Genomic DNA, 288,358 nt, shown 5'->3' with positions numbered 1-288,358 from the left:
AGTGAAAGGTTAACCTTCTGTAGTGTGGTAGTGAAAGGGTTAACATTTTCACATGGGCTATTAGATCATCCCTTGGCAGGAGGTCTTTACAGCTACATGTCATAAAAGAGAATATAAATAATTGTCTTATATTGAATGTCAAAGATTTGAGCAGACCACCGTTTGAGCAGTCTCCCCGGAAATTAGAGAGAATGAAAGCAAACCTTCCACTCTACAACGACAATAGATGACTTCATGCCTAAAGTCGAGCTTAATCAAATGTTTGTCTTGACAGATAATTTGGACTAAGAATCCATAATATAGAGTTTCCTGCAAAAGGCCAAAAGCTAACGTAAAGAGTCCCGTTCTGACGGTGCCTGTTGGTCTAACATAGTGGGAGAAGCTATGAGGTAGACTGTATTCTCTCTACCTGCTGGTGAAAGTGGAAATGTGCTTTGTTGCCCCTAAGTCAGGCGGAAAATTGCTAACCCATTTGTCATTGTGTGCCAAGATGGAGAGGTCAGTCAGTGGATTCCTTCATGACAAGCGTACGGAATCGAATGTTTTTACACGGGCCTCGCCCCTTCACACCTGCACCTCCAGGTAAAATAACAAAACAGGGGGAGAAACAGAGAAAAGAGGGCTTAGAACCAGAGAGACTTAAAGACAGGGGAGAGAAAAACGATACGTGGGAAGAATTTACCGTGAAACCGTGCAACACGTCTATTGGCCATTTCAGTTCATTTGAACCCATATACATTTAGCTCACAGTGGCAGCCTTTTTTTTCTTTCTTGGCCAACATCCAACTCTGCAGAATACCACTAATTACTCCCAGCCTGCGACCACAGAACATTCTTATCAGCTCAAAGAGGGATGTTGTCTGTTATCCTTCAGGTCAAAACAGCAATCGGTTGATTTGAGCATGAAAGCAATAAAAGAAACACTTTGCCGGCAGTGAGATTGACTGCTTCATCCTCCTCCAGAGCGCTTTCCAACTTCACAGGTAACTCCAAACAAACACAGGACATCAAAGGCAGAATCCAAAGTGATTAATCCTCTGATTATAATAATACTTATATGTGTGAGTGCATGACACCAAACGAATAGTATAGCAGGGTTTCCATTTGCAATGAACCCCTGTCTGGAGAGGATCAATAGGAATCAATATCAAAGACAGATTGTTTTAAACAGTTTTCTGCTTTTCCCTGTGCCTGCTAGCGAATTAATTGCACAGAGAATGAATAGCGTGTTCTGCTGAGCTAAGACAAGGCCACACACATAAATCATTTGATGTTAATATGCAAATGATCGTCTCCCACATAAGATCGGCCCTCCTGATAGTGCTGATGCTGGTGCAGGATTAGCAAACAAATACATTATTATTCAGTGATTTTGTACCGAGGTATTACAACAATGTGAAATTACATTTGTACGGGACTGACGTATTACAATCAAATATGTCTTCATTAAATCATACCGCCTGTAGTGCTCCACAAATGAAATCTTGATTTCAGTCACAGAAAGGAGCGAGAAAAAAAGTGTTCTAACATAATTGTGGACAGGGGATATCCATTTACAAGATGACTGCATGCAGTATATCAAGCAAAGGTTTTACCTTACAACACATTAATCTATGCCTTTTACATGGTAACACTGTATAAATCACAGGGCTAAACATGAACAAGCCCTAGCGAGTCAAAGGGGGAAGGAGTGATCCAAGCCTGCCGCCAGAGTCCCCGTTGTTGTGGGCGAAACAGTCACAGCCAAGAACAGAACGTTGCATTCATAGGCACCAATGGGGATCAATAACCCCAGTAATGTTTCACTCTGTCAAACGCTACAGCCCTGCCCTTGTGACATCATAAGAACGATAGTGTAGCCACACAAAAAAAACAACTGCATGAAAATGACCTGAATATTTATGCAAACTCCACCACAAACAACACAGGCTTTTGTCCAGGTCGAGTGGGGAAATTGTGAATGAAAGAAATGAATACCTTCCTTTTCCTTTTTCATAACCACAGCCCCCACAAAATGTCTTTTATAAAAAGAAGAGAGAGAATATGATTCACTTGGCTGTTTCTCAGCCTGCTGCTGTGGCTGTCTGATCTCCGGGAGTGCTAATGTTGTGGGGAACTTCAAACAGGCCATCGCAGGCCAGGCAGGCAGAGCTGGGATCCTCCTCCAGAGTAATAACTTAGAGTGCTTCTGGAAAGGAGGAAATCCCCTGGCGAGGAGAGGAACATCATCCCACTACCGAGTACAAAAAAGAAGGAACTGGGCCATTTAACACACAACTATAGTAGACCCCACCTTGAAATAACAAAACCGTGAGCCTAACGTGTCGGATAAAAGTACAAACCACAGAGTTACAGTTGCAGAGCCTAGTGTTAATCTATCTACAAACTTCCACACTACGCCAATCCGAGATCTCTTCTGTAGAGTTTAACAGCTTATGTTTTAACGTACTAGACTTGACGCACCTTCCCCACCTAGCTAATCCTTTGCTAAGATCACAGCCTGAGGGAGTGCTATTTCTCCTCCAGGTTTACCTCTGACAAATTGAAATGGTGAGAGATCAAGTGTGAACCAACGACTTCAAGCATCAGTGTCATCTTGGTGATGTCATCCTCTCAGGTATGAGAGTGCTTTTGGTGAAACAGTACCAAATAGTGCTCTCGTAATTACAGAACGAGACAAAATGGGTGCATTAGATACGATTTTGCTCAAGGTCAATATGTATAGACGACATGTATAATGTATGTATAGATGAGACTTCAAGTTTTCATATACACATACACTATGTAATAATGTGTGGGCTAGAAGTGGACTATATGTAGCCTTGACATAGCTGGACATTGAGAAATTGCAATTCAAATAATTTTAGCACAATATATGGACTTCAGTTGTGCATCTTACACATTTTACAGTTATTTGTGTGATATTATAAATATTTAATAATGAATTCAACTGTTATATTAGGGCTACGACATAGCCTCAAGGTTGCAACGGGGTCTAGTGCTTACTGGGACATCAACTCATTAACAGAATGATGATGTGATAGGCCTATCACACAGGCTCATATCAATCACAACCCGGCACGGCGTGATGCTCAGGGCTGCTGAATTCACCCAGCTTATCAAACAGCGCAGGCATAAAGGTTCTAGTGTAGTGTTGTAAACCGTCTGTAGTGTGGTAGTGAAAGGGTTAACCTTATGTAGTGTGGTAGTGAAAGGGTTATAAGTTATAACCCTTTGTCGTGTGGCAGTGAAAGGGTTAACCTTCTGTATTGTCGCAGTGAAAGGGTTAACCCTTTGGTAGTGTGGCAGTGAAAGGGTTAATCACTTCAGCCCCAAGCGGACCTGTATTTTGCCAAAGCCTCTATATGGCTCCAATATCAAAGGCTCCAGGCACCACCGCAGTAAGGGACACTCCGACGATAAGACGGAACTCAGCTGAGAGTTCAGCGACGATGTTAGAAACTGGAGGAAGAAGGTTTGCCCTTCAAGCTCTTGTTTTATACCATTGTTATACCATTGGATGTACAGCAAACCCATTAACCCTTTCACTACCACACTACCAAAGGGTTAACCCTTTCACTGCGACACGACAAAGTGTTAACCCTTTCACAACCACACTACAGAAGGTTAACCTTTTCACAACCACACTACAGAAGGTTAACCCTTGGCGGCTGGGTGGCACAGCGGACATTGCGCTCATCACCAACGCACGAGACACCGGTATCGAATCCGGCTGTCGGCGGATTGGCAGAGTTAGCGGGTGGGAAGTCGATGGGTGGTAATCTGGACATTGTAAACAGCGACTCCTACAGGTCGGTTGGGGTGCCTGCACAGCAGAGACAGGAAAATGGCAGAGGCAGTGTGAGCCTCCTACACGTTACTCCTCGCCAAATGAGAGTCCGCGCTGGCAGGTGAAAAGATGCGACTGGCTGCCTACACATGTATCGGAGGGGACATGCGATGGGCTTCTATCCTTTGATTGATTGATTGAAAACTTTATTAACAGATTGCAGAATGGGTACAATACAGTACAGCTCAATACACACAATTGTTAAGGGGATGCAGACCAGAGAAAGACTTTCGTCTTGTTTACATCAGGGTCCCCCATTTTCAATTCATCAGGACATATATGACATACATGACATACAGATAGACAGTACTGCTACATCTATACATTTATGACATACCAGATTTGCAAATACAGTACTGTTTGTGATACAAAAAGAGTCCAGAAAAAAGTATATACATTTGACGTAAAAACTGTACATTGGGGGAGGTTGGGTATAGGTGGGGTGGGGGCTGTACATTGGAGGTGGTTCGGTGGGTGTGGTGGGGGGGGGGGGGGGGGGGCAGGAGGGGTGGGGGGGAACACTGTACAACTGTACAGGCAAAACTGTACATTGGAATATTGACAACCATACTTGGTCATTTACTGTACATTGGAGGGGGTTGGGTTAGGACATTTACATGGGCCAGTTTTGAATTGCAGTCTCCCGTAAGTGTTCTTTGAGCATGTTTTTGAAAGTGGGTAGTGATTCACATTCCTTTACAGCTTTGGGTAGGGCGTTCCACATTGATGTGGCATAATTGCAAAACGTGTTTAGTCCCTTGTTTGAGCCGAATCTGGGTTTAACATGATTTGTGGAGCTCCCTCTGGTGTTGTGATCGTGGTATTCACTGACCTTTGGGAAGTATTTTGACATGTACATAGGTACCTTGGTCGTGTAGTGTATCTTGTAGACCAGGCCCATTGCAAGTTGCTGTACTCTGTCGTCTACTCTAAGCCATCCTAGGTTGTCAAAGTGGGCAGGGGTGAGGTGGGTTCTAGGAGTCAGGTCAAGCAGTAGTCTGACCAGTTTGTTTTGAGATGTTTGTAATTTTGTTTTTAGCGCCTTTGAGGTGCTTTGGTACCATGAGGTGCAAGCATAGTCGTAGTACCCTTGTATGAGTGCTCCTGCCAGAGTCTTCAGGGTGTTCTTGTTTACCAGAGAGGAGATCCGGTACAAGAATCGAGTTCGTTGGTTGACTTTTTTTTATTACATTGGATGCCATTTTGTCACAGTAAAGATTAGCCTCTAGGATGGAGCAGCCCAGGTAGGTAATTTCATCTTTCCTTGTGACAATATTGTCACCCACTGTAACTGAGAAGCCGTCGGTCTTGCTGAGTTTGTTATTTGAACCGAAGAGAATGGACTCTGTTTTGCCCATGTGTAATGATAGTTTGTTATCAGCGAGCCATATGCAGGGTTTTTTCAACCTGTAACTTGGTCTTGTCAGAGACCAGCAGGGGGGCACATGCGAGCAACGTTCAAGACAGGGGAGGGGAGAATTGGCACGGCTAAATTGGGATGGGAGAAAAATAGAAAAAGAGGAGAAAAAGTGGATCCAAAAAAAAAGAAGGTTTTAACCCTTTCACTGCCACACTACAGAAGGTTAACCCTTCAGTGAAAGGGTTAACCTTCTGTAGTGTGGCAGTGAAAGGGTTAAAGGAACACGCCAACATTATGGAAAATGCGCTTACCATCTTCTCCAGAGTCAGACAAGAGGATAGATACCAATTTCCTCTCTAGTTTAGCACAAATGAATGGAAGCGGATACAGACCACTAGGAGTTTTAAGCTAGGCTAGTGGTCCATATCCGCTTCCATTCATTTGTGCTAAGCTAGGCTAGCATGCAGCTGGAACGTACAGAGGGGCGACAGTGGCTCGGGAGGTAGAGCAGTCATCAGGTAATCCGGAGGTTCCCAGTTCGATTCCCGCCCCTCCCGGGCAGCATGTCGAAGTGTTCTTGAGCAAGACACTTAACCCCTAACTGCTCCCGATGAGCAGGTTGGCACCTTGCATGGTTGCCTCCACCGTCGGTGTGTGAACGTGTGAGTGAATGGGTAGAATGTGAGGAACAAATTGTAAAAATGCTTTGGATAGAAGCACTATATAAATGCAGCCATTTACCAATGAAATTGGTATCTATCTTCTTGTCTGACTCTGGACTCCCATAATGTTGGCGTGTTCCTTTAAATATCACTTCAAACATTACCAAGTCCAATCCGTCACTCTTTTGTTGAACATAACAGAAGAGTAGAACATGCATGATGTGTCTGGTTGTGTTGGAGGAGACTGTGTGGTGGAGACCTGATGTCATCACATGGTCCATGGTTACCCATGTTGAGTTTCAATTGGGCAAAACAAAATCCCACATCAAAACAAAACCAAAAAAAGCTTTCATGGCTCTGAACATGTCATGGTTCTGAACATTTGGCCACAAAACAAATGTTGTATATTATGCCTGAAAACTGTAGATAGCATCGCACTACTTTCTTTGGTTCAAAGGTTACAACACTTGATGAAGAAGAGAAAATAGAACAGGGGGGATATGGTTTTCTACCCAATGGTAGCAACAGAATGGCATTATGGGTAATGGTTTGCAAAAGAATGCATGCGTGCAGCTACATTACTTCTTGTTGGACTGATGATGTCTCGTGGCCCCAACTGTCCAACAGATAAAACATGCACGCAGACCCCAGCAACCAATCAGCACACAGATATCCCCAAGAACAAAGTAATTTTTTTTTTTTTTTTAGCGTTTTTACAGCTTTTATGGTCAGACATGACAGACAGAGGAGAGGGAGAACGGGAGAATATGATTTCTCATGCTTTGACCAAGAAGATGTCAGTATTATAGAAAAGAGGGCCGTAGGACAGAAGTAGCTAACAGTTCAAGCAACCGAGAATACAATATGATACAATATAATCCAATATGTTACAATATGATACAATATAATCCAATATGTTTTACAATATAATACAATATGTTACAATATGTTACAATATGATTCAATATAATACAATATGTTACAATATGATACAATATAATACAATATGTTACAATATGATACAATATAATATAATACAATATGTTACAATATAATTCAATATAATACAATATGTTACAATATGATACAATATAATACTATATGATACAATATGATACAATATAGTACAATATGATACAATATGATGTAATATGATACAATACAATACAATATGATACAATATTATACAATCTAATACAATATGATACAATATGATATTTATAATAAACACAAGATACTTGTGCCCTAATGAAAAGGATAAATGAAGAAACCCAACCCCCTTGCCACACATCTATGCTACTCAGTTTATTCCCTATGATAAGAGGGAATATATATTGATGACCATGATATCCTGATAAATCGTCTAGAAACGTTAGTTGGTTTTTCTGACTATGTATTAAACTGGTTCAGAACATATATCAAAGGGAGAAAATATTACGTCACGCTTGGAGATCATGCTTCTGAGAAACATGACACCTACTTCTGAGTTCCACAAGGGAGCTGCCATGGTCCATTATTATTCATACTATACAAAAGCATTTCATGTAAAAGTATTCTGTATTTTTGTATGACAACTAATAAAGAAACTTGAACTTGAACTTGAACTCATTAGTAAACACAATGTATGTTTCCATAGCTACGCAGATGACACACAATTGTACATCTCTGCTGAACCAAATGATCCCACAGCTATTAACACCATTCTGCCTGTCTCTTAGCAATAAACAAATGGATGACCAACAACTTCCTAAGTTAAATGAGAACAAAACTGAAATCCTACTAGTAGTCGATCTTATAACAAAAAGAAAAAAGGTGCTGAGCAATATGGGGCAACTTACTCCTTGGATAAAACCTGAAGTTACAAGTCTCATAGACTCAGACCTAAACTTTAAATCACATATCAACAAGGTGACAAAAACATCTTTCTTCTAACTTAGAAACATAGCTAAAGTACAGCCATTTATAAATCAAAAGGATGCTGAAAAACTGATCCATGCCTTTATCTCAAGCCGACTTGACTACTGTAATGCACTCAAAAGACCACAGAACGACTCCAACTCATTCAAAACTCTGCAGCTAGGGCCGCTAGGCTTTTAACTAGAACCAATAGGAGAGACCACATCAGTCGTGTATATAAGGTCCTCCTCCTTATATACAAAGCACTAAATGGAACAGGAACAAGCTACATTGCCAATTCTCTTGTCAACTATGTGCCTCCTAGAACATGACAATCTGACAGACAGACAGACAGACAGACAGACAGACAGACAGACAGACAGACAGACAGACAGACAGACAGACAGACAGACAGACAGACAGACAGACAGACAGACTGACTACTGGTTTATTGAAGGTTCCCAACCACAGCCAAAAGAAAATCGGGGATGCAGCCTTCGCGTATTATGCACCAAAGCTATGCACCACCCTACCTAATAAAAAAAATCTAACCCTAACTAACCTTACTATCATGCACTTGTCCTAATAAACTAACCTACACTGTAGCACTCAGGGACGTCGTTCTGGTATGGCAAGGTATGGCACTCGCCATACCTTGGCAAATAAAAATGTAAAAATAAAAAAATAATTATTCTTTTTTCTTTTCTTTTTTTTTACAATTTTTTATGTTGATTTAGAATTCGAATGTTGCATGTTTTGATATTGTCAATTATCTCACTTTTACTAGGTGACTTTTACTGTGACTAACTAAAATATGCCCAAAAAAAAGGAAAATGGACATAGGGACGTTTTTTAATCAAAGGGCAGCAGAGACAAGTGATACAGGCACACAGGTAAGGTCTTACAATGGCTTAGTGATTATAACAGTGCAGTTCAGCATTCAGTAACCCATACTTTTTGTGAATGTGTTTTTGATACTACATTCTGTTGAACACACACCTCAAAACCGTACCCGTACCTAAGGAAAATTGGCTCAATTGCAAGAAAAGTAATAGACAGTTATTACATTCTGCATAATTCGTATGCAAAATATTGTGGTTCCCTGCTTTAGTCTGTTGACACATTTCTATACTAAAAATGCTTGTGTAGTCCTGTGTCATACCTAAATGTCATATACTGTAACTGAATTGTATAGAAACAACTCACCAAATGTGACTATTGATAGATAGATAGATAGATAGATAGATAGATAGATAGATAGATAGATAGATAGATAGATAGATAGATAGATAGATAGATAGATAGACAGACAGACAGACAGACAGACAGACAGACAGACAGACAGACAGACAGACAGACAGACAGACAGACAGACAGACAGACAGACAGACAGACAGACAGACGATAGATAGATAGATAGATAGATAGATAGATAGATAGATAGATAGATAGATAGATAGATAGATAGATAGATAGATAGATAGATAGATAGATAGATAGATAGATAGATAGATAGATAGATAGATAGATAGATAGATAGATAGATAGATACTTTATTAATCCCCTTGGGGAAATTCAGGGTATCTCGCAGCTCACACAGTATACAGACATTGACAGTTCTCATTCAGTTGTTTCACGTTATGTCTGCATCATAAATAAAAAATAAGCACATGATAAAATTCAATTAAATCATATCTATCAATATCAATACGAGCGTGATGAGATAAAAGCAGGTGTATAAAACAAGTGTGTAAAAACAGGTATATGAAAAACAGTGTATAAAAACAGGTGTAAAAACAGGTGTAAAAACAGGTGCGTGACAACTGATTTGACAAAAAAAATCCACCAAGGGGGGGAAACCCCGCCTTCACACTTTCACTTTCACGTTTAGTTTTCGTTTTTGAGGACTGCATAATTTTTTTGCAAACCAAAATACTATACTTTATTCTTTTTTTTGTCCACTTTTTCTTCATTCTTTTTCTGTTTTTCTCCCATCCCAATTTAGTCGTGCCAATTCCCCCCTCCCCTGTCTTGATCGTTGCTGGCATGTGCCCCCCACTGGTCGGTCATAGGGAGGGTTGAAGAATCTATCGCATGTCCCCTCCGATACATGCGGAGTCAGCCAGCCACATCTTTTCACCTGCCAGCGCAGACTCTCATTGGCGAGGTGTAACGTGTGGGAGGCTCACACTACCCTCGACATCTCCTGTCCTTGCTGTGCAGGCGTCCTGACCGACCTGTAGGAGTCTCTGTTTACAACGACCAGATTACGACCCATCGACTCCCCTCTCGCTGACTCTGCCAATTGAGTCAGTATGACGGCCGGGCCAAGCTGGAGGCAACGCTGACAGCCGGATTCGATACCGGTGTCTCACGCGTTGGTGACGAGCGCTTAGACTGCTGCGCCACCCAGCTGCCACTATACTTTATTCTTATAGCACATGCATGTGCCTGGTCTCTTTTGAAAAATTCACTTTTAGTTATACTCTAGAAATAGAGTAACATAGGTCTGAAATTGAGTTGAACTTGAACTTGTACTCACGTTTTTCTGTAGTAGTTGCAATATCTAAAAGTATATTTCCAAAAGAAATATCCATTTTCTCATAGACTCCAATGAATTTCTTCCTGTTTTCGCTTGTGACTTCTCCCCTAGATTCCTGATTCGCTTCTCCCCATGTGGGGTATCATTGGAAAGCAGCCACACTCATTGGTTACAACCCTGTCCAATAATTTTCAAGATCGCCAAATGATTGACAGAGTTAGAGCCTCGGGAGTCTGGAGTGGTATTGGAAAAAATGTAAAGTCTGCTAAAGACTTTGGCACACGCCTCACATATCGGCATGTAACTCGAGAACCGCTGAACGGATTTTGATGGCCTGAAATGGCAATCGACAGGCAACAAATAGGGCTTCATTCGGATATATTCATATATTGTATTAAAAAAATGGCGTGTCATGCCGGTGGGCAAATCGTTCTCAAGCATGTTAAGAGGTTTTAAATTTTTTTACATTTTTCATAGATTTTAATGACAGAAATATATTACACATTTTCAGGGAGGTTTGAATGTCAATTATCTCCTCTTTGCATCTATAATTATGCCATTTTATGTCTATTTAGTGTCTATATCACTGCTGTGATGCACTTTGGGCTGCAATTCTTGTATGAAAGGTGCTATACAAATAAAGTGTATTATTATGCTTATTATTATTCTTATTCTCATTATTAATAATAATAATATTAATATCCATATTTATATTATACAATATGTTACAATATGATACAATATGATACAATATTGTTACGACTCAGGTAGGTGTGTTGAACCCAAATGCAGTACAGAAGAATGGTGCGGAGACAGTAGTTGCTCTTCTCACCAAAAACAGTGTTTCCTTTTAATTTTGAAACATCAAGAGCGATACTGGTATTATACAAAAGAAAAACAAACTAAATAACAATTAAACAATAATCAAAAACACGGCAGCCGCATCCTCCAGGCCTGGAGCGACACGACTCTCCGTAGACAGCTACTCGCGGTAACGTTAGATGAAGAACAATAGGTTATGTATATAACCTAGTTATATTAGTATTGGCTGAGCGTCCCGCTCTAGCCTTATGAGATATCCCTTATCTCCTAGTACCTACTGTACTCCAATACGAACAACTTAATGCACCCATACCTGATCGGGCCCCGCCCCTATGGAGGCGTAGCCTATATAACCATGACTATGGTCACCAAACACTCTTCCTTGCCAAATCTCGTTCCAGCAAAAGATCCCTCAAAAGGGAACTCAGGGCCGCGTAGAGCGGGACGCTCAGCCAATACTAATATAACTAGGTTATATACATAACCTATCGTTATATCTCGTATATGGCTATTGTGTCCCGCTCTAGCCTTATGAGATATGGGTTAGAGCGGACGCGAGACCCGACAGATGTACCCCCTGAGGACCCGTAAGCCCACATCAAGGGGTGCGGGGAGCCCTGTCACCCCATCCTTCCTAATGAAGGGGGGGCGCAGTCAACTCCACCTGAATGCGAACAAGAGGGAACTAGAACCCCTTGAACACACCGCACAGGCGGTACCACGAGTGACTCAACACACTGTGGCCCATACCCACACACTCCTGCTACCCTACCAAAGGACGGGAAGCAGGAAAGGCCACAGACCCCAGAACCGCCTGGGAGACAGAACCCCCGGTCATGTCCATGAGGTAAAACCTTACAAAGGGGCCCGGGGTGGACCATGAAGCTGCAGCACAGATGTCCTCCACTGAGGCCCCACCCAGGAGAGCGGCAGAGGCAGCCACCCCACGAGTGGAGTGCGCCATGACGCCCCCAGGGGGATCCTGCCCAGCCAACGTGTAGCAGAGGGCAATGCCCTCGCACAACCAACGGGACACCAGCACGAGACCCACCGTAACAGACAAAAAGCTGATCGGTAACCCTGAGGTCCTGAGTGCGGCTGAGGTAAATTCCCAAAGCACGGACTGGACATGACAGGTGAAGGGCCGCATCCAACTCACTGGCGTGAGGAGGAGGATGAAACGCCTGAACCATAATATCCCGGGAGCGGAAGGAACTCCGGATATTTTTAGGCACGAAAGCAGGATTAGGTCGCAGAGTGGCACCGCAATCGGCCCGAAAAGACAGGCACTCTGGACGTACCGAGAGAGCACAGAGCTCACCTACGCGTTTAGCGGAAGTGACAGCCAGTAGGAACGCGGTCTTGAAAGACACCTGTCCCAACGGCGCCTGCTCGAGCGGCTCAAACGGGGCCAAGGACAACTGACCGAGGACCAATTGAAGATCCCAAGTCGGAGCCAAGGAGCGTTGCACCGGCTTAACGCGTCGAGCGCCAAGCAGGAAACGCTTCACAAGAGGGTGGCTGAAGAAAAACAGTCCCCTCAATACCCTCATGATAGGAGGATATAGCTGCCGCATATACCCTCACCGTCGAAGCCGACAGTCTATCAAGAAGAGACTGGAGATAACTCAGGACAGCATCCAGGGGGCAGGAGACTGGGTCCCAGCCCCCCCCCCCTTACACCACTCTTGGAACGCACGCCATCTGCCCGCGTAAACCTCGACAGTGGAGGGAGCATACGCACACCGGATGGTATCAACCACCGAGGGGTCCATCCTCTCCAGACTCACCCTCCCACCAGCCACACCAACAGGCGTTGGCCCAACACCGGAAACTGGAACAGTGACCCGTCGTGCTGTGAGAGGGCCGTCATTGACCACGGAATGACCCAAGGAGGAGCGACCAGAAGCTGGATCAAGACCGGGAACCACACTGCCATGCCCCGGTCCGGTGCGACCAGGATCACCGTCCTGCTCTCCCTCCGTATCCGCTCCAACTGCTGACTCAACAGCTGTACAGGAGGAAAGGCGTACAGAAGACCGGGCGGCCATGGAAAGGTCGAAAAGGCATCCACCCCCAAGGGGGGATGATCTGCTCGACTGAGCGAGAACCACAAGGGGCACTTGTGAGAGCGTCGGCACGCAAACAGATCTACCGAGGCCTCCCCGAACCGATCCCAGATCTGTCTGACTATGTCGGGGCGGAGTTCCCACTCGTCGTAACGAGGACCGCCCCGAGACATCATATCCGCCGCCATATTCTCTGTACCAGGAACGTGGAGCGCCCTCAGACTGCGCAGCCTGCGGGATGCCCATAGCAACAGTTCGGCCGCCGCCCGGAGCAGGTGGATGGAACGAGTCCCACCCTGCCTGTTGATATACGCCGCCGCCGTCATACTGTCCGTCCTGACCAAAACGTGTTCGCCTACCACCAGGTGGTCGAACCATTTGAGGACCAGGAGGACCGCCTTCAACTCCAACACATTGATATGCAGGGTAGCCGGGCCAGCATGACCTGTCCAGCTGCCCCCCACTGCATGGGTCCGACACTTCCCTCCCCAACCCGTGAGAGAGGCGTCGGTGAAGACTGTGACGTGTGAGCCCCTGCTGCCTATGGGGACCCCAATGGCGAGGATACCCAGCCTCCTCCAGTGGGCGAGATCTCCCCATATCGACAAAGGAACCGTCAACCGTTTCCATTTGTCCCTCACCGGATCTATTCTCAAAGAGAGAAACCACCTCTGTATCCTCCTCATGAAGAGGAGGCCAAGAGGAACCACCGTGTGAGCAGATGACATAATGCCCAGCAGACGCATCACTTGCAGCGCCGTAACCGTCCCTCCCAGACGGAAACCCCAGAGCGCGTGACGGAGAACCCCCCGACGCCGCTCCGAGAGGTTTAGGTTTAGGGTACTTTGGGGTATTTTGGGGTACTTTGGGGTATTTTGGGGTATACTTTGGGGTATGTTGGGGTATTTTGGGGTACTTTGGGGTATTTTGGGGTATTTGCTGGTACTTTGGGGTGTTTTGGGGTATACTTTAGGGTATTTTGGGGTACTTTGGGGTATTTTGGGGTATTGTAGAGTATTTTGGGGTATTTTGGGGCACTTTGGGGTATTTTGGGGTATGTTAGGGTATTTTATGGTATTTTAGGGTACTTTGGGGTACTTTGGGGTATTTTGGGGTACTTTGGGGTATTTTCTGGTATTTTGGGGTATACTTTGGGGTATTTTGGGGTATTTTAGGGTATTTTGGAGTATTTTAGGGTACTTTGGGGTATTTTGGGGTGTTTTCTGGTACTTTGGGGTATTTTGGGGTATACTTTGGGGTATTTTAGGGTATTTTGGGGTACTTTGGGGTACTTTGGGGTATTTTCTGGTACTTTGGGGTATTTTGGGGTATACTTTGGGGTACTTTGGGGTATTTTGGGGTATACTTTGGGGTATTTTGGGGTACTTTAGGGTATTTTCTGGTACTTTGGGGTGATTAGTAGGACCCCTGATTGTCTAATGTTTAATTCTTAACCCTTTACCGGCCAAGTAACCATTTTTAGCCACTTCCCCATACAATATATTTAGCCAGGTGGGAAAGGGGGGTATCATTAATCTATGAAAAAAACTTCTTCCAGCCAATCAGCACAGGACAGGCTATGACACAGATATTGTCACCATCCCATCTGACCAATCAGGATAGACCCTGGGGATCTGCAACTTCCTTCTTTTCACCACAGCAAAAAATGCTAATTTTTGCACCTGCTTCTACTCTTCAAAATCCATTATTTCCTGTCATGGTGAGTTGATAACATTTTTGCAGTTGAACAATCATTGTAAAGGATGGGATAGGTGTTTTTTGCATAGGATTAATGAAATCAGGATTTGTTGTTAGCTAAAAAGTGGTGAAGCCATAAACGGTCATATGCCCCTTCAGGTGAAGTGACATAGTGTCCATTTTTAGACATATGCCCGATGCATCTAGTCAGTCACACTTAGGGTATTACTTCTACCATGTAGTGCCATGTAGTACCCTGTAGTGCCATGTAGTACCCTGTAGTACCATGTAGTACCCTGTATTGACATGTACCCTGTAGTACCATGTATTGCCATGTAGTACCCTGTATTGACATGTACCCTGTAGTACCATGTATTGCCATGTAGTACCCTGTATTGCCATGTAGTACCCTGTAGTGCCATGTAGTACCATGTAGTACCATGTATTACCCTGTGTAGTACCCTGTAGTACCCTGTAGTACCATGTAGTATCATGTAGTACCCTGTAGTACCCTGTAGTACCCTGTAGTACCCTGTAGTAGCATGTAGTACCATGTAGTAGCATGTAGTACCATGTATTACCCTGTAGTACCATGTAGTATCATGTAGTACCATGTAGTATCATGTAGTACCCTGTAGTACCATGTAGTTATATAGTTTTCTCCGCTATTCTTCTTTGGGCCTTTATCGGCTACTGTTGCCATGGCAACGCAAATTCAAAGAAAACTCCCAATACATTTTATTATTTATTTTATGTTATGAATCAGCCTGCCAAGTTTCATAGATATGCCCCCTAAGGAAAAATATGCCCCATAGCCCCCACATTTTTAGGGTACCGGTCAAGAGCCTGTTCACGGACACTTCGGTTAACCTTAATTTACAGGGGAAAATCTTTTTATTTCAAAATTGTAGATAACTTTTGAAATAGCACCAAAATAACATTCTAGAGTTGAAATTGTGAATTTCCAGGTATTTCAAGAAGTGACCGGTAAAGGGTTAATGGTTACTGTTCTAAGTATACTGTTTACGGCGAATGTTCACAATGTTCACAATGTTTATAATGTTTATAGTAATTAATATGATGGTTTTAGATAATTGAGGTTAATATAATTATTTGAAGGGGGTATTATGATAGGGGATTAGGAGCTGCTAACTAAACTAGGCTAATTATAGGAACGACACGTACAGGCGATAACTGGGGGGCGGGGGAGGCAGCGGGGAGAGGGTTGAGGGTGGGGAGTCTCGGAGTGCACCTAGGTCTGGAAGGGATACTATTGGAAATTAACATTCAAAAGTGAAAGGGAACCATAAGGATATGGAACAATGGTTAATCTCACGATAGTCAGCCATAATATTAGGGGCCTGAATAAGAGAATTAAAAGGGTGAAATGCCTAGATTTATTACGTAGGAAAAATGCAGATGTGGCATTTATTCAGGAAACTCACCTGCAGGAAAAAGATGTCCCCCTGCTCCAAAACAGAATGTATACGGTGGCGGTGTCATCATGTGGAAGTTCTAGAGGCACAGTGATCATGGTCAAAAGGAAGTCAGCATTGGTAATAGAAAAGTGTAGTGGGAACTCACATACATGTATCTTATTGAAATGTTTTTATTATTATGTTTATATTTTTTATGTATTGATCTTTTACTGAAATGTTATTTTACTCTACTTTGCCTATTGCCGTACTTTTATTACTGTTGTCTTATTAATGTGATGCTTTATTTTTAGTACCCGGAGCTGCTAACTGGCTAATGTTATGAGAGCTAACGTTGCTACCTGCTGTACCCGGAGCTGCTGGCTAACTGACGTTATGAGAGCCAACGCTGCTACGTACTGTACAAGTGCATTGGTTTAGTGCACTTCCTACTTCCGGTTGCTGCTAAACAAGTACAAGTGCATTGGTTTAGTGCACGTTATGAGAGCTAACGTTGCTACCTACTAGATATTGGTTTAGCATTGGTTTAGTGCACGTTATGAGAGCTAACGTTGCTACCTACTAGTTATTGGTCTAGTGCACTTCCTACTTCCAGTTGCTGCTAAACAAGTACAAGTGCATTGGTTTAGTGCATTTCCTACTTCCTAACTGGCTAACGTTATGAGACATAACACAAAGACGCTATGGCTTGGAAAAGCCTGATGGATCCATGAGGCTTGGATAAGCCTTGTGGACCCAACTCTTTAGATGAGGGAACGGGTACATACGCACACAATACGCAACCACTGATGGATCCGTAAGGCTTGGATAAGCCTTAAGGACCCAACTCTTTAGATGAGGGAACGGGTACATACGCATACAATACGCGACCACTGATGGATCCATGGGGCTTGGATAAGCCTTATGGACCCAACTCTGACCACTAATAAAAACGTAACTACACTAACATTATAAGAGCTAACATTGCTACCTACTGTACAAGTGCATTGGTTTAGTGCATTTCCTACTTCCGGTTGCTACTGAACGGACATGTTTGTGCGGACCTGTTCTCCCAAACTGGTCAGCAAATGACTGTTTTCATTTTTACGTTATTATTATTATTATTATTTTATTTTTATTTATTTTTTTAAACATTGATCTTAACTGATCACTGTGACTTTATTGCTTTTATCGTTATATATGCCTATGTTTGTGTACAGCACTTTGAGCTACATGACATGTATGAAAGGTGCTTTATAAATACTTACTTACTTACTTACTTATTTACTTACTTACTTACTTACTTACTTACTTACTTACTTACTTACTTACTTACTTCTTAACACATCTGCAGCCCCCTGCAGGCTCTGAATAACATGTTAGAAGACCTCAATTTAGGGCGGCTGGGTGGCGCAGCGGACATTGCACTCGTCACCAACGCAAGAGACACCGGGTTCGACTCCGGCTGTCGGCGTTGCCTCCGGCTTGGGCCAGCCGTCATACTAACTCAATTGGCAGAGTTAGCGGATGGAAATCGATGGGTGGTAATCTGGATGTTGTGGACAGCGACTCCTACAGGTCAGTTGGGGACGCCTGCACAGCAGAGACAGGAAATGGCGGGGGTAGTGTGAGCCTCCCACACGTTACACCTCGCCAATGAGAGTCCTCGCTGGCAGGTGAAAAGATGTGACAGGCTGCCTCCACATGTATCAGAGGGGACATGTGATGCAAGGCTTCTATCCTCCCTACAACCGGCCAGTGGGGGGCATATGCGAGCAACGTTCAAGACAGGGGAGGGGAGAATTGGCACAGTGGAATTGGGATGGGAGAAAAATAGAAAAAGAGGAGAAAAAGTTAAAAAAAAATTATAAAAGAAGACCTCAATTTACTAGATATATGGCGCATGCAAAATCCAGGTTCCAAAGACTACACGTGCTTTTCAGCATATCATAGATTTCATTCGAGAATTGACTATTTTCTAATGTCCAGAGGCCTGAAGGACTGCTCAGAGTAGGTACTATCTGACCACAATCCGTTGATGATGAAGGTGGACTTGAGCTTCAAATTAAACAAAACACCTAGATGGCGATTCAATACATTTATCACAAAATTTAGAAAGGAATTTCCCAAATTCTTAGAACATAACGAGGGGTCAGTGGAAGACTCTAGATTTATCTGGCTGGCAAGCAAAGGGTTTATTAGGAGCTTCACTTCATCCTACGCCTCCCATCTCAAGAAAGAACGTAACAACAGAATAGATACACTGGAGGAATCGTGCAGGTCAATGGAGAAACAATTGGAAAACAAATAATCAGCCTACAGGAAGCTAAAAGTGTCCAAACTAGAGCTCAATGACCTTTTTAGAAGACGGGCAGAGTTCATCATGCATAGGGTAAGACAGAACTATTACTTTAACAGGAGCAAACCCAGCAGACTATTAGCGTTGAAACTAAAACAGACAGAATCAAGAGCTGTGATAGACACGATTAAATCAGATGTTAAAGGACTGGTCTCGCACCCAAAGGAGATCAATGAAACATTTCATTCCTTTTATAAAGATCTATATAAATCAACTATACATTTCGACCCTGGTAGATGTAGCGACTTTTTAGATAACTTAAACCTGCCCACTCTGGACGCACATTAAGCGCTAGACCTATCCCGCCCTCTATCTTTGGGAAAATTGGAAAGTGCATTAAAAAGCCCGATTGTGGAATGGATGTCCACACTCCCCAACAGGGGACTAGTATCTACAATGTACCTGCACATCAAATTACTAACACAGAAGGATTTACCTCTAGCTGGAAAGTGGGACAAGGACCTGAATGTAGAAGAAGAGGACATTAACTGGGACACAGTGTGGGAGAACATATTTTGCTCGTCAAAAAATCCGAATCACCAACTGATTCACTTTAAAATGTGTCAAAGAGCTTACCATACTCCATTGTTGAGATACCATATGAAATATGCACCTAGCCCGAATTGTGATCTATGTACTCAGAGTGTACCGGGCACATTTATGCACATGACGTGGGACTGTCCAGAAGTAGGAGAATTTTGGGGGAGGGTGGGCTTGACTCTATCCAATCTTACTGGCAAGATGATCCCCAAGGAACCGATTATTCTATTGCTAAATGATGACTCTAATATGGAGCTGACAAGTAAAGAGCGTAAATGATGGTTAGCTGGACTGACGGCAGCAAAGAAATTAGAAGTACAACGTTGGGTTCCGCCCCATATACTATGCACAAAATAAAATTCTGGAATAGTTCTTGGAGGTCATAATGTTGGAGCTTTCTACAGCGAGGCTGAATAGAGCCAAGGCGGGGACGGTTGAGATGTGGAAGGGAGCTGCACTCATGGTGGGAAACCTTCTAGGCAGATAGAAAATGAAAAAGTGGAAGACACATGCATGCTGAGACTGGGGAGGGAGGGACGGGGGGTGGGGGTGTACAGTTTGACAGGGGAATATATTTCTTGATGTCTATTATTATGTGAAATGAATGTGAAAAGAAAGGAAATTGATTGTATGCTAACCTGCAATAAAAAATGTATGATAAAAAAAGAGAACAGTCTGTTTATTAAGTAAAGTTTTAAGCATCAGTATGCACGGACTACTTTATAGCAGATTTCACTATGTGGCGTAAAAAACGATGGAATTATCTACAGAATGATTTAAAGAGTTGTACAAATATCTTTCAGTTCAATCAAATGTATAAAGAAAGAACATTTTGACTTTATGAAGTTGAAGGGTAATAGCTTTCCCTATGACTATTTATTTTATACATTTCTTTCCTCATGTTATTGTAAGTATTGCTTGCATATGTGTAATTGACAGACCATCTATTTCTATTGTTTATTGTTTTGAGTAGGGGGCAGGCTAAATTCGATTTTCTTCTCCCTGCTCCTTTTCGCTCATGGAATGTAAAAATTGGGAGGTGCTTTTTATTATGCAATTATGCTGTTGTGCCTTTGTGGAGCTGTGCATTGCCATGAACGAAACCAATACAATTTTAAGAAAAGTATGATATTCAGTTTGTATGTGGTGGGGGTAATTTAGGAGACCAGTTGTATTTAGCTTGTATGGGGTGGGGGTCATTTAGGAGACCAGAATGGTATTCAATGGTGGGGTTCATTCAGGAGAGAAGTATTGTATTCAATGTGTATGGGGTAGGGGTAACTTAGGAGACCAGTATGATAGTCAGCTTGTATGGGGTGGCGGAAATCTAGGAGATCAATGTGTATGGGATGGGGGTCATTTAGGAGACCAGTATGGTATTCTGCTTGTATGGGCTGGGGGTCATTTAGGAGACTAGTGTGATATTCTGCTTGTATGAGCTGGGGGTCATTTAGGAGACTAGTATGATATTCTGCTTGTATGGGGTGGGGGTCATTAAGAAGAGCAGTATGATATTGGGCTGTTTGTTTGTTGAAGTGTTTAGACGCCCTGTGTTTGAAGTGAACACTGTTTCACTGTGCTTGCTGTCACAGGTTGGTCCAGCTCACATCCCCATTTGGCTCCGTACCCCAAGCAACTCTAGGCAGGTGCGTTTTTATTGCGTCCATCCTAATCAGCCGGGTGATCAGAAACCGTGTGCCAGCGAAGCAGGTCATCCTCTCCATGTTATGAAATCCGAAACGTATTTTCTCATGGAGGGACAGTGTTGTGTTTGATTGGGAAAAGAAGAAAGAAATGTATTCATATTTCTGAAATTGGTTTCAAGGGGCGAGATTAGCATCAAATATCACACCAAAGGTCCCAAGCACCGGAGAGAGGCTGCAGGTTTTGGCAGACATCTTGTCCTTGAGGACTTGCTCTAGAACTTTTGGACAGATACAGTTGGTTGTTAGGAGTAAATGAGCCATTGTTTCTTCTGTCTGCGTGGAGAAATAACATAAGAAATAACAAAGCTGTTTTGAATAACATAAATAGTGTGAAATAGCGTGAACATTGTCTATCTAATAATGACCATATCACTAATCCAAACAGATCGAAAGAGCAGCTTTGCTTGTTTTTTTTCTCTTTGTTTTTTTGTTTTTATTATTACAATTTTTATTTATTTGCTGCTCGAGAAACAACGTTGGGTTACAACTTTGGTGTGGTCCAGAAACCTCCGCGGAAGTTCCCTTTATCGCCAGTGAAGCAGGGCGAGCCGCGGCCCCCACTCTCAGTTGGAGAGACTCCTACCTGCTAGGGCAGATCAAAGCTGATCTCAGTGCACATTAGGAAAATACAGGGACTCATTTTGAGTGCTCAAAGTGCCACAGAGATGCTTAGCCATACATTCCCCCTGTCAGAGACAAACAAAGACGAGTTTTCTGGGAGGAGAGAGGCGTGCAATTTCTCCCAACGTGCCTCACCTGCGGTGACCAATCATAACGGTAGATAGAATCCCAACGCCTCGGGGGAAGAGAGGCGAGGGGTTTATGTTGTCATTGGTGTGAGGTTTTACAATCTGGTGTTATACATCTCACGGCTAATGTTTATTTTCCCTGGGACCACCTCATTCCTTTAGTCTGACCTATAAAGGGTGCGATGTGTAATCATAACAACAGAAACATGCTCAGCTGCCGGCTGAACGGCAGACTTTACACATTCATTTAGCTTCCACTGTGTCAACAACCCAGAGTTGTCGTCCTATGAACTGGAATGTCATCTGCATTTTCATCAAGACACGTGCAAAAACCAGGGACGATGAATCACATAGTAGTAGACAACAGAATAACACGGTAGGCCTACTTGTTATGTCATTGTATATACATAAAGAAAGAAATAACACTCTATCCATACATCTAATCAGAAAATGTTAACAGGGGGGGGGGCTGCTGTTTGGCAGACAGCGTCCAGCAGTTGTGAAGTTAAATATAGGAGGTGCAGCCACCAGGAAACAGTTGTGCTTGGCTCCTGTGTAGAGTGAGCGGTGGGCGCGCTAAGCAGCGCATATTGTGTTCCATTATCCGCTATGGTTGGTGCACCTGAACAGAACAATGTCAGACTCATTGGCCCAAACAAAAGATTCCTTTATCGCAGGGGACCACGGAGGGAGATGACGACTGCAACTACCGGGCGTCCCTGCAGATAAGTAACATGCTCTTTTTAGGAAACAGCCTCAGACAGGATGCCTGCAGCTAATTTACACATTTTCATGTAATATTAGTTGACTTTGAAGAAATGTTCTGTGCGTGAAGTGCTAAGTTTGGAGAGTGTACATTTGAGTGCAATCACTACAACGCAATCACTACAGGAGATAAATCATGGCCTGGCTACCCCCCTGGCACTGGCGGTCGTGTTCCCCTGAGCTCAGTCATGATCTGACAGGCTATCAGATCAATAGGAAAACATTACCGATAGCCTCGAGCACAGAGTGATATGGAGACCGTGTAATGAGAAATGTACACAAGTGCATGGATATGATTGATAAGAGAACAGCGCGGGACCAGTGAAGTAGAAAGTATTGGATACACATTCCCGGTCAACCGGTCTGAAATTTATGTTGGATGGAACCGGTGTCTCTTTCTTTTGCCATGAGAAGCATAACGATGCAGGAGTCTTCTCACCCATGTGTTCTTTTATGTGTATTTGCCAAATGTTCAGTCTTATAAGGGCTTTACCCCCCATGTGATGCTGTAGCTCAGAGCAGGTAAGAAGAAGAAAACGAAAACAATAGCTGATGACAGGGTACTTTCATCTTACTTATCGTGCTATCAACACCATCTCGATAGGCCAGACAAAGTACCACCAGGCCCATAGCTTTGATGTTTCATCTGTTTCAGCCATATCTCCTGCCTTTGCTCTTCAGGAGAGAGATCAGAGCTTGGTGGTCCACTTGTTTCGAGGACAGAGAGACGAGGGGGGCATCTGAATGACACAAGATGGGTCTAGTCTTTATCAAGAGGAGGTATCTGTGTTTTGCAAAAAGACTCACAAATATGGAGCCGGATAAAAGAGAGAGAGAGAGAGAGAGAGGGAGAGCCTCTGATAGCGACACACTCCGTCTCACGCAACACCTCTCTTGAGTGTGTGTGTGTGTGTGTGTGTGTGTGTGTGTGTGTGTGTGTGTGTGTGTGTGTGTGTGTGTGTGTGTGTGTGTGTGCGTGCGTGCGTGCGTGCGTGCATGCGTGCGTGCCTGTCTGTCTGTCTGTCTGTCTGTCTGTCTGTCTGTCTGTCTGTCTGTCTGCAAAATGTTCCTAATTAAAGGTGCACTATGTAGTTTTGTGAGAGAAGTGAATAATTTTTAAGGTATATTTTCACAAACTGAACAAACTGGAAAATTGTATCCCTGGAACACTGTTTGAAGCTAGAAAAACTACCTGAAAAGCTACTATTTCATTGCTGTCGTTAACAAAGGCAGGGTCCGCAATTGTGTTAAAAAATATATCCTGGGCTTACGTTTGGTTCACAGTGCCTACAAATTATTTCCTTTTAATTTATGATAACATATAACATGTATTTTGCTGGCTCTGCAAACAGTGCACCTTTAATGCAGGCTTTGTGTGAGTCTATGCTGTTTCCTTTCAGTTTGAGGAGACAACAATAGACAGAATACAAAAGATAACGATATATTATTTCCATTGCATGATTCTCTTTGTCAGGCATGAATGGCAAATATTGGCATGCATTTCCTACAGATATGACCACCCAGATAGCTCAACTAACTACAGCACAATCTATATGTGATGAACCACATTATCATAGTACAACGTTATTGTGACAGGGATGAACCAATACCTTGACCCTTGACCCAGGACCCTTCAGGGCCAGTGTATATGTGACAGAGACCACCCTCAGATAGCAGGATGTTTCCTTCCATGTCGTCTGCAAACACGCTCCACACAGCAGCCCCAGCCACTGCTGTCTCTCTGTCTCCAAGCTCTTTATATGCCGTGATCTTCCCAGACCCTCAGCAGATGGGTATCACGGACAAAGGAGGCAAGATGAAGGTGAGTGAGTTCACTGGGGTGCGTGTCTTGCCCTGCCTCACCGCCTCGCTGCTCCTGAAGTCTGGTGTTTGCAAACCCAGTGTCAAGCGTAGATAGAAAACAGCAGATGCGACACTGGGACAGAACCGTGTGACAGCCATCTCACGTGGTACAGTTCTAAACCTGCATGGATTGAGAAAAGTAGCATGTATGGTGCATTTATTTCTCCTATTTTCACATTAACCTAACTGTTGTACTGCGTTGGATTATGTTTGTAACCACCTATGGTGTCTGTAATAGTTGGAAATATCTTACTGGAATACATTTTCTACAGATGAGCTAAGCATGGAGGTACAACTTCAATACATTTTGTACCACGTTAGTGGTATGTACTACTGTCCCCAACTGTCATACTGGATGAGGGTAGATTGCTGACTGGCAAACTGGGAAAAGGGTACCTAAAATACTTGTATTGACAATCTCATTGAGAACCTTTGAGGGAAACAGCAACAAGCTCAGATGTATCACAGAGGTGTAATCCCATTTATTATGATCACAATCCCATGTATTATGATCACAATCCAATTTAATATGATCACAATCCAATTTATTATGATCACAATCCCATTTATTATAATCACAATCCAATTTATTATGATCACAATCCCATTTCTTATGATCACAATCCCATTTCTTATGATCACAATCCAATTTATTATGATCACAATTCAATTTATTATAATCATAATCCCATTTATTATGATCACAATCCCATGTATTATGATCGACCATAGAACAATAAACCCATACAGTGGTTTGTGTCAGGAAAATAACAAAAAAGAAAAATAAATGGGTAAAAAAATTAATTTGTACTTGCTATAGATAACATTCAGCCACTAGATGATGCACTAGAGCACCAGCATATCATTGATCCAATCAGGTGCATTCCATGTGGGGAAATGGGAAGTAGGGAGGGGATACATGTAAACAACATTCATTTTGGACCCGGCAAATGTTTTTTTATGATAAATTAATTTATCAAAAATGTTTTGAAAATCATTTAATTCTGCACCTTTCTAAAAGCTCTGTGGATGTTTTTTTTCCTTTAAAAAAAAAAAAAAACATCACTCTGCATAACATTTTTATCTATAGCACCTTTAATATAATAAGACTATACAAACAGTGCTATCAAATTAGCATAGTACAAAAGTGTGTTGTAGTGGTGGTGAAAGAGGCCATTTCCACCCTACATTGTAAAGCGCTTTGAGTGTCTAGAAAAGCGCTATAAATGCAATGATCATTAATTTGTTCATTAATTTTGTAACACAAGAACCTTTTTTTCTTTGTGTACTGGTTTTCTAGGTGGTCCATACCTCACTAACAGAATAGTAGAATATTTGGTTTGTGCCTATAGTTATCAGATTTGCTAATAGTGGCCAAGATGAGTTTTAAATGTGAAATATTTTTGGAATTAGAGCTTTACTGGTTGAACGGAAATATTTCCAATTGTATCTCCCAGCTGTATTTTTTAAGTGGTAAACTAGATAATGCAATAAAGCTCAAGAAAATAATGGATGAAATAAATCAACCAGAATGTTTGGAATGTTTCTCTCACAGTTTTAGTGTAAATCAAGCATTCTATTGTTGATGAAACAACACTGGTTGTCATGGAGATACTCAGGTAAGATGGCTGCATGTGTGTCCCACTACATCACCAGCAATGTCTCATCTATTGTTTTATCTCTATGGTGTCAAGCACATGAAGGAGGTTTAATAGTTAACTCATAATCACACCATAACCAAAAAAAGACTGAGCATAATCAATGGGCATAGTATTGACCTGAATATTGCTGATGACTTACTGTATATGAATATTCTAAAATATATATATATAATCACACAACAAATGGAAGGAGGAAGCATTTTTCCTCAATAAAGTATCAGGAAAATGACAGCACAGCACTCACTATACCTTGGCATTGCTCTGTTTTGGTCAGTCAGTGACCAGCACCACTCTGCCCCTAGTCTTGACTGTGCTCCTAATAATGAGGGACGATCTGAACGCCACACAATGAGAGGTGCAGGTATTTGGCTAGGTGACAGCGTGTAATTTCCTCTTTTACTGTAACTCTTGTGCAGAGCTTGTTGCTGCACGGAGGCACTTGTGCTGCGAGCGGGAAACCCCGGCCCCACCGCCGCGCGCCGCAGTATCAAAGTATACACAGTCATTTCACATCTCCAGCAGCGCTGCCAGGTGTCAACATGTGACTCCCTAATAAAATCATCACTTTTTTTCCATGCCGGTAATCGGGTAATGCTTGAATGAATGGTCTATAAATGTAATGAATGTGTGCTTGATTAGGTCTGTAATCCAGACACGTTTTACATCAGAAAGTCACATGGTGGCATAGTTCTATGCTTTTGATTACTGATTTACTATGTGACGTGTTTGATAACAAATGATCATTTTGGATTTCATGATTGTTTTATTTTTTTATTTTTTTATTGTGATGTTTCTTCTTGACTTGTCCAGCCCATGGGGACATTAAGTTGTGATTGCAGGCTTTACAAATAAATTAGATTTTATTTGATTTGTGTGTAAAACCGGCTGTCATCCTGTGTCACTGGTCAGCCCTTGTCTTTCACTCCCATCTTTCCTGTCTCTCTCTCTCTACTGTTCAGTGACACATAAAGAACAAATGCCATCAAATAATCTCTGATAATAATTGAGGGGATGGCGGCTGTGACTTTAAAACGTCTCTTAAAACCTATATGCATTATTTAGAAGAAAAAGAAAACCTATAGCTTCAAAAGCTGAAGTCCCCTAGCATGGGTGGAATTCTTACAGGGCAGAGATAAGGGTAGACTACTCTATTTGTCAGTGCAAGGGGCCCCTTAAGGGCCCAAAGAATCTGTGTCCACACACTCCTCGTCCTGCTCTCTGACATTTTCTCAGCGGTATGAGGTTACATACGGGGAGAAAGACGTCTGCATCACTACACTTCTTTTTCTCACGTTGAGGACAAACGGCTTCTTGCTCTCTTCTCTCGATGACATCAGGACTTTATGTCAAAAGTTCCCAAAAGGTCATCCTACGCCAAAAAAAAAAAGCATTTGCCGAATTAGAACAAGAGCGAGACGTTGTATTTTTAGACGACCCGCGAATCACTTGCTATTTTTAAAAACGGCGGCTTCTACTTAGTAGGTTGACCTGTGACCCGCTAAATTCTTCCTGATTTTTTAGAAAGGAGCGAAGATCCCTAAGTGTACTGAAGTACATCCCCAGGATTACAAGCGTTCCGGAGTACGAGTGGTAACCCACACAGTGGCTGCAGGCTAGGCGGGTCACAGCCCACCCATGGGCGAGGGGAGACAAGGTCACGGGGCCGCGGACGATACATGCTCCCAGACAAAGACGCAGACAGCCTCGCAGCCCAAACACCAAACCGCAGGAAAGCACCGGCAGACAGGCAGGATAGGTGCACTTCTGGACGCATCCCATGACAGCTTTGCAACACGGCAACAATCTGCTGCACAGGGTTATCATTTAAATCTGTCAGGCAGCTGGGCTTTACCTCTCTGGCCTACGACCACAGTGACCGGTAGAGGCCCCCGGTTTTCCAGGTCAGATCGTATTGACAATTAGTTGTACTTTGAATCTAGAAGCATCTCTTAGAAGTCCAGGAGGGATTACAATTTGGATGGCACTGACTGGCAGCGAGGAGCTCTCGCATACTTGATTGCACCGGAGTGCAGAAGTTCCTCTCAAATAAAAGGTTATAGGATCTCTGAAAAGGTGGCCATTGTTCGTCATCTCCAGCAAATGACTTTGTAAAATTGAAAGGAAGAAAGGCAAAGCACTGGACCTATGTGAAAGAGGAGACCGCTGATGCATGAGTGAAAAGCACCTTATGTCAAATGTAATTGTCCTGCTCTGAAAAACAAGCCAACGATGTCTGATGTGATTCCCTCCTGTTTGGCTCAAGTTACTTCCTGTCTCGTTTTTAAACATGTTGCCTTGACAATGAAGCTCCCAGGTCGTTCTCTAGGATGCTCTCTGATACCCCTGTCCACCAAAGAGCAGAATGTAATGGCCGCTCATTTTCCTGTCTTGTGCTTTGTTTGCTTCATCCGCCAGACAATTTTCTTACGAGACCACAGACAAAGAAATTGAAAGGAATTGCATAATAAGCATAATGTTATGCTTAGCATAATAAGGTATTGGAAATTATACTGGCCCCTTGTTTAAAACATGTGTTTTGCCAACTATTGGTTTGAACTGATTTGTGAATGGTGAACAGGTGAACCGGAAGCTTGTATCCTTTCGGCAAGCAACAAGCCCTTCCGCGTTGCTCTGATTGGCCGAGCGCGCGCATGCGCATGAGCCGCGACAAGCCACTCAGCCAGGCAGGAATACTAAGCTCCGCTTAACGCAATTTATACAAATGGAAGTATTGATTTCGCCGTTACGAATCATTAAAAAAATATACCGTTAACTGGAATATGTTGTTTCTTTACACATATGTTGGATTATGTAATTGGTTTGTCATGACAAACCAATAAAAAATCGCGAATTAACCGGTGGCTACAACAACACACAGTAACTACATGCATCATTGTTTACAATGAACGGTGGGGCTAATCGAAAGGACTGGACACGGATGCGTTAAACAGCAATCAATTAATTTAATATAACAGTCCGGTTCTGTGTTTGTTTGTGTCTGTAGATTGTTGGTGAACAACTAACTTTAGGTTAGTTTAACTTGTCCGTGTCCAGTCCTTTCAATTAGCCCCACCGTTCATTGTAAACAATGATGCATGTAGTTACTGTGTGTTGTTGTAGCCACCGGTTAATTCGCGATTTTTTATTGGTTTGTCATGACAAACCAATTACATAATCCAACATATCTGTAAAGAAACAACATATTCCAGTTAACGGTATATTTTTTTAATGATTCGTCACGGCGAAATCAATACTTCCATTTGTATAAATTGCGTTAAGCGGAGCTTAGTATTCCTGCCTGGCTGAGGAGCTTGTTGCGGCTCATGCGCATGCGCGCGCTCGGCCAATCAGAGCAACGCGGAAGGGCTTGTTGCTTGCCAAAAGGATACAAGCGAACCGGAAGTCCACAGTGATTGTCATGTACTAATATAAAATGTAAAGGTGCTATAGATATCATTCAGCCACTAGGTGTCGCACTAGAGCACCAGCATGTCAGACCAAAATACAAGTTCAAGTTTCAAGTTCAAGTTTCTTTATTAGTTGACATGCAAAGATACAGAATACCTTCACATGGAATGCTTTTTTCTGTTATGCTCCTATGAGGATCGGTGTGCTTACATAGGATTACATAGGGTACAATAATTATTGTAATTATTCGCTGTACCATCGAATTAAGTTCATATAAAACTGTCAAACTGGTTTATACAAACTAGCTCATACTAGTTAAATTTTAGGTTCAACTTTATTTTCAACCATTTTCAATTCATCATAACATCATAACATCATAACATTTATGACATACACGGCATACAGATATACAAATATACAGTACTGTTTAACCGTTTCTGCGCCAAAAACGAGGCGAGAAATGGCAACGTGTTTAGTGGATTTCACTAAAGGGCTGTTTGACGGAGTTCCCTAGGATTACACAGGATCACTCTACAACTATACTCATATTCACCATAAAACGGAAATGTATAGATGAAATAATTATCTGTTTTTTGCATGTTGACCGGAAGAAACCCACTGACAATCGACAGCGTTATTAGATCCATAGCTATAATATAAAATATAGGTTTAGCTCTACAAACAAGGTGAGCGATTACATGGGGTTAATGGGTGGCATGGCCTATGCACTTCCCGGAAGGGGCGTGGCACTCATTGTGTTAAGAGACAGAGTTTCTAAAAGAGAGTATATACATTTGAGGGGGAAGAAACTGTACATTGGAGTGGGTTGGGTGGGGGGAGGGGGGTTGGACATTTACAGGGGCCAGTTTCGAATTGCAGCCTCCTGTAGGTGCTCTTTGAGAGCGGTTTTGAAGGTGGGTAGGGATTCACATTATTTTACGGCTGTGGGTAGGGCGTTCCACATTGATGTGGCATAATTGCAAAACGTGTTTAGTCCCTTGTTTGTGCCGAATCTGGGTTGAACATGATTTGTGGAACTCCCTCTGGTGTTGTGGTCGTGGTATTCACTGACCTTTGGGAAGTATTTCGACATGTACAAACATGGGTACCTTAGTTACATGAGAAAATAAATGGGGATCTCTCAACTAGCAGCACGTTTATCCAATCAGTTGCATTCCACAAGGGGAAATTGGAAGTAGGGAGAGGATACATGCACCTAACATGTAAATAACAGCATTGATTTTGTGGCCACGTGGAGAAGGAGGTGCTATGTGTACCCTTAAGTGTTCAGTGCTGCTTGGCCCCAATACATTTGATTCCCTGTTTATGTAATATAATTTGTGTGTGTGTGTGTGTGTGTGTGTGTGTGTGTGTGTGTGTGTGTGTGTGTGTGTGTGTGTGTGTGTGTGTGTGTGTGTGTGTGTGTGTGTGTGTGTGTGTGTGTGTGTGTGTGTGTGTGTGTGTGTGTGTGTGTGTTTGAATATATGTATAGGGACTGGTGGATATATATATAGTTACTAAACTAAGGGGAGGGATGTATGGGTATGTGTATGTATGTATATATATTATATGAATATGGGCTGTTGGATATATACCCAGTCACTTAACTGGGTGGAGAAATGTATGAGTGAGTAGGAATGTATGTATATGTGTGTGTGTGTATATATATACTGTATATATGTATGGTTGTTGTTGCTGTTGTGCACTGAGTTAAGCAAGTATATGTGTGACATATAGACAGATGGACAATTAAAGGGGCACTTCACCAAAAAACAATGCTGATTTATCTCACACATCCAAAAACTCTAAACAGTTTTGCACATGTTAATTTAGTTTGACTTTGAATATGGCCACCAGTGATGTCATCTGGGACATTTAATCCTTGTGTTGTGATAATTACAGCACAATGAAATGATGTAGAGATTAAAAATAATAATAATAATAAAAAATAGCAATACCTTGTCTTATAGGGACTGTTGGTCAGAGCGCAGTAGCATCCCTACTAATACCTATAGAAAAACGCAGCCATTCATTCATTCATCCATTCTGTCTCTGTGTTAAAGTGAGACCCCCTGCCACTGCTGGCCTAGTGGTGAGTTATCTGCTGTGGCCCTTCCCCTGGCTGGGCTTTTGTCCGCTACTGCTGCCCTGGAAGCGTGTCCAGCTGTCCCATCACTCTGTCAGCACTGCTGTCTCCCACAGACCCAGATTAAACGTGCCCAAAGGGGCCGCCAGGAAAAGTGGCTCGCCCCGTCTCTCAGGACTTATGTCAAAAATGTTTCAGTCCTCAGGTAATTTGCTACAGTCGCGGATCCTTTTCGCTATTTACTTCAAAGACCCCTTGCCATGGGAGGGGGGGGGGGGGGGGGGGGCAGAGAGAAAAAAACAGAAATGAAAGAGAGGAAAATGATATTTAGTTGTGAGTAGTGAGAGATCTACATTCTTGAGGATGTGATCTGAGAGAGGTGTCTTCCTTCCAAGGTAAAGATGCTGACGCTGGTTCTGCAGACTATAGAGCACATGTGGCTCCATGGACTGTCTGCAGATATTGTGGTACCATGCTGCTCTAACTCAATGAAAAGTGACAACAATGAAACTATTATAATAGAGTAATATAGTTAGACAATTTTATTATGAAGAATTTGTTTAGAGAGATTAATATGGTTTCAGTCCCGTATGGGACAGTTTATCTTTTTTTTTTGTATCCACTTTTTCTCCCATTTTCTATTTTTCTCCCATCCCAATTTCGTATCGTCCAATTCAACCCTCCCCTGTCTCGAACGCTGTTTCATGCCTCCCACAAGCCGGCTGCAATGTGGACGTGTAAGCCATACATAGCACGAGTCCCCTCCGATACTCGAGGTAGCAGCCGTCGCATCTTTTCACCTGCGCGGCGCGATCTTTCAGCGTCAGGGGTCTGCGCTTTGGAGGGACGCCGCCCCCATCGCTTCTTGATTCTACTGTGCAGGCGCACCAACCGACCTGTAGGAGTCGCTGTCCACAACGTCCGATCCCCACCCATCAGTTTTCCCTCCCCCTAATACTGCCAATTGTATTAGTACGGACGACCAGCCAAACTGAAAACAATGTGGAGAGCTGGGCTCGAACCCAGCGTCTCCAGCATTGGTGGTGAGTGCCTTGCACACTGCACCACCTAGCCGCCCTAAGACAGTTTATCTAAAGTGTTTTCCGTTTAAAGTCACTGCAAGATTATTTCTAACAACAGTACACATAACATCGTGCAAGATTGTTATTGCAGATGAAATCCCATCGTTCTGCTTGGGCATGTAAATCGTGATCAGTTGGACGTGGTTTATTTTTTGTCAGCATGGGGAACGACAGCAAAATGATGTGCTCTTATATGCTCTCAATTTAGCCCGAAGCCATCATCTTTGATCAGAGCACCATCCAGCCGGTCCAATGTGTCAACACTGTCTCTCAAACTGAAACGGCCTCACAATAATCCACTGATCCTTTATTTTAACGTTGGCAGGGACAAGTTAGTTCTTCCCTGTGAGCGATATAATCCCCTGGTGTTGCACTGAAACACAAACTGATTAGCCCCCATGGAATGAGGAAGAGGAAAATGGAAATGTCAGTTCAATTAAATCAAGCATTGGCAAACTGCAACAGGGATCTATAGATAACCGGTTTACATAATAAAGCCACTGAATCTGATGTTCAGTTAGGTGAATGCCAGAATGGGCATATGACAGAGACAGGTATAAAAACCTCAGCACAATTGGAACTTTGCTGTCGAAAGAGTGTTTGAGTTTGGTAGAGACGATCAAAAAAGGCACCTGTCCTGTGTGTGTGTGTGTGTGTGTGTGTGTGTGTGTGTGTGTGTGTGTGTGTGTGTGTGTGTGTGTGTGTGTGTGTGTGTGTGTGTGTGTGTGTGTGTGTGTATTTGTGTGTGTGTGTGTGTGTGTGTGTGTGTGTGTGTGTGTGTGTGTGTGTGTGTGTGTGTGTGTGTGTGTGTGTGTTTGTGTGTGTGTGTGTGTGTGTGTGTGTGTGCGTGTCTGTGTGCGCGTGCGTGTGTACGTGCGCGCGCCCTCGCTGTTTGGTGTGTATACTTTCGACGTACAAGTGTGCACATGTGTGATGAAAATGTTTGACACCGGTCCTGTCTCAACATTAGGATCCAGAAATGTGCCAACACAAAGGAATTTACAGATCCTCATCAGCCCATAAACCATGACAAACCCCCATGACATCTCCGCACTAAGTCCTCCAGTGTTTTCCCCTGGCCCGTTTTGGCCAAATCAGGAATGCATGGGGCCCATTCACGGCGAACAAAACGATGATTAGAGAGGGTAACAGGATCAGGTCTAATCAGCGTGCCCCGAGCAAATGCGCAGGTTTTTTTTGTCAACCATTGTCAGGTCATTCCAAAAGGTGCATGATGTATTTCCCTTTTAATTACGTGCCATACCGCGCCGGCAAAGTGTCCTTATAGCCGGTGTGTCCCTTTCTGCCCCGTTCACATGGCTCTCTGCAGAGTGATCAAAACCTGCAGAGAGACAGTGTGGGAAATCAAACTCCAAAAATTATTAAATTATGTTCCTGCCCTCTCATTTATCTGACAATGAACAATGGCCACCTCATAACTAATGGCACTGGGACAGAGAGAGCTTCTTCAATGCAGTGAGGAGCGAGGAGGAGGCAGGTGGGGGGGGGATAACCATTATCCAAAGACAAGTTCTATCATGTTATAAATTCTGTTTTCTCCAGCCAAGTCCCCCAGTACCTCCCTTCAGAAAATATTCAGAGCTTGTAATAGAGATTTGAACAGTAGATAGGAGCGGGTTGAGTCTATGAGACCGGGTGGGAGAGAAAATAATGATGGTTGAATGAGGACTTGTGCATATTGGAGCTTATCGTTGATGGAATAACAAGAGACAGTGACGTCCTCTATTTAGCCAACCTGACAGCTACTTATTATCCTCATTGTGAGGTCAGGTGGGGATGGAGAGCTCTATCTATCTCTGGTCAAGTATGTCAATGCTGCCCCCTGTTGGCCATAAGATACAACAACTAGAGCCTACACTCAAACCACTGGATATTGGTCATAAAAGCTTGTGTTTTTCTCTTTATTTTAATGTTGTACAAAATTAAACAAGAGCATTTATGTGTTTGTATTAGAGGCCAAGAGGTATCAAAATGTTGAAGAGTTATTTTGTTTTAATAACTTGATGGCCCGTAGGTTCAGTTAGGACTCAGCTATACAGCATGAGTCCCCAACCTTTTCTGTCAGGTCACAAATATAGTTCCTGTGACCTCAACATTGAAAAGATATTAAAAAAAAAATGGTGTATCACATTGTTGACGATTTTCATTCCTATCAGGTTGGAAATCGAGTTGTTGATGTGAGCTATGTACTGCATTTATATAGCGTATTTATCCAAAGCGCTTTACAATTTATGCCTCACATTCACCCATTCACTCATACATTCACACCGATGGCAGAGACAGCCATGCAAGGTGCCAACCTGCTTATTGGGAGCAGTTAAGGGTTAAATGGGCTATAGATACAATTTTTTTTTTTTTTTAATCATTGTATTTTTAATAATACATCCGCAGAGCTTTTAGAAAGGTGTGGATTAAAACTATTGCTTTTCCCCAACAATATTGATTAATGAATGTATCATTTAAAATAATTGTGTGTCCAAAATTAATGTTGTTGTTTACATGTTGCAGGCATGTATCCCCTCCCTACTTCCCATTTCCCCACGTGGAATGCACCTGATTGGATAAATTACATGCTGGTGCTCTAGTGCGACATCTAGTGGCTGAATGTTATCTATAGCACCTTTAAGTGTATTGCTCAAGGACACTTTGACACGCTGCCGGGACGGCAGTCCAGCTAGTTTAAGATGCTGCATCACCTCTCTAGCCACTGAGTCCAGCTAGTTTAAGATGCTGAATCACCTCTCTTAGACACTGAGTCCAGCTAGTTTAAGATGCTGCATCACCTCTCTTAGCCACTGAGTCCAGCTAGTTTAAGATGCTGCATCACCTCTCTTAGACACACTGAGTCCAGCTAGTTTAAGATGCTGCATCACCTCTCTAGCCACTGAGTCCAGCTAGTTTAAGATGCTGAATCACCTCTCTTAGCCACTGAGTCCAGCTAGTTTAAGATGCTGAATCACCTCTCTTAGACACTGAGTCCAGCTCGGTGGGTGAGGAGACTTCCAGTGGAGAAGGATCAATCTCTGTGCCAGCAATGTGACAAATTTTGTTATCTGGAGTTTAGTTCCAGGGATATTATTATCGTCTTTTCCTATATTGAGGCTCTTTCAATGCAAAAAAAAATATTATTTATTTAGATGGGAAAAAATAATGACCAAGAGACAATATAATTAAGGGCAATCATAATCATTACCAAGATTATGTAAGGGAATTATATCTGTCTCATTATTCATATGATTTATAACTTACAGCTAACCTTGTGGTCATAATATGGATTCCAGCGCACGTGGGGGCAACTGTGACACTATGGGCAAATGTAACATTGTCATTCAAATGTTGTACTAACATTAAAAAAGATAATTACATTCATAATGACAAAGGTTACTGTTAAAGTTTTAGTTTTAGCCCAATTTTGAACACTTTTTAACATCAATTGATCATTAAAAGGGATTTATAATCAAATAAGGATGCTTGCACTGTCCTTTCTTGGCTATAGTATGTTAATATATATTGTAAATAATGGCATAATATATTTATATATAAAAATACAAATAAAATTATAAAAATCCTCCAGCCTGTACAGATGTGTGAATTCATCATGTGTCGTTTTTGATGATACAATGAGGTTCTCACACCACCACTCTAGAACTTCATCCTGCTTGAATATTAAGAAGAAACATAGAACATAGAAACTAATATAAGAAACATCTGCCCAAAGGTGAAGACTTTGCTGGTAAAGATTTTGACATATCACCTTCAAATGTGCACGTTGACCGTTTCTCGTTAAAATGGCACCAAATTAACCTATATTAGAGGCTGCTATGGCAACACATGACTAAACAGGAAGAACCAATAACCTGTTGAAAACTAAGCTGAACCAAGGCAGTTTACTTTGTTTACTTGCTTACTGCTAATATGCAAAATATGACTTTTCTAATACAAAATGCACACACACAAGTACATTTTAATTTTAATGAGAATGTATACACTGTTTTATTTACAAGAGAATACATTAGTATTTTATAAATAGTAAATACAATATATACAACTATGAATTAAGACCCCATGAATCTACATTATTGGTACGTTATAAATTATATACATAGATGTGATAGATAGTATCTAACAACTGAGACAACCATTGAAATCATTTTCCACTGGTGGCTCACTCTTCTTGTAAATCAGCATCCCCAAGAAGCCTGAACGTTCAAGCATCAAAGGCTCAAACTCTGGTCCATTTCGTCATACAATCTTCAAAACCAAGGTCTCCATGCGGACTGAGAAGAGTTTGCAGGAAGTCTGTCTCTCGCTGCAGGTCCAGGGGACCTCTGTGTGGTCAGAGAGGGCAGGTGGGGGGTGAAGGTGCCGGAGAGAGGAAGTGTGGGTGAGAAACTAACAGGAGCCAGCAGGCTGGGGGGGGCTAGTGAGTGTGAGTAGGAGAAGGAGGTGTTGGAAGGGAGCGGTGACGGGCTGGGGGGGAAGGAGAAGTGACAGGGGAGCGTGGGAAAGGGGGGAGGGGAAGTGTAGGCAGGTGAACAGGAGAGGTACGGGGATGGGGGTGGAGAGAGATAGTCGTGGCAGGCCACGGGATAAGAATGACTACCAGGTGGACTGGAGAAATGTGGGTGAGAGTGCAATGTCAATTTAGATACGTCCTCTTTGGAGTGCACTGTCAATTTAGTTACGTCCTCTTTAGAGATGCAAAATACCTCATTCGCGGGCCCTGCGTCAAGCCTTTTAGACGCCTCGACCTTGTTCGTTCTCAGGTGGAGGTCAGCCATAGAGGCATGTCCCGTTCTGCTCTGGCTGTCCATGTAATTTTTTAGCTCCTGGATCAATCCCATTCTCTGCACTGGGGTTATGTTGTGCACATAGCCAGCCAGTTGGTCCATGCATTGCTGAAAGCCTGCAGTGTGGATGGAGAAGAGGGCAGGGGCAATGGAGTGCATGGGAAGGTCTACCACTGGAACACACCGAACCTTCATCTGACCGGGATTATCATCGGCTGGATCTGCAACGAAGACACATGGGGTCGGGGGAGGGGGGGATTACACAAGATTTTATTTTAACACAACATTTAAATTAAAAAACTCAAAAATATATTATATATATATATATTGACGAACCATTGATTGTGCTAGGCCCGTTTGTCCACTTCTGAAGATATTCCACAGCCAAATCCAAAATCTCTGCTTTCTCAATTTTTGGATTCTGCAGTCGCTGTAGATAATGAGAGTAAACATACAGATGTCATCGTCGTAAACAGACGTTAAATAAATGCTTTTACTGATTCTAGTGTTCAGGTATGTTTTTACAATTTACCCCGTCAGACGTGTATTTCAGCAATAAAGTTCTCAGTTCCCCAAGACTTTGATTTATTCTGTCTCTCCTCTTCTTCTCTACAACTGGTTTCAATATCTGTGGAACAGAAGCATCAGTTATTACAGCCAAGTTTTAAACATCCAAAAAATTCTTTATTTATTTTGCACATAATCTCACACAGATTTAAAAAAAAAAAAGTGTTGCACACATTCATTTAGTTTGACAGTTATTGAGAGTAAATTTGTTTGAATATGGCGGCAGTGATGTCATCATGGGACACTGAATCCCTGAGTTGTATAGCTCAATGAAATGACATGGTGCTGTAATTAACACAACACAAGGATTTGGACTAATTTACTATCAATAACTAAATGAATGTGTGCAAAACTGCAGAGTTTTTGGATGTGTGTGAGATTATGTGCAAAATGAATGAAAATAGTTTTGGTGAAGTGCACCTTTAATAAAAGTACAACATTTCTTAAATTCTGTGCCACAAAAATATAATAATAAAAAGATTATTACAATAGTAATATTACATTAGTTATGAGCTCCCAAGATTAGGAAAATGCAATACAATTACATCATCAAATTATATTGTCTGAGATCTTTGAAAAATTATGTCATTGTGGCTTTATAAATAATAAAAAAATATATATACAGAAACATGATTGTCCATAAAACGTTCTTTCGACCACCACGCAGTGTATTTTGATGATTTCATGCATGATTTGCCTTTTCCTTACTTTGAGAGTTCACAAGCTTATCAGAGATAAGTGTTCCATATTCAGTGCTTTAACCTCTCATGATCACGAATGTTGTAAAATAAAGTATGTATTTTTGTATGCATTGCTTCCCAGAAACAAACGTTAGATAATTAGATAGTTAGATAAAGTAAGAAACAAGTATAGGTTAGTTTTCATCTGCAGTGAAGTTTCGATCGCAGCATATAGGCTAACAACTAACATGTTCACGAACAGTCTCGTTCGAATTTAATGACAATATCGAATAACCTAATATGGTAAATTATTGTCAATATATGCTAATGATTTTTGAACAACTTCCCATAAGCAATCGACATGTGAGGCTGATGTTTAGATACTGAGCCCCTTTCCTTTCGTTCTGTGCAATGAAGACTTCATACTAATAAAAATGCCCCTTACCCTTTTTGATGCACTCTTACTCTCATCCCGGTTTGAATTTCGAAGTTTTCGTGTCATCTTTGCAATGATTTCTACGGCCAAAGATAGCTTGTGCTATTATAACTTTTCTTCTCTTGGGGCAACTCGACCGACTTCAGAGAGACTCCCAAATGGGGGGTTAACCCTGGTTTGGGCTTATATTGACCACAGAGGTGTTAGCATGGCTAAGAGGTGTGAGTGATGTCCAGGACAATCTCTCGCTTACTTTGTTATATTAATAACACCAGTTGTATAATTGTGATATGGTTGTGTTTACGTGTATTTGTCTTACCATATACGTTTAATTAATGGATGTTAGCCTATTTTAACTAGCATAATTATACTTTATCGAAAATAAAGTTCTATAGTACAATCATAAAAACGGTACACATACATAATTTCGTGGTGACACGTTATTGAATAAGAACGAACATGTAATGTAGGCCTTACGTGGTAATGCCACCCCGACGTATAATAATATTATTGATATATCGTATTTCCCCTGAAGAAATTGCACTTCTTTGGTTACATTTTTACACTCGTCTCAGAAATTGGCACCAGGTAAGTGAGACGGTGGGAAACAGTTTTTTTCCCGTGGGAACAGAATCGAAGTGACAACCTGAGGTCCGTCTGTCGACTATTTTATGATGTGTGAGATATCGGCACATTGTGTAAAGTGATGAAAACTACCAAACGAGGGCACACAGTGCCTCAATAGAGCTATACGAAGTGGCGACTGAGGACCCATACAGCACTGGGGCCAGCACCACGACATTTGATAGCATATATATATATATATATATAAATGCGATAGTGTTCACTTTTACTAGTGATTTATAATTTTTCAAGGGAGACATGCAAAAAATGGCATACTTGGAATTGGAATGCAAGAGGGTGGCAAATGGGAAATGTCACGTTTGCTTGATAATCTAACGAAACAACTTTACACCTTAGTGTCAAGCGTGCGTTTGTTTATGTTGATAAACTAAAGAGAACACTCCACGTTGTTTTTACGCGCAGGCGCAGCTGAAGAAAAATCAAGCAAATTGTATTGATGTTGACCGGAGCTGCACATTCCCTGTCAATATAATATAACTATTGGTATATTGTACGTCAAAAAAACACTATAACGTTTGTGCTTTGTGAAGAGACGTGTCCTTATGCCCTGCATTAGGTAACAGCAGGATATGAATGACTTGGTAATAAGGTATTATCCTCCTCCTGACTCGTCCTGAGCCTTCAACAGTGACTAAGCTGCTCCCTCTTTTATGTTAAACGGAACTGTCTATAATTGATTCTCTTAATCTCAACGGGATGTCCGTGATCCGATCATCCCAGTGTTACATCCACGCTTTAGCCGATTAGCCAGTATAAATCTAGACAACTATAAATGCTAATTAAATATATAGTCCTCGCTTTTCTGAAACCGCTTCCACGAGTCGCCCAAAACTACAACAACACGCGTAAACCTTACTAAAAACACTCATCTGAAAACGCATTGATGGGTAATAGTCAACCATAAAAGTGTTACTGAAGTGAATGAACTACTGAGGTGTGAAGACGCGAGGCGGTTTGGCAGAGAACGCACACCGGCTCGCTTCAGCACAGGGCTGTTGTTGTGATAAGAAGGTTCCCACAGACCTACTCGGGTTTATGTAAACACACTAATGGCACGTGTGGTTGTCTGAATTGTCCCCATTGTCCAAACCAAGTTAGCATAATAAGCTGTGCGCACAAGCAGGCACTGGCGCACCGCCACACCTCTCCAAAGAGTTCCAATATGCTTCGTATTGCTAAAAGAGATATATATATTTTTTTATATATAATTATAGGCCCACTTAAATATTCAAAAAGTCCATATGTTTCAATACCACCTTAGGAAGTGGCTAAATGTTATACTGACTGCAATGACCAATGACCTATATGTAATCGTGTCTGTAGGCCTGCTTTAAATAATTATTATTTCATCATGTGTCAGTGAATGGGATATACGCTATGGGCTGGCTAGCAAAATAATTAGGTTACAGTATCAAAGTGAATAGTTAACGTGTGGGAGAATGATGCATAATAGGTATAGGCTAATATGCCTATAAATATATAATGTATAAAATAATACTATTTCCTTCAGGTTCCTAAACCGCTGATGGAGAAACGGAGGCGGGATCGCATAAACAACAGTCTGAAAACATTACGAACTGGTCAGACTACTGCTTGACCATACTCCTATAACCCACCTCACCCCTGCCCACTTTGACTATAGGATGGCTTAGACTAGTAGACGACAGAGTACAGCAACTTGCAATGGTCCTGGTCTACAAGATACACTACACCACACAGGTACCGTACATGTCGAAATACATCCCAAATGTCAGTGAATACCATGCCCACACCACCATAGTTCCACAAATCATGTGCAACCCAGATTCGGCACAAACAAGGGACTAAACACATTTTGCAATTATGCCACATCAATGTGGAACGCCCTACCCACAGCTGTAAAGGAATGTGAATCCCTACCCACATTCAAAACCGCTCTTAAAGAGCACCTACGGGAGGCTGCAATTCGAAACTGGCCACCGTAAATGTCCAAACCCCCCCACCCCCTCCTAATAGACAGTCTCCTCCCAACCGTATGTATATATTTTCTCCCCACCGTATGTATATTTATGTAAATGTCATGATTCATGTTGTGTATAATTGTGCGCTTGTCTGCTGAGAGTCAGTCCCTTCATATCCACCAAGAACCAGGAGCTGGAGGAGAACAGTGATGAATGTGATGGTTCATTTCATTCCTTACTGGGGTTCTTCATGAGTCCTCATTCACATCCCGCTTCTCCTGGTCGGTTCCACAGAACACTAACGGCACCTTCTACCTGCGACCCTGCTGCTCTGTCAGGACGACATCAGGCCTCTCCTGCACACAGGACCATGTCTGAGCAGACCAACCCAGGCAGTTGCTGTGATACTGACACTGCAAAGCTTCTTTCTTCTAAGCAAGACATCACTGAGGATATGTATACTCTATGATTTTTCTGTACATAATGTCATGCTGTTTATGTTTTTCATATTCTGTCTTGTGTTGTTTCCAGTAAATGGAAACAGGACTCTCTGCAAAGCAATATTACATGCATGGACCATGCTGGTGAAGTTGGTTGAATAGAATTTAGTTTTACATATACTGGCCATTGTAAAAGTCATGTACCACTATATGGTACAACCTTTAAATAATGTGATCCGATTTAAACAATGATACCAATTGGAGTATTGTGGTATTATATATAATTTTTGGTATCTACTGTCATAATGGCCAAACAAATATGGAAATAAAAACAAATTGTAAGGGCTGGACAGTTTGGTTCCCAACCCATGTATGTTACGATGGTGCCGCTTTGCTGGCATGATGTGGTGGAACTCAGTTTGCAGTGTAGAACGGAGAGATAAACAGGATACAGGAGACGGCGTAGTGGTGAATAATAAGGCTTTTACTTAGAACAGAAAACAACAAACACGACTGACAACAACGGTAACAATTAAACAATGAACCAGCAAGTGACTGCTGGCCCACAACACCTAATATACAAACACTAATTAGAGACAGAGGGTAATTACAAACAGGACACAGGTGTGGTAGACAGAAACAACAGAACACAGAGCACACTGGGAAAAACAATAACAATTGAACAAACTAAGGCTGAGGTTAGACTAGTGTATTCCTGGCGTTTTTTTATACGTTTTTGACGACGTATCATGTCCTATCTACACAGAAACGCGTTTTTTGGCGTTTTTTTGTGGATACGGCTGAAACGCAAAATTGTGTTTGCGTTTGGAGATACGCAAAAAAAACGCCAGGAATACAGCGTGTAGTCAGCACGGAGCAGTTGTTGCGAAAACGCCCATGCGCAGTAGATACCATCTGCGTGCCCTTCCTGTGTACAGTGTGTGTGTTTGGGACAGAGCTCCGTGTCCCAAATAGCTTCAGCTACCATGTGTTGTCAAGTTATTGTTATAAGGACCCCAGTCCAAGCTACAACAGTCTGCATTCCCTTAACAATTGTTTGTATTGAGCCGTATTGTATTGTACCCATATGCAATATGTTAAATAAAGTTTACATCCATTCATTCTGCTAGCATTACCGATTGCATGAGCTGGCTAACGTGAGCTATCAGGATTCAGACCCTGTTAGCTCAGAGTTCCTCTTTCAACTTAACAAGCATTAAACAAAATGGCCCAGTCATCTATTCACCTTTGTTTAATACACACAGCGTTGTCTCTAATGTTATCTAACTACTGATAGCTCGCGATATCATCAGTTTCGTGCTGGCTAAGTAGCGTGAGCTAACGTTAGCTTCTAGCCACAATGCTATAGTTATAATGGCATACTCCATTGACGTTAGCATGCAGCTAACAATGCTACCGATCGTTTTTAGACTAAACTATCTGCTCTTGGTGGTCACTTGTGTTGATGTTAGTTTTGTTTCATCAACAAATGACAGGCAGAACACACAGTGAATGTATCCGTTTTGTTTATTGCACTTTTATTAGGCTTTGCTGAAAAAAGAATTGCTGCATTGAGTGAGCAAGCAAGATGGTGGCGCGGCAAGGTACCCATGTACATGTCAAAATACTTCCCAAAGGTCAGTGAATACCACGATCACAACACCAGAGGGAGCTCCACAAATCATGTCAAACCCAGATTCGGCTCAAATAAGGGACTAAACACGTTTCGCAATTATGCCACATCAATGTGGAACGCCCTACCCAAAGCTGTAAAGGAATGTGGATCACTACCCACTTTCAAAACCTCTCTCAAGGGACACCTACGGGAGACTGCAATTCAACATTGGCCCCTGTAAATATCCTAACCCAATCATTCCAACCCCCTCCAATGTACAGTCATTTACCTAGTATGGTTTTGTCAATAGTTCAATGTACAATTGTGTTTGTTTGTACAGTGTCTCCCCCCCCCCCCCCTCAATGTACAGTGTTACTTGTTTATACAGTGTGCCCCCCGCCCCCCCCCCCCCCCCCAACCACCTCCAATGTAAATTACCCAGTATGGTTGTCAATATCCCAATGTACCCAACCCCCCCCACCCAACCTCCAATGTACAGTTTCTACGTCAAATGTATATACTCCCTTTTCTTGACTCCTTCTGTATCACAAACAGTACTGTATTTGCAAATCTGGTATGTCATAAATGTATAGATGTAGCAGTACTGACTATCTGTATGTCATGTATGTCATATATGTCTATATGAATTGAAAATGGGGGACCCTGATGGAAACAAGACAAACGTCTTTCTCAGGTCTGCATCCCCTTAACAATTGTATGTATTGAGCCGTACTGTATTGTACCCATTCTGCAATCTGTTAAATAAAGTTTTCATTCATTCATTCATTCATTCATAGGCGCCTGCCTTATTGACATTTCTTTCCTGGAGCTTCCACCAGGAAGTGTATTGGCACATTCGTTCTGATTGGTTGAAATTGCCTTCATGTTTGCCACCTACTGCCACCTACTGCTTTGGCAGTGTACTACATCAGTGTGCTTGGCTGACAAAAACGAAAAAAAAACGAAAGTGTGACTCAGGCGCACGACGTCGCGGCGATACGCATAAGAAAACAATACGAAGATGATACGAAAGGTGTAACCTCTGCCTAAGACCAACAAGACTAAAACATATTTACAAAACACAGACAGGGGAACACAAGTCTAACAAAGTGGAGACAACAACGACAACACAGACAATAAACATAATAAACATAAATGGCAGTAAATAATATTAATCAGGTGAGTGAGCTGATGCCAGATCTGGATCAGCCCACCGGTTGGCAATGTTGTATTATGAAGGGGTGTATGGAAGGGGAGTTGAGACGGTCCGACACCTGGATCAGTCGAACCGGGAGAAGGGTTGCCGTCCGGTCCCACAGGACCGGGGGAACCGTTACGTATACACATGGGAATACAGAGGGTTGGTGTAGATGGTGGAGGCTGATTGTGTAAATATATCATATATGAAGCTTATGAATATTTTTGTACAGTCAAGTTATTTAGCTGATATTTGATACTTGATGACATTGTATATTATCCCAACAAACTTTTTTGTATTAATATAAACCTATACTGAACAGATTTTAGAGAATGTTCAATTGACCCTTTGATTTCTCTCTTTTTCTTCTTATTTTCTTTACATTTTGCAAATAGCACTGGGGGATGTGACCTCTGTTATAGTTTTATAAACATGCTTAATGATTTTAGAGACCAAACTTTTTTTAATGTGAGACTCTTCCACCTCTGACATTCAGGGATCGGCATGTCTATAGCTCCAACTCAGTCTGTAGTGAGACTCTTATCTCTGTTTTAATTGGAGAGAGACTGATCTTTAATAAATTACAGCATTTACTCTTGCTGTGTTTGGTCTGAGAAACACATCTGGTTCCCGTTTATGTTAAACATGGTACAAAAAAAAGATTGAGCTTCATTTTGTATTGAAATGTATAGAAAAATGTGCTTGAACATTATGAATTGTTACAGTCTGCAATAAATGAACCATGTCCTGAAACAACAACCAAACACAACAATTTGCTAACAGCTTGTACTTGGACTTAAACTGGCCACACATTTGCACACCTTTTGAACGAGAATGGGGAACTGCTACAGCACAATTAACACATACTTCCAGCCTTAACCGCCAGCTGGATGATATATGTATAGGACATTCCAGTGTGCATTGAGATGGTGATCGTGAGTCATCTGCTTCTTCGGATGTCAAGTGCAGTTGTTCTTATGTAGAAAGACACTATAGGCAATTCACAGCCATTTCTGTACCCACTTCGTATACTACACACTGTTCATGGTCAGTGTCCAGCATCCAGACGTTTCCTTTTAACATTTAAGATTCAAAGCATTATTCTCATATTGTCATTGCACAATTGCAAGTACAGAGTACAACTAAATGAAGTTGGCATCTAACCAGAGTGCAAAGGAGCAGTAAAGTGCAATGTAGTACATAACATTATATGGAGTAAATATGAGAAAGTGATTAAATATGCTAAGCTAATGTATAGTATTATATAGTGAATACACTATGATAATAACCACTCTAGCCAGTGGTTTAAATAATAGTAGGTACGTATAGATATACGTATACAGATGTATACAGATATATGTATACAGTTTAAAAAAAATAATTGTACACTGTTATTATACAGTGTTATATGAATAAACTAAAGGTTGGTGAGGGGAAGAAGCTGTTCCGCTGAAACGTTGTGCCTTCCTCAGACACTGTTTGTGCTGGACAGCCTCAAGTGCAGGGAGTGGTACCGTGATGTGTTGGGTGGTTTTCACCACACTCTGTAGTGCTTTAGCCTCAGGCAAATCAGTTTCCATACCAGACTGTGTGGTGCAATGAGTGAGCATGCTTTCTGTGGCACACGCACATCACTATAGTTCAGCAGAACGTTGTGCTGAGGAGATGGCGTCCTTCATGCTTCTGTTCTTATAGGCAAATTGGTATATTTATCCAGTGAGGGTGAAAGGTCAGATTTGAGATAAGCCAGGATCAGCCTCTGGAAGCACTTCATGGTGATGGGAGTGAGTGCAACAAGTAATTAAGGGTATAGCCTGCAGAGGAGTATTTCAGCACCAGCACGATGGAGGTGGTTTAGAAGCACACATAGGAACAACTGCCTGCATTGGCTAGTGCAGGTTGACGTTGAAGATGTCGGTTAGGACCTCAGCAGCTGCTCAGCTCAATGTACCATGCATAATTCCATATGGGATATTATGAGACAGGTATAAGGTCTTATCCTCCTGAGCCTTCAACAGTGATTAAACTCCCTCTTTTATGTAAAACGGAACTATCATTGCTTCTCAGAGTCCACTTAATCTCAACGGGATGTCCGTGATCCGATCATCCCAGTGTTACATCCACGCTTTAGCCAATTAGCCTATACCACTATAAATGCACTGCTAGGTCAGCTCCCCGAAATCCCAAACAAAACTACTAAGAAAGTGACCGGTGATATGTTTCTATAGGTTTTTCCACAATCGCCTAAAACTACAACACGCATACACCGGGGTGGGGGGGTAACTGTACATTGGAGGGGGTTGGGTTAGGACATTTACAGGGGCCAGTTTCGAATTGCAGTCTCTCGTAGATGCTCTTTGAGAGTGGTTTTAAAAGTGGGTAGTGATTCACATTCCTTTACAGCTTTGGGTAGGGCATTCCATGTTGATGTGGCATAATTGCAAAACGTGTTTAGTCCCTTGTTTGAGCTGAATCTGGGTTTAACATGATTTGTGGAGCTCCCGCTGGTGGTCGTGGTATTCACTGACCTTTGGGAAGTATTTTGACATGTACATGGGTACCTTAGTCATGTAGTCTTTGTAGTGTATCTTGTAGACCAGGCCCATTGCAAGTTGCTGGGGTGAGGGGGGTTCTAGGAGTCAGGTCAAGCAGTAGTCTGACCAGTTTGTTTTGTGATGTTTGTAATTTTGTTTTTAGCGCCTTTGAGGTGCTTTGGTACCATGAGGTGCAAGCATAGTCGTATAGTACCCTTGAATGAGTGCTCCTGCCAGAGTCTTCAGGGTATTCTTGTTTACCAGAGAGGAGATCCGGTACAAGAATATTAGATCGCATATGTATGAAAATGGGGGACCCTGATGTAAACAAGACGAAAGTATTTCTCTGGTCTGCATCCCCTTAACAATTGTATGTGAGCTGTACTGTACTGTACCCATTCTGCAATCTGTTAATAAAGTTTTCAATCAATCAATGCAGCAAAACGCATTTGATTCCCAATTGTACGCAGTACGCACCTCCCCCGCCCCCGTCACACACGCGCGCATTTTAAATATCAATGGGGTCGTTTAAAACTAACCAATAGCCCAACCAGATTCAGGGTGAATACGGTAATATGGATGAAAGTTGAAGGTGGGAGGTGAAAACAAATGGGCGTGGTTGTGTGGTGGTCAATTCGTTTATAAGAAGAACGCATTCATTTAAACCATTCAGTTTAGGTTTGATTTCATCTTGACTTTATCATGAAAACCATTATGGATACATTTCCCGTTAAAAAGGATCCTATACGGGTAAGTTGTGTTTTGGATGGTTGGTTGTTTTAATCTCATTATTTCCATACGTAATCGGCTGTAAATATGCCTGCTTTAAATGATTTCATCTTGAGAATGGATGGGATGCGTGCGTGGGTACATAATACATTATGAAAGATAAATAATTAGGCTGCAGTATCAAAGAGAATAGTTAACGTGTGGGGGAATTATGGGTAGGCTAATAGTTGTAAAAATAATACTATTTTCTTCAGGTTCCTAAACCGCTGATGGAGAAACGGAGGCGAGATCGCATAAACAACAGTCTGGAAACATTACGACTTTTGCTGTTGGAGAATACGCGCAACGAGGTATGTCCATCTTACATCGATATGTTTCCAAATGCGTATGCTGCCTCTCACTTTATCACTTTATTCAGATAGCCTAACCGTTTGACGTTTTCTTGATATAGAAACTGAATAATCCCAAAGTGGAAAAGGCAGAAATTCTGGAGAGCGTTGTTGAGTTCCTGAAGACTGGACTAGAGGAGAAGGACCATCAGCCCAGAGTGCAGGGGGAGCAGGGGTCCCCCTGTAAACATCAACTCAACCACCATGAAGGCATGAGATCTTGTCTGCTGAGAGTCAGTCACTTCATATCCACCAAGAACCAGGAGCTGGAGGAGAGCAGTGATGAATGTGATGGTTCATTTCAGACCTTGCTGGGGTTCTCCATGAGTCCTCATTCACATCCAGCTGCTTCTCCTGGTCGGCTCCACAGAACACTAACGGCACCTTCTACCTGCGACCCTGCTGTCCTGTCAGGACAACATCAGGCCTCTCCCAGGCAGCTCTCCCACCTGCACACAGGACCGTCCTATGTACCTGACACGGCAACGTTTATTTCCTCTAACGGTAACCCAACCAAAGGCATCACTGAGCCAGTGTGGAGGCCTTGGCCCTAACAATGAGACACTTGGATATACTCAAAGTTGTACTTTTGCAATTTGCATACAGAATATCATGCTGTTGATATGTTTTTAATATTCTGTCATGTTTTTCAGTAAATGTACTCAAGACTCTCGAAAACAGTACATTACTGCACGGACCATGGTATGGCCATTGTATAAATAATTTACGTTAGTAACCTGGTCATTGTCACTTTTAAATAATGGGATCCAATTAATGGGGCGATGGCTCAAGAGGTAGAGCAGCCTCTCAGGTTCTCGGTTTAATTCTGGGCTCCTCCTACTGGCAGCAATTTGAAGTTTCCTTTAGCAAGAATCATGATATTTGCATCATTCTTGGTATCATCATCATAATAGTGACCAAAAAAGTATGGAAATACCATTGTCCTCACATGGGGATATTGATGGTGGAGGCTGTAAATATGTATCACTCATATATGAAGTTTATGGATAGTTTTGTACAGTTATTTAGCTGATACTCGAGGACATTGTATATTATTCCAACAAACTTTATTTTTTTTAAAGCCTAGAATGTTCTCTCAAAAAAAGAATTTAACCGTTTGATTTTCCTCTTTTTTTATTCCTATTTTTGCAAACATTTTGCTAATAACTGGGAATTTGAATATTAACCACTTTACATTCACTCTGTTGAGTATATGTTCTCAAGCTATTTTTGTTTTTAGCTTGATCAGATCTATAGCTTATATATTTTTTATCTCGAATTGAATGGATGTGGTTTCAGATAGTAATTCCAAGTGACCTCTGCTTTATGTACTCATGCTTATTAATTGTCAATTTTTTTTTTTACGTGAGACTCTTCCACCTCTGACATTCAGGGGCCTCATGCTTGGCAGTATAGCTCCAACTCAGAGAGTGTCTGTAGTGATACTCTCTGTTTTAATTGGAGAGAGATTGATCTTTATTAAATGACAGCATTTGCTTGTTGTGTTTGATGGAAACACGTCTGGTGCCTGTTTATGTTAAACATGGTAAAAACGTGAGTTTTATTTTGTATTCAAATGTGTGCTTTTTTATCCTTACTGTCTGCAATAAATGAACCATTTCCTGACACAACAACCTGAGACAACCCTCCATTTTGTTGCAGCTTGTATGGACTGCTCAGACATTTGCACACGTTTTGAACGAGAATGCTGGGAACTTACTGCATAACACTTTACCTTACTTACTTATACTTACATATACCCACCCTCTGGAACTCCAAACATCCGTAGTGCTACATCCCTGCATTCCTTCAAATCCCAACTCAAAACCCACTTTTTCACCAAACATGGTACAAAAAAAGATTGAGCTTAATATTTTATTGAAATGTATAGACAAATTAGCTTGAACAGTAATTCTTACGGTCTGCAATAAATTAACCATTTCCTGAAACAACAACCGTTACCAGACACAACCCTCACCATTTTGTTAACAGTTTGTACTTGGACTTAAGCTGCTCCAACATTTGCACACCTTTTGAACGAGAATGGGGAATTGCTTACGGCACAATTAACACATACTTCCAGCTGGATGACATGGACAAGTGCATTGAGATGGTGATTGTGAGTCATCTGCTGCTTCTGATGTCAAGTGCAGTTGATGTAAAGACTGCACTAGGCAATTCACAGCCATTTCTGTACCCACTTCAGTGACCATTTACACACTGTTCACAGTGTCCAGCATCCAGGCGTTTCCTGGGTGTGTCACACTGGATGTGTGTATTCCTGCATCAAACCAGTCTGGAAAGTCGTTGATGTGTGCACTGAAATCTAGGCAGTTTGGGGAGAGAAATCTGAATATCAAAATTTCTGTTTTGTATTTCCAAACAAACTGACCTGAGATACTAAATACAAAGCTGAAAATATATTGTTGTTTTGTTGTTGACAATGGCATTTACAATTAAATTATTCTAGGATTACACCCGTCATGACCGGCAGCCTTATGTGCACTAGTGCATTATGTTTGGTTTACAGTGCCTCAAAATAATTCTGATGAGTTATGATGATATATAATAATAGAAGAACTGTAATTATGTTTTGTACATTGGTTAACACAGATGGTTAAAAAACGGTGTAAACTGTTTTGCCTCTTAGCTAACCAAAAAGTACTCAACTATTTTCCTATTCACATTATCAAAAGGCAATGGTTGAGGCCTATGTGTGCTATAGAAAGATATCATAGTTGGCAATATAGCTTTCAAAGTCTGCACCTCCAAAAAGAGTATAGCCTATCCAGCACTGGGATTTCTTTTTCATTGAATTTGAAGAAATCCTATTAATAATTCATGAAATAATTGTGACATAATTTAGACGTGACCACAGATAGAAAGAAGGGGGGTAGATTTTAAGCAAATGTAATTCCATATGGGATATTTTGAGAGATTTTATTTGCATTCCTCTTAGTGTTGTTGTTTCTATGACAACACCCTGCATCAAAGGAGGGGTTAGTCCCGCTGCTGTGATCTCTGGACAGGATGCTCTTTTGTGCTTTTTAAGATATCCTAAAATCCCCGTTTCATCAGGGGCATCTGTCTCAACTCTCAATGAAGATTAAATGGTTGGATAATTTATAGCACACATTCACCAGTTGAGGAACAGGGATTAGGCTATTCACTGCGGATGTATCTACTTCCATTTGGGCACTTCAGACAATAGTCAGACGGAAATTAGTATACTAGTCTGGAGAGTAGGATAGCCTCAATCTTTAATGGGCCCATGGTTATTTCCCCACGGATTAAGCCTGTATATTTGAGCCTATAATCAACAGCCCGTTTGAGGACGACGTGGGTGTGAGTGTAGACTGTAACCTATAGGTGTAGCCTGTTCCCACCACAACAAGCACGTGTGAAGGGGAAACATAAACCTCACATTTTGGCTTCAACCGCTTTATGTGTCCAACCAAAGTGGTGCTTACTTTCTCACAAATCACAATCCTCTCATAATCCCAAATAACGCACAGTGTATGGCAGGCAGAGGCCGAATTAGCATACAGTTATAGAAATCTATTGGCTAAATCAATGGTCTCCTTTCGCGCAAATGCAGCGGGCGCAAATATCAACAGGTTATTACAAGTTTCATCGGCATGTGTTTTATATAAAGACATGAACAAAAACACACGACATTACAATTAGTATAGACTATAATACATATAGGCCCAATCGGTGATCACACTTAGCCCCAAAACCAACAACAAAAAACAAGAAATACAAAGGGAGACATATATGGATTTATAGTGGGGTCGGAGTTTCCAATAGTACCTCTTGCCACGTGTCAGAGGTACAATAACGACTTCTCACCTGACCCGAGGGTCTCCTCGCGCCTTATAGGCAAAAGGCTCGTGCCACCAGGTTCCTTCAGATCATGTGCGATGCTGGCGGTTTTAGACATTTTGCCATATAGACGTTAAATACAACAAGACTACATAACAACTGAACGACCTTGTGTTAATATATAGATTAAATATGGCATATATGGATAATTATGCGTAATGCAAAATCAGTTTTAATGGCTCAAGTCTTTAGGCCTATATATTTGTCACGTTGGCCTACTTGTCTACACAATCAAGTAACAGCAGCAAACTTTGGGCAGACGATTCTTGGACAATGTTCTAGGACGGTAGATCAGATTATTATATAGAAACAATTCCATAATAAATAATGTAGCCAACCTCAACCAGAGTGTTGACTATTGATGCCGTTTGGAAATATAATTAGAAGACATTTGAGTATTATTGGACATCCACTCTTTACTCGCATTATACTTTAATGCCCCCAGTCGGAGGGTGATGGGGGAATCATTTTCGATGCTGGATCTCTTTTCTAATTAATGACAATGGAGCCCCGCTGCGCTCTTCTACTCATTGGAATAAGAGGGACGGGAACGCACGCTTTGTGGCAAATGCTGTTGCTCATGCGCGCGCTCGCTAACTGGTCAACATCTGCTCTTCTACCCCTGTAATTAGGGCAAAGGTTTCGCTCCAGCAGGGGTCTTTCATGCATTCAAACAGTTGTGTGTGTGTGTGGGGGGTAAGTATAATAGGTTTTTGTCGCACCGCTAACTTTTGTATAAACGCCTCGACGAAATTCACCGTTACTTTTTTCATTTAGGTTTATCTGACCTTTAGTGGTCTTCTAAGATAACATTATAATGATCAATTAGTGACTGGGCTACTTATAAATCTTCCAAGGATGACATGGAAGACGTTTTCCATAACTGGTTAAGAGGAATATATGGAGGAAAAAAAGAGGAGACAATAATTAATCATAAATAATGAAAAAACGTTTATTAGATACAAAGGAAAAGTACAATAACGCCAAGCACTGTTGAAAATAAATGGCAAAATAGAAACATATTTCCGTGAAGGATTATGTTATCTACATCAGGAAGGTGCAGTGAGACCAAGTCCCGTTCAGTTGGAAGATTTTCTTCCATGTGTGTGTGAGATCCATCATCCGTCAGACTTTGCCAGCAGATCGGCCCTGAGCTCTCTGGTACTCTTGCTGCAGGCTCGCCAATACCTCACGATGCTGGTCAGACTTCGTCTCCATGTCCTTCAGGAGAGTCTCATACCGTTGACTGAAATGGGGGAGAAAGCAACGTCATGTCAGTGAGGCCTTCACATAAACAGCAGCAGACTCCAATACAATGTTCCAATACATTGCCATATGTTGATCTTGCCGTCTGTGTTTGCCACAAAAATATATTCATCGCCCTCCCCAATAGTCGTCAGTGATATGACGACACAATTCATGAATTCGTGCGACTGTAAATGGATGGTAAATGGACTGAATTTATTTAGCGCTTTTATCCAAAGTGCTTTACAATTTGTTCCTCACATTTTACCCATTCACTCACACACCGCGGGGGCAACCATGCATGCAAGGTGCCATCCTGCTCATCAAGAGCAATTAGGGGTGTCTTGCTCAAGGACACTTCGACACGCTGCCCGGGAGGAGCGGGAATCAAACCGGGAACCTCCGGATTACCAGACTGCTCTACCTTCCGAGCCACTGTCATCCCCGAAAAACTCAACAGCCCAAAAACCCAACATGACAGCTTTCCAAACAGATGTGGTTAAATTCTTTTATATAGATTGACATGACAAATCAGATGACAGGTTTTTTTTAAACTAAGTAAACTGTTCCTTTAAATAACAAGGATACATGTTACATAACATTTTATTCACAATACTATTTAGTTAGTCTAAAGCTAAACAGTATGTATGGTTGTGTCTACATGGTCCTCATTGTCAGCCTGTGTAAATTCAAACATTACATTTCCTGCTTAATCCACATAAGCCGTATACGTGGGTAGAGTCTATACGGTCCTCATTCCAAATGATTGAAAAGCTTACTAAGTGCACCTTTAAGAAGGTAGTTAGTAGAAATGTCCCCAGAGGACACAAATATGTGTGTGTGCAGTGTCAGTCCTGATTGATTGATTGAAAACTTTATTAACAGATTGCAGAATGGGTACAGTACAGCTCAATACATACAATTGTTAAGGGGATGCAGACCAGAGAAAGACTTTCGTCTTGTTTAAATCAGGGTCCCCCATTTTCAATTCATCATAACATATATGACATACACGACATACAGTACTGCTACATCTATACATTTATGACATACCAGATTTGCAAATACAGTACTGTTTGTGATACAAAAATAGTCTAAAAAAGAGAGTACCGGTATATACATTTGACATAGAAACTGTACGTTGGGTAGGTGGGGTGGGGAAACTGTACATTGGAGGTGGTTAGGTGGGGGGATTGGGTAGGGACACAGAATTATAGTAAGGAAGACTATTGTTCTGGTGTTCATTGTGAGTAAAAGTGTCTGATCATGGGCTTAAAGGAACATGCCAACATTATGGGAAATGCACTTACCGTCTTCCAGTCAGACAATGAATGGAAGCGGATACGGACCACTAGCTTAAAAAAGCTGTTTTTGGCCAACAGCTAGCTGGTCTGTATCCGCTTCCATTCATTTGTGCTAAGCTAGACTAGCTTGCAACCGGATAGCTTTCTACTCAATGCACAGAGAGGACATTTGTATCCATCTTCTTGTCCGACTCTGGAGAAGACAGTAAGCGTATTTCCAATCGTGTTGGTGTGTTCCTCTAAGGCCCTGTCCACACGAATGCAGGGTTTTATGTAACCGTGATTTAATGTACGCAGTTGCACTGTTGGTCCACACGCATCCGGGTTTTTGGAACACTGCAACCGCGCTCATTTAAAATAGAGTCCAGGGTGAAGTTTTTGGCGCATGCCGGTTTCAGTAGTTGTGGACATAGTAACCGAGATTATTTCCAGTGTTTATGGCAGAGCTGTCGCAAGTAGCGTTATATGAAAATGATTGTAACAAACAATATCGGGGGTCCCTGATGTAAACAAGACGAAAGTATTTTTCTGGTCTGCATCTCCTTAACACATTCGGGGCCTGCCACGTATAAATCTGTGTTTCGAATCCAACGGTTGAGGACCAACCACGGACATGTCCGTGGCAAGGTTGTTTTGGCTTTTATTCCATTGTATTAACCTACTGGATGTCACCGAGCTGCACTGCAGATCTACCCTCCTCGTCGAATTCTGAAAAGTGCATTACCGGCCAGATCCTCTTAGGGGCGCTGTCTCGATAATGCAGTGTGCCCTGTGGCAGAACGGTGCACCCTTTTTTTGACTTTCAATGGAGTTTCCAGTTAGCTGGATTCTGGATGTGCAGCATAGTAGCTTGGAATACCTTTTGCGACGCCGAATTCACTATGCAGTAAAGGAATATATCATCAGCCAATGGACATATCGATCTACCAGATGGCGATCGATAATGCATGCATGCATTCGTGGTGGACCATCATACCGATCACATGCAGTTTGAGTTTTAACTGTAGCTTCTGTATATCCAAAATGCTATTGGATTTAACTTTAGTAGCTATTAGCCCTGTATCTCGCGTTACAGGAAATATCCCAGCCGAAATCCCTTATAACGCTTATATTCAAGACGCTATAAAATGAGAACGTATTGATGAAAAAATTATTTCTTTAAGCCATTTTGAAGGGACGGTTTATGGTCTCAATTGACAATGAGAATGGACAGATAGCAATATTATAAAGTATAGATTTAGCTCTACAAACAGCCCCACGGACTATGCAAGTCTGTTTAGAAATGCTGGCCGTCTACAGTGATTTTAGACGGATCCAGATGGCCATGAATGTGTTAACAATTGTTTGTATTGAGCCGTATTGTACTGTTAAATAAAGTTTTCATCCATTCATTCTACTAGCGTTAACGTTACTAGTACAATCAATAGCGAGCGATATAACAACATTAACCAGACTGCTATATCAACAATGTTTGTGTCCAGCAAGATAGTCTCCCATGTGTAACGTTACTACGCTAATGTACGCTAGCCGCAATGCTAACTATTATAATGGCAAATCCCAATCACATTAGCACGTAAGCTAACAAAATCTGTGACATTTTTGTGAGACTAAACTCTCCGCTCTTGGTGGTAAATTGTGTTGATGTTGGTTGTTTCATCAACAAATGAGGCAGAACACAGTGAATGTATCCTTTTTTATTTATTGCACTTTGTTCTCGCTGCAAACAAATAATGAATGCTAATGTTTATGTTCAAGCGAGCAATTTAAAGATGGCAGGTTTCCGTTTTGTGGACAGGACGTTATAGCGTAGTGGCGCGTTCAACCCTTCTGATTGGTTGAAATGGCCTTCATGTGACGGCTGGGTAGCGCAGCGGACTAAGCGCCTGCTTACCACCGCAGTAGGGGTGGACGGTATAAACGGTATACGGTATAAACGGTATGAATTTGCTCTACGGTATGGATTTTGAGTATACCGTGTAACCGGTAGTGCAGCTCTAAAATAGCAATGACGTCATGTAACCACAGCGCGACTATTTCACTGGCATTTGCCCCTAAAAATAGATAGAATTAGTCATAGATAATAGATATGTGCGAACTGGAAAAAGTTATTTAGGAGGCTTCGCGCAGTGGGCGTGCCAGCCCCTACCGCACGCATGTAAACACGGGTCTAGTTTACTCTAGTAGTCTAGTGGGACGGGACACGGGAGCTGTCGGCGTCTCCCTGAGCTAACGTTAGCTTAGCTACCGTTACAAAATGACCCAGTCAACTATTCACTTTTAGTTTAATACATGATGGGGCATTGTCTAACCGAACGGTATCTAGTCGGCCAGCTACCGATAGCTCCTGACATCAACAAACGCTCCACAAAGTCTAGTACTAGAGACGTGTATGCTACCTGTTAGCTCACGTTAACACAAGTTAGTTCACCGTTCAAAACGAAATGTCCCATTGAACTAAATAATTCACTGAGGCGTTGTATTAACGTTATATATGCAGTAGCTACAGATAGCTCATGATATCAATGTCTTATAACACTGATTCGATGCGTATTCGAGCTGAGGGCTTGCTAACGTTATAATACCAATACAATAGGGTCCAGGTGCAGCGCCGGAGAATCCTGGCCATAGCTCTGCTCGAGGCTACTCGAGTATAGGTCCAGGTGCAGCTCCGGAGAATTCTGGCCGTAGCTGGAGGCTACTAGAGTACACACAGACAGTGGAGCTTGTTGCGTGGTGGCGATGTCTCGCAGATAATACCAGTACAAGTCTAATTATATAATATATATATTTTATAAAAAAAATATATATATATAAAATAAAAACATTTTTTTTATCAAAAACGATGATACCGTGATATATACCGTTACCGTCTATGCTTCAAATTATACCGTGATATAAATTTTAGACCATACCGTCCACCCCTACACCGCAGAGACACTGGAATCGAATCCAGCTGTCAGCGGTACCTCCGGCTTGGTCGGTCGTCCATACTAACACAATTGGCAGTGTTAGCGGGTGGGAAGCCGGTGGGGTATGTATCCTGGTCGTTGTAAACAGCGACTCCTACAGGTCGGTCGGGGCGCCTGCTCAGCAAGGAAGGAAACAGAGTCCTCGCTGTCAGGTGAAAAGAAGCGGTTGGTTGACTCCACATGTATCCGAGGAAGACATGTGATAGTCTTCACCCTCCCCAGACCGACAGTAGGGGGCAAGAGCGCAACAACCAGGAAGGGAATTGGCATAACGACTAACATTGGGATGGGAGAAAAAGTACGGAAAAAGATCAAGAAAAAAAAAATTGCCTTCATGTTTGAACTACATCGCCACCTATTGCTTTGGCATTGTACTACATGTATAATACATCAATTTTTCAGTTGCCATGAGTAGGTTATTTTTTTTAAACCACCTGTGTGTAGAGGTTTATTTTTTTGAAAACCTCGGTGTCAAAAATACCCGTGATCGTGTGGACTGGGCCTAAGACCAACGTGCAGCGTCACTGAGCCTTGCCCATGCGCAATGAATAAATCAAGCCAGCTGCCTGTGTTCAATACTGGAATGTCCATGACGATTCTGTCTTGCTCTTTAATTCCAGCAAGAGATCAAGATCTATAGGATATCAGCGACCAGAGATTAGAATTATACTTAAAAGGTAAATGGTATTTTTCATTGTAAAAATGTGTTATCTACATGTTAAAATAATAACTCTAGACTCCCGACAGCCATCACTGATATACAGTAGATTGTTTGGTCAGTAACATGGGTCTCCCAGTCCCTTCGCTCTGCAGTAAAGTGTGGAGTTCTCTCTCCTGATTGGATAAAGTGGGAACGGGATACCAGGACATGTATTTTGTGTTTACTGCAGAGTGCAGGAACTGGGAGACCCAAGTTACTGACCAAACACTCTACATCAGTGACGGCTTATGTATAAAACACCACTTACAGCACCTTTAAGTGAACGGAAAGTTCAGGACGTTGGTTCCCGTCGACGCACCAGTAGTTTACTTCCTTGTTGGTAACCAAACCTTCATCATTGAAACGTTGTAGATGACCCGACTTTGCCCCGGCCTAATATATTTTCTTTTTTTGTATCTACTTTTTCCTCCCCCTTTTTCTTTTTTTGATCTACGTTTTCTCCCATTTTTCTCCCATCCCAATTTCGTATCGTCCAATTCTACCCTCCCCTGTCTCGAACGCTGTTAGGCCATGCCTCCCACTGGCCGGCTGCAATGTGGACGAAGCCTTGCATCACGTGTCCCCTCCGGTACTCGAGGAAGCAGCCGTCGCATCTTTTCACCTGCACAGCGCGATCTCTCAGCGGCGGGGGTCTGCGTGGGAGGGACACGCCGCCCCCGTCGCTTCCTGATTCTGCTGTGCAGGCGCACCAACCGACCTGTAGGAGTCGCTATCCACAACGTCCGATCCCCACCCACCAGCTTCCCACCCCCTAATACTGCCAATTGTATTAGTATGAACGACCAGCCAAGCTGATAGCAATGCGGAGAGCTGGGCTCGAACCCAGCGTCTCCTGCATTGGTGGTGAGCGCCTTGCCCACTGCACCACCTAGCCGCCCCTTTCTTCCCCTTTTTCTGTATTTTTCTCCCATCCCAATTTAGTCATTATGCCAATTCCCTTCCCTACCTTCCTGGTCGTTGCACGCATTTGCCCCCCACTTGCCGGTCTAGGGAGGGTTTATAGATACTATCACATGTGCCCTCCGATACATGTGGAGTCAGCCAGCCGCTTCTTTTCACCTGACAGCGAGGACTCTGACTGGGGGAGAGTAACATGTGGGAGGCTCACACTACTTCCCCCAGTTCCCTTCCTCACTGAGCAGGGGGGGGGGGGGAACGTACAGATGTCTTCCATAGACTCACAGGAATTGTTTAAAGTTGCCCAAATAGTGCAAGGAATAGCAATGCATGTCCCCTTTAACAAGTTAAGAACAGACCACAGCCGTCTTGGGGATCAAACGTGACAGGCTGGACTCAATAACCAGAAAGCCTCCTAGCTGGTAATATAAACCTCTACTAGGCTCAACCTAGTATAACTATAGGCGTGTTCGAGATGGATTTCGGTTCGCCTCAAAAGTAGACGAGAGTAGCCGAGTGAAGCCGGGGGAGGAGTTAAAAAGGCGGACACTTCCGATTTCATGAGAGCCTCTCGCCTAGTCTTGCATGGCAGATACGCTTTCACGTCACCACACACACATTACACACCTGTCCAGCTCATTATAATGCGATGGCCGTGTGCAAAATTAGATCAGATTCAAATGTACAGCACACCATATACTGCTATAGTGGAATATACTATTCATATACCATAATGTATACCATCTTGTTGCGCGCTCCTGGCCGCACGCACACACAACACGCTGCTGAATAATTCTGTTTTGCATCAATATATATATGTATACTGTGTATATTGAGGCAAAACAGAATTATATATACAGTATTGAGGCATAACAGACGACGCATGTGTGTATGTGTCTGACAGCTTGAAGTTTATCATGATAATGCATAACATAATAAAGTTTTCAATCAATCAATCAAACGTCTCATAACTCCCTGGCTGTCACGTGGCTGGTGACTGACAACTTTTCTGAGCCAATAGGCGCTTTGCGCGACCGTAGCAAGTCGCTTCCCAGCCGGGAGCAGCCGGGTGAGAGGTACTGTGGCGCCTCGCTCTGAAGGCTGTGCGTGGCTCGCTCCCGCGAGAGTTCCGCGCCTCGTCTCGTCAGATTTTCAGAGCAAGTCGGACAACATTCTAACCGTCATGCAACGCGCTTGGCGAGGCCGTAGTAAAACCTGCGCAGATCTGCGTCTGCCTATCCCATCTCGAACACGCCTTATATAATACCATAGCATAGGCCAGAAAACAAATGCTCGCCAATTGGGCGTGAATAATCCAATGTCATAGCCGACACTAGGTCACGCAATCGCAAGCCATTGGCCGCCTTCTCTGTGTATGATCCAATCGACACTAAGGCTCCAGCCTAGTGTCGGATGTGAAGTCGCCCTGTTTATGTAAATGACATCATGGAAACAGTGCTGGGATTATAAACATTGCACTTTACAAATGATGCAACAAGGTATTGTAATAACAAAGCCAACAGTAGTAATTTCATATCTTGTCACGTCCGATTGGCAGGTCTATATTCTCTAGAATATAGGTCTAATACAGTCTATATTCTGTATTTCTCCTAACCTCATTCTATGCAGTTGAGCAGAGTAGAGGTTGGTATTACTAACTGCCTCCATGCTGCCCCTCACTGTGCTGGCTTGCATACCAGTGATGTTTCCTCAGTCTACACAGGTGTTCAAGTAATTTACACATTCAAAAAATTAACATGGAACTCACATCTCTCCATTAATATACTCTAGTCTCTTTGCGACAGTGGCCTTGGCCTCATCCAAGTCTTGCTTCACTAGAACCGGGCCAATCAGTTTATACACTGTGTTTTGAGTATGCAGCAGGTCCAACTCCTGAAAAGTAAAGAAACAATATGAATTTAATAATTAAGACAAACAATCGGAGAAAACCCAAAATGGTGAAGACGAGTCAGACGACAAACTCTTACCTCTTTGACAATATTATTCTCGGTCACCTGCGCCTCCAGCTTCTGTCTGGCCGACATGCTCTTGCTAATGTCTGTGTATCATATCAAGCACACATTGAACTCGTATTACATCAGTTATTTCAAACAATGTCGCCAAAGCAGGTATGCAAACATGATTCACATTAGAGCAACTAAGTAAAAGCCAAGATTAGGCTATGACCATATCGGGCCAGTTAGCTTGCCACAGCATGACACCATATGAAAACCATGCCTTTTAGCCAGCCTTGCTAGCGTTTACCTTTCTGCATCAGTTTATATTTCTCTACTTCCGATTGCAATTTCTTCTGAATCGCTTCCGCCATGTTTAATTGTCTAAATCGTATGCAATGTGCCAATTAAACAATGAACAATTATTGTTATGTATCTAAAGACTAAAGTTGACGGGGCATGGACACTTAGCTGTCGCTAGCTGCATCTAGCTAAAGGGAGGAGTGGTGGAACATCATGTCACGTGATACTCGTCAAACTGCAACATTCGGTTATAACTCGGAGGTCGGGAATTCCGAGTTGGCCACTCACATCGTATGGACGTTAATGTTGTTATTATGATCTGTTTTAAGAGTACATTTGTAAGTTCATGTTGTTATTATTATCTGTTTTAAGAGTACATATTAGACAACTTGTAATAGACATTGTCAAAAAGGTTTTAGCCTGATAATTCATGTTTCCGGCTTTGTAGCTCGAACGCACATAATGATGCGTTCCAACTTCGCATTCGCCTCTTCTGCAGAGGTTTTCAATTCATGCGGGTTAATGTTAAATTTTTTGTCTACTACGGTTTTCAAAGTAATTCACCTAAACAGTATAACAATCACAATAAAAACAAATTTAGCCGTGATGCGTGTCTTTTTTTGTTCACAATATGCTCTTATGTCATCCAGATAGCGGCGGTAATGTGCTGCACGCGAGTGGATGTCAACCGCAAAAGAAAAACCACAGAAGAAGGGTTTCGACTGCCTACGACATTTTGTCGCGACGCTGATTTCAGTTGTCATCGCCACTGTTGAAAATGGCTTCTTCGTTTTGGAAAAGTGTTGTCGGTGTTGGACTTTTTGCCTTGGCTCACGCAGCTTTCTCAGCAGCACAGCGTAAGTGTGAAGGGTGGCCTTAAGACACACGTTTCTTTGTGGTTAACGTTATTTCGGCGGCGGAAGCCGTTGTTCTAGTGAAACGCGACGCGGTTCGAGACGGTGTCGGCCTTCCAGTGTGACGAGCTGCCAGGTTACCTCAGTTTAGCTGCTGCTAGCGCGGCGGAGCTCCGATGATTGAACGGAGACGGTGTTTGCTATTTTAAATCCTCAACCGAAATGGGGTTTGTCAATTCAGCTGATGTATAATTAGATTAATGTATTAAACGTCTAATGTAAAATAGACGGGATTGTTCTGATGCAACACGATCATGGTTGTCGTTCCCCAGGTTAACATTTAATGTTCATTCATTTTCTCCCACCATCAGATCGATCATACATGCGTCTCGCAGAGAAGGAAAATGAAACGCTACCAATAGATGTGAGTGATTTTTTTATCCTGCTATTTTCTGACTTAATTGATAGACCCCCCCCCCCCATATATAATTTGCATATTTGTCTCCCCCCTCAGATTGTCTTACAAACATTATTAGCATTTGTTGTGACCTGTTACGGTATTGTCCACATCGCTGGAGAGTTCAAAGACATGGATGCCTCTTCAGAGCTGAAAAATAAGTAAGTGCATTCACTGTAGACTTTTAACTATTAGATCTCCCTGGATGATGTAGCCTAGTTGTTTGTGGCCTATTCCAGAGGGAACGTGCAACATCTTTTAGCTGTCTGAAAGTGTCTATCCTCCCAACATTTTCATTTTTTAAACCTACCTTCCTTTTGGGACTGAACGGAATCCAGAGTATTTTGTATTTTACATGCTGGAGGTGGTTTAGAACTTCTCTGGATTAAGTTGGCCCCATTTCCCTCGCAACATAACATATCCAGATTGTCCAAACATCGCTCCTGTACTCTGGAGACGTTCTTCGTAGCACAGTGGTAGATTGATCTGTGGAAAGCCAGCATTAACATCAACATCACACAAGTTTTTATTCCAATGTTGAATTCGTTTTTTTAATGTAGTCAGCGGGGGCTTAAATGTATAGTACAAGGAGTTTTCATACTCTTATTGGAAGATGAATTAGTCCTGCCTGAGAATGCATGCTAAAATCAGAACATTGCAGTCTGAAAAGTAACAGAAAACGACATACTGACTCATCTCACTGAATAATATGTACCTTCCAAACCATTGTCCATTTTGGAAATTATTTTAGATATCCTTGTTTTTTAAATAAAATATACAATTTGTTTTACTTGCATCAGCCATTTCATCCAGTTTTATTAAACAAACTGACTTGTCACATTTTAATAATGTTTAATAAAATGTTTTCCCAATCTAGACAGTGACAGAGAGGATTCAGATAAAATGCCTTAGTCTTAGTTGTTTTTAGTTTATCTTATTTTAGTCTTGACAAACGAGTGTCTTTCAGAACGTTTGATACACTGAGGAACCACCCGTCCTTCTACCTGTTCACCCACCGGGGCAGAGTGCTATTCCGCTCACCGGAGCAAGAGCCTTCCACCGTACCCAACCAACAAGCCCTTCCCAACCCCTTGCGGCTACGCAAGCTGGAGCATTTGCACTGAGACTGGCCTTTCCTGCCCTCACGGCATCTTCTGTGCACATGATGATTTTTGGTTAGTCGGGAGGGGAAACGATAAAGAAATCTTCCCAACTTTAATTTGTCTTTGTACATAAAACTAACATGCTGTTCAAACGACTTGCATCTTTCCATAAAAGTGGTCACAACCATATTTAACACTTACTGTGCCAACCCTTCAGTCTTTTTTTTTTAGCAGATTTGTTTGTATATAATTGTATTCGCGTTGGTCTTAAGATTCTGAGACATCTACCCCTGTCATTGTCCAAACTGCTATGGGAAATTGCTATCCTTTTGTTGCACAAGGGGCATAAAACCTTTTATTTAAATCACACATGAATCTTGAGCAGCTGCCTTGGGCAACTTTTTATTTCATGTGCAGAAATGGGTTTTGTTGTATGAACTGAGGACCCTTCTTTCAGAATTCTTTCATCACCTCTTGGAGGCACGGAGGCTGTTCTGTACATTCTGTATGCAATAGTTGTCAAATATGCCACAGGGAAATCAAATCAAGGCTAGATGTCATTTGAAGAAACGATTAAGGTGTTAACAGCAAGTCTAATGATACTGATACTGTGAACAAGAGTAGAAAGTAATGGTACATTTGTTTTTTCTTTTTGCATTTTATTAAGATTCAACAGATTGTTTTTAACTTAATAAAATTATACTGATTTTATCAATGTGTCAGAATCTACTTTCTCTTTAAATATCCAGTGGGTTAGTTAAGGTAATGGAAGCTACTTTCGCAGCTGCTATAAGAACTATTTTTTGGGAATAATGCTTTGATAAATGGACTGCATTTATATAGCGCTTTACAACTTATGACTCGCATTCACCCATTGACTCATCGACGTCAAGAGGAAACCATGCAAGGTGCCAACCTGCTCATCAGAAGCAGTTAAGTGTCTTGCTCATGGACACTTCAACACCCTGCCGGGAGGAGCCGGACTCTAACCACGAAACGACCATTACCTGCTGAATTGCCTCACTGCTTGCTGAAATTGAACAAATTACTGATCTCTATTTGTGTAATAAATGTCTAGATACTATCGGCAAAGACAAATGGTAATTAAAATCTAAATTTAGGTTACACTGAGTTTAAGACGGCACTTAGCCCAACTTGAATTGAACCCTTGCACTGAAGAACCATATTAGCCCATTTTTAAGTCTTGGACAGCATGCACTTGTGAAGTTAATCTAAATCACTTGGGAGTGTGAATGTTATATCACAGGAAACTACTCAACCTCTACTGTCTAACTATGAATGAACACAACACTAACTTACCATCTTTAGATAATAGTTAGAAAACATTCCTCTGAAAACTTCATATGGTTCTTTCTCAAATGATGCACGGGACAAGTTGGAGAATTATTTTACGTTTGCTAACTTGAAGGTTTAATAGAGCCACAATCACATCCTGGGTGGAAAATGTTCTGTTTGCAAATGCCCAATTCCTTTACCTGGGGTGGACACTTGTCTTTAGTGTGTGGATGTATTCAAAGATGAAGTTTGTGGATCAGTGTGCACACAGCATTTGGTTAGCCAGGTGGGCAGAAAAATGACATTTTTTTAACTTGATTTTGAGGACTGCATACTTTTTTTGCAAAGCTTATCTTTATACTTTATGCTTATAGCACATGCATGCGGCTGGTCTCTTTTGAAATATAACATTCTGAAGTTACTAATGCAAAAAATTCACTTTTAGTGCTAATGAAATAGAGTAACATGGCTGAACTTGAGTTGAACTTGTGTACTGAAAAACACAGCAGATCCATAGCCTGAAGTATTATGTAGTACAGGTCAAAACATTAAAAAAATCCGTTCAGAAATGAGTCTTCTAGAATCTAGAGAGATCTGGGTAAACTGTGCTAAAAAAATTATTCCATTCCGGTATTCCATTTCCTCATCCACGGCCATTCATTCAGAATGTTTTCCACTTCTGGTTTTCACTTGTCAACTTTCACCTAGATCCTTTATTCGCACACCCCCACGTGGGGTATCATTGGAAAGCTACACTCATTGGCTACAACCCTGACCAATCATTTTAGCAATTGGCAGAGTTAAAGCGTCGATAGTCCGGGGTGGTAATTGATGCTCGCACATAAAAAGTTGCACGCCTGAGATATCGTCATGCAACTCGAGAACCAAGGCACGGATTTTGTTGAGTGAGGTGGCGGTCGAACGGCAACAAATAGAGCTTTAATTCGGTAATTGATATGGTCGGTAAAAAATGCAGCCCAGAGTCTGTTCCACCGGCGGGCACGTTACATCTATTGCATGTTTATTTTATTTTTTTTATTTATTATCTTTTTCCCCCCTCCTTTTTCCGATTTTTCTGCCATCCCACCGTTAGTCGTTATGCCAATTCCCAACCCCCTTCCTGGTTGTTGCGCACTTTCCCCTACTGTTGGTCCGAGAGGCCGGAGACTGTCACATGCTTTCCTCCGACGCATGTGCAGCCAGCCGGCAGGCCAGCCTGGCCGCGCAGATTCTCACTGGGAGAGTGTAACGTGTGGGAGGCCGCACTACCTCTCTCCAGATCCTACCCTCGCTGAGCAGGCGCCCAGACCGAACTGTAGCGGTCGCTGTCCACAACGCCCAGGACCCACCGGCCAGCTTTTCCCCACCCCCTAATACTGCCAATTGTATTAGTGTGAACGGCCAGCCAAGCTGGTGACAACACCGGGAGCTGGATTCGAACATGCGAACCCAGCGTATCCAGCGTTGGTGACGAACGCAATCTCCGCTACGCCACCTGACCGCCCATCTATATGCTTTACAAAGTGTGTGTGTGTTGAAGATGCAAACTTTAAAGATCTGCCGATAGTGTTCATAACTATACCATTAATCCTGCTTGGGGAATGTGGGGACAAGACTTTACACCTTACACACGTTTAGTTCAAATAGATCTGTTGATAAAACTGAAAATACATGTTGATCATTTTAATAAAAGATTCTTCACCTTAGGAAATGTGCTGAGAATGGGAGGCACTGTAATGTGAATGCAATGGTACATTTGTTGGGGCAATTAAGCATTCAATAAGACACATCATTCTACTTTGTAGTTTATTTGTAAAAAAAAAAATTATTCATAAAACTTTCCATTATATATAACAGTTTACAAAATGGGCTTTATACAATTTTGCTTTCAAAATATATTTTTTTAATGTTCTGAAATGAACAATTTCCAAAAATAGTCTATATTCTTTATGAACATTAAAAAGTCATGTACATCTTTCATAAAAACTCAGGGAAACAAAGGGAGAATTGATAGCTTTTGTTGTACGTGTGTAAAATGCATCTGAAGAAGGCAGATTACCAGCAGATGCAGATTCAAGAACAGGTGGCTGTCAGCTGTGTCCAGGCAGATTCCTAGGGAAACAGTCCCTCTCTGATGCAGAATCAATGGAGTGACTGTGACAATGGAAGAGAGGGGGGTAGGGGCTTATAGGACGGGCTCCAACTTTTCAAGATGGAACCCAACAGCTGGTATCTTCACAGTTGATGTCCTCAAATGTACCGAACACGTTTACTATTGCTTTGTTGGCTTATTGAGTGAATTTACATTGAAATCAATAAAACAGCAAGTAGGATTGTACATTTGTACAGAGGAGGGCACAATAAAAAAAATTTGGTTGAGTTGACATTGTTTTGTTGAGCCAACCTCTCCAACATGTATGTGGCTACAACACCAAAAGATATGAGGTAGACCAGATTTCTCATGTGAACCACATAGTCAGTACACAATACTGTATTTTCAATAGCAAATACCTATACTGTATTTCATAAAGAAGTAAGTTAACACTTTACTTCAGGGTGCACAAGAATTACATTCCTCAGAACTATTAGTGAACTTACTGTTAACGTTTAGAATTAAGAGCTACTGGAGTTAAGAATAGAAAATGGGAGATTTGAGCATAAAATGTAATGTTATTTACAGCGCGAGTGACTGAGAAGGCCGGGGCACGCCACTCCAGAAGGATTTAGACCTAAGACCCTAGCCGATCATATTCCTTCATCGTCCATCAAGTAAGATTTTTAGATATGTATAAAACACATCAAAAGAGGCTATTAAAAAGACAAATCTCGAGGTGGAGCTAATATATTAACTTGCGGAGCGTTATTTTGCTTATTAGTCGTTAGTCAACCTGTTAGTTCCGCTTTCGTTTTTAAGCTCATTATATAACAACAAATTATTAATAAACAATTAATGAACATACTGGATTTGTCCCTACTCGTTACTTGTGTCCCCTACAGTAAAGTGTTAACCAGCAGTAATACAATCACCAGACCAGCTGAACAGAGGTCATTTATGCTCTTAAAAAACAGTTAAGGACCAGTAACAACAATAACTGCAACAATAACTTAAAAAGGTCCTGATCCAAATCACAGTAACAGTAGTTAAAATGCTAGGCTTCACATGAAAAAAAATACTGCCCCCCCCCCCCCAACTTACTATTACAGTCTGCCATCATTATGCATACCTAGTACAGTACGGAGTGTGTGTGTGTGTGATGATGAATGAACGTGTGGACAGGAGCCATATGGTTGTCAATGGCATCAGGATTGTGTTCTTAGTCTCTTTTACTCATTCTCAGTTGATCCACTCCCAGGCTCCTCCTACACGTTGAACCTCTTAACCTGTACCTCTAGCAGGACAACGTGGGCATCTACTGAAGGACATGTACTGAAGGACATATACTGAAGGACACAGCCCAACTCCCCCTCTCCTTTTGAGACCAAACATGGTGGTGTATTCAGGTGGCTTCATCCAACTGTCTGAACCACATCCTCAAAAGAGAACAAAATAGAAGTTCCTTGTTCCTCTCTGTCCAACTGTTTATAAGCAAGGAGCCTCGCGGTCTCTCTTAACTATGTGCCGTGGTCGTGGTTGAGCCGGGTAGCTGCTGCCTGCCTCTCCTCCATCTCCTCCAGAGCCGTCTCTAGCTGCTGGATCAGCACCCGCTTCTTGAACCTGGGAGAGAAAACGACACAAATGGGAACAAAGGAGGAAAGTTAAAGGAACATTATATGAAATGAGCTTACAGTCATCTCCAGAGTCAGACACGAAGATAGATACAAAATTCCTCTCTGTGTGTTCAGTAGAAAGCCATCTAGCTGCAAGCTAGCCTGACCGCAGTGTAGTTAAGAGTCAGAATGAATGGTTGCGGTGTAGTTAAGAGTCAGAATGAATGGTTGCGGTGTAGTTAAGAGTCAGAATTAATGGTTGCAGTGTAGTTAAGAGTCAGAATGAATGGTTGCGGTGTAGTTAAGAGTCAGAATGAATGGTTGCGGTGTAGTTAAGAGTTTGAATAAATGGTTGCAGTGTAGTTAAGAGTGAGAGTCAGGACTGGCCACTCCACAGAGACTGCCCTCATTGCGGTCACAGAGGCACTTCACTTAGCAAAAGCGAAAGGCCTCTCCTCTGTCCTGATTCTCCTAGATCTATCTGCAGCCTTTGACACAGTCAACCACCAGATCCTCCTCGCGGCCCTCGCAGGAATGGGAGTGGCTGGCTCTGCGCTGACATGGCTGTCATCATACCTCAATGACCGCTCCTACCAAGTGTCATGGAGAGGGACCCTGTCGGCCACCCGCCCCCTGCGGACGGGTGTCCCCCAGGGCTCGGTTTTAGGACCCCTTCTCTTCTCCCTCTACACTAAATCACTGGGTAACATTATCACGTCTCATGCCTTCTCGTATGATTGTTATGCCGACGATACTCAACTCTTCCTCTCCTTTGCTCCCTCAGATATCCACGTCTCTGAGCGGATCTCGGCCTGTCTGTCCGACATCTCCGCCTGGATGACGACCAACCACCTCAAACTGAACCTAAGCAAAACAGAATTGCTCCACCTGCCGGCCAAATCCTCCCACCTTTCCATCACAGTCGAGAATGCAGCTGTGACCGCGTCCCCGACCGCCAAGAACCTTGGTGTTGTCCTCGACGACCAGTTGAACTTCTCTGCTCACATCGCAGCGACAACCAGAACCTGCCGATTCCTCCTGAGCAACGTCAGAAGGATCCGCCCCTTCCTGACAAAAGAAGCCACCCAACTCCTCGTTCAATCAACAGTCATCTCCCGCCTCGACTACTGCAACGCACTGCTCGCTGGCCTCCCGGCCACTGCCACCACGCCTCTTCAACTCATTCAAAACGCAGCGGCCCGCCTGATCTCAAACCTACCGAAGTCGGCCCATGTCACCCCACTTCTTAGGGACCTGCACTGGCTCCCCATTGCTGCACGAATCTGCTTCAAGGCCCTCGACCTGGCATACCGTGCGGCAAAGGGAACCGCTCCCGCTTACCTCCGGTCAATGGTCTCTAACTACACACCCTCAAGACCCCTACGCTCTGCATCTTCTGGCCGCCTCAGACCTACTCCTATCCGAGCTCCGGGAGGGTCATCAAAGAGAAGTCGCCTATTCTCAGTCCTTGCCCCACAATGGTGGAATGAACTACCCACCCCAGTTAGGACAGCCGAAACACGTCCAATCTTTCACCGTCGACTAAAGAGGCACTTCTTCAACCATTATCCGAATACAAAAAATATATATATATATATAAAAAATAAATATCTAACCCTAACTAACCGTACTGTCATGCACTTGTCCTAATAAACTAACCTACACTGTAGCACTCAACACTTTGATGAACATTGTTGCTCAGCTGATAGAGTTGTGCCCTTCCTGATGGCTTGTCGTACAGAACTTGTAAGTCGCTTTGGATAAAAGCGTCAGCTAAATGACTAAATGTAAAAAAATGTAAAAAAAATCTGGGTAATCCTATAAATGTGAATGTAAGAATGAATGGTTTGGTTGCTGTGTAGTTATGAGTCTAAATCAATGGTTGCTGTGTAGTTAAGAGTCAGAATGAATGGTTGCTGTGTTCCAAGGACACTAAATCTACAGTATGAGGAGACTGCACTGAGAGGGGGCAGGATGGCACATTATTAAGCTGGTACAAGGTTTAATGAGGTGTTAAAGGTGTTTAATTAAAGGTGTTTATATAGTACTACTATGGACCAGACGCTAGCTAGATTGGATTTGGATAAAAGCGTCAGCTAAATGACTAAATGTAAATGTAAATGTAGATTAATGCGAGGTCTACTCTGACAACGAGTCTCCTTAGTATTCTCTGTATGCTCCATTCATCACTGGAGGAGGGCTGCTTCATTATGGCAAAAATCATAATCACGATTATGTTGAGATCACGATTATTTAACAGGATTACTCTTTGACTTTGGAAACATCATGCATTTATTGAACTTAAAAATATAATTAAACTGAAAAACAAAACCATGACCTGGCTAAAAAATATTTAGCTTTCATAATCGTTGGAAGCCAAAATCTTAATTCTAAATAGAATTGTTTATTTATTTAGTGCTCAGTGCTGTAGTGCTGTAGTGCTCAGTGTTGTAGTGCTGTAGTGCTCAGTGTTGTAGTGCTGTAGTGCTCAGTGTTGTAGTGCTCAGTGTTGTAGTGCTGTAGTGTTGTAGTGCTGTAGTGCTGTAGTGCTCAGTGTTGTAGTGCTCAGTGCTGTAGTGCTCAGTGTTGTAGTGTTGTAGTGCTCAGTGTTGTAGTGCTCAGTGTTATAGTGCTCAGTGTTGTAGTGCTCAGTGTTGTAGTGCTCAGTGTTGTAGTGCTCAGTGCTGTAGTGCTCAGTGCTGTAGTGCTCAGTGTTGTAGTGCTCAGTGTTGTAGTGTTGTAGTGCTCAGTGCTGTAGTGCTCAGTGTTGTAGTGCTCAGTGCTGTAGTGCTCAGTGTTGTAGTGCTCAGTGTTGTAGTGTTGTAGTGCTCAGTGTTGTAGTGCTCAGTGTTGTAGTGCTCAGTGTTGTAGTGCTCAGTGCTGTAGTGCTCAGTGTTGTAGTGCTGTAGTGCTCAGTGTTGTAGTGCCCAGTGCTGTAGTGCTGTAGTGCTCAGTGTTGTAGTGCTGTAGTGCTCAGTGTTGTAGTGCTGTAGTGCTGTAGTGCTCAGTGTTGTAGTGCTCAGTGTTGTAGTGCTGTAGTGCTCAGTGTTGTAGTGTTGTAGTGCTGTAGTGCTCAGTGTTGTAGTGCTCAGTGATGTAGTGCTCAGTGTTGTAGTGCTGTAGTGTTGTAGTGCTCAGTGTTGTAGTGTTGTAGTGCTCAGTGTTGTAGTGCTCAGTGATGTAGTGCTCAGTGCTGTAGTGCTCAGTGTTGTAGTGCTCAGTGTTGTAGTGTTGTAGTGCTGTAGTGCTCAGTGTTGTAGTGCTCAGTGTTGTAGTGCTGTAGTGCTCAGTGTTGTAGTGCTCAGTGTTGTAGTGCTGTAGTGCTCAGTGTTGTAGTGCTCAGTGTTGTAGTGCTGTAGTGCTCAGTGTTGTAGTGCTCAGTGTTGTAGTGCTCAGTGTTGTAGTGCTGTAGTGCTCAGTGTTGTAGTGCTCAGTGTTGTAGTGCTGTAGTGTTGTAGTGCTGTAGTGCTCAGTGTTGTAGTGCTCAGTGTTGTAGTGCTCAGTGTTGTAGTGCTGTAGTGTTGTAGTGCTCAGTGTTGTAGTGCTGTAGTGCTGTAGTGCTCAGTGATGTAGTGCTCAGTGCTGTAGTGCTCAATGCTGTAGTGATGTAGTGCTCAGTGCTGTAGTGTTGTAGTGCTCAGTGCTGTAGTGCTCAGTGTTGTAGTGCTCAGTGTTGTAGTGTTGTAGTGCTCAGTGTTGTAGTGTTGTAGTGTTGTAGTGCTCAGTGCTGTAGTGCTCAGTGCTGTAGTGCTGTAGTGTTGTAGTGCTCAGTGTTGTAGTGTTGTAGTGCTCAGTGCTGTAGTGCTGTAGTGTTGTAGTGCTGTAGTGTTGTAGTGCTCAGTGCTGTAGTGCTGTAGTGTTGTAGTGCTCAGTGCTGTAGTGCTGTAGTGTTGTAGTGCTCAGTGCTGTAGTGTTGTAGTGCTCAGTGCTGTAGTGCTGTAGTGTTGTAGTGCTGTAGTGCTCAGTGTTGTAGTGATCAGTGTTGTAGTGTTGTAGTGCTCAGTGCTGTAGTGCTCAGTGTTGTAGTGTTGTAGTGCTCAGTGTTGTAGTGTTGTAGTGCTCAGTGCTGTAGTGTTGTAGTGTTGTAGTGCTCAGTGCTGTAGTGTTGTAGTGCTCAGTGTTGTAGTGCTGTAGTGCTCAGTGTTGTAGTGCTCAGTGCTGTGGTGCTCAGTGTTGTAGTGCTCAGTGCTGTAGTGCTCAGTGTTGTAGTGCTGTAGTGCTCAGTGTTGTAGTGTTGTAGTGTTGTAGTGCTCAGTGTTGTAGTGCTGTAGTGCTCAGTGTTGTAGTGCTCAGTGTTGTAGTGCTCAGTGCTGTAGTGCTCAGTGTTGTAGTGCTGTAGTGCTCAGTGTTGTAGTGCTCAGTGTTGTAGTGCTCAGTGCTGTAGTGCTCAGTGCTGTAGTGCTCAGTGCTGTAGTGCTCAGTGCTGTAGTGCTGTAGTGCTCAGTGTTGTAGTGCTGTAGTGCTCAGTGCTGTAGTGCTCAGTGCTGTAGTGCTGTAGTGCTCAGTGTTGTAGTGTTGTAGTGCTCAGTGCTGTAGTGCTCAGTGCTGTAGTGCTGTAGTGCTCAGTGCTGTAGTGCTGTAGTGCTCAGTGTTGTAGTGCTCAGTGCTCAGTTCTGTAGTGCTCAGTGCTGTAGTGCTCAGTGTTGTAGTGCTCAGTGTTGTAGTGTTGTAGTGCTCAGTGTTGTAGTGCTCAGTGTTGTAGTGCTCAGTGTTGTAGTGCTGTAGTGCTCAGTGCTGTAGTGCTGTAGTGCTCAGTGTTGTAGTGCTCAGTGTTGTAGTGCTGTAGTGCTCAGTGCTGTAGTGCTGAGTGTTGTAGTGCTCAGTGCTGTAGTGTTGTAGTGCTCAGTGTTGTAGTGCTCAGTGCTGTAGTGCTCAGTGCTGTAGTGCTGTAGTGCTCAGTGTTGTAGTGCTCAGTGTTGTAGTGCTGTAGTGCTCAGTGCTGTAGTGCTGTAGTGCTCAGTGTTGTAGTGCTCAGTGCTGTAGTGCTCAGTGCTGTAGTGCTCAGTGTTGTAGTGCTCAGTGTTGTAGTGTTGTAGTGCTCAGTGCTGTAGTGCTCAGTGTTGTAGTGCTCAGTGCTGTAGTGCTCAGTGTTGTAGTGCTCAGTGTTGTAGTGTTGTAGTGCTCAGTGTTGTAGTGCTCAGTGTTGTAGTGCTCAGTGTTGTAGTGCTCAGTGCTGTAGTGCTCAGTGTTGTAGTGCTGTAGTGCTCAGTGCTGTAGTGATGTAGTGCTCAGTGTTGTAGTGCTGTAGTGCTCAGTGTTGTAGTGCTGTAGTGCTGTAGTGCTCAGTGTTGTAGTGCTCAGTGTTGTAGTGCTCAGTGTTGTAGTGCTGTAGTGCTCAGTGTTGTAGTGTTGTAGTGCTGTAGTGCTCAGTGTTGTAGTGCTGTAGTGTTGTAGTGCTCAGTGTTGTAGTGTTGTAGTGCTCAGTGTTGTAGTGCTCAGTGATGTAGTGCTCAGTGCTGTAGTGCTCAGTGTTGTAGTGCTCAGTGTTGTAGTGTTGTAGTGCTGTAGTGCTCAGTGTTGTAGTGCTCAGTGTTGTAGTGCTGTAGTGCTCAGTGTTGTAGTGCTCAGTGTTGTAGTGCTGTAGTGCTCAGTGTTGTAGTGCTCAGTGTTGTAGTGCTGTAGTGCTCAGTGTTGTAGTGCTCAGTGTTGTAGTGCTCAGTGTTGTAGTGCTGTAGTGCTCAGTGTTGTAGTGCTCAGTGTTGTAGTGCTGTAGTGTTGTAGTGCTGTAGTGCTCAGTGTTGTAGTGCTCAGTGTTGTAGTGCTCAGTGTTGTAGTGCTGTAGTGTTGTAGTGCTCAGTGTTGTAGTGCTGTAGTGCTGTAGTGCTCAGTGATGTAGTGCTCAGTGCTGTAGTGCTCAATGCTGTAGTGATGTAGTGCTCAGTGCTGTAGTGTTGTAGTGCTCAGTGCTGTAGTGCTCAGTGTTGTAGTGCTCAGTGTTGTAGTGTTGTAGTGCTCAGTGTTGTAGTGTTGTAGTGTTGTAGTGCTCAGTGTTGTAGTGTTGTAGTGCTGTAGTGCTCAGTGCTGTAGTGCTGTAGTGTTGTAGTGCTCAGTGTTGTAGTGTTGTAGTGCTCAGTGCTGTAGTGCTGTAGTGTTGTAGTGCTGTAGTGTTGTAGTGCTCAGTGCTGTAGTGCTGTAGTGTTGTAGTGCTCAGTGCTGTAGTGCTGTAGTGTTGTAGTGCTCAGTGCTGTAGTGTTGTAGTGCTCAGTGCTGTAGTGCTGTAGTGTTGTAGTGCTGTAGTGCTCAGTGTTGTAGTGATCAGTGTTGTAGTGTTGTAGTGCTCAGTGCTGTAGTGCTCAGTGTTGTAGTGTTGTAGTGCTCAGTGTTGTAGTGTTGTAGTGCTCAGTGCTGTAGTGTTGTAGTGTTGTAGTGCTCAGTGCTGTAGTGTTGTAGTGCTCAGTGTTGTAGTGCTGTAGTGCTCAGTGTTGTAGTGCTCAGTGCTGTGGTGCTCAGTGTTGTAGTGCTCAGTGCTGTAGTGCTCAGTGTTGTAGTGCTGTAGTGCTCAGTGTTGTAGTGTTGTAGTGTTGTAGTGCTCAGTGTTGTAGTGCTGTAGTGCTCAGTGTTGTAGTGTTGTAGTGCACAGTGCTGTAGTGCTCAGTGCTGTAGTGCTCAGTGTTGTAGTGCTCAGTGCTGTAGTGCTCAGTGTTGTAGTGCTGTAGTGCTCAGTGTTGTAGTGCTCAGTGTTGTAGTGCTCAGTGCTGTAGTGCTCAGTGCTGTAGTGCTCAGTGCTGTAGTGCTCAGTGCTGTAGTGCTGTAGTGCTCAGTGTTGTAGTGCTGTAGTGCTCAGTGCTGTAGTGCTCAGTGCTGTAGTGCTGTAGTGCTCAGTGTTGTAGTGTTGTAGTGCTCAGTGCTGTAGTGCTCAGTGCTGTAGTGCTGTAGTGCTCAGTGCTGTAGTGCTGTAGTGCTCAGTGTTGTAGTGTTGTAGTGCTCAGTGCTGTAGTGCTCAGTGCTGTAGTGCTGTAGTGCTCAGTGCTGTAGTGCTGTAGTGCTCAGTGTTGTAGTGTTGTAGTGCTCAGTGCTCAGTTCTGTAGTGCTCAGTGCTGTAGTGCTCAGTGTTGTAGTGCTCAGTGTTGTAGTGTTGTAGTGCTCAGTGTTGTAGTGCTCAGTGTTGTAGTGCTCAGTGTTGTAGTGCTGTAGTGCTCAGTGCTGTAGTGCTGTAGTGCTCAGTGTTGTAGTGCTCAGTGTTGTAGTGCTGTAGTGCTCAGTGCTGTAGTGCTGAGTGTTGTAGTGCTCAGTGCTGTAGTGCTCAGTGTTGTAGTGTTGTAGTGCTCAGTGTTGTAGTGCTCAGTGCTGTAGTGCTCAGTGCTGTAGTGCTGTAGTGCTCAGTGTTGTAGTGCTCAGTGTTGTAGTGCTGTAGTGCTCAGTGCTGTAGTGCTGTAGTGCTCAGTGTTGTAGTGATCAGTGCTGTAGTGCTGTAGTGCTCAGTGTTGTAGTGCTCAGTGTTGTAGTGTTGTAGTGCTCAGTGTTGTAGTGCTCAGTGCTGTAGTGATCAGTGCTGTAGTGCTGTAGTACTCAGTGTTGTAGTGCTCAGTGCTGTAGTGCTCAGTGTTGTAGTGCTGTAGTGCTCAGTGTTGTAGTGCTCAGTGCTGTAGTGCTCAGTGCTGTAGTGCTCAGTGTTGTAGTGTTGTAGTAGTGCTCAGTGCTGTAGTGTTGTAGTGCTCAGTGCTCAGTTCTGTAGTGCTCAGTGCTGTAGTGCTGTAGTGCTCAGTGTTGTAGTGTTGTAGTGCTCAGTGCTGTAGTGCTCAGTGCTGTAGTGCTCAGTGCTGTAGTGCTCAGTGCTGTAGTGCTCAGTGTTGTAGTGTTGTAGTAGTGCTCAGTGCTGTAGTGTTGTAGTGCTCAGTGTTGTAGTGCTCAGTGCTGTAGTCTTGTGCTGTAGTGCTCAGTGCTGTAGTGTTGTAGTGCTCAGTGTTGTAGTGTTGTAGTGCTCAGTGTTGTAGTGCTCAGTGCTGTAGTGCTCAGTGCTGTAGTGCTGTAGTGCTGTAGTGTTGTAGTGCTGTAGTGTTGTAGTTCTGTAGTGCTCAGTGCTGTAGTGCTGTAGTGCTGTAGTGCTCAGTACTGTAGTGTTGTAGTGCTCAGTGTTGTAGTGCTCAGTGCTGTAGTGTTGTAGTGCTCAGTGCTGTAGTGTTGTAGTGCTCAGTGTTGTAGTGCTCAGTGCTGTAGTGTTGTAGTGCTCAGTGCTGTAGTGCTCAGTGTTGTAGTGCTCAGTGCTGTAGTGCTCAGTGCTGTAGTGTTGTAGTTAGGGATGGGTACCGAATTCGGTACTTTTGAGGTACCGAACGGAAACACGTCGGTACTACCGAGTATAGAATAAAGTGAGAAACCAAAAAAAAAAAAAAAAAAAAAATTACAATTTTTTTTTTCATGTCAACGTTCACACGCACAATATATGCTTACCTAGGATTTGACTTGATTCAACAACAAAGCAGTCGGAGCAATGACAAGCCGAAAACTGTAGAAATTGTAGTTATTTGAAGTTTGGATTTTTTTTTTACGACTGAGGTAGGTAAATGAAATTTCTTGAGACTAAAGTACCGAAAAAAGGTACCGTTGGGTACCGGTATCGATTCACAGGTACCGGTACCGGTATCGGTTCAAATGTGAAAGGTACCCATCCCTAGTTGTAGTGCTGTAGTGCTCAGTGCTGTAGTGCTGTAGTGCTCAGTGCTGTAGTGCTGTAGTGCTGTAGTGTTGTAGTGCTCAGTGTTGTAGTGCTCAGTGCTGTAGTGCTCAGTGCTGTAGTGCTCAGTGCTGTAGTGCTGTAGTGCTCAGTGTTGTAGTGCTCAGTGCTGTAGTGCTGTAGTGTTGTGCTGTAGTGCTCAGTGCTGTAGTGTTGTGCTCAGTGCTGTAGTGTTGTAGTGCTCAGTGTTGTAGTGCTCAGTGTTGTAGTGCTCAGTGTTGTAGTGCTGTAGTGTTGTAGTGCTCAGTGCTGTAGTGCTCAGTGTTGTAGTGCTCAGTGCTGTAGTGCTGTAGTGCTGTAGTGTTGTAGTGCTCAGTGTTGTAGTGCTCAGTGTTGTAGTGTTGTAGTGTTGTAGTGCTCAGTGCTGTAGTGTTGTAGTGTTGTAGTGTTGTAGTGCTCAGTGTTGTAGTGCTCAGTGTTGTAGTGCTCAGTGCTGTAGTGCTCAGTACTGTAGTGCTCAGTGTTGTAGTGCTCAGTGCTGTAGTGCTCAGTGTTGTAGTGCTCAGTGTTGTAGTGCTCAGTGCTGTAGTGTTGTGCTGTAGTGCTCAGTGCTGTAGTGCTCAGTGCTGTAGTGCTGTAGTGCTCAGTGCTGTAGTGCTGTAGTGTTGTGCTGTAGTGCTCAGTGCTGTAGTGCTCAGTGCTGTAGTGCTGTAGTGCTCAGTGCTGTAGTGCTCAGTGCTGTAGTGCTGTAGTGCTCAGTGTTGTAGTGCTCAGTGCTGTAGTGTTGTGCTGTAGTGCTCAGTGCTGTAGTGTTGTGCTGTAGTGCTCTAGTGTTGTGCTGTAGTGCTCAGTGCTGTAGTGTTGTGCTGTAGTGCTGTAGTGTTGTGCTGTAGTGCTGTAGTGTTGTAGTGTTGTGCTGTAGTGCTCAGTGTTGTAGTGCTCAGTGCTGTAGTGTTGTGCTGTAGTGCTGTAGTGTTGGTAGTGTTGTGCTGTAGTGCTCAGTGCTGTAGTGTTGTGCTGTAGTGCTCAGTGTTGTAGTGCTCAGTGCTGTAGTGCTCAGTGTTGTAGTGCTGTAGTGCTCAGTGCTGTAGTGCTCAGTGTTGTAGTGCTGTAGTGCTCAGTGTTGTAGTGTTGTAGTGTTGTAGTGCTCAGTGTTGTAGTGCTGTAGTGCTCAGTGTTGTAGTGTTGTAGTGCTCAGTGTTGTAGTGCTCAGTGTTGTAGTGCTGTAGTGTTGTAGTGCTCAGTGCTGTAGTGCTGTAGTGCTCAGTGTTGTAGTGCTCAGTGCTGTAGTGCTCGGTGTTGTAGTGCTGTAGTGTTGTAGTGCTCAGTGTTGTAGTGTTGTAGTGCTGTAGTGCTCAGTGTTGTAGTGTTGTAGTGCTCAGTGTTGTAGTGTTGTAGTGCTGTAGTGCTCAGTGCTGTAGTGCTCAGTGCTGTAGTGCTCAGTGCTGTAGTGCTCAGTGCTGTAGTGCTCAGTGCTGTAGTGCTGTAGTGCTGTAGTGCTCAGTGCTGTAGTGCTCAGTGCTGTAGTGCTCAGTGCTGTAGTGCTGTAGTGCTCAGTGTTGTAGTGCTCAGTGCTGTAGTGCTCAGTGTTGTAGTGCTCAGTGCTGTAGTGCTGTAGTGCTCAGTGTTGTAGTGCTCAGTGCTGTAGTGCTGTAGTGCTCAGTGTTGTAGTGCTCAGTGCTGTAGTGCTGTAGTGCTCAGTGTTGTAGTGCTCAGTGCTGTAGTGCTGTAGTGCTCAGTGCTGTAGTGCTGTAGTGTTGTAGTGCTCAGTGTTGTAGTGCTCAGTGCTGTAGTGCTCAGTGCTGTAGTCAGGGAACAAACTTAACTTTTTGACTTACCAGCCACTTGGCTGGTAGATTTTTAAAAGTACCAGCCGGGCAGATTTTTTACTAGCCAAAAATTATAAATAGCTTTTTAGTATATCGCCATGTGTTATTATTACATATAATACTCTCATATGCTATTTTCAATTAATATCATAAACAACATAAGGAATATTAGCATAATTTTGAGTGGACTGAAGGAATGAGTCAGCGTTAATAGTTTTAAATGCAAATAATTTATTGAAACATAGAAGTGGGGTCGGGACACACACACACTGTGTTTCAACTCACCACCCCTGCATCATATTGTAGTCTGTCTTCAAACTTCCACTCCTCTCGAAACTTTTTTATATTTGAATATCAACATTATCTGTCCATCCTCAGTAATCCTCAATTTACTATAATATACTCCTGTCCTGAGTCCTGACTAGTGACTCCGTCGTCTTTCCAAACGCACGCACACACACACACACACACACACAGGGAAGGGGAGAGTGCCCCCCCCCCCATTTCCCTTTCCTCAGTGCTGCTCACTGTGGCTCTGCCTCGTCTGATCATCAGGATTAGCTTGTTAGCTTACGTTAACGTTGTAGTGATTGGTACATAAACGTTCATTTCGGGCGATGTGGGCATAAGAGCATGTAGCTGCATTGGACTCGTTGTGAGAAGAAAAAAAACATCACAGACTTATTTCGCGTCTGTAGGCGCACTGCTGTGTTAACGCTGCTGTGTTGATGCTGCTGCTCTGTTTTCAAGAAAGTGAAACACGGAGTGGGCGGATATCATATGACTCGCGGAGTTGCTAGAGGGTTTTTCAAAATAAGAGTATCATATGAACCTGAACGTTGCTAGCTGCCGGAGCCCAGATATTATGACTGGAGCTGCGCTTGGGGCGGCAATGAGACCCGCACAGGATTTTCAAAATAAGAGTATCGATATGAACTACACGCCAGCTGGCGGGCAGACTATTATTTTTAGCCGCCAGACGGTAAATCTACACGCATTTGGCGAATGGCGTCTAGTTATTTTGTTCCCTGGCTGTAGTGTTGTGCTGTAGTGCTCAGTGCTGTAGTGCTGTAGTGCTCAGTGCTGTAGTGTTGTGCTGTAGTGCTCAGTGCTGTAGTGTTGTAGTGCTCAGTGCTGTAGTGCTCAGTGCTGTAGTGTTGTAGTGCTCAGTGCTGTAGTGCTCAGTGCTGTAGTGTTGTGCTGTAGTGCTCAGTGCTGTAGTGTTGTGCTGTAGTGCTCAGTGCTGTAGTGTTGTAGTGCTCAGTGCTGTAGTGCTCAGTGCTGTAGTGCTCAGTGCTGTAGTGTTCAGTGCTCTAGTGTTGTGCTGTAGTGCTCAGTGCTGTAGTGTTCAGTGCTGTAGTGTTGTGCTGTAGTGCTCAGTGCTGTGTTGTAGTGCTGGTGTTGCAGCTCTCCTGGAGTCATTCTAGTTGTTAGTGTGTTTCTCACCTGGAAGCCTCTTGGATGGCGTGGTGGATGAAGTACCTTTGGACGTTAACTGACCCTTTCACCTCCTCCAGGAGCCGGAATATTCCGTCATAGTCTGAGAAGGAGCACAGAGATGGCCAAGAAATTATACTTGTTGAGTTCTAGCAGCATGCATCTCTGTTTGAGTACTTGTTGAGTTCTAGCAGCATGCATCTCTGTTTGAGTACTTGTTGAGTTCTAGCAGCACGCGTCTCTGTTTGAGTACTTGTTCTAGCAGCATGCATCTGTTTGAGTACTTGTTCTAGCAGCATGCATCTCTGTTTGAGTACTTGTTCTAGCAGCATGCATCTCTGTTTGAGTACTTGTTCTAGCAGCATGCATCTCTGTTTGAGTACTTGTTCTAGCAGCATGCATCTCTGTTTGAGTACTTGTTCTAGCAGCATGCATCTCTGTTTGAGTACTTGTTCTAGCAGCATGCATCTCTGTTTGAGTACTTGTTCTAGCAGCATGCATCTCTGTTTGAGTACTTGTTCTAGCAGCATGCATCTCTGTTTGAGTACTTGTTCTAGCAGCATGCATCTCTGTTTGAGTACTTGTTCTAGCAGCATGCATCTCTGTTTGAGTACTTGTTCTAGCAGCATGCATCTCTGTTTGAGTACTTGTTGAGTTCTAGTAGCATGTGTGTCTGTTTGAGTACTTGTTGAGTTCTAGCAGCATGTGTCTCTGTTTGAGTTTTACAAGTGTTGCTACTGTACCAATGATGAGTAAATCACAGTTCCCATGCAGGCACGCTGTATTTTTTACATTGCCAAGCATTGTTGTGTGATGATGAGCAGAACTTATGGATGATCGCTGTGTGTAACCTATGTTGTACGAATGTCGTCTGGTAAAGTTAAGATAGATTTGTATTGCTGTGTTGAGAGAGAGAGAGATAATTAGAACGTGAAATTGGCAGATTCTGGCACAGCAGACCACTTGGAACCACGTTAAGTATAAGAGAAAAAAAACATGGCTATACGGTTTTCATCTGGTTAATAACAGTGGATAGCCAGCTATCAAAATAACTGTTATGCACATCCCCAACACAAACACATGAATCTTACTCCATGATGCAACATTAACTGCAGTCATTGGTGGGTTTCGCACTGACACATTGTGATGTACTGTATTGTATTTTTTATTCATTTAATTTTTTTTAACCATTTTATGTAAAGCACCTTGAATGAGACTTGGAGACAGACATCACACAGAGCGGACTGACATGGAAACAGCTGGAAAGCAAAGCACAGGACAGAGGACCCTGGCGAACTGTTGTCGACGGCCTATGCTCCCCCAAAAGGAGCGATAGGCGTAAGTAACCTTGAATGGTCTCTGCATGAAATATGTTATATAAGAAAACTTGCAACTTTCTGACATTTCACTGGTTTTGTTTTGTACAAACTAGTATACTATTATTCATCATAGTATATAGTATATAGTAATAGTAAGCTGAAGATATTTTCAGAAAAAAGCTCCTACTAGGGGCGGCTGGGTGGCGCAGCTGAGATTGCGCTCGTCACCAATGCAAGAGACTCCGGTCTCGAATCCGGGTGTCAGCATTGGCTCCGGCTTGGGCCCGCCGTCATACTGGCTCAATTGGCAGAGTCAGCGGGTGGAAGTCATGGGTGGTAATCTGGACGTTGTGGACAGCGACCCCTACAGGTCGGTTGGGGGACGCCTGCACAGCAGAGACAGGAAATAGCGGGGGTAGTGTGAGCCTCCCACACGTTACACCTCGCCAATGAGAGTCCGCGCTGGCAGGTGAAAAGATGCGACAGGCTGCCTCCTCGTGTACCGGAGGGGACACGTGATGCAAGGCTTCTATCCTCCCTACAACCAACCAGTGGGGGGCATATGCGAGCAACGTTCAAGACAGGGGATAATTGGAAACACGAAATTGGGATGGGAGGAAAATAGAAAATAAGGAGAAAAAGTGGATAAAAAAAAGAAAAAAGCTCCTACTCACTGCGGCCAGGTTTCCGGACCTCTTTGATGACCCGCGTACGCAGTTCTGCATTGCTGCCATCTAGTGGCGCTATGACTATGGGCTCAGCCCCGTCTGCCTCAGTGTCCTCTAACACCCCCTCCTGGCTCGACGGACTCAGTCTTTCACAGTTCTCTTTCCCTTCCACAGGCCGCTCATCCAGACCATCCTCCACTGGACTGTCCTCCTCCACTAGATTGTCCTCCTCCACTAGACTGTCCTCCTCCATCAGCCCGCTGTCCTCCTCACTGTCTGCTGTGGACAAAGCGGCCCCGTCCTCCAGCCTCCCCCCCACAGCGTCCACGTCCACCTCCTCAGGCCAGCCGTCCCCCGAACCGGGGCCAAGGCCCCCCTCGCCGTTACTCTCTGTGACCAGCACACTATTGCCGTCTGCTCCTGAGGGGGAAAGGAGAGTACATTTAATTAAATCATTAGTTCAGGAAAATGGCAAAATTCTGTTCTGTTCACAATGGCAAAGATTAATTTAAAACTACTGTATAATATTATGTATGTACTATGTAGAGCCATCAGTGTTTTGCCGTCTACTGTGCATTTTATGCAGGCAGAATACTATAAACTGCAACAGTAACCCTGTAATCTACCCATAAGACCTCGACTGATATTGCCCCATCAGACGACTACCTTTGTGCAGTGGGACAGGCTTGACGAGGCTCTGTTGTCCCGGGGCTCCGGCGGGCCCCTTCCCCGACACGTGGTTGGTGATGATCGGTGGGGTCTGCGGTCGCCGCAGTAACGGGGACATGCTCCGTTTCCTCTTCAGAGCGCCACCCAGGTTGGAATCGCCAGAGTTCCCCCTTTTCTTGTTCTGAGGACCTGCTACGAACTCATCCGCCTCGTCGATCATCATCCCCTGAGGTAAAGATCATACATCATATATTATATCAAAATGCATCTCTTCACTATTTTTACTGATGTGAAGCACTTTGGGCTGCAATTCTGGTATGAAAGGTGCTATTCAAATCAAATCTATTACTATTATTATTATATAGGACTAGATCCTAAACATTCTTCTCCTTCTCAAGACAGCAGTGTGTGCATTTGCATTATACAAGACTTATAATATTTGTAATAATATTATTTACCTTCTTATCCTGCTTGAAGGGATTCCCAAAGGTGTGCAAGCGTTTGGGCTGGTCAGGATCGATCTCCCTCAGTAGAGACGGCATCAGCTTCAGGTACTCCTGGTAGTTCCCCATCTGAGCCACGGGGATACTGTGCAGATAATCTGTCAACAGAGTTCATTTCCACTCACCAGTTGATCTCAACACAGCAAAAGACCATCAGCATTTAAAAGGAAACCTACGGGTGGCTGCAATTAGAAACTGGCCCTGGTAAATGTCCAAATCACCCACCCAACCCCATCCAATGTAGTTTCTTCCCCTTCGGATGTATATCTTTTTTTATTATCTCTTTTTTTACACAGTACTGTATATTTGTATGCCTTGTATGTCATAAATGTCATAAATGTCTTGATGAATTGAAAATGGAGGACCCTGATGTAAACAAGACAAAAGACGAGTCTTTCTGGTCTGCATCCTCTTAGCAGTTGTTTGTATTGAGCCGTACTGTATTGTACCCATTCTGCAATCTGTTAATAAAGATTTCAATCAATCAATCAACATCAACTAAAATAGTATGGTTTTTTTTTTTTTTTATCCACTTTTTCTCCCATTTTTCTATATTTTTCTCCCATCCCAATTTCGTATCGTCCAATTCAACCCTCCCCTGTCACGGACGCTGTTTATTGCCTCCCACAAGCCGGCTGCAATGTGGACTAAGTCATACATAGCACAAGTCCCCTCCGGTACTTGAGGTAACAGCAGTCGCATCTTTTCACCTGCGCAGCTCGATCTCTCAGTGGCGAGGAGTAACGCGTGGGAGGCTCACGCTGCCCCCGACACTTCCTGATTCTACTGCGCAGGCGCACCAACCGACCTGTAGGAGTCGCTGTCCACAACGATCCCCACCCATCAGTTTCCCACCCCCTAATACGGCCAATGTGTATTAGTACGGACGACCAGCTAAACTGAAAGCAAATGTGGAGCGCTGGGCTCGAACTGACGAGCCCAGCGTCTCCAGCATTTCGTGGCGAGTGCCTTGCCCACTACGCCACGTAGCCGCCCTAAAATAGTACTTTTTATGTGTTATGTATAAACAATGTAAAGGTACACTCCAACGTTATGGGAAATGCGCTTACCGTCTTCTCCAGAGTTGGACAAGAAGATAAGATACCAATTTCCTCTCTGTGCGTTCAGTAGAAAGCTAGCCTAGCACGGCACGACACAAATAAATGGAAGCGGATATGGACCACTAGCTTAAAACACCACTCCCGGAGTTTTAAGCTAGGCTAGTGGTCCGTATCCGCTTCCATTAATTTCTTTTTTTTTAACCACTTTTTCTCCCATTTTCTATTTTTCTCCCATCCCAATTTCGTATCATCCAATTCAACCCTCCCCTGTCTCGAATGCTGTTTCTTGCCTCCCACAAGCCGGCTGCAATGTGGACTAAGTCATACATAGCACGAGTCCCCTCCGATACTCGAGGTAACAGCAGTCGCATCTTTTCACCTGCGAGGCGCGATCTTTCAGCGGCAGGGGTCTGCGCTTTAAAGGGGCGCCGCCCCCATCGCTTCCTGATTCTACTGCGCAGGCGCACCAACCGACCTGTAGGAGTCGCTGTCCACAACGCCCGATCCCCACCCATCAGTTTCCCACCCCCTAATACTGCCAATGTGTATTAGTACGGACGACCAGCTAAACTGAAAGCAATGTGGAGCGCTGGGCTCGAACAGGCGAACCCAGCGTCTCCAGTATTCGTGGTGAGCGCCTTGCCCACTGCACCACATAGCCGCCCACGCTGCCATTCATTTCTGAAAGTTTCCTATAATATTGGCGTGTTCCTTTAATTGAATTGACTTGACTTGCAATGAGGAAGAAATGTATCTTGTTTGCAATAATACTAAATGTTTAGGTGGTGGAGAGGAGCACCTCTGTAACCACTGAGCTCTATAGGTTGGTTTGCATGCGAGTGCATTTGCTTGATAGCTTTCTCCGTCACACCGTTGGCCAAAGCTTCAACACTGGATCAGTCACACACTCCACAAAAAACACACCCTGCTAAGCCATTACAAAGCGCCAACGGACTTGTTGTGTTTTGATTGCCACCGCTCTGCGTCAGGTGATATCTCAGCCTCGTTCAAGTCATCAAATCCCAATATTCACGCTGCGCCTTTTGTACATAAAATGTAAAACCTGGATTCTCTGATTCAAACTAAAAACATTTTAAATTAGCAGAAATATACGTCTCAACAGAGCGTGTCGTCCTGCTGACGTACCTTCGTCTTGTCCTCTGATCATCTTCTGCGTCGACCGCAGCAGATTGGAGCGCATTCTGGTCAGCTGGTCCAGAAGGTTCCACCGGGGGATGTCGTAGGCGTTCCGATAGGCTTGAGGCTTCAGATCCTGAGGACGGGCAGAAGGAATTCAGTGAGAGAGAGCCATATACTTGAGGCATCCGCATACTGGCCATGTACATACACAGGTGACATCCTCCGAGCCATCAGTGACCCTCACCTTGTTGAGCAGGGCAATCTGAGCCATCAGTGACCCTCACCTTGTTGAGCAGGGCGATCTGAGCCATCAGTGACCCTCACCTTGTTGAGCAGGGCGATCTGAGCCATCAGTGACCCTCACCTTGTTGAGCAGGGCGATCTGAGCCATCAGTGACCCTCACCTCGTTGAGCAGGGCGATCCGACACATCAGTGACCCTCACCTTGTTGAGCAGGGCGATCTGGAAGCCGGCGAACTCCTTGAAATTGATGTCCGCCAGGCAGAGCGGCGCCTCCCCGGTGATCCCCCGCAGGAGCTGCTGGAAGTCGCGCCGGTCGGCCAGAGACAGAGAGCCGGACTGGTTCTTCACCTTGATGCCCGTCTCCTGCGGCGCCTTCTTCCCCACGGACACAATCAGACGGTCCGATTCCATCTTCGCCTGCGGACGAGACAAGTTTCTTACGGTCACCGATTCAGTGGCAGAAGCATCGTTCGTGTGCCCCAAGTGATTTGTTTGACCGGCGGTGTGAGTCAGTGAGTGCATTTATATGCACCTTTCATCAGTAGCAAATATACACAGGATAAAGTGTTTATATGAGGCCTTTCATATCCCATCAGCCAGTATGCCAGTATATATATATAAGCAAGCAGACCACTGAGACCGTTACCACGGAAATGGAGCTCAAACTCACAACAAAACAAAAAAAGTTTCTTCTCATTAACCCTCAATTCATAACAAGCAGGATGCAATTAATAACCAGCAGGAGCGAGGGGGATGTCTCTCTCTGTTCATATGGACTACAACACAAGGGTAGTACTGCACTCGCACAATGCCCACGGAGACAGTCTTTTCTATAACAAAGAGTTTATCTCTGAATTAAATGTCTACTATGGTCAAATTAAGTCGGTCAGAGTGGCCGGAGAGGATTCACCTGCTGGCTGAGCTTCTTCAGGTAGGAGATGACACTGTAACTGAGGCCACAGTCCATGTTGTCTGAAATCAGGTTGGGAGCACCCATCATCCTCAGAGCCTTCTTCAAAGGCTGGAGGAAGACAGTGGAAGTTTGGGGTCTTAGATATATACAAGTATATAAACACATACTGTACATGATATTTCTGTTCACACCCCGACATGCGGTGTAATATACTTAATTTATTAAGGATTAGATAAGGAATAGATAAACACACACTACAGTCTCATTGAGGGTTCTCTGTGTTAAGATTGGGGGAAAACCGCACATTCAAAAAGCTCCATTTGTTTCCCCCCTTTTTTTTTTTTTAATCAACTTTTTCTCCCCATTTTCTATTTTTCTCCCATCCCAATTTTGTATTATCCAATTCTACCCTCTCCTGTCTCGAACGTTGTTAGACCATGCCTCCCACTGGTCGGCTGCAATGTGGATGAAGCCTTGCATCACGTGTCCCCTCCGGTACACGAGGAGGCAGCCGTCGCATCTTTTCACCTGCACAGCGCGATTTCTCAGCAGCGAGGAGTAACGCGTGGGAGGCTCACGCTGCCCCTGTTGCTTCCTGATTCTGCTGTACAGGCGCACCAACCGACCTGTAGGAGTCGCTGTCCACAACGTCCGATCCCCACCCACCGGCTTTCCCACCCCCTAATACTGCCAATTGTATTAGTATGAACGACCAGCCAAGCCGAAAACAATGCCGAGAGCTGGGCTCAAACCCAGCATCTCCTGCGTTAGTGGCGAGCGCCTTGCCCACTGCGCCACTTAGCCGCCCCCCATTTGTTTCCTAAACTGTAGAAGCAAATGGAGTTATTTGTGTGTGTGGTGTTCTATGAAATATACTTCATTGCGAAGAGGAAGTAAGAAGGCGTGGTCTTTACATATACTTTCATTACCAAGAGGAAGGAAGAAGGCGTGGTCTTTACATATACTTTCATTACCAAGAGGAAGGAAGAAGGCGTGGTCTTTACATATACTTTCATTACCAAGAGGCAGTAAGGAGGCGTGGTCTTTACATATACTTTCATTGCCAAGAGGAAGTAAGAAGGCGTGGTCTTTACATATACTTCATTGCCAAGAGGAAGTAAGGAGGCGTGGTCTTTAAATATACTTCATTACCAAGAGGAAGGAAGAAGGCGTGGTCTTTACATATACTTCATTGCCAAGAGGAAGTAAGGAGGCGTGGTCATTACATATACTTTCATTACCAAGAGGAAGTAAGAAGGAGTGGTCTTTACATATACTTTCATTACCAAGAGGAAGTAAGGAGGCGTGGTCTTTAAATATACTTTCATTACCAAGAGGAAGTAAGGAGGCGTGGTCTTTACATATACTTTCATTACCAAGAGGAAGTAAGAAGGCGTGGTCTTTAAATATACTTCATTACCAAGAGGAAGTAAGGAGGCGTGGTCTTTAAATATACTTCATTACCAAGAGGAAGTAAGGAGGCGTGGTCTTTAAATATACTTCATTACCAAGAGGAAGTAAGGAGGCGTGGTCTTTAAATATACTTCATTACCAAGAGGAAGTAAGGAGGCGTGGTCTTTAAATAATAAATATACTTCATTACCAAGAGGAAGTAAGGAGGCGTGGTCTTTAGGTACATCTCAAACGCTTGTCGCCACTTCAGGTTGGGCTTCAGTTTGTGCACTTTAAACAGGTCATCTGTTAGGAGACATGGAAAACAGGGAGACCATGACGAGTGCCTGCTGACTTGTTGTACACAATAAGTCACTTTGTATAAAAGCATCAGCTAAATGACTAGATTTAAATGTAAATGTAAAGAGATAGTGCTAAACTAGGCTTGATAACATAAAAAATAATAATCAATTCAAAACACAGACGCCTTGTTTGAATCATGATATGAACTTACCTAGGAGTGGTAGAAGGACTGGGTAGTTGTAAGGCATAACAAACAGGTTGACACAGGTGAGTGTGGTGCTGGCCTTCAGGTAGCCAAACGGCTGGCCCAGGTCACTCTGCTTCCCGCTGCTGCTGACAAACACCTGGAAACACGAGAACAGGTTAAACGCAACCAACCAAGTCAAAACAAATGGGGCCAGTCCAAGGAACACAATAACAAATGACACATATGACTTTATTAAATTGTGGGAAAAGATTGGCCAGCTTCCCTATGATTAACCGAAAGAGTTGTTGAAGCAGTCTTCCTATCTGTGTTGGATTATGGTGTGATATATAGACATGCAGCGGCTTCCACTCTCAAGCCCTTAGACTCCGTTTATCATTCAGCCATTAGATTTATCACAGACAGGGGTGTAAAAAGTACCCAGAAATGATACTTAAGTGTATGGGTACCGTCTCAAAATCGTACTCAAGTAAAAGTCATAGTATCTGGCTAAAAACACACTTGAGTAAAAGTAAAAAAGTTTCTACTTTTAAATGTACTTAAGTAAAAGGTAAAAGTCAAAACTTTTTTTCTGACTGTCTATTTTTCCGATAGCAGGTGTTTAATCAAAGATCCCCGCTTTCTAGTCTTGCACAATGACCAATCAGCATGGGTATTATGGGCGGGTTAATTTTCCATTGATGGGGATTTGATGTGCTGTTTTTAAATAAAGTGCGGCCGCAGGATTAATAACATTAACGTTAGTTCGGCCAGAGAAACAAAAATACGAATTAAAATGGTTGGACCTGGGGCGCTCCAGTAGCACACCACATAGCGCGCTGAGTCACGAAGCGGTCGCCCTGGGTTCGATTCCCCGACCCGGTGGCCATATGCCGCATGTCTTCCCCTCTTCTCCTCCCGTTTCACCCTCTCTCCTCTATTGGTCCTGCGTGGCCGCTGTCGGTGGTCCTGCATTGACCAAAAAAGCTGAAAATGCTATAAATAAAATCTTTAAAAAAAAAATGGTTGAACCTGCGAGATTTGTACTTTGTAGGTCTGCATTTTAAATGTAAGGAGTAAAAAGTAAAAATGTTTTCTCTGAAATGTAATTGAGTAAGAGTACAAGTAAACAAACCTAATATTACTCAAGTAAAGTACAAATCCCCAAAAACAGTACTTAAGTAACAAAGTACAATTACTCAAGTACTTTACACCCCTGATCACCGGTGATAGTTATGGTACTCACCATTGTATCCTATAATAATAATAAGGTCGGGTGGGCCTCTCTGGCAGAGAGACGCAAGTTGCATTGGAATCGGTTTCTTTATAAAGCCATAATTAGAGACTGTCAAAATAATATTTTTTCTTTATTGGAATGGACCTGGAGTCTGGACCCTGTCGTACACGATCCAGTGATTGTTTTACACTAGAGTTTGTACTGAACTTGGTCGATCCTACCTCATGGAATACCCTGCAGGAAACTTTGAAACTAGACACCTTAATGAACAATCAGGTCACTACAATATGTAATTGTTTTTAAATTATTACCCGTTTACAGTTATTATTAAAAAAAAATTACGTGCTCTTAATTGTTCTGATTGTCTCATGTTTCTGTATTTATTAACGCACTATGACACTTGTGAATGTAACATCTTGACGACACTGTAAATGAGTTTAACTACTCAGTGTAGACAGACATACCCACCACAGCCAGACGGAACATTTCTACCTTCATACAGTGATCCAGGGGACTGTTTTCCTCTTAAGGGTTGTGACACTTTATTGAATCAGTACTTAAGATATAATAACACACTGTTTTGACTTTTCAGAAGTAAAAATTTCGATCCCAAAACAATAATGTTAAAGGAACAGCCCAACATTTTGGGAAATTATCTTACCGTCTTCTCCAGAGAAAGACAAGAAGATAGATACCAGTTTCCGCTCTGTGCGTTCAGTAGAAAGCTATCTGGCTGCGGACATGTATGGGTAGCGTTCGGGAGAGGTGTTAGTTGGACAATGCTTAGGCTACCCGTACATGTCCGCTTCCATTCATTGTGCTAAGCTAGGCTAATGTGCAGCCAGATAGCTTTCTACTGAACGCACAGAGAGGAAAGATGATAAGCTAATGTTGGCGTGTTCCTTTAAGAGCTACACTCTGGCAAACTTGTGCCGAGTGGCCAAGTTTACTGATCAATTCTCTTCATGTGCTTGGAATACAGCTGAGAAGTTCTCATGCGACTTCTACAATTTGTGACCGTAGCAACGCCATTAATCCTGCTTTATACCAAGGTCTGGGTGAATACGCTCTTCTGATTGGCTGGCATGTGTGCGCTAAAACAATTTAATGTCCGTTCTAAATGAATCTGCTACCCAACCTGTAACCATAGCAACATTAAAGAGCACAGCACAGTCAAAGCTTTACTCGTTATCAACCGCGGCGAAGCACAGCTGACTTATTGACTTGATAAAGAATTTAACAATTCTTTTGACATATTTGGTGCAAACAACAATTTTGAAGAATGGGATTCAGCAGAGGAACAAGCAATGGAGAAGAAAAACAAGAAACCAAGTGGAAAAACGGCACAAGGAAGTGACACCTGACAAGGTTGGTTGTAAAAGGGACTACAATTATTCTTCGTCATGACAACGCGAAGCTCTTGCGTCATACCCTTTTGATTTTGAGTGCAAAACCTTTCACCTTTTATCTTATATTGTTGGCAAATGACTGTGGTATAAGCTGGATAATCAACTTGTACAGTAAGTGTGTGTGTGTTAACACATTGGGTGCCAGCAACGAGAAATCTCGTTGTTGGCCGCCATGCGTTGAGTCAAGTGCCAATGACGAGAAATCTCGCTATTTAATCGTTATTTCTTTTATTAGCGTTATCCATTCATTTTTCATCCATCCAGCCTCACGTTATCATTGGGACTGGCTCTGACCTCGAAAAGGGCAAATACCGCCCCCTATCATCTCCCGGATGGTATTGCACCCATTGGATTGGAGTCAATGAAAATGCATAAGAAAAAAAAACTCCGGATTCCACATTTTACTTCTGAGCCATGTAACCTGAGACTATTACATTCATTGAGGCAACCGAAAGCAGCGTGGATTATCTGTTTCGAGGTCTAATGTTGGATCAATAAACGCGATCGATATTTGGAATGGCGATCAGGAATTGGAATAATCTTTTTGCAGAACATCTGATCTGAGGTAAGGAATCTATTTGACCAGTATTGGGTTAATCAGAGTTTTTTTTCACAGCATACACAACGTGTCCCCTATGTGTGTATATGACGATTATGACGTTAGCGCTGACCAGGTCATGGATAATCGATTTTACAGCCCGCTTCTCTAGCGTGCATAAGTACACATATACTATAGATAATCTAGCGTTTATTTGAAAACGATTCATAAATAGGCCGAAAAATGACAACGTGTTTTGTGTATTCCACTAAAGAGCTATGTCGATTGGTGATTTTGCTGTTTGGTTGGGGGAGGGGTGGGGGCCGGGGGTCTTGGGATGTCTATCCCCGGTTGTGTATTTTTTGGAGGTGGGTTTCCCTAGTGGAAGAAGTTGTACAACAGACGCGTAAGAGGCCTGTCTGTTGTATAACAATGATGTTGTTGTTGTCATTGTTGTTATTATTTATTATTGTTTATTTAAAAATACGTATGAGAAAAAATGAACAGTGTAAACAATATCATTAACTCTGAATATGAGAAAAGCAAACAAGACGCGGTCTTGGACTGGTGGGGGCCCCTGATTCGAGGTCTTGGTGAGTCGGAGTGTTACAGAGGCATGATGCTCTGGCTCGCTGGGGCGCCGGATTTGGGATCCTCACGGGGTGGGGACCTTGGTTGTCGATACTGGAGATGACGGGTGCTCAAGTAATCTCGCCTTATGGTACATACATGTGGGTATATGCATATATATATGTATATATATGTATGTGTATATATATTCTTATTAATTTATATATTTAATTTATACATGACTATTTTATTTTTCATTATTCTGATTTAACTGATGGTCTTGTCATTGTCGTTATTATTATTATTATTACTGTTATTGTCCTGTGATGTCTTGTTTATTAGTATTGTTATTGTATTGTATTGTCTTGTTTCATGTTGAAAAGGGAAAATAAAGAAACTGTGTATAAAAAAAAAAAAAAAAGCTATTATCGTGGATTTTTCTGGAATCACTAGAAATATTCAAAACTATAATCATATTCAAAACGGTATAAAACGGAAATGTACTGATGAAAAAACAATCTGTGTCATACATTGTTGACTGCACGCAAGTCATTGATAAGCAACGGGCGTATTAGACACATAGCCATAATTTAAGATATAGTTTATGCATTCGCAAATATCCACGTCCTCTCATTGACTAAAGCGCTGGCACTCAAGCGATAAATAGCACACCCCCTGCTGGAAATCAAAGTGTTAAGGTGCTCCACTGCGCGTCACGTGGTTCTTAGTCTCCATGCCGTGCCTTAAAACCGTTTGACGCACACCTCTTTGTTGATTATCCCTTACTTGTAGGACAAAACCTTAGGCGACTTAACAAGAGTATAAACAAAGACGCCGGCTTGTGAGCGTGCAGTCGTCCATCCTACCTGCCAGCACGCGTGAGGGGACTTCCTCTCCAGGATATACTGGGTGAGTGGCGAAGGCTCCAGTTCATACTTGTCGAAGGGCAGCTTGTCGATCACCATGGGCTCACAGTCCGCACAGGAGAAACGAACCACAGGATGGGCGGAGCGAGGTGGCTAGGGGGGCAGAGACGTCAGACAGTGAAAGAGAAACAGTGGAGGGATAATTTAACATCTAAAACAACAATTATTTTCCAATCTTCCAAGGAAAGAGTGCAAGCACAATGTGTGTGAGCATTCACCACTAGCCTAGCTTAAAACCCCCAACTAGCCTAGCTTAAAACTCACCATTAGCCTAGCTTAAAACTCACCATTAGCCTAGCTTAAAACTCACCATTAGCCTAGCTTAAAACTCACCATTAGCCTAGCTTAAAACTCACCATTAGCCTAGCTTAAAACTCCAGGAGGGGTGTTTTTGGCCAATAGCTAGGCTAGCTGGTCTGTATCCACTTCCATTAATTTGCAGCTGGATAGCTTTCTACTGAACGCACAAAGAGGAAATTGGTATCAGTCTTCTTGTTTGATTCTGTAGAAGGCGGTAAGTGCATTTCCCATAATGTTGGCGTGTTCCTTTAAGATGTAACTAAGGGTCCAGGAGGGTAACACAGCTCCCCAATTCTCATCACTACCCGGGGGGAGAAGGTGGAGATGGACAGGTTCCTGGGAGTACACGTGAACAATAAACTGGACTGGTTGGACAACACAGAGGCCCTCTACAGGAAGGGTCAGAGCAGGCCAAGGCAAGACCTTCAACGTGTGCAATAGGCTGCTGCAGTCGTTTTTCCAGACTGGAAATCTTGTTCTTTACCTTATATCCCTTTTTATTATCTATATTCTATTATCATTTCTATTACCCTGCCTGAAGCCCCCCCCCCCCCCCCATGCTGCTATGACCCCCCAGAATTTCCCTAAGGGGATTAGTAAAGGAACAGCTTATCTATCTAGCACAGAGCGACGTTTCATGGACTAATCAGCAGTTAAGATTTTATTTCTATTTAAGTTCTATTTTTATTAGCCAAGATCTGACTTAGTAATACTAAATATCATCATGAAGAATGACTGGGATGTCATTTGCCACAAACGAGGGACGTCAACTCACCAGAGTAGGAGAATTCTGGTCCGGCCAGAAGGACTCTGGAATGGGCCAGTGCCCGACTGGCACGCCCGTCTTGGGGTTGGGTCGCACATAGATGAGCTTATGGCAACTATGCCAGGGCTGTGGGGCAAAGGACGAGGCAGGACGGCTGGATTCCACTGGAACATCTGTAGGACAAGAGAGAGGTCCAATGAGGGGAATGATTGCTCACATCAAAGCTAACACAGCTGTAGGGGTGGAGGAAAAGATTTATTGCAATGTGCCGATATTATATTGACACAAAGACGCAAAAAGTAACAATATTAAAAAAAATTGGAATGAAGTGAACAGACTGAAAACGTTATCGTTTCAGATAAAACGGATGTATATTTTTATTGCAGGTGTTAATATTTTCCATTGGGGACATAATTTACAATAATTGTGACTATATGGTGATAATATGGCATCGTGGGGCCTCTGATGTAGCTGCTCCTCACTCAAACAGTCACTGAGTTGCCATTATCACACAACACTATTACACAACATTATTACACAACATTATTACACAACATTTGCTCTCATACACACGTTGTGCCTTTTTTTTTTTATTAAATTCTAGGATGTATCCTTCACACAGCACTTTCAATTATACATTATGCCCAGATTCTCCCATATTTTGCAGATCTAGATATTATTGCACAAAGCTCTCTTTTTATGACAAGACAGTGCTGTGGTTTGCAATGACTAGCAGACTCTGCTGGCCAAAAAAAGGTTACAATATCAGAAACTCTCAATATTGCAATGCATGTTTGAAAAAGCGGAAGTAATGAGGCCAAGAGATTGAAATAGTGATAAATACAGTCATAATAAACTGATTCAGCTAGTTGAGATAAATAGTCATAATAAACTGATTCAGCTAGTTGGGATAAATACAGTCATAATAAACTGACTCAGCTAATTGAGATAAATACAGTCATAATAAACTGACTCAGCTAGTTGAGATAAATACATTCATAATAAACTGACTGATAAACTGATAAATACAATTAGCCTAAACTCACATGTAGTGTGCGTCTCCGAGGTGAAGCCACATGTAGTGTGCGTCTCTGAGGTGAAGCCACATGTAGTGTGCGTCTCCAAGGTGAAGTCACATGTAGTGTGCGTCTCCAAGGTGAAGTCACATGTAGTGTGCGTCTCTGAGGTGAAGTCACATGTAGTGTGCGTCTCTGAGGTGAAGCCACATGTAGTGTGCGTCTCTGAGGTGAAACCACATGTAGTGTGCGTCTCTGAGGTGAAGTCACATGTAGTGTGCGTCTCTGAGGTGAAGTCACATGTAGTGTGCGTCTCTGAGGTGAAGTCACATGTAGTGTGCGTCTCTGAGGTGAAGTCACATGTAGTGTGCGTCTCTGAGGTGAAGTCACATGTAGTGTGCGTCTCTGAGGTGAAGCCACATGTAGTGTGCGTCTCCGAGGTGAAGTCACATGTAGTGTGCGTCTCCGAGGTGAAGTCACATGTAGTGTGCGTCTCCGAGGTGAAGCCACATGTAGTGTGCGTCTCTGAGGTGAAGCCACATGTAGTGTGCGTCTCTGAGGTGAAGTCACATGTAGTGTGCGTCTCTGAGGTGAAGTCACATGTAGTGTGCGTCTCCGAGGTGAAGTCACATGTAGTGTGCGTCTCTGAGGTGAAGCCACATGTAGTGTGCGTCTCCGAGGTGAAGTCACATGTAGTGTGCGTCTCTGAGGTGAAGTCACATGTAGTGTGCGTCTCTGAGGTGAAGTCACATGTAGTGTGCGTCTCTGAGGTGAAGTCACATGTAGTGTGCGTCTCTGAGGTGAAGTCACATGTAGTGTGCGTCTCTGAGGTGAAGCCACATGTAGTGTGCGTCTCTGAGGTGAAGTCACATGTAGTGTGCGTCTCTGAGGTGAAGTCACATGTAGTGTGCGTCTCTGAGGTGAAGTCACATGTAGTGTGCGTCTCCGAGGTGAAGCCACATGTAGTGTGCGTCTCTGAGGTGAAGTCACATGTAGTGTGCGTCTCTGAGGTGAAGTCACATGTAGTGTGCGTCTCTGAGGTGAAGCCACATGTAGTGTGCGTCTCTGAGGTGAAGTCACATGTAGTGTGGGTCTCCAAGGTGAAGCCACATGTAGTGTGCGTCTCTGAGGTGAAGCCACATGTAGTGTGCGTCTCCAAGGTGAAGCCACATGTAGTGTGCGTCTCCGAGGTGTATGTTACCTTCGCCTACCAGCGGCGGATCGGGCCCAGTCTTCTCAAAGTTAATGACAACACCGCTCAGAACCTTTTGGACCAGAGACTCCAGGCACTGGTTCAACATCCTCTGAGTCCGAACACAGTATGATCGTCCTGAGGAAGCAAGAGAGAATAGAATATACTATAAAGCACAGAGAAAGTACACAAGAGCCAGTCGTGCAGAAGTAGCTTCCAGTACATGATAACATTATAGGAATTGCATTATGACCCAGATCATCGTAACAGATATAGTATCATCATGAGAGCAGGACAGCAACAATGGCAGAGGTTAAGTGGAATGTCTTATCCACACAACTTAAAGGAACACACCAACATTATGGGAAATGCACTTACGGTCTTTCCCCAGAGTCAGACAAGAAGATAGCTACTGTACCAATTTTCTCTGTGTTCAGTAGAAAGCTATCCGGCTGCAAGTTAGCATAGCTTAGCACAGATTTATGTAAGCGGATAGCGACCACTAGCCTAGCTTAAAACTCTGGGAGAGGTGTTTTCTCTCTTTGTTTACTCTGTGTTGTTGTTGTTTTTGGCCAACAGCTATAGCTAGTGGTCCATATCCGCTTCCATTAATTTGGGCTAAGCTAGGCTAGCTTGCAGCCGGATTGCTTTCTACTGAATGCACAGAGAGGACATTGGTATCCATCTACTTGTCTGACTCTGGAGATGACGGTAAGTGCATTTCCCATAATGTTGGCGTAATAGAAAGTCCTTCCATAGAATTATGTTACTGTTGTCATGGAAATGTGCGTGGTTTTATTTGTGGACAGTGCACGACACTTTATAATCACAGGTGCCACTGGAAAAAAATCGCTCCTCCGAGTTTCACGCACCAAACAAACAGACTTCCACGACAATATTATCAACCGTTCAATAATAGCCCTTAAACCTTTCACAACCACACTACAGAAGGTTAACCTTTCACTACCACACTACAGACAGTTAACAGATCAGGATATTTAACACCAACGTGAAGTCAGTCTTACTCTATGGCGCTGAGACCTGGAGGACCACTGTCACAACAACCAATAAACTACAAGTTTTCCTAAACACCTGTCTGCGCCGAATCCTCCAGATTCGCTGGCCTAACACCATCAGCAATAAAGACCTATGGCAACGAACACAACAACAGCCAGCAGAGAAAGAGATTCTCCAACGGCGTTGGAGATGGATTGGCCATACACTCCGTAAACCATCCCTGAGCATCACAAGACAATCTCTCAGGTGGAACCCCCAAGGGAAAAGAAAGAGAGGCCGACCACGAAACACCTGGCGCAGAGACTTGGAAGATGATGCCAAGAAGATGGGACACACCTGGGGCCAGCTTGAGAGGTTGGCTCAGGATCGGGATGCTTGGAGAACCCTTGTTGACGGCCTATGCCCCAAACGGGGTAAAAGGCGTAAGTAAGTAAGTAAGTGTGGTAGTGAAAGGGTTAACCTTCTGTAGTGTGGTTGTGAAAGGTTAACCCTTTGTTGTGTGGTAGTGAAAGGGTTAACCTTCTGTAGTGTGGTTGTGAAATGGTTAACCCTTTGCCGTGTGGTAGTGAAAGGGTTAACCTTCTGTATTGTCGCAGTGAAAGGGTTAACTCTTTGGTAGTGTGGTATTGAAAGGGTAAACAAAACAAAAAAAGGCTTCCCGGTCAAATGACCAATCCAGAATGTTGGACTTGAAATAGGAAACGGTCGCTCTATCAGATCCATGTTCTGGGGTCTTCTTACCTCCAGTGACCTCACACATCTGCGTGATGGAAGACTCGTCCGTGGGAACACTGCCGAGCTGTTCGCTGTCTGGCGTGGTCGCACCAGGCAGCCGCAGCACCAGAGCGAAGAGGCGCTGGTCCCAGCGGAAGGGCTCTTTGGTCAGCTCACTGCCCGGCAGCGGAGAGTTCAGAGGCAGGTGCAGCTGAGGAGAGAAGAGAGGGGATAAAACGGGAGAAGGATGATGGAACGTTACAGGAAATGCGCTTGGTGTCTTTTCTAGAGTCAAGACAAGAAGATGGATACCAATTTCCTCAGTAGAAAGCTAGAAAAAGAAAGCAATACGCTTGGACCAGCACTCACAGATTTTGGTTATTTAATGGCAGCCTGAAACAAACATGTTTCGGAACAATTATGTTCCTTCCTCAGTGTTGATGGCTAGCCTTTCAGTAGAAAGCTATCCAGCTGCTTGCTAGCCTTGCTTATCACAAATTGATGGAAGCAGATATGGACCACTAGCCTAGCTTAAAACTCTGGAAATCGTATTTTTTGACAAACAGCTAGGCTAGCTTGTCCGTATCCGCTTCCATTCATTTGTGCTAAGCTAGGACAGCTTTCTACTGAACGTACAGAGAGGAAATTGGTATCCATCTTCTTGTAGTATCGCATCGGCGATCCTATGAACAATGCATGCGTGTGTGTTCCGGTGTGTGTGTGTGTGCTAACCGTGTGTGCTATTCTACAGAATCAAATCAATCAATCACTGTGCAGATTGATTGATTGAATGAAAGTTTTATTAACAGATTGCAGAATGGGTACAATACAGTACGGCTCAATACACACAATTGTTAAGGGGATGCAGACCAGAGAAAGACTTTCGTCTTGTTTACGTCAGGGTCCCCCATTTTCAAATCATAATGAATTGTAAGTAAGGGTGCAACTTGCTCCATGCAATCCATTCTTTGTGGATCTAGCCCCGAGTGTCGTTGCATGCCAATTAAAGACCTCTGCGACAGGTCCTGCATTATTATTATTGTCTGACTCTGGAGAAGACGGTAAGCGCATTTCTCATAATGTTGGCGTGTTCCTTCAAGACACCAATTCCACAGGTTTGCAAAAACTACCTTGTTATAAAACTCTAAATTTATAAAATACCTGTGATGTCGCTGCATGTTGCTACAATGTTTCTAGCATCTTCACATATAGTAAAAGCAGCAGTAATGTGTTGTTAATGCTCTCACCTCGTCCTGCACCCCTGAGGTCTGCGTCAGCTTGTTGCCATCGGTGATGGTCACGATCACAGAGGGCTCCAGGAAGAAAGGGTTACGGCCCTAAAGGAGGAAACAGTCAAGTTCACCCGTTACTAACAAGTTGGGATAAACACTGAGCCTTCTGCAGGGACAAACACTGAGCCTTCTGCAGGGACAAACACTGAGCCTTCTGCAGGGACAAACACTGAGCCTTCTGCAGAGACAAACACTGAGCCTTCTGCAGGGACAAACACTGAGCCTTCTGCAGAGACAAACACTGAGCCTTCTGCAGGGACAAACACTGAGCCTTCTGCAGGGACAAACACTGAGCCTTCTGCAGAGACAAACACTGAGCCTTCTGCAGGGACAAACACTGAGCCTTCTGCAGGGACAAACACTGAGCCTTCTGCAGGGACAAACACTGAGCCTTCTGCAGGGACAAGTCTAGGAATAGTCTTTACATTCCGGACACAAAAGAATGATATGAAGTCTGGTCCACGAATATTCTCACTAGCACCAAAGCAAAACAGAATCTGTGTCCCACACAACATTATAGATTAGATTAATTTATTGTCATCATACAGCACAGTACAACAAAAAGAAGTTGGCATCTAACCAGAGTGCAAATGTAACAGTAAAGGGCCCGCCCCTTTTCCAAGATGGCAGCATCCCCATTGTCTGTGCTGAATGTTTGGTCTTTGTTGTTGGTTTTTAGTACTTTTAAACATCCATTTTTAGTTAGTAGTAGTAGTCTTCATTTGATCCTATAATTTTTTCATTCAACGATTTGTGGACATTTGAGTTTCTACTTGCTCTGTGGACTGTGGCCTGGATTCCCCCCCCTGATCGTTGGGGAGCTGTCCTGCTGTGCTGGCTAAGGTCTGTTTCCACCTGCCTTGTCCTGCTCTGCTGCTGTAGCTGAGGTCTGTTTCCACCTGATCTACTCTGCTGTTGTAGCTTGAGGCCTGCTTCCACCTGCCCTAGTCTGCTGTTGTAGCTTGAGGCCTGCTTCCATCTGCACTGCCCTACTCTGCTGTGTTGCTGTAGCTGAGGCCTGCTTCCATCTGCCCTGCCCTACTCTGCTGCTCTGCTGTAGATTGACTCTTACTATTCATGCTGCTTGCGAGTATGACTTACTACCATAGTGTATTTGTTCATCGTCACGTCACTTCCGACTGAGAGAACGTTGTGCACGTTTGGCTGCCGCTTCTCATCGGAGTTTACTATTATATACTGCAGGTATACTATACTGTAATGCAGGGGTAGGCAACCCTAGGCACGCGTGCCTGGGGCATTTTCATAGGCACAGGATGCAGCATTAAAAAAAAAAAAATCATATTTTTTTTTAAGGGGAACTATTTTACTATTTCTTTCACTATTTGGGCACTCCATGTCAAAAAGGTTGCTGACCCCTGCTGTAATGTGTACTATAATTGTACTGTAATGTGTACCATGTAGGGCCCGACAAGCCTAGTGCTTCTCCCTAGCCCCTTTCGGACAATTGGACAATGCTGCAATAGCAGCTGGTAAAACTTTGGCGATTTATGGAATGACCGTTGTTATTTGTCCAAAGTAGGGATGCTCGATATTGGCTTTTTTACCGATACCGATATTCCGATATTGTCCAACTCTTAATTTCCGATACCGATATCAACCGATATCAACCGATACCGATATATGCAGGGTTTCCCCGTCCAAAAAACTGAATAATTTCAGGTAACTAATAATTTCACTGGATATATATATATAACAAATATTGTTATTTTTTTTTTTTTTTTTTTACCGATACCGATATTTTCCGATATCACATTTTACTGACGATATCGGCCGATAATATCGGTCGGCCGATAATATCGGACATCCCTAGTCCAAAGCCTGAAATAAAAAATAACTGAACTGAACTGAGTTTGTTTTTGTTTGTGTCTACACGTTAACACATTCCTGGCCAACCACGTATATATACGTGTTTGGGAGCAGACCGTTGAAGGCCAACCACGTATATATACGTGGTAAACTCGTTTTTGCTTTTATTCCATTTTAATATCCCGGATGTTGTCACAGAGCTGTATTTTGGCTGGAAAAGGCATATTGGGACTCCAAAAGTGCAGTACCGGTCAGATCCTGGTATTGGCGCTGTCTCGAGAATGTAGTTTTCCCTGTTGCAGACCGGGTGTCACTTTATTTTCGCTCCGGGTTAGCTTTTCCGTTAGCCTAAAGCTATGGCTTCACCAGATCGCCTGGAATACTTTTTGCGACGCCAAATTCAGTATGCAGTAAAGGAATATAGCATCAGCCAATGGACATATCGATCTACCAGATGGCAATCAAATAACTGGGAAAATCTTTTTGGAATCCAACTGGCCACAGGTAAGAGCGATTTGATGTCAATTTCAGCCTGATGGGGCCTTGTTCTCATAGCCATCCACCCGGTCAGCGTATGATGTTACAATAACGAATGCCGTTATTGGTAATCAATAATCAGAAACAACTTCCCCCGCCCCCCCCCCCCCCTTTCATGCATTCATGGTGGAACATGATACCGATCATATGCATTTTGATTTTTAACTCTAGCTTATGTAGGGCCGAAACGCCATCGATTTAACGTTATTAGCTTAGCGCCCTATAACAAGCTTTGCAGGAATTACCCCAGACCATTCCGATATAATGTTCATATTCACGACACTATAAAACGGGAACGTATTGATGAAAGAATTATTTCTTTATGGCATATTGAAGGGAAGGTTTATACTGTCAATTGACAATGACAATGGACACATAGCAATCATATAAAATATAGATTTAGCTCTACAAACAACCTCACGCACAGTGAAAACTTGTAATGAAAAGCTGGCCTCAGTGGGGCCCGTCTAATCCCAATGGCCCTGAATGTGTTAACGTCCATGTACTGTGTCTGTCCATGTACTGTGTTTGTCCATGTACTATAATTCAATGTCTGTAAAGTGCTTTGAGATACCTTATGTAAGGCGCTATATAAAATAAATGTATTATTTTATTATTTATGGTAGTAAGTAAGTCATACTGGCCAGCGGTATAACTAGTAAGAATAGGTAAGGAGTAGGTAAGGGATGTATAAAGATATAGATATAGTATATACAGGTATGTAAAATGGATTATTATGCAGGTACATTGTAAAGTTTAAATGTGAAGAGGTTACGACATGTACACTGTAATTACTATGGCAGCAAGAAACCTCCAACCAAAACAATATCACCTCAATATTTTCACAGTGGTAATTACAACCAAAATATTGGCCTCTCTCCCTCTCTGTACTGTAGGGGTCAGCCTTGTCCCATCCAAACACACTAGGAGAATACCTAAGTAGATTTACACATTTATGATGGACACAGGTAGCCTAACCCAGGGGTTCCCAAACTTTTCAGGCCGGGACCCAGAAAATAAGGCGTCAGAGAGCCGCGGCCCAATGCACATCGTCAGGCTTTTTTTTTTTTTTTTTTTGCCAGGCGACCGATTTTTTAAGCCAAATATCACATCAATCCTATTAAGTTAGTTCAAGTTAGTTATTCATTTATATGTGCTATTTATGAGAGGGCTAACTTGTTGCAAAGTAATAATGATAATAATAATAGCCTCATTAAAATACTATTGTTGCTTCGGTTGTTTTCAGCGTTTTATGTGCATAATCTGTTATTTAGTTTGAAATGTTCGTTGAAATAAGTAGATTTTTCATTTTTTGTTTATTTATTAAGTTAATATAAAACCATATAGTCACATTTTAGAATAGAATAGAATAGAAATTTAGAATACAACTAGAAACACTGTCCTGGCCTGCTTCTAAGTTCAGTGGCCTGACAAAAAAAAAAAAAAAAAAAAAAATGTTTTTTTTTTTTATTATCTCGCGGCCCTCCCGTGGCTGCTCGCGGCCCACCTTTGGGTCGCGACCCCGATGGATTCACTATAGGGGTGTAACGATGCGACCTCACAACGATTACTTTCTATTACGATTATTCAGGCAATGATTCAATGCATCATGAAATCTCTTCATTTGACCACGATTCGATTCGATTAATTTTCAGTTAATTCCCCAAAAAATTTTGAATACACAAATGTGGCTGGGGGGACTGATTCACTCAGCATGAATGGACAATAAATATAGGTCAATAAAAACAATACACAAAAAAATTATATTTTTTTTTAATTATTTAGATTAATTTAGATTATAATCTATTCTAACATATTCAAATCGAAATCGATGCATCGATTCTAATGTCGATGCATTTCGATTAATCAATGCATCGTTACACCCCTTCACTATAATATAAACCATGTTTTTCCCCCGAGGCTGTTCATCCGATTCTCGCAAAACCTGCTCACGTCTTTAAATGTATCATTCTAGTTGATTGGCCAAACCTAATGACCTTTTAAAAAACACATGGTGGTGAAGAGGAAGTGATAAATGACTTATGAACGCTTTGTGGCAAACTTGACAAATATGTTTGTCTTACAATAGAAAGGAGGCCGGTGAAGTTGAGTCCTTTGACCTCACGGTGGCGCTATTATTACAAAATGTAAAAACATAAACGACTCATGATGAGCAGCTCGTCAGATCATGATGACATTTGAAATGCATTTTCAGAAAATACAGTATTTTATTTTTAATATCCTATCAATGCTACCAATATGTATTATTTAGATAGTTGATGTACAAGATTAATTTGAATTTCTGAAAAAAAAAACACAAAGGTTAACAGTAAGTGATGACCACTTTGTCCAACTTGCACCAACCTTGATAATTACTGTACTGTATGTTTGTCCTGTGACAGCAAAGAGGCCTGTAAAGTTTAATTTATTTCACCACACATTGGAGCCATTTCCACACAAAAAACACAACTACTTAACAGCTTGTCCGATCATGATGACATTTTAAATCTATGATATCTTAGTATTGCTGCTGTGAAGCACTTTGGGCTGCAATTTTTTTTTTTTTGTATCTACTTTTTCTGTGATTTTTCTCCCCATCCCAATTTACCTCTCGTGCCAATTCTCCCTCCCCTGTCCTGATAGTTGCTTGCATATGCCCCCCACTGGCCGGTTGTAGGGAGGATAGAAGCCTTGCATCACATGTCCCCTCCGATACATGTGGAGGCAGCCTGTCACATCTTTTCACCTGCCAGCGCGGACTCTCATTTGGCGAGGAGTAACGTGTGGGAGGCTCACACTACCCCCGCCATTTTCCTGACTTTGCTGTGCAGGCGCCCCAACCGACCTGTAGGAGTCGCTGTTCACAACAACCAGACTACCACCCTTCGACTTCCCACCCGCTAACTCTGCCAATTGAGTTAGTATGACGGCCGGCCCACGCCGGAGGCAACGCCGACAGCCGGATTCAAACCCGGTGTCTCTTGCGTTGGTGACAATTGTGCAATGTCCGCTGCGCCACCCAGCCGCCTTTGGGCTGCAATTCTTGTATGAAAGGTGCTATACACATAACGTTTATTATTATTATTATCAATATGATGGTGATCAGAACAATCCAAAATGGCATTGTCCTTCCTGAGAACCTGGTAGATGTCAGTAAGCTGAGCCTGACTCACTCCACAGTCCTCCAGCATTTTCATGCTCGATTCATGTTGGAACACGGCCCAGTTGTGGAACACTGAAATGCTGGAGGACCGCAGATTCTTGTTGTTGAAGCTTTTGCCTGCAAGATATGCAGTGGATTAACACTTTTTAGTCTCGTGACCCCATCTCTCGTCTGTCTGACGCTTCCCGGTCTGCTCGGAACCAGGCGAGGGGCCAGAACTATGACCACGGGACTCTGAGTTAGCTAATGGCATCACATCAACTACCAAGTAATCCTGGTCTACAAGACCAAGGTACCCATGTACATGTTAAAATACTTCCCAAAGGTCAGTGAATACCACGATCACAACACCAGAGGGAGCTCCACAAATCATGTTAAACCCAGATTTGGCTCAAACAAGGGACTAAACACGTTTCGCAATTATGCCACATCAATGTGGAACGCCCTACCCAAAGCTGTAAAGGAATGTGAATCACTACCCACTTTCAAAAACACTCTCAAAAAACACCTACGGGAGACTGCAATTCGAAACTGGCCCCTGTAAATGTCTTAACATAACCCCCTCCAATGTACAGTAAATTACCAAGTATGGTCTTGTCAATATTCCAATGTACAGTTTTGCTTGTACAGTTGTACAGTGTCCCCCACCCACCCCTCCTACCCAACCCCCCCCCCCCCCCCACCCACCCAACCACCTCCAATGTACAGTCCCCCCCCCCCCCACCTACCCAACCTCCTCCAATGTACAGTTTCTACGTCAAATGTATATACTCTCTTTTCTGGACTCTTTTCGTATCACAAACAGTACTGTATTTGCAAATCTGGTATGTCATAAATGTATAGATGTAGCAGTACTGTCTATCTGTATGTCATGTATGTCAGCGGTTCTCAACAGGGGTTCCGCGGCACACAGGGGTGCCGCGGAGAGCTGCCAGGGGTGCCGCGAGATGCCTGATGGGAATGTTTATTTAAGAATATAGAATGACAACTATTTAACTAAACAAATAGTCTATCTAGTGCTTCATGTGTATACAATAATTGCCTAATCTAATAACATGAACTAAAAAAGAAATCGATCAAAATGTCTTCACACGTTTCGTAAAGTTATTATAGAAACTTTACCAACTTAACGTCCGCGGCAGGCGTCATTGCTTTTACCAAGAGATTTTCCAACGCATTTCCAGAGCAGTCGCATTCGTGTGACGTCACATCACGGGTCCTATCTCCGTTACAGAGCCGGCTCGCGGCTCTGGTCCGTTATCAAGGAAATGCAAAGCGATAATAATCACTAAATGCATTCAGTGCTGGATCTAATCAAATGGATTTATCGAGACACGTTATGGAAAGTTCAAGACCGGATCACACAGCTTCAGAAAAGTGCTTTACACGCGACGGTGATGGGCTACTCGCCAAGTGCAGAACAAGTGAGTGCTGCTGTGTTATGATTATTATGACAAGTAACTCACGATGCAGCACTTAAGGTGTTGATACCATTCAGCACCACATATTTGTGTGAAGCTGGATTTTCATCCATGACAGCTCTGAAAACCAAATATAGGGCCAAGTTGAGCCTTGAGGATGACATGCGTGTTGCCTTGTCATCGATCTCCCCACGTATTGACCGTATCATTAGCCAGAAGCAGCAGCAGACCTAGCCCCTTTCGTGACTGTGATGCACCGAGTGAATCCACAGTCACTTGCTCCTAAATAGGAAACCAACCTAGATTCACCCTGAAGGACTGGTTCTAACCGAACCGTTCGTTATACAAGAATCACAGAGACATTTCAAAGGTACTCACAGTTACACGAGGGTTTCGGACAGAGATACGGGATGGTTTGAAAGCTCGGCGTTGCTAATAAACATTGTAAATAATTGTTATAAACTGGTCAGCACTGCATTATTTCCGGCGTTGGGTGCATGATGCGCATGCGCTGTGATCACAACCAGGCAGCCAACGCCGGAAATAATGCCGTTTTGAGCAGTTGATAAAAATTATTTAAAATGTTTATTAGCAACACCGAACTTTCAAACCACCCCGTATCTCTGTCCGAACCCCTCGTGCAACTGTGAGCACCCTTGCCATGTCTCTGTGATACATGTATAACGAGCGGTTCGGCCAGAACTAGTCCTTCATGATCAACATACGTTGGTTTCCTATTGAGGAGCAAGTGACTGTGGATTCACTCGTGCATCACAGTCACGGAAGGGGCTACAGCAGACCTCACACTGAGCTAGAAATGTCCACAAGTGCTTATTTTCTGTATTTATTTATAATTTGAGACATTTTGAGAAATGGTCACACTAGTTATTTTTTTGGGAAAACAGTGCAGCTGCAACAGAGCACTTTATTGATATTTTTCTGTATTTAAAAAAATAAATACATGATTTTCTGTTTGAGAAATGGTCACACTATGTTGTTTTTATGGAAAACAGTGTAGCTGCAACAGAGCACTTTATTGATATTTTTCTGTATTTAAAAAAGAAAATACATGATTTTCTGTTTGAGAAATGGTCACACTATGTTATTTTTATGGAAAACAGTGCAGCTGCAACAGATAGCATGTTAGTGATCCTTTTCTGTATTTAAAAAAAAATACATGATTTTCTGTTTGAGAAATGGTCACACTATTGCTATATTTATTTATACATTTAGACCTGAAACGCCTGCTAATAATGCATTATATAGCCTGCATATACACACAAATGTGTTTCCCGGTTTCAATGGGTTAAATAAACGTTATTTTGAAAGCAAGCACTTTTGTCATCATCACCGGAAAAAGTCTTTCCCGTTTGTAGGGGTGCCCTGGAATATTTTTTGGGACACAGGGGTGCCTTGGCAGCAGAAAGGTTGAGAACCCCTGATGTATGTCATATATGTTATGATGAATTGAAAATGGGGGACCCTGATGTAAACAAGACGAAAGTCTTTCTCTGGTCTGAATCCCCTTAACAATTGTATGTATTGAGCTGTACTGTACTGTACCCATTCTGCAATCTGTTAATAACGTTTTCAATCAATCAAACCACTTAATGTAAAAAATAAATACAAATGATCCCTTTAAAGTCTACTACCTGTCCATAGTTGTCTATGCCTGAGACGAGGCGGTTGAGGTTGAGCAGGTCAAAGGCTGCTCGCAGAGCGTGACCTTGTGTGGTCAATCCAGAGGCCTGCAGGTTCTTCAATTCACTCATGAAAGTAGCATGGTTCTCCTTCCAGCCCGCCTGGAATACAAACAGATAATGTACCACATAGGCTGCACACGTACTGTATGGACAGGAGGAATCTTAAAGGGATCATTCAGATTTTTGGAAGCCTAGCCCCATTTCCTACTTACCAATGGTTGTGTATTGGTATTATAAAAGTCCTTTGTCAACACAATCCATGCTGTTACTCATACTAGCTCTGGCTAGTTAGCCACAAACTAATGCAAGGTCAATGGGGTCAAGCTCCTGTCTGTACAACTTCAGTTGGTTTTAGTCAGCTTGTACAGACAGGAGCTTGACCCCATTGACATTGCATTAGTTTGTGGCTAACTAGCCGGAGCTAGTATGAGGACCAGTATGGATTGTGCTGAGAAAGGACTCTACCGATCATCATCATTGGCAAGTAGGAAATAGAGCTAGGGTTCCAAAAATCGGAACTATCCGTTTAAAAAGGGGCACTTCACCATTTAAAAAAAATTAATAAATGTTGCACATAATCTCACTCACAAAACTCAAATCAGTTTTCCACACATTAATTTAGTTTGACAGTTATTGAGAGTAAATTAGTTTGAATATGGCCACCAGTGATGTCATCGGGGACATTGAATCCTTGTGTTTTAATTGTGTGTTAATTACAGCTCCATGAAATGAGTAGATGAAAAGAAATACCTTGTCTTATAGGAACTGCTACCTTTATTATTATTATTTTTTTTTTACTCTTTTTTTTTAAATATAAAGTTTGCCAATAGGGATGTATCAGTAGTATTGGCAGTGGTAGTAGTCGTAATAGTAATCCAGTATATATTTTTATTTTCTAAAGAATAAACCAGTTCAACACAGGTAACCACTTTTGCTTCATTTTTTTGATGGCTCAAATGTATGCTCTAGTCCAGTGGTTCCCAAACCTCTCCTCGAGACACCCCAGCCGTTCCATGTATTTGTTAAATTCCACCACCAGCACACCTGATTCAACTAATAAAACACTGTCGGAAACACTGGTATGTGTATGAGATTATGTGCAAAATAAATCAGCATTGTTGTTTTTTGGTGAAGTGCCCCTTTTATGTTACATTGCATGATAGACCAACAAAAACAAATCCATAACAAAGACACACATTCATTGACAGGCACTCAGGCAGGCATGCTGCCAATTATAGGATGACCACAAACTCACTCATACCAAGCATGTGACCATTACACTGGATAGGAAGTGCAGACCTAATGGACTTCTTCATTTTGGTTAAAGGGACACGCCAACATTATGGGAAATGCACTTACTGTCTTCCCCAGAGTTCATAGCTGTCAACATTGGGATTTGAAAAAACTGGATATTTCGCCCCGCCCCCTTTCCCATCTGAAATGTTTATTTCCATTATGTGCAACATTTCCTAAGAACAGCAATGTCCATTCTATCAACTCCAAATCTGTGCTATGAGCTCAATTCTCCCGGTGCATGCAGAAGTAGAATTGCTGTCTTGTTTTGGATGAATGAGTAGAAATGAAAAACGGAAATCTTCTTTTGCCTTTTGTTGACATGTGATATAGATAAAGATATTGTTTCATTGTGTATTGATTAACTTTACATTTGCTCTTCATTCATATTACAAAAGTTATACTGGCACGTCTAATACAGCAATGGATTATGGGTAAATGCAACGTTAAAGCAGTGCCAATGTAAGACTGACTTTACATTAAACAAACGACAATAATATAGTATAAAGTAGGGTATTATCTGGACTAAAGAATGGTGTTGTCTCACCCTACTCGCATGTTGAGGGAGAACACCATACATTATACACTGAGAAACCACAGCCGAGAGTGAGCTCTCTGGGAATAACCCCACTTTGCCGGTATCACTTGTCTGCCTTTTGTAGGTAGGTAGGTGTAGAAGAATGTAATACATTTCCCGCTAAACCCCTCCTTTATCGGATCGCTGTTCTTCTTCTTCTTTGGGTCGCAACAGTCTTCCGGTCTGACTTCCTGTGCCAACGTTCTAATCTACACTGCTGCCACCTGTCGTCACGGAGGGGAATTGCAGCCATTTTGTAAAACAATAAAAAAAATTAAAAACGGGAAAAATACGGGAACGGGATGACGGCGGGAAGGAAGGTTGAAATACGTGACAATCCCGGGAAAAACGGGATGGTTGACAGCTATAAGTTAGACAAAAAGATAAGATACCATTTTCCTCTCTGTGCATTCAGTAGAAAGTTATCTGGCCGAAGGCTTGCCTAGCTTAGCACAAATGAATGGAAGCAGATACGGACCACTAGCCTAGCTTAAAACTTCCGTTAATTTGTGCTACGCTAAGCTATCTTGCAGTCGGATAGTTTTCTACTGAACGCAAAGTGAGGAAATTGGTATCCGTCTTCTTGTCTGACTTTGGAGAGGACGGTAAGCGCATTCCACATAATGTTGGTGTGTTCCTTTAACACATATGACATTTTTACAAGGATATTAGATTAGGTGTTAGGCCTACTGTGGCTCTAGAACTAAATATGAGAGACACAGTATAACATTGAAGTGTCAAGACTGAAACATTTAAGCTGGAAGGGTCTGGTTTTAAAACAGTGGATAATGTTATACATAACAAGCATCCATAAAACAATACAGTTCCTCTGCCGCTTGTCCTCTGGGACCAGACAGCGTCCCGCGGGAGAGGATGTGGGCTGCGGCACTCGCTCTTTGCTCCAGTCGAGGTCAAGTACCTTACTGCTGCAGCTTTGTACTTAATCTAAGGATGACCTGCAAGCTTACCAGCCTAATGGTAACTAAGCACCACCATAGTTCCCTCAGTGAGAAAAGTGAGTCGCCCTAAAGCGATAGACAAAATCTTTCACTTTTAAAAAAATCAGCAAAACTGATCAGATTTCCTGATTATCAGGGAAGACATCGCTCCAAACTCATCATTCAAATGTAATCTCTAGGAGGCCACAGAGTTCAACAGAAAAGTTGACAAGTCATGGAACGCAACATTACCAAGCTGATGAGGCAAAAACTAAAAGAAAGTACAAGGCCTAGCCGCCTAACCCATGCATTCTGAGTCAGTGGGAGAAGAATTTTCTAACAAAAGGATGAAAAACCCTACTGGAAGCCAGTAGATCTCAGAGGTCTAACTCACGCTTCATAATTCAGACCACAGATTAACTAAGGATGAAAACCCCTCCTGGAAGCCTGTTGGTCTCGGAGGTCTAACTCACGCTTCATAATTCAGACCATGGTTTATTTCGACCCAACCTTCCTTCTTTCCCTGCACATCAACAATGCATTGACTGTAACTAAGCAATCAGAGCAGTTCCTTCCAGCATTGTGCTATTATCATAACCTTTATTGCCCAAGGGCAGGGAGGGCCACCGGGGGAGGCAGATAATACAGAGAGAAGACAGGAGGAGGAGATTGAAGACTTTATACAAAAGGGAAAATAAGAAGGATCGGATGCGTTTGATTTCGTTTTTGTTTTGTCCAAGTCATGCTCATCACCAAAAGTCTCATCTTAAAAGGAACACACCAACATTATGGAAAATGTGCTTGGCGTCTTTTCCACAGTCGGGACAAGAAGATAGATACCAATTTCCTCTCTGTGGGTTCAGTAGAAAGCTATCCAGCTGCTAGCTAGCCTAGTTTAGCACAAATTCATGGAAGTGGATGCGGACCACTAGCCTATCATAAAACGCTGGAAAAGTCATTTTTGGACAAACCGCTATACTAACTGGTCCATTTCTCATAATGTTGGTGTGTTCCTTTAAGGTTCAAACATGGTTTAGATCTAAGCTATCGTGCAAAACAACAAACCACAATAATGTTGAATACACACACACATTATGGGGTAGGCGCAAGACAGGACAAATACATATAATCAATAGATGTAATGGTCTGTCTATGCGTGCTCTGATTAACTGGTAGGCTCAAAGTCTAAATGCTATCATTTTTATGACCTCATTGTATGTACAAATATTTTTCTTCAAAGTAGCAAGTAGCCAATTGCAGGTGTCAGACATTTTTTGTGGAATAATAAAAAAAATTAAAGATATATATATACAGTATATATATTCGCTTTGAAATAAGATCAACAGCAAAAACGTTTCCTTGGAATTTCTCAGGTGAAGTACAAGCAGGCCTATCTCACAATACTCAAATACTTGAGTAAAAAAATATATTACACCTCCTGGGTGAATATAATGGAAAAAAGCAAATGGTCCTCGGTGTCCCAGTGGTGACGACTAATAGTTGATGAAATGGGATGTTGAGCATCAGAGCCTGATAAGAGCCAGACTGAGCAGAGCCAGACTGAGCAGAGAGCCAGAGCCTGATCAGAGAGCTAGAGCCTGATCAGAGAGCCAGACTGATCAGAGAGCCAGACTGAGCAGAGAGCCAGACTGAGCAGAGAGCCAGACTGAGCAGAGAGCCAGACTGAGCAGAAAGCTAGAGGCTGAACAGAGCTAGAGGCTGAGCAGAAAGCTAGAGGCTGAGCAGAGGGCTAGAGGCTGAGCAGAAAGCTAGAGGCTGAGCAGAGAGCTAGAGGCTAAACAGAGAGCTAGAGGCTGAACAGAGAGCTAGCGGCTGAGCAGAGCTAGAGGCTGAGCAGAGAGTTAGAGGCTGAGCAGAAAGCTAGAGGCTGAACAGAGAGCTAGAGGCTGAGCACAGAGCCAGAGGCTGAGCAGAGAGCTAGAGGCTGAGCAGAGAGCTAGAGGATGAGCAGAGAGCTAGAGGCTGAACAGAGAGCTAGAGGCTGAGCAGAGAGCTAGAGGCTGAGCAGAGAGCTAGAGGCTGAGCAGAGAGCTAGAGGCTTAGCAGAGAGCTAGAGGCTGAGCAGAGAGCCAGAGGCTGAACAGAGAGCCAGAGGCTGAGCAGAGAGCTAGAGGTTGAGCAGAGAGCTAGAGGCTGAGCAGAGAGCTAGAGCCTGATCAGAGAGCCAGACTGATCAGAGAGCCAGACTGATCAGAGAGCCAGACTGAGCAGAGAGCCAGACTGAGCAGAGATGGAGAGGCTGAGCAGAAAGCTAGAGGCTGAACAGAGCTAGAGGCTGAGCAGAAAGCTAGAGGCTGAGCAGAGGGCTAGAGGCTGAGCAGAAAGCTAGAGGCTGAGCAGAGAGCTAGAGGCTGAACAGAGAGCTAGAGGCTGAACAGAGAGCTAGCGGCTGAGCAGAGAGCTAGAGGCTGAGCAGAGAGTTAGAGGCTGAGCAGAAAGCTAGAGGCTGAACAGAGAGCTAGAGGCTGAGCAGAGAGCCAGAGGCTGAGCAGAGAGCTAGAGGCTGAGCAGAGAGCTAGAGGATGAGCAGAGAGCTAGAGGCTGAGCAGAGAGCTAGAGGCTGAGCAGAGAGCTAGAGGCTGAGCAGAGAGCTAGAGGTTGAGCAGAGAGCTAGAGGTTGAGCAGAGAGCTAGAGGCTGAGCAGAGAGCTAGAGGCTGAGCAGAGAGCTAGAGGCTGAACAGAGAGCTAGAGGCTGAGCAGAAAGCTAGAGGCTGAGCAGAAAGCTAGAGGCTGAGCAGAGAGCCAGACTGAGCAGAGAGCTAGAGGCTGAGCAGAAAGCCAGGCTGGTCAACAAGCAAGAGCTCTGGTAATAGGAAAGGACTCAGCACGGGCGGCTAGGTGGTGTAGTGGGCAAGGCACTCGCCACCAGTGTGGAGACGCTAGGATTCGCGTGTTCGAATCCAGCTCTCCACATTGTTTTCAGTTTAGCTGGTCGTCCGCAGTAATACACATTGGCCGTATTACGGGGAGGGAAAACTGAAGGGTGGGGATCGAACGTTGTGAACAAGCGACTCCTACAAGTCGGTTGGTGCGCCTGCGCAGTAGAATCAGGAAGTGTCGGGGGCAGCGTGAGCCTCCCACGCGTTACTCCTCGACACTGAGAGATCGAGCTGCGCAGGTGAAAAGATGCGACTGCTGTTACCTCAAGTACCGGAGGGGACTTGTGCTATGTATGACTTAGTCCACATTGCAGCCGGCTTGTGGGAGGCAAGAAACAGCGTTCGTGACAGGGGAGGGTTGAATTGGATGATACGAAATTGGGATGGGAGAAAATATAGAAAAATGGGAGAAAAAGTGGATAAAAAAAAAAAGGAAAGGACTCAGCAACTATAGTTGGAAGTCGAAAGTTTAAAATGTTACGCCTGGAAACAAAACTGTTTCAGGAGTTCAGACAGACCTCATGAGAACTATAGTTTACTTCTGTAGATAGACCACCGCAACACTTCCGGGATTCTGAAATCGGGGAGGAGATAGTGGGGGAGCATATGAATGAATGTGGATGAGAGCCGTGATGTGGTTGCAGATACGGCTGTGGGGGGCGCTAGAGACATGATCGAATAGACTTGTATGCGCCTGAGTCTCCTGAACACGGTGCGACCCATTCCTAATCGATCAGAACTAAATCGGCCAAGATCAAGTCCCTTTTCCAGCACCTACTCCCCATACACATGCGCAGATTGTCAACGGAGTCTGGACGACGCGAGATGACGCACTGAATGTGGACTGTTCCATCAGAGGGGGGAGCTTCAGTGGTAGTGTGAGTGGCTACAGACCACTGCACTTAAAGACTCAATGAGGTAATTGTAGATGTCGCCATAAGACGCGTCTGGCCATTTAGTGGGATAATTTTTTCATTATCCTGTTAGGCTGAAAGGACACTGGCCACTGAAGCTCCCCCCTCTGATGCAACAGTCCACATTCATTCGTGCGTCATCTCGTGTCGTCCAGACTCCGTTGACAATCTGCGCATGTGTATGGGGAGTAGGTGCTAGAAAGGGGACTTGATCTCGGCCAATTTAGTTCTGATCGATTAGGAATGGGTCGCGCCGTGTTCAGGAAACTCAGGCGCATAAAAGTCTATTCGATCATGTCTCTAGCGCCCCCCCACAGCCGTAGCTGCAACCACTTACATCACGGCTCTCATCCACATTCATTCATTTGCTCCCCCTGCTATCTCCTCCCCGATTTCAATGTAACGCGGAAGTGCAGTGGTCTATAAAAAGGGATGTTCATGATCCTGAACAACCCTACAATTTCTACAAATGTGGATGCTGCATAGCCTGTCTGCCATTAGACAAGTAAAATGATTGCAATGATGCAGGGGAGAGCAAGAGAGCGTGCGAGAGAATGAAAAGTATGTCTGTGCATGATATATTTTACATAATACATCATACAATTTTGTCTAAGTATTATAGGATAAATATTAACTTATATGTATCATGTTGTGATGCAAACACATTTTTTTCTTAAGGTTGATCAACTTTTCAGTCCAGATTGGCCAATGGCAGTGCATGGAGGTCAACCATAGAGCGGGTGCAAGGGGGAGGTAGGGGGTTGATGTGCAGGCTACTTGACCAATCCAGACTGTGTATTGTACAAAAAAAACATAGACGTCAGAAAAGATACGCCTCCATCTCCGCCCGAGAGTTTTTCTCAACACAAAAGCAAAATGTCGGCTGAGGTTCAGAGGCAGCGCTGCTCCGGGTCTGCGTGTACTATTTATCAAAATAAATGCCGTTATCGCCACCGGGAGGGCGCACAGCCCCGGCTACAAATCAGAGGGACGGTAAAAGTCTCACCGACAGAAAAAAACTATCTTCGTTTTGTCAAATAAAATGTCTGACATGAGCTAATTACCTTCACTCCGTATGGCGGCTCATCGAATGTAACTAGCATGTACCTGTCGCCTCTACTAGCCGGGTCTCGGGCACGCAGCTGTCAAAAGAAAAACCAAACAATACAACATGTTAATTTTCCGACCGGTCGTGTCCAATAATGGGCCCTCGGCTCGACCCGAGGCACATAGTTGCTGGGGAAAAAAAGTCGGGTAGATTTTTTTTTTTTTACCTTCATAAAGACCTCAACCGCGCCTTTAGCAATGTCCAGATACGTCGTACCCAAATAAGTGCGCTGATTCATAGAGGCGGACGTGTCTATCAGGAAAAGTAAAATAGGCATTTTTAAAATGTATAGTTAAGGCTATATGCTTTCTAAAATACCTATTATCCACATATGACCTATCGTGCGGCCAGGGCGTGCACACACATGTGTGTATACATTTTTGTTATTATAATCAGACCCCCCTCAGAAGAGGGTCGTACAGCCAGCCCTCCTCGCCGCTGCCTCTCTCTCTAGTCTGTCTTTCCAAAGCACTGCTGGACTCGCGCTGTTCAACTTCTCTCCCGCACACAGCGGCACGCCCTCGTCCCACCGCCGCCACGCTATTGGCTGAGCCTGCTCACTGTGGTCACGCCCCGTTGTGTTTAAATATGTAATGAGGGCGAGACGGTATTGGCTGAGCCTGCTCTCTGACCACGACCCGTTGCGTTTAATTATGTAATGAGGTCGAGACGGTATTGGCCAAAAACCGGCTCACTCTGACCACGCCCCGCTGTGCGTAAACTATGCAATGACGTCGTCGCGGTGTTGGCTGAAGCCTGCTCATTGTGGGCAACGCCCGCTCTGTGTATAAATATGTAAATTAGGTCGAGACGGTTTCTCCTCTTAGCTTTTTCACTTGTGTCACTTTGTGCAAAACGGATGGATATTGCTTTTGTATGTATTCTATCCACGCCGCCCGGCGTACAGTCGACACCCCCGGGGATGCAATATTATACTCTGAATGAAATTATCATAGATAGCTAGTTGTCCACCGCCCTCCCTTCCCATCCCCACCTCGCTCTCAGTCTTCAGATATGATCTGTCAACGGGGGCGGGGGATTAATATGATCATATTCACGTATTGGTAGTGGTACTTTCCCCTCATCTATGTTTATGTTAGCTAGTCAAGACCTTCCTTTATACAACTATGATAATAAATACTCCATTAATAGAATCCACCAACTGAATCTGTTTCTGAACGCGACATACAGATTATGTTTTCCCGCTTGAGACAGGTTTTGCTCTTTGATTGATTGAAAACTTTATTAACAGATTGCAGAATTAACATACAATTGTTAAGGGGATGCAGACCGACTTTCGTCTTGTTTACATCAGGGTCCCCCATTTTCAATTATTCATCATGACATACAGATAGACAGTACTGCTACATCTATACATTTATGACATACCAGATTTGCAAATACAGTACTGTTTGTGATACAAAAATAGTCTAGAAAAGAGAGTATATACATTTGATGTAGAAACTGTACATTGGAGGTGGGTGGGGGACACTGTACAAGCCAAACTGTACATTGTAATATTGACGAAACCATACATGGTAATTTACTGTACATTGGAGGGGGTTGGGTTAGGACATTTACAGGGGCCAGTTTCGAATCGGCATGTTTTTGCAGTTGTCGATGCTTAAGGCTTCTCTATTCTCTAATCAAGTTGTCGATGCTGTATGTCGAAGGCTTATGCATAACAATATGGCATAACAATATAATTTTTTAGACTTTTTGTATCACAAACGGTACTGTATTTGCAAATCTGGTATGTCATAAATGTATACTGTATGTCATATGTTATGATGAATTGAAAATGGGGGACCCTGATGTAAACAAGACGAAAGTCGTTCTCTGGTCTGCATCCCCTTAACAATTGTTTGTATTGAGCTGTACTGTACCCATTCTGCAATATGTTAATACAATTTTCAATCAATCAATCAATTGTCCAGCATGTCTATAAACAATCTGACATAGACCCTCGTGGTTACGCCTCCACCGCACGGCTCTTCTTTATTGACTTGTGGTTAAAAGGAGCCGTGTCTTGATGTATTGGGTCATATACTGTTTATTATAATGTTCTTCTCCGGTGTTGATGCCCACTTCAGTGACGTCATGACTCCACTCTGGTGGAACTCCTCGCCCTCCAGTATCCCAGAATGCACCGCGGTGATCTGCGGTATATTATTGTGACAAAGAACAAGAAGAAACAAAACAGGGTGGATCAGCAAACACACACAGACAGCTGAGATACGGTCAAGATAAACCCACACAGTGACAACAACGAGGTAAAAGGCGTCTCTTTGTTCCTGTAGTATAAAAACAATGGGGTGTTTGTGAGAATGACAGCTAACAGCTGGGTTTTTCTAGACGGCTAACTCTTAGCTTAGCGTATCGGACAGGTCAGACAAAGGCATGGATTTAATTATTTATGTAGACATGATGCACATCGAGTGGCATCGGTTGACCAGACGTGATAAGATTCAAGTTAGCTGTAGCTACGTTAACTACACGCCACCACGATCCTCCGTCATCCTCATCAGCTAACGTTAGCCGTTCATATTGAGCGAAATTAAATACACTTAAATGTGACATTAACTACAGTCGTGTGGCGCTATAGATTGTTGTAAGTTAAGTTAACTATTGACATTATTATGTGTTTTTCCATTCGTAAAGTGTTTACACTGTTTTCTCCGCTCGGAGAACAAAGGTGTTGCGACACGACGAATCTGGTTTCTCAACTTGTGCCCCGTCCAAGTAAACACACGCACACGTGACCAGCCACGTGGAGTTCACTCAGCTCTCGACTTGTTGTTATGCTTGTTATACTCGTGCTCCAATTGACTCTGGGAAACTCCCCCAGACCTCACATTCTCCCTCAAAGAAACGAGGACTTGTCTTGTATTTCTCCTGTTCTTTTATGTATTTCCATTTGTTTACTATAGAGCACTGCATCACGTTATGGCCCTAATGAGTTGAGAGCAGGAAGGGCCGTTTGCACCAGAGGGAGTTTACACATCTGGAGAGAGGGGGACAGAGACCGGCGGGACAGAGGGGAGAGCGCTCAGCTGGAGCCAATGCAGCAGCAGAGTCGACAGCCAGAGCTAGTGGAGGGAAGCCTTCCCGTGTTCGTGTTCCCCACAGAGCTAGTCTTCTACGCAGATGAGCAGACGACTCACAAGCAGGTTCTCACCCTCTACAACCCCTATGAATTTGCCCTCAAGTTTAAAGGTCAGTGGGTAGGAATAAACAAGTCGACATATTTAGGTTTCTGTGTAACGTGATCTCTTTACGAATCGGTTATGATCTTAATTGTGTGGGTTCTTTTTCAGTGCTGTGCACAGCGCCAAACAAGTACACCGTGGTGGACGCCACCGGGGCCGTCAAGCCACAGTGTTGTGTTGATATGTAAGCCGTTCTTACATTTAAGAAGATTGATACATGTAGGGCCATTCCATTGTCTACAGCAGGATTTGTAAACAAAAACACAAGCATAATAAAAAGCCAGTAATCTACATTTGGGCTATTTACACATTCACATGAAATTAAGTCGTATACGTATCTGAATGAGATGTTACTGTTTTAACAACATAATAAACTGTACCCATCACTGCCACATTCTGCCCAGATGTCCCTTATGCGAGACTGATATTTTGCGGTCCCTCCCTCCCGATATACCCGCAGAGTGATCAGACACAGAGATGTGCGGGCCTGCCACTATGGGGTGTACGATAAGTTCCGACTGCAGGTGTCGGAGCAGAGCCAGCGGAAGGCCCTGGGTCGCAAAGAGGTGACGGCCACACTGCGTGCCTCGGCCAGCCAGGAGCCGGCCAGCCCCCGGCCTCAGGAGGAGGAGCGCAGGATGAAAGAGCAGCTGACGGACAGCGTGTTCTTTGAACAGACTGCGTTCCAGACAGGTAGGATCAACATCAAGAGTTCACTCTCAGACAGACCACCACCGCATAGATAATCAGTAGAACTTGGGAGCCCTATCTGAGGAGATTTCTGTTAAGATATGATTCTGTACAGGGCGGTCAGGTGGCGTAGCGGAGATTGCGCTCGTCACCAACGCAGCAGATGCTGGGTTCAAGTCCAGCTCTCAGCGTTGCTACCAGCTTGGCTGGTCGTTCATACTAATACAATTGGCAGTATTAGGGGGTGGGAAGCTGGTGGGTGGGAATCTGGCGTTGGGGACAGCGACGCCTACAGGTCAGGTCTCGGCGCTTGCTCAGCGGGGGCAGGACTTGGTGGAGATAGCGTGCCCTCCCACGCGTTACACTTCACCAATGAGAGTCCTTGCTGCCAAGTGAAAAGACGTCACTAGCAGTCGCCGCACGTATCGGAGGAAGTGTGCGATCGGCTTCGGGAGCCCTTGTACTGACTCGTAGGAGAACATGCATACAACGACCAGGTAGGGGGGGGGGGGGGGGGGGGGGGGGGAATTGGCACAACGACTAAATTGGGACGGGGAGAAAAACAGAAATTGGAGAAAGAGAAGGTTAAAAAAAAAAGATGATTCTGTACAGAATACTATAGGTATGCTGTTGGTAGGGAGATAATCATGATGAATGTTGAAAATAGTCACTCATATTGCTGATTTGTAGGAACTTAAATAATAAGTTACTTTGAATTATTCCTTGTTTTGCCAGTTATGATGGAAAATTACTTGAAGCAATGTGTCAACTCTATCACTAGATGGCGCCAAATGCTAATACCGGTACAAATCAAACTGGACTGTAAATGTCTCAACCCAATAATTGTATTCCAATTATCTGGATGAACATTTGATGCATCTCAAAAGCTTACATTTTGACCAGTTGGGTTAAATAAAATTCAAGTAATTACTATACTTTTAAAAAGTGTAATAGGTTTATAAATGTGATGGGCCTTATTCCGTAAGCAACAACGAGATTACAAATTTACACCAAGACAGTAGATTAGATAAATATGTATTTTGACCAAGATGGTGGAGCATGCACAACATGAGGTGCAGCGTCTCCAGTCTTAGCGGTAAGCTATTTCACAGTTAAACCAGTTTACAGCATTAGGTTTCTAAATGAGTTTATATGTAAATATAGACATTGATCAGCATAATAATTTCACAACTAATGCAGTTGGATTTCACTGTGACACACTGGTAAACAGGGTGTGTGTGTGTGTGTGTGTGACAGAGAGCCGACCTGTTTCAGGAGGGCCCAGTCTATTGACTGTGCTGCTGGGGATGGTGTGTGTGGCCGCCCTGATGCTCCCCACCCTGGGAGAGGGGGAACAAGACTCTACCGTGCCTGTCTACCTCCACCTAAGTGTTAACAAGAAACTTGTAGCTGCTTACGTTCTTGGTGAGTAAAGACAATGAGTTGGAAACGCATTAAATGTACAGGTAACCAAAATGTACTTTTGTTGTAATTTTGCAAAAGATGCAAAAAAGATTCACAGAAATTTGTTTGTCATGAGCCGTCAAAGGAAGAAAAATGAAACATAGTAGCAAAATGTTTGGCAATCATGTTCCCTTCCTTATATTAAACATCTAGACATAAGACAATTATATTAATGTTTTATTTCAAGGGAATCCAATTTGACGGAAAAACAGGAAAGTCTATTTTGATGGAAATTCCCTTTTAATTAGTAAATACTTTAGTCAACCAATTAATCCTTTCAGATATGTATGCTACAAAGTTAGGTGGTTGACAAAGTTTCTTCATTGACTCCATTCACACAGCAGCCATTTGTCATGATCATTCAGGTTGGGTTCCCACTTCACACCCAAGTTGACAAGAGCAAAATGGCCACCATGTAAATACGGTTGATTCTGCTTTATGGAATAAACAAGCATGTTGAATGCTGAAGCATAAAGTTGATTTGAAAAATAAATGCATATATTTGGCTCCATGTCTGTTTTCCTTTGATCTTCTAGGTCTTCTTACAATGGTCATCCTGCGCACGTGAGGCGTTACAGAGGTGGAGGGGTGTGGACTATCTGGACAATCCACCTTCCTTCCACTGAAAACGTGTTTTAAATATGAATAAATACAATGTTGAACTGATGCAAACAACAGAGACCTCCAGTGCTAAAAGGCAGATGAGTGATACTCTCACCGCACTGCCCTTATCTGGGAGCCCTGGGAAGGGCTCGTCTAGAGACACGGGGCACTGAATTTAACATGTCTGCCATGTTTAACTGTGTGTCTGTATCCTTCCATTGCCATGATGTAACAGATTATGGTTAACTTGTGTGAATTATTTTCTGTTACACACAAACATGATACATGTGTATAAAGCCATTAAACCAGTTATTGGTCTTCATCTGTAACCACACTTATATTGTTATCTACTTTTTTTTTTATTAAGATAGCGTAGACTGAGGACTAAATGCAGTTACTTGGATGTGTGGATACCGACCTGATTGAGTTCGACTTTCAGCAGCAATACAATACTTAGTTTTACATGTCACCAAAGTAAATATCTTACAAAAAGACAATTTGTTTGCTGCATTATATCAATGCTGTTAAATGTTAAATAAATTCTCAACACATTGTTGTCTGACATTTTGATTTTGTCCTTCAATATGAAAAATGTTACTTTGAGGAGAATTGTGATTTTTAGGAAATTACTAAAATTATAAAAAAAAACCTATTTGATGTATAAATCAAATCTAGAAGTTGGAGACTGACAAGAAAGGACTAACACTTTATAAAACAGCCTACATTGTAATCATCCAGAACTTACGGTGCAACTTCATATGAATCCGTACATATAAAATTTCTACTGGTTCCTAAATGTAGGTACAGCTGAATTCATACAGGGCAAATGTTGGGTGAATTACACTCCAAATCCCCAATCGTTTGTTGTCTTGTTTACTTCTGCTATACCTACCAGTAGGAGCTGGTAAATATTTTATATGTATGGATTCATATAAAGTTACACCATAAGCTCAGTGTAATTACTTAGACAAAGGACATACCTCATTAGTCAACAGAAGAGTAGCTTCAGGGAATTCCAAGCAATGAAAGAGGACGTCTCCTGTGACGACAACGGCAGCAGATATGAGTCTGGATTTTGGGGGCCGATACCAATATTGGGGAGTAAAATATTCGTATATATATCTGCCAATCCCCCAAGCATTTTTCTCTGCATTGTGTTCTGAAAAAAAAATTAAAATGTAATGAGACAATATATCCGCCAATATAAGTTCAGTCGACATCGACACGTGGACAATAGGATAATCCTTTGGGTCATTATTCTTCACCACCTAAGCATCCAAATCTGCTGCGAGGCATTCATCACCATCTCTTGAGTAGATGGATACATGGACCGGGCAGAGAGAGATCAGTATATTCCAATATACTCTTGATCTTGTAAGTGGTTCTGCTTTGGCTTCTCCCTGGAAGCTATTCACTTCACACACTTGTCAAGGATGTAAAATCTCACAGCTCCAAGAATTGTCACATGTATATATATTTATTGAATAACGAGTATCCAGCGATATGGAGGCCTGGTCCAATATTTGTATTTCCTACAGTATATAACAGCTGCACACTTCCAAGTACATTGAAGTAACCAAGCTCCTGACCTGATGGACTACTCTTCTGTGTGTTATGTTGTGCTGTGTCGTGCTGTATTTATTGTGTCATGTGCTGTATTATGTATCCATTGCTGGGGGGGGGGGGGGGGGGGGTAAATGTTCCAGTTTTATGTGTTGTAGAGCTTAATACACTAAGTACCGATCACGAATACCACCAACCTGGTTGTGTGGCCATAAAGGAATCTTGTATCTTGTAAGTTAGTCAAATCAATCCAATTTAGGTAAGATATTTTTGGCAATTGAATAGCTGCACCACAGGATCAGAATTTGATCGGGCCTTAATAGAGCCGATAACTGATTAAAATATGCCCCCATTGGCTCAGATACCAAGCTTTATCTGGACATGCCTAATATAAAATATTTGTGAAGAGATCCAGGTAAAGTTTGCAGTGCTTGAGGCGAGAAAGAAATTAGCGTAGTCAAAATGCACATAGCCCTGAAATAAGGGGTTCAATGGTCAAAACCTCATCCACAGATGAGGTTAAATAAACATTTCTCTAATTTTGTGCCTTCCATATATATTAAAGATCTGAATATTTCCATACAAAGATGTAAGAGTTCAATATCTTAAAACTTCTGTCCCAGAAGAAATATTATCTTCATGCGGGCCAATGTTAAGCTGGCTATACTGATGTCATCATGATAACACACGGACATCTAACTAGTTCTCGTCAATAAACTGGTCTGCTTCTACCATCATTTTGTGTCGGAGAGCTCCTAGATAAGCCACTCCGGTGGCATGTGGCAGGCACCACTGCCAAACTGGCAACCAATATGGGGCCTTCCGGCACAGGGAAGGGACACATAAGGGCCGTCCCGAGGACGTACTGAAGCCACCAGCCCTCCCGACTAGAAGCAGCGACAACAGCCGCCATGAGCCGTACGTAGCTAGCTACTCCTCCAAGGAGCCACTGCCAACCAGCCGCCTGGCCTCCACTGCCATCAGCAGCCACGACAGCCCTCCAGGCAGCCCACCCGCCAGAGAGCATGTGTACAATGAATAAACGAGTTTAGTAAAGGCAAGGATTAAAGAAATAACTCTGTTTTACTCCAGATGTTAAAGCAATCACAAGGGACACAAGCAGAGGCAAGATGTTAACTAAGGTTTACAATTACTCTGTAGTCTTCGTTTCAAACATACTGTACAATTTCAGATTACCATTTTTCCATCTTATGCCTTGGACAACTCAAGATGACAAAAACAAGAGAATAAATCTAGGAAAATATAACATCGACAGTAGGGCAAGCAGGTCCGATTGTTTATTTCCTTATATGTATAAAGGAAAAAGACATTCAGTATAGACTGCTACTGCACTTCTCTTATATAATAAAAAAAAAAGGCATACTTCCATTAAAATGATTTACAATCACTTCCTTACTTTTACATAACGATAAGTGTGTTCAGACATTAACATCTTGCAAAGGGGAAAGCAGTCTAAACAATCACACTAGACGGTATAGGCCTACATGACTTCCACACTGTACAACTTGGATCTTTGAAGAGAAGTAAAACTAGTTTAGTACTAGCTTTTCCCTGCATAGCGCTTGGGAACGCAATGTCAGGTAACATCACAAAGCCGCCATTTGTAGAGGACGACGACTCTGGTTAGCAGGACTATTCCGGTTGACTGACTGCATTTTTGGAATAAAAGATTGGAAGTATTGTGTGAAAAGCTGCCACAGAAAATATTACAACCAGGAAAGAAACCGCCAGCCTTTTCTCTATCCCTGTTGTAATGTTTTAGCGACACCTCTACAAATCCATGTAACCCACCAAAAATGGCATCCGTAGTAACGCATAGCAATTCTCCAACCACTTCCCCAACCTTACACCTGAAAACTGATTCCAGTAGAAATATAGAAATATCTTGCACCAGAAAGCCCTTTAAAACATTCTGACCACAGCACCAACAGCAGTCTTCTGATGACAAATGTCACGGCACCATTGTACTTTGTCGCATGCTCAACCTAAACCAATAACTTGAAACTATTTTTTTTGCTGGAGATGGAAAACCATCACAATCCAATTTTGATAACAAAAGTTCTTTTTTGCGAACACTATGCCATATAAAGCATGTGAAACAAAAACAAAACAAACTACCGAAGGCATGTCACCTGTACTCTGCATGTCTAAAGTAAGGTCCTGATGAAAACACAGGATTCAGAGTAGCCTTTTTAGTGTTCAAATCCCACAAGTGGTGACCACCCTCTCGGTGAGGGAACTTAAAAGATGCAGCCAGTGAGACGAGGGCTGGCGTCAGCACCGAAGGTAGAAAAGAAATATCCTCAGTTTCAACTGAGTGAGAACATTTTACAGTCAAATGGTGAGGAAATCACCACATTTGAGCCCTGGAATTAGTAACATATCGCCGCCGCCACCTCCTCCTAGTTTGCTCCTTTATACAGAAGTCAGTTTGCTGCTGTAGCCCTGTGCTGCCTTCACCTTCCAGCCAACCACACAATTAAAACTATGATATTTGACATGCTTAATATGTACATACTTACAAACAATAAACCAGGAAAACAATAAGTTAAATCCTTTCATACAAAACCTGCAGACTTCCGTGTACATACAAAAGGCCTATGGACATTAGTTTTCCAGCACACAATGGGGAAAACGTTTGAATTAAGAGGACATTATACACACCCAGATACATTTTTTTTGTCTCCAGTCAAGGGCACTGATGTGATACATCTGCAAGTTAGACATAATAGACAGTGTCGCTATGGGGCTAAGCAGCACCATAAAAGATCCACGGCTAGCAGCAGGTGCTCGAGTGTCTTCAGCCCTCCCCAGTTCACTAGGCTTCCCAGTGCCTCTACATACTCACAGCAGACATCCATGGCTTTCCTTTCCTTTCCTTTTCCTCTAGACACACCTAGACCCTCCGAATGTAGCCAAGAAGAACAGCCTTGCGAAAGCAAAACAACATGGAACTTCCACTCGACACAAAAGCTAAAATGATGGCGAGGTGGGAGGGTCCACAAAGGAAACGGGTTCTGCTGGGAGCGAGAGGCTCGGTGTGCCGATCTTCATCCTTCGGTAGTGTCCCTCTTTTAGTGGTCCCGTGTTCACTTCGGGGACAGGTCCCGTGTTCACTTCGGGGACAGGTCCTGGAGGGACGCGAAGGGCGAGTTGCTGGAAGAAGGCGACACTCCCTCCATCTTACCTGGGGAGCCCGTGGAGGAGCCCACGCTGCTGAGGCTGCCGTCCAGCAGGTCCTGGGAGAGACTGGAGGACAGGACGGTGACAAGTGTCAAGATGGGACAGGCGTGGTAGAACTGCTAGAAAACAAGACTCTGGAATGTCACTCGGAGAAAGCTTACAGCATGGTTATACAGTTTCCTTGTTCTCCACACAAACTATAAAAGAAGGAAGGGTCATCTCGTCACTGTGTAGCATGTGAACGTATATTGGCATACAAGTGTGGAAACTTCGCCATCTCCTTGTTGTCCTCGTCATTTAAAGGGAGGTTATTAACTCTGATGTCAGAATCATTGGCGATTTTGTTGCATTGTTAACTAGCTAAGGTTTAATATATTGGTTGATGTACATTTCCTCAAAGAGCTTGTATATTTATTATTTAGCTTCTCCATGTATCTCCCAGAGGCTTCAATAGAACAGGAACCAAGCAGAGCATAGAATGCTGGTATTCTGATGTGATGACCCTGGCTTCTTTTGTAGTTTCCTTGGTTCAAAGAAAATAGCATTTTCATACAGAGAAGCGAGTACAGTAAGTCGTTCAGAAGCAATTGTCAAACCATGTTATAAGCCTAGCTTCCATGCTTCCTGCACTACTTTTATGCAAATGTTATGTCTATTTTACGGCTGTGAAGCACTTTGGGCTGCAATTCTTGTATGAAAGGTGCTATACAAATAAAGTTAATTATTATTCCATTGTGATAAGCATCACCCCCATACATCAAGCATTGGATACTACCAAAAGGCACTACTAGTAAGATTTCAACATCGGTATATAATTGTAAATTTAAGGTCCATACCGTGGCAGGATTACAGCAGAAACACAAGACAGATGAAAATTAAAAGGTAATTGATGACAGACTGTGCGAGTCTGTCATTACCCTCTATTTTGTATTGATATGTTGTTACCCTCTATTTTGTATTGATATTATGTCGTTACCCTCTATTTTGTATTGATATTATGTAGTTATCCTCCATTTTGTATTGATAAGTTGTTACCCTCCTTTTTGTATTGATATAATGTGGTTACCCTCAATTTTGTATTGATATAATGTTGTTACCCTTAATTTTGTATTGATATGTCGTTACTCTATTTTGTATTGATATTATATTGTTACCCTCTATTTTGTATTGCCCAATGAGATGAGATTCCCAATACCTGCGTGAGAGCGGGCGAAGCCTGCAACTGCTGCAGTCTTCCCTCTGGTTAAAAGGTCAGCTATGTACAGTCACCTATTATGAAAGTTTATTACACTACATTTCATCCATGCCATGAATGGAGCAAGATGCTTCACTAGAATGTAGCACCGCTCCTCTGCCTGCCCATATCCTTCAACTTTGAAATCTCTGTCAGCAGTGTGCCAAGGCATTAATCATTGGGACACCAGCATTTATAAACCATAACGTTGCACCTGGCCACATCAAATTCTACAACTGTGACTGGTCTCTTAACCCCTTAAGCCTGAGCAGTCCGGTACAGGGCAGACAATAATTTCACGCCATAATTAGATCAATACAGTCCTTATTAATTAATGTAGCAGTTTTTTTTCTTCAAATGTAGCCAAGAGTAAAGACCCTAACCCTATCAAAACAGCAGTCAAAGTGTATATTCTCAGCACTACGTTTGTTTACCAATGATTTTAAGTGTTATATGAACATGAGTTTATAGAAATCTCAGTGCATTGAGTCAGAAACACAGCGGATATTGACGTGAGGAAATGGTGCAGTCAAACGTGAGTGTAGTCCTATGAAAGAAGAGACCCAGGGCTTTCGATGGGCTTTCAAATTTCATAAAACTACACTACCCAGCTCACGCCAGCCCCTGTCAAACTTGGAGCAGTCTGGCGTGAAATTCTTTTTCAACTTTATTTTTCATGATTATGACTCACGGGTAGAACAAACCTTAAAGTTATTGCCATAAGGGGCGGCTACGTGGCATAGTGGGCAAGGCGCTCGCCACGAATGCAGAGACGCTGGGCTCGCCTGTTCGAGCCCAGCGCTCCACATTGCTTTCAGTTTAGCTGGTCGTTCATACTAATACACATTGGCCGTATTAGGGGGTGGGAAACTGATGGGTGGGGATCGGGCGTTGTGGACAGCGACTCCTACAGGTCGGTTGGTGCGCCTGCGCAGTAGAATCAGGAAGTGTCGGGGGCAGCGTGAGCCTCCCACGCGTTACTCCTCGCCACTGAGAGATCAAGCTGCGCAGGTGAAAAGATGCGACTGCTGTTACCTCAAGTACCGGAGGGGACTTGTGCTATGTATGACTTAGTCCACATTGCAGCCGGCTTGTGGGAGGCAAGAAACAGCGGTCGTGACAGGGGAGGGTTGAATTGGATGAAACGAAATTGGGATGAGAGGAAAATATAGAAAAATGGGAGAAAAAGTGTATAAAAAAAATAAAAAATTATTGCCATAAAATAGACCGTAGTTTGTTTCTTTACCTTTCTGTGAACGTCTAGGAAAAAACACGTCTCAATCTGATGAAAAATGGCAGAGCATTTTTCTTTACAAAAAAGTAACTGTATTTACAGTAGATTTCACGGGTGCCTGGTGGTACTAAATCCAGATTGAACTCTGCCATTGGAAAGATGAGATGTGGCCCGATCCATAGATATATGACTTGGCCATAATAAGGTAATTTATAGGCCTGATATTCTATATTAATATTTAAAATGGCATGTGTCCGGATGGCAAAATTCAGTAATGAATCTACAGAAAACCCTGTAAATCATCTGCCCTTTATTAATTTGCTTAGATTTTTTGTACACTTGATCTCAAGAAAGTGCTGAATTTTTCACATCTTGTCAATGTTAGCATGGTGTTATTCACCGTCAAAGATGATTTTTTTTTATTATAATAATTTATATTCTCCTTTGGTTAATTACAATTTACTCAAGCATAGTAAGACGACAATATTTCCGACACTGGGAATACATAGATGTCCCTAGATACATGCAAATGGACCTTGTAGAAGTGGAGCAATCGTCCATTTACTTGGGTATGTACTTTTAGGCGAATTTTCAGAAAATATGACTAGGGCTTAAAGAGGATAAAATAGTCACAAGTATTTCACTTTTAACACTTTGATTGCCTAAGGCTAAATTCATGATATACCATAGGTTGCCAGCTCTATTTGTCTATGGAGAAGTTCCCCTTCTTTGCACGGCTATAACTTTTTAAATTCTATTGCTAAATTGCCATTATTAGGGCCCATTCAATGTCCTATATGTATTGTTCAGGGTGTATGAACGTTAAACTTTTTCATTCACATATTCATACTAAAATATGATCTAAAGTATAAGTATGTTTTCATCTCTTTCTGCAGCTTTCTCCAGAACGTGATTTATAGCCCCAAATGCATTATATTGATGATCAAATACAGTTTGATAGCAATCGGCGCGATATAAAAAAATCCAACTGGACGGACTTCTGGAAGTTACTACACGTCATCTGATGTTGACCGGATGGGCGAGGGGGCGTTTATAATTCCGTGGGCAGCGTTATACCATTCATCTAATGTGGGTCAAATGTTCATCATAGCAGTTAGTATCGAACACATTGAAAAATAACGCTGAATCTTACCGTATCTTCCTCGCGCCGTTGGGCGATCAGCGTGGGGTAGACAGTTTTCCATTATGGGATGTAAAAATATCCGGTCCATTTCCAGCTTGTATAATAGTATATACGTCCAAATCATGTTGTTTATCGAGTTATTGGCAACGGATCGCTATGTATTGTGACGAGCTAGAGTGCCGGAACCTATACCGAGTGCCCGGAAGTAATATGGGTAAGCAGCACATCGTCCAAGTAACTTCCTGTTTGGCGATTGCGCCGATCGGCCACCAGATGGCGCTCTTGAACCGCTAGAGGGTTCAGTGGGGCTTTTTGGTGGGTCTCAGGCCAGCGGATGGGAAATATGAATCCGATCACAGATTTTTGAAATATTGATATCAAAGACGAGTTACGGCGTCTTCGGCAACTTGAGCATGGCGGGGAAGGACGCCTAAACTCGTCTTCTGGCAGTTAAAGTGTTAAGAGAGTAAAAAAAAAAAAAAATCTCTCCTTCCCCGGAGACACTTGAGTGTAGAATAGTGTAGTGAGAAAGTGATGTACTTTCTGCTAGGGGTGGACGGTATGGTCTAAAATTTATATCACTGTATAATTTGAAGCATAGACGGTAACGGTATATATCACGGTATCAGTGTTTCCGTTAGAATAATTTTTTTTGCCTGATAGGCAGGCTATATAGAGAATGACATCCTCAAGGCATGTAGATTTATAATATTTTAACTTAAAACGAGGCTACTTTTGCGTATACAGACATTATATTCCAAATAAAATAAGTCCCGAGTCGAGACTCCGTGCTGCTCCCATTGCCAACAGCGGGGCTGGATGCTGGATTTTGCTAGAAGCATATACAGCTGCAGAGCCGCAGAGTAGGGGCGCTTTCAGGTCCGGTCACAGGCCCGCTCAACAGCGCCTCCCACCCAACGGCTGAATTGGAGTATTGCACTGTGCTAATTGACTAATGACTAATTCTATCTATTTTTAGGGGCAAATGCGAGTGAAATAGTCGCGCTGTGGTTACATGACGTCATTGCTATTTTAGAGCTGCTCTACCGGTTACACGGTATAGTCAAAATCCATACCGTAGAGCAAATTCATACAGTTTATACCGTCCACCCCTACTTTCTGCCCAGAACAGCCTCTGCTTGTTTGGCCAAATAGTGAACATTGTAAATAGGGGTGGACGGTATAAACGGTATGAAATTGCTCTACGGTATGGATTTTGACTAAACTATATTTTAGAGCAGCTCTAAAATAGCAATGACGTCATGTAACCACAGTGCGACTATTTCACTCGCATTTGCCCCTAAAAATAGATAGAATTAGTCATAGATAATAAATATGTGCAAACTGGAAAAGGTTATTTAGGAGGCTTCGCGCAGTGGGCGTGTCAACACGCAATTGTAATTTCATAATAAACATATCACCGCGGCGCACAGCAAGTTTCAATTTCAGTTCCTGGCATTTTTAACCAGTGGAGAAAGGTAAGAGATTGCCCTATCGTTTTTCTTATATGAATTATTCTACGTTAATAAAACATACCTGGTGATCAACTACAGTTTGCTGTGAACATTATGATATGTGTGTAGTGTTCGGATAACGACGGCTGGGCAGCGGGATGCTGGATTTTGCGAGAAGCATGCAGCTGCAGAGCCGCAGAGCTGAACAGCTGTGCTTGCACAGTGCAATACTCCAATTCAGCCATTGGCAATTCAGCCGTTGGGTGGGGGGCGCTGTTGAGCGGGCCTGTGACCGGACCTGAAAGCGCCCCTGCTCTGCGGCTCTGCAGTTGCATACTATTGGGATTCGTTGGGAGCAGCACGAAGTCTCGACTCGGGACTTATTTTATTTGGAATATAATGACTGTATACGCAAAAGTAGCCTAGTTTTAAGTTAAAATATTATAAATCTACATGCCTTGAGGATGTCACTTTATATAGCCTCGGACCATGGGTGGTGTCTGTTGTTGCTGTTGTCTATAGTTTTGTGGTGGTTGTAGTGTTGTTTTGTGGTTGTCTTGTATTGTATAGGTTGTATGGTTTGAAATGAAAAATGAAACTGATACTGATACTTGTTTAGTTTAAGAATATGGGGGCAGGTAACCATAAGATTTATTCTTCTTCCTGCTCCTTTTGCCCATGGTAGAACTCCATTTATGATTTTGTATGAAAACTGTATGATTGTATTGCTTCCATGTGGCAAATAAAAATTCTGAATCTGAATCTGAAAAATAGCCTGCCTATCAGGCAAAAAAAAACTGATACCGTGATATATACCGTTACAGTCTATGCTTTAAATTATACCGTGATATACATTTTAGACCATACCGTCCACCCCTAATTGTAAATACTTCACCTATAAAACACAACATTGCTTAGCTAGCACAATCTGCATAAAACGCTGGTACGTGGTGGGTTGGGGTGATGAGTCAACACCCATCTTCAGACTCAACACCCCAGACTACAAACCCAACCTTGGCAGAAAGATAAGCCGGACACTCGGCTCTAAAACTAACCACTCCCTTCCCCTCCTCATCTCGCTCTCAATAAGTGGTTCTTTCTAGTTAGTGTGGGTTTAGCTCACATTTCTGTTCTCTTCTCTGGGTTTAGCTCACATTTCTGTTCTCTTCTCTGGGTTTAGCTCATATTTCTGTTATCTTCTCTGGGTTTAGCTCACATTTCTGTTCTCTTCTCTGGGTTTAGCTCACATTTCTGTTATCTTCTCTGGGTTTAGCTCACATTTCTGTTCTCTTCTCTGGGTTAGCTCACATTTCTGTTATCTTCTCTGGGTTTAGCTCATATTTCTGTTATATTCTCTGGGTTTAGTTTGTGTTTCTGTTCTCTTCTCTGGGTTTAGCTTGTTTCTGTTCTCTTCTCTGGGTTAAGCTTGTGTTTCGGTCATCTTCTCTGGGTATAGCTTGTGTTTCTGTCATCTTCTCTGGGTTTAGCTTGTGTTTCTGTTATATTCTCTGGATTTAGCTCATATTTCTTACCAGGAATTGAGATCCGACATATGAGAGACATCAGAGGACAACATGGTGGTGGTGCCCTGGAAGAGCCTCTTTGGTTGGCTTTCCGTCTCCATCTCCCCTACACAAAAAAGATAACATTAGCACTTTAACAGCTAGAGAGTTGCATCTTCATCCCTCATGGATTTGACACATTATGTAAGCAGCATGTCTACTGCCTCTTTGAACTGCTGCGGTCAGGCAAGCGATACCGGAGTCTTAAGGCGAGCACAGAGACTCAGAAGAAGCTTCTATCCCCAGGCCATCAGGCTGCTCAACGAACAATAAACACTATGCTACAACCATCAAATGCACACAGCACACACACTCACTTAAAACACACTGCAGCACCCACTCTCCACACTTTAGATCACCTAAACACACTTTACACTTTATATTTATTGGTAAAGGATTTGCACTACAACTCGTACACCTTACTGTAAATTGTACCTAAATTGTACCTCATCCCATTTCTGCTCTGCACTATATAGTATTGTATATTAGTACATTGCATAGTAGTATATTGTATATTGTATGGTAACTCAGTTACTTCTATTCTGCATCGAACATTGTACATACGTCTATACTGAACACTGTGACCTCTATTTTTACTTCTATTTTACATGCTATACTATTTTATTTCATACTTATCTTGTCTAGCACAGTCTCTGGAGCGTAACAGTAAGAAGCATTTTGTATAAAAGTATTCTGTACTTCTGTATGACAACTATTAAAGAAACTTGAAACTTGAAACTACTCCTGGCTGAGCATAAAACTTTTTATCTACTCAACAAGGCAACACAGCGAGTAGATTCAAACATGGTTCAGTCATGAATGCATTGGGACAGGCACCAAAATTATACATTATTATATATAATATTTTAGACAACCACAATTGTGTGCGAATATGTGTGTAATGGCAAAATACAAAGCAAATTCAAGTAAATTATGGTTATATTTGGAGTCATCTCTTGAGATTCAGATTTAAGCAACAGGACAGGTAAATTACCCCCAATCACCTTGTTTTCTGTGATTTCAGGCTTTGAAAACCAGTAATCTCTGTGTGCAGCATTGACATTTCCAGTGTGTAGCACCAACGCATGCTTTATATGTTTCCCTAAGGCACTGCTAAATGAGACATGTAGTTTTGTGGTGTTGCCTTCACTGCCACAGGGCTTGATATACTATGGTGTCACCGAGGCCTGCCTGGCGCATAACCCACCTTTGCGTTTGATTGGCCCCAGCGTACTGGGTCTGATGCAGTTGATTGGACTTTGACTCCTCCGGCTGGAAAACACAGGGAAGCAATAAATCATCTCAGGCTTCCACATGGTGACGACAAATAAATAAAATGTTTTGGAAACTCAAAATGGTATCAACTATGGCTGAATAATATATCAACTCCATACTGATGGATTTCAATATGAGAGGCAATATCCAAATGATGAAGACTGAAATATGGAGAGAAAAAAAAAAAAAATTTGAAGCGAATAGGGATGTGCTAGTCTAGCTTAAAACTCTGCAAGAGGTGTTTTCGGCCTAGGCTACACCTAGGCTAGCTTGCAGCCGGATAGCTTTCTACTCCACACACAGAGAGGACATTGGTGTCCATCTTCTGGTGTGACAGTAAACACATTTCCCATAATGTTGGCGTGTATATTTTGATCATACGCATAATAAATGAGGAAGTAAGTTTGAGAAAAGACTGGCAGAGGTGCTTCAGTCCATATAATACAAGTAGACGGGTCATCAGTGGGAGAGACGATAGGACAAAGCTTAACGCCATAGTATTACATAATACATGCAAAGAAAATGTACATTATAAGCTTAAAGTCAAGGGAAAGTGAAAAATGTGTGGGAAAGTGAAAAATGTGTTCATGTTGTGTGTTAACCACCCAGCCAAATTTGAATCATATTTTTCTTTTTTATAACTATTATAAAACCCAGCTCAAAAACTGCTCATCTGGCTGCTCAGACCATTTCTCAAAATTGTGGTCAGATCACACTTGATTGACAGCCCCCTTTCAGCTCAAGTGATATTAAATTTTTTCATTCAATCACTAAAACATTTTTCTATAATCCACCAAATCTATAAAATGGGAAGATCCTTCTACTCCGGAGCTGTAGAGAGCATCTTGACTGGAAACATCACTGCCTGGTATGGAAACAGCACGGCACAGGACAAGAAGGCCCTACAGAGAGTGGTGCGCTCAGCCGAGCATACCACAGGTATTGCACTACCACCCCTGCAGGTTCTATACAACAAGAGGTGCAAATCCAGAGCCTGCAGAATAATGAAAGACCCACACCACCCCAACAACAGCCTGTTCATGCTGCTCAGCCTCAGGTCAGGCAGACGCCTGCGAACACCAGCTGCTAGGACAGAGAGACTTCGGCTCAGCTTCTTCCCCCAGGCCATCAGAGCCCTGAACACTGAACTCTCCACACACAAGCACACATGAGCACACACACAACACACACACTGTACACGCTCACACACTAGCAGCCACTTTAACATGAGCAAGCACACACTCATGCTGCACACGCCCACACTTATGGCCACTAAGGAAAGGTCACTTTAAAAATAGTATAGTATTCCGGAGATTGTATAAATTAGCATGTACAGAAAGACACTACCAAAGGACCTAGTATGTCCTCCATGCTCTGTAAATAACTTATGTACATATACCGATATGCCCTAACATGTTACTTGTTTATTGCACAATGTTACTTGTTTATTGCACAATGTTGATTCTATTATACGTTATTTGCACATCGTTGCGGGCAAGACCACCCGCATTTAATTGTATACTTGTATGCTGTGACAAATAAATCTCTTGACTTGATGGACCTTATTTGGTTAGAAAGCTTGACTAATCTTGTTAGCATTTTCCATTCTGATACAGGGAACAGTTAGCATTAGCTTAAACGTTTTACTATAAACTACCCTATTTTTATATATTATTATGTCAGAAATATATCATAATCAATAATAAACCTAGTACAATCTTCTTTTTTAATTATTTATTTATAGATTTGAATTATTAATAGATTTCTATCTTTTTATTTTAATTTAAAATCGTTCATAGATTTGAATGATAATTACACAATTTTCTGCTCATTTTATGCCCATGTCTATTTTGTGTCTACATCGCTGCCATGAAGCACTTTGGGATGCAATTCTTCTTATATGAAAGGTGCTGTACAAATAAAGTTTATTAAACTCACAATGATTAATTGGTCTTCGACACTACTGGAGGTAATTTATATGGAAATATCTACTGCACGTGTGGAGTGAGACAGGCCAGCATTGACCTGTGGGTTGCAGCGGCAGAGAAAGTATAAAGTATGTCTAAAGTTAAGGGCACTATCAAGCAGCGGAGCGGGGTTGAGGTGTTGGTCCTGGGGGGTCCTGGGGTGGGGGGGTGAGAGTGGGGGAGGAAATGTCTAATGTGGTGTTTGTGATAATATAATGTTTTTATTTTTAGGTTCTGTATTTATTATTTTTGTTGTTCTGTCATTCTATTGTCATTATTATTATTGTCTGGTGTTGTTCCGTTTATTATTCTTCTTCTTGTATTATGAGTTGTCATGTTTTGTTTTATCCATGTATAAAAGGAGAAAGAAAATTCAAAAAAGTTTATTATTATCATTACTTGGTTAGAAGGCTTGGCTAATTGACTAACTAGCTAACTATGTTATACCACCAAAATCAGTGTTTCTATTTAACTATACCTCCTGGGAGTATGGCACTAATCTTGTTAGAATTTTCCATTCACATGCATGAAACAGTTAGCTGAACTGGTTAGAAAGCTTGAGTAATTGAAACTAGCAAAGTAGGTTAGACCACCGAAATTGTGCAAATTGTTTTAGCATTTTCACTTCACATACATTAAATGGTTATTATTAGCTTTGCTATACTACACGTTTGAGCTACTATCAACTCTGAGAGAACCATGCTAATACGCTCTAGCTTTTTTGCCTTTTGCTCATTATGCCAATTCCCTTCTGGGCCGTTACACAGCCCTACTGTCTGTGCAGTAGTTTGTATATAGTGTTCGGGGAGGGGTTATGCGAACGATTTTAGGCCTGCCCAAAAAATCCTGAACACAAAAATGGTGAAAAACTCCACAATTTAGTACTACATACTTGCGTTTTTTTCACCCATTTTTAGCAACCGTTTTCTAACATGTATAATGTGTTTAGAAACAAATCTCTGAATTAGCTTTACCCGGACGTAAACATTATTTTTTTTCTGCTTTTTCTCCCCATTTTTCTATTTTTTTCTCCTGTCCCCAATTTCGTATTGTCCAATTCTACCCTCCCCTGTCTCGAACGCTGTTAGACCATGCCTCCCACAAGCCGGCTGCAATGTGGACGAAGCCTTGCATCACGTGTCCCCTCCGGTACTAGAGGAGGCAGCCGTCGCATCTTTTCACCTGCACAGAGCGATCTCTCAGCGGCGAGGGTCTGCGTGGGAGGGACACGCCGCCCTCGTCGCTTCCTGATTCTACTGCGCAGGCGCACCAACCGACCTGTAGGAGTCGCTGTCCACAACGTCCGATCCCCACCCACCAGCTTCCCACCCCCTAATACTGCCAATTGTATTAGTATGAACGACCAGCCAAGCTGGTAGCAACGCAGAGAGCTGGGCTCGAACCCAGCATCTCCTGCGTTGGTGGCGAGCGCCTTGCCCACTGAGCCACCTAGCCGCCCACCCGGACGTAAACTTAAAAAGGTGCACTAGATTTTAATTTGAAGTAAGGACCATATAAGGTCAACCACATACTTTGGAAAAGGCATGTAATCTAGTGGTTGAGTCCACAAGGTCCTCATTTAAAGTAATTTTTATGTTTCAAGATCCCATGAAATTAAAATGTTTTTTCTCCCTTTTGTCTGCACCTAGTTTATCAATAATTTCCTTTTTATTTTCGTCTAAAGGAATCCATTGCTTTATCTTCCTGGAAAAAGTAGTTAAGGCACTTGAGGGAAAACAAACACTTTAAGAAATATCCATTACAAATCCATTACCTCCTGCCCCACCCAACCCCAAAGGTCTGTTGATTCTCCACCTCCCGCCCAACCCCAAAGGTATGTTGATTCTCCACCTCCCACCCCAAAAGGTCTGTTCATTCGGAAATACGTCAAATCGCTCAATCTCTTGATACTGTGAATGCAATATCTTTAACACTCAGGGCGTTTTCTCATTAGGAACGGTTGGTCCGCTCCATCCTCGCTCCGTCCCCGAGTGTGATAGCCCCCACCCCCCCCCCTCAGGCCTGCTTTCACACTACAATCTAGTTTCGTTCCCAAGCACAAGAGGAGAGCAACACTCCAATACAGCAGGTGGCGTATGCACCTACCAGTAGTTGGTTTGCTATAGCTGGCGTTTAAACCCTTGCTCTCGGATAAAGCATTTCAGGATCAAATGATAAGAGTTTAGCGAGTTAATAATAGATGACGCAACAATAAGCGCTCCCTGCGCCCTGATGTCCGTCTGTCTCTCTCACAGTTCATATTTCATTTTATTTTACTCCACCTCTTTATTGGATTATCTGTCTGATAATGTTGGTCTGTCCGCTCTTTTCTACATTCTTCCTCTCTAATGTCAGCAGCCTGGCCAATTTGTGTGTGCGTGTTTGTGTGTGTGTGCTGACGCATGGTTCTGTGGCACTAATTAATTTTGCCGCGGGGGGCATAATCCCACGGGACAATGCATTGGTAACTTGTTTAGCATGACGAGATATACCCCGTGAATATTATTGCACGGATCGGAATACGGGCGTGCGTGTGGGAGTGATATGCGAGTGCTCTCTTGACAGAGAGAGAGACATAAGCGCTCGGCTGAATTGCAACACAGCTTCCCTCGTTGGAGCAGGTTTTACACTACAATCCCAAACGGACCTAAATAATATTTTAATATATTGAAGTATGAATAAAACTCTATTCTGGGCAAGCAGGTTAGCACCAACAGAACCACTTGTTACAGCAAGCCTCTTCCGTGTTTTGGTACAGTTTGTTTGCACACCACGCTCCGTTCTGTCGCACCCAAAACCACCTTTTCAAGTGGTCGGCATGGAGCGAATCAGCGTCCCCGGTGACGGAGGGGAGCGTTCATATTGCACTTATTTTGGGGCGGTCGTGCTCGGATTCGACCGCGGATGGCTAGTGGGAAAGCCCCCTCAATCTTAAAACATTTAAGAAAATTGCTTTTGAAAGTTATAACCTACCTGCCCATATCGTTCAGTCATTGCATCAACAGTGTACTTACAGAGAAGGTTTTATGATAATAAAGTAATGAAAGAACATAAATGGAATAGGACAGTTGAGTAACATTTACACTATGAGACTATGTACAGACTAAAAGCATGAGATGGGAGTAAGACTTTGTAGATTTTATGGTGCTACAAAATCATTTAAAAAAAGGTTTCTTGTTTTTATCTTACCAATGTGAAAAGGGAACTCCAGAAATGTATATGAAACTAACATTTGAAAATGAATATGAAGAAAATATGAAAAATAAGAGTAAATTGGTTTCTCGTAAAGGTTATGAAATCTGAAATAAATGCAATGCTATTTTTAAATAATAATTATAATTGTGTAACCTATTTTCTTCACGCCGTGTGTTTGAGGGTTTCCAATGATGGTTGCACAGTTAATGGTCTGATGGGAGAATGTACCACGTAGAGCGCTTTGGAGACAACGATGCAAGAACACGTCATGATGAAGGAATCAGAAGCAATGCAGCTACATTGTCAGATTACATGATGGTTCCTCTATGGTCAGATTACATGGTTCCTCTAAAATAATGGTCAGATTACATGGTTCCTCTACATGGTCAGATTACATGGTTCCTCTACAGAGCAATCAGAAGCTGCAGCTACATGGTCAGATTACATGATGGTTCCTCTACATGGTCAGATTACATGGTTCCTCTACATGGTCAGATTACATGGTTCCTCTACAGAGCAATCAGAAGCTGCAGCTACATGGTCAGATTACATGGTTCCTCTACAGAGCAATCAGAAGCTGCAGCTACATGGTCAGATTACATGGTTCCTCTACAGAGCACTCAGAAGATGCAGCTACATGGTCAGATTACATGGTTCCTCTACAGTGGTTCTCAACTGGTCTAGCCTCGGGACCCAACATTTTCCTTAGTCATTAAGTCGCAACCCAAATTTTTTAACCACTATGATTTATTTATAAAAAAAAAAAAAATTGCAGTAATGCACTATATTTCATGCACTGTTAAAAACGTGAAATAAACACAAAAAAGTGCAACTAGGGCTAAAAACCCAATGAAATAAAATAAATAATATTATGCTTCTTAGCAGATTTCTTAGCTTAACATAACAGACCTAAGTTTTGGGGAACTGATGGATAACTGGGGTTGCAACAAAAGTGCAACTAGGGCTAAAAACACAATGAAATAAAATAATAATAATAAATAATATATCCTTCTTAGCAGACTTCTTAGCTTAACATCCCAGGGAACTAATGGGATAACTGGGGATGTTGTTTGCTCCTGACAAGAGTCTCAAAGTCTGGGGTGATGGTGGACAAAGCAACTCTGAGGTCATGCTCAATGTCCAATCTGTTCCTCTGCTTCGTCTTCAGCTGGACCAGAGCTGAGAAGCCACTTTCACAAAGATAGGTAGTGCAAAGTATAAAAAAAAATTATTGTTTACCTTTTTTTTCCCCCACACACATCCGCGACCCACTCAAAACGGCCCCGCGACCCACCAGTTGAGAAACACTGCAGTTCTCTGCTCTGGGTTCAAGCAGTGAGAATCCAAGTAGTGAAAGTGTTGGAGTATTATACTACCGACTCAGTCCGTTCTTAAAGACTGGTGGCCCTGTTAACTCCACAAAGGTTTAATCTAGCATGCTAGCAGTTGTCCACACTCTCTACAAAGAGAGGGGCCAAGAATGGCCATTGGCCGTAACATGCAGTGTGAAGGCACAGTAGGCTACTGCTAATATGAAACATCTAGTGAGCAAAAGTTTGGGATAAGAGTAAATTAAACTTGCAGATCACTAGGCTGCCATTTTAAAAACACATTCAGCAATGAGAGCACAGTGTGTTCACCTGAAGCGTCGCGTGGGGCTGGGGATGGGGCTGGGCGTCAGGCCGTTGCTGCTCATAAGGATTTGTAGTGAGGGGGAGAAACACTGCTGCTTGTTGGAAAGGAAGAAAACAAGACTTGCTGGGATGCTAACAGAGCAACGGTTTACAAAAGCAGTTGTACCATCAACATTTGATTTGAAATCTTTATTTCAAACATGTAAATACAAACAAAAACAAAGCATTAACACATTGACTGCCAGCAATTGTACCCATCAAAGTACCCAGTCTGCCACCGTTGAAAGCCTATGGAGATGTTTACCTTCTTTGCAGGGCTATAACTATCGTTCCGGATGTGGGAAAGTTATATTTTTTCATTCATACATTGTTGTGTTAATACCGTCTTGAATATAAGTATGTTTATAAGCTTTTCTGCTGTAATTCCAAAAACGCTAGTTATAGGCCCAAACGCATATGATAGATTATCGATTGCCGTTTCTTTCCTATACACGCTATATTAAAAAATTCAAATGTATATGATCGGTATACATTATGCTTCATCATGCGTGGAGGAAAGGGGGGGCGGGGGTCGTCTATAATTCCTTTATCGTCAGTAACGGCTTTATGTAGTATGGGTTGATATATTGATCAGACTGTTTGCAAACAAAGAAACGCACAATCGGGCTGAAAATAACGTTACTGTCCTCTTACCGTTCGCCGATGAGACTGGAAAAAAAAATATCCCAATTATTTGACGCCGATCGCCGAGATCCATTTCCGGTTTGTATGGCGCAATAAACGCCGAAATCATATAGATTATTGCGTTATGGAAGCGATCCAAATGCACGCCAGTGTTTGTCTGTAGTCCCGTAGCAAGATATTACTGCCGGAGGGATTTCCTCGACGCACCGATCACAACTTCCGGTTTTGAGAGTGTAACTTGCCCGACCATCCACCAGGCAGCGGTATTGAGGTGTTGCAATCTCATTCAGGGTCCCGCTGGCCTATTGCTTATTAACAGCGGAGGAGTGCTGCCGAGTGCTTCCGCGCTTTCCCTGATTGGCTGCGACACGCCGCGCCCCGCGGCAGGCGCGGCAGCCGCAGAGCGGAGCTCTGCCGTGGAGCGGAGCGGCAGAGCTTGCGGCATTATGTAGCCGTAATCCGCCATGATTTTCATTCGAAGCTTAGCTCACCTGGCAGCGCTGCGGTCCTGCGGTCCGTTGGTGACAAGTTCGAATCCCATAAATTTTTTTTTTTTTTAACGTGTATTCTTTCACCGGTTAAGGTTAGGCATGGTTAAGGTTAAGGTTAAGGTTAGGCATTGTTTCGGAGTTGGTTATGGTTAGAAGGGTTACGTTTAGGCGCTGTTAAGGAGCTGGTTAAGGTTAGAGTTTGTCTTAGAGAATGGCAATATTCTTTCTATGGTTAAGGTTAAGGTTAGGCATGGTTAAGGTTAAGGTTAAGGTTAGGCATTGTTTCGGAGTTGGTTAAGGTTAGAAGGGTTAAGTTTAGGCGCTGTTAAGGAGCTGGTTAAGGTTAGCGTTTGTCTTAGAGAATGGCAATAGACAGCCTATTTCCGCACTGCCGCTCTCTCGCGCTGCCGCGGTCACATGGCCACATTGTCACATTCTTGCACTCCTCCGCTGTTAAAAAGCAACACGCGTCCCGCTGCAGGGTCGGAGGTTGGCTGGATGAATTATGAATGCCATGGCGAAAAAATGAAATATTGATTTCAAAAACGGCTTTCGCCGTTCAACGCATGGCAGGCAAACACGTCGTAAGCCGTTTTTGGCGACCAATGTGTTAATCTCTAGCAATAATAAAACAAATATTATTATTATTTTTTTTTAAACATAACTAAATTTACATGTTTGAAAAGGAGTAGGAAGTACTTATTTAATCCTACCACTTTTCCACTACTAAAAATGAATGTAATGTCTTACTAATTTTAAATCGGAGAATGCACCACGCAGAACACTTTGGAGACAACCATGCAGACTTCTCAAAGTCATCGTCACTCTAAGTCTAAGAAGACAGTGATCAAGCAATCAGATGCAATGCAGCTACATGGGTCATATAACATGGTTTCTCTATGGCAGTGAGAATCCAAGTAGTGAAAGTGTTGGAGTATTATACTACCGACTCAGTCCGTTCTTAAAGACTGGTGGCCCTGTTAACTCCAAAGGTTTAATCTAGCATGCTAGCAGTTGTCCACACTCTCTACAAAGAGAGGGGCCAAGAATGGCCATTGGCCGTAACATGCAGTGTGAAGGCACAGTAGGCTACTGCTAAACTGTGAGTATTATAAGTGGAACATACACACAACTGTTTGTGGGGCAGGATACGCTGCATTCCATTCAAAGTCGGAAGTTGGTTTATTCACAATTGTGAGGTTGTAACAACGACCTTACAAAACAAATATAATACAAATATATGCAAAACATAAAGAAGATATATGTAAAACATGAAGAACATATCCATGTAATTAACTGATCTGCCCGTAAGGACGGATGGATGTACCTTCTTTCCGATGCCTCTGGTTGGGGATGGGGCAGGGGACACAGGCACAAAGTCGATTCTCTTTGGAGACGACGATGCAGACTTCTCAAAGTCATTGTCACTCTAAGAAGACATAGTGATCAAGCAATCAGATGCAATGCAGCTACATGGGTCATATAACATGGTTTCTCTATGGCAGCGAGAATCCAAGTAGTGGAAGTGTTGGAGTATTATACTACCGACTCAGTCCGTTCTTAAAGACTGGTGGCCCTGTTAACTCCACAAAGGTTTAATCTAGCATGCTAGCAGTTGTCCACACTCTCTACAAAGAGAGGGGCCAAGAATGGCCATAACATGCAGTGTGAAGGCACAGTAGGCTCCTGCTAAACGGAGTATTTACACAGAAAGAAATTATTTGACAATAAGAAATGTTTGAGGTTGTAACAACGACCTCGATGTGAAAATGATAATGTATATGGTTTGTCGCCATAGTGACCCCTCGTCAGATAACGCCATCTCTGGAAAACTCACAAGAGGAGAAATCCTGCCCTGTTTCCCATTTGAAAATTCAACTTCAAGTCATTCCATTGTATTTTTCCCCCCCTAGTAGGAATTTCCCGCATGCCTGGAAGTTGGCATATGGTGCAACAGTTCATTACCAGGCTGAGGCTTTCCTCCCAGGATTGGCTCATCTGCATGGCTGCTTGAACCTCCCTGTGAGGGAGAGAGACCAGAATAAGGTTGGTTGGCACTGGTCTGGCTGGACATTCTTCCAACAACGCAAATGAACCTTTCAGATAAAGTAGCATTTACACACAAATTAATACTCTTACAAACTTTAGACAGAGAATGCATCACTCATCTTAAAAAGGATCATACCAGTCTTTATGACATGTAGGTTCCAAGTCATTCTTGTGTCTATACAAAAATCAAGGTGCCCTTTTTTTCTCCATGATCTTTTACCGTTAAATGAAAGATGTTAATTTTCTGCAGATTCACCACTGCCATAGGCTTCCATTGTATCTGAGAATCAGTGTTAAACATCACAGACCGATGAAAGTCACATCTGACTAAAATACCACACTAACATCTAAGGTGCATTATTTTCCTCAAGGTTTTAGTGTTTACAGCTGAAAAGTTGCTCTATTGTGGCTAAATACAGCCTCTAAAAAGGAAGCCGAGGAATTCTTCCCCAGATACTGCATTATATCTAGAGCTGCCACGGTTACCACATCACCGCGGTAACTTAATCACGCCACGCCCACTGCAGAATCAAGCTGATCACCGCTGGGTTTTTTTTCCATTTATTGTTAGGCCTATTGTTTGTTTCACTTTTGCTCATAATAGTTATGTGATCTGAAATAAATGCAATGTTATTTTAAAATAATAAGTGTAGCTAATTTTCTTCACACCGTGTTCGAAAGTTTCCATTCAAAGTTGCGCAGTTAACGCTCTGATCGGAGAATGCACAACGCAGAACACTTTGGAGACAACAATGCAGACTTCTCAAAGTCATCGTCACTCTAAGTCTAAGAAGACTGATCAAGCAATCAGATGCAATGCAGCAGCTACATGGGTCATATAACATGGTTTCTCTATGGCAGTGAGAATCCAAGTAGTGAAAGTGTTGGAGTATTATACTACCGACTCAGTCCGTTCTTAAAGACTGGTGGCCCTGTTAACTCCACAAAGGTTTAATCTAGCATGCTAGCAGTTGTCCACACTCTCTACAAAGAGAGGGGCCAAGAATGGCCATTGGCCGTAACATGCAGTGTGAAGGCACAGTAGGCTACTGCTAAACTGAGTATTATAAGTGGAACATACACACAACTGTTTGTGGGGCAGGATACGCTGCATTCCATTCAAAGTCGGAAGTTAGATATTCAAAATTGTGAGGTTGTAACAACGACTGCAGTGTGAAAATGATAATTTACAGTTTGCCGCCATAGTGACCAGACGACAAGATAACAGTATCTGTGGAAAACTCCTGCACCCGTTTCCTACTTAAATTCAACTAGAAGGGTCACTCCATTGTATTTTTCCTTGAAAAGTTGCTCTATTGTACAAATTCTCTTCACGGCATGTGTTCACTCACAGTTGCGCTGTTACCGCTCTGATGGAAAACGTGCAGAACATGCAACCGAGAGAGAAAGTGAAAACAGAATGTGGAAACAGCTAGGACCAGGCTGCAGCTTGAGAGGATTTTGACTGGTTTTGAAAGTGCAACTCGATGCAATAAAGTTGAAATGCATAGCATTCTCATAGCTCGTCTTGTCATACAATATGGCGGAAGGCCACAGCTCATTAGCCACAGTGGTCATTTAATGATAATCACCTGCTAATTGATTACAAGAACCGGTTTGCAGGGCGGCTACGTGGCGCAGTGGGCAAGGCGCTCGCCACGAATGCGGAGCCGCTGGGCTCGCCTGTTCGCGCCCAGCGCTCCACATTGCTTTCAGTTTAGCTGGTCGTTCATACTAATACACATTGGCCGTATTAGGGGGTGGGAAACTGATGGGTGGGGATCGGGCGTTGTGGACAGCGACTCCTACAGGTCGGTTGGTGCGCCTGCGCAGTAGAATCAGGAAGTGTCGGGGGCAGCGTGAGCCTCCCACGCGTCACTCCTCGCCACTGAGAGATCGAGCTGCACAGGTGAAAAGATGCGACTGCTGTTACCTCAAGTACCGGAGGGGATTTGTGCTATGTATGACTTAGTCCACATTGCAGCCGGCTTGTGGGAGGCAAGAAACAGCGTTCGTGACAGGGGAGGGTTGAATTGGATGATACGAAATTGGGATGGGAGAAAAATATAGAAAATGGGAGAAAAAGTGGATTTGCCAAAAAAAGAACCGGTTTGCCAATCAAGATGTCCGTGATGGAATATTGTAAATCAAGAAGAGGGCAGGGTTTGAGATCAGACTCAGTCAATTCAGTAGGGTGTAGATTCATCAGTCACTTCTGTAGGGTGTAGACTTATCAGTCCTTTTCTGTGCAACTGTATTGCTAGGAACCACTTTGGCCCAGTTTATTTCCCGTCCACTGTTGATACTAGCAAACATTGACACAGAAAATAAACTGGAGCCCATTTGGAATGTTTATACTGCAATGGGACACAGTCTATAGTTCTTTGTCTCAAAGATTAAATTATTATGAAAGAATGAATTCCTAAAGCTGCTCACTGTATTCACACACTACTACTTACCGCTCATGAGCAGTCTCTCTGTTCATCACATCTATACCCTCCTCCTGCAGAAGTAAAAAGAAGGAAGATTGCTTTTTCTAAAAAAAAAGACAGTTTACCAAGATTTGTTTTTTATAAATATATTACACACCTATATTTATTATTTAATTTGTTCTAACTCAAAACATAACTAAATGGATGTGAAAGGGCACATCTCTTGGTTGAGCAGAAGACATGGATTTATCATGGAATCTGTATCCTCCATGAAGTTGGAGACATTGCATCACAAAAAGCAGTGGAACTAGCAGACCAAGGGTTTCAAATCTATATATATTTGTTTACATCAGATATTTCCTGGGACCCCAAAAATTAAATGGTGGGTTCACTTTCAACTGAGTGCAGAGAAATAATGTTTCATTCTTTCCATGGGGGACAGAAATGAAGCTGCTCGTCAATGACATCTAGAGATGGACCCATTAATCAGGCCGATATTTGACATTTTGAGATAAACAAAATAATTGAAAAAGAATTCTGCAGACACATCTTACATTTGTGTCCTTGCTTTTCCCTCTGTGTGTGTGTGTGTGTCTGTGCTTCAATACATCAAGCTAAGTTGGAACAGTGTTTAATGAGAGATAGTAGTGGATTCAATACACCAAGCTAACTTGGCACAGTGTTTAATGATAGTAGTGGATTCAATACACCAAGCTAACTTGGCACACTGTTTAATGATAGTAGTGGATTCAATACACCAAGCTAACTTGGCACAGTGTTTAATGATAGTAGTGGATTCAATACACCAAGCTAACTTGGCACAGTGTTTAATGAGAAATAGTAGTGGATTGGTGGGACAGAATCTCTGCTCTATGACCTTGTTGTCACGTCTAACATTAGTCACTTGGTAGATGATATGAGCATGCTGTGCGATGAGTGAACAATTTAAAATAAGTGTACAGCAGAGACAGAGAGCACATCTACTTAAGCAAACAGCCAATGCAGACAAACAAAAACATTTGTGTTAAATAAATGTTCATTTAAGTTGAGCAATTTTGTGTCTCATTTGTTATTATTAAATTGTTGCATTTTATCAGATGCAAAAAAACTAAACATATTGCCATTATATATTGGCCATTGAACAACACAGTCGACCACTAATGACAACTGTGTATATGTTACTATAAAACATTCATATGTGTATCTAGACTAATAAGAATTTCTTGACAGTTCAACTGTGAAATCTACGGCCTTCAACAGAAACATCATTGGTGTTGTTGTGCAGTGTCTTGACAAGAGGAGTGAACCAGGACGATGGGGCTTACCAACCATATGACTAGTCTGACAAAACCACCAATGACCAGTCTCACAGAAGAACCATATGACCAGTTTGACAGAAAACCCATATGACTAGTCTATCAAAACCATGATGTCTCACACAGAAGAATCTGACATGATGGCGGCTGATTGGCGAAGTGGGCAAGGCGCTCGCCACTAACGCAGGAGACACTGGGTTCGAGCCCAGCTCTCGGCGTTGCTAACGGTTTGGCCGGTCGTTCATACTAACACAATTGGCAAGTGTTAGAGGGTGGGAAAGCTGGTGGGTGGGGATTGGACGTTGTGGACAGCGACTCCTACAGGTCGGTTGGGTGACGCCGGTGCGACGGAAACAGGAAGTAGCGGGGGCAGCGTGAGCCTCCCACGCGTTACTCCTCGCCACTGAGAGTTCGAGCTGCTGCTGTGAAAAGATGACAGGCTGCCTCCTCGTGTACCGGAGGGGACACGTGATGCAAGGCTTCTGTCCTCACTACAGCCGACCAGTGGGAGGCATAGTCTAGCAACGTTCAAGACAGGGGAGGGAAGAATTGGATAATACGAAATTGGGATGGGAGAAAAATAGAAAATGGGGATAAAAAAGTGGATACAAAAAAAATCTGACATGACCAGCCTGACAGAAGAACCATATGACTAGTCTATTCAAACTATATGATGTCGCACACAGAAGAACCTGACATGACCAGTTTGACAGAAGAACCTGATCAATCTGAGAGAACCATATGACCAGCCTGACAGAACCATATGACTAGTCTATCAAAACCATATGACCAGTCTGATGGCACACATCACAACATCAGTGATGCTTCTGATGGTGGCAGTAGATGGCAGTAGATTTCACCAAAACAGTTCTTAAATTTTTTACAGAGTTCATCATTCAGCCATTAGATTTATCACCGGTGATAGTTATGGTACTCACCATTGTTTCCTATATAATAAGGTTGGGTGGGCTTCTCTGGCAGAGAGACGCAAGTTGCATTGGAATCTGTTTCTTTATAAAGCCATAATTAGAGACTGTCCAAATTATATTACTTATTTATTGGAATGGACCACTGAACCCTGTCGTACAAGATCCAGTGATTGGCTTACACTTAAGAGTGCCTAGAGTTTGTACTGAACTTGGTAGATCTGCGTTTGGCTTATTTGCCCTACCTCATGGAATACCCTGCAGGAAACTCTGAAACTAGACACCTTAATGACCAATCAGGTCACTACAATATCATAATTTTTTTATTTATTTATTAAAGCACTATGCCAATTGTGAATGTAACATCTCGACGACACTGCAAATGAGTTTAACTACTCAGTGTATTTATGGAGTATAAATAAAGATTGAAAACATGAAACTGCTCACAACAAGGAGTAGTAAATTGTCAACCTGTGGGAAGCAGTGCTCGAGTGAAATATCCCTTCTAAGAGTTAAAAAGATGAGGCCGGTAATGATGTATTTTTCATATCGTTAATACAAAAAAGTTGCAGTTAACGCTCTGATCGGAGAATGTACAGCGCAGAACGCTTTGGAGAAAACAATGCAGACTTCTCAAAGTCATTGTCACTCTAAGAAGACAGTGATCAAGCAATCAGATGCAATGCAGCAGCTACATGGGTCATATAACATGGTTTCTCTATGGCAGTGAGAATCCAAGTAGTGAAAGTGTTGGAGTATTATACTACCGACTCAGTCCGTTCTTAAAGACTGGTGGCCCTGTTAACTCCAAAGGTTTAATCTAGCATGCTAGCAGTTGTCCACACTCTCTACAAAGAGAGGGGCCAAGAATGGCCATTGGCCGTAACATGCAGTGTGAAGGCACAGTAGGCTACTGCTAAACTATGAGTATTATAAGTGGAACATACACACAACTGTTTGTGGGGCAGGATACGCTGCATTCCATTCAAAGTCGGAAGTTAGATATTCACAATTGTGAGGTTGTTGTACTGACGACTGCAGTTTGCAAATGATATGCAATAAAGATTGAAAACATGAAACTGCTCACAAGGAGTAAATTGTCAACCTGTGGGAAGCAGTGATAAGTGAAATATCCCTATGAGTTAAAAATGAGGCTGGTATGATTTATTTTTCATATCGTCAATATAACTTACAAAAATATCCCAAACCGATAATGCTTTTCTTATATTTGCAAGTATGGTCCATCCAGCCAACACCAGATAGTGATCTCATATCCAGAAGTCATAGAACTCCACTGTACCGTTTGCTTTAGTCAGCATCATTCATCATTGAAATGAACATGGGCATTGTACTTTTACCTGGAACTACTTTATGAAGTGACAGCGATAGCTTCGGGAGTAGTTCCGGTTCAGGCAGACTCTAAACAAAGTGGTTATACAACTTCTGCATATGAGCCATCAGAAATGGCCTGGATGGACCAGACTTAGGAAGTAGGAGGAATGCTTTGTAGGTTTTAGTCTTTTCGTGGGCTATGTTGACAATAAAAAAAATTATACCGGCTTTATCCTTTAGTATGGTATGGTAGTAAAGCTGCAGGGCTTTCACACTGGCTTCTTTCTGTGCAGTACAAACGTTTTACATGTGGTTTTTATTTAAAAAATTACAATCAGATATTAGTAATTTTTTATTTGATGGTTCCAGAGAACCCCTATGGAATCACAACCAAGCTCCCCATTGCTTTTGCTGATCCTCATCAGTAAACATGGCCCCATGCCATGGTCCTCAACAAAAATGTGTTTCTTACTTGTTTGATCTGATGAAGCCTTGTGCTGGGCACACGAATGGGCGACGAGGGGATCTGCAAGGAAATGTGCGTATGGGGGGAAAGGCACACATCAAGAGCATTGAAAAATCCCATGAGTTACTGAAAGATATAATGAAAATAGACTTCAGTACCATATTGGGTCTGTTGACAACAGTAGTGCTGTTTCTCCTGCTGCGTAGAACCTCTCTTTGAAACACTTGGGAATTGTCACTGTAACAACAAATCCACAGATTAGATCAACATGCTTCAGATCCATTTACCTCTGTGCTGCAAACGCATTCTGGCCATCCGATCAACGACATGACTGCATTTGGTAAAAGGCTTTAATATTCAACAAGACGAGCAGTGCAACGATCCATGCAACTCAACACCATACATTGCTTAATGACTGTGATTGAGTTATAAAGGAACAACCTTAGGCCATTTATCATGGGTGCACTGTTGGATCTCCTCAAGTGCCCATCGCTCTGAACAAGTGAAGATGGGATTTCGAGGTCCAGTTCCATCTTCTCTTGCTGCATGGCTCCTTGGTTGTTCATCTCGTTAGCCAACGTTAACTACTGAAACTAGCTAACTCGGGCTGCTAACCATCTCATCTCTAACTCGGCGAACTTACATGTTCTTGGGTCACCAGCAGCACAATGCCCCGTGTGGGTGCAGAGCAGCAGCAGACTTTTAGAACGTCCCTTGCATGCTAGCTAACGATGTTTGATAAGTTAACGTAAACCTGAGTTAACCATCCAGTAACATGGCTGCAAGCTGCACACGTATAAACAAAAAAACAACAGATTTCCCTTGTAAAATATAACGTTATCAAAATGACGTTATTTATCAGCTGGCCAACACAACGCAGCTAGCTCCCTAACGTTGTGCTCCTCGTTAGCTTGTTTCAGAGCTAACCGCCGGGCTAGCTACCTAGCTTAGCTAGCGTCAACGTTACCAGCCACACTGCCGTGTCCACAGGCCGGGTCAGCGAGTTACTACTAAACGCCCCCATCATCAGTCCAGACAGCTTCCACAGCTCACATAGCACAGCTAAACCGTGTCAGATAGGACTATCATACGAGCTACAAACAGCTCAACGCGATAATATATTTGCTGCTGGAACCACCGTAAATAACAGCATCATATAGCAGCTAGCTACTTTAAAAACCTCACGCCCCTTTCAGTTGAACGACAGCATGCTGGCCCAATCAAATGGCGTGCAGCGGCAGACAAGTAACCGCTAAAGTTACCCAGTTGAATTAGAACGACCGTTTGATTGATATAACCAGCTCGTTAGTTAGATCTAGTTAGCTAGTTTTACAGCTTAACGCTACACTGGACAACCCCCCCGACTCATACGAACCTTTTTGTGTGTCCGTGGCGGGAAAAAACTAATCACATTTCAAGACGATAGCAACAACAAAAACATGGATTACTTTGAGGCCTTTGTCCTGGGATCATCAGTGGACACCTTTGACCACCAGAGGGCAGTCTTCTTCTTCTTTGGTTTAACGGCAGGTGGCATCCATCATAATTACATCATTACCGGCCTCTACTGGAGTTAGTTCATTTAACTCATAGTGTTCCGTTTGCTACATTTACTGGAATGTAAACGACTCATTGGGGAGCAGATATTAAACATAACGTTACTACTCAACACTACTACATAACACCCACTACTACTGTTTAGGCCTATCTCTTATCTATCTAGTGCTGGATAACTACCGGTATATAGAGCTGCGTAGTACCCGCCCCTCGCTGGTTCCGGAAGAAGATGAATGAATGAATGAATGAAAACTTTATTTAACAGATTGCAGAATGGGTACAATACAGTACGGCTCAATACATACAATTGTTAAGGGGATGCAGACCTGAGAAAGACGTTTGTCTTGTTTCCATCAGGGTCCCCCATTTTCAATTCATATAGACATATATGACATACATGACATACAGATAGTCAGTACTGCTACATCTATACATTTATGACATACCAGATTTGCAAATACAGTACTGTTTGTGGTACAGAAGGAGTCAAGAAAAGGGAGTATATACATTTGACGTAGAAACTGTACATTGGAGGTTGGGTGGGGGGGGGTTGGGTACATTGGGATATTGACAACCATACTGGGTAATTTACATTGGAGGTGGTTGGGGGGGGGGGGGGGCGGGGGGCACACTGTATAAACAAGTAACACTGTACATTGAGGGGGGGGGGGGGAGGAGACACTGTACAAACAAACACAATTGTACATTGAACTATTGACAAAACCATACTAGGTAAATGACTGTACATTGGAGGGGGTTGGAATGATTGGGTTAGGATATTTACAGGGGCCATGAGTTCTTAAAACGGTGAAGAAGAAGACTGAATGAATGAATGAAAACTTTATTTAACAGATTGCAGAATGGGTACAATACAGTACGGCTCAATACATACAATTGTTAAGGGGATGCAGACCTGGGAAAGACGTTTGTCTTGTTTCCATCAGGGTCCCCCATTTTCAATTCATATTCACTACACTCACTTTGTGTTTAAACCCCGTATAGTTCTCACCAAGTAGAACATCGATCTTACATGTATTTGAATTGTTACTAGTAAGTAATCCTGGCTTCCATCGGCATATTCAATCAATCAATCAACCAATCAGTCTGTATATTGAAAACCCGTCGCTGGTACATGTACATCTTCTGGTACACCATCGCCCTTGCTGTGATCAACGCCTGGCTCCTCTACAAACGCGACTGTGAAGCTCTCAAGGTCCCACAGAAAGACATACTTGAAACTCAAGACTCTACAATATTCCAATGTAGTTTTGCTTGTACAGTTGTAGTGTTCCCCTCCTACCCAACCACCTCCAATGTACAGCCCCCCACCCACCCCACCTCCTCCAATGTAGTTTTTACGTCAAATGTATACTCTTTTCTGGACTCTTTTTGTATCACAAACAGTACTGTATTTGCAAATCTGGTATGTCATAAATGTATAGATGTAGCAGTACTGTATCTATATGTCATATATGTCCTGATGAATTGAAAATGGGGGACCCTGATGTAAACAAGACGAAAGTCTTTCTCTGGTCTGCATCCCCTTAACAATTGTGTGTATTGAACTGTATTGTACCCATTCTGCAATCTGTTAATAAAGTTTTCAATCAATCAGCCTGGAGAGTATGGGCAGTAATCTGGAAATCAAGAAAATGAACTGTTCAGTTTGATTGATTGAAAATTGTATTAACAGATTGCAGAATGGGTACAATACAGTACGGCTCAATACACACAATTGTTAGGGATGCAGACCAGAGAAAGACTTTAGTCTTGTTTACATTGGGACATGCACATTCAGGTAGACAACACGTCTCCTCTGTCAGGCCGGGGTCACAATTAAATTCAGGACCTAGTTAGTCTTGGAGTTGTAAAATATACTGTAAATTGGGATATCAATAAAGGAATACTTCCGTATCAATGGTGAAAGTTGGGCAGTGACTACAGGACAATAACAGGGAAGCCTGAATAATTCTTACTTTTTGAGTCTTTTCAGCCGAGTCAAAATTATCATCCCTACCACCACCTGAAAATGCATTGTCCCCAAATACTGTGACTCTGGAGAAGACTAAGCACATTTTATAGTCCTCCAAAAGAAAAATACACTGGTCACAAGAGGCATGGGTGACTGTGAACGTTTAATGAGTGATATATTGCAAAATGCATTTTGTTTACAATTATGGCACCATTGGATGACACTATAATATAATAAAGCTGAACAAGGTAAGTTAAAACGTTTTGGACCCCTATCCCCATCTCCTACTTAACAATGATGTTGTCAATCTTCATATCCACAGCTCTGGCTAGTTAGCCACAAAAGTTAATGCAAGTCAATGGGGCCACACTCCTGAAATAAAATGCTGAAACCTACTTTGGGTGCACTATAGAGTATATTTCAGAATTTATTTCAGTAGGAAATCGGGCCAGGGGGACAACATTCTCAACTTACCCTTTAAAACATACATTTTAATTCATAAAAAGGTAGTTGCAGATACATTTTCTTTGATCACTTCAATTACATTTAGAGCAAAAAAAATTCAAATTACTTCTCTCCATCGTAAGATTTGTTCCCAAACCATTCAAAGAAATGTAACACATGGATTCCACCTCCTTTAAAAGTAAATGTATCTTGACTTTCCAAAAGTATTTGTTTTATCTTTTTGAATAAACTGCATCTTGATAAAAAATAAAACTGATATTTCATAAAAACAGATGTTGACATTTTGAAGTATAATAGTCTACTTCAAACTAGCAGCATTGATCTGAATAAATTACCAAAAAGAAAAAGAACAACAACACAGGACATTAATCAGTGACGGGGCACGCAAGCAGATAATCATTTCACACTAAAGCTCGGCTCCATGCTGATTCACTCACACACACATGCACAGCTCTATCCAAGGCAATGAAAGAGCTCAAAACTCGAATGGCATATTTAAAGACTAGAGCATGGCGTAAAACTGCCAATGCAAATGACAGGATCGTCACTATTATCAGTGTATCCTCAGGTACCCTGAGCAGGAAAACTACGTGATATAAGCAGCACCCAGTTTGAATGTTTTCAAATACAAATACAAAGAAATCAAATATAAAATGGATTGCAACATCAAATAATAAACAATTCACTAAATGATAGTGAGCGACTCTTCACGCCTTGTACTTCTCCTTCCCCGTTTCACTAATGACGCAGATGTGCTGAAAAATAAAAAGATCAATTAACTTTTATCTTCATACTTGTTTTACATGCTTTGGTCTGTTCAGTTACAACAAGCAATGAAACACAGATGGAAACAGCAATTAACACAATGGTAATGGTCAACACGGTCTGATCAGAAAATGTAAATAAAGTACTAATCGACCACAGGAAAAAGGTACATAATGTAGGTTAGGCTTACGGTTAGATGGTTATGGTTAGTTTAAGGTAAAGGTTAGGATTTGGGCGAGGCTATCTAGAAAAGTGTGTTTTGGTCATCTTGAGGTAAAGGCACTTGCCTCCCGGGTTTGTTCCCCAGCAGGGGAACTCAAACGTTTTCTGAAAATCTTAAAAGTTCACATGTTCTCAAGTTCTTTAATAGTTGTCATACAGAAGTACAGAATACTTTCATACAAAATGCTTCTTACTGTTACGCTCCAGAGACTGTGCTAGACAAGATAGTATCAAATAACATAATAACATAATATAGCATGAATTTAGAAGAAGAATGAGGTCACAGTTGTTCGGTATAGACATATGTACAATGTTCTGAGTTACCATATAATATACAATACACAATACTATGCAGTGTACTAATGTACAGTACTATCTAGTGCAAAGCAGAAGTGGGATGAGGTACAATTTTAGGTACAATTTACAGTAAGGTGTACGAGTTGTAGTGCAATCCTTCATCCATAAATATAAAGTGTGGGGAGTGGGTGCTACAGTGTGTTTGTTTAAAGTGGGTGTGTGCTATAAAGTGTGTGTAGTGGGTGCTACAGTGTGTTTGTTTAAAGTGAGTGTGTGCGTGTGGATGTGTGTGCTATGTGTGTTTGGTGGTTGTTGTTGTGTAGTGTTCATTCATTGTTCGTTTAGCAGCCTGATGGCCTGGGGATAGAAGCTACTTCTGAGTCTTTCTGTGCTCGCCTTGAGACTCCTGTGTCGCTTGCCTGACGGCAGCAGTTCAAAGAGGCAGTTGTTCGGGTGGCTCGAGTCCTTAATAATTCTCTTAGCCTTCCCCTTGCAACGCTTGTTGTAAATGTTCTGGAGAGTGGGGAGCCCCCCTCCAATTGTGCGTTCGGCTGAACGTGTCACTCTTTGTAGTCTGCTTTGGTCTTTTGCAGGGCTATGTTTTGCATAATGTAATATATGTACTTATTTGTAATACGTACAGATTGTACATTTTTGTAAATACGCCAATATATTACTTATGGCTATAATATAACGTACAATATGTACCTTTTTCCTGTGGTTGATTAGTACTTTACTTAAATATTTTAAGCGAGATCTGGCTGTAATAGTGAAACAGGCCGGTAATGATGTATTTTTCATATCGTTAATATAAATTACAAAAAAGCTGCGCAGTTAACGCTCTGATCGGAGAATGTACAGCGCAGAATGCTTTGGAGAAAACAATGCAGACTTCTCAAAGTCATTGTCACTCTAAGAAGACAGTAATCAAGCAATCAGATGCAATGCAGCAGCTACATGGGTCATATAACATGGTTTCTCTATGGCAGTGAGAATCCAAGTAGTGAAAGAGTTGGAGTATTATACTACCGACTCAGTCCGTTCTTAAAGACTGGTGGCCCTGTTAACTCCAAAGGTTTAATCTAGCATGCTAGCAGTTGTCCACACTCTCTACAAAGAGAGGGGCCAAGAATGGCCATTGGCCGTAACATGCAGTGTGAAGGCACAGTAGGCTACTGCTAAACTGTGAGTATTATAAGTGGAAGGGGCAGGATACGCTGCATTCCATTCAAAGTCGGAAGTTAGATATTCACAATTGTGAGGTTGTAACGACGACTGCAGTTTGCAAATGATATGCAATAAAGATTGAAAACATGAAACTGCTCACAAGGAGTAAATTGTCAACCTGTGGGAAGCAGTGATAAGTGAAATATCCCTATGAGTTAAAAATATAAGGCTGGTATGATTTATTTTTCATATCGTCAATATAACTTACAAAAATATCCCAAACCGATAATGCTTTCCTTATATTTGCAAGTATGGTCCATCCAGCCAACACCAGAGTGATCTCATATCCAGAAGTCATAGAACTCCACTGTACCGTTTGCTTTAGTCAGTATCATTCATGATTGAAATGAACATGGGCATTGTACTTTTACCTGGAACTACTTTATGAAGTGACAGCGATAGCTTCGGGAGTAGTTCCGGTTCAGGCAGACTCTAAACAAAGTGTAGTTATATGACTTCTGCATATGAGCCATCTGATATTGCCTGGATGGACCAGACTTAGGAAGTAGGAGGAATGCTTTGTAGGTTTTGGTCTTTTCGTGGGCTATGTTGACATTGTTGACAATAAAAAAAAAATTATACCGGCTTTATCCTTTAGTATGGTATGGTAGTAAAGCTGCAGGGCTTTCACACCGGCTTCTGTGCAGTACAAAAGTTTGACATGTGGTTTTTATTTAAAAAATTACAATCAGATATTAGTCATTTTTTATTTGATGGTTCCAGGGAACCCCTATGGAATCACAACCAAGCTCTCTATTGCTTTTGCTGATCCTCATCAGTAAACATGGCCCCATGCCATGGTCCTCAACAAAAATATGTGTTTCTTACTTAAATATTTTAAGCGAGATCTGGCTGTAATAGTGAAACAGGATGCCATGGTTCAAATCATTATCATGACATTTGTATTGAAATACTTACATTTAAATCTCTAAAGTACTCATTGTAGTCTAGCGCATATCCCACCACAAATTTGTCAGGGACCTCAAATCCTACAACTGAGAAAGAAGAAAAGAAGATAAATGAAAAGAGCACGTTTGAGTAATCTACACCTCTGTTTGAGTAATCTACACCATCAGGGAATGCTGCAGATTTTCAACACTTAAAAAGATTTAGTACAATGAAAATCGTGCTTTTCAATGATGTTGCATTTTATTTATTTCAATTGTATTATAATTTTTTAAACAGGAGGTATGTTGACGAAAAATTTGCCAACATTTCATAGCTGTTGTGAAAATTATGACTTGATGTCTATTGTCTATTCCCCTGGATATCAACAGAATCAAGCCATTTCAGATATCCTTTGAAATATCACATAATACACACTGGTTACTCTGATTGGCCCATCAGTCACATTTAACTTCTCTGATTGGCCCATCAGTCACATCCTAGTGAGTGAGAGGACTAGTAGTAAACAACATCTATATAGGGTCTAGTGAAGAGGAGGCCACGCCCCGCCTGCCTACTGAGTGTGTTGCGCTCAGAGAGGGTGACCTAAAACACTTATATCAAATCAAATGATGCATCTGAAGCTGAAAAAGATTATACTCATGACGTTAACATTCCACAATAAGCTATTTATGACTGAATGAAATCATCATTATCCTGGTCTTTATAGTCTTTTACTTACCTTCAGAAGTACTATGATGAGAAGCAGATAGTGCTGTTCCAGAGCAGAGATCTACAGGCCTGGCTGAGTCTGGTCACGTGAGCTGCTCGTGTCTCTCATGTCAATTTGGCACCACTCTCCCTCTCAGAGCAACGCAAAGTCAATAGTTTAGAATCCAAGATGCAAGCTGCACGATTTGAAGGCAAACAAATGAGCTTTATTTTAGTTTTTCCAACTGAATGAGACACAGAAATCCCCAGTTACCACTTTTTCAAAGTACTGCCACATGATTGGGGCTGTGAGTGCAGGTGCCAAGTTGTTGTGGAGAATCCTTGTTTAACCCTTTCACTACCACACTACCAAATGGTTAACCCTTTCACCGTGACAATACAGAAGGTTAACCCCTTTCACTACCACACTACAACCGGTTAACCTTCCGTAGTGTGGTAGTTAAAGGGCTAACCCTCTGAGACCTACCGGTACATAGACCAATCTTTGGGGGTTTTGGTGCAGGGCACGACTTTTAGAGGACCAAACGTAGATGCAACAATTTTACGTTATACACCATCTGAAAGATGGGACACTGAAGATTAATTTGAGATACAGCTTAGCACTGCATCAACCATTTCAGATCATAAATATGTAATAAACAGTGTTTTGAATTGATTTGTGCCTGTTGGGACATTATTAACATACATGTATGATGGCCATTCCAAAGTTAAATCAATTGCAATATATTGCAGCAGCAAGTTTTGAGTCGATACTATTAGTTACAGATTGTCAATTACCGAACCATTTTTGACCACTCAAATTTCAACAAATTGTAAAAAAAGAAAAAAACTATATTCACAGGACATACTTGACTCCTATAAGACTGAACAGAATGAGTCTTAAACAAGACTCCAAATGCTCCTTATGTACAAATGGCGACGAGGGGACATTTATGCACATGTACTGGGACTGCCCACCAGACAGATATTCTGGAAAGAAGTGACCCAGCAATTATCAAATCTCTTAACTCTGAATATACCTGTACACCCCTCTGTATTACTGCTGAATGATGTTTTTGAGTGTGCAGTACCTCCACAGCTAAAGAGATTGGTTTTATCTGGTATCACAGTGGCTAAAAAGCTGATAGCATCACGATGGTTTCAACCGGAAAAAATGTGCCGGAAGGTCTGGATTCTTACATATCTCGATGTGATTTATCAAGAAATATCTACAGCAAGAATTTTGGGTCTCAATGAATCCAAAATGACAATGTGGTTAGAAGTGGTGGAGAGAATAAAAGCTAGCATATAATGGTAGTGTCTGGTTAGGAGCGAGTGATAATAGATGGATTATCCAATGGGGGGGTGCGGGAGGGGGTACGAGCTAGAGCATATGTGTGTAGGGTATTAGATAGCAGGTATTAGGGGTATATCCTGTATGTTACAAAGGGTCAGATTAAACCGAATATATATATTTATTTATTGATATATATTGAATAGTATTTGTATATCGTTTGATATCCCTTGTACATATACACGGAATATCCCTTTAGCCTACTATAGCCCATAATATTTCATTCTCCTATTGGATGGCGTGCCACCAGCGCCAGTGACTTACCCCTAGAGCCGACTTGAAAGCCACCGACACGACTTGTCTCAACATGCCCGCTTCTGCCCAGGGCTACGAGACAGTGAGCAGGCTGGCACTCGTTTATCCCCCGTACATATAAATATGGCGCGGCGAATACAGAACTTCCTTTTCAGTTCGCCTTTCAGTTCGAGTTGGAGTTCAGTCTTGTTCAGTTACCCAAGTGACGTCTCACCCACTATGCAACGTGCGGTGCAGTAGGGCTCGTATTGCCCCAAAATAGAGTCGTGTTATCCTAATACGTTTGTTCAACGTATCGTTCGCTCCTTACTAGTAAAGCCTTCATTACGAGTCAAAGACCACGTGGACTGAGTAATTGTGCGTCTACATAGAGCACTTATAGCCGCGTGCAAATAGGATAGTAGTAACGTCAAGTTAAACTGTGGACCACGGAGGATTTACACCGGTGATTGCAGAGCCACTTTCCGGCAGGATTATTATTCTTCATTGCTTTGACCAAGCTGCTGGAGCAGAGAACCGTCTACCCCGCTGCTGTGTGGGATCTACCGTGAGGACATCACTCGAGCCCGTCTCAAGGAGAGACTCCACGGCTTCACCTGTGCGGCGCGCACACTGGGAGTACAGCTGCCTTTTCCCGCTGAGCCAGGGAGCAATATACCGTCTCCAGGTGCCTATTGAAGCTCCCTGTGGAACCATTGACTTTGCATAGAGCATTGCCTCCCCCTGCTGGCTTACAACCGGTAGTAATCCCCCTGACAATATCCCTAGATCTAATTCCTAACATTCATTATTGATTTGCCTATGCACATTCGATTTGCCTTATAAGCGCATCTAAGTAATGTAATATAATACCCTTTGATGTAATAAATATTCTAAACGAGTATTTGTGTGGAAACCGTATCATTGTGGAGGAGTTCTCATCTGATATACTTGTGTACGGTATGGCCAGTAATGTACATAAGACGGTAGTGGTTTAATGATACCATACTTGATTAATACAGTCAGGGAATTGTACCCCTCAGTTACAATTGGTCCTTCGAGCCGGAGAATAATTAGCGTAATATTAATATAATATTAATATTGACATGGCCGATGACGAACACTCCACAAACGGTTCTCCTAAGCTAGATCGCCCGCAGCGCAGACGGCAGCCACCTCCCTATCTAGAGGCATACGCTGTCAGTCCAATACCTAGCTTTAAAGGGAAATTAAATACGGATAAAATAACTAAAGCGGATAGTAAAATTATGTCCGACCCTATCAACCAGGCTGCGTGTAGCTTTATGCCAAGCAAGCAGTGCAAAAATTTACCGTAGTGGCATGCAGTAATGCGCCTTTCATTTTCGCGGAAATAGGCTGTCTATTGCCATTCTCTTTGACAAACTCTAACCTTAACCAGCTCCTTAACAGCGCCTAAACTTAACCGTTCTAACCTTAACCAACTCCGAAACAATGCCTAACCTTAACCTTAACCATAGAAATTATATTGCCATTCTCTTTGACAAACTCTAACCTTAACCAGCTCCTTAACAGCGCCTAAACTTAACCGTTCTAACCTTAACCAACTCCGAAACAATGCCTAACCTTAATCGGCGAAAGAATACACGTTAAAAAAAAATCACGTTAAAAAATATTTTCGATGGGATTCGAACTCGCCAGCAAACAAGCCATAGGATCCACAGCCATGTGTCCTAGCCAATTGAGCTATTTGTTGGATACTGAATAAGGGGCGGTGACTTATATATATTGAGCTCCGCTCGTGTCGCATGCGCGGGCACCTCGCGCGAGCACGCCGGCGCACGCACGCACCTGAGCGAGCACGCCGCCGCCGGTGCACGCACGGTAGCATTTGTCTGAAAAGAAGGGCGCTTTACCGCACTAGCGTGCGGTGACGAATGCGGAAGCATTTTTGCACTGCTTGCTTGGCATTAACGTACAGGCAACCAGGCTACCCCGCCAACAGAGGCCCTAGTGGGTTCTAATGTAACTGACCAAGCTCACGGTGGGGACCAGGAGGGAACTGACACGACTTTATCCCCCGACAACGCCGACGAGGTAGTCCCCGGAGCGCTCCAGGATAAAGAAAGCCCTCCCGGGATGGAACCCGACCCACCACAAGAAGAGACGCGCACCCAGGAGATGGATCTCCTCGGTACGCAACAGGAGAACGGGTCTCCAACAAGTACTGCCGGGAGCCGATCGCCCCGAACGGCGTCTTCCCCCAGCGCGGCGGACAAGATGCTGGCGCAAGCACTCATCGCCACCCTGGCAGCCTCCACCGAACGCGATCGACTTCAAGCGCAACAGACGCGCGAGCGCGAACATTTTGCAGGCGAGCGAGAGCGCTTCCAGGCGCAACAAAGGAGTGAAGACGACCGCATAAGACTGGAGACCAGACGCCTCCAGACAGAAGAGAACATTGAGAGAAGCCGCGCCGATGCACAGCACGCCGCCGCCAATGCACAGCGCGACGTCGCAAATGCCCAGCGCGACGCCGCCAACGCACAGTGCGACACCGCCCAGGCCAGCGCCAATGCGCAGCGCAACGCCGCCAATGCCCAGCGCGAAGCAGCGCGCGACGCAGCCCATGCCCAGCGCGAGGCAGAGCGCGACCGGCTGCAGGCGGAGCTGATGGACAAACTGGTTGCCATGGCGACACCCCCTCACTCCGCACGGAGCTCTCAGAGATTGTCAAGACATGGGTCTAGAACACACTCCCCTACCCGACGAAGCGACCCGGGACCCCGCCAACAGGAGGATCCTGTCCACGTCTCCGAACCCCCTCCCCGGCCGGTCCATACAAGACCCAGCAACCGGGAAGAACCGGACCACGCCAAGAGACTGAACAGAAGACTCCAGGTCCTAGCAGAGGGAGAGGAGGAAGAAGAGGAGGAATGTCAAGCCGACCAGCAGCAACGTACTCTGGCCCAGGAGGCCCAGTACAGCCCCGACCAGCAGCAACGTACTCTGGACCAGGAGGTCCAGTACAGCCCAGAAGTTAGCCCCGAGGCCCTGCGCTACAAACCCCCGACTCCACTCACGGGTGAGTTTGACGCACCGTCAGCCCCGAGGAACAGCACCTGGGTACCCGACCTTCGGTACCCACCAAGTACCAGCCCAAGACGACACGCAAGAGGAGACTCGCCTAGGAGGCCTCTTCCCCAACGCTCACCGATGTGCCAGTCATCCATGGCATCGTACCTTGGCACACCGACGTTTCCAGACTTCACCCATGAGAACCGAGCACAGTACACGGAGCTACGGATGTGCTTAGAGACAATGATGGTTGATGTAGCTGATGAACGCCACAAGTATGCTACCCTATTGAAGCACCTCAAGGTGCCCCGAGCGCACAATATAGCGCTGGCCTATGCCAACTCTACTACCCCATACACAGCGGCTCTAGCAGCACTCGACCAACGTTATGGACGCGTATGGGACTATGTGATACAGGAGATAAGAGACATTGACCGTCTCCCCCCAGCCAGAGACAACAGAGCATTAGATGACCTGTCTATCAAGGTACAGTCCCTGGTAGGGATGCTGGGGTCCCAAAAGGAAAAGGGTATCTACGAACTGTACGCTAACTCCAACGTAGAGAGGATATTAGAGAAGCTCCCTCCCGCCCGACAAGAGCGCTTCAGGCGGCAGAGAGACTACCGTGACCCCAACGGTCCAGAGGCATCCCTCCTAGACCTATCCGAGTTCCTCGCCAGGGAGGTCAGTAGCCTACGACTCGACACGTTCGTATGGAGTGGACCAAGCCCAAGACTCGGAGACAAACGGATAACCGCCGGTTGGTGACCGTGATGCACCAAGCCGAATCAGTACCGCAGCACAGGAACCACAACACCCCCTTGACGAAAGAGGACCAGTGGAAGATTGAGTGCCAGTACTGTGAGGGAGAACATCGGCTGTACCAATGCGACACTTTCGGGAAGCTGACCACGGACGAGGTGAGTCAGTGGACCAAGGACCACCGCCGCTGCTTCCGCTGCGCGCGCAGCCACCTAGCAGCTGAGTGCCGCTTGAAAAAGAAGTGCAGCAGGTGCGGTGGCACCCACCTGGAGGTCCTGCATGACATCAACAGGCGTCAGCCAGGACAACAGAGTGGGCCCGTCGCGGTAATGTACCATGCCGAGGCGGTGGCACCAGCACCGAAGAGCCACCAGACCGCTCCCTACTGTACCTACTGCGATGGCGGACACTGGCTGGCACAGTGCGCCGAATATAAGACACTGAACCCCATCCAAGTGGACCAGTGGCGTGAGGCGGCCCAGGCGGGCGCCGCTTACCGCGCAGCACGGTGCGGAGCCCACCAGAAGGTCCAAGGCAACCAACCAACAGGAGTGCTCCACATTGACCAGCATAGCGGGACCCCCCGTGTGCTCCTCAAAGTGGTCAGAGTGCTCCTGAGCTACGAGGACAAGGTCCTGGACACTTACGCCGTCCTGGACGATGGGTCTGAAAAGACTCTCCTCCTCGCTTCCGCAGCAGCCCAGTTGGGCCTGCGAGGTGTCAAAGATACAATGACCATACGCACCATCAGAAGGGACCAGAAGACCATAAAGGGTGAAAAGGTCTCCTTCAAGATAGCAGCGGTGGACCAGCCCGAGAAGCAGTATAGTATAACTAACGTCTTCACCAGCCACGACATAGGCCTGTCTCAGTACACCTACCCCATCCCACAGCTGATGGCTAAGTATGTGCACCTACGTCAACTACCTATACCGCTCATCGACGGCGCCACACCGACCCTGCTCATCGGCTCCGACCACGCGGACCTCATTCTCCCAATTGAGGCGGCCCACGTCGGACCCAAAGGATGCCCAGTCGCGGTTCAGACCCGACTGGGATGGACGCTCCAGGGCCCCCTCTACGGACTTGACAGTCAACCCACGTCTACACGCTGCCTACACACGGAGGCGAGCGACACCGGCCTCTCCCCCGTACAGCAGAGGCTATTGACATTAAGCGAGAGGCCCGTGGGAGAACCGTGGGTACCAGAGGGAGTTCGGAACTCCACCCCCCTCAGCTGCGCTCCAGACGTAGCTGACCTCGAACCCAGCACCCCAAGCGACTCCTTGACGGGGCGGCCGGGACCGGCCCCTCCTCAGATGGGGTACAGAGCAAACAAGAGAAACAGACGGAGGAGGAGAAAGCACAGCCAAGCACAGATCAAAGCAGTCTCAGGCCCGCTCCCTCCTAAGCCCCCCTTCATCCCGTCCAGTCGTCATGACCATAGACCAGTCACTACCCCGAGCTGCGTGGCCGGCCGGCCGCGTAAGCAAAGTGACCACTGGTGCCGACGGAAAGGTCAGAGTGGCAGAAGTGCTCGGCCAAGGGCGGACCTACAACCGACCCGTGGCGAGGCTGATAGTCGCCAAGGCTCCCCGACTCGCTTAATGACGACCATGACCCATGACTTTGTGAACTGACCGACCCCTCACAACAGACATTGAGTAGTGGACAGTGCGGTTAATCTGTCTCTGCTTAGCTAATTAGGTGGGACTAATTAGGGGGCGGCTGTTACAAAGGGTCAGATTAAACCGAATATATATATTTATTTATTGATATATATTGAATAGTATTTGTATATCGTTTGATATCCCTTGTATATTCCTTGTACATATACACGGAATATCCCTTTAGCCTATTATAGCCCATAATATTTCATTCTCCTATTGGATGGCGTGCCACCAGCGCCAGTGACTTACCCCTAGAGCCGACTTGAAAGCCACCGACACGACTGGTCTCAACATGCCCGCTTCTGCCCAGGGCTACGAGACAGTGAGCAGGCTGGCACTCGTTTATCCCCCGTACATATAAATATGGCGCGGCGAATACAGAACTTCCTTTTCAGTTCGCCTTTCAGTTCGAGTTGGAGTTCAGTCTTGTTCAGTTACCCAAGTGACGTCTCACCCACTATGCAACGTGCGGTGCAGTAGGGCTCGTATTGCCCCAAAATAGAGTCGTGTTATCCTAATACGTTTGTTCAACGTATCGTTCGCTCCTTACTAGTAAAGCCTTCATTACGAGTCAAAGACCACGTGGACTGAGTAATTGTGCGTCTACATAGAGCACTTATAGCCGCGTGCAAATAGGATAGTAGTAACGTCAAGTTCAACTGTGGACCACGGAGGATTTACACCGGTGATTGCAGAGCCACTTTCCGGCAGGATTATTATTCTTCATTGCTTTGACCAAGCTGCTGGAGCAGAGAACCGTCTACCCCGCTGCTGTGTGGGATCTACCGTGAGGACATCACTCGAGCCCGTCTCAAGGAGACTCCACGGCTTCACCTGTGCGGCGCGCACACTGGGAGTACAGCTGCCTTTCCCCGCTGAGCCAGGGAGCAATATACCGTCTCCAGGTGCCTATTGAAGCTCCCTGTGGAACCATTGACTTTGCATAGAGCATTGCCTCCCCCTGCTGGCTTACAACCGGTAGTAATCCCCCTTGCCTATGCACATTCGATTTGCCTTATAAGCGCATCTAAGTAATGTAATATAATACCCTTTGATGTAATAAATATTCTAAACGAGTATTTGTGTGGAAACCGTATCATTGTGGAGGAGTTCTCATCTGATATACTTGTGTACGGTATGGCCAGTAATGTACATAAGACGGTAGTGGTTTAATGATACCATACTTGATTAATACAGTCAGGGAATTGTACCCCTCAGTTACACTGTATAAGACATTTAACTAAATGGTGACTTCATTGGATGTGCACTGTTAATTAATGCTTGTATATCTTATCTTGTGTAGTCATGTTTGTTTATGTGGTTGTTTTAAAAATAATAAAATAAAAATAAAAAATACAAAAAAATGACCACAAAAGACATCAATACCTTGAATAACACTTCACAGTATGAAATGTTCATATTGTGATTGTGTCAATAATTGAGCACTTCAGTCGAATAACCTATAAGCCAGTTTAAAGTTTTCAGAGGAATAATGTTTTCAAACTTTATTATCTAAAGATGGTAAGTTAAGAGTGTTGTGTTCATTCATAGTTGAAGACAGTCAAGGTTGAGTACTTTTATTATCTAAAGATGTAAGTTAAGAGTGGTGTTCATTCACAGTTAAATTTACTCAAGGTTGAGTATTTTTTTTGTGACGCATTACATTCACACTCACCAAGTGATTTAAATAAACTTCACGACAGAAAATACACGGGCTGTTCCAAAACTGACTTATTGGTTCTTCAGTGCAAGGGTTCAATTGTTGACATCTGGAGATTGCGGAAGGATTTTTTGTCTCTCTTCTTCAGCGAACACTTGTTTCTGAAAATAGCTCAGAAAACCCCTCCCCCACTGACAACGCATCTAGACCAGCGTTTCTCAAACTACGGGTCGTGACCCAAAGCGGGGTCGCGCATTGGCAAGTAAAAGATTTCCGGCAACATATTTTGGCTAAATATGCCTCGTTTTATAAATTTCTAATAAATATGCATGATCAAGTTCAACCTGTGCTTTTATTTTGATATTCCTTAATTCCATGTTGAAATTACGCGATACATTAACTTAAGTGTGGGGTAGCCAAAAACATCCTAAATAAAATGGGGTTGTGGTATAAAAAAGTTTGAGAACCCCTGATCTAGACAAATCATACACCCTTATTGGCCCTGGTCTCTAGTTTGGTGTAAGGTTTCATGGTGCTTGGATTAACCTAGAGGGCACAATAGGTAATTTTATACATGGAGGTTAAAAAATGGCATCACCTACTATGAGTAACGACACACAAATGCAGTTGGGCTCTTTGGATCAACAAGAGTCTCAGCTTTACAGCCACAATTGATGCAGTTCCAAGGCAACATTATGCAGAAAAAGCCATCTTTGTATTGCATGCAAAGAAGTGCACGGGTTTGACACTAAACTACATGGGACTAGCATAAACCGGACATGGATGTATAGGTAGAGACTCCTGTGGTTCCACTGAGCTCATTGGCATTTGGATACCTTGAGGTGAAGGGTCACGAGAGCCCTTTGAAAACAGCTAAGCCTATTCTTCACCTCAAAATTCACATGGTATGGATTTTGAACGACAGCCTGTTAGACGAGTACAACCACAGAGGGATTCAAATGGTTTGCATTTCAAGCTAACAATTGAAAACCTTTTGAAAATATGTCCATGGCAAAACCCCATTCAACCGCATAACAACGTGGTTTCCAAGTTTGTGCTCTTGTTTCCAATCCCCATCATGTGGCAGTAGAGAAATAATTGTAAAGACACACATAAGAGGTAGATCTTCATCAGGTACGGCTCCCTTATCTTTTGAAAAACTGGTAACACTTGGGATTTGTGGCTCATTCAGATGGAAACGCTCAAATAATCTCTCAGTTTGCCCTCGAGTCACACAGCTCACACCTCAGATTCTAAACTCCTATTGACTTTGCACTGCGCCGAGAGGGGAGGTGTGCCAGATTCACATCCGCTGGTACACAAGCAGCTCATGTGACCCAGCCCAGCCGGGGCCTACGGATCTTGGCCCTGGAACAGAGTCAAACTTTCTGCTTATCAGCATAGACAGCTTATCATTACCTCCCGAAAGGTTAAGTAAAAGACATTATTCAATGGAAAAAATCTATGGCATTTCCCTTTAAAAGGTGCTATAGATACAATTTTTAGTAATAATTACTTAATAGCAACCAAAACAAAAAGAAAACATCCACAGAAACTTTTAGAAAGGTGCGGAATAAAAGTATAGCTTTTCCCCCAAAAATATTGATTAACACTTTGGCTGCCATGGGTTAAATTCATTATCAACCGTAGGTTGCCGGCTCTATTTGTCTATAGAGAAAGTCCCCTTCTTTGCAGGGCTATAACTTTTTAAATTCTATTGCTACATTGCCATTATTAGGGCCCATTCAAAGTCCTATATGTATTGTTCATTGTGTAGCAACGTTAAACTTTTTCATTCACATATTCATAGTAAAGTATGGTCTAATGTATAAGTATGTTTTCATCTCTTTCTGCAGCTTTCTCCAGAACGTGATCTATAGCCCCAAATACATTATATTGATGATGCAATACAGTTTTATGGCAATCAGCGCGATATAAAAAATTCCAACTAGACGTACTTCTAGAAGTTACTACACGTCATCTGATGTTGACCGGATGGGCTAGGGGGCGTTTATAATTCGGTGGGCAGCGTTATACCAATCATCTAATGTGGGTCAAATGTTGATAATAGCAGTTAGTATCGAAGACGGTAACTTTACACGCTAAAACTCACCCCAGTCTCCGCGCGCCGTTGGGCGATCATCGTAGAGTAGACATTTTACCATTATGGGATGTCGATTTACCCGGTCCATCTCCAGCTTGTATAATGGTATATACGTCCAAATCATGTTGTTTATCGAGTTATTGGCAATCGATCGCTATGTAGTGTGTCGAGATCGAGTCCCGGAACCTATAGCTAGTGCCTGGAAGTAATACGGCCGACCAGCACAATCTCCATAGCACTTCCTGTTAAGCGATTGCGCCGATCGGCCACCAGATGGCGCTCCTGAACCGCCAGAGAGCTCAGTGGGTCCTCCTGGTGGATCTCAGGCCAGCGGAGGGGAAATATGAATCCGACCCCAGATTTTTGAAATATTGATATTAAAGACGCTGTAAAGCGTCTTCGGCAACTTGAGCATGGCCGGGAATGACGTGTTTAGGCGTTTTCCGGCAGCCAAAGTGTTAATGAAATGAATTAATAAAAAAAAATTACGGATCCAAAATGAATGTTGTTTACATGTTGCAGGCATCTATCCCCTCCCTACTTCCCCACATGGAATGCACCCGATTGGATAAATTACATTCTGGTGCTCTAGTGCGACATCTAGTGGCTGAATGTTATCAATAGCAATAGGAACTACTAATGAGTTGCGAGCCCTGCTTTGTTTTATGAATGTTATCAATAGCACCTTTTAAACTAGAAATCAAATAGTGACGTACTGCCACTGAATTACTCTAAAATAGTATCAATCTGCAATTACATTTCCATCTGTACTGAACTTACAGTCCGGTCTGTAGCCAACACTTCTTGGTGTTCTCTTCACCAGCAGACTGAGGGTAAAGAACAAAAGATAATCACATGACTGCAGAGCTACTTAGAACAATAAGGAACATGACAGCTTGAGGCAGTGTGTCACTGACAACCAGAGCAGTGTGTTATTATGTGAAGCTTAGATTATGGTTCCCGACACAGTCATGGTTGCGAGGGTGTGAAGGCTCATGGCACAGCGGGTTGGGACCACCAAGAGCGATCAGTTTCCTATAAACAACCTTGTTGTCAGCATCATAATTAGAATGTCCTGGTGTTTCATATGGGGAGACGGCCGGGCATGCTCCACTTCTCTTCTCCATTTAATTTTATCGGAACGTTTTTAAAATGTTTTGCATGCCTTCCAAGGTGTCCCAATGAATGTTCTGGGCCGTCTCTCATGAGTGTGGTCAGATACAGTGAGAAAAGAAATATTGTCTCACAAATTTCCTGTGTGTTCAGTAGAAAGCTATCCGGTTGCAAGCTAGCCTAGCAGCACAAATGAATGGAAGCGGATACGAACCACTAGCCTAGCTAAAAACTCCGGGAGAGGTATTTTGAGCTCTTAACACTTTGAGTGCCGACGACGTGTTGTCAGTATTTCATGCCCCCCGTTGAGTGCCGACGACGCAAATTGTCGTTTTATTTTTTTTATTAGCGATCTGAATTCATATTTCATCAACCGAGTCTCCCGTTGGTACAGCAGCCCCTCTAGGAGCTCCGATGGGAAAATACCGCCCCCTATCGCCTATCCCTGTGTAACTGCAGGCCATTCAATTATACTGGTGGATGTGTGGTGGATGTGTGTGGGGGGAGCCTACTGGTTCCACTATGCTGGCGAGCCGTCTGATCAAGAGGGAAGTGATCGCGAGATGGAAATATATATGGAATATATATTTACAGCAGCCAATATCAATAAATAAACGTGATCGATATTTGGAATGGCGATCAGGAATTGGAATAATCTTTTTGGAGAACATCTGATCTAAGGTAAGGAATCTGTTACCAGTCTTGGGGTAATGAGCTGTTTTGACCTATATCTCAGCGTGTCCCGTATGTGTGTGTGTGTGTGATGTTGAGGAAATGAGGTAATCGATTTCTCAGCTCGCTTCTATAGCGTGCATAAGTACACATATACTATCAATAATCTAGCGTTTATTTGAAAACGATTCATAAATAGGCCGACAAATGACAACGTGTCTAGTGTATTCGCGAATATTCCAATAAATGCCGTTTATGAGGGAATCTTTCTATTTTCCGAAAATTTTCGAGAAAACGATAGCTTTTCAAAATGCTATAAAAAGGATATGAACAGATTAAAAAACAATCCGTTTCAACAATGTTGACTGCAAACAAGTCATTGATAAGCGACGGGCAGATTATACATAATTTAAAACATAGATTATGCATTTTTAACGCTAACATTGAAGTGGGTGGCGACATTCAAGGGGGTAAAAAGGAAAACACGGCCGGCATTGAAAGTGTTAATACAAGGACTAACAATTGACAACAGGTAAGTATGAGAAGGATAAATCTAAATCTGAACCGGAGCACTGCAGTGGGGAAGTGCTCTTTGGAAGTAAACAGACTGAATACAGTATCCCTGAGTGTAAACACAAATGAAGGAGGTCCAAGTAAATAGAGTTTTTTTTAAGTTGTATTTGCTGTATTTTGTGGCTGTAAATGACTGTAAACAAAAAAATAGAGCTATATTCAGATTTAAAGTTTAGAATGTTTCAAAAAGTGTTTTTAAACATCTATAAATCAAACTAAACAGTAAATGAAAATGTATATGGTCAAAAACGATCTGCATTAAGATGTTTAACCATCCTATTTAAAGGGGAACTATTTGACTATTTCTTTCACTATTTGGGCACTTTTACACAATTCCTGTGAGTCTATGGAACACCTCTGTAATATATATATTTTTTTTATTCATCGTTTTGTATTTCTAATCAAGTCCTCAAAAACAGCATTTTTCTACCTCAAGATCTCGAGCCGTTTTGAGCTGACTGTGTGGAGTGGGTACAGAACTGTGTGCAGCTCATCCTGCACCTCTCCATTATCATGCAGCAGTGTCTCTCTGACATCACAAATCGCGCACATTTTCAAATGACTCAGTTCAGTGAGGGTGAATATTGTGAGAGGAGAATTGGAAGAATGCGCCAATATGAGAATTTTGAGACATAGATCATATTAATATAAGTTCACATAGCTAGGAAACAATGCTAAACACTCAAAAAGGCCATTTATAAGATAGTTCCCCTTTAATGTATGCTTCCTACAGATATGACAACAATTCACTATTTAAACTCAATGTTATGATGCATGACTTATTAATTACCATAAAATGCATTCAAAGATCCTGCTCGATTTCATATGAATGTTTTTTCATGCGGATCAGTCATTTCAAAACATAGTACTGACGGTGTTCAGTTACCTTGCTACTTTGACCATTTTTGGGTTGTACTGTTTGAGAAGTTCCAATAAGGTCTTCATTGTTTTCCCTGTGTCAATAATGTCCTACAAACAAAAGAGAGTACCTTACATTAATGAGTCGCACAGCAAAAAAGACTTAAATCAATGAGAGGATAAGAAGTCAGAACATACCTCCACGATCAGGACATTCTGTGTGGAAAGAAAAGACAAGCTTTTTATTTTGGATGAAATAATTAGTTGAGCAAGTATCAACTTTATGTGTAAATGGACTAACATTTGAACCCGTTAGGAATGTGACCATGAATACACTCTTGGTCATCGACCTCTGCTATCTCTGTCTCTCTGGCTATATCTCTATACCAGTGGTGCCCAACCAGTCGATCACGATCGACAGGTAGATCGCGGGCTGATTTCAAGTAGATCTCGATTAATAAATGTTTTTATTTTTTTTAAATCAACTCTGCCTCTCTTTGTTAACTACAACAAGCAATGCTGTTTGTTATTTAAGATGAGGTCGGACTCTGCACTGGCAGATGTGTTCATTATGCTGCTTTTATAAAGCCTCAAATGACAGTTTACAATATTTCATGAAAGCAAAGTGTTTTGTTTGTCTAAGATTTAAAAAGGTTTAAACTTTACAGCACTGACAAAGTTGAACAAAGTGCTGTACAAGTCCCACAACATTAAAAAATAATATTATAAAAAAATAAATAAAAATAAAATAAATGTATCTCGAAGCTTCGAATTAAAATCGAATCTCGGCCTCAAAGCTTAGAATTCCCAAAAAGAATTTGAAGGTCAGCCCTACTACGGATAGCTCATTATATCAACAGCGTTGTTGTTTGCAGGCTTGCAGCTGTTGGTTAGCTAGCTATCGTTCTCAGTTGGCTAACGTTAGCTACTAGCTAGCTAATACTGGCCTACCTTTTAATTCGCAATGGAATGGCTAGCTAACTAACTGTACAAATCGATGTGATTGGCTGAGACCATAATTTGTACGGTTGGCTGGATTGGGGGTGGCCAGCTGGCTAGCTTTTCAATCAATCAAGTTGGCAGTTCGTAGTGCAGTAGCTGGCTGGATAGCCGTTGTATTGTGGGTTAAGGTAGCCAGCTGGCTGGCTGGCAGTTCGTGGTGCAGTAGCTGGCTAGATAGCTGGCTAATGTTGGCCAATATAGCTGTAACTGAATGATGCTAGCCTTATGTGGTCTTATGAGTTTCAGTTCATAGGAAAATACTTTGACTATAATGGTCAGAAGTAAATTAACTGTATGTACTCTCTTTTAGAAACTGTCTCTTAAACAGTACTGTATATCTTGTATGTCATAAATGGGTGGATGTAACAGTACTGTTTATCTGTATGTCAAATGTTATGATGAATTGAAAATGGGGGACCCTGATGTAAACAAGACGAAAGTCTTTCTCTGGTCTGCCTCCCCTTAACAATTGTGTGTATTGAGCCATACTGTATTGTACCCATTCTGCAATCTGTTAATAAAATGTTCAATCAATCAATCAATCAATCAGTTATGCTTAACATGCAGTACTATTAACTTTACTTAATTTCTAAGATTAGATCATTTAGTTATTTTTAAATGTCTGATCTAAAGATAAACAAAGGGTTTTAAAAGTGTTATATTTATCTTCTCTTATAGTACCAGAGAGAAGCTGAGGAGAATCGACCAGCAACAAAAGCAAAATTTAGTTAAAAAAATATATATATATATATTGATCTTTCTTTTTTCTTTTTTTACATTTTAAGATTTAACATGTTTCCCTGTGGTATCGAAAATGGTATCGAATATCGATACTTTTCAAGGTATCGTATCGAAGTTCTAGTATCGTGACATGTTGTCAGTTGCAATGTGACAGCTCTGTTTACACATAATTCCTATTCCCTTTTAACCCTTTAATCGCCAAGGACGACTTTAGACGTCATTGCTCGCCATGCTTAATCTGCCAATGACGTCGTACAGCGTCTTTGAGATAAATATTTAAAAAATCTGTCATGGCAATCATATTTCACCCACGGAGACTTGAGACTTGCTGTTGATCTCCTCTCAACTCTCCAACGGTTCAAGACCGCCATCTGGTGGCCGATCGGCGAATCGCCAAAACCGGAAGTGAGCGGCAGGAAGTGGTGCTCACCCATATTTCGTCCGGCCACTCGCTATCGCTAGCGGGACTCCAGCTTTATACACTGGATAGCGATCCGTTGCCAATAACTCGATAAACAACATGATTTATAATGGTAGTGTCTGGTTAGGTGCGAGGGATAATGGAGGTACTATCCAAGGTGGGGTCCGGGAGGGGGGGGTTCGAGCTGGAGCATATGTGTGTAGGTTTTTAGATAACAGGTATTAGGGGTATATCCTATATAAGACAATTAACTAAAATGTGATTTCATTGGATGTGCACTGACAACTAATGCTTGTATATCTTATTGTGTGTTGTCATGTTTGGTTATGCGTTTGTTTAAAAAATTATAAAAAAATTAAATACAAAAAAATAAACATGATTTGGACGTATATAGTATTATACAACCTGGAACTGGACCAACTAGATCGACATCCCATAATAGCAAACTCTCTGCTCCACGCTGATCGCCCAACGCTACGAGGAAGCTGCGGTGAGTTTCAGCGTGTTTGATTATTATTATACATACACACTGCTCCGATCAACATATCACCCATACTAAATAAATGATTTTTTTTATCCACTTTTTCTCCCATTTTTCTATATTTTCTCCCATCCCAATTTCGTATCATCCAATTCAACCCTCCCCTGTCACGAACGCTGTTTCTTGCCTCCCACAAGCCGGCTGCAATGTGGACTAAGTCATACATAGCACAAGTCCCCTCCGGTACTTGAGGTAACAGCAGTCGCATCTTTTCACCTGTGCAGCTCGATCTCTCAGTGGCGAGGAGTAACGCGTGGGAGGCTCACGCTGCCCCCGACACTTCCTGATTCTACTGCGCAGGCGCACCAACCGACCTGTAGGAGTCGCTGTCCACAACGCCCGATCCCCACCCATCAGTTTCACACCCCCTAATACGGCCAATGTGTATTAGTATGAACGACCAGCTAAACTGAAAGCAATGTGGAGCGCTGGGCTCGAACAGGCAAGCCCAGCGTCTCCGTCATTTGTGGCGAGCGCCTTGCCCACTACGCCACGTAGCCGCACACTAAATAAATGATTTAACGTCGGCCACGGACTTATAAACCCCCCCCCCCCCGGTCACCAGCAGATGATGAGGCATGACGTGTAGGACCTTGTACAATTGAAATTTTTTATCTGACGTCAATCGGTATCAAACTACATTTGATGATCTAATATATGTATTTAGGGCTATAACTCACGTTCTGCAGAATGCTGCAGAAAACGATAAAACATATTTATACTTTAGACCGTATTTTAGTATGAATATGTGAATGAAAAAGTAGAACGTTGCTACATCCTAAACGATAGATACTTGACGTTGAATGGGCCATAGTAATGTCAATTTAGCAATACAATTTAAAAAGTTATAGCCCTGCAAAGAAGGGGAACATCTCCATAGACAAATAGAGCTGGCAGAGGATGGTATAAGGATGGATATAAGCGTGGCAGAGAAAGGGTTAATTGTACATATCATTTTTGTTTTGATTGTATTGTTCCACTTTTGCTTTGGCAATGTAAACTCATGTTTTCTCATGCCCATTGAATTGAGTGTGTGTTGTCTGTGTATGCAGTGTGAAATAAATGAGTCATGCTGCCTGCATGCCCAACGTGAGAAGTTAGTCTCGTCATTCTTGTAATTGCTACACTACACCGTTACAATGATATATAAAATATCATATTATATTATATACCCATTCAATATGTACATGACAGAAAATATTATATGCCATATAATATGTTCCGTCATGTGCATATTGAATGGGTATTACTAATACTATTAATACTAATACTAGCCGAGAGTAGGTCAAATTTTGGCTGGTAGCTCTCGGCTAGGTGGTAAATAAAAAAATAGATCTTGGTTCAAAAAAGGTTGGGCACCCCTGCTCTATACTATATGGGGAAAGACTTGATACCCAACAGAAACAGTGGAAGCCAACTTTTTGGGAAATTAGCTTATTTGCCATCTACCCTGGAGTTAGAAAAGCAGATGCATTGCAGATATACATACCATTTTCTTCTCTGTGCATGCATTAGGCTGAGGGAACAGCCACATTGTTAGCCTAGCTTAGCTCCATTCACTGGAAGTAGGTGTGCCAGTGTAGCCTAGTTCCCAACAGTCACGAAATACACTCCAAATACAACTCCAAAACTTTCCTGTAAACATGTTGTGACCTGTGTATTTACCACATGGAGAAAAAAATATAATTAGACATTTTCGTTTTCTAAGCAGATACTCTGAATTTTTTTTTGCCGAACCACTGCTGCCTGGGCGCAGTGATTTCATCACCTCAAAAGCCCAGTTTTTCAAAAAGCTTTTGAGCTGATGAAATCACTGCAGCCAGGCAGCAGTGGTTCGGCATTTTTTTTTTAGAAAATAGTTATCTGCTTAGAAAACGAAAATGTAAAATTCTTAAAAAAGAAAAAGTTCTCCACATGGTAAATACACAGGTCACAAGATGTTTACAGGAACGTTTGAGTTGTATTGGGAGTGTATTTCGTGACTGTTGGGAACTAGGCTACACTGGCACACCTACTTCCAGTGAATGACGCTCAGCTAGGCTAACGGTGCGGCTGTTCCCTAAGCCTAATGCATGCACAGAGAAGAAAAGGGTATGTATCTGCTTGTCTAACTCCAGGGTAGATGGCAAATAACCAAATTTCCCAAAAGTTGGCGTGTTCCTTTAAGCCTGTACAGGGATTTCTGTCAAACACTTAATACCATGCAACACAAATGTCATTGGTATCGAGGTGTGCTTACGTTTTAACCCTCATCTGACTTGAGACTGTGAAAGAATGGCATGTTTCTAACCTTAAGTGGTCTCATGTGACTTGAGACTGTAAGAAAGACTGGCACGTTTTAACCCTACATGGTCTCATGTGACTTGAGACTGTGAGAAAGACAGAGAGAGACTATGAGAAAGACTGGCCCAGCGACAGATTTGACTGAAATTGCTGCTGAGAAGGATCGTTCACTGCTCACCTTTCCTGTCAAAGTAGACAGGTCATCCCCACCGATCACTTTGATCTCACCTGTTGATTGGTCATTCTGGAAGATATGAAAATAGGACAGGTTAGGCATTAGTAATGTGGAAGCAACCAATCTGATCAGGGTAAACGTATTAACAATGTTCATGTTGAATCTTTAAATCATACATAATCTGCTGCAAGACAAAGATGACCTTCTGACTGAGGAAATCAAACAGATAACAGGATTTTGCAATTCATAGTATTCTCCCTGTTTGTTTTTGTCATACAATCTGGCGCAGGGCCGCAGCTCCTTGGCCACATCTGTCATTTAATGATCACCTGCTATTTGATTACAATCACCTGTTGTTTGCAACCAAGATGTCTGCGGCCGAATACTATGAATAACATTATAATCAAATTTGTACTGAGTGTATTTAGATACAAATAATAAATAAAACATCAAATTGTTATGGTAAGGAAAATGGATAGAAAAAGAGGTTACACAGTAGCTCTTGAGGCGAATGAAGTCCACGGTCATTGGGATAGAGCGGTCACTGTTGCGGTTCAGGGCCTTGATGTAGTCCAAGAGGTCTGCAAAGAACTTGTAGCCCCCCTTGAGCACACAGAGAGCCACGATATGGTGCCCTCCCATATCCTTCATGATCTCCCTGGCCAGGCGCTCTGTCCTGGGATCACAAAGGATGGATAATTCAGCCACTTCTGCTAAAGTCAGCATTAGTTACCATGTCCTCCCTCCCTCTTTGGATATGGCCACACTGCCACTCTTAAAGCACTAATAACTATGACACGAGAGACATTGGTTCATTTGTTAAATGGCAAAACCCCAAATCCACATTTTTCAAAATACACTTTCCACTCTGTTAGCAAGACAAATGTAAACAACCCATTTACAGCTTCAAAATGTTTAGCCATCATATACTGTCAGTTAATGTGTGAATAGCCCAGAGTCCAAAATCCCATTAAGAGAGGAAAGCCACAACAGAGTGCTGAAATCAGATGCAATTGTGTAGACTCTAGGACAGTGTTGAGCATTTTTGTGTGACATGTTATTTCTGCATTAGGATTAGCAGGATTAGCAGACACGCACAAATACACGTTGTGCCATGTTGATATTCATGAGGCAGTAGACTAGTCTACTTTCCTACTTTGTATTTCATTAGCAACAAAACTAAATGCCTCAAATTTAAAGGTTTTATATTAGTTGAATTTTAAGAAGTACTGTAAACCTGTGTCATAGACCTTATATTTGGTCAAGCTTCACTAATCCAATTAATAGTTTCCATAAGGTTCTGAGCATCCCCCCCCCCCCCCCCCCCCCAATGGTAAAAAATAAATGCTATGAAATACAAAGTGATGACACAGCTTTGGCACTCTATAAATGTAGCCCCGCCCTCACCGGTCCAAGATGAGTCCATGTGGGATGTAGACTCTCTCCAGGTCTTCAGCATAGTGCTTTGGTATGCAAAAAAGGTCCAAGTCATACCCCTGCTCATCATCACTTATCTGCAATAATAAGCAAGCAGGGTGCCGGTTTAGAAAAAGTTTAGATCGAGTATGAGTAGAGATTTGATATGGGAAAAAGCACGACACAAAATGGTAATTTAAAAATAATCGAATAAATAAAAAATGACAGTACCATGAGGCAATGGGTAGATGTAGGGCAGTGAGAGAGAGGGCAAGAGACTAAGCGTCTTGCTATACCATGCATACGGGTAGACAAGTGGCTGCGTCATGAACTGCATTGTTCACATACTTGCCTGCGTATTATGTGTACCTGGAGGATTGAAAAATCTATCCACTAGGGGCAGAATCCTCCCTCGTCGACACAGAATTATATTGAAAGAAGAATATCTTCCTTGTGAACTAGTATCCACTATCCAGATTTGCAACATAAACATGGCGACACACTAAAAACGTCTCTGACCTGTTCTTTCTGCAGCTTTCCATGTGGAGTTTCAGTGTTTAGCCTGTCACATCCACACTGCCCCTATGGTTGATGCGCTTCGGATGCGTATACGCAGCTCCGCCCTCTTGTGCATGCAAATGCATATTTAAAAGCAAGTATACCGAGACTGTAAGTCACTGAACAAATAGAAGTTGACAGACGGTATTACTGTCTGTTTATTTTTTTTCTGATTTCTGTTTTTCTCCCCGTCCCAATTAGTCGTTGTGCCAATTTGCCATCTACCCTGGAGCTAGACAAGCAGATACCATTTTCTTCTCTGTGCATGCATTAGGCTTAGGCCAGGGAACAGCCCCACCGTTAGCCTAGCTTAGCGTCATTCACTAGAAGTAGGTGTGCCAGTGTAGCCTAGTTCCCAACAGTCACGAAATACAACTCCAAACCTTTCCTGTAAACATATTGTGACCTGTGTAATAAAAAGAATTAGACGTTTTCGTTTTCTAAGTATATATATACTCTGAACAATTTTTTTCTATCACCTCAAAAGCCCTTTTGTTTTTTGAAAAACTGACTTTCGTGACTGTTGGGAACTAGGCTACACTACCTACTTCCAGTGAACGGTGCGGCTGTTCCCTAAGCCTAATGAATGCACAGAGAAGAAAATGGTATGCATCTGCTTGATAAGCTAATTTCCCAAAAAGTTGGCGTGTTCTTTGAGTGACAGCCGACGAGAGATCTCGTTTTAATCGTTTTTTTTATTTTGATTTATTAGCGATTTCCATTCATATTTCATCAATCTAGCCTCCCGTTACCACTGGAAGTCTCTGAGCTCCATTGGGAAAATACCGCCCCCTATCGTCTCTCCGTGTGATACTGCACCCCTTTGAACTGGATTGAATGAAACGCATGGGGGGAAAAAAATCCTGCTTCCACATTTTACTTCTCAGGCATGTAACTCGAGCCGATCGGATTCATTGTGGACCATCAGAACAGCGTGGAATCGGTGTTTCGACCACCCAGCGTTGGATCAATAAACGTGATCGATATTTGGAATGGCGATCAGGAATTGGAATAATCTTTTTGGAGAACATCTGATCTGAGGTAAGGAATCTATTTTATCAGTCTTGGGATAATCAGAACTTTTTTCACAGAGATATCAACGTGGGCCCTATGTGTGTGTGTGCTGATCAGGAAATGGATAATCGATTTTTCAGCCCACTTCTATAGCGTGCATAAGTACACATATACTATCAATAATCTAGCGTTTATTTGAAAACGATTCATAAATAGGCAGATTTTTTTGTGTGTATTCCAGTATATTCCAGGAAATGGTGTTTATCACAGAATCTTCTGAAATGTTCTGGAACTTTCATAAAACAAGCGTTTTTCAAAATGGTATAAAACGGAAATGAACCGATTAAAAAACAATCCGTTTCGACAATGTTGACTGCAAACAAGTAATTGATAAGCGACGGCCATATTATTATTACACATAGCCATAATTAAGATATAGTTTATGCGTTCGCAAATATGAGAGCTCTATCATTGAAGTGGGTGGTGGCACGCAACAGGGTTCCGGGCACCGGACCCGTGGCACGGAAAGTGTTAAGATATGTGCATATTACACATCCAAGATTCCTTGAAAAAGGAATCACTCCAATTGACCCATCTCAAACACTCAAAAGAGGGCCATGCCATCACTGAATGCATCCATTCACTTCTACTGAAAGATTTCAGTTTGCTGTCCAACTGGTGATATCTGTGAAACGACCTCTTTCCAGAAGATTCCAAACTATACCTAACTATTATTTAAAAGGCCAAGTTGATATGATATGAAAACCAATTTCCTGCAGAGGGGTAAACAGCCCGGCACTTGAACCCAGATCTTCATTAGTGTCATGTGCTGCTGGAGATCTTGAGATGCGGAGGGGCTGAGGTGAGTAATCTGAGGCCAGACTATATGACATCCATTCACATTACAACACAGTAGTCAGAGAAGCGATAAGCAGTCGCCAGAGAAGCAATCACTTGAGTGTGTGGCCAACCAGAGTCCTATCGAGTTATGACGAGACATTTTCCTGTTTATCACAACCCAAGTGAAAACACTGTTTCAATCCTGTGTTTTTCCGGAGCATAAGCTTTGAAGGACGTTTTCTATTCTGCTGCCCCTCGCAGGTGCTCTCTCTGCCCGTCACTAGGGCTGGAATGAACACAACACAGAACACAATCTCACAAGTCTGAGCTGCAACAGAATGAAAATACCAAGCCAAGTTAAAACAAGAGAATTCCTAAATAACAACACACACTATCCACGGTGAAGCATGTAAATGCTGGCCAAAAAAGTGTTGCCAACATGTGGATAAAGGAGATAGTAATGTAGGTTATACAAAGGTCATTTTGCAATCTCCCACTCACTGAACAAGGGCAGTCTCTCAAAATGTGACAGGAGTATCTGCCAGTCTCTCCCGAGCCCTTTTAGCAGAATGTGAATGTCAGCAACTGTGTCTCTGGCTCTCTGCCAGTCTGTATGCAGGACCAAATAATAGCACGTCTTCCAAAATGTCCTGTTGGAAATGCTATGCAAAACAGTGAAATGGAGATGTGTCTTACTTCCTCAACTATAATAATAGGACCACCGTCATCTAATCTGGAACAAAGAAATATAGAAAAAGATATGTAGTACTAGCAGCCACAATGCTATCACAAAACAGAGGAATTGTAGCTATTTTGTAACTTCATTTATATACAATTTTCTATATATACATTATATACATACAATGCATGTGTATTAAGTGAAATATTGACTCAGGCAATGATATTGTACCATTCTGCTTATTATCCATTCACTTGGGTATTTTAGGTAACCCTAACATTTTCAGTTAGTTACACAACTAGGTAGCCCCTTTCGTGACTTTCGGTTTATATTGCAAAGCGAAAGTCACGAAAGGGGCTAACAACTAGGGGGCCAGCAGGACTGCTGGTGGCTTCTTGCGTTCACCCTCCTACTGGATGAATGAAGTATTGCTAAAAGCGTCACATGTACCAAGCGTGGATGCTGCATGCGTGTAGAGCTCCAGGCCGCGCGAACAGTACGGTCTACGACCAAATACCGCAAAACAACATATATATATATATCATGACATCAAGGTGATCATTCGGGAGTATTCAATACATTTGGTCGAGGAAATAGTGCCGCGTGTTGCGATTGTAGGATCCGTAATAAAAATAAAACCAGTTACCACCACCACCACCTCCTCGGTCGGTCGTTCTCTGCCCCCTTTGAATTATCTTTAGGGGAAACTTACCACGACACAGGGGCTCGACGTCGCCATGTCGTTGACGTTGATGAACTGCGGTCTTCAGTAAGAATAAATTCAGTGTTGTTTATTGTCACGGCGCCGTCACAGGGACTTCACCTTGTTGACTGCATGACCAGCTACCTACGTTGCTGTTAGTGCGGCTGAGTCTTCCGTGCTGCCGCCGCGCGCAGTGTACGGTGTGATGACGCAGCTAAACAGTGACGGACGACGGGCCAATCAAATCTCTGAAAACTCGCTATGCACCGCCCCTTTTTTTCAGAACAAGCCTCCACCAGACTTTGCCTGGTCAAGTACATTTTGCTCACATTTCTCCCATAATTTCCTTTGGCTGGCAACAACTCCTGGCGTAATTCCATTTGATAAGTAGACACGACCAGCTTTGTTGGAAAGTAGCAGCCAAACTATTATTTGTGTTAAAGGGATATTTCACTTTAGTATAACTTGTCAAAAATCAGCAGTCTTAGCTCTATATAAGTAATCTACAAGTAAACTAGTGACCACTATTGTTCCAATCCTGTCGTCCACTGTCAACACCACCATTCCCCCCCCATTTGTCAGGCTTAACTACCATTCATTTTGGACACCTATTCTAAATATCACACTTCCGAAGTATAAACAAACTACTGCTGTGAATATTTAAACAAGATAGACCATTTTGAGTCAAAGGTACATGTTTGTTTTGGCAGGTGATGTGTCTTTACAGATTTATGACCTTTAAAAAATAAGATCCAGTTAATTTGTTGTAGGTTTGAGTGCGCTGTTTGCCCTGCATAATAATGTTTGTGTATGGTTACCATGGTTACATGCTGGCTTGCTGGAGGAAAGATTCTAAACATTCTGTGAGAAGTTCAGTTGGTCAAACTACACCTCAAGTGAGAAACAATACCCATGATAAATGTAAATAGAAAAGTACCCTTGACCCTTGAATAATATTGCTGTATTGTTTGTTTATAATTCAGAAATATATCAGAATGTGGAAGTGAACAAGAAGTGGTGGTGTTGACAATGGACAACAGGGACAGCAGTGGTCACTAGCTTACTTGTAGATGACTTTACTACTAAAGTAAAATACCCATTTAACTGTTTTTCCAAGTCAATAAAGAATAACATTTTATATGAACCAACTACCATAACACACTCCTAACGCCAGATGTAATGTATGGTTTCATTACATAGAAAAGACAGCACAATAGTCGGTTTACTTTTATGCTACTACATCACTGCCTAACTTAGAAATCTTCAGACAAGCTTAATATTTGGTAATTAGTAGTCAGAATCACAGGATATAGACTGTGGCTATATAAGCATGCCATTAGCTGACTATTTCAGTCAGAATTCTCCTCCCCTTCCGCTATCTGCTGCCACACTATTTTGCAAGGGCACTGTTGCTGCGTCCTGGGCTTAGTGCCGCCCAGAATGATTGTGATTGGTTAAAAATGTAAAGAAATGCAGAATGATAATGGGTTTAGCCAGACCTCTCTCCAGCACTGGCACAGCACTAACGTAGTGTGGCGAGGTATGGCTATGCAAGACAAGTTAGTTACTAATACTCTGTATACACAATTCAATGTTATAGCCACATTTTCTTTCAAACCAAGTTGGTCCAGATTTGGTAAAAATCTTTGCCCTCTTGGGAAAGTGTTCCGGAGACTGAAGTACAGTGGTAGAGGCAGTCTGCATAATAGTCTGACCATGACGCCCAAGTATGAATGTTTTACATCAGTTCATAGAAGAGAGCCTGGCCAGGTAATGTGACATTCCTCACCTCTAAGCTACCATTTATAGAACAAAAATACCCAGGCACCAAGAATGTGAGGAATACTGTCTGGATAACTGCAGTTTTGCCCACAATGGACAACATTTGAAGCTGCACCCATGCGTAGGCCTACCGGTATATGTAACATAAAAATATATATTATATTTCCAATAATTCATGGATAGGTTACAGTAAATGTAGGAAAACTATGATTTGGCACATTTCCCAGGATATGCAATGAGATTTTTGAGGCCAATAATCTATTAAGGCTCTTAATACAGAGCACGCAATGGTTTATATCCTAATCTGATTCACTTCTCCACATCTTTTTTTATGCAGGTTAGTTTATAAACCCAACCCATACCTTAAACTCACTGGAGAAGTCACACCTAACTAACACTCACCAAAAATAGAGATCACTTGCTGAAACATGGTGGTTGATATCCTCATCCGTTTAAATTATTCATCAATAATTAAATGCAATTCAATTCCTCTCACATGTACCAACCGACAGGGAATGTACATGTATCTCCAGAGAAATACTGTGTTCCCATATTTACTCTGAGAGATACAGGGAACAACACGGTCAACCAACCCCTTTTTTAAAAAGGAGCTTTGCATTGCCCAGTGGAAAAACCCAAGTGCATGCTGGCCAAAAACGTTTAATTGTGACCCTCTGAAATCCAGATATTCAAAATTATTCATAGTGATGATACAGTAGCAAAATAGTACATATCAACAAAGAATGGTTAACATGAAGAATTTTTTTTAAGACATGATTACAGCGACAGAGCAATCAAACCTTACAACTTGGTAGAGACTGGTAACAAGTACTTGCCTCCAAGTGAGTCTTTACAAACTAAGCTAGAGGGGGAAGATTTCTGTATCGGACGAGTAGAAAGTGGGGTTATGTAAACTGTAGGGAATGTGGGCAGCAAGTGACGATCAAAAAAGATCCATCCAGTCATCTCTTCTTCTTTCATGGTGATATTACACATACTTGAGTGAGCCCATAACTGAAACTTGGCAAACATTAGCCATGGCTTTTGTATCACCCTGCAGCAGTCCGTTGCTCTCTGCAGAGAACCTTCAGTCCATGAAAAGCGTATTCAAAAGAAAAGTTAAAAAAAAAAAAAAAAAAAAAAACTACGAGGGGTTCATGAAGACCACAATGTCCAGATGTCCGTCAAACTGATACGTTTGTCTGTGCCTACTAGAAGGGGGAAAAAAGTGTTTAGCAACTCTGGGACCTTGTGGATCCATGACGTTGAGTAGGCTATGATTCAGTATAAAAAAATATCTCTTTGCCATCTCTGAACTCCCTCCCGCCCCATTTCAAATCCATGACTGCAACCTGTAAAAAGAAGATGTGCAAAAGTCAAATAACCGCATATATGACACTGCACAGACACACAGTGTGCTACTACTATATTATGTACCATATATACTACCGGTATTATTATTGATAGGATATACTGCCATTATCATGTTGTACTCCATTAATATTACTATCGTCTTTCTTTCTGCCTGTACCTCCCTTCCCCCCTCCTCCATGCTGCTATGACACCTGCATTTCCCCAAGGGGATTTATAAAAGGAACACTTGACTTGACCTCTGTTTAATTCCAGTTTCTCATTGCTATGGCCACTGCTGTAGTAGTAGTAGTAGTAGTAGTAGTAGTAGTAGTAGTATATATTAAATTCTAAATATACTATTAATGACATTAAAAAACTCAACTCTGTACAGGGTTGGATCCTACCTAGTTGCCGTTGACTTGTCCCGGTGTTCCTCCGTGGTCGCTGGCTGCCCGCTCTCTGCTGCGGCTCTCCCGCTCCTCGTCCTCCTCATCCCTCTCCTCGTTGCCACTGTGGTTCTTACAGTACAGCCTGAGGAGGTGCCATGATGGACAGAATCCATTAAAACACAATCATTAGCTCTTCTCTCCTCCATGATTCTAACCAAGTATTAGTTCCCAATGTGGTTACATTTCACAGATGGGTCGGATAGCCATTGCATTTTGATAAGATGCAAAGACCTCATACTTGTGGTCTCTTCATAATAACTAGTATAGTTGAATAAATAACCTTTTCAGTTTGTCAAAACTTTAGTTTATTTATAGCTTATTTAGATTATAGTTAACATTTATAGTTATAGCTTATAGTTATAGTTTGTACTGTGTTTACAAAACTACTATGGTTGAGGAGCCAGGAAAAACAAGCACATCACGTTTTTCTGAATGTATTTAGAAAAACTGTGACAATAAAATAATCTGAATAGCCCAGTGCACCGGCATTAATATTAGTAGTTTTTTTTTATCCACTTTTTCTCCCATTTTCTATATTTTTTTCTCCCATCCCAATTTCGTATCATCCAATTCAACCCTCCTCTGTCACGAACGCTGTTTCTTGCCTCCCACAAGCCGGCTGCAATGTGGACTAAGTCATACATAGCACAAGTCCCCTCCGGTACTTGAGGTAACAGCAGTCGCATCTTTTCACCTGCGCAGCTCGATCTCTCAGTGGTGAGGAGTAACGCGTGGGAGGCTCACGCTGCCCCCGACACTTCCTGATTCTACTGCGCAGGCGCACCAACCGACCTGTAGGAGTCGCTGTCCACAACGCCCGATCCCCACCCATCAGTTTCCCACCCCCTAATACGGCCAATGTGTATTAGTATGAACGACCAGCTAAACTGAAAGCAATGTGGAGCGCTGGGCTCGAACAGGCGAGCCCAGCATCTCCAGATTTTGTGGCGAGCGCCTTGCCCACTACGCCACGTAGCCGCCGCATTAATATTAGTAGTTGTGGAGATGTGATGATTAAGCAATAGCTCACGACAGGCTACGGTATATGGTTATATTATACAACAGGTAGGTTCGACCATGCATTGTGATTGGTCGAGAGCGTTCTAAGCCATGAGTATATTCATGATACACTCACGGTTAAATCACCATGAATATACTATTGTGCTGGCTTTAGAATGTTGTAGAAAGTTTCAAGTGCCATTCATAAAACGGAAACTGTCAACATGACCTACTCCGCGGACAACGTTACGTTTGATTTAACGTACCCGTTAACTATAAACGAGTGGATAGAGGAGTCTAATGCAAGCGAAAGTCGGAAACAGTCATCAACACCTCGGACACTTCTGTCGACTTGGTGGTGTTGAAGGATTAATTATGGCTTTTCTCCAGCATGTCCAGCTCATCTTTCGTTGGATTGGCACGTCTAATAATGCTGTTTTTATGAATACCGTTAGATGTAGGCACGTCCTTTATATCTTTCCACTCGTTTATAGTTAACGGGTACGTTAAATTAGACTAATAAGTCATTCGTTTGCGTTGCCAAGCTGGTTGATAGCCTACTCCATTTGAAATTCCAAAGCAAAAATACATCTTTAGGAACTATTTTTCCACGCAAAGTTCACTGAAATTGATGGCTGCGGGCGCATCACAGCCGTGGCAATAGTCCTGATAATATACCACGGCTATGAACCAAATCAGATTGCTTGATTTGAGCTATCCGTTTTATAATTGCAATTGTTGCGTGGACACTTCCATAAATGTTATCCTGTCAGGATGCACGATGCCAGTTACTGATTTACCAATTGACCCAGTAAAAAGTCCTTATGCTGTTGGTGGCATACAGCAAGGGGTTTATCTCATACAGCAAAGGGTATATCTCATACAGCAAAGGGTATATCCCATACAGCAAAGAGTACATACATCCTATACAGCAAACGGTATATCCCATACAGCAAAGGGTATATCCCATACAGCAAAGGGTACATACATCCTATACAGCAAACGGTATATCCCATACAGCAAAGGGTCTATCCCATACAGCAAAGGGTATATTCCTTATAGATATTGCATAGTGCCGTCGGTGGCATACAGCAAAGAGTAACCGACTGTATTCATACAACTTTGAAAATGGTGGTCACTAGATGCCACATACGACAAGCTAGCCTAGCTTAGCACAAATAAATTAAGCGGACACGGACCACTAGAGCCATCTTAACAGACCTTAGGCAAATATTGCATCTCTGCACCGCCGCTTTTCCAGAAGAATGAGACATTTAAAAGACTTTGGTCCCTAGATGCCACATAGCAATCTGTAAGAACTGGGTGAACACTACAGCCAACATAAGTGACCAAAATCAACTACTTTTCAGAAGGGTATAATTGATCAGTTCCATTAGCTTAGTTATAAGCTCTTGATAGCCCTGCACTAGAACGATCAACTTCTACATATTTGCAGGGAAGGAAAGATCTGTGCAGCTGTAATTTATTTGTTTTTCATCATGCCTGGATTACTGACCGGTCATACCGGGCAAATGCCCCCAACAACCAGAGAGTCCAAGTCCAAGGTTTGTGTGTAGATTAATTGCATGATTTGCATCAGCTCACTTTGGAATTTGTGTCCATGCTAGCATGATTTTATTTGAAAGAAGCACCAGTATACTCATATTCTGGACATTAATATAGCAGTAAACAACTATTAGCCATGTAAAGATATAGTGGTGTCCTGAGCAGAGAATGAAGTCACACTCCCTCTGTGTGTGTTGATATTCCAGCTTCTCCATTCTTTGCTTTGGTAGCTAGCTGTTCCTACAGTAGTTAGTTAATGTATGTGCATGTATCCCCTCCCTACTTCCCATTTCCCCACGTGGGATGCACCACGTGAAATGCACAGCGATAAACATGCTGCTAGTTCGGCCCCTGTTTCTCTGCCAGGCGTTTGGTACCAGGTACCAAAAGCGAGTAGAGTACCATGCAGTGGAAAAGCGGCAAAAAAGGCTTGCTCTCATGTCAACTTTCTTATTCAACGATACGTCAATGATAATTATTGTACGTGTACAATTGATGCGGCTATAATAGAAACTTTCCACTTAAATTGTTCACAAAAACATGTTTCTGACAACATTTTAGACGAGAATTTGATATTTTTTTGGCTGAGAACGCAAAGGGAGGTGTGGCCGCAACATTGACTGTAAAGGGGGTTAAAGTGAGATTTGGCAGGTGGGGGAACCCTAAATTGTGTAGCGGTTCAGCGGGGGGAATCGCCTCAAAATAACTTCATAAGTAACTAGATAAATGTGTGGTGGACTTGTTGTTTTTATAGACAGAATATGCTGTACTTCTTTGGGCTGTGCTGCTGCTCTCTACAATATATTAACTGATGCTACATGGGCCCTCATAATATAATATCATATAAAAGTGTTATTTGGCAAGTGATACTAAAGAGTATTATCAGCTTAAACTGGCATTGATGACTGCTACGCTACCCTTGACCCAACCTAAGGGAGACCATGGATACCCTGCACCAGGACAAATGAATCCATTACTGTAGACTTTACCACAATACTACTACCCAGTTCCCTAGCCTGCACTAGGGCACCAGTATTCCCACACAGCTTTCAAATAACATAAAAACTATCATAATTAAATGTATTGCCAAAGACATTTCCCAATATGAATTACCCAGATAACTTCAACAACACATCATCATGTTCACTATGTGATGACATAAATCTAAAATGAATGACATTACAGTACTTAAGACTAAGAGTAGTCCTGACTTTACCCTTGCAAATAATACATCATCTCCCTCTTCCGACCTCCCTTTCCTCCATATTTAAGAGTAAAATCAGCACACACATTAACCTTGATAATGTACTTTTTAGGGGTGGAACGGTTCACAAAAATCATAGTTTGGTTAATTTAACAGTTTTGAAAAATAATTGTTTCAATAAATAAATGTTTCTAATTCAAATAGTATTTGGTAAAAAAAAGAAAAAAAGTTTAGCCTTCAATGAATTAGTTGAAAGCATAAGGAACACATAGTCACATACATGTCTATTATCCATTATTTGTTCATTAAAAGGTGTTTCTCATAAGGGAGTGTGAGACAACTCATTCCAGTGTCAGTAACTCTCAACAATTCTGCCTTACGTCTGTTCCAAGTTTGGAAATGACCTGTTGCTGATGTAACTAAGAGGAAATATTAACTTTGACTTGATGTTATGCACCGAAATATCAAACTATCTGCGACTGCATTGGGCTGCATATAGTTTGCTATAAATAACAACATCAAGGATTTGATTATGGATTTCCCCCCGTCAGGGCAATGCGAACTGGCCCATAACATTAGATGTATTGGTGCCCACATACACCTCACGGTGCACAACTCAGTTGCCGTTAATCCATATCTATAATAGACTAAACTAAATCTGTAAAACTTAAATGATGCTGGATAATATTATGTGATATAGCTTGTGTTGTCCATTTATAGCCATCTCTCAAGGGACAGAGGGGGCATAGCACTTTCTTTCCCCAGGGGCCCCTGATGGCATAATCTGGCCATGTTTAGCATTACACCACATGCACTGCACCTTGCTGCGACAACAGTGTTGCCCTCGCTTTTGAGCATGTGTCTGCAGTGACTACAATGGGTTTGACTTCCTATTACACTGGACCAATGAAATACTGGACACTAACCAAAGGGTTAACCCTTTCACTGCGACAATACAGAAGGTTAACCCTTTCACTGTCATGCGACAGCAGGTTAACCCTTTCACTACCACTACAGAAGGTTAACCCTTTCACTACCGTGTGGTAGTGAAAGGGTTAACCTTCTGTAGTGTGGTAGAGAAAGGGTTAAGTAACTGAGTGTTCACATAGAGAATGTTCATCGTGAGCAGATGTTTTAATCACTTAAAGGATAACTCCACTATTTTGGGAAATTAGCTTATTTAACATCTTCCCTGGAGTTAGACAAGAAGATGCATACCTTTTTTGTCTCTGTGCGTGCATTTTAGCTTTGGGAATAGATGCTCCGTTAGCATAGCTTAGCTTCATCACTGGAAGTGGGGGAGGACAGTAGCCTTACAGTGCCTTACAGTGTATTGCAAGGTCTGACATTGACCAAACTTGATATGCATGACCTTGGTGGGCTCTAGGTCAACTCCTGAAAAGGGGGTCAATGTCAGACCTTGCAATCAAAAGTTAGGGGCGCACTGAAATTATGGCAAGGGTTATTAGCCCCCTAACTTTTGATTGCAAAGTCTGACATTGACCCCCTTTTCAGGAGTTGACCTAGAGCCCACCAAGGTCATGCATATCAAGTTTGGTCAATGTCAGACCTTGCAATACACTGTAAGGCACTGTAAGGCTACTGTCCTCCCCCACTTCCAGTGATGAAGCTAAGCTATGCTAACGGAGCATCTATTCCCAAAGCTAAAATGCACGCACAGAGACAAAAAAGGTATGCATCTTCTTGTCTAACTCCAGGGAAGATGTTAAATAAGCTAATTTCCCAAAATAGTGGAGTTATCCTTTAACGTTGGGCTCTATCTGAGCACTGAGCAACTGCCATCTAGCACAGAAAATGGCAACGAGATGTAAGAGCGTCCATGTAGGATCCATCTCTGGTGCCAGAAAGTGCCCAGTCACGCTCTGTGTGGCTCAGAGTGAGTGGAACGGAGCAACCCTTTAAGTACGTTTTTCACTATGAGCGAAGCAGAGTCAATTACTAAACACACCCATATACGTGGAGCGACATGTATACAGTCCATGTCCGTCTGTGAGGTCCCTTTGTTCCAATTTAAGTGTTCCTGATTTTAGCTCCGACTATGAATGAACCATCTGAACCAAAAAGGTGTAGGTGCGCATGTCATGATGCAAAGCCGTTAACAGCTATGCAAGGAGTTTAATTACCTGGGCATCTCTGGTAATATGACAACTAGTGTCCTCTATCCTGGTAATATGACAACTAGTGTCCCCTATCCTGGTTGACATAAGAAAACTACCACTTTCCAAACAACTCCGTGTGAAATTGACATTGCCAGGAGAGGGCTGAAGGCAATATGTGGATAAAACATCTGAATATTAGTAGTGGGTGATAGGAGTTGAACTCACTTGTAGATTCCACGAGCAATGTTTTCTATAAACTTGGCTTTGTCTTGCACGCCGCAGTGATAGTGGTAAGTCTTCACACATGCCTTGATCTCACAACCAATCGTCGCACCCAACTGGGTGCAGAGGGTACACTTCTGAAAAATAACCAAAGCAAGAAATTCATCAGTAACTCTGAAGAGTACATCTTTAACATCCCATAACATCCCAACATATATATATTAGGGATGTGCGATATTATCGGCCGATATTGGCATTCAAATAAAATATAGAAAATTATCAGTAAAAAAAGAAAAGAAAAAAAGATTTTACATTTACCGGTATTACCCAGGCAAGCAAGTAAGAACAAATTCTTATTTTACTTATTGTCAAAAGTATGCATAATGTGTTAATTCCACGACAATAGATATGTAATGTTAATTACCTGAAATGATTCCGTTTGACAATTATCGGTATAAAAGCCAATATCGAACATCCCTAATATATATATATATATATATATATATAATGCAAAAGTAATAGGCCACATGAGAAAATTGGGTTTACAACTACAGCATTTATCTAGGCAGGAGATAGACAGGATATATATAAATAACCAAAATCAGAAATTAATCAGTAACTCTAATGAGTACATATTTAACATCATACATGTAATATATATATATATATATATATATATATATATATATATATATATGTATATGTGTAACGGATGGTACCGCGAAGCGCAGTCACGATGGACTTCAGATGTTGTGAAGTGACTGGGGTGAGTAGCGGTACTATGGGTTAAACTCACTCTCACCCTTAACTCATTCTACGCCAGCCACGAGAAAAGTTGGGTTAATTCGCCAACCGTTCAGCGCCAATCACGAGAAAACTCTGGTTTTAATCGTTATTTCTTTTATTAGCTATATCCATTCATTTTCATCCATCCAGCCTGATGTTATCATTGGGAATGGGTCTGAGCTCACAAAAGGGCAAATACCACTGCATTCGCCTTCCAGCTGGTATTGCACTCCATTAGAAGTAGTGTACTTTCTTTTCTGGGACGATCCGAGCCGTGCGGGCGGGGTTTAAATACTCCGGCAGGACGAGCGTTTACAACTATGGCATGGAATAGTAACCCTGCCCGCCCGTTCATGTGTAACGGTCGGTAATGTGGGACGGACCTCCACGAGCAGTATTTGGAATGGCGATCAGATAATTGGATTATTTCTTTTGCATTACATCAGATACCAGGTAAAAACACTATATATAAAATCTTGCGTTGATCGGATTTTTTTTTTCTACCCCGATCGAAGCTGTCTCGGTGTGTGTGGCTGTGTGCCGTTGGGTGGGAGGAGGTGGCGGGGGAGCTTCGATAATCAGGCGAAAAATGACAACGTGTTTAGTGTATTCCACTAAAGGGCTATTATCGCGTCTTTTCCTGGAATTATTCAGAAGCACCCAAACTATATTCATATTCAAAACGGTATAAAACGGAAATGTACCGATGAAAAAACAATCTGTTTCATGGATGTTGACTGGAAGCAACTCACTGACAGTCGACGGATGTATTAGACCCATAGATATAATATAAGATATATTTTAAGCACTCGCAAGTGAATAAAGCGCCCCATTGGCTTACAGCGCTGGCGTAATAGCTAGGGGTGGGACGATACATCGATCCAGATCGATATATCGATGTAATTATCAACGATCGAATCGGATCGATGCGATGTAATAAGATCGATTCATATCGATACTCTTATTTTGAAAATCCTGTGGCGAGTCTCATAACTGATTGTGTTAAATGGGCATATGATATCATCTCATATCGATCGCAGGCACCTGAATCTAATCGTATCGTATTGTATCGTGAGAGACTTTGTGATATCGGCAAATATCGTATCGTTGTCCAAAGAATCGATGTCGTATCGTATCATGATGAAACTGGTGATTCCCACCCCTAGTAATAGCGCCCTCTGGCGCCCCGACCTGTGGCGCAGAATGAGTTAAAAGACAGACACGTTACAAAGCAGTGAGTTCACTTCTTGGTATAGCGGTCTGTGCCGTTGCCCGCGTGTGGGAGACCATGGGTTCGAAACTCGCTCGGGGCATCAAAGTTTAAGGTGACGATGTCACAACCGTTACATATGTATAGAAATTCTTAGGTCACATGACAAAATCTGGCTTAAAGCTACACTTTATCTGGGCAATAAATGTTTATTTGCTCATAAAAAACATAATATAACATTAGAATAAATACAAATAAACATTAATACAATAAAAACAAACCAGAATGTATTGTGTTTTCCAAAAAAGTTAAGAGAACAATCTCCTTGAGGAACCCCAGCCATTCAATATACAGTTTCATTCCAATGCTAATCATCAAGTTGAATTGGGTGTGCTGGTGGTGGAATTTCCAGAACATGGAATGAAATTGTACATGTAATTGAAGATGTCTGAGTACCAAGCCTGTGTTCTTCTAGCCCTTTCACAAGATATCAATAACTTTTTGGAAAAACAAGAAATTATTGTTCCTTTTTATTGTAATAATGTTTATTAGTCTTTATTTATTCTAATGTTATATAGTTTACATTATATAGTTTACTGCCCAGATAAATACTTAAACTAAAATCATATTACAAACTGAATTACAGTCGCTTAAACAAAATTATATTACTAACAAAATATATAATTATAATAATATAATACACTTTTGTTTAAGTGGCTATATATTTGGGCAGCATATTATATATTCATTATTAATTATAGTTAGTTTGTTTAAATTTTTTTTCAAGAATACTTAAATCATGAATCTCATTCAGTTCTCACCATTCTTTTCCCCCTCTTGATTTCCTGGATGACTGTTTTGACATCAAAGTTCCCAAATTCAGCCCGTGAACTAGTGGTGAGCTGGACGGTCCCCGACGAGAAGAGCTGTCAGGGATCAGGGACGACACGAATAACAAACGTTACAGTGTTGACGTCTTCGCGGCATGCTTTACATATTCCACATTCCACTAACGAAGGCTTCGGACACGTGTTGATATCTTACCATGCACCTGTAGTGTGCTGCCACCTTTTTTGCGTTGTCAGCGTGGAGCATACCCCTCGTTTGGTTCTCCTCTTCACCGGCATGACAGAAGCCACAACGCTGGCCACCGTCTCTCAGAGGTGACCTGTCCCGCTGGAACAGAGCATGCGGAGCAGGAGAACAACCCATCATCACTGGCCACATAGAAATACCTCCCTCATGGTCAGTGATCTGATTACTGATTACTCCTTTAAAAAGTAATCTAAGTTACTTTACTGATTACTTGATTATCAGAGTAACTTAGTTACTTTGAAAGTAACTAGGTTACGAAGTCGTCGTCGTTCCCCCAACAGTTTTTTTTTAAACGCTTTATTGAAAGTGCATAAATTGTTTTTAACTTGTTTCTCTGCACATAACGTAAATTGTTAAACTAGTGCTTCAGCTTCTGTACCATCAAGTATGGTAAAGCAACAGTCTATGATGCTCACAGCATTAGAGCAGCCAGCCAGTGGTTTTACAAAACCAGTGTATCACATCTAACAAATGCAGGCTGAACTATTCAATTATATCAACTGTAACTATTAAATTGTTTTTATAAATGTCTCTCTATAAACATACAATCAGTCTCTCTTTAACATGTAAATTAACTGTAAATCTGGCAAATAAGAGCTTTTGCTCTGCCACCATCAACCCTCCTGTACCTAGTCGAAGCGTCGGCTAGTGTTGTGATTCCAGATGCTTTCAATGCAATTGGATGTGCTGTTTTTAGCGGTAGACAGTATTTTGTTTCCTCCGCCGTGAAGTAGTGACTGAGGCTACGTTTAGACAAGCGTTTTGGGGTGGAATTCTGAACAGAAACCGCAAAAGTCATCTTGCGATTTCACTTTTAATTTTGCCAAGCGTTTTGGGGAGGAATTCTCCGACGACGGAGCCCTGCTGTCACACGATTGGCGCATATGTCACATGACGTGCTGTGAAGACCCGCCCTACTCTGCCTCTGATTCGCAGACTGTGGATGGGGAATGTGATTGGGCCAAAGCAGAGTCACTCACAGACAGAGGGACCAGTCACGCCGCGGGACACATTCTTGTATTTAACCCTTTCACTGCCACACCACGTCACTCCCAAAAGAAAAACAGCTCAAAATGTATTTTTGACTGTCGAAAACGAAATAAAATACTGCATTCCGCCTGCATTATGAATTTATGATGAGATAGTAACGAAATAGTAATGCACAGCCACTTGGACAAGTAACTGCAATCAGATTACTGGCTTTTAAAGATTAACGCGTTAGATTACTATTTTCGGGGAAAAGTAATCAGATTACAATAGGCATCACTGCTCATGGTACACTGGACTAATGCACCGTTACAGTAGTCCCGACACTCCCACTATAGCTTATTTAGTTTTTTTGGTCAATAATGAGATCATGATCTTTAACGCTCATCGACTTTTGAAACATCATGCATTTATTAAACTTAGGATTTCCTTTAACACTTTTGAGTGCCAACGACGAGATATCTCGTTTGTTCATGCCGACCGTTCAGTGCCAACGACGAGAGATCACGTTTTTTTTTAGCGATTTTAATTCATATTTCATCAATCTAGCCTCACTGCAAACTCTCTGAGCTCCATTGGGAGAATACCACCCCCTATCGTCTCTCCCTGTGGTACTGCACCCCTTTGGAATGGATTGAATGAAACGCATGGGGGGAAAAAAAATCCTGCTTCCTCATTTGACTTCTCAGGCAAGTCACCCGAGACGATCGGACTCATTCTGGAGCCTCAGAACAGCGTGGAATATATATTTACAGTACCCAGCGTTGGATGAATAAACGCGATGAATATTTGGAATGGCGATCAGGAATTGGAATAATCTTTTTGGAGAACATCTGATCTGAGGTAAGGAATCTATTTTACCAGTCTTAGGATAATCAGAGCTTTTTTCACAGAGATATCAACGTGTGCCCTATGTGTGTGTGTGCGTGTGTGTGCTGATCAGGAAATGATAATCGATTTTTCAGCCCGCTTCTATAGCGTGCATAAGTACACATATACTATCGATAATCTAGCGTTTATTTGAAAACGATTCATAAATAGGCCGAAAAATGACAGTTTTGTGTATTCCAGAATATTCCAGTAAAGGGCATTCATCACAGAATCTTTATATTTTCCTGAAACTTTCAAAAAACAAGTTCTTCAAAATGGTATAAAACGGAAATTAACCAATTAAAAAACAATCAGTTTCGACAATGTTGACTGCAAACAAGTCATTGATAAGCGACGGCCAGATTACACACCATAATTTAAGATGTAGTTTATGCGTTCGCAAATATGAGAGCGCAAATATGAGAGCTCTATCAGTGAAGTAGACGCTGGCACGCAACGGGGTTCTGGGGCACCCGAGCTCCGGCACGGAAAGTGTTAACAGTGCATTTCCACAATAGTTTTATATCTTGATTATCTTGTTTTCATAAACGTGGAAAGCCAAAATCATAATTTTAAATAAAATTTGATTCATCGTCCCGACGTCGCACCCTACTATAGCTGCAACCATACTATATCCAATGGTGCCAATATTGATGAACATAATATTGAATGTATACTGTACATTTAAACAAGATGGGAGCAACTATCTATCCTGTGTCTTGCTGTCCCTGTGTGCAAAGTCCTGTTGTCATTAAACAAGGTGAATCTGTAATACGGTATGTATTGTGGAATTATGTTTTTGTTCCGTCACTGCACCAGTAATTCAGACTTTCATTGTATTTGACAAGTTGTCAGTTCTCTGACCTGTAGCTGATAACCTAGTCAAGTACCATCTCAAGTCTCACCGTCCCCATATCTAAGGTCCAGTTGTCATTATGCCAAGTGTGTCATTATGCCAAGTGTGTGTCTGTAATACGTATTGTGGAACTATGTTTTTGTTCCGTCACTTCACCCAGACCAAGTCCTATACTTTCATTGTATTAGGCAAATACATTGTCAGCAGTGCCCTCATTCAATTCTGACCTGTAACTGATAACCTAGCCAAGTAAATCTCACTGAGTCTGTGTTTGTGAACAGGCGTGTTGCCTACATGTGACGAACTCTCCTCATCGGCACCCTGTGAGGAGGTGGAGCGGGTGTCTTCCGATTGGCCACGGGATCCAACTTTGTTCCGCCCCTTTTCAAACCTCCCGCGACCCCTACTTTGTGGAGGGGAGGAGTCTGAATCATTGGCCACGCCTCCCTCTTCATCTGACAACAGACATCAAACAAAACACAATATTTACTAAAACTAAAAAGGAAGTTTTACCATCTTGAAGGATATTTTCAGTTGTTCAAGTTTGTAATTCTATATAAATCTTGCACCAAAAAGTTACAATCTAAAATAAAATTTAAGCTTTACTTGTTTTGAACTTTGAGAGAAATATTTATAATAAAAAAGGAAAGAGATGGGGAAGGTAAATATGTATAAGAAAAGGAAAGAGATGAGGAAGGTAATATTTATAACAAAAGGAAAGAGACAGGAAAGGTCATAGCGTATTTATAATAAAAAGACGGGGAAGGTAAAACACGTACCCTCAGCAGCATCCTGGGAGGCATCGCGGTGTTTGCGACAGTACACGCTACATTTAAAGAGGAAAAGTAAACACAACCTTTAGAGCAAGTTTGACCACTTATATGTCTTTTATTTGCCTTAGCTTGACCTTCAAATGAGCATAATGACGATTTGACTTACAGGTAAATCCCTTGTGAGGGCTTCTCTTTGATCTGGGCTTTGTCCTTTAGAGCACAGTAGTAGTGGTATGTCCGCCTACACGTCTTCACATCACAGCCAATAGTTGCGCCGGGCTGGTCACAGGATGAACACATCTGAGAGGGAGGGAAACACAGGTGAGAGGCTCATAAAACAAGATCTAAATGCTATGAAGGACCCCCAGCAAGGTTGGGATTAATGTACTAAACAGCACATTAGGAAGTGGCCTGGGTTTTTCATTCTAATTAAAATAGTGGTAAGAAAAGGCTGTATTATACAACCTATTGACAAGTAAATGAGAATGGATGTTCCATCATCAGCATGTAAACTGCAACTTCAGTAGAAAGCTATCTGGCTGCAAGCTAGCCTATTTTAGCACAAATTAATGGAAGTAGATAGGGATCAGCTAGCCTAGCTTAAAACTTCAGAAGAGGTGTTTTTGACCAACAACTTTTTGTGCTAAGCTAGGATAGCTTGTAGCAGGATAGCTTTCTACTAAACGCACAGAGAGGAAATTGGTATCTATCCATCTTGTCCGACTCTAGAGAAGGCGGTAAGCACATTTCCCATGTTTACGTGTTCCTTTAAAAAAAAAATATTGATGGAATATAAAGTGAATTGATCCCAACCCTGACGCCCATGGATCCTTGAAGGGCCAGGGCTCCCACAGCAAAGTGATGTATAATTTGACTTCACTAATAGTAATATCCCATTCAGTAGATGTTAGCCCAATGTATAAGAACGACTATTGTGATCATAGGTCTCCATCGTTCCACCGTTACCTCCAGGGATGCCCCGATCGATCGGCCACTGATCGTTATCGGCCGATAATCAGTATAAATATGCGATCGGTGATAATGCTTTATTTTCGCCGATCGTCAAAATCGATCGATGACACGGAAAACATGATCCAATTCTCTGCGGAGTTCTCACTCGCTCACAGCCACACTCTGCTGCTGCGCGTCTTGCTCCTCCTCCTCCTTCTCCCCCTCCCAGACCCATGTCAACAAACAAACCCTTCGAGCACCGCAGAGCTCCTCTTTCAACATAACTGAAGCATTAAACAAAATGTCATCTATTCACTTTTGTTTAATACACGAGGCGTTGTCTAATGTTATCTAGCTACTGATGGCTCCTGCTATCAACGTGACAGTTTGGCATTTGTTTTCACAAGCGCTGGCTAGCGTTGGCTAACTAGCTATCGCCCGTGAGCTAACGTTAGCTACCGAGCTAGCGTTACTGTTTAAACAAAACTACACAGTCAACTATTCACTTTAGTTTAATACATAATGAGGCGTTGTCTAACTGGCTAGCTACTGATAGCTCCTGATATCAACAAATGCGCATTTCAGTTTAAGAATGATAGGGATGCACCAGCATGAAACCTCCGTTAGCTAGGTAGCTCACATTAGTGAGCTAAATAGTTCACTTTATTTTAATACATGATGCATTGTCTAATGTCATCTAGCCGGCTAGCAGTAGCTACAGATAGCTCCTGATATCAATGTCTTATAACATAATTGACATTATTCGTTTTTGCAGCTGAACATTGGCTAATTACCATACTTTTCGGACTATAAGCCGCACCTTTTTTCCCCATTTTTCGACCCTGCGGCTTATATAACGGTGCGGCTTATATGTGACTCGACGTGACCAAACCCGAAAATGTAAAAATCTAAATATTGCTTTTTTGACTGCATTGAAATGTTATTTGTCTGTTCCCTTATTTGCTAAACTTAATACAACTTGTAAATGAGTTAATTCTTGTTATTTGTCTGACAGTATTGTGTCCCAATGCTAATTACATATGGTAATTAAAAATTAAAACACCTGCGGCTTATAGTCCAGTGCGGCTTATATATGTACACATCATTCAATTTAGCTGCTGCGGCTTATATTCAGGTGTGGCTTATAGTGCGAAAAGTACGGTAGCTATCATGCTTCATAACACGTTTCAGACCCTGTTGAACTATCGCTCTGACTCAATAGTATATCCATCTGCAGAACGTCAGCCCCAGCACTCTCAGGCCCCACGCTGAATGTGATTTGACCAAAGCAGAGTATACACACAGACAGTGGAGCTGTTTGCAGATAGCGAGCATTTGACTTGTTGCGTGGTGGCGATGTCTCGCAGACAATACAACTACAAGTATAATTATATAATATATATTTAAAAAAATAAATAAAATATATAAAATAACCAATTTTTTTTTTTAAATCAAAAACGATCGATATCGGCCGATATGGCTCAAGACGATCGGTGATCGGTATCGGTGGCAAAAAACGTGATCGGGGCATCCCTAGTTACCTCCTCACCTGCTGTATAAATCATTACGTAACTTAACATCTTCTCACATCTGGGTTCCTGAGACAACATATCAAATGGGGGCCTCATGTGTAAGGTTTGATTGATTGATTGATTGAAAAGTTTATTAACAGATTGCAGAATGGGTACAGTACACTACCCACACTAAACATTCAAAAATGGGTTGTTGATAAGGTTTTGAAATAGTTGCAATTTTCCTCCAGAAAGACCACAGGGCTCTGGTAGGATGAGCCCATAATGGGGAAAGCATAACAAGTCACTGACTGGCTCTGAAACAGTGGACGCAAATAAACCACCCACCGCATGGTCTTATTTGATATGTGTACAGGCAGTGTTTCCCACAGGATTTTGTGAGACTGTGGTGGGTGAACCTCTGACCCTCTAGGGGGGTCCGGAGGCATGCTCCCCCGTAATTGTATTTTTTTTTGTACATTTTAAAGTTAAATGCATCAATCTGGTGCACTTTGAGAGCAAAATAAAGAGGCCAGTCTGATCTATGATGAACTTTGTGCTCAAAACACAAAATCGACTAGAGCAGTGCTTCACAATCCTCTCCTCGAAGCACCCCAGCCGTTCCATGTATTTGTTAAATTCCACCACCAGCACACCTGATTCAACTTAACTAGCCCTTTATTAGTTGAATCAGGTGTGCTGGTGGTGGAATTTAACAAATACATGGAATGGCTGGGGTGTCTCGAGGAGAGGTTTGGGAACCACTGGACTAGAGCATACATTTGAGCCATCAAAGAAATTAAGCAAAAGTGGTTACCTGTGTTTTGAACTGGTTTATTTTTTTGAAAATAAAAAATATATACTGGATTACTATTCCGACTACTACCATTGCCAATACTACGGATACATCCCTATTGGCAAACTTTATATTTAAAAATATATATATTTTCGGTTAATTATAAAACTGTGGCGGGCCGCCACAGTCTAGGTAATTTATTTTATTTTATTTTTTTATTCTCTTCCCCCCCCCCCCCTCCTTTTTCCGATTTTTCTTCCATCCCACTGTTAGTCGTTATGCCAATTCCCAACCCCCTTCCTGGTTGTTGCGCACTTTCCCCTACTGTTGGTCCGAGAGGCCGGAGACTGTCACATGCTTTCCTCCGACGCATGTGCAGCCGGCAGCCAGCCTGGCCGCGCAGATTCTCACTGGGAGAGTGTAACGTGTGGGAGGCCGCACTACCTCTCTCCAGATCCTACCCTCGCTGAGCAGGCGCCCCGACCGAACTGTAGGGGTCGCTGTCCACAACGCCCAGGACCCACCCGCCAGCTTTCCCCACCCCTTAATACTGCCAATTGTATTAGTGTGAACGGCCAGCCAAGCTGGTGACAACGCCGGGAGCTGGATTCGAACACGCGAACCCAGCGTCTCCAGCGTTGGTGACGAACGCAATCTCCGCTACGCCACCTGACCGCCACAGTCTAGGTAATTAATGGGAAACACTGGTACAGGTCTCTGAAGTAATGTGTTCTCAGCTTCCAACAGTTTACTGTATCATCAAACAGGATTTTGAGCAACAAATGACATTGAAAATCTACAACAGCCTCTTATTCAACCATCTGGTACATTCAGGTATAGCCATCTCCGACATTGTCATTTTGGTTGTTGGCAGGAGAAATTAACATATTGTGATTAATGTTAATATCGTTTTAATTAGGGTTCCCATACCAGTGTACAGTTTCTGCCAGGGTCAAAATATTGTGGTGGTGAATCTTAACTTTTCCCAAACGTTCCAACATTTTCAAATGTGTTTCTAAACCATTCAAGATTTGGAAAGGGTCAATTCTTTTGCATTCTTTCGAGACTTGCATCGGAAACCATGTTTAACATCCCAAATTCAGTCCATTGCAGGATCATTGCATTTTATACGGATGGTTAAAACTCAAAAGCTTAATACATGCTGTATTTAACAATATCAAGGAGATTTAGTATCGTCAGAGGTGTGCTCGTATCAAAAGACGAATCCACTTCACTCGCTACTCAACAATTCTGCGCATCATCTGTGATTTTACACAGTGAAGAATACTGGATGATACTCACCAGTTTGTTCCCTCGTTTAATTTCCTTCTTCACGTCCTCGACGGAAAAGCCTCCGATGTTGTCACCGTTCGAGTGAGATGTGACCAGGGCAGAGGAGAAAAGCTACAAGGGGTAGTTTATAAAAACAGAAAAATAAAACCATGAGATGGATATATGTACGGTAATCTATTTCAGGATTTACTCTGACATGGTCAAAATGAACACAGGCTCTATAGCTCCCTTCTGATACCCCAGGAGACGGAGGCTACGGTTTGTAACGCAAATTGTCTTTTTGTTTGCAGGAGCATGGGTCATCATTGCGACTAATATATATACATTTAGTCATTTAGCTGAACACTTTTATCCAAAGTTCTGTATGAGTCAGCAGGAAGGTTACAACTCTGGCAGCTAAGGGTAAGTGATATTGTTTGTCAAACAGTGTTGAACTTGAGTGCTTCACTCTTTTTGTTTTTTTTACGATACATTTTTTAGCGTTTATCGCTTTTCATGGTCAGACATGACCGACAGATGAGAGGATGAACGGGAGAAGAGGCGGGGAAGACATGCGACAAATGGAAGTCACCGGGAGTGGGAAGCGAACCCGGGACGGCCGCTTCGCAACGCAGCGCGATACATGTTGTGCTACTAGAACGCCCTGAGTGCTTCACTCTTGAGTGCATAGTAGTATAGACATATTAGCATAGTAGGTACTAGGTAGTAATATAGGCACAATAGATTACTTAGTAGCAAAGTGCATAATACTAAAAGACAGTACGAAAGTTATATGAATGAAAAAATAATAATAATACTTGACACAAATTGCACTGCATTGCTACAGAGTCTCTTCTCTGCTCACCATGCACTTGTGGTGGGCTGCCACCTTCTGGTTGTCAGACACCAGCAGCTTTCCACACTCCTTGTCCCGGTTGGTTTTGCAGAAGGCACATTTTGGCAGACGTGCTGCCGCGGCAGAGGCTCCTTTCCTCTGACCAGACATGGCCGATCTCTCTAGACGTCGATCCGGGTTTCTGACTGACGATGAACACAAATTCCCATTGAATGAATAGAGTTGACAATTGACATCATGACAACAGTCTTTAGGCCAGCAGACCCTTTTCACAGGTATGATCAAATAATAATAATAATTCTACATTGTCCATTTATCTCACCGTGCCAGAGCCTCCGTTTTGTCACGTCAAAAACATAGGTTGAACACGGACAAAAGCAATTATGCTGCCTTCTTCAAATCACTGTACCTATGTGACAAGCCATTGGCCACAGGACTTACATTTCAATTGTACAAATTAGTGATGCACCGATGTGAAAATTGTGGCCGATACCGATAACCGATATTAATATTGCTCTTCTGGCCGATACCGATATTTACCGATGTCGATATCTCTGTATAGAAAACACTTTTTTATGATAATCAAATAAAGAGCTATTTTCCAAAACGCATAATTTTTTTTACTTTTGTAACTTATTTTCAGAAATGACTGATATTTTGAAACTATTTAAGGCCAAAACATGTAAAAAGAAGAAAAAAAATATATAAAAAAAAAAAATTAATATCGGCCCTATCTTGATATCGGACCGATACCGATGTGTAAAAAAAACGGCCATATCGGCCGATATTATATCGGCGGCCGATATATCGTGCATCACTAGTACAAATGCATGATGTCCAAAGTCTTGCACAAAAGGTAAATTAATAAAAGTAGGATCAAAGTTATGAACGCCCCCCCCCCCCCCCCATCGAAGAGAAGCCCTCACAAGGGATGACACTCATTCCTTATGAGAAGAATATCCTCTTCTTTTTTTTATCCTCATGCAGGTTCTTCCATTTTTAGATAGATCAATGTCTACTCTATATTGTTATTATAATGCATCAAATTCAGACAGATCTTCAGAGGTACTATGCTGTGTTCATGTAAATGCTCCAAACTAATAGCAGACAATTACACAGAATGTCACCGTCCTGTGCCCTAAAACAGCTGACTCATTTATAGAAAAGTTTGTGCGCATTGAGATCAGGTTTTCACCTCTTCAGGAATTACCTTTCTTACCAGGCATTAACCAAGTGAACTCTGTAAAATGCAGGCCAAATTCCACAGAAATAACTTACAAACACTTTGGTTTTGAATGCTTATGGTGGCGACTACACAGCATAGAGAGGATGGATCCAAGTCCAAAATCCTAATGAAAAAGGCTACATGACTCCAAACCCTACACTTGCTGTATAGGCTCTCAAAATGACAGGGGTAATTTACATTTATATTGGAGCATCATTATTTTATTTTTTCAATTAAAGAAAAATAAATGAGTTAAATCCCAAATTCAAGATCAATAAAATAACTTGTAATAACGACTGATTCATAACCAACATGTATTTAGGTGTACTGCTAGAGAGAATACACATTCGCAGGCATTTGAGATAAATTCAGGACAAATTATTATTTTAATAGCCCAAATGCATTTAGAGTAGTAGATAACTGTATTGGTGGGGGGGGGAACTAGGAAACTGGTGTGCTGCTAGGAAAGCATACATTCGCAGGCCTAGATTTAGGACATTTAAGACTGCAATCATTAATGTATCACACTCACACACCAAGGAAACGTTCAATGTTAAACCTTAATGGGTGTACTAATTTGTAAATAGTCTTCAAAACAAAGTGGGTGTTTTCCCCACACAATAGCATGCAGATCCAACGCCATGATTTAGCCATAATTGCCACAGCAGGGTTTTGTTGCGGCGGCGACGGCCAAAGGAACACAGCAGCACACACCGTGCTGCAAGCACACAGTGGCCAAGTAAACAAACACAAATACATCTTATTCCGATACATTCTCGCTTAACGAAGTGTTTTCATATCAGCAACATTGCTGCTTTGTGATTACGTAGCCCATCTGAAATGAGTCCCGGAAGAAGGAACATCAGGAAGGTGACAAATGTCTCCTGAAAACTTTTGAATTAAAGGGGGGTGTGTGTCTCCGATAAACTAACCGAAAACAATTCGCAGTAAAGCGCGTCTCAATATCGCCCAATTCAGACTATTAAAGGCCACCTAATGCGAGCGAATAAAGGCCGAGCACACTTTCGGTGCGATACGCCTAAATGCCCGTTGGATAGCACACCGATTAAACACCAATATCTCCCTTTAAATCTTTACTAAATTACAATGACAGGCGGCGGGTTCTGCTGCTGCTGAGAAGTAAAGAGCGCCATCCGTGATGTAGTATCGCTGAACACAGAGGAGGAGCAGCGTGCTGCTGGTCCGCCAGACATATGGCCTAAAAAAATAGGCCATTGGAGGACAGTAATTATTCTCAAATGATTCACAAAATCTTCTAATCTTACCTGTAACCTGACAGAAGTATCGTATTGCTCTGGGGGTGTAGAACGGGAGGAGAGCGTTGCTCGGGACTAGTGAGGCTGCTTTCTGCCCTTTCTGAGAGAGGAGAGCTTGTGCTCCGTGTCGCCGCTGCGTAACATTCAGGTGACGTGACGAGGCTGGTGCGTTCCACACATTCACATATAAACCGTTTCAACACAACGCGCCCCCACGTATATGCATGTTTATTAAAAAATAAACACCGGCTACCTTAAGATGATTTACCCCCAACTTCCCAAAATAAATCTAGAGACTCAATAGTAAACAGCAAACATGTATTTTTATTAGTAGCCTAGTAATACTAGCCTAGTATCTGACGTGCTTTATTGTGCTCCTCCAGGTTGTTTAGTCAATTGCAACAAGATATTGACAGTAATTCACATGTATTACATCTGACCAATGTTATTAATAATTAAAGCAGCAAGAATAATTATCCCTACATTCTTCAAAAGCAAATGCAACGTCGTTTTACAGCAGCATAGCTTTACAATAAAGTGTGTGAGGCCTGGCTGACACTGAGGTGATTTTTTTTGTTCGTTTTGTTTATAGTTGTGTTGCGACACATCATCATTGTTGTGAATAAAAGTAGAACCTTGTCATTAAAACCACACAAAAATGGTTGATAGAGGAATGATACAGGCAAAGTCAGGTCTACTCGCTCTACTGGGTGAGGTTGAGCGTGCGTGATTCTCTCACGGGGGTAGGCCGACAGGCGGAGCTTTAGTTCCTCTGATCTTAAAACCCAAATGTAACGTAATCACTTCCCGCTCCTCACCCGCGGGCTATACTGGGGTACAAAGTGAACGCCTAGCTTTCGACGGGGGTGCGTTTGTCAATAGGGGATATCTGCAGAGCCGCAAGCCCAACGTCTGGGCGGGGCTTCGGGGCCTGTACTTGGTTTGAGGCGGGCCTTCGGGGCTTGTACGCGGTTTTACTGTGCGGCTCTGCAGATATCCCCTATTGCGGAGGGTGCGTTGTTGCCATTAGGTTCTCGGCCGTGATTGGACGGAAAACATGACAGTCATATCGCACAAAATGTCTCAAACAAAACATCCCCACCCAACGTCTGTGTGGACGCGGAGCCAGAGCTGCAGCCGGAGGACACGACGGGGAGATGAAGTTGTCAGACAGGACAGCCCACTAGCCGAGCTCTCTCTTCAACTCCGCCAGCTAGCTAGTTAGGTGACGGTCACAAGTCACGTTAGAGGGACTACCCTAGCTATGAACTTTGTCCGTTCTTGCGGGTTTTAGCTCCGTTTAGTCACCTAACATAGTTGAACTAGAGACGGCTCGGTCAGGTATTTCTGAAGATACTTGGGAATAAGTTACAGGTGTAGGTAGCTCGCTAGCTAACCTTTAGCCACGAAGCCACCTTCAAGTTCAAACTGTTTAACCGGTGAGTCGTGTTTGTCAGCGTGAACTGGACAATATTCGTTTCGTAAAAGCTGATTTATTTGTCAACTGTTCGCTAGCTTACTGCCAGACTGACTGCCAGTGAACGTTAGCCTGCGTGCTTTGCTCAGTTCACACGCAGAACTTTGTTGCTGATTAGCCATCTTGTTCTTGTGTTCGCCGTGACGTCCCTGTTTGGGTTAGCAAGCAGAGTTTGTAGCATGCCAGCTAACGTTAGCTAGCTAGCGTTAAATCGCTATATCGCATCGAAACAAATGTGAACTTACTTTTAGTTTAGCGTCACTACACGTTACATCTTTGTGGAATATCGTGTGACGTTAACTACCTTGCTAAGTTACCGGCGGCGGTAACTGTTACTTTGAAAGTGTAACAGTACCCCAACGTTACAGTTGACGAAGGTAACGTTAGCTAGCCAACCATGTTTTAACCAACTATCGTTAACTTGTTACAACAGCTTGCTAGCTTTCTGCGGGCGAGGTTCTAACATGGCATGGTGGGCGATTTTGTAACCATGTTAATGTCCAAGTTAGATTGGCTTAATTACACATTAAAGTTCTCTCCTGTGTTTTTCTCCCTTTGAACTAGTGTCTTACTTAAGCAAGAGATCGAGACGTGGTTTAATTGAGCCTACATCATGCCTTTTCCATTTGGCAAGTCTCAGAAGAGTCCAGCTGAAATTGTGAAGAGTTTGAAAGAGAATATGGCATGCATGGAGAAGCTGGATGCTACAGAGAGCAAAAAGTGTGAAAAGGTCAGCAATGGCAACATGTGTGACATGCCCAGTTCAGCAGTCCTGTCTTTGGAACTATTTAAGGTTTAAATAAGGCTAAGACTCTTCCCGTCACTGATGCTCCTTTTTCCATTATGTAGGTTGCAGAGGAGGTGTCTAAGAATCTGTCCTCTCTGAAGGAGGTACTATGTGGTACAGGTGACAAGGAGCCTCAAACTGAGGCCGTGGCTCAGCTTGCACAAGAGCTCTACAACACCAACCTCCTCATTGCTCTCATTGCAAATCTGCAAAGGATTGATTTTGAGGTGGGTGTAGTTCATTGTACGACGATAACTTGTATGTGTATAAACACAGTATTTATTTCTTTGTGCAGATGCTGTTTAGGGTAAATGGTTGTGTGTGTGTGTGCATGATTGAAATGGCTATGCCCAAACAAAATATGAATATGCACAGTTATAGTGAGTTCCGTTATTCAAATGAGTGATCTTCACAGGGGAAGAAAGATGTGGTGCATCTCTTCAGCAACATTGTGCGACGTCAGATCGGTACTCGCACTCCCACGGTGGAATACATCTCCTCACACCCACAGATCCTCTTTATGCTTCTGAAAGGGTAAGAGTCAACTGCTATTATGTGATGCCAACTATACCTTCAAGTTGGATCCATTACCTCACATTGCTTTTCTGCTTTTGGGGTTATGTAAGTAAATGTAACAGCTTTATATATATATATATACTATGGCAAATAATGTTAACACATTTAGTTTACATATGAAATCTGAAAATACCACTTAATGTAAAAATAAATCTGAACTATCCTTTTAAGTGCCCTGTTTAGAAAAGTTTGCAACTTTATCAAAAGCACAACTCCTGAACGGACTACATATCCTGAACTGTACTGCTCACAGCCTAGTATAGACTAACGTTGTGGTGGTGCTTTGTGGTTTTGATAAAGTTGTAAGATGGCAGAAAAGGCAGACTTAAAGGAACATTATAATGAACAACGATGCATTTACAGGTACGAGAGTGCAGAGGTAGCCCTGAACTGTGGGATGATGCTGAGGGAGTGCTTGCGTCATGAGCCCCTGGCACGGACTGTGCTGTTCTCTGAAGACTTCTACTGCTTCTTCCGTTACGTAGAGCTGTCGACTTTTGACATTGCCTCGGACGCTTTCGCCTCATTCAAGGTATGATGCTAAATGAGTAGACACACTCTGCCCACATTAACTTTCCACTTAACGCATCAAATCTAACAGCCCCGGTCTCTGTTGTTTTATTAACAGGATCTTCTCACAAGACACAAGATTATGGGTGCTGATTTCTTGGAGACCAATTACGACAGAGTGAGTGTCCTGGTGTCAGATCTGAAATAATGGGATGCTTGTGTGAGAGGAAAAAAACGTTGCAAACTAATGTGCAAACTTTGCAACTTGTTTTTGCTTAGGTTTTTACAGAATATGAAAAGCTCCTGCATTCTGAAAACTATGTTACCAAACGCCAATCTCTGAAGGTAATAGCACAACAGTTCCCCAAATTATTTCATGTCCTCTTGAAAATAATATAATTACTCCTGTTCTTTCTAGGGCACTATACCACTTTTTCACTGCTCCAAGTCCTACACTATTATCCATTACTTCTACTTTTAACAGTGTAGACTATTAGTTTAGGGTCTTAGGACAAAATGTATTGTGCCAAAAATGCAGAAAATAAAGTTTATTTTCGTTCCATGACCTTTTGCATGGTATTCTAGTATTGGGGAAATTCCCCAGTACCAATACTGGTTTTAGCCTGGTATTCACCTGACTCTGTACCAGAGCCCTCGGGCAAGGGGAGGGGCTTATGCCAGAGGGCTGTGCCTCTCTATGGTGCCTATACGCTGTGAAAGTTTGTCATCAAAACAACAGTCGCACCACAACATGCAAATACAAATGTTAACCATCCACAACTAAATCAAACTTTATAGTTACTGAACCCCACGTTTTGCTTGTCTGAAGCTGCCCCACTTGCTCTGTCTGACCTATCCCTTTAGGCCCCCCGTTTTGAACATTTCACAACTTTATCAAAAGTATAACTCCTGAACGGACTACATATTAGTGTTGTCACGATACTGGAATTTCGACTTCGATACGATACCTTGAAAAGTATCGATACTTCGATACCATTTCGATAAAAAAAAAAAATATATATATATATATATATATATATATATATATTTTTTTTTAGAGAGAGAATTTAAACACTTCATGGAAACGGGGTAACGTTAACCTTATGTCGACTGTAGTATTGTATGACCTCGACTAAACGTTAACGTTACTCCGTTTCCATGCAGTAATTATAAGTGGCCAGCTAAGCTAACGGCTAGCAGTAGCTAACGTTAGCTGAAAGCTGTAACTTTACTAACAACGAATCAGCTGTTGATATTATGCGCCATCAGTAGACAACGTATCATGTATTAAACTAGAGTTAATGGTTTAATGCTTCAGTCACAGTGACGTTGAAAGAGGAGCTGTAACGAACCTCTTTCATTTCTTTAGGGAGATCCTCGTTGGAACTGCTCTGTAGCACCGCTTGCAAATAGCATTGGTGCATCTTTAGCTTGTCCTTCGTTGTTTACTTCAAACCCGAAGTACCTCCTAACAGCACTTCTGCTGTTTTCTTTATCCACAACAAGCACAAGTTGCGGAGGCTCTGCATTTGCCATCTTCAACTAAAATGTTTGTTTACAAACTGAAGACGGCTCTGTGAGAGGGAGGGCTGGACTCGGAGCAGGCGGAGGGGCAAGCGTGCTCTGAACAGCATGTCAACAACTTGCGGTAGAACACTCGCCAGCTGGTACCGATACTGCAGAAAGTATCGGTTTTTCGGGAAATGAGTATCGAAACCATTTTAAATATTCAGTATCGATGTGTATCGATACTTCGATATTTTTGACAACACTACTACATATCCCAGCTGTGCTGCTCACAGCCTACAGACTAATGGTGTGGTGAGGTCTGTACATGTAGTCACTGTGGGAGTTGTGGTGTTGATAAAGTTGTAAAATATTAGAAATGGGAGACTTAAAGGAACAAGCCAACATTATCGGAAATTTGCTTACCATCTTCTCCAGAGTCAGACAAGAAGATGGACACCAATTTTATCTCTGTGCATTCAGTAGATATCTCTGTGCATTCAGTAGATAGCTCTCCGGCAGATACGGATCAGCTAGCCTAGCTGTTGGTCAAAAACACCCCCAGGAGTTATAACTTAAGCTATGTAGTGTTCTGTATCTGTTTCCATTATTTTGTGCTAAGCCCATAAGCTTTCTATTGAACGCACATAGACGACACTGATATCTATCTTTTTGTCTCACTCTGGAGAAAACTATAAGCCCATTTCCCATAATGTTGGTGTGTTCATTAAGGAACACACAAACCCGGCACATGAGCTGTTTTTGGCTTAAGCTGTCCACCAATTCCATTGTTTTGATAAGTAATGACCGTGAAGTGTAGATCGGCATGTTGCAAAGCACTCCAGCATAAACCTCTCCCCTTGCCAGAGGGCTCTCGTACTGAGTCAGTATTGGCCCAATATCTGAAACGGGCATCAATATGGATACATATCCCTAGATATTGCAGTCAGCGTTTCCGTTAGCCGGTAATTACCGGTATTTGACCGGCAAAATCTGTTGAAGTCCGACATATTTAATCTCTCCGGTCTTAATGTCCGGTGAAAATAATTCCCTCTAAGCACTATTTGAATTGTATTAAAATAGGCTAAAATTAAATAGCCTATGCGATGAATGAAACAATCATTACATTTGTTTCATCGTTGCTTCACCAAGCAGGTATAATAATGTTGTCAGCTGCTAGATTTGCTGCTAGATTTGCGACTGCATGCAGCTGCAGAGCCACAGAATCCACCCATCTGTACCGGCACAGTGCAGTACTCCAATTCAGCCATTGGCAATTCAGCTGTTGGGTGGGGGGCGCTGTTGAGCGGTCCCCAGATAGAGCCTGAAAACGGCTGAATCTGCTGGTTTGCAGCGCCATACTCTCGCAAATAAGTCGTTGGGAGGTGGAGAGTCATCACGCAAACCCACGATAATGTTGCCGTCTCTCTGCCAAATTTCTCAGTTCTTCGCTTGATATAATTAATACAAATGTCCAATATAACGGAATTCGTTAGCTCATAAAAATGTGATTATAACAGACTGCTGTTTATTAATGTCGGGCGACTGCCCACAGACACCTATTTGATTTAAAGTCTGCAGCAGCACGGAGTCTCGGGACTTATTTTATTTGGAATATAATGACTATACGCAAAAGTAGCCTAGTTTTAAGTTAAAATATTATAAATCTACATGCCTTGAGGATGTCATTCTTTATATAGCCTACCTATCAATTGTTTTTAAGCTCAATAAACTCTGACCGGAATTTCTCTCATTTGACCGGTAGATTTAACTACCGGACCCTGAGACCGGCAACAATTTTTTCTAACTGAAACCCTGATTGCAGTTACTAATGACCATCCCCTTCTTTTGTTCGCCTTGTATTAAACCAAAGTCCCTGCTCCTCACAATGAATGTACCTTTGTTTTAGCTCCTGGGAGAGCTTCTCTTGGACAGACACAACTTCACTGTCATGACCAAGTACATCAGTCGGGCAGAGAACTTGAAGCTGATGATGAACATGCTTCGAGACAACAGCCGCAACATCCAGTTTGAAGCTTTCCATGTCTTCAAGGTGTGTATTGATGTTCTAATGTGAAAGTATAAGAAATGGGGGAAAGTGTTCTTGCCGTCAAGCACACACACTACCTTGTTTTTGTTGTACATAGATGGGAGATATTGTAGAAGCTAATAGTCATAACAAATGGAAGGCGTTGTGCAAAACAATGCACTAAACTTTTACTCAAGGTAATTTAAATGCCTTTTCTTGCTATGGCAAGCAATGCAATAATGGCATTTTTATTTCTCTTCAACAAAAAAGTTGTGTGCTGTGGGTTTTTCTTTTTTTTGGCCGTTGTTTTGGGAATAAAATGTGAAATCATGCCGTACGTCTTGTCCGCCGCAGGTATTTGTGGCGAACCCAAACAAAACGCAGCCCGTGCTGGACATACTGCTGAAGAACCAGACCAAGTTGGTGGAGTTCCTGAGCCACTTTCAGACCGACAGATCTGAGGACGAGCAGTTCTGTGACGAGAAGAACTATCTGATAAAGCAGATCCGGGACCTGAAGAGGCCCTCGGCACCAGAAGAGGCTTGAGATCAAAGGCACGCGTGCTCCATACACAGGTGGTATTGGTTTTAGAGGTGATGACTGGAGCCACGGAGCTCCCGGGAGAGATTGAATGTGAGTGCAAGAGATGTGCTTCACTAGGATCCACTAGGATATGTACTTCTAAACTAGGAAAATGTTGTAAAAATTTCTTCCTTCACTTTTAAGTTTTCTTTGTGTGGACATGGAGGTGATTTTCATGGGGCTTTTAATGAGGGGGCCAAGAACTTGTTATTTAAACCATAGTGCTACTTTAGTGATTAATGAAATGCATATAGTTGGACCATGTTATGTTGGATCTTACATAAACCATTACCCTGTGATGATGACCCATTTCTTAATGCATTATGTGGCAAAGACCTTACAAGGAAGAGTCATCCTTCTAAAGCAAACAGGAATTCAGAATTAATATTTTGGTGAATAAAACATGTCAACTTTATTTGCGAGAAGTATATAGATAGGTCTATTAAATTGCTAAGGTAATAGACCTAACATTTGCTTCTTTTTTTAATATACAACTTAGTCTAACTAATTCCATAGCATTGATTTCTATTGCTTTATCATAAGTTATCTGGATGTCCTGGGACTTCAATTGAATGGTATTTAGAAATATAACTGTTATATAATTATTTTTAGAATTACATTTGGGTTAGACTAGCTAGTTTAGTGCATTGCAATCTTTGATGAGTAAGGTGGTTACCATGCCTTTATTGGCTAAGGTGTCGCATCCCCACCCCAAAATCTGAACACTGCATGCATTTCTGAGGGGTCACAAAGAAGCCTAGTGTAGTCACTGGTACAGTACATTCGCTGTGACAGGAAGATAAAATCAAAACCATGGAGGAATCAATTGATTGTGCAAGGGTTTTAGTCTGGCCGGCGGCCAATGAGGTTTCAACCAGACCGAAATAGAAACACGACATCAGATAGAGCTTCAGGCTGTTAATTCAGCTGGCCATCAATTATTTTGCGAACACAGGCGGTCAGGCGTATTGTGATCGATCGCGATGAGACCGCCCTATTTCTTTTCACCGCAGATACTGAGTATGCTTAAATTGCATGGATATTTTATTTCTTTATTTAATTTTTTTTTCTCCGAAAAAATTTTTAGTCTGGAAATCCTGAAAATTAGCCGCTAATGATATACTAATTAATAGAATCTGTGAAATGAGTTACGCTACACAACTAAAACACAGCCGTTTTCAGGAGACAAAACTATTTAACAGCATTTTAAATAGTTATATATATATACGGGTTAATGAGCTGCATGATGGAGTATCTCAGGCTTTGCTCATTTGCAGCTAAAGGCACTGGGAAATGGAGGAGAAATAATATTTTGGTAACATAATAACAAAAAGGCATAATAATCCATCATAAACACTGAGTGCATTATAATCATATTGGAACATGTATTCTAATACTAAGGGATATTGGTGAGCCACTTTACTTGTTTTTCCCCTGGATAATTGTTCTGTGGATGATATTGGGGGAGTTTAGGGAAGAGAAACCAAGAGGAAAGGTTACCGCCTCCATCTTTACATATGGTGTGATTATTTTTTCATTTGAAATCTCAAGCACTGGACTCAAATGCCAACCGTAAGTTAACTGTCGACTGACTACGCAGTAAAATCCAATTGAGTTGACCTGATAATGGCGAGACAGAATTGAAACCATTGTAAAGGTTATGGGGATGGCTCCAGTTTTCTAGAAATCCATTTGATTTACAATGGGTGATGGTTCTTTTAGTCTTCAGTGTTTTTGATTATTGAGATATTTGAAGTAAAAGTTGTCAGCGTTTGTTAGCAATTCTAGTAGTTGAAAGGGTAGGTAACTCTTAGGAAGAGCTGCATTCTATTGGAGATGGTTTTAGCCACATTGACATACAGTATATCCATCACCAGGCCAATTTGGATGGACTTAAAATATTGTTTATGATTGGTCAGATAGTCTGAACCATCCTTTTAATGATTGTTGTTCAAAAACTGTTGCAACAGCCACAAAATTAGCAGCAAATCTTGCCCCCCAAGACAACTTAGTCTCAAAGTCAATCTGTAATTGAAATTCTATACTTGAACATAACTATGGAATTCCTTTCCCAAATTGTTTAAATACTTTTAGAAAATATGAGCATATTGCATAGATCTCAGACCAAAAAACAAATATTAATGCATATTGGAATCATTGTGTTGCACAGGTAAATGTGTAAACCCAAGATGATGACTACTTTATGACCATCTACATATAGGTCATTTTTGTCATAACAGTCGTATTGTATTCTAAATGTATACCTATATTGCATTATGGTATTTTCTGACGTGATTATAATGTACTTAAGATGCACCTATAATGTGCTTATGATCCCAAATGATGGTCGTCATGTAAAAGTGTTACCGCTCATGTTTAGTAACAACCTGCACTGTTAAAATAGGCACGAGCCAATTTGGTATGATGTGAATTGACTTAACTCCCTACCTGGGTGTTTCATCGCCCGTCAGTTCAAACAATTTTAACAAGGATTCTTGTGAAATAACAGCACAATGCCTTTTTTACCTGTCACTTAAATTGCATATGACAGATTACAAGAAATAAGTTGTCTGTTTGCACAGTTTTCTAGTATATACCTCATGGGGTTTTGAGTTTGTAAGTGCTGTGTTCTCTTTCTTTTCCTCAGTGAGCTATTTTATTTGATATTTTGGATAAAGAGCAGTGGTTTGTAATGTGTTATGCATGCCTAAAATAACTTTAATGGGGACTGGGACCTGGTTTTCACTATTGAAAACTAGACTTTTAACTTAATGTGTTTTGGGGTGCCTCAAATGTTAATTCATAATGAATTACAGTATGGTACCTTCAAATGATATGAATGTTGCCTTACTTAAAAACTTAATTTTATCATGCGGAAATTCTGTACCTCTTAACATTTGCCTAAAAACCAAAGTCAATATAAGAGGGAATTGATATGCATTTCAAGTCCCAAATGTAGCGCTGATTATTCAGACCTGGGTCCAATATAACATAGGCCTATATCCAAAATAATCAAACGATGAATGTGTTACTATGAGTGCGAAAATATTTTGGATTGAGAGGAGACTAGACCACACTTTGAAATAAGTATTTAATTCGTCATTGCCAACTGGCTATTTTACATCCATGTCAATGAAATCAAAACATTAATTTCAGGCTTTTCTTGGTCTTTAAGTTTTGGGGAAATGTGTTATGTCTGTAATGCATAATGCGTTGCTAAATTGAATAAGTTTAACCCTGACATGACTGCACCAAACCTTTTGAGAGAAGGTTTGCATGGTTGCCTGTGGACAAAAACAATTATAATTCTTCCTCAAAACATGCTTGGTGCTTTTAAATCTTTTTTTTTTTTTTAGTTCAGATACAAAAAAAAGGATGCAGTTGATTTTATACATGCTTGTCTTCCCACCCTCCATAAGTTAGCTGCAGCTAGCATGTTAGGTCACTATTATTATTAGTTTGGTTTTCTAATTACTTTTGACCTCAGTTCACCTCAGAGCCAGGATTTGTATTTTTAAGTTACTGAATAAGGATGTTCATGGTGGAACAATTGCCTTTGACTGCTACTGCAATGTGTAATCCATCAAAAGAATCTCGGTAATCTAATTTTGAAAAGTGGGGAACCTTTTCAGTGCAGGTGTTTTGGAATGCCACATCTACTCGTGTGCCCGTTCGGAACTAGGCGATTGCTTGGCCCCTGGAGTTGCTGCTTGCAGCATTGTCGAGAACCGTGGTATTGCTGCTTGCAGCGTTCTTGAGAACTGCACATCCAATCAACTTCACATTCGACACTGCACCTTCTTGGACCCTCAGTGTTACACCCACCAAGAGTAAAGTCGATTGGATGAGCAATTCCTGAGATATGCAAAGGACAGACGGGAGCATTATGAGCTATTTAAACTGCTGCACAACCAACTATTGGCCAAATGGCACTGAATTTCACTCGAACGTCATATCTACACATGTCCACCAAATGTGGTTGCAATAGCACAAGGCGTTAGGTAGATATAAAAAAAATTGTAATATAAGCCCTGCCCAACCAGAGTTACAGTTCAATAGTTACAGGCATAAGGTACTTTTTGTTATAGCGCCAAATGGCATCAAATTGCATACTGCACTCCCCTGGCTCCTCAACAATACACACGCCAAGTGTGAAATCGATCGGATGAACATTTCTCTAAATATGTTTGTCGCAGATACACACAGATTTCTCCCTTTTATAGTTGGATGAGTTTTAAGAAATCCTGCATACTGTTACACAACACTTTAGTATTTATTAAGTGTGTTTATAAATGAACAGTGTTGTATTGCAAGTGTAGGGCACATGATTTCATTAAACCTTAATTACTGAATAATTTAATACCACCAGGGATGTTTTGAGGAATAATAAAATTATTAATTGGCCTGAACTTCACAACTATACCTTGAATAAAAATATAGGTAATCCCCACGAGGGAACAGGTTGCACCTGGTATTATGGGAAGAAAACATTTCATATGTTCGTATAACCCTACCTCCTGGTTATTACAATGTAATGGCAATATTGTTTAGACATTGACACACACTCTCCAATGTAAGAGCAAGGCTAAATATTTGGTGATTGAGACATTTGTATTCCAGCTTTAAATGTTTTTACTTTTTCACTCTTGCCCCCCCCCCCCCCCCCCCCCCCCCCCCATCATAAAGCTTAGTGGTTCAGCTGTTTTCTTTATTTACTCCGGGAGAGGATTATAAGTGTACATAGCTTTATTTTAAAAGGTGAAGTGTGGAAGCATTCATACAATTAAAATTTTAATGAAATGCATTGTGTTTTCATTATTTAGGCTGATCTAGCCCGGATACGTTTAATGCAACTAACCTACATGTGGGGAGAATGTTTTAGCACAGAACATACAAAGATTCTACTCTTACTGATGGTTACTACTGGAGTGCCTACAGAGATGATCCAAACAGCTGATTGTTACTGGAGTACCTACAGAGATGATCCAAACAGCTGATTGTTACTGGAGTACCTACAGAGATGATCCAAACAGCTGATGGTTACTGGAGTACCTACAGAGATGATCCAAACAGCTGATGGTTACTGGAGTACCTACAGAGATGATCCAAACAGCTGATGGTTACTGGAGTACTACCTACAGAGATGATCCAAACAGCTGATGGTTACTGGAGTACCTACAGAGATGATCCAAACAGCTGATGCTTACTGGAGTACCTACAGAGATGATCCAAACAGCTGATGGTTACTGGAGTACCTACAGAGATGATCCAAACAGCTGATGGTTACTGGAGTACCTACAGAGATGATCCAAACAGCTGATGGTTACTGGAGTACCTACAGAGATGATCCAAACAGCTGATGGTTACTAGAGTACCTACAGAGATGCTCCAAACAGCTGATGGTTACTTACTGGAGTACCTACAGAGATTATCCAAACAGCAGTGGGACGATGCAACTTTCTCCCTGTTCTTCAGTTCTGCTACAATAGCGCTTCCTAAAGTGGGGTCTGGGGACTCAAAAGAGGTCCTTTGTGTGATTCCAGAGGGTCCATCTGCAAAATGAGGAATACTTTGATTTCACTTATTTTGTTGAAACACATTAAGACAATATAAGAATAACTGCTTTGGTCATAGTTTTCACTTTCTAAACTTTACAGTATTATTATATAGACTGTTACACATTTCTTCAAAAGATCCTCTTAACCGGTCACTGAGACTTCATCTTGTCAAATGACTGAGGGTCTGTGGCCTCATATCAATTTGTCTCTATTTGGGACATTGGAATAGTTGGCGCTCTCTACACCTCTCCCTGTCCTTTAGATCTGCATTGGTCGGCCACAGCTGTATCAGCAGCAGTGTTTGTGTCATCTGTAACTGCATTATGTTCTGAAGCAAGAGTTCTCCTTTGCCTCACTTTCCCAGCCTCCTCACGTCTTCCGTCATGCCTTTGGCCTGCTCGTTCATGTACTGCTCATTTTGTGAGGGATGATCGTTCATTTGATCAAGTTATGCCAGCGATAGTGCCGCTACATGCACAGGCTCACTGTGTCGCTTCCTGTCTAGACATGTCCAGTTCACAATCCCTCCCTTCCAGGCGGTCCCGCAACCTCCTTTTTCTCAGAATCTCATCCAGTACCCTCAACCAATTTGCCGATGTCATCCGCAACCTCATACTCCGTTAATCTCGGCCATCCTGGTTAATCCAAATACATCTGCTGTTATCCCCCACCTCTGTCTCTTATTTTTCCCAGGGCGGTAGATTGCGACCACCGGCTAGATAACTCAAGCGCCGCTTCCTTCTCTACTTCCAAGTTGTCGCTGGAAGCCTCTATATATATATATATATATATATATATTTGTAAATGCCTTTCTGACTCCAAGGGCCCCTCTGTGAGGGCCCAGATGTGGAGATGAGGAATTCCTTCTTGCCCAGCAGGCCTCAGACTTCTCAGATCAAATAGAAATCGTTACTGTTCAACTGGGGGGGGGGGGGGGGGTGGAGTAAGTGGAAGCAATATCTCCACCTAGTGGCCATTTATCTTTTTTCAGTTTCAGTCATTTCTGCATACATTCTAAAATTAGGCCCATTTGAAACCACAAATATCGTCAAAGCCACCTTTAAAAAATTTCGAAATAAGACCAGCTAGTCATCGCATGTTGTAGCTTCTGCAACATTTTCCTGACCGTTGGGGCTCGGGGGATATAACCTGCTATCTCTGTATGCTGCTAATTGTGTTTATGCTTGTGGCTCGTCATTTGTTTTAACTTTGCTTTGTAACCAAATGTATTGCCACTGTAACCAAAGGATCAAACAAGCAAATTGGGATGAGTTATTGTGGGGAGAATGGTAGGGCCAACTTACCATGCCAGAAGCAACTTGCATTTACATCTAGACCTTTATCTGCCTGACACCTTTATCCAAAGTGACTTACAAATCGTGTGCAACAACCAAATTTGAGTGCTTCACTTGGAGTACATGCTAATATAGACATAGTACATAGTAATAGTCAAGTCAAGAGTTTTATTTGTCACGGCATACAAGTATACAGTGAAATCCGGGGGGTCTTATAGTATAGATATAGTATGTAGATAGTAGTAAGGACAGTAACTAGTTGATATGCTAATGTAGACACGGTATATAGTATAGATATAGTACATAGTATAGATAGACATAGTAGATAGTAGGCTAATATAGACATAGTAGTATAGATATAGTTAGTACAAAGTAGTATGGACAGTGATTAGTATATGGGCTAATGTGGACATAGTATATAGTACTATAGACATAGTAGATAGTAGGCTAATATAGACTTAGTATAGGCTTAGTACATACTACATAGCAGTGTTGTAATCGAGTCTTGAGTCCATGTCCGAGTCACCAAAGAAGAGCCTGAGTCAGAGTCGAGTCCCCATTACCCTAGTCCGAGTCCAAGTCCACTCTGGCAGTCAACCTATGCAATTATTCTACACAATCTCTTAACACATCCTGCGCCAAAAATGAGTACTTGTTATTGCCCGCCAATCTAATAACGCCAACAATGAGTTTACTCGTTTTTATGATCATTATTTCCTTTATTTGCTATTGGCATTCATAATTCATCCAGGAAGGCTCTGGGAGCCAGCTGGACTCTGTCTGATATTGCAACGCCTCAATACTGCCGCCTGGTGGATTTCAGGCGAGTTGCACTCCACTCTAAATCGGATGTGGCGCTCTGTGCATCAGGGGAAAGGTTCCGGCAGAGTTTATTGCGTTGTACAAACGGAAAATGGATCTAGCAGAGTGAAATCAAATAATTGGAAATTTTTTTCTCCAGACTCATCGGCCATGTGTAAGAGGAATCTAACATTAATTCCAGCTCGATTGTGCATTTATTTCATTGCAATCCATCTGATCAACGTATGATGTCGTACTAAAGAAAGCCGTTACTGACAATCAAGGAATCATAAACGACCCCCCCCCCCTTTCCTTCACACATGATAAAGCATAATGTATATCGATCATATGCATTTGAATTGTTTAATATAGCGTGTTTAGGAACAAAACGCCAATCGATTAAATATGCGTCGGGCCTATAACTCGCGTTCTAGGAATTACTGCTCTACACTCTAAAAACACTTATATTCACGACGGTACTAACACGACAATGTATGAATGGAAAAATATAACGTTCCCACATCCGGAATGATAGATACCCGATGTTGAATGGGCCATAGTAATGTTGATATAGCTATCATATTTAAAAAGTTATAGCCCTGCAAAGAAGGTGAGCAACTCCATAGGGTTACAGCACTGGCAGAGAGTGGTATAAGATGGGCAAACTGCGTGGCAGACAATGTGTTCAAACCTGAGGGTTTTTTGGAAAGATTTTCCAGAATTGTCAATCTTCACTAAAACCTTTTATATCTCAGCCTCTGGAGCAGATAGAAAAATGAAATGAAAACCATTTGATAGATTACAACTTGGGCTTTTATTTGAACATCATTAATTTACCATAATGTGCATAACGACTACCTAGTTGTTTTGGGGCTGTGGTGGGGCCGGTACTAACACACTAATAGTTGGCCCATGATGTTCATAAGGTAGGTGATACTACCACCTGGTGGATTTTGATCGTCATTGCAATTCCAACGTTATGCCAGGAACAGGGATCAAAGGAAAAAGATCAAATGACCAAAACCCGACTTTTCTCGGGTTTGGCACTCAACCGCTGGCGAGATAACCCGACTTTATTCGTGATTGGAGCTGAATGAGTTAATAAAAATCTTAATTTTTTTTATAAAATCCCAAAGCATTCTCCCACATGTATTTCAGCGAATCACAGTGCATTTCATTACTCGCATACCTTGAAAATGGCGACACCGTCTGAAATGACCTAGACGTTGCATCAGGTCTTAAAGCTAAATACACGCACATGTAGCATCCGGCCTTAAAGGTATATACACACAAATGCAGCATCCGGTCTAAATGGGTTAACAAGTCTGAGTCCTCGTTTGCACCTTCCGAGTCCCAATGCAGTCAAGGCTCGAGTCCAAGTCATCATTGCTCACGTCCAAGTCGAGTCACAAGTCCTGAAAATCAGTGAAGATCAAAACTATTAATTGTGGGTTCATAATCTTGGACGGCGGTATAGATTATTTAATTAATATACTGTTACCACCAATAAAGGTAAATGTTTTAACTTAATCTTTGAGAAAATGTGTTTTATATCGTAATCTTTACTCTAAACCAGTGATTCCCAACCTGGGGTCCGCGGACCCCCTGGGGTCCGCCAGGGGGCGCAGGGGGTCCGCCAGACCACAGATGATTTGAGGTCCTTTTTTTTTTTTTTTTTTTTTTTTTTATTAGCATATTTTTATCATCAGAAGCATGAATAGTCTCTCCACTACAATAAAAAATAAAGATAAATAAATAAACATCTAGACATGATTTTTGAACGTTAACAGTAGGCTACCGGGTAGCCGCTAAAACGCGAATCAGTTGACTATCACTTTCTGTAGCTAGCCTAGCACGCTAGTTAACTTTCTCGGCTCGTCTGCAGTCAGCCGCCAGAGGCGAAAATGTGTGACAAACGAAAAGGAGATGACGGCAGCTCATCTGCAAAAAAAGTTAGGACCTACAGCAATCGCGAAAATTACATCACCATGGGCTTCACTGAGGGACCAGACAAACGACCTGAGTGTGTGATTTGTGGAGAAAAGTTGGCAAACTCGAGCCTGAAGCCCAGCAAGCTGAAGAGACATCAGGCGTCTAAGCACCCAGAAACCGTTGGGAAGGATCCAGACTTTTTTCGGAGGAAAGAACAGTCTCTCAAGGCGAACAAGCCTGTTGATGTTAGAGTAGCGTGGAGCAGGGGTGGCAGTGATTTACAGAAGGCTACCGAAGCCTCCTTTGAGTGTTCGCTTTTAATTGCAAAAGCAAAGAAACCGCACAATATTGGCGAGCAGCTCATCAAACCAGCCTGCATCAAAATGGTTTAGAAACTGTGCGGCCCACAGGTGGCGGATAAACTAAAATCAGTACCACTCTCGAACAATGTAGTGAAAGACCGAATTGATAAGATGTCAAGTGATTGCGAGCAGCAGCTGTCAGAAAAGCTTAGAAAGGGTCCATTTGCCATACAACTTGATGAAACTACAACTGTCGCAGACGAGGCTGTGCTCATCGTTTATGTGCAATATATTGAAAATGAGGATCTGAAGCAGGACATTCTCATGTCAGTCAACCTTACTACCACCACTCGAGGTGAGGATATTTTTACTGCAGTGGATTCTTACTTCATTCAACATAAATGCAAACCGTTCACCATTAGGGCCTGATTTGAGAGGATGAATACAGGATTTGAATATTGGCCAAAATTTTGAAATACATATGGTGCAAGATTAGATTTGTTGATTGAAGGCACAAGTCAAAGAAGCATAGTGGGTCTAATTATGATGCATATGCCTGTGTATAAGCAGTTTGTTATTAAAATGACAAAAAAAAGTATTAAACCCAGCTAGGACAGATTCTCTCTGCTACTGATTGGAATTTCCTGTCTCATATTTAGTTTAATTTGTTGCATTGATTTGTTCCATAAATGCAAACTGTTCACCATTAGGGACTGATTTGAGAGGATGAATACAGGATTTGAATATTGGCCAAACATTTTGAAATGCATATGGTGCAAGATGAGATTTGTTGATTGAAGGCACAAGTTAAAGAAGCATAGTGGGTCTAATTGTGATGCATATGCCTGTGTATAAGCAGTTTGTTATTAAAATGACAAAAAAAAGTATTAAACCCAGCTAGGACAGATTCTCTCTGCTACTGATTGGAATTTCCTGTCTCATATTTAGTTTAATTTGTTGCATTGATTTGTTCCATAAATGCAAACTGTTCACCATTAGGGACTGATTTGAGAGGATGAATACAGGATTTGAATATTGGCCAAACATTTTGAAATGCATATGGTGCAAGATGAGATTTGTTGATTGAAGGCACAAGTTAAAGAAGCATAGTGGGTCTAATTGTGATGCATATGCCTGTGTATAAGCAGTTTGTTATTAAAATGACAAAAAAAGGTATTAAACCCAGCTAGGACAGATTCTCTCTGCTACTGATTGGAATTTCCTGTCTCATATTTAGTTTAATTTGTTGCATTGATTTGTTCCATAAATGCAAACCGTTCACCATTAGGGCCTGATTTGAGAGGATGAATACAGCATTTGAATATTGGCCAAACATTTTGAAATGCATATGGTGCAAGATGAGATTTGTTGATTGAAGGCACAAGTCAAAGAAGCATAGTGGGTCTAATTGTGATGCATATGCCTGTGTATAAGCAGTTTGTTATTAAAATGAAAAAAAAAAAGTATTTTATGGTATCTTATTAGGAGGGGGTCCGCGAATGTTTGGGGGTCCCTGGGGGGAAAAAGGTTGGGAACCACTGCTCTAAACTACTACAGTACCCATATGCCATTGCCTCAGCACATGTAAATAATGTGATCACATAAGTTTGATTGAATAAGTGAACTAAATTTAAACCAAAAACTTAAGTGCATGTTATTAATAATAACAGTTAAAATGTGTTGGATTTAGTAATAACATGCCAAATCATGAGTTAATATAGCCCAACATTTTAAGTACATTTAAATCAATTTCCCTTGTGAAATTGAGTTGTACTTGCAAAAAAAAAATTGGCTATATTAACTCATGATTTAGCATGTTATTACTAAATCCAACACATTTTAACTGTTATTATTAATAACATGCACTTAAAGCCCAACTTGCAGGTTAAACCCTACTCTTCAATTATGGGTAGTTTACATCATTGGTATCTAATTTAATTATTTATTTATTTCCATTTGACGCCGGAAATGCCACTCCGAAAGGGGTAAAAAGGTCCATGCACGAATAACATGCACGCGCGAATCAAAAAAGCTTATCAGAGCTATCAGGGCCATGACGTCACGTCGGGTATCTTTCCCCTACTTCTGATCCACTACAAGGAGTTTTGACGAGTGCAGAAAGCTATTTCCTTGATCCAAATGGACGCCTTACAAGACGCAAATGGGTTTAATCGTCGGGAGACTTTGATGGACCAGCTACAACTGGTTGAAACAAGGTAGTTATAATGTTTTTAATGTTGTAAAAAAATAACTACATTTACCACTAGGCAGCCTGTTGTTCAGTACAGCAGCGCTACTGGTCTGTGGGCTGTCGCCTTATCCCCGGGTCATAGTATCAAGCTGGCTATATGGCTCTGGCTAACGTTACCCCGCTAACGTTAGCATTATGTCTACTGTCGTGCATGTAAAAGAGTTTTGGGAACGAGTAAAATGTGTAGGTCCTCTTCTCAGACCTGTGAGGCAAAGCACTGCTGCACACACATCCTGCCGGCTAGCAAGCTATGCGCCCAGGCATGTTGATACGATAGTAGCCCCTTTAGCTGCACTCGGTGCATCAGTGACGATAGCTATGAGCTAACTAACGCTACAAGCTCAAACACCTTATAACTACTACTATTGTCGTGTCCATAAGTTCCTTGGCAGAATACTTGTGATGACCATTTTAAATCTGGTGATGTTATGAGTTTCGGCTACTAAGCTAAGCTACGTTAGCTAACTTAGCTAGCTTCTAACCGTGTATACACAATATGTACAACGAGTCAACGACACAATGATTTTCATTAGTACAAATATGGTAACATGGTTGTGGCTTTTACAAATAGTGGTTAGCTTTAGAGATGGATGGCTATGATCACGGAGCAATAGTGTTGTTAGGTGAAACAGATACATTTTCATTCATTACTCCTCGGCTAGTAGTAGCAAGGCTCTCTGCCTGCCACTAGCTGTGTGTGACTCTCAGACTCTCTGTGTGTGTGTGACTCTCAGGTGCCCTGCACCTGCCGTGATGACATAATTTCGATTACACGCGCACGTTATGAACCATTGATTAAAATATCCACGTGCGTGGTGATTGTGTTGGGCAGACAAAATGTTTGATAAAAACGCTAAAACTGGGTCAATTTCAATATTTCTTTTTCTTCTTCATGAAAGTCACCGTTGGCCTAGTCCACATTGTTTATTGAACAAAAATACAACCTGCAAGTTGGCCTTTAAGTTTTTGGTTTAAATTTAGTTCACTTATTCAATCAATTTTAATCAAACTTATCAATTATATGACGTGTCCCTTTGTTGCCTTAATTGTTTTAAGTAAATCTATTCAATTATATGAAGTTTCCCTTAGTTAACTTGATTTTTTTTAAGTAAACACTACACAGTAAATTTCGCAGAGTAAATTTTACTCAAACTGAGTACATTTTACTCAAACTGAGTAAAATGTACTCAGTTTGAATAAAATTTACTCTGCTAAATTTACTGTGTATACACATTATTTACAACACATGGCAATTCTTATTTACCTTTATCTAAATGAATAATGCAAATGTGTTTTAATTGGCATTATAGGACTTTACATCTATTCAATAACACTGAATGTCACTGTTCTCATAATTTCTTCATTTCTATACCCAATATCATGTATTCTTGCGGTGCTTGGTTTACTTGAATTGGGTCAACAGATTACCATGCATATTAAAAAGAATACCAGGTAAACATGTATTTATGCAAAATCAAAACATGTTTTTATTGCAAGTTTAAACATAAAAATTAAGCACAACATAACCCCCCCCCCACCCCAACACTTGACCTTTCTTAAGCCAGTAGCTTATTCTTGAGGTTGGTCACTTTTGGAGACAGCCTTGTCCAATCCAGCTCCAGGAAGAGTTTCTGGAAGACTTCAAATGTGTACCTGAGACCAAAGAGAGGAAGAAAACCAATGTCGGGTGCTTAAAATGAAATGGACAACAGTCTCACAACATTGTAAATGCCCCAACACTTGACCTTGCCTCACCCCACAAGGTAAAGTGTACACAAGGTGCACATTATAAACGAACTGTTCTGTGCCAATATTCAAAACCATGAAGCCTCTCCGCTCAAATGAGTATGGCTGGACAAATCTGAGATGAAACAACTACTTACAGTAACCGGATCACTGAAACTCACATTTAACCAAAACTTGAAGGAAACAATGTTATTTTTGACAGTGACTTTTCCCTTTCACTCTGCAAGGGTCACCTTTCTTACCAGTATCTTATTCTTGAGGTTGGTCACTTTTGGAGACCGCCTCGTACAATCCAGCTCCAGGAAGAGTTTCTGGATGACTTCGAATGTGTACCTGAGATCAAAGAGAGGAAGAAAACCAAAGAAAATGGCATAAATAATCCAGGTTCACTCAAGGTAGGTTAGAAAAATGTAAAGGCCTTTAATTCTGTGTACCTTAGTTCCTTGGGATAGGCAAGATTCACTGCATATGCCAACCCAACTAGCATGGACCAAGCCGATGGGAAATTACCCAGAGCCAGGGACGTGCACAGGACTTCAGAGGGGCAGGTGCTCAAAGGCAGAAAAGGGCACTACACTTTTTATGCTTTTTGGGGGGTTTTGGTGATCAAATATTGAATATTGAACTATAATAATCAGTGCAAAAGCTCACTTATCCTTGAAAGACACTTTTATCACTGACTTAAAAGGCCCATACATCTCCATAAATGTTCAGGGGGGAGGGAATAAGTGCTTACCGTACAGACCCCAAGAAGTGCTGTATATTCTGTATTGTTTAATATAAATGCATTTTTTATTCCAATCCCGATTTGTATTTGAGATTCCCAAATCCCATCGGACTTGACTTCTTCAGTGACTGTAATACCAGCATTCAACTGTATGCGCCACAGCGGTTTCTATCATCATCATCATCATCATCACCACCCACGCTATGCATAAAATATATAGGTCCGCGGAGAGGCACGCTGAGGAGGCCGTGCTAACTGCAATGGAATATGGGGCATCTCTCTCTCTTTACCTAATATTTTTATTCTATCCTGATATTTTTCAGTTGGAAGGGCAGTCTATATGCGTAACAAAAAAAATAAAAAATAAAAAATATATATATTTTTTTTTTCAAAAAGGGCACTTTTTTGATGAAGCTCAAAAAGGCAGGTGCTCAAGCACCCCTTGGCCTCTATGTGTGCACGTGCCTGCCCAGAGCAGTCAGAACTTTCACGCCCTCTATGACGATACCGATGTCGTCGGGACCCTCTGATGTTTCCTTCTTGATTGTGTAGATTTTTGTTGTTTGTACAGCAAGGTCCTGCGACACACCATCTCCATCAGCATCCTGAAAGGGCAAGAAACTTTAGACTGTACAGCCACAGGAGAAGGTCCTATAATTGAAAATCTCCCAAATTCCTTCCTTCCAACCTTTGGACAAGAAAACCAATGGCCGTATTCACAAAACATCCTCAGGCTTAAAGTTGCCCCCAACCCTTTTCTCTCTTTTAACATGTGCTTCAACTTACATCATACTCCTTTAAGAGCTGATCTGTAGATTCCCCAAGGTACATCACCAAGCCCCGAATGGCAACATCTCTGGTGATGTTGATGCTCAGAGCCTGAAATGACACAAATAATCATTATTCTTCAGTATGTTGCAGTGTGGAGGATGTGAGCAATTGCATCAACTGTGGGCCTATGGACGCCTTTACCTACTTCTTTATTGTTCATTGACTAGTTCAGCTTTTAACACCATAACCCCCCATACTAGTCACCAAACTCGGGGACATTCACATATTTTCAGAGTACATAATTATGAAATGAGTTTGTGTTTTTTGTCGCCTCACGCACACACGTGTGTTGTGTGTAATTACCTTCCATGGTCCAGTAATTATTATTAGAACTCCGAGCACCAAAACTTTGCAATTGGTTATGAATCCAAACCAGTGGAGTTCTCAATAAGCTGGTCAAATAAGAGTCCATCTCAAAATAAACAGAAATTAACCAAATACAATTTGAAAACTATTTTCCAACCAGGTGCCCCACATTAACCAGCCGCCAACTGTGTATTTAAAAGGTCTGCAACTATTTCATACTCTTTGTTGTAGAGAGAATGACAAGCGAACAATACCTGCTGTATATTTCATATAAGCAATGATATTCCAGCAGTTTGACCACAACATCCCTGAAAATATTAGCAAACAGAAAAGTCATTGAAGAATACCTCAAGTAGGATAGCCTTCAACCTCATCCCCACGGCGCCACCATTCAAGGTGCACCATTGTGATTCTTTGAAACTCATCCTGGAGCTGAAAGACAAAAAGGAACATAGCATTGAAGCCTCAAATGGTACAAGTACATTTCTAAAAACTGTATAACCATGAAATAAATAAAAACACAAAATCCATCCTCCTCACCATCACTGGCCTCTGGTAGGCCTACATCAGAATGGTCAACAGTCTGATTATGGTGACTCGCAAACACGTCTTGCTTAAAATCACTCAAAGAATAGCCTATATGGCTTCTGTTTTTGTGTTTGAGAAATGTATTGTATATATTTGTGCAAAAGTCACAACCTTTAAATACACAAAAGACAGTTTCGTGCCTCTTCAGATGCCTTCCAATATGCTGAAAGTAGTCCTTCACTGTGTCTGTAGGAAAATGGCGACTGCAAACTAAACACTTAAAATTTATAATTCCTGGCCTTGAACTTTCTCCTGCTGCATGGTATCTGGATAAATGTGTGCGAAGGGCACCCTGTGTTTTGAATGTGCAAGGACAACCGTCATGTAGACATGGCTGGGGTTGTGCACTACCGAATGTTGTGTGTTGTAGTCTGTAATGCTTCAGTAGATTCCTCCTTGTAGTAGACAATGATTTGCAGATCTTACAGTTCCACCTCATAGTCCAAGCCTAAGATAAGGAAAAAAGTTATTAATTTACATACCCAAGTCAATGGAAGATTGTGCCACTTCTACAAGAAATATTTGCATGTTCACAAAAAGAAAATAGGGAAATTACACCGTGTTGTGGCTGCTAACGTTACAGCTTAGCTAGCATGATAGCTAGTTAGCAAGAACTGGTTGGCTAATATTGGCTAGCTAGCTAGCATGCAAGCCGACAGCAGGTGCCTGGCTGTTGCGACGTGGTGGCTAGCTTGTTTTAATCTTAACAGGTGGGTTACCGTGTCGGGCCCGTGCGCTGAACACACACACAAGTCACGGCACTTTGCGAGCGTCTAGAGGCTTTGGTTAAATTTTTCGCCCAACATATAAATACTGTTCGAAATATAAATTTTTTGCCGTTCTAATGCAACCTCACTTGGGAGCATGTCTATGTTCCCCGGGTTCTATGTTCCCCGCTTTGATTGATTGATTGATTGAAGATTTTAGACCACCAGCTCTGATTCCAAACTCTAACCTTAACCAGTTCGAAAGAGGGCCTAAGCTTAACCGTTTGAAACAAGGCGGACATTAATAATTAATAAAATAATAAAAATTTATAAAATGTTCAATCTATTAATCAATCAAAGCGGGGAACATAGAACCCGGGGAACATAGGACCCGGGGAACATAGGGATGATCCCCCTCATTCTACCAATTCCGTGCCTCGGTTCTCGAGTTACATGACGATATGTCAGGCGAGCGTCTTTTTAGCAAGAACTGGTTGGCTAGTATAGGCTAGCTATAGCAAGCATGCAAGCCATGTAGACGCATTAGCGAACCAAGATAGTGAAGGGGGAGTCGGAATTGCATGCACTCTCCTACAACACTAGGTAGCTACTAACGTTAACTCATGGAACAATAGAACCAACACTAGGTAGCTACTAACGTTAGCTCACGGAACGATAGAGCCAACACTAGGTAGCTACTAACGTTAGCTCACGGAACGATAGAGCCAACACTAGGTAGCTACTAACGTTAGCTCACGGAACGATAGAGCCAACACTAGGTAGCTACTAACGTTAGCTCACGGAACGATAGAGCCAACACTAGGTAGCTACTAACGTTAGCTCACGGAACGATAGAGCCAACACTAGGTAGCTACTAACGTTAGCTCACGGAACGATAGAGCCAACACTAGCGAACCAAGTGTCAAAGTGCCAGGCAGGCATGCGTTGTTCATGGGACGGGGTAGCACGGTGTGCAAGCTCACTGAGTATTAAAGATTTGAGCAGAAGCGCGTGCACGCACATGCATGGTTGTGCGCGCATGCGCGTGCACTCAAGAACGCGCTGCGCTCGACTCAGCTTGTCGTGTTTACCTGCCTCCTGGCGCTACCTCGCATTATCATAACAATAGCCGCTAGACCGGTGTCTTCAACCACGTCTGGACTCTTTGTGATGTAAATATGGAATGTCCCAAGTTGCTGCTGCCCACAGAGTGCACCGCCGTCCAAAGGTGAATGATGTATGAGGATACATTTTCCTACGTGTCTCACCGTTTGGAATTGACAACTGTTTTGATTTAACCCTTCATTCACCATCATTCACCTCTGGACAACAACACACTCTGTAAACAGCAGCAACCCGGGACACTCCACACCCACATCACAAACTTTGGGACTGAGTAGATAATTAATTAATCTTCTCTTTATTTTTATTATTTATATTAAAACTGAATCAAACCATAAACAAGGTTGCCTGTTGGGATGTTAGATCCTAATGTGAAAAACTGATTTTATATGTCTGCACTTTATGTGCTCATTTTATGCCTGTCTTTCTTCTGTTGTGAAGCACTTTGAGCTGCAGTTTCTGTATGAAAGGCTATACAAACAAAGTGTATTATTATACATGTGCGCGAGGGAACATATGCGCATGCGTGCGCGGGGCCGCGCGTGTGCGCGGCGTCATTATCCTGCGTGCCGGCTCAGTCCATATTAACAACGCACCACTGGTGCCAGGTGATTAAAACCAAAGACCTCCTAATGAGTCAAATCTATCAATTTTCTGCATCTCTGACATTGCTGATAAAATATAATTAAATTCGACTCAATGTATCACAGCTAATTTTATTCAACTAAACTTGTGTAAAATGCAATTCATAAATTGTTCAAATTCGTTGACTTCAGCCCAATTTTATTGCATACGGCACATAGTCTTTTTTATTATGTATAAGTTACTAATAATTATTTAATAAATATTAATTAACCCCAATCCCAGTTTTTTTAGTGCATTCTTCGACCAATCACAAGAGCACAACTACAGTACGTCTGCACGGGCCTGAAATGTCGGCCCCAGCCCGGCCCAAGCCTGTATCATTCAGGCCCGGCCCTACCCTAGCCCGAAAAGTTAAGCAATTATTCTGCCCTAGCCCGACTTAAGCCTGAGGCCAATATTACGATGCGATGACAAACATCACACACACACATGCGCTACCTACGTTACACACACAAATGCTACATTTTGACAAAAAATAAACAATGCAATAACGACATAGCTCTGCGGCTAACAACAGCAACAATTACATACCCACAGACTAAAACATTAATGTCATGACATAAAGCATACCGAAAACACTCATAAACCAGCAGCCAATTAATTTGAGTAAATCAGGATGGACTCACCACTTCACTGTTAGATGAATGTCAGCAACAAAAACTTCTTGCGTTGAATAACTTTAACAAAACTCACAAATCTTCGCCAACTGGCTAAATCCAAGAACAATCATGCAAAACCTATTACAGTTTATTCCACTCTGCTGTTCATTCGCGGGTGCTGTGAAGGAAAATAATGGCATCCACCAGTGATGGCTTCCGCGCTGTTCTCCTCTCCTCCAGAGTTCTCCCTGCGGTGCTCAAATATCGCTTGTTCCAACTGCTGCTTGCGGGTATACTCAACACATAGCACACAAGTCTAGCTAGCAAAGGCAGCTTCTCCATCTCCGACATCAGTGGTCTAGCTTGTTGCTTTGATGGAAATGCTACGTGACGTGATGAATCGTGTGTGTGTGCACGCACGACTTGCATGTGTAAAATGAAGCGAGACAAATAAAAGGAGCCAGAGCCTTACCGGAACCCTATCTATGCCTAAAAAAATCGGCCTCGGGCCCCCTCAGGCTTGCAGACCTCTACTCAGGAGGTAGAGCGGTCATCTGGTAATCGAATGGTTCCTAGTTCTATTCCGGCTCCTCAAATGTAAAAGTGAACAAGACCCCCCACCCCACCTATACCCAACCTCCTCCAATGTACAGTTTCTATGTCAAATGTATATACTCTCTTTTCTAGACTCTTTTTGTATCACAAACAGTACTGTATTTGCAAATCTGGTATGTCAGAAATGTATAGATGTAGCAGTACTGTCTATCTGTATGTCATATATGTTATGATGAATTGAAAATGGGGGACCCTGATGTAAACAAGACCAAAGTCTTTCTCTGGTCTGCACCCCCTTAACAATTGTATGTATTGAACTGTACTGTACTGTACCCATTCTGCAATCTGTTAATAAAGTTTTTAATCAATCAATCAATCAATCAATCAAACACTTAACCCCTAACTGTTCCCAATGAGCAGATTGACACCTTGCGTGGTTGCCTCCACCGGTGTGTGAATGACTGTATGAGTGAATGGGTGACTCCCACAGAAGAAGAACCCTACCTTTATCTCAAGGATATAGACAACACAGCAAATAAAAACGGTCTTCATATTTTCCATCTTAATGTAAATAGCCTCAGGCACAAACTGGCAGAAATAAGGCAACATTTCATTAGCGGTAAGGTAAACATACTATGTTTCTCTGAAACTAAACTGGACTCATCAGTAACAGACCCGGAAATTGAATTGGAGAACTATTCTTTAGTCCGCAATGACAGGAACAGGCATGGAGGAGGTGTCTGTATGTACATCCATAAAGACACCAAATTTATTAACCGTACAGACCTAGATCATGAGGCTATTGAAACTGTTTTTGTAGAAATTCTATTTGAAGGGGCTAAATCTGTTCTAGTCGGCACAATTTACAGACCGCCAGACCAAAATGGCTTTTATGATGTGTTGGATGCGTGCTTAGCTGGAGCTGAGGATGCAGAAATTATTCTTATTGGGGATTGGAACACGGATATGCAACAAAAAGATGCACCCGTCTTCAAATCCTACAATAGGTTTTGTGATCTGCACGGCCTCAGCCAGCTAATCACACAACCCACACGTGTATGTGAGTCAACTCAGACTACCATTGACCTCATCCTGACCTCTGACAAGTCCAAGATCGCCAATAAAGGGGTTATAGCATGCGGGTTAAGTGATCATTATATGATATTCTGTACCCGCAAAAAGCTAAAACAAAAGGCTGGCTGTCACAGAACAGTCACATCTAGAGACCTCAAAACCTACTCTAGCGAGGCCTTTAACCTTGAACTGGAGGGTCTGGACTGGTCAGATAAGCTCAATGGTACACTGGTTGAAGAAACATGGCTTGGCTTCAAAACCAAATTTTCAACGATACTAAACAACATGGTCCCCCTAAGAACCACCAGGGTAAAAAATTGTGCGGAGCCGTGGATGCACGCTGAAATACTGACCGCTATGAAAACCAGAGACAAAAAATGCTCTGAGTTTCGTAAAAGTCAGTCAAAGCTTACCATAAGCACGAGCAGTGAACTCCAAGCCCACGTGACTGAACTCAAACTGGAAAGAAACAGACTGTACAGAAATGATGTAAACTCCATGATCAAAACAGCAAAAAAAATGTCATCAATGACAAAACCGAGGAAAACAAAAACAAACCACGTGAACTTTGGAAATTACTCAATAACCAACTAGGCTGCAGTAAAAAACTTAAACCAGATTCTCAAACATAAACATAAAGACGGACAACACGCTCATCACAGAAAAGCTGGATGTAGCCAATTACTTAAATAGTTTCTTCACAAACATAGCCACAACACTGGTAAACAAACTACCCTCCCACTCAGGGCATTATGGGGTAGAACACATAGTAGCATACTACAAGAACCTAGGGGTCCACAAAGACGACTTCAAACTGGAAACGGTAACAACAGATGAGGTACTCAAAAAACTGAGCGCCCTCCAACCTAACAAGGCCACTGGCCATGACAACATCCCCTCCAAATTCCTCAGAGACTCAGCAGCCGCCATCACCCCAGTCATCACACACATAATAAACCTCTCCATAACACAGGGACACGTCCCCAAGGACTTCAAAATTGCGAGAGTGACCCCTCTGCACAAAAAAGGCAGTAAATTAGACCCAGGCAACTACCGCCCTGTTTCTATCCTTACCTCCATCTCGAAAGTCATGGAAAAAATTGTATACGAACAGGTCGAAAAATACCTTGCGGAAAAAAATCTAATCTACGAATTCCAATCTGGCTTCAGAACATCCCACTCCACTGACACATGCCTTCTCTATTTAAACGACCACATCAAACAAGAGGTGGACGCGGGCAAATACTGCGGCATGGTCATGCTGGACCTACAAAAGGCCTTCGACACTGTCAATCACACCATTCTGATTGACAAGCTAAAAGCAATAGGTTTTGATAGTCTATCAGTGAGCTGGATGCCATCCTACCTGGAGGGGAGAGAGCAGATGGTGGAGGTAAACGGTACCCTATCCCCCCCCCCCCTCACAGTAAGCTGTGGTGTTCCACAAGGAAGCATACTAGGTCCGCTACTGTTCCTAATTTATGCAAATGACATGTCGTCAGCTTGTGACTGCAACTTGTTCCTGTTTGCGGACGACTCAGCCCTGCTGGTCTCTGAACTCAGAACTAGGCAAAATCTGCATATGGCTCGCTGATAACAAACTATCATTACACATGGGCAACAGAGTCCATTCTCTTCGGTTCAAATAACAAACTCAGCAAGACCGACGGCTTCTCAGTTACAGTGGGTGACAATATTGTCACAAGGAAAGAAGATATTACCTACCTGGGTTCCATCCTAGAGGCAAATCTTTCCTGTGACAAAATGGCATCCAATGTAATAAAAAAAGTCAACCAACGAACTCGATTCTTGTACCGGATCTCCTCACTGGTAAACAAGAATACCCTGAAGACTCTGGCAGGAGCACTCATTCAAGGGTACTACGACTATGCTTGCACCTCATGGTACCAAAGCACCTCAAAGGCGCTAAAAACTAAATTACAAACATCTCAAAACAAACTGGTCAGACTACTGCTTGACCTTACTCCTAGAACCCACCTCACCCCTGCCCACTTTGACAACCTAGGATGGCTTAGAGTAGACGACAGAGTACAGCAACTTGCAATGGGCCTGGTCTACAAGATACACTACACGACCAAGGTACCCATGTACATGTCAAAATACTTCCCAAAGGTCAGTGAATACCACGATCACAACACCAGAGGGAGCTCCACAAATCATGTTAAACCCAGATTTGGCTCAAACAAGGGACTAAACACGTTTCGCAATTATGCCACATCAATGTGGAACGCCCTACCCAAAGCTGTAAAGGAATGTGAATCACTACCCACTTTCAAAAACACTCTCAAAAAACACCTACGGGAGACTGCAATTCGAAACTGGCCCCTGTAAATGTCCTAACACAACCCCCTCCAATGTACAGTAAATTACCAAGTATGGTCTTGTCAATATTCCAATGTACAGTTTTGTTTGTATAGTTGTACAGTGTCCCCCACCCACCCCTCTTACCCAACCCCCCCCCCACTCCTACCCAAACCCCCCCCACCCAACCACCTCCAATGTACAGTCCCCCCCCCCCCCACCTACCCAATCCAATGTACAGTTTCTACGCCAAATGTATATACTTTTTTTTCTGGACTCTTTTTGTATCACAAACAGTACTGTATTTGCAAATCTGGTATGTCATAAATTTATAGATGTAGCAGTACTGTCTATCTGTATGTCATGTATGTCATATATGTTATGATGAATTGAAAATGGGGGACCCTGATGTAAACAAGACGAAAGTCTTTCTCTGGTCTGCATCCCCTTAACAATTGTATGTATTGAGCTGTACTGTACTGTACCCATTCTGCAATCTGTTAATAAAGTTTTCAATCAATCAATCAATCAATCAATCAATCAATCAATCAATCAATCAATCAATCATGTGAGGCATTAGTTGTAAAGCGCTTTGGATAAAAGCTGTTATATAAATGCAGTCCATTCTTGTTTGTTTTTGCGCCACCCTCTTTGTAGATATTAATAAAACATGAAGACTACTAATCAGAGAGAACCCACCAATCTGTGATGTACTGTAACTGGGATATAAAATCTGGGGCTGCCCCATAGACGATGAATGGCGCTCTGATTTTACATACCCTTCCTATGCTTCCCAACATCCTTCATTATGCTTCCTAATATGCTTCCTATCACCCTTCTTATGCTTCCTAACATCCTTCATATGCTTCCTATCACCCTTCCTATGCTTATCTTTACCGTCTAGCTTTAGCATGCTACTGCTAATAAGTATAATTGTGGTCGGTGTGTCTTGTCAGCCAGTGTGTTTGCTAGCATTAGCATGCGTATGCTAATGCTAGTAATATCTATAAGGAGAGTAGTCAGTCTTTAGTGTGTTTGTCTGTCTGTGTGTCCGGCATGCTGCCTGGTGGAGATCTGTGCTCGACTGAGCGCACCTTTCTAGTTGTCTATGAAGCAACCCCAGATTTTACATTGGAGGGGTCTTTCTGTGACTTCTAGCTTCAGGAGACAGTGATGCATGTTCACAAATACTGACTGAGTCTTGGGTTGGATGGCAGGAGTGGGTGGTCTCTCCCATGGTGTTCTGAGCTGCTGAGCACCGCCTAATTGTATGGATGTGAATATTTTTTTCCCTCTTCTTTTTATATTATTTATACTATCTTTATTGATTAATTTCATTTGATTTAATTTAATTGTCTTGTCATTGTTGTTATTATTATTATTGAAGTACTGTCCTGTGATTTCTTGTGTATTATTATTATTACTACTGTATTGTGTTGTGTCTTCTTCTTACATGTGGAAATAAGAAAATAAGAAAATGTGATCACAAAAAAACAAATACTTACTGAACTGTCCTTGGGCACATAAAGAACATAATGTCAATTCTGAAAGGAAAACGCCAACTTTATGGGAAAACATGTTGCATGTGTTCCTTTCAAATGAGTGGCAATACCCTTTAAAGCCAACCAAGTAATCCACATTGATTTTGTCTCACTGAACAGTTCCCATCACTGATGGGATGGCAGTATTCATAATTTCCACTGCCCATGTAAAGCCCCGTATTTTTCTTTTCTTACACTGTATGTGTGAGGACCATTCGTGTAAATCCTGTAAGAATTTAATGTGTCAATAGATCAGAAAATAGCTCTGTTTTAACAAACATTACAGTCCCAAAATACACCAAATCAAATTTTTGTCTCACATTTGTCAGTGTTACTTCTTGTATCAAGAGCTCAGTCAACTTTAGATATATATGGTGGTGGGATTGCTAAAGCTAATTTTCACTATAATCTGGAAAATCTCAGGGAGTAGGCCTATGCTACAATATTATAATTTAAATATTGATCTGACTAACATCGGTAGTCCCAAGATTATCATACAAGATACAAGAGTTTTATTTGTCACGGCATACAGGTATACAGTGAAATGCGGGGGGTCTCGCCCGCAACGATGTGCAATAGTACAAGTAATAACTAATAATAATAAGAGTCATAACCTGTCTATGCCTGTTTCTTTTATCTACATCTTAGCCCAGAGGTTTGCAAACATTTTCATGCCGAGTGTGAATCCTATAGGCATTTTAGACAAAGAGATGTTAACCATATTTGGCACTTTGAAGTTCCACTGGTGGAGCCTGTCTGAAACACAGCCCCACCCCTTTAAAATGTAATGTCTGGATGTAAATTCAGGTTAGGAGTTTGGAATTAACGGAACTGGTTAATAACTGAGGGCATACTTCTCTCTTTTCTGCAGAGAAAGGAGAGAAGTATTCATTTTGGTTAAACTTTTTATTTTTTTAATCATAAATCTAGGCCTTCTTAAAGTAGCCTTTGCACTGCAGAGTTATTTGAAGAGATATGCCTATTAAAGCTGCATTTATAATGCAATATACTATCAGGACTGTATAATTAAAACAATTACTGAACATTTGCATACTCTTCAGATGTAGTCTAACCCCTTTCCTCTGTAGCAGGCTACTACTATAGAGCGGAGTCTATAGGAGCATAACATGCCTCGTCACCTCTGTTTCAAGAATAACGTCAAACGATCCAGTCTGAGTTTTTTCTTTGCACAGACGAGCCTAGTGCAATTTCTGTATGGGAAAGTAGGTTAAAGTTCAATCAGGGCAGACTATGGGGAGAAGGCAAAAAATAAGGCAACGTTAGCGCCATATCCCCTCTATAGTCAAGGTAGCGTACTTTGATGCATATGCTCTGGTGGCCTTGTTCTACGCGTTTGTGATCGATGGAGCATATACGGTATTAGGAACTATTCAAAGCAAATGTTTCACTCACAATCACGCGGTAACATTGAGGGGAGGTGTTCTTGCTGGCTCTGTGGTGGGCTATGTGGGGGTAGGGTTTACAGAGGTTACAGGTCACAAGCCTTCAGGGTCTCTTTGACCACAGTACTGAATGGAGAGAGCGAGATGGGGGGAGAGTGGGGGAGACACAACTCTTTCAGTCTTCAAACTGATTTTTATTTTTCATTTCGCAGGAAACCCCCATAAGGGCCACACTGTACAAATATTCGGCTCATGATCAATTCCAAAGTAAGGAATGCCTTGTTTGTGTGTGTGTGTGTGTGGATTAAAACAGGACATCTAGACTGCGTCGTCTACGCTCCTTTCCCCACCCCCACAAAGGGGGAAAAACAACAAAAAAGATGCTCACACAATTTCATGCATGACAAAACTTTTTGTTGGCCAAAAGGGATGGCAAAGAGGCTGCCGAGGATACAACATCTGCGTGGTTAAGGTACGTTGTATTGTTAGTTTATCCTGCATGGCTGTCGTTCCTATACCATTTCAAATGGCCCACCAAAATTCAAAGACAAGAGGTAGGACGTGCGTTTCCTCCATTGTTATTTGACAAATGTAATCAAAACGGACCTGGAAATGTATTCTTACTAGGCTATATAGCTTAATATATATATATATATTCCAATAGCCTATTTTTGGTTTAGCCTAATTGTTGGTTAAAAGTAGAGACATATGTATTCAAAATAAGTCGAATCTAAATAATATACGTTATTCTTCCCGTAGTAAGAATTTCTTTCGTTCGTTACCAAGTGGTCCGTTTTTCAATCTGTAGTTCAAGTGTCGCCAAGGTTTATTTATTTAGGCCACTTAGACGTAATTTATTGGATCTTTTGCTCGGTCTTTTTTGTAGTAGTCTATAGGCAAAGTTGGCTTACCCACGCTCAAACTGATAATGTGTTCAACACTCTTTAACTTCCAACTAGCACAGCTAAAATATCACAGTAATTGTGATTGAAAGCGCGACGTGGTTTCCGTTGGAATGTTTATATATTTGTTTATTTATTTTAATTGACGAGAGTTGAGAAAAGTTAATCGGATGTTGGCGCCACTTTCGCAAGTCTATTTTCTGCAACTTGTAAAGTAGCTCGCATAACGCATTTCTCATAGCATATTTATGACGATTATGCTTTCAAAATAGCCTCATTTCTAAAGATATATTTAGGATAAGAGTTTTTGTTTTGACTGAATATGGTAATTTGGGATGTTTTACATTGACATTTAAAAAGTTGACAATCATCACCAGCCCAGTCATATGGTGAATGATGTTTTTATTTTATTTGTATTCTCTAATAACTTTATATCAATCCATTGCGTTGGCCTCATGCTGTTCAAGCCCAACCATATACAACAAATAATCTATATGTTTTATTTTCTGGGAGAGGAAAATATTTCTAAATGTTTACCACTGATAATCACTTTTTGTTTTCTTTTAGATGGTCCAGATTGGCAGTAGTCTACCCTATTTGGAGTTGGATGTAACCTCACAGATTCTGTCTCATCCAACTCCCCCTGCTTCTGTTGACCTCGTGGCTCTCCAGCTAAGGTGCATCTAGTGTAGTTAGTGAAGTAGTCTCCTATCTACTGCCCTAGTTGCTCCTTCTGGCTGGAGGGCTTGTTCTCCCAACTTGGTCATGCACTTCCATCACATCTGGCCTACTTACCTGTATCTGCTGCAGTGATTCCCCTGCTTTGTACACAGAACAGCATGTTTTGTTTCAGGATATGTGACTTGTTGAGCTGTCTTATCATAGCCAATGCATAATGGTCTGCTAATAGTTTACACCAAAGGAAACCACATAGAAAACCAATGTTGTCTAATCTGTGCCAGTAAGTGAAGCGGGATGGAGGAAATTAACAGGATGTGAAAGTAGAAACAAAGGATTTTGGGTGGATATTCCTTGAGCTAATGCATAATGTGAGGCCCTAAACGTATGCTGAAAAGTAAGGAAATCCTATGCAAATCTTAGGATTTATGAAAGAGTCTCAAGAATGTTAAAATGTTGATGTTAGTTCCCTCTGTGCTGCATATAGTGATGTGCTTTTATACGTATACATTGTACCGTTCATACAAGCCCTGCTGAGTGCTGAGTGGTATATGTAATGCTTTCAATACCATTCCTGTTTCATGAAAACTTTAGATTAGTGTTACATTTCAAGACAGGGGTGATGGTAACATGTGTTTCATACTGTGTAAGTCTCTCCTTCTCTCCTAATATTATTAGTCTGCTCTGATGTTATTGCACTGTACAGATAAGAAATCAAGTTGTTACCTCACATTTTGTGGTTGTCTTCATTTACACGTTTGTGACTGGTGTAAACAATATCGATTTCCTGTGCAGACGCTTTGCACTTCATATTTAATTTGCCACTGTTGTATACAACACACAAGACTTTAAAGGAACATTATGGGAAATGCGCCTATACCGTCTTCTCCAGAGTCAGACAAGAACAATGATACCGATTTCCTCTGTGCGTTATTCGGCTGCAAGCTAGCCTAGTTTAGCACAAATTAATGGATGTGGATATGGACCACTAGCCTAGCTTAAAACTCAGAGTAAATTGCTATATACTTGTTTGACCCATAATGTTGGTGTGTGCCTTTAAATTGTCCACAAAGACCCTCAGTGAAGAATGATTTATGTAAAATAAGAAACGTATGTGACTAATGTGGACAACTTGTTTTGTAGACCTGGCAGTTCCAAAGTGCTCACAGTGCAGGTAGTACACATACGATCTACCGCAGTATGGGCACTTCAAGTATTGCCGGTCACCTTCTCTTGTATATCATCTTATTCCCTCTTTCTTTCCATGTAGATGCGGTGTGGGTTTACAGTGAGTTTTGTTGGTTTGCTTCCAGCTTCTGCCTATCACTGCTGTGCAAATCCATGCAAAGCTCTCTGTTAACTCAGTGAATCGACCAAAGAAACAGCCAAGAGCCTCTTTTAATGTTCTTCGTTTTATATGACCTCGTCCGGTAATGATTTATATTAACTGGACAGTTATATAATATTCATGGCTCATCTGTAAATGTATTATGCTTGCGAAATAACAGTAGCATAACATATAATGCATGATGTGTTGCTGAAGGAGGTGGGTATATAGGACCAAACCTTCTTATGCCTTCCCCCTCATTTATACATATTAGGACCCCCACATTGATACACACTAGGACCCCCACATTGATACGCATTAGGACCCCCCACATTGATACATATTACGACCCCCACATTAATACACACTAGGACCCCCACATTAATACACATTAGGACCCCCACATTAATACATATTAGGACCCCCACATTAATACACACTAGGACCCCCACATTAATACACATTAGGACCCCCTCATTGATACATATTAGGACCCCCACATTGATACACATTAGGACCCCCTCATTGATACATATTAGGACCCCCACATTGATACACTAGGACCCCCACATTAATACACATTAGGACCCCCTCATTGATACATATTAGGACCCCCACATTGATACATATTAGGACCCCCTCATTGATACACTAGGGCCCCCACATTGATACATATTAGGACCCCCTCATTGATACATATTAGGACCCCCACATTGATACACTAGGACCCCCACATTGATACATATTAGGACCCCCTCATTGATACATATTAGGACCCCCTCATTGATACATATTAGGACCCCCTCATTGATACATATTAGGACCCCCACATTGATAAACATTAGGACCCCCCACATTGATACCCCACCCAAGAAGATTTTTGTTCGATATGTGGATAAGTCCACTGTTTGCTGTTGCTGATGAGATAACGGTTGGAGAAGGTGAAACCGATCAAAATAGTCCAGTAAATATGATCTCATTTGAATGGTGAAAGAAATCGTGAAATTAAACATATTCCCTGTTCTAGGGACTAGTTCTAGTTTATGATGCTTATTTCACAAGCAAAAATACATTAACAGATTTGTAGTGAGTGTTCAGTTAATGTAAATTGTTGCCCATTGTTCAGTAGTCTACGTTGATGTGGCAATGCTCACAGATTACCTGCTTTTTCATATAATCTCAGTTCAAGGCAGGCATGAGGAGAGCATCTGCTGGAGGCTTCTTGTCACTGTCGGGTTAGAGACTGTTAGGCTGTGCAGGTAGAAAACTGGCCAACAGAGTCATTATGATGCTGTTTGTCTTGCTGTTTGCGGGTGGATGGCTTTGCAATTTTAATGCTGGACAAAATCTAGGAAAATTGCACGGTATCCATCTGTAATCCGCTAGATGCTGTAAGCAGCAACACATTTATTATTCTGATAATTTTTTTACCTTTTATGTATGACGTTTTGTTAATTGCTGAAATAAATGAGCTTTTCTGTCAGTAATTACGTTTACATTTCTTTCTTTTGAGAATAGTTAAGATTTATGTGTCATCTGCGCATGATACCACTAGATGGCAGCAACATCTAGTCTTCAGTAGTGGTGCAAATTCAAGGGAGTCTTGGATGCAAGGAACTGAAAACTACACTTAATACATGAAAGATGAAGATAGCGCTGCAAAATAAGGGAATGATAGAAGGTCTTGAATCGTTGGATAAGAATGCCCCTCATATAGACATCATAAGGAATAGAGCATTTAAAGTCATTTGTATTGTTTGAAGGATGTAATATACAAGCTTCTAAACTGGTCAATTAAGATATATATAGGTTTTTCCGGTTACTATCTTCCCCTTGTCTCCTTTCTCCCATCATACTTAAAAAACAAGCGCCCATCCACTGAACATATACCATGTAATGTAGGATACAATTTTCAATTTAACGCATACATGTTGCCCTGCCCACAACCAGTTCACCCCTGTTGTGCGAATAGTGGACTGTTTTATTATGTGGCCTAATAGCCTCTCCCACAAATACTAGGACATGTATCTAACGGGACAACAGAGCACATACCGCAGTAATTCCGTGCTAAATTTACCGCAAAGGGCCATTTATCAGTTCAATAATTCGTTGGATGGGAGATGAGAGTGCGCATAGTTCCACACTGCCGCGCGAACGCGCGCGTTTAACTCGCGTCTCCATCTGAGAGCCGAGCAGCCAGCTGAGAGCCACCGCTGCAAGTGACGAGAGAAGTTCTCAGCATCGACACAACCTCACCAAGAGTCAAGACACCTTTACCGGGCAGCCCTCCAGGTGAACGGACCACCGTTTTTACACACGCGTCCTCTGCGCCCTGAGCGGACTAGTGCGGAACGCAGAGCCAGGGAGCTGCAGTATTATTATCTGATCAACGAAATAGGTTCCTTCTTTAACTTTTGATTTGGGAAGTTTATCAAACAGACGCCGATCCACTCTACAGTCCCGTTTCGCTAAGTTTCGCAATGGTTGGTGTGTCGGTAAATTACGCGCTCTTCCTGTGCGCCTTTTCCCAACTCTTCCACGTGCCGGGCGGGCAGGCACCTGTGCCAAACTGCCACGGGGTGCGCGCATCCTTTCAGGCGCTTCATCCCGGGTCGAAATGGGTCCCAGAAAGCCCAATTCCAGGTGACTATTGCAAACCTAAACATATTCTTCGTATAGGCTACTGTGTTGTTTTACCAACGACCTCCTCTATCTATGGCGTGATACATGAAGTGACAGCTTTTATGAATGATTGATATGATTTGTGATCACTATCTCAACTGATTCAGAACACACTTAACTCCATTTCAGAATCCCATCTCAGCCAGTGAGTGGAACATTACATCCGCACTAGCCTATACAGTTCCCTTACAATTCCCAGTGAAAATGTTATGTTTTCCCCTACTTCAGCAGTGAGAGGCTGCTTACTCATATCATCCAACCCAATGGCGCATCATTCTAACTGGCTCTGCCTGTTCTCCCTGGACCAGTGTCTGTACCACTACCATGGGTTAAAGCGCATTTTCATCCGAACATATAAACCCAAAGCCTACAATGTACTTTAGAATACTTTAGGCCTATAACTCTGAACTTGGAATCATATGAATGTATGTTTATGACATTCTCTTTTGTGTTATACTTTGGACGTGTTGCTGCAGTTCCTACGTTACGTGTCAGTGATCTAAATATTGTAACAACCCAGTTAGGACCAATAGTTATCACTGTGATCCAGTGGGTGTGTGTGCGCGTGTGTGTGTGTGTGTGTGGGGGGGGGGGGGGGGGGGGGGGTAGCTGTCACTGATCAATCACTCATGGTCTACTAAGCTCGGGGCTCCTTCTCCTCACTTGACCAAGGTGTCCTGAGGTTGGTGGTCCCATGGGTGAGGGGTGATCAGGGAGTGTTGCACCTGAGGGCGTGCTCTCTTGGTGTCTGACGGTGAATGGTATAATTATAACACATAGTTTAGTGTAGTTGAACGATACTGTGAATGATGCTTTATTGGCGTGGGCTATGGCCAAACAATAGCCTGTAAATAAACCTGCACTACTCTCCTATGAATACCGTACGGACAACCTATACTCTCTAATAGCGAGGTCGCTACAATATGTATCTAACTAATCTAATCTAGGATCTAGATTAAACCCTCTTGACCATCTCATTTCCAATGACAGAAGAAAAATAAATAATAATAGATCAGCACTTTGATCACTTAGAGATCACGCCACACCGTCAGCAGCTGAATGAATGAATGAATGAAAACTTTATTAACAGATTGCAGAATGGGTACAGTACAGTACAGCTCAATACATACAATTGTTAAGGGGATGCAGACCAGAGAAAGACTTTCGTCTTGTTTACATCAGGGTCCCCCATTTTCAATTCATCGTAACATATATGACATACATGACATACAGATAGACAGTACTGCTACATCTATACATTTATGACATACCAGATTTGCAATTACAGTACTGTTTGTGATACAAAAAGAGTCCAGAAAGAAAAGAGTATATACATTAGGCGTAGAAACTGTACATTGGATTGGGTAGGTGGGGGTGGGGGGGGACTGTACATTGGAGGTGGGGGGGGGGGGGGGGGGGTTGGGTAGGAGTGGGGGGGGGGGGGGGGGGGGGGGTTGGGTAGGAGGGGTGGGTGGGGGACACTGTACAACTGTACAAACAAACACTGTACATTGGATTATTGACAAGACCATACTTGGTAATTTACTGTACATTGGAGGGGGTTGTGTTCGGACATTTACAGGGGCCAGTTTTGAGTTGCAGTCTCCCTTAGGTGTTTTTTGAGAGTGTTTTTGAAAGTGGGTAGTGATTCACATTCCTTTACAGCTTTGGGTAGGGCGTTCCACATTGATGTGGCATAATTGCGAAACGTGTTTAGTCCCTTGTTTGAGCCGAATCTGGGTTTAACATGATTTGTGGAGCTCCCTCTGGTGTTGTGATCGTGGTATTCACTGACCTTTGGGAAGTATTTTGTCATGTACATGGGTACCTTGGTCGTGTAGTGTATCTTGTAGACCAGGCCCATTGCAAGTTGCTGTACTCTGTCGTCTACTCTAAGCCATCCTAGGTTGTCAAAGTGGGCAGGGGTGAGGTGGGTTCTAGGAGTAAGGTCAAGCAGTAGTCTGACCAGTTTGTTTTGAGATGTTTGTAATTTTGTTTTTAGCGCCTTTGAGGTGCTTTGTTACCATGAGGTGCAAGCATAGTCGTAGTACCCTTGAATGAGTGCTCCTGCTAGAGTCTTCAGGGTATTCTTGTTTACCAGTGAGGAGATCCGGTACAAGAATCGTGTTCGTTGGTTGACTTTTTTTATTACATTGGATGCCATTTTGTCACAGGAAAGATTTGCCTCTAGGATGGAACCCAGGTAGGTAATATCTTCTTTCCTTGTGACAATATTGTCACCCACTGTAACTGAGAAGCCGTCGGTCTTGCTGAGTTTGTTATTTAAACCGAAGAGAATGGACTCTGTTTTACCCAGGTGTAATGATAGTTTGTTATCAGCGAGCCATATGCAGAGTTTGCCTAGTTCCGAGCTGAGGTTTTTTTCAACCTGTAACTTGTTCTTGTCAGAGACCAGCAGGGCTGAGTCGTCCGCAAACAGGAACAAGTTGCAGTCACAAGCTGACGACATGTCATTTGCATAAATTAGGAACAGTAGCGGACCTAGTATGCTTCCTTGTGGAACACCACAGTTTACTGTGAGGGGGGGGGATAGGGTACCGTTTACCTCCACCATCTGCTCTCTCCCCTCCAGGTAGGATTGCATCCAGCTCACTGATAAACTATCAAAACCAATTGCTTTTAGCTTGTCAATCAGAATGGTGTGATTGACAGTGTCGAAGGCCTTTTGTAGGTCCAGCATGACCATGCCGCAGTATTTGCCCGCGTCCACCTCTTGTTTGATGTGGTCGTTTAAATAGAGAAGGCATGTGTCAGTGGAGTGGGATGTTCTGAAGCCAGATTGGAATTCGTAGATTAGATTTTTTTCCGCAAGGTATTTTTCGACCTGTTCGTATACAATTTTTTCCATGACTTTCGAGATGGAGGTAAGGATAGAAACAGGGCGGTAGTTGCCTGGGTCTAATTTACTGCCTTTTTTGTGCAGAGGGGTCACTCTCGCAATTTTGAAGTCCTTGGGGACGTGTCCCTGTTTTATGGAGAGGTTTATTATGTGTGTGATGACTGGGGTGATGGCGGCTGCTGAGTCTCTGAGGAATTTGGAGGGGATGTTGTCATGGCCAGTGGCCTTGTTGGGTTGGAGGGCGCTCAGTTTTTTGAGTACCTCATCTGTTGTTACCATTTCCAGTTTGAAGTCGTCTTTGTGGACCCCTAGGTTCTTGTAGTATGCTACTATGTGTTCTACCCCATAATGCCCTGAGTGGGAGGGTAGTTTGTTTACCAGTGTTGTGGCTATGTTTGTGAAGAAACTATTTAAGTAATTGGCTACATCCAGCTTTTCTGTGATGAGCGTGTTGTCCGTCTTTATGTTTATGTTTGAGAATCTGGTTTTAAGTTTTTTACTGCAGCCTAGTTGGTTATTGAGTAATTTCCAAAGTTTATAGTCTATAGTCTCTGACGCTGTGTGGAGATTGTTGTTGGTCGGATGACCCTGAAAATAATAATGATCCAAACAAACATTATCTAAACTAAGACTGACACCATGGGAATTTAGTCAAATGTGTACCGAATCTGACTCAATTGAATGAAATGAATGAATGCATTTAAACAAGTACATAAATAACTAAATAATACAGAGCTTGAGGCACAGAGGAACGTCTGGAATCTCCAATTCTGCTGTTCAGCTTGACTAAATTGGTGCACTGAATGGCCTGTTGCTTGCATTCTGATTCAGTATGTAAATTGATAGCCCTGCTCTTGTGTGTCTGAATCACAGCAGGCTGCTAATGTTAATTGTGTTTTAGTGTCATGTCAGCTATAGGGGGAGTGCTTCAGGTTAACTGTTCTCTCTCTCTCTTCCTTTTACCACATGATTCTCTCTCCCTCCCACTATGAGTTAAAGCAGTTTAGCAGCAAATAAAGTTAAATGTACTTTGAACAAATCAAATCCCATCCTCTGAAGGCTTTTCATCTTGCTATATTAGGCAAACAGAACGCACGACGAGCGTGCACGCCTGTGTGGATGCGTGTGTGCATGCACAAGGGGTGGGATGCATGGAGCACCCTGCAAATAAAACTGACAACTTTCTCTTCTTGTTCAGAGCCAGATTTAAATATGGTCTTCATGCATGCAGTGACCTAGATTTTCAACATAGGCGTCCGTGCTCGTGTGACGGATCGTATTGGTTCACTCTGCGTTGATGTTAAATGCTTATGTCCCGAGGGGGGGTCGAACAGGGGAGCTCTTGCTCCGCGGGCGACGACATAGACCGCTGCACTAAGAAGTGAATCCACACCTATGTACCGTACCTATGCGTCTATTAACCCTGTTATGAGGAAGTGAGTTTAACTTACCAGCCCGTAATGCCACAGTCACTTGTCAACACCCCTGTTTCTGTGACTGTGGATATACTCACGGGCTTCCCCGTTACACTCGGGGCACCAAACATCTACCATACAGCCAACGGGCAATCACATCTGGCAACACATGTGTTTAGTCTTACAAAGTCTCTAAATCTCGAGTCCGAGTCAAAGTCTGAGTCACCAAAGAAGAGCCAGAGTCGAGTCCCCATTACCCTAGTCCGAGTCCAAGTCATCAAGGTTGAGGCCACTCCACTCTGACAGTCAAAGAGCTGACATACAAATAACACCATTTCAAAGGGAGTGTATTTACTTTGTGACACAATAGCCAAACAAATGCACTAGCCATCAATATCGTATGCCAAATGATTAGGGCCTATTACACACAAATTATTTATCAATTAACAAGTCAGAGTCCTCGCCTGCACCTTCCGAGTCCCAATGCAGTCAATGCTCGAGTCCAAGTCCAAGTCAGAGTCACCAGTGCTCAAGTCCGAATCGAGTCACAAGTCCTGAAAATCAGTCAGAGTCCTGGACTCGAGTACTACAACACTGGACAGGACTTACTATCTTCATTGTATTTAATCTAGACTCTACTGTAGTTTTCTATCTTTCTTATCTTCATTGTATTTACTTGAATTTCTATTTTATACTTATTATACTTATTTTATAATTATCTATTATAAAATATGAGCATAGGCCTATAGCACACTCTCAGGAGCAAAACAGAAAGAAGCATTTCATACAAAAGTATTCTGTATTTCTGTATGACAACTAATAAAGAAACTTGAACTTGAACCTGAACTTTAATCTAGACTCTACTGTAGTTTTCTATCTTCATTGTATTTAAACTAGCCTCTACTGTAGTTTTCTATCTTTCACGCTATCTTCATTGTATTTAACCGTTGTGTGGTGTTTGCATTTCTGTTTCTGGTGGACCAACAACATTATCAAATCAAATCAAATGTATTTGTAAGGCCCGACAACACACGTTAATGTCCCCATGGGCCGGACACGTCTTCTTTAAACAAGTCAAGAAGAAACATCACAATAAATCAAGAACAAAACAAAACACTATGAAATCCAAAATAAAATGTAAAATAAATAAATGAATAAATTAATGCAACACTCCCAGACATACCCCATGCGAAGGTAAGGAAAAACTCACAAAAAACCTAGCAATGGGAAAAAAGCACCACAGGCAATGTGGAGGGGAGAAACCTTAGAAGGGCCGGTCAAGGGGGTGTAATGAAACAAATATTATTGGGATTTTAACAATTAATATATAAAAATACTTTACATATGTTAACTTTATTTCAATTACAATAAATCTAGACAGCATATATGTTCATATTTGCCATTTACCTCTGCTAGATCATTTTCTTGTGATAAAATATGACGTCTGTAAACTAGCCTGTATAAATAAATAAATGGGGAGAGACGGCAAGAATCATGGTCACAGAACACATGACAAAGTACACTATGCTGTGTATTGTATGTCTGGAGGGGAGTTGAATGAACGATATATGCTGTGTTTTTAGTGTGGATGAAGAAATTGTTTCCTATTCTCAAAGAATGTCACAGAAAGGAACACTTTCTAAAACGGATTTACGTATATTATACGCGTTACTTAACAAAGTACAAAGTCGACATTGTTATACATACCGGTACTCTCTCTGGTACAATGAACAAATCAATAGCAGATTGAAATACGGTATATAGATGAATTTAATAAATAATTTCCATCTCATGGTCGCTATTCAGGAAGTGGTCGATAACCAGATCAGAGGAAGTCTTCTCCCCGTGTCATCATTCAAGATGGAAAGACGTGAATGTTTTCAGACTGACCAAAGGCTACACACTTTATTCAATATATCAGATACAAATGTTCAAAAACAACAACATAAACATATAATTAAAGATCCCCTCCACTCAGAAATGTGATTTTTAACTCCTCTTGGAGGCACGACTTTGACTATACAGATGATTATTTGTGCAGAACTTGTCAGCACAGCTTCTCCTGGAGAGAGAGAGAGCTTCTCTGTACTTCCCTGAAATCTGGACATGCATTTTGGACATGCACTCGGAACAATGCATGGAGAATCAGGCATTACCCGCAGTTGCCTTTTCGGACATGTAGCACACGGCATGCAATTCTTGTTGTTGTCACCAACTTGTCAACTTGGCCAAAACGCGTTTGTTTAGTTGCATCATGACACACCTACAAAAAAATCCATTATAATCGAGATATGAATGGAATGTTTACCTTGAAAAATATAAATCAAACAATGTGGAGGCAGACAGTGAAGGCACACAGTGAACCTTTTTGTTGAATCTTTACCATATTTACTTGTTTCTACCTACAATTTCCACACTTTTAGGTCCAGTGGACCCGAACACCGGTCGTATGTAATATAAATGTGTAGGGAGGGTGCACAGTGTTCCTTTACATGTTCACAGAACATGAGCCAATGAGTCTCAGGTCAAAAAGAAAATCATTGTATCGTTTCTCTTTTAGTAAACAGTGAAAACGGGTCCCACGGACCCGAACACCACACAAGGGTTAATCTAGCCTCTACTCTAGTTTTCTGTCTTTCACACTATATTCATTGTTCTAATATGTGGATAAGTCCACTGTTTGCTGCCAAAACAGAGGGATGTCATATAAATCTAGAAACTAATGTTTTCAATTTCAATTTCAATTTTCAAAATGAGTACTGGGATAAACTACTTTAATTTTGTAGTTTAAGTAATTTAGCAAATAAGTGTCACTTGGTGTGTGTGTGTGTGTATGTGTGTGTGTGCATGCATGCATGCGTGTGCGTGTGTATGTGCACGTGTGTATTTAGTTTAGGGCAGACATGAAGTAGTATGCACTGATATTGTGAAACACTACATTTACCTTATTTAACTCAATGGCCGCCAACAACGATTTAATACGTGTTTGTCCGTCAATCGTTGAACGCCAACCGCGTATACGTTATTTGATCGTTATTTCTTTTATTCGCTATTTCCAATCGTTATCCATCCAGGGAGCCTGTGTAACCATATGGAATGAGTCTGAGATTGCAAAAGTACACTACCGCCGTCTGGTGGTATGTGGCCTATGTTGCACTTCCTTTGAGACTCTGTATGGGGCTGTGCGTCATTGAAATTCATCCAGGCAGAGTTTTCGAGTAGCCTGGACCGAGGGCTCTACTCGATCGCATTGAATCGCTTTCGGGACCCCCGATTCATTATGCTGGGTGAGTTATGTCGTGGGCCAAATGGACATACGATCTAGCAGATGGCAAACAAATAATTGGAATATTCTTTTTGGAATCCGACCAGCCACAGGTAAGAGCAATTTAACGATAATTTCAGCTTGATTGTGCCTTGTTTTCATAGCCATCGCCCTGATCAGCGTACGTTGTTGTACTAACGAATGCCGTTATTGACAATCAATTAATCAGAAACGACCCCCCCCCCCCCCATTTCATTGCATTCATGATGGAACATAATATACCGATCATATGCATTTGGATTTTTTATTGTAGCGTGTATAGGGACGAAATGGCAATGGATTAAGTATAATATGCGTCGCGGCCTATTACTAGCCTCCCAGGAATTACCCTAAACTGCTCTAAAACCATACTATAAACCACGGTATAAAACGGGAATGTATGGATGGAAAAATTATTTCTTTTTCACATCTTGAACGATAGATACTCGATGCCAAATGGGCCATATTATTGCATCCATAGCTATAATATATATAGTTATAGCCCTGCAAACAAGGTGAGCGACTCCATAGGTTTAATGCGTTGGCAGAACATAGTCATATACACCGTTCCCAACGTGGCGGTCAATGAGTTAAGAGTTCTTATTACATGGCGTTTTAACATTCGCCGAAATGCTTGATTGTGATTGGTCAATAGCGCTCGTCAGAGGTCCGTTATTACTCGATAACGGACCTTTGCCGAGCAATAATGACCGCTGTGCGCAGCTGTAGCAATCAAGCCCACTGACACACACTGCATCAGTGCAGCCAATCAGACACACCTGCCGGCTGCTGGCGAAGCTGCCGGCGATGACACCGGAGCGACAGAACAGAACTGCGTCTGCATTTGATCTCGTCTTGTCGATGGTGTAAAATGTATTAGGTATATTGTTAGTAAGTTAGCCATGTAATAAGCGGGATAATGTATAGCTATACTCGGTCATTGTTGCAAAATAATTGACCTTCACTACGTTTAAAGAACACCTCTGCGAGGCGCCTCGGTGTTCTAAACTCTGTGTCGGTCAATTATTTTGCGACAATGACCTCGTAGCTATACATTATCCCTTACTTATTACATGGCGTTTTAACATTCGCCGAAATGCTTGATTGTGATTGGTCAATAGCGCTCGTCAGAGTGTCGTCAGCTTGTGACTGCAACTTGTTCCTGTTTGCGGACGACTCAGCCCTGCTGGTCTCTGACAAGAACAAGTTACAGGTTGAAAAAACCCTCAGCTCGGAACTAGGCAGAATCTGCATATGGCTCGCTGATAACAAACTATCATTACACATGGGCAAAACAGAGTCCATTCTCTTCGGTTCAAATAACAAACTCAGCAAGACCGACGGCTTCTCAGTTACAGTGGGTGACAATATTGTCACAAGGAAAGATGAAATTACCTACCTGGGTTCCATCCTAGAGGCTAATCTCTCCTGTGACAAAATGGCATCCAATGTAATAAAAAAAGTCAACCAACGAACTCGATTCTTGTACCGGATCTCCTCTCTGGTAAACAAGAATACCCTGAAGACTCTGGCAGGAGCACTCATTCAGGGGTACTACGACTATGCTTGCACCTCATGGTACCAAAGCACCTCAAAGGCGCTAAAAACAAAATTACAAACATCTCAAAACAAACTGGTCAGACTACTGCTTGACCTTACTCCTAGAACCCACCTCACCCCTGCCCACTTTGACAACCTAGGATGGCTTAGAGTAGACGACAGAGTACAGCAACTTGCAATGGGCCTGGTCTACAAGATACACTACACAACCAAGGTACCCATGTACATGTCAAAATACTTCCCAAAGGTCAGTGAATACCACGATCACAACACCAGAGGGAGCTCCACAAATCATGTTAAACCCAGATTCGGCTCAAATAAGGGACTAAACACGTTTCGCAATTATGCCACATCAATGTGGAACGCCCTACCCAAAGCTGTAAAGGAATGTGGATCACTACCCACTTTCAAAACCTCTCTCAAGGGACACCTACGGGAGACTGCAATTCAACACTGGCCCCTGTAAATATCCTAACCCAACCCCCTCCAATGTACAGTCATTTACCTAGTATGGTTTTGTCAATAGTCCAATGTACAATTTTGTTTGTTTGTACAGTGTCTCCTCCCCCCCCCCCCTCAATGTACAGTTTTGCTTGTTTATACAGTGTGCCCCCCCCCCAAACCACCTCCAATGTAAATTACCCAGTATGGTTGTCAATATCCCAATGTACCCAACCCCCCCCACCCAACCTCCTCCAATGTACAGTTTCTACGTCAAATGTATATACTCCCTTTTCTTGACTCCTTCTGTATCACAAACAGTACTGTATTTGCAAATCTGGTATGTCATAAATGTATAGATGTAGCAGTACTGACTATCTGTATGTCATGTATGTCATATATGTCCTGATGAATTGAAAATGGGGGACCCTGATGTAAACAAGACGAAAGTCTTTCTCTGGTCTGCATCCCCTTAACAATTGTCATCAGTGCAATCAGACCACAGACCTGCCGGCTGCCGGTGTTCTGCGCGGAGCGACAGAACAGAACTGCGTCTGCATTTGATCTCATCTTGTCGATGGTGTAAAATGAATTAGGTATATTGTTAGTAAGTTAGCCATGTAATAAGCGGGATAATGTATAGCCTATACTCGGTCATTGTTGCAAAATAATTGACCTTCACTACGTTTAAAACACCTCGGCTGCGCCTCGGTATTCTAAACTCTGTGTCGGTCAATTATTTTGCGACAATGACCTCGTAGTTATACATTATCCCTTACATAGCTTCACAGGTCGTTGTAGAACACAGAGCTTGACATGTTGCTTAGAATGAATGAATTAATGAAAACTTTATTTAACAGATTGCAGAATGGGTACAGTACAGTACGGCTCAATACACACACTTGTTAAGGGGATGCAGACCAGAGAAAGACGTTCAAGTTCAAGTTTCAAGTTTCTTTATTAGTTGTCATACAAAAATACAGAATACTTTTATATGAAATGCTTTTTCCTGTTCTGCTCCTGAGAGTGTGCTAGATAAAAATAAAATAGATAAGTAAAAAATAGAAGTCAAAAGTACGTAACAAGTGTAAACAAAAGTGTTCAACAAAAGTGTTCAATATATACAATATACAATATACAATACAGGGTAGAAAAAATTTAGTAACTGAGTTACAATACAATATAAAGTACAATGCAGAAATGGGATGAGGTACAACTTAGGGTAAGGTGCAATGAGTTATGAGTTGTAGTGCAAATCTCATTTGTCTTGTTTACATCAGGGTCCCCATTTTCATTTCATAATGACATTTATGACATACACAACATACATGACATCATGACATTTATGACATAGGGACATACATGACATACAGGTATATAGTACTGTTACATTTGTGACATATACGATATGCAAATATACAGTAGTGCTTACCCAGAACAGATAATATATACATATGATGGGTGGGTGGGTGGGAGAAAATAATATATACATACGGTGGGGAGGAGACTGTCCATTAGGAGGGGGTGTTTTTTTTTTTTACAGCTGTGGTTAGGGCGTTCCACATTGCTGTGGCATAATTGCAAAATGTGTTTAGTCCCTTGTTTGTGCCGAATCTGGGTTGCACATGATTTATGGAACTCCCTCTGGTGTTGTGGTCGTGGTATTCACTGACCATTGGGAAGTATTTCGACATGTACATGGGTACCTGAGTGGTGTAGTGTATCTTGTAGACCAGGCCCATTGCAAGTTGCTGTACTCTGTCATCTACTCTAAGCCATCCTAGGTTGTCAAAGCCTATTAGTACAACAATGCACTTGGTAAATGGTAAATGGTGCATTTATATAGCGCTTTTATCCAAAGCGCTTTACAATTTGTTCCTCACATTTCACCCATGCACACACCGATGGCAGAGGTAACCATACAAGGTGCCAACCTGCACATCGGGAGCAATTAGGAGTTAAGTGTCTTGCTCAAGGACTCTTCGACACACTGCCCGGGAATCGAACCAGGAACCTCTGGATTATCAGACGGCTGCTCTATCTCCCAAGCCACTGTCGCCCCACTTCACTTGAAACATATGAAAGATTTATCAAGTTAGGTGTTCTAGTTGTAATCCAATTTAGGGTTATACGTGTGTGTGTGTGTGTGTGTGTGTGTGTGTGTGTGTGTGTGTGTGTGTGTGTGTGTGTGTGTGTGTGTGTGTGTGTGTGTGTGTGTGTGTGTGTGTGTGTGTGTGTGTGTGTGTGAATATGTGTAACAACTGTTTCTGAAGAGAGGTCACAAAATGTAATTTTGAATAATTTCAACATCTCAGACTGCCATTGTTTATGCAGTAGATGTTTAGTTTGGACACTTTTCATATAGAAAATATGTACATAAATCTTACACGATTTCTTACATGATTCTTAAATTATAGAGAATTATTATTACATGACCAGGAATTATAGAGAATCTGCCATATATGGCTTGTAGATGAAATGAGTAGGGTAATGATATCTGAACTTCTGAAGGCAGACACCATATGTTTCTTAAAGAAATATATGAAGGCAGAACGGCACACAGTAACAACATACAATGACAGACAACAGTACTCACTCAGGTCTGTTCAGCGAGGCCTTTTGTTTAATTTACTTTCCCAGGACCTCCTGGAAGAAGAGATCTTGTATCTTAATGGGACCTTCCTGGATAAATAAAGGATATTAAAAAAATGATTAGAAGTTTTAAGGCAGCTATAGCTGTGGGGATCAGGCTTTCCCCCAAAGCGGGCTCTTCTGAACCCCAGTGTTTTGTGCCTGTCTAGTCTAGCAACGTTCAAGACAAATTGGAAATATACAAAATTGGGATGGGAGAAAAATAGAAAAATGGGGAGAAAAAGTGGATACAAAAAAAAGAAGCAGGTAGAACAGTACAGTAGCATGGGCTGAATAATGATCTGGTACAACAATAGGAGGAGATCGGGGGCAGCATAGAGTCCTTTGAGCTTAAGGATGACTGATGGTCTTTGGTGCCTCCTTTTTCATGGATCATTAGTGTGCTGGTCGAAGCTAAGTCTATTGTCCAGTGTCACTCCAAGGTATTTGAATTGTCAACCATTTCAACTTTTTGCTTATTGATGAGAATGGGATGCTGAGGTGAGAGGGGACCAATTATTATTTCCTTTGTCTGGCTGACATTGAGGTGAAGAGGGTTATCCTCCTCCTCACACCACTGGGTGAAGTGTGCAACCATGGTGTGATAGTCCAAAGCAGAGTGGTTGTCTGTGAGTAGGGGGGAAATGGCTGTGTCGTTTGAGTATTTGAGGTCAATAGTGACGGGTGACGGACCGGTGCAGTCATTGGTGTGAAGTGTGAACAGGAACGGGCTCGACACACAACCCTGCAGCGCTCCGGTGTTGGTGGTGAGCACGGGTGATGCTGTTTTGCCCACCCACACAGCACACAGCTTGCAGTCTGTCACTGAGGAAATTGTGCATAAGATGGATCAGAGTGTTGAGATGGTATAGCTTCTGGATCATCAGATACACTGTAAAAAAGAAAACTGTAAAAAAAAAAAAAAAAAAAAAGGGTAAATGTCTGGCAGCAACGGTTGCCAAATACTTATTGTCAAATCACAGTAAAATCAAATACATTTACAGATTACAACCTTTATTTAATGGTTAATATTTTGATAAAAGGTCATTTACTGTATTTTTATGGCATTTACACTTAAAGTAGAAAAACAAAAGTAATCTGTAAAATAATACAGTGAATTTCCCGTGATACATTTTCTTTTACAGTGTACCTTTGGATGGTTAAAGGCAGACCGAGGGTACTGGGGAGTCCAGGTGCATCAGGTGCTCTGGTGTTTCTCTTATTACGTGTTTCTCTGGTTACGGGACGATGGTAGCAGTTTTCCAGAGGGTTGGTATTGTGGCAGTCTGGTAGGATTTGTGGTGAGAGTTCCATGACGCAGCTCTTCATGACGTCAGGCCGCCGGGGGCCTTGCCCGGCTTACATGGGCTGAGCCTGCGCCGTACCTCCTCCTCTGGAAGGTCGGAGGGTTCTTTAGGGTCCGGTGGAGGGAGGGCTCTCAACCGTCCTTCACAGTCAGCTGAGAAATCCTGAGCGTCAAAGCGGGTATAGAATGTATTCAGTTATTTTGCAAAGGATTCTGGGTCGGTTATTGCACCCAGGTTGGGTGTGGGTTCACGCCGAGTTAGGGGTTTCACCTTATGAAAGGCCTGCTTGGTATTTATGTTGCCAAATTATTTCCAAGTTGATCTTAAATCTCAGTTTCACATTTCAAGAAATGTTTCCTATAAGCCTTTGCAACATTTATCAAGTTGGTGTTCATGATAGCTTTTTCATGATAGCTAGTTGTAATCCAATTCACGGAGGTATCTGTGTGTGTGTGTGTGTGTATGTGTATGTGTATGTGTATGTGTATGTGTATGTGTGTGTGTGTGTGTGTGTGTGTGTGTGTGTGTGTGTGTGTGTGTGTGGGAAGTTCTGTGGATATTATGTGGAGGAGGTGGCTGATTCAGGGAACGGCCTCAGGAAGCCAGAACTGAATTCTAATAATGCTGCATATGGTGCTGGGGGGCAGAGCAGCACAAAGCAAGAACCATTCTTTCTTTTCTTCCCCTCCAACATTATTCAAAAGGACTCACTGCAGATTCCCTAACTACGCCGAGAACGTCGGGAGCTGAACATGAAAGTGCAGCTGTGGGAGTTGCTACTCTGGCTTTTTGCTTGTTGCCATGGGTGGGTGTAGTGACCGAAGGCGAAATATCTAAGCGTTCCATCGCTGTACGTGACATCATCACAAGGAGGCGCGGGCGAGCAACAGCGAACGCTTACCTCGGGACACACACGAGTTAAAGCAGTTCATTCTGTGTCAGCGATGGTTGTTTTTCAGGGACTTTGTGTCTTCGTGAACGAGGCTGACCTGATTCGGGAGTGGATCACATTCCCGCCGACGTCCCGGTTCACCCAGGCGGCTGCGTTGTTTCTCCCTTGTTCTTTTCCGCAGAAAACTGTGTGCATTCCACCTCGTAAGCGAGGAGTCGTGGGAGATTAACCATAACTATAGTTTGGTTTGGTTTGATATTGTCTATAGTATACTATTGTCTATTGTCAATGTCTATACTATTATAGACTATAGGATGCCAACGAAATACGGTAACCCCCAGCAATTAGTGGCGGGGGTCAGGTTCAGCATGGCGACACGCTGTCCCGGGATGCTAGGGAGGAAAGGGAATGCTGACCAGTGACCAGACACATTAGTCATTAGTAGGATGTGTTTATTGTTATGGTTTGTAACCGGCCCCAATCGCACAACACAAGACATGTATGAGAGTAAGCCAAGAACTGGGCATTTATTGAAACACACAGAAAACGGCACTGTCCCTTTAAGGGAGAACACAAAATACTAGAAAACAAGAAAGGGGAAAATAGGCACAGTGCCTTTAAGAGGCGAGCTGGCCAAGGGGAAGGCTAAGGGAAGGCTAACGGAACAGGGCCGGGGCAAGGGACAAGGCAGGAACAGGGAGGACTAGGAGGACTGGACAGGGAGGACTAGGAGGACTAGGAGGAGAAAACAGGGACAGAGGCCCGCGGAGGCGGGCTGGGGACAGGGAGGACTAGGAGGACAGGGTAAGGCCTTGGAACAGGGCGAGGGCTGGAGCTGCTTACAGGGACAGAGAAAACAGACAACGCCTGGGATACAAGCATTAATGAATGTTGCTGCTCTGCAGCTTCTCCCGGGATGGTTAGTCTGGGGAAGCAGATGGTGACGTCAGAGCCGCTCTGCAGACTTCTCTCGGCAGATCTCCGAGGTGGTAAACGGGACCGAGAGGGAGAGAGGGAGCGGGTTAGCTCAGAGTACAGTTGGGAACAGAGCAGGTGACAGGGGAGGTGACTTGTCCCAAAAACAGAGTAATCCAAGTGACTGAATCTTCGGTGTAAATACACACTGTGAGGAACGTCCCAAACACAAATCCACGTGATAGAATCTTCGGTGCAAATAAACACTGTGAGCGAAGTCCCAAATACAAATCCAAGTGATAATATCTTCGGTGTGTAAACACACAGTGAGCGATGTTAAGGCCAAATATTATCCCAATGAACAATCCAAAAGCAGAACGCTGGGTGAGTGACAGTCTGACAAAAAGCAGGAATCTTCAGTGTCATTAAACACACGAAAAACGAATAGGATCAAAGACAGTCATAAAAACTCACCCAGGCGCTGTGCGTAAAGAGAGTAGGATCAAAACGGGGCGAGCGCGTCGCCACGGGGAACGGGGTGTCCAAGCGGAGGTCTGAGTGGTGCGCGACTGCTTGGAGTACGCGCCGGTACGGAGGGCGCATCTGGCGCGGAGGTCTGAGTGGTGCGCGACTGCTTGGAGTACGCGCCGGTACGGAGGGCGCATCTGGCACGGAGGTCTGAGGGGTGCGCGTCTGCTTGGAGTACGCGCCGGTACGGAGGGCGCATCTGGCGCGGAGGTCTGAGTGGTGCGCGTCTGCTTGGAGTACGCGCCGGTACGGAGGACGCATCTGGAGTGCGTCTGAATGCGCGTCTGGAGTGAAGAGCGCGCCGGCTCGGAGAGACGCATCCTCCCGTAGAGTATTAGGAAGCGATGCGCGTCTGGAGTGAAGAGCGCGTCTGCTGCGCGGAGGTCTGGATGCGCGTCTGGGCGTCTGCTGCGCGGAGGTCTGAATGCGCGTCTGGGCGTCTGCTGCGCGGAGGTCTGGATGCGCGTCTGGACGTCTGCTGCGCGGAGGTCTGAAGTGGAACACTGGAATACCTCCCGTAGAGGATTAGAGAGCGTAGTAACAATGTCTCCATCCAGGCAAACGGCGACAGGTGGCCAAGGCTTGCACCCCGTCTCACGCCGGAGATAAAACAGCAGACAGAACCAGAACTCCCGTAGGAGCCTATAGACAGAGTAACTCCCGAAGGAGTTAGGTGATAGAGGTATGATACGGAATGATACGGGACGACCCGACAGGAACTGAGGGGAGAGCGAGGTACTTAAAGCCCACAGGGGAACTAATTAGAATGCACCTCAGGTGCGTGAAGGTAATTGATACTTGAAACTAGAAGTGTGTGTTCGGCACAAGACCAATCAAACACATAATGACAGGTAGTCCAAGGGTGTGGCTGCTGAGAGCAAACGAACGCGAGGGTGGGGGCTAGTGAGGTGAGGAGAATGCAATTGATTAACAGAAAACTAAAGGAACAGAGCGAGTAGGCTTAAAGGAACAGAGCGAGTAGGCTTAAAGGAACAGAGCGAGTAGGTGAGCAGCGGACAAAATCTCACATTTATGATGCGAACGCCATGAGAGGTCGAATGACAATGAGCAACATTCCCGTCTTTCATCTGGCACCGTGCACAACTCATATGGCAGATTAATCTGGCCCCACCGTCTAATTAAACCCTGATCTGCTTTTTGTTAAACGCTGCTTGAAAGAGGAACACTTGTGTCGGTTTGCCTCATTGTTTTGTAAAACACTGAGACAAAGACATGTAGCTCTTTTTACGTTCTCACCACCAGCTTCTAGATCGTCGCTTCGTCAAAACACTGAAGTAGAGTGGAGTCTGCAGAGCACCACACACACTTAAGTCAATTGCAATCCGCAGTAGCTAATGATATTATTCCTTCCTGGAAATTGTCCTCGCTTTATCGCATTTATGCACATATTGTCTCCGCAAAGTGTCATTACCTTAGTTATTTTGCCCCGGAGAGAGAGTGCCATGGATTAATCTCAATTTATCACTGGTGGTTGATGTATAATTTATACTCATAACACGCTTTAGCATATTCTATATCTTAACACTGCTTGTTTTCCCCCCCTCGGTCTCCATCATTAAACTTGCATACTGATAGCCTTCTAATTGGCGCTGAGGAACGAAGCTGCTTGCTCCCGTTCTCCTCGGCCTGGAGTCTCTGAGCTTGTTAGAGATGAAGGGAGGGACCGTGCTGTGTACACAGCGCTCTCTCTGTGGCCCTGCAGGACTCGTGACATCGTGACACCACGACACCGCGACACCAGCCTCTCTCTGGCAAAGGAAGCAAGCGATCTGAGGAGCAGAGAGGAGGCTGGTTGAAAGGCTTTTTGAGGGACTGGACACTCCTGAAAACGCAAATTGTTCTGAATGTGAAATTACCTTTTACCGAACCGTTTCAGAGAGTCAACTGAAAGTACACGATGATTAAAGTGTCACCTTGACTGGAAAGTGGGTGTTCAGAGAAATTAACATCTAAATTGTCCCCCAGTCGTCCTTTTCTACAGAGTGAACTGACCACGAGAGACTAATTAACCAATAGGAAGGTGCCCTCTGTGTCTTGATGGTACAGCTCCAGGTAGGCGGGAGGGAATCACGCAGTGTAGAGATGACAAGGAGAAACAGAGAATAAAGAGATGGGGGGAGGAAGGAGGAATCCCAAGTGTTTCTGTCCGTCAATAATAAGGCTTTATTTAGAGAGTGTAATATATTCGTTTGTGTAACTCTATGGGGAGCGATTTCCCCTCTGAGTCCTCTACTCATTCCTTACCGCCCCGAACTTCTGTAATGAAATACATTTATCATCTGCAAAACGGCAAAACGGGCAGATGAAACTGTCTGTTTTGCTGAAGATAATTGCTAAATCCCCGTCTCCCCCCCTCTCTCACTCGCCCCGCCGCGGGCGCTCCCCGCAGGTGGTATTGACAGCTTAATAATTTTGCCCCCGCCAGCCTGAAATTAACTTGATCTTATCTGTCAGAAGTCCTTTGTACGTATTGATTTAAGATATTACGCCTGTCAGTATGCATACAAAAGGTGTGATGTGACGGTTATATTGGAGTTGCATTATCGGCGCATACCTCTGGCCCGGTGGGATTTAGAGGATAATCAGTGACTCAACTTGCATTGCATGCTGATCTCCTTTTTGTTGTTCTCCCGTTTGAAAGCCTGGTTCCCTAATTGCTATTCATTATCAAGGGCCCCTCGGTTCCTCTGTTCCTTCTGTGACATCTCTACTGTGTCTACTGTTTCATCTCCGTGCAGTCTGTGCTCTGCATATTGTTGATAAATTACTTGAAGAGCATAAACAATGTAAACCATCAACTAGGTTGGTCTTTATGGGTGGGAGGGTGGGGGGCAGATATTGTGATAAAATAATCACAATACTAAGAAGGAATATTGGAATATTATTTTCACTATGCACAATTACAATTAATCATAGATTTTCCTTTCTTGAGACCAATCAAACCCTCTATCTCTACCTCCACTCCGCCTCCCAGTGACACACTTTTTATATAGTGTTGCTTTTTCTCTACCATCTCTCCTTTCAAAACCCTCTCTCTCTCTCTGTTCCTCTCTCTCCTTCTATATGCTCCACCTGTCCTCCTGCCCCCCTCCCCCCTCTTCCCATCCTTCTCTTCACGGAGCAGACTCCTGTTGTTTGTTTACCATACCGTCAGTCAGGGCTTTGTCACAACTCACAAGGCCTCTCAGGTAGATCATTTAGACAAGTCCCCAACCATGACAGATTCTGGAAGCATGAACACCACTAAAGGGAGCGAGGGAGGGAGGGAGGGAGGGAGGGAGGGAGGGAGGGAGGGAGGGAGTTGGAGGGGGAGGGAATCTCTGTAGAATTCCACTTTGTATTTAAACACTCAATGGTTGTGCCCTATTTATTTCTGCGTTTGCACCATTTTAGAAGAGTGATCTGGGAATCGGTAAGAAAAGGTTTATTTTTTTCTTTTTTGTATCCACTTTTTCTCCTTATTTTTTCTATTTTTCTCCCATCCCAATTTCGTATTGCCAATTCTCCCCTCCCCTGTCTTGAACGTTGCTAGACTATGCCCCCCACTGGTCGGTTGTAGTGAGGATAGAAGCCTTGCATCACGTGTCCCCTCCGGTACACGAGGAGGCAGCCTGTTGCATCTTTTCACCAGACAGCGCGGATTCTCAGTGGCGAGGAGTAACGCGTGGGAGGCTCACGCTGCCCCCGCTACTTCCTGTCTCTGCTGTGCAGGCGTCACCCAACCGACCTGTAGGAGTCGCTGTCCACAACGTCCAATCCCCACCCATCGACTTCCACCCGCTGACTCAGCCAAATGAGCCAGTACGACGGCCGGCCCAAGCCGCAGGCAATGCTGAGACTGGGATTCGATACCGGAGTCTCTTGCATTGTTGACAAGCGCAATCTCCGCTACGCCACCCAGCCGCCTCAGTAAGAAAAGGTTTCTTTGACATGTGGAGTTTTTAACTGAATTGGAAAAGCGATATGGATAAAAAAAATAAAAATAAAGGCAATATATAAATGCAGTCCATTCAGTCCATCCACATGAGAAGTGACATCTAATCGTGTACCAGTCTTTATTTCTCTCCCTCCTGGTCTCGGCGTTTCTCAAATTGAAATAATTTCTCTGGGGCACTTGTGTTTGCTTTGATTCAGTCGTATGTGTGCAATGTCCAATGAAACATCCATGTCAATTAAACCTCTCTTTCAGTGGCTTATATTTCCATTTTTTAAGGAGCTCAGGGGAAAATCCAATGTCTTCTCTGTGTAAACAGCCTTTAGAGTCAGAGGACAGATGGGAGTATAATGTGCCACGACCTTCCGTCTCACCCGTGGGTGTGTTGTTCCCAAAGTCGGGGTCGCGACCCAAAGGTGGGCCGCGAGCAGCCACGGGTGGGCCGCGAGATGATTAAAAAAAAAAAATAAAAATTATATTTTTTATTTTCTTATTTTTTTATTTTTTATTTTTTTTGTCAGGCCACAGTGTTTCTAGTTGTATTCTAAAATTCTATTCTATTGTATTCTAAAATGTGACTATATGGTTTTATATTAACTTAATAAATAAACAAAAACGAAAAATCTACTTATTTCAACGAACATTTCAAACTAAATAACAGATTATGCACATAAAACGCTGAAAACAACCGAAGCAACAATAGTATTTTAATGAGGCTATTATTATTATCATTATTATTTTGCAACAAGTTAGCCCTCTCATAAATAGCACATATAAATGAATAACTAACTTGAACTAACTTAATAGGATTGAAGTGATATTTGGCTTAAAAAATCGGTCGCATGGCAAAAAAAAAAAAAAAAGCCAGACGATGTGCATTGGGCTCTCTGACGCCTTATTTTCTGGGTCCTGGCCTGAAAAGTTTGGGAACCCCTATTATAGCCTACATGGAGTAGCCGTGACAGTGGTTGTTTGTCTGTTCTTCTGCCCTGCTCTCATGTTTATGCTTAAAAAAAGAGTGTTTGATCTGTGGTGGAGGAAAAAGCATAGCCTGAAGTGGAAGTTTGTGTCAACTGAACACTCTGGTTTGAGATGGAGAACATCACAGCCTCGTTGCAATGCTCCAACATTCATAAAAATGACACATTTCCTATTAGCTATTGATTGTGGATGCCATTATTACAAAATCACACAGTTTGCAAATGAAGCGTGAACTCGTTAAGACCGTGGAATCTGCTAAGTGTTGAATCCAGACTGTCGCTTTCTCGCCAAGAGAAGCAGAGATGATGTATACTATATATTATACTGTATTATTGGTATATTGTAGGCCTATATATTATACTGTATTATTGGTTGTTTATACTATAGTTCTATATAGGCCTACAGTATATATGATACTGTACTGGTGGTTGTATGTCTTATTGTGATCACTAACTGGACTGTCTTTGATTTTACCACTACATCACAAGTGATATATGGTTATGTCTGAATGAATATATGTCTCACCTTGAATAGTAAACATGACACATTCAGTCCTGGTGACATGGCTTTTTGCTGCTACTGTGCTGATCCTGACTGTCTCTCCTGCCCGCTGCCTCCCAGGTACTGACCTGCAGGTGTGCCAAACCAAAGGCCTGACCTGCTGCTCCAAGCGGATGGAGGAGCGCTATCAGGTGGCTGCCCGCAGCAACATGGAGTCCGGCCTGCAGGTGAGCAGCGCCCAACTCAAACTCCTCATCATCCAGAACGCAGCCATATTCCAGGGTAAGCCATCAGCATTTCTCAGTCGATCTCTGTCTGAAATCTTGGTAACACATCACAAGTACAGTACAACGAAAATAAGTTGGCATCTAACCAGAGTGCAAGGTACATTAACACTTTCTTCGCCAGGCTTATGTACATCATTTTATACAACGGCATGCAAATTTCTCGATTCTGATTGGCTGAAACAGTCCATTTACACGTCTTTATTGGCAACAATCCACGGTCCTGGGCTCAGGACCCGCCCACAACCGAATCACATATCACTCCACCGGCTCACTCCGGGAGAATGTTGATAGCGCCATAACGACTAAATATGAAGCGATTCTGTCAAGGGGAATGTGTTAGTCCTTTAAACAATGTTGGATGATGTAATTGATGGGTCTTGAGTCAATCTAGAACAAAAGAAAAATCGCGGATTGATTGATTGATTAATTGATTGATTTAAATTTCTACTTCCTTCCCACTGACTGCAGCGTTCACTCTCACACTGTCCGACGCTGGCGTACCCACAAACACACACACACACACACACACACACACACACACACACACACACACACACGCACACACGCACACACACACACACACACACGCACACACACACACACTCCTGTCTGCAACAGCGGGGGAGTCAGACTGAGAGAGAAGCAGCGCTGTTTTAAGTGAGCATGGTCTATTGAATTGATTGATTGGTTGATTGCTAATTTTATTACTGTACCCCTGGTTTCCAACTGGTTAAGTTTAGGCTAAAAGAAATAAATAAAAAAATAGGGCGAAGAAAACGTTTTTTTTCCTATAGGGCAAAGAAAACCTTTTAATTTGTTTTACCTACTTTATATAGAAGCATCTAAGAATGAAGTTCTATGGAAAGTAGGTCTGCATTCCCTTAACAATTGTGTGTATTGAGCCGTACTGTATTGTTTCAAGTTTCTTTAATAGTTGTCATACAGAAGTACAGAATACTTTTGTACAAAATGCTTCTTACTGTTGCGCTCCAGAGACTGTGCATGACAAGATAAGTATGAAATAAAAACATAGTAAAAATTAGAAGAAAAAAAAAAGAGGTCACAGTGTTCAGTTTAGACATATGTACAATGTTCGTAGACGTAGTTACCATACAATATACAATACTGTGCAGTGTACTAATATACAATACTATATAGTGCAAGGCATAAATGGACGAGGTGCAGTTTAGGTACAATTCACAGTAGGTGTACGAGTTGTAGTGCAAATCTTTTATCAATAAATATAAAGTGTAAGTGTGTTTGTGTGATCTAAAGTGTGGAGAGTGGGTGCTGCAGTGTGTTGTTTGTTTGAGTGAGTGTGTGTGTGCGTGTGGGTGTGTGTGCTGTGTGCATTTGATGGTTGTTGCATAGTGATTATTGTTCGTTTAGCGATTATTGTTCGTTTAGCAGCCTGATGGCCTGGGGATAGAAGCTCCTTCTGAGTCTTTCTGTGCTCGCCATAAGACTCCGGTATCGCTTGCCTGACGGCAGCAGTTCAAAGAGGCAGTTGTTCGGGTGGCTCGAGTCCTTAATAATTCTCTTAGCCTTCCCCTTGCACCGCTTGTTGTAAATGTTCTGGAGGGTGGGAAGCCCCCCTCTAATTGTGCGTTCGGCTGAACGTGTCACTCTTTGTAGTCTGCTACGGTCTTGTGCAGTGCTATTCCCAAACCAGGAGGTGATGTTGCCGGTCAGGATGCTCTCTATTGTACATGAGTAGAAGTTCCTAAGGATCTTCTGACTGACTTGGAACTTCCTTAGGCGCCTGAGGAAGTAGAGGCGTTGTCGTGCCTTCTTCACAACACTGTCAATGTGTGTGGTCCATGTCAAGTCCTCGGATATGTGGGCTCCGAGGTACTTGAAACTGTTCACTCTCTCAACTGGTGCCCCGTCGATGCTGAGGGGGCTGTAGTCCTTGACCCCCGACCTCCTGAAGTCCACAATCATCTCTTTTGTTTTGCTGACGTTCAGGGAGAGGCAGTTCTCCTGACACCACTGTGACAGGTTCTCTACCTCTTCCAGGTAGGCCCTTTCGTCGTTGGCAGAGATCAGGCCCACCACTACTGTGTCATCAGCAAATTTGATGATGGTGTTGTTGTTCCGCTGTGCTACGCAGTCATGTGTGTACAGGGAGTAGAGGAGGGGGCTCAGAACACAGCCCTGGGGGGCCCCTATGTTGAGCGTGATGGATGAGGAGGTGCAGTTGCCGGCTCTTACCACCTGGGGTCTGCCCGTCAGGAAGTCCAGGACCCACTGGCACAGGTCATAGTTCAAGCCCAGGTCCCTGAGCTTGGCTATGAGTTTGGAGGGGACTATGGTATTGAATGCTGAGCTGTAGTCGATGAACAGCATTCTCACATAGTTCCCCTTCCTCTTGTCCAGATGTGATGCTGCTGTGTGCAGCACATGGGCTATGGCGTCCTCCGTGGACCTGTTGGGGCGATATGCAAATTGCAGAGGGTCCAGGTTGATGGGGAGGGAGGAACAGATGTAGCCCTTCACTAGCTTCTCAAAGCACTTCATGGCTATGGAGGTGAGGGCTACAGGGCGGTAGTCGTTGAGGCAAGCGGGCGTAGATTTTTTGGGTACAGGGATGATGGTGGACTTCTTCAGACAGGTGGGGATGACGGCCTGTTCCAAGGACAGGTTGAAGATGTCAGTGAATACCGGGGCCAGTTGGTCGGCACAGACTTTTAGGACGCGGCCGGGGATGCCGTCCGGTCCTGCTGCCTTCCTGATATCCACTTTTTTAAAGATCCGTCTCACCTCATGCTCTGTTACCCTGAACACTGAGTCTCCATCAGCAGACCCCCCCCCCCCCATTGCCGTGGTTTGTAGGCTGGTGTTGTTATTCACAGCCTCAAACCTCGCATAGAAGGAGTTGAGATCATTTGCTAAGGAGATGTCACTGTTCAGTTTGAGGGGGGTTCCTTTGTAGTCTGTCATTGTTCTGAGGCCCTGCCACATGCCTCTAGAGTCAGCCTGTTCAAACTGAAGTTCAACTTTATCCCTGTAACGCCGTTTTGCCTCTATTACTGCTCTCCTGACGTTGTATCTTGCCATCTTGTGTTCTTCCATGTTGCCTGTCACCAGCCCGGTGTTGTATGCTGATGTGCGCACTTTCAGAGCCTCACGGACGGATTTGTCTACCCAGGGCTTTTGGTTTGGGTAGATATTAATTTTGGTGGTGGGGATTATTACTTCTACCTGAGTACAGACATAGTCAATCACCGTTTCGGTGTATTCGTTAATATTGGCTGTGTTATCACGGAGTACACTCCATTCTGTGCTTCCCAGCACTGCTTGGAGTGACTCTACTGACGTCACGGTCCAACGCTTAACCTCTCGCGAGACCACCGGCGTTCGCTTGAGACACTGTTTGTACTTAGGCAAAAGAAAAATTGCGGCGTGATCGCTTTTACCGAATGGACTAAGAGCCTGTGACTTGTACCCATTCTTAAATTGCGAGTATACATGGTCTAATATGTTCTCGCCTCTGGTGGGACAGGTCACATGCTGATAGAAATTCGGCAGCACCTTTTTAAGACGCGCGCTGTTGAAATCCCCCAAGACCAAAATGGCCGCGTCAACGTTAGCTGCCTGGAGTTTGTTTACCTCGTCGTGAAGTTTTGAAAGTGCGACCTCAGTGTTCGCGTGTGGTGGAATGTACACTCCGATGAGGATGATGGACGTTAACTCTCTTGGGAGGAAGAAGGGTCGACATTTTATCGTGATAAACTCCAGGTCTGGGGAGCAGTGGTTAGTCATTTCCTTTGTGTTGCCTAAATCGCACCACTCCTTGTTTATCATGAAGGCAATGCCGCCTCCTTTCTTCTTTAGTGACTCTAATGCCGTCCGGTCTTTTCGTAGAACGAAGAAGTGGTCTGCCGGTTCTATTGCATGGTTCGGGACATCTGGACTCAGCCAAGTTTCTGTGAAACAGAGGACGTTACAATCCCGAATGTCCCTCTGGAATTGGATCCTTGCTCTGATGTCGTCCAATTTGTTTCCTATCGATTGCACATTGGCCAACAATATGCTGGGCAATGTGGTTCTGTGTCGTTTGGACCTCAGTCTGTTCCGGACCCCGGCTCTCTTTCCTCGTCTTCGCGGCTTTTTGTCTTGTCCGTGGTCGGCGTAACAAAGGATCTCGTCGGGCCATTTCTGCTGTTCAGCGATCCGATCCAGAGAGCAATCCAAACGGTAAGTTTTTCTTAATCCAATGTCAATGATTGACTGACGGTCATACACATATAATGCACCAACAGTTGGTGCAAATAAAACTCCTAATACTATAAAAATTAACAAAATAAAGCACAGTCTCGTCGGAGCGATCAGAAAGGCAGCCATCACAGCAGCGCCAGTTCAGAATGTACCCATTCTGCATCTGGTAATAAAATTTTCAATCAATCATTCCAGTAATACACAGTTGGATGTGTTAGTTGGTTGGATGCACTTCAAGCTGCTTCCACATGAGGCAACTTCTCTCAATCATTCCAATAATACACAGTTGGATGTGTTAGTTTGGTTGGATGCACTTCAAGCTGCTTCCACATGGAGGCAACTTGTCTTTTTTGTAGTTGTGGGAACAACTTTTTCTGGCGGATGGTTTTTTCAATAAATCTTCGATTAATGTGTGTTTATTGTATAGAAATAAGGTTGGATGAATCTGGCAGTTGTATAAAAGCTTTACACCACCGCTGGTGCGGCTGCGCCTCGGGCCTAACGACCTCCCCTAGGCATGGTTTATTGTTCACAAACCACTCCTGCGCGTGATGTAATGCTTAAATACCATCCTCTGCCAGCTCTATTTGTCTATGGATAAGTTCCCCTTCTTTGCAGGGCTATAACTTTTTAAATTGTATTGCTAAATTGACATTACTATGACCCATTCAACGTCAATTATCTATCGTTCAGGACGTAGGAACGTTATACTTTTTCATTCACATATTCATACTAAAATACGGTCTAAAGTATAAATATGTTTTTATCGTTTTCTGCAGCATTCTCCAGAACGTGATTTATAGCCCTAAATGCATTATATTGATGATCAAATACAGTTTGATAGCGATCTGCGCGAGATAAAAAAATTCAAATGGACGTGCTTCTAGAAGTTACTACTTATCATCTGATGTTGACCGGATGGGGGGGGGGGTCGTTTATAATTCCGTGGCCAACGTTAGATGATTCATCTAGTGTGGGTGATATGATCATTAGAGCAGGTTGTATCGAACACGGTAAAAAAAACGCTGAAACTCACCGCAGCTTCCTCGTAGCGTTGGGCGATGAGCGTGGAGCAAAAATATTCTTATTATGGGATGTTGAAATATGCGATCCATCTCCAGGTTGTATAATAGTATATACGTCCAAATCATGTTGTTTATCGAGTTATTGGTAACGGATCACTATCCATTGTGTCGCGCTCAAGTCCGGTTTCCGGTTTGGGCGATCCGCCGATCCGCCACCAGATGGCGCTCTTGAACCGTTGGAGAGTTGAGAGGGGATCAACAGTAGATCTCAAGTCTCCGGGGGAGAAATATGATTGCGATCACAGATTTTTGAAATATTGATCTCAATGACGTGTTACGGCGTCATTGGCAGAATTAGCATGGCGGGGAATGACGAGTTTAGGCGTCCTTGGCAGAGAAAGTGTTAACTCATTGACCGCCACGCTGTGTTCTCATCTCTACTCAATGGCGCCAGCGTTATTGACCATTTTCGCAATGTTTGCGGACCCATCGTGTGTTCTGTATTATAGCTATGGAGACAATAGTATGGCTCATTTGACAGGCATTGTTTATAGTCCAACATTAACAAACCGGTTTATTTCTATATACTTTAGTTTGTGCGCTATTACACGCTAAACATCGCCCCTTTCCAAAATAATCCAGTCTTTTTTCATAGATCGCGAGATATGATGCGTTATATGCATTATGCCCATTAGGTCCGGTAAAATACGACATTGTGATAGGTACAAAAACATATATAAGAAAGGTTGAGATCCAAGGCAGCTCTACAGTTTTTAAAAAGCCTTTAATAAGTGGCTTACATTATTTAGAAAAATCTTTTAAAAGTCCAACATGTTTCGGCCTACATGGCCTTCTTCAGGGTGTAGGCCGAAACATGTTGGACTTTTAAAAGATTTTTCTAAATAATGTAAGCCACTTATTAAAGGCTTTTTAAAAACTGTAGAGCTGCCTTGGATCTCAACCTTTCTTATATAAGCGAATCCTACCCCGGATTTAATCCAAAGAGCACCTACCTGAAACAAAATAAGAACGCTGAAGCCCTCTCCATATCCTTTGTTCAGGTACAAAAACATGTTTTAGGTTCGGTAAAATAGACATAGAATTGACCTTACCTTAGCCAGAAGGTACTCCAAAAAGAATAATCCCAGTGATCCCGTCGCGATCGCAATTACTTGTGTATAAGTGTATACTCGTGTATACGGGAAACAATAGGTTTGAGGCGATAAAATCTCAGAGCAATTGATAACACAGTTAGATGTATTGATAACAGAGCTAGAACTTAACGTTATGATGCAGAAATATCTGCGGTATTGTACCTTTTTTTGGGTGAGGGTCTGTGTCTTTTCGGAGCAGACACGAGAGCCCGGATGGGATCTGGATTTTCCAGAGTTGGCTTCCCATCTCTGAAGTGCTTTGGGGTGAAAAGACAGAAGCCAAAGTTAGCTAAAAACACCAGCTAACTAGCGAGGACGAGTAGATATATAACATGTTGGCAGCTAACGTTAGCTAGCTGCTAACGTTGGCTAACTGGGCTGGATACACGATAGCTAGTTCGCAGTCAAAGTCAAACGTTAGCAAACTAATAGTTTGGTCTACGTTTCTAATACATGCCGTCAAATATTATGTCTTTATGAATTGACCTTACCTTTGAGCAAACATAAGTGTCCTTGGTAATGGTCTTCACGTTCAGTTGTTTATGTGGTCGACGACACAACACAATCCACCGCTTGCACTTCTGTAGTTTTCGTATGGGCTTCGGAAAAGGTACAAAATATACTCCTCCATCCAGTCTTTCGGGGTACCTGGTGTCTGAATTACAGGTACCCCACGCACAGCGTTTCACCATCAGATATTATTTAGATAATAACATAAAACTGATTTTTTTTTTTTTTTTATCCACTTTTTCTCCCATTTTTCTATATTTTCTCCCATCCCAATTTCGTATCATCCAATTCAACCCTCCCCTGTCACGAACGCTGTTTCTTGCCTCCCACAAGCCGGCTGCAATGTGGACTAAGTCATACATAGCACAAGTCCCCTCCGGTACTTGAGGTAACAGCAGTCGCATCTTTTCACCTGCGCAGCTCGATCTCTCAGTGTCGAGGAGTAACGCGTGGGAGGCTCACGCTGCCCCCGACACTTCCTGATTCTACTGCGCAGGCGCACCAACCGACTTGTAGGAGTCGCTTGTTCACAACGTTCGATCCCCACCCTTCAGTTTTCCCTCCCCGTAATACGGCCAATGTGTATTACTGCGGACGACCAGCTAAACTGAAAACAATGTGGAGAGCTGGATTCGAACACGCGAATCCTAGCGTCTCCACACTGGTGGCGAGTGCCTTGCCCACTACACCACCTAGCCGCCCATAAAACTGAACTCTTGACAGTGGTTGCGATCACAGCCGTCTGGTTTGATACAACCTAAAACCTAGGTTGACTGAGGTTTGTGCAGCGAGGATTTTGCTGCATATGATTGGACAAATTCTATTTTGGGGCGTGGTTTAGCGACAGGTCTATTCCCTCTGAGGGGGAGGGGTTCTTGCAGACACTCCCCACACTAAAGTGGCCCCACACTAAACTATCCCAGTTCAAAAGGTAGGCGATACTGCCACCTGGCAGGATTCGATCGGCATTGCAATTTTAACGTAGGCAGCGGTGCAAGGGAGATACAGGGAGGTCTGCGCGAGTGTTTAGAATGGGGATCAAAGGGGGCGGCTAGGTGGTGTAGTGGGCAAGGCGCTCGCCACCAATGCAGGAGACGCTGAGTTCGAGCCCAGCTCTCCGCATTGCTATCAACTTGGCTGGTCGTTCATACTAACACAATTGGCAGTGTTAGGGGTGGGAAAGCTGGTGGGTGGGTCCTGGTCGTTGTAAACAGCGACTCCTACAGTTCGGTCGGGGCGCCTGCTCAGCGAGGATAGGATCTAAGGGGGGTAGTGTGATCCTTCCACACGTTACACCCTCTCAGTGAGAGTCCGCGCTGCCAGGTGAAAAGAAGCGGTTGATTGGCTACACGTGTGTCGGAGGAAGCACGTGATAGCCTCCACTCTCCCAGACCGACTGTGGGGGGTAGGTGCGCAGCGACCAGGAAGGGGATTGGGAATTGGCATAACGACTAACATTGGGATGGGAGAAAAAAAAACTGAGGAAAAGGGAGGGGAAAAAAGATTAAAAAAAAAATACGAATGGGGATCAAAGGAAAAAGATCAAAGGAGTATAGTCGGGTTTGGCGCTCACCGGTTGGCGACGAAACTGAGTAAAGTCGGGTTTGGCGTAGAAAGAGTTAACAATATACTAATCTGAGATATTTGCTGGAAAAATTATACATTTTGTACACATATCACTAGATTTCATGGACATATAACAAGATGACAGAGGACAATTCGCCATAACGAACATTAAATATACTACTTAACCTACTGTTCTGACAGCACAATATTGATGTAACTAAGATTCACTGGGAAAATTATCTTTCTAATGCTTAGGTATTTCACCTACAATTCAAGGCTGATTCAGCATGTTAAGTGTTACTGATCTGATTACAGGAGACTAGGTGAGGCTCAGGCTTTGTGTCGTAGTGCCCTCTGGTCTTTATGTTTACCATCATTATTGATTTCACTGGGCAATGATGGAAGTTCATTTAAATAAAATACTTGTCGTTGACCGATTTGACAAATATTCGAGAATCCTGGTCCTTGGCCTGCTTGGCCTACGGGCGATGTTTCATCCAAATCGGATTAGAAATGTAGAGGTTAAGGCTGGTGCAGACAGGCAGAATGACACAATGACAGCTTGACAGAACCACAGGAGTGATTGCAATACCCCCTCCAGCGCTGTGCGGGTATGACCAAATCGGATCAGAACTGTAGAAGTTATGGCTGGTACAGACAGAATGACAGAATGACAGAATGACAGAATGACAGAATGACAGAATGACAGAATGACAGAATGACAAAATGACAGAATGACAGAATGACAGAACCACGTGAGTGATCGCTGCACGGGTGTAACAAGGCATTCTAATAGTGATTTTGACATACATTTCCATGGCAGTGATTGAAGCTTTGAAGTATTCGGGTCAGCACTATATGTATTCACCCTGCTCACAAAAAAGAAAATACTGTAAATATTTAGCAGTAGGGCCTATGTCAAGACAATTTGACATAAATAAAATCATAAATTATTTGCATCAATAAATTATTGCAAAGTGTTAAATTAATAATAAGTTGTTTATAAATGTATCCCTTACCTTGAAGCTAACCTTAAACGCTCCTGCTACCTACAAATTAAAAGTAAGTTGTTGAAAGTCTGTTGAAATTACCCTGTTGACAGTCTACTTATGTAAGTTGAAAGTCTACATACCCAGAGTCAACTTACACACTACTGACAAACTGTAGAGATAGTCTACAATGGACCAAAAAACAGAGATGTTTACCAAACACAAGTTGTACTTAAGTAAGTATTAAAAGTGTGCTATTTAGGTAAGCAAAAGTAAACAAAAATACATCAGAAGTATAATTTGAATGTATTTAAGCAGTACAATTGAAGTACAATCTTTAACACACGAAGTACAACTTAAGTGGTTTCAATTTAACACAACTTTAGTATACTGTACTTTCTGAATACATAAAAAGTATACTTTCAGAAGATATAGTCTAATTGGCACAGCTCTTCATAACAGCAGGTGCCCCAGAGACAGATGCATAATTGACTCAAAGAGAATGAGCTACATTCTTGAAAAGTAATTGTATTTGCAGCCTTTGAGGCTGATAATCAGTGTTAATTTCATCAGCTATTTTAGTTTTAGTCTTAGTCATGTGTCAAATGCTCTTTTTCGTTTTCATCATATTTTCGTTTAGTCAGTTTTAGTCAACTACAGGTCTGAGCATTTTAGTCTTCGTTTAGTCTCGATTTAGTCTTTTTTGTTTAGTCTCGCCACTCAGTTACAGCCTCATAAATTGGCGTGAGCAAAAACGTTAGTGTTAGCTGGTTAGACTTATGTAAGCTATTTAATGTGTTCTATTGTGGTGGATCAACATAATGTAGCAATCCGTCATGCAGTAATGTAGGGAAGAAAGAGGAGAGTTTCCTTTTCTGTATGGTGCTTTATTTCCAGCTCAATATGGGGTTTTACAGGTTGATAATTCCCTTCTCATACACAACACAGCTGCCTACCTGCTAATACGCTATCTTCACAACAACAACGTAACATACGGTCCGTCCTCCCATATCTCCCGGGGGGAAACAACACCCCCAGCATAACAGTGGTGCCCCTAAGACCATACAACTAGCGACACACACCCACGGAACGATGTGTTGGGGATAAGGGTTCCGCACGGACAATTATGTTTGTTACTTTCCTGTCGGCAAACAAGTTCCTGTTAGCTAGCAAGTAGGGGAGTATGTCTATGTTCCCCGGGTCCTATGTTCCCCGGGTCCTATGTTCCCCGCTTGATTGATTGATTGAATGAACATTTTAGACCACCAGCCCTGATTCCAAACTCTAACCTTAACCAACTTCGAAAGAGGGCCTAAGCTTAACCAGTTCGAAACAAGGCGGACATTAATAATTAATAAAATAATAAAAATGTATAACATTTTCAATCTATTAATCAATCAAGCGGGGAACATAGGACCCGGGGAACATAGGATCATCCCGCAAGTAGCAAGTAAAATTGAAGTTGATGTTAAATAAACGTTTAGAAAGATTTTTTTTGCAAACTACATTTTGTGTCGTCGTTTTTAGTCAACAACATTGCATGAATAATTTCGTCACATTAGTGTCACATGATCTCCACTGACGTCTCGTCTCGTTTTCGTCAGGGGGAAAAGCGTTGCTGACGACCATATTTAGTTATCATTTTCGTTGACTAAATTAACACTGCTTACAGGCTGTTTCATGGGCAAGCCTCCTCCGAGGCCGTTTAGCAACAGGCTAACAGGTGTCTGATTCAAATAGCATGAGCCACATTCCTGACAGGCTGGTCAATCTCACTAGTGGCCTCTGAGACAGTATGCTAACCATAGATATATATATCATTAGATGACTCACCCGCGCTGCTGGCCAACGGAGACCGACATTGCCACATGGTGGCCATCTTGCGTGGGTGGAGCATGCCCACTCATAACATGCATGTCTATGGTCAAAATGTTCAACCGTTTGGTTTGTTAAAAACGTCAGAGATGTAGTTATCATACTGCATACATATAATGGACTTTCATATAAAAGAAAAAAAAAATTATTAAAAGAATTCTTCCAAGCAAGAATCATAGCCACGTTAATAACATTTGTAATAAACCAAACCGTTTGTAAATCCGTCAAGATTTCGATTTTGTTTGTGCAGATCATCACCTTAAAGCAGTAATCCACTCAAGCAAGATGGCCGCCGGTGAACTACACGGGAGACTCCGCCTTGAGCTATCTAGTGATATCTATCTATGATGCTAACCTCACAGGCTGCTTGATGAGAAAGCTTCCTGCCTATTGGGAAGAGCACTGGAGCACAGTGGAGAGCAGCCAGAGTGAAATCCTTGTATGTTGTCGCAAGACATCGCTCAAAAACGCTGACCAGTCTTCAACTTTCTTTGCCTTTCTACCCCCTCTTTTGAAAGAGCGAACACCAATCAGAGAGCATTATGTCCTGTCACCTTTACGGTATTGGCGATGATTTTTGTAAAATGTTTGTTGCATTTGAACTGATAATCACAACCCCATTTCGCTAACTTAAATATAAAATAAATTAGTGAGTATAAGAGAGTTTGCTGTCAACTATGCTAGCTGCAGAAGTCTGTTTTTGGCTAGGGGCTTAAATCTGGGGTTTAAAGGAACACACCAACATTATGGGAAATGCTCTTACTGTCTTCTCCAGAGTCAGACAATAAGATAGATACCAATTTCCTCTACATTCAGTAGAAAGCTATTTGGCTCCAAGCTAGCTTAATAATGGAAGTGAATACGGAACACTAGCTTAGTTTAAAACTCTAGGATAGGTGTTTTTGGCCAACAGCTAGGCTAGCTGGTCCGTATCCGTTTCCATTCAATTGTGCTAAGCTAGGCTAGCTTGCAGCTGGATAGCTTTCTATACTGAACGCACAGAGATGAAATTGGCATCTATCTTATTGTCTGACTCTGGATAAGACGGTAAGCACATTTCCTTTGAGCAGAATTTAGTTCAACAGCATAGCAACCATGTATCAGCAAGCATTGTATAGATCATATTTTTACTAATTCAGTGGATGTTCAAAAGTTGTTTCAGTGCCAATTGGATTCAGTGATTATAACATGATTGCTATGGCAAGAAAAGTCCCCAAAGCAGGTCCTAAAATCATACATAAAAGAATCTATAAACATTTCTGTGATAATTTATTTATTCAAGACGTGCACAACATAAAGTGGGACAGTGTATTTGAGTGTATGCATACTGAAGAAGCCCTAGCAGAATTTATGAAGTTATTTTCCTCTGTCTGTGACAAGCATGTGCCCATAAAAAAATGTACTGTAAGATCTATCAAAGCACCTTGGCTAGACACTGACCTAAGGAGCAACCATCATTTATTGAATCGGGGGATGGTTTCATCACTATGCCCTTGGATACAAATTATTTCAATAACTATTTCACAAATAAAGTAAATACTATAAGAAACAACATGCCACCTATAAATGGTAACTTATCAGATTCAATTATAAAAAGTCAGATCATGAAGGACAAAGAATGTGAATTTGAATTTTAGTTTTCTCTGAGATGTCTCCGTTTGTTGTTTTATTGATATTTGTTGTTTTATTGATATTTGATTTGTTCTATATGTTTGTATATTTGTTATTGTTCTATATTTGTTTGTACGTCTGATTTTGATTTGTTTAATGTTCAATATATTTTATTGGTGTTTTATTGATATTTGTTTTGTTTTTTATGTTGTTTTATTGATTATTCTTGTTTGATTTTTATATGTTTGTATCCAGACCCCAGGAGGAATAGTCGCTGCTGAGGCAGTGACTAATGGGGATCTGAAATAAAGAAATAAAGAAATAAATAAACCTTCAATACCTTAAACACAGTGCAAGTTACATTGTAGATAGAAAATGCAATTATGTCAAAAAAGCTATTGTTTTTTCTGCAAGGGCTGTTTTGCCAGCCCCTGTCACATCAGGATAATATTGCTTTAATATGAATATATGGTATATTATTCTCCACATTCTTCTTGCACCTCACGTGAACTTTTCTTCCTCAATGGTGACTTCAATAACAAAGAGCGACGTAGAGATGTCCCAGCAGCTCTTTTCGGGGCCAAAGCCACTTCTTATACATATGCTTCCTGTCTGGCAGTCCCGAATCTGGGCAATCTCTGCTGCCTGGTGTGCCAAGGTGAGCAAGATTTATAGCCCAATTCTCCTCCTGACCTAGATCAGGGGTTCCCAAAGTTTTCAGGCCGTGACCCCCGAAATAACAGTGGGTCTCATTCCCGAAAATTTTTCAAAGATATATTCTGGAAGACTTATCTTGGAACCACTGAGACATAATCAATGACAAGTTCACTCTGAGTCCTGAACATGCTGGTAATATGTCTTAAGTGGCTGAAAAGGTCGCACAAATTATATGATCTGATATCTGCTTGGAGAATGGCATTCTGTCTTAAACTCGAAAGCGCGTTCCCGTTCAGGTCATTTGCATACAAAACAACGCCTCCAGAGCTCCTTATAAGGCAACTAGTGACGCAGCTGTGTGCAAATGGAATGGCGGAAGTGCTTTGCGAGTCTTGCGAGCCGCGTGATTACGAAACCTAGCGTCAGTCAGTGCCAATCAGAGAGCGTCTCCGAGAAATGCGGCTAGGTTTCGTAATCACGCTTGCGCGCCATCAAAACTAGATTAGATTAATGTATTGGCATCATATACAGCTCGCGGTACACCTGCCGCAGCGCGCGCACACACACACACACACGCGCGTGCAGTACTGTATATGAATGAATGAATGAAATATAATATATATAGCCTACGGCGGGCGTAATGAATGAACGCAGTATGGCTTATTATTCCATAATTAAGCCTATAGGCTACTGTTTATTCGTAGGCGCACACAAGACTTGTTATGGAATATTAATGCAGTCTATTTCCACCGATTAGCTTTAGTTCTTATTTATTTATCCACTGTCATTTCAGTGTTGGTGTATAGGCTATATAGTGTATTTCAATATAAGTTTAATTGATTAATGATATATTCGAAGGAATGCAGGTTTATAGCTATACCAACCCCCTCCAATGTACAGTAAATGACCAAGTATGGTTTTGTCAATATTCCAATGTACAGTTTTGCTTGTACAGTGTAAGTCTATCCCCCACCCACCCCTCCTACCCAACCTCCTCCAACAGTTTCTATGTCAAATGTACTCTCTTTTCTGGACTCTTTTTGTATCACAAACTACTGTATTTGCAAATCTGGTATGTCATAAATGTATAGATGTAGCAGTACTGTCTATCTGTGTCGTGTGTGTCATATATGTTATGATGAATTGAAAATGGGGGACCCTGATGTAAACAAGACGAAATTATTTCTCTGGTCTGCATCCCCTTATGTAATTGAGCTGTACTGTACTGTACCCATTCTGCAATCTGTTAATAAAGTTTTCAATCAATCAATCAAACAAAGGTCTGTCCCATTGTATACCAATCAATGGGATACATTGCATGTTGACCTGCATTCTTTCAAATGTATATAATTAATCATTAAAACAGATGTGTAACAAATAAGAAATACAAATTCCACAGAAGGCATTAAATAATTATTATTTTCAATCATTTCACAATAATTGCATAATTGTGTTTGAATATCTGAGTAATTAAAGTAATTATACATTTGTCCAAAATAGCTGGTTCAGATATGGTTAAGCAGCTGCCCTGTGATCAGATGAATCCATATTATTTATTTTTCCGACATCAAATGCGTAATTTCTTATCGTACAAATATTGTCATATTTATTTTAATTATGATTAAGTAATTAATTCCAAGGAGGCCTGTAGCGTTGACGTGAAGGAATCACTATGAGAACACAGTCTTTCAAGTTATAATGACATTTTAAATTAGTCAATCAATCATGAGATTTGATCGTGGCTGAGACCAGATTTAAGAGTGCTTCTCAGCACTCTTAAATCTGCTCTCAGCCACGATCAAATCTGATCTCAGGAAAATTTGGGGACTCCCACTCCCAGCCCTAATATGTCTTAAATGGGCCGAAATCTGGCTAAGACGAAATTTCTTGTCGTAACTTCGTTCGGGAATGAGACCCAGTGTCAGAGAGCCGCGACCCCCACTATTATAGGAGGTCAAAAATGGAAATGTATGGTTGAAACATGCAAACATTCAAACGCACACACACTAATAAGCATTGGAGGCTTTCAACCAGGGCCGGACTGGGGAAACCATTCAGGCCAGGAAATATAGTGCGAAATATAGCCCCAGTCAGGCCACTTTTTAAGCGGGGGTCCCCCACCATTTCCTGCATTCTGGTGCAGTTTTTTTTATTTGTACCCTGTAAATGTCAGTGTTTGTGATGGCATCACAAATTATTGTTAAAAAACAGGCTAGCATATGTATGATTAGCAACAACACTGATTTTGATGGATTTCCTGTTTTTTTGTAATGTCAGATTGAAAAAAATACTCACTCTTACCATAAGGGACTTTATTGTCCTCTTCAAAAACGCCATAAAATATTACTATATGTTGAAATAATTTACCACTTTTTCTTTCATAAATCTTTTATTCAACTTCAGCCCTGATCATAACACCACATATTTAATTCATTTTATAATTCTAACCCTTTAAATGCCAGTGTGTGTGATGGCAGATATTTGCAATATATCAAATGCAAAGTAGATTTTTCTGGGGGGGATTATTACAGGCTAGCACGTGTCAATGATTAGCAACAACACTGATTTTGATGGATTTTTTGTTTTTTGTAAGGGTCCCGCCTCCACCAATCACATGCGGCTCCCTTTGTGTGTGTGCGTGTGTGTGAGCGAGAGAGAGAGAGAGAGAGAGAGAGAGAGAGAGAGAGAGAGAGAGAGAGAGAGAGAGAGAGAGAGAGAGAGAGAGAGAGAGAGAGAGAGAGAGAGAGAGAGAGAGAGAGAGAGAGAGAGAGAGAGAGAGAGAGAGAGATAGTTCACCAACTTGTGTGAGTTGTTTCCCACCTAGGTTATCTAACTATTGCGCCGCTGCAACTAGAAACACTGGCCTGGCCTGCTTCTAAGTTCAGTGGCCTGACTGCATTAAAAAAAATATATATATATATTTTCTTTTTGGAAATCTTTTTTTTTATTATTATTATTTTTTAATCATCTCGCGACCCCCCTGTGGCGGCTCGCGACCCCCACTTTGGGAACCACTGACCTAGATGGTGGCAGTAGCCACACTGGCATAGTCATGGTCCCTGATGACCCAGTGTCACCTTTGGCTGTCGCAGACCACCCTGACTGGAGGCACAGAAGACCAGGTTCCAGGCTCCCCACCAGGCCCCTCTCTGGGGAAGGTCCTGCTTGGATGAGGTGAAGGCTCTGGGAGTTGGGCTAGCACCTGTGCTCCCACAACAAGTTGCTGTTGCATTAAAATAAACTGTTTGACTGAATGCATTACATTTTCTTGAAAGAGCAATATTCCATTGAAGCTCATAAAACACAAGTGCTGCCATCTGTACCTTCCTGCTAGTGGCACTTCGGAGGTGGCAGTGGACGACAGTCACAACCGCGTCTCTCTTCACCCCCCCTCGTCTGGTTCAAGTGGTCGAGATCAGGTCACTTTCTTGCCAGCCAAAGGTCAAAAGATCAAAACATTCAGCCCAGAATGCTACAGCTGTTGGGTTGTCATGCCGGGTGATTGGCTCACATCTATATTGAAAGACTTTACTTTCATATAACTTTCCGCCCCCACAGGAGGTTTCTCCACTTCGCCTTCCAGGACCGTACCAGAGAATACTGTTTGCAGTAAGTTCTCCAAGTGCGCGGAGATGTCATTGGGACTGTTATGCCACCAGGGAATGATTATTATTTTCTACCTGGAAGACATTCTGGTTCTGTGTAATTCAGAGGACGGCTCACTCTGCTGGGCTTTACAATCATGGAAAAAGAGCCTCCTCGAGGTCATCAGAACCAGCCGGAGCACTCCAGCTCGGTGCACCACCACCGCATGTGCCGGAAAGTGGCTCGTGTTCCAGAAATGGCGTGGAGAGAGAAACACTGACCCCATTTCTTGTCCTGTTGAAACGGTCCATGCTTATCTCATTACATTACATTTACATTTAGTCATTTAGCTGACGCTTTTATCCAAAGCGACTTACAAGTTTATCCAAAGCGACTTACAAGTTCTGTACGACAAGTCATCAGGAAGGGCACAACTCTATCAGCTGAGTAACAATGTTCAGTGTTGAGTGCTACAGTGTAGGTTAGTTTATTAGGACAAGTGCATGACAGTAAGGTTAGGTAGGGTTAGATTTAAATTTTTCTAATTTTTTTTTTAAATTATTATTACAGATAATGGTTGAAGAAGTGTCAACGGCGAAAGATTGGACGGGTTTCGGCTGTCCTAACTGGGGTGGGTAGTTAATTCCACCATTGTGGGGCAAGGACTGAGAATAGGCGACTTCTCTTTGATGACCCTCCCGGAGCTTGGATAGGAGTAGGTCTGAGGCGGCCAGAAGATGCAGAGCGTAGGGGTCTTGAGGGTGTGTAGGCCAGGTCAAGGGCCTTGAAGCGGATTTGTGCAGCAATGGAGAGCCAGTGCAGGTCCCTAAGAAGTGGGGTGACATGGGCCGACTTTGGTAGGTTTGAGGCCCCGGCGTTCTGAATGAGTTGAAGAGGCTTGGTGGCAGTGGCCGGGAGGCCAGCAAGCAGTGCGTTATCTCCAGTTGCTACTGCAGAAGCTGTCCTTCTCCACTGTGAAGGTCTACGCTCCAGCCATCTCTGCTTGTCACAAGGGCTTAGATGACAAGCCATTATTCAGCCATTCTCTTTTAAAGAGCTTCCTTCAAGGAGCGAGTCAAATAAATCCCATTATGTGGCGCCTGATTACTGCAATGGGATTCAGCCTTGCTGTCACTGAGTCTAAACCAGGAACCTTTTGAACCACTGGATCAGACATCGTTTCTGTCAAGACATATCAAGACTTTTGGCTCTTACATCTGCGAAGCATGTCAACCATCAATGGAGATGGCAGTGGTGCCATGCTAAGACCATACCTCATCTTCATTGCCTAAGAACATTATAAGTTATTTACATTCTAGGGATGATTGTCCTGAGGGCTTTTTACTCTCCTCCCCATGTGGGTGAGAGGGAGAAAGACATGATGAGTTGGTCAGTGGTAGAGCGCTCTCCAAACAGCACCTTTTTCACTGGCTGTTTCCTTTGCAGACACTAAAGCAGGGCAAACACCTCCGGCCAAGATCAGAGCCCACTCCACCAGGGTAATGGCCGCCTCATCAACCCTGTTGGGGATGTATCAGTGGGACACATTTAGCTCTTGCT

General features: G+C 42.5%; 9 protein-coding genes across 11 annotated transcripts in view; 4 read left to right on the top strand and 5 right to left on the bottom strand.

Annotated features, from left to right (window-relative positions):
- Positions 1-53,338: 53,338 nt before the first annotated feature.
- pfdn6 (prefoldin subunit 6) lies at positions 53,339-61,990 on the bottom strand. Its single transcript, XM_084331638.1, has 4 exons — positions 61,804-61,990; positions 61,527-61,597; positions 61,307-61,431; positions 53,339-53,648 (listed from the first exon to the last, which is right to left on the bottom strand). The coding sequence occupies exons 1-4, from the start codon at positions 61,865-61,867 to the stop codon at positions 53,528-53,530; spliced, it is 381 nt and encodes a 126-aa protein (XP_084187764.1). The 5' UTR covers positions 61,868-61,990; the 3' UTR covers positions 53,339-53,527.
- Positions 61,991-62,547: 557 nt separating this feature from the next.
- On the top strand, positions 62,548-64,921 carry mmgt1 (membrane magnesium transporter 1). Its single transcript, XM_084331512.1, has 4 exons — positions 62,548-62,653; positions 63,022-63,074; positions 63,165-63,268; positions 64,075-64,921. Exons 1-4 carry the CDS (start codon positions 62,575-62,577, stop codon positions 64,229-64,231), a joined length of 393 nt encoding a protein of 130 aa, XP_084187638.1. The 5' UTR covers positions 62,548-62,574; the 3' UTR covers positions 64,232-64,921.
- Positions 64,922-67,379: 2,458 nt separating this feature from the next.
- On the bottom strand, positions 67,380-117,289 carry ints6l (integrator complex subunit 6 like). The gene is made up of 18 exons (XM_084332531.1): positions 117,015-117,289; positions 116,805-116,882; positions 109,067-109,216; positions 100,422-100,511; positions 99,202-99,385; positions 97,453-97,581; positions 95,245-95,408; positions 94,110-94,262; positions 89,517-89,649; positions 89,214-89,308; positions 87,608-87,718; positions 86,899-87,114; positions 86,461-86,587; positions 84,209-84,351; positions 83,748-83,976; positions 83,088-83,501; positions 81,104-81,197; positions 67,380-69,221 (listed from the first exon to the last, which is right to left on the bottom strand). Exons 1-18 carry the CDS (start codon positions 117,123-117,125, stop codon positions 69,119-69,121), a joined length of 2,724 nt encoding a protein of 907 aa, XP_084188657.1. The 5' UTR covers positions 117,126-117,289; the 3' UTR covers positions 67,380-69,118.
- Positions 117,290-118,987: 1,698 nt separating this feature from the next.
- mospd1 (motile sperm domain containing 1) lies at positions 118,988-123,356 on the top strand. The gene is made up of 6 exons (XM_084332563.1): positions 118,988-119,121; positions 119,779-120,064; positions 120,166-120,241; positions 120,518-120,750; positions 122,005-122,172; positions 122,748-123,356. The coding sequence occupies exons 2-6, from the start codon at positions 119,911-119,913 to the stop codon at positions 122,777-122,779; spliced, it is 663 nt and encodes a 220-aa protein (XP_084188689.1). The 5' UTR covers positions 118,988-119,121; positions 119,779-119,910; the 3' UTR covers positions 122,780-123,356.
- A 2,085-nt stretch (positions 123,357-125,441) lies between these two features.
- On the bottom strand, positions 125,442-153,120 carry pabir2 (PABIR family member 2). Of its 2 annotated transcripts, XM_084331823.1 has the most exons (10): positions 152,418-153,120; positions 152,135-152,213; positions 151,983-152,036; positions 147,964-148,007; positions 145,421-145,475; positions 144,783-144,884; positions 142,287-142,372; positions 135,417-135,481; positions 134,180-134,276; positions 125,442-127,647 (listed from the first exon to the last, which is right to left on the bottom strand). In XM_084331823.1, the coding sequence occupies exons 1-10, from the start codon at positions 152,540-152,542 to the stop codon at positions 127,512-127,514; spliced, it is 843 nt and encodes a 280-aa protein (XP_084187949.1). In that variant the 5' UTR covers positions 152,543-153,120; the 3' UTR covers positions 125,442-127,511. The 2 variants fall into 2 exon arrangements, with proteins under 2 accessions (XP_084187949.1, XP_084187950.1); XM_084331824.1 differs by lacking the exon at positions 151,983-152,036.
- A 2,529-nt stretch (positions 153,121-155,649) lies between these two features.
- hprt1 (hypoxanthine phosphoribosyltransferase 1) lies at positions 155,650-184,694 on the bottom strand. The gene is made up of 9 exons (XM_084331713.1): positions 184,517-184,694; positions 180,705-180,811; positions 179,790-179,973; positions 179,301-179,366; positions 174,333-174,350; positions 174,163-174,245; positions 171,699-171,745; positions 159,400-159,476; positions 155,650-156,725 (listed from the first exon to the last, which is right to left on the bottom strand). Exons 1-9 carry the CDS (start codon positions 184,541-184,543, stop codon positions 156,678-156,680), a joined length of 657 nt encoding a protein of 218 aa, XP_084187839.1. The 5' UTR covers positions 184,544-184,694; the 3' UTR covers positions 155,650-156,677.
- A 2,273-nt stretch (positions 184,695-186,967) lies between these two features.
- On the bottom strand, positions 186,968-209,096 carry phf6 (PHD finger protein 6). Of its 2 annotated transcripts, none has more exons than XM_084331672.1 (11): positions 208,677-209,096; positions 206,175-206,346; positions 205,340-205,441; positions 200,946-201,079; positions 200,786-200,832; positions 200,301-200,461; positions 197,243-197,374; positions 197,020-197,124; positions 194,206-194,339; positions 188,047-188,173; positions 186,968-187,641 (listed from the first exon to the last, which is right to left on the bottom strand). In XM_084331672.1, the coding sequence occupies exons 2-10, from the start codon at positions 206,313-206,315 to the stop codon at positions 188,047-188,049; spliced, it is 1,083 nt and encodes a 360-aa protein (XP_084187798.1). In that variant the 5' UTR covers positions 206,316-206,346; positions 208,677-209,096; the 3' UTR covers positions 186,968-187,641. The 2 variants fall into 2 exon arrangements, with proteins under 2 accessions (XP_084187798.1, XP_084187797.1); XM_084331671.1 differs by having other exon boundaries at positions 206,175-206,350; positions 208,677-209,095.
- A 680-nt stretch (positions 209,097-209,776) lies between these two features.
- On the top strand, positions 209,777-219,715 carry cab39l1 (calcium binding protein 39, like 1). Its single transcript, XM_084332312.1, has 9 exons — positions 209,777-210,106; positions 210,709-210,874; positions 210,994-211,158; positions 211,347-211,465; positions 211,871-212,039; positions 212,136-212,195; positions 212,297-212,362; positions 215,433-215,576; positions 215,907-219,715. The coding sequence occupies exons 2-9, from the start codon at positions 210,758-210,760 to the stop codon at positions 216,096-216,098; spliced, it is 1,032 nt and encodes a 343-aa protein (XP_084188438.1). The 5' UTR covers positions 209,777-210,106; positions 210,709-210,757; the 3' UTR covers positions 216,099-219,715.
- Positions 219,716-247,826: 28,111 nt separating this feature from the next.
- The window catches only part of gpc3 (glypican 3), a gene marked incomplete at both ends in the record, with an annotated part of 307,783 nt that continues 267,251 nt past the window's right edge, over positions 247,827-288,358 (top strand). Inside the window, 2 exons of the mRNA XM_084332068.1 lie at positions 247,827-247,989; positions 269,439-269,600. Of these exons, the coding sequence (XP_084188194.1) occupies positions 247,827-247,989; positions 269,439-269,600 (325 nt within the window). The remainder of the gene's footprint in view (positions 247,990-269,438; positions 269,601-288,358) is intronic.

This window comes from Notolepis coatsorum, assembly GCF_963971535.1.
Source record: "Notolepis coatsorum genome assembly, chromosome: 16".
NCBI lineage: Eukaryota > Metazoa > Chordata > Actinopteri > Aulopiformes > Paralepididae > Notolepis > Notolepis coatsorum.
Note: the sequence above shows the minus strand (reverse complement) of the source record. Positions and strands in the feature narration are given on the sequence as shown.

Bases quoted from the DNA above. Each gene is read 5' to 3' on its own strand.
- cab39l1 (XM_084332312.1), top strand. From the start codon at position 210,758: ATGCCTTTTCCATTTGGCAAGTCTCAGAAGAGTCCAGCTGAAATTGTG. The intron at 212,196-212,296 runs GTGAGTGTCCTG...GTTTTTGCTTAG, and splicing joins TGGAGACCAATTACGACAGA to GTTTTTACAGAATATGAAAA. The intron at 215,577-215,906 runs GTGTGTATTGAT...TGTCCGCCGCAG, and splicing joins AAGCTTTCCATGTCTTCAAG to GTATTTGTGGCGAACCCAAA.
- hprt1 (XM_084331713.1), bottom strand. From the start codon at position 184,543: ATGGCGACGTCGAGCCCCTGTGTCGTG. The intron at 159,477-171,698 runs GTAAGTTCAGTA...CTTCTTTCTCAG, and splicing joins TGTTGGCTACAGACCGGACT to TTGTAGGATTTGAGGTCCCT. The intron at 156,726-159,399 runs GTAAGTATTTCA...TTTATTTTTCAG, and splicing joins AGTACTTTAGAGATTTAAAT to CACATCTGCGTCATTAGTGA.
- pabir2 (XM_084331823.1), bottom strand. From the start codon at position 152,542: ATGAACAACCAAGGAGCCATGCAGCAAGAGAAGATGGAACTGGACCTC. The intron at 142,373-144,782 runs GTACATCCATCC...TCCAACAAGCAG, and splicing joins CCAGAGGCATCGGAAAGAAG to CAGTGTTTCTCCCCCTCACT. The intron at 127,648-134,179 runs GTAAGAAATATG...CCTGTCCTCCAG, and splicing joins ATGTCGGATCTCAATTCCTG to TCTCTCCCAGGACCTGCTGG.
- phf6 (XM_084331672.1), bottom strand. From the start codon at position 206,315: ATGTCTGGTCAGAGGAAAGGAGCCTCTGCCGCGGCAGCACGTCTGCCA. The intron at 200,462-200,785 runs GTACGTGTTTTA...GTCTGTTGTCAG, and splicing joins CTCCCAGGATGCTGCTGAGG to ATGAAGAGGGAGGCGTGGCC. The intron at 188,174-194,205 runs GTGAGTTCAACT...GCACCTCCTCAG, and splicing joins ATTGCTCGTGGAATCTACAA to GCTGTACTGTAAGAACCACA.
- mospd1 (XM_084332563.1), top strand. From the start codon at position 119,911: ATGCAGCAGCAGAGTCGACAGCCAGAGCTAGTGGAGGGAAGCCTTCCC. The intron at 120,242-120,517 runs GTAAGCCGTTCT...ATATACCCGCAG, and splicing joins CCACAGTGTTGTGTTGATAT to AGTGATCAGACACAGAGATG. The intron at 122,173-122,747 runs GTGAGTAAAGAC...TTGATCTTCTAG, and splicing joins TGTAGCTGCTTACGTTCTTG to GTCTTCTTACAATGGTCATC.
- ints6l (XM_084332531.1), bottom strand. From the start codon at position 117,125: ATGCCTATTTTACTTTTCCTGATAGACACGTCCGCCTCTATGAATCAG. The intron at 97,582-99,201 runs GTAAGAAGACCC...TTGCTTCCTCAG, and splicing joins GATGTGTGAGGTCACTGGAG to GACGATCATACTGTGTTCGG. The intron at 95,409-97,452 runs GTAACATACACC...CTTGTCCTACAG, and splicing joins TCCGCCGCTGGTAGGCGAAG to ATGTTCCAGTGGAATCCAGC.
- mmgt1 (XM_084331512.1), top strand. From the start codon at position 62,575: ATGGCTTCTTCGTTTTGGAAAAGTGTTGTCGGTGTTGGACTTTTTGCC. The intron at 62,654-63,021 runs GTAAGTGTGAAG...TCCCACCATCAG, and splicing joins AGCTTTCTCAGCAGCACAGC to ATCGATCATACATGCGTCTC. The intron at 63,269-64,074 runs GTAAGTGCATTC...AGTGTCTTTCAG, and splicing joins TCTTCAGAGCTGAAAAATAA to AACGTTTGATACACTGAGGA.
- pfdn6 (XM_084331638.1), bottom strand. From the start codon at position 61,867: ATGGCGGAAGCGATTCAGAAGAAATTGCAATCGGAAGTAGAGAAATAT. The intron at 61,432-61,526 runs GTAAGAGTTTGT...TTTACTTTTCAG, and splicing joins AGAATAATATTGTCAAAGAG to GAGTTGGACCTGCTGCATAC. The intron at 53,649-61,306 runs GTGAGTTCCATG...CCCCCATTTCAG, and splicing joins GAGTATATTAATGGAGAGAT to TCAACGGTATGAGACTCTCC.